A 288,358-nucleotide genomic window follows, 5' to 3' on the forward strand; every position below is an offset into this window, starting at 1 on the left:
AGAACAAAAGAAAGCCTCAGTCTTTTCAAAAGCTATCAAACAATGCAAACAGCTTCGTGGCCTGCAACCAAGCCTGCCCCTCATTCTTGGAAGCATTTTCTTGTTTGCTGTGTCTAAATATCGGGTTCAGCCAACAGATTTCTATGTCTCAGGTGTCACCATAAAGAAATCTCTTTATGTATGCAGGCCCAGGTTGTTTACCTGGCTCTGGTTTCTCTGTATCTGCATTTCTCTGAATAATTTCATAAGGCAGCAAAAGGGTAAGAGGACATCACAACTCAGTTTCTAGTTTGTTTGTTTGTTTGTTTGTTTGTTTGTTTGTTTGTTTGTTTTTTAATCCACATACTAGCCTGGATATGTTTTCTGGACGTCCCTTCTTATCACAAAATCAACTAGATTGGAAAAGACCTTTGAGATTATCCAGTCCAAATGCCCAAACACCACCCTGTCAACTATACCAGGGCACTAAGTGCCACATCCAGTCTTTCCCTAAACACTTCCAAACACAGTGACTCAGCCACCTCCCTGGGCAGCCCATTTCAAAGCCCAGTCACTGTTTCTGTGAAGAAAAAGCCTTGATACTCCTTCTACTGTGCCTTTATGGTTCATGCAGTGATTTTATGTGGTGTTTCTCTTGATAATTGGAATAGATTTTCAGGAGCAGATTAAAGATAAGTAAAATTGTCAGAGGCAATATACAGTAATTGCTTTGTTCTTCAGAGAGCTTAAGAGAAGTGGCAGACACTCAAATGAGAATTTTCTTATCCAGCGTTTTCTATGAAAGTGAGAGATGATAAATAGATGTGTTCCTTTTGAAAACCACTCCAAAATGCTTCAGTACACAGTATTATTACAAACTACCATTACAAGTAATTTGCTAGTGATGCATGAGTGAGTTAAAAGTGGCTTTGGACATGAATTATTCCCCTTGGTAACATCTGCTATTCAAATAAATATTAGGCAGCATTTGGGCTTAAAAATGTGGAGGAAGGAAAAAAGGAAATGTGAAAAAATATAGAAATTTAACTGTATAATAAAACTATAGTAAGAGTGTGGCAGGAGAGAGGGTACTAAAGAGAGGAAAAGTTATAGAGGAGATAGTCTTTATTTTTGTTCATTTGTTGAAGTTTGTGTCTCTCAAGGGCCATGACAGAAATGTGCAACTTCCTTGAATCTCAGCATTATCCCTCTAGTACAAAAGAAGCAAAGGTTTCTTGTGAAAATGAAAGTGCATTTGTGTAAATAAAAGCCATGTGGATGTGGTTTAAATTGCAAATGACCCCAGTAATGCAGTGCATGATGGCCTTCTGAAATCTGCAATCTGGAGGCTGTGAAGAGGGCACAGTGCTCACAACATCAGCCAGGAGAGGAGCAGAGGTTGCAAACTTGTGTTAGGAGGAGTAAACTCTTGTTCTAAGCTATGGTATGTGTGCAAGTTGTCTTCTGCAATGTGAAAGAGAGGCTGTAAAATGCTACCTGAATTTAACACTGTGTTCATGTCAGGCTGAAAAGGAATTGTCGGTGATGACTTTATAACTTTAATTAACTCGGTCTTCACTTACGAACCCCCCCAAAAGTTTGAAGTTACACTACAAATGTGATGATGCCTTGGGAAGGCTGACCTGGAACACAGACTACACAGGGCTAAGAGAATAAAATAGGTATTTATTAAAAGGCCTTAAAGGATAGAGTATAAGAACCTGGCCAGGGCTACACCCAAGGTGGACCCTAAAATGGTCACAAAATGGACAAACAATCACAAGATCTTACACTGTTATAAGTTTTGGTCTATTTGCATATTGAGGTTAATTGTCCAATTACAGCTTCAGATTATGAATTCCCATCCTTATTTTCTCTCTTCAGTCCACCATTGTTTGCTTTTGGGCCTGAAACTTGTAACAGTTGTCCTTGGTCTCAAGCTGGAAAAGGATTTTTGTCTACCTGCTCTGTGAAGAGAGCTTACTGACACTTAATATGAGGCTCAGAACTACACCCCTAGGCAGCACAGAATCTGAAAATATGAAACCTAAAACTTAAGGCATCAGTGATATCACCTGTTTTTACACTGCATGTACTCATGTAAGTTTCTGCATATGCTTTTGATCTATGTATATCAGAACCATATAACTTCTGAAACAGGGTTCTCTAATATTACGAATTATGTGGTGTTAAAAAAATTCCGAATATCTAGATATATTTAACCCTGTTAAATATCCTTATTTTTTTTCAGGGTTTCTTATCATTCTGTAGGTCTCTAACATTTCTTCCTGTTATCCATATATTGACAGAGACACTTATAACATTTTTGTCCTTCTAGGCACATTTGTATTTTGACTATTTTTTGCCTTTTTTAATTTTACCTGCAGATTCTGTGTAGCAGGGATTGGGTGTTACTAACATTCAAAATTACATTCAGGAAATGTGCAAATTGCCTGGAGAGCAGTAAAAAGATGCTGCATCCATTTCTTACTGTAATTGAGTAAGATAACGAGGCCACAGTTTTCACCTTGAGTGTCACCAGGAACTCAGGGATGGGGACTGGTACAATTTTCATATGGAACATGTAATTCTTGAGCATTTGAATGGCTTGTGCAAGCTGTCAGGGGACTGAAATGATGGTGTTGGTGGACAGCCTGTTGCTAAACAAATGCAGGATGTGCACTGATCCCAGGGTGAGTTGAGTGTAAGCTGGCATGTGAAGTGCTTAACAATGTTTGGGAGATGGATGGGCTGTTTGGAGGGGATCTGTCCTGTGAATCCAGGGAGCTGATGCCTACTTCTGCATTCCTTGCCAGACTGCTGGGTATCTCTCACTGGCAAGTTGCTTTCCCTGTCTGTGCTGTTGCTGCTTTGGCAGTTTATGTGTCTTCTTTATTAAAAAGGAAGATTTTGGTGGTCTGGATTGTCACAGACTGTGCATTGTCACAGAGCATGCACTATGTATTTCTGCCTTGCTGTCACAAGGCACTGCTGTGAGCTGTCAAAAATCCCAGAGAATTTTCAGCTGTCAAAACCTTTTTGTAATTTCCCTGGCAGAATATTTTGCTGTGGCTATTCTGTCCATTCCTCTTTTGGGATTTTAGCCTGCTTCTTGCCATTCTCCACAATTACCATCTCCACAGCCATTATTTTTTAACACACACATACAGATATACACACACACACACACCCTCCTCCCAGTTTTTTGCTTATTGCTTCTCATGTGGTTTTCTGTGTTCCTCTTCTCTTTGCAGGAGAAGTGCCTCCCTTCCCTGAGCCTTATTGCTGGTGCTTCTTACCTACTGCTGTGACTTTGCTTAAAGGATTATCACAATTCCTTAAAAGTCTTTTGGGTGGGAAGCAAATTAAGGTGGCAGCCAAAGAATGCTCAGGTCCTTTACACCCTGGACACTGGAGTACTCAGATCTGAATGGCAAGACTTGCTCTGTGGGCAAAGGAACCTTTGAGTCTGAGTTAACTTGACAGAAGCTGATCCAGTTGTTAATGGGCTTCCTTAAGGAAGCTTAATTTGGGGGCTCTTTGTTTCCTTCTTGTGAAATGGAGTGTGGAATGAAATGAAGCTACTGGGAAGAGAGGTAGGAAGAATAAGAAAATAGGAAGAAATTTCAGCTCCAGATGGGCTGCCTGTTTTGATTTTTTTAAAAATTTTGTCTTATTTTTTTCTTCAAGGTTGGTTTGACTTTTCAGACATAGAATTTAGTCTAATTCTGAATTATTTGTAATTTAAATGTATTTTAGTTATCATCAGCTACAGAAGTACATAGAAGCCAAAAAAAACCACCAAAAAACAAAAACAAACAAACAAACAAACAAACAAAACCCCCAAAAACACAAAAAACCCCCCCCCAACAACACAACAACAAAAACCACAAAACAAAACAAAAAACCCCATGCCTTTAGTTCACTGATAATGTAAATCCTGGGTTGGGGACTATCTCACTTTCAACAAGAACAAATTAGTTTTGAAATTGTTGCTGAACTGGAAGTTTGAGAATTGTTGATTTTTAAGTAGATGTGCAGTGTTCTACTTTCAGTCTTTCTAGACTTGGTTTTAAAATGGTTTTTCCATGCAGGAAAGAAATGTTTGAAACTGCAAGAGCAGAGCTGTATGTTTGGTATAGCACTGGAGTCTTAGAAGTCCTGTTTCTCTTGCTGGAAACTGTAACATGGAGCATACCTCAGACAATTTTAGTTTTCAGTTATAATGACATTTATTAGCTATTCAAGTTTTCTCCATGTGATGCTTAGTGCTTCCTTAGAGAGTTCAGTGACAGAAGTGAGAGAGGTGAAGTTTTTTATTGTTGTTGTATGGGTTTGGCCAGGGTGGGATCTGATTCTTTCGTTAGCTGATCAAATACTGTGCTGTGACAGTTCAGGCTTCTCAGGGAACTGCACCTGATGACAAAAGTATTGTATGAACAAACAGAAAACTATCTGCAGGTTGGAAATTTGTGTTCCCGTCCCTACAGCACATCACTTCAGAAGTGAAAGGCAAGGAATTATCACAGGAAAGGAAATTGTTAATAACACATAAAGTTTTAGAAATTTATCTAAAAAGAGTTTTAGAGAATTGTGTGAAAAAGCTTTTTCTGGCAGCATGCTGATTGTATATGTAGAGGAGAGAGAGGTTGATTACATATTATAAAGCCATAATTGGCAGCCACCTGAGTGAAGTTTTCTCTTTGGATCTAAGGGCTATAAAATTGTCCCTCCCTAGACAATGGGTTATTATAACTTTTCAGCTGTCCTCAAAGAGTTGTCTCTTAGAGACTGAGCTGCTTCTGACTCCTGTAATAGATGAGAAATGCATGCTCCTGCTTGGACCAGAAGGTAATAGGAAAATGGTATCTGTGGTTTGCAGGCTGGCTCTGCTTGCAGAGAGAGCACGCCTGTCCTTGACCTTCACACACCCAGCTAGCTGAAAGCACTGGCAGAAAGAAAATGGTCTCTTCACAATAGATCAGGCAAGGAGGGTAAGGGCTTTTCAGTATTGTATAGTAGCTACTAATGGAAAAATAACAGCTCAAAATAATTCTCTGAAATGTTCGCGTAGAATGAGCATAACAACGAAGGATCCTGATTTATTGAGGCAGCGTCAATGAAGAACACCTTAGCAAGATACCTGAGATGTGGTGGTCCAAAGATGGGATTTCTGTTCAATGACAAATATCAGCAGCTGGTGTTTTAGCTATATCTGAAGACAACAGGACAGTTTTAAAAAAGCTTTTCAAAATCTTTTCTTATGTAGTTATTTTAAGCTGAATTATTTGCTAGAGTGTATATGACATAATTTCTGAAACTTCAAAGCTGAATTCTCAAAGTCCTTGAGATTAGAAATTAGGGTTTAGGGTTCCTTAGTATACATGATCTAAATTTCCAGTGCATCCACAGTTTGGTACTGCACAGGCGAAAACCTCTGGTGTTGTGTATAGCAGGGGCCACCCTGGAAAAGCAGACTTGGAAAGCCCAAAGACTATCAGGCTAATTGTCTGGGACCTGTCTTGATTTTGTTAAACATCAGTAGCAACTTAGATATTTTTAGAAAGCATTTCACGCTCAGTGATTCCAAATTTTCCACTCAAATTTGTTTCACCTGAAAATTCCCGGTGTCGCAAGTGTGTTTGTCAGACCTTCATCCTTTATGAGTACATAAAATACATTGCTGTATCTGTATTAAATTACTAGTCTACAGCTTTTGACCCACTAGTTTGACTGGACATCTAATTTTGGTGGTTTTGGGAGTTGCATATGATGGATGTTGAGTCACATCAATGCCAGTGCTAGTTCAGCCTTGCACCCTAAAGAGTAACAAGTAGAAAGCGGAATGAAGATATCAATTTTTCCCATTATCTGAAGCAGAGACTATGTCAGTTATAGTATGGAAACCATAAAGCCTGCTGATGGGTGAGGATGTTCCATCTTTGATTAGCTGGAGAATATGCAATCAAATTTTTTTTTTTCTTGTGGGCAACAACCAGTATGAAAGGGGAATATGCCCTGAAGATGCAAAAATGGAATAACCAAACATGTAGAGAAAAAACAGAAAACCCAAAGAAATGCTTTTATGAAAACATAACCTAACAAACTGGAATAAAACAAGGACCTAAGATTAAGAAAATAATGTCTAGTGGGAAAAAGTCTTTGAGCAGTCTCAGTCTGATGTAGTCTAAACAATCAGACAACTTGAGGCAGGTCCTGGGATTCTTTTATTGCCTTCCTGTGGGTCATCAGTGGAAAACAAGGGCATCAGAATTTTTGTCTGATTTTTTGTTATTGATGCTCACAAGAGAAGACTTCAGCACTAAAACCCTAAGTCCTGAGATCCCTCATTTATTTCAGACAGCTCTTGTATCCATTCCAGCTGCAGGATAATGCCACAGATTGCTGGTGAACCTCACATTTATAGGCTTTTGCAATCCCCTTCCTGTGTGTTGGTGATTCTTTCTCCTCCCTTGCAGTTAGCCTGTCTTTGGTTGTTGTTTTACAGGTTTTTCTTGTTAAATGTTTTCCAGCTGGCAGTGAATCATTATGTGCTACTTTATCTGCTTTCCACTGCTCTGAGGGTTTCTTTATTTATTAATAAGAACAATAGCAAGCTGAAACTCATGTCCTTTTCATAGTCATTATTTGCAAAGCACATTGTTCCAGGCCACCTTGCACCTCTGTCATAAATAAAGCCTGTAACAGCCACTTAACATACATAAAATGAATATTAAAACCAGCGTTCATTTGGCACTGATTTAAAAATAATAGATTTACACTCTGTGTGGATCAGCAGTTTTAAGATTTGGCTGAATCTGAGTTCCTTTTATCTTGCAATTAAGCCATTTATTTTATACAAATGTTGCTCACATGACAGAGTTTACACAAGATAAAACAAGCTCAGCATCTCTCCCTGTGGAGAGGAGAAAGGTTATTTCTAAGTCACCACGTTCTAGTTTAAACCAAAACATAGTGGGAAAGCAGAAAGTGAGAATGGATTCACATCAATATTAAGAATTGAGAGTTCACTCAGGAAAGCTCAGGCTGTATGAAAGTCATACCCTGGCTGAAGAAATACAATAAAGCTGTAGTTAAGGAAAAAAAAAAAAAAGATTAATTTCTGCCACTGGCATTTATAACTGAAAAAAACCCCTTAAATGCCCTTCCACACTGCAGAACTGAGCTTAGAGCTGGCAAGGGACCCTAGAAATATTAGGAACTTGTCATAAACTCTCTAGGCTAGACTTGGATGTGTCTGGAAAGTTCAGTGCTGTTATTTGTGAGAGAGAAAGAGCACTGGGAACTGTTTCACTGTTGGAAACTTTCACTTCTCAAATATAGTTTGGAGAACAAATGCCGCTAACAGTGGTAGGCAAAAAACATGTTGGAGAGACGACAGCTTGCAGATTTAATCACCAAATGGTCACTGAAAAAAACACAAGAGGAAGGTCCTGTACCTAGGTCTATTTTGGACTTCTAACCAGGGCATTGCAGAAGGTAACCTTGGACCAACTGACCACATGTAGAGAGTTTAAATTAAATGGAAAATAAAAGTATGAAATGACATGCATATGACACTCTGAAGTTAGTTGAACCTAATTGCTGAAGGATATGAATGCTGAGGAGGCTTTGCTTTTCTTCAAGGATACAACAAAATATCTAAACTCCCTCTTCCTAGAAAAAGAACAATGTTTTTAGAGGCAGATTCCAGTTTTAACATCTTCATCCACACAAGAATTTATGTCTACATCAGCCTATTCAGCATCACCTGAAAAATTGGTTAAACTTTGAATTATCCAACTCTGTTAACAATATGGAATTTATTCAAATTTTAAACTTGAAGTTTGGCTGCAAATAACTGTGAAGTACCTAATTGTTGTTGTGGGGAGAGCACGTTCCAATTCCCAAAGCTGCCACCTTTTTCCTTACCTTGTTGAGTGTCTCAGTGGATATTAAGTCATACAAAGGCTGTACTGAGAGGCAACACTAAACATATTTTTTCCTTTTTTTTCCCCAGTTTGTTTAATTTTTTTACAGTGCTTCCCAAGTTATAGTTTATTTCAGGTGTCAGATAGGGCCTAGGGTTGGAAGACTGCTTGCACAATGATTGGGGGAAAAGGTGTCGAAGAAGTGAAAGCACAGGATGTAAAATGACTCTCAAGGACTTTACTGCCTGTGGTTGCAAGGTTGACTGTGGCAGCAGTGCAGCTTGCACAGCTGTGCATGCAGAGCCAGCAGATGTGCTGCATATTCCTGGAATACACTGTCTGCCTTCTTGCCCCTGAAAATACTTGACCAAGGCAAACTTTATCCTCATGGGTAGGTATTTTTCAGATGTGATTTTTATGTCTGTTGGCAGGTTAAGGAAAAGGTCTGCTGTGCTGCTCTTGCTAACCTGGTGTTGCAGGTGTGATATAAACCTTACACAAGGCCTTCAGAGACTTCCTTTTATTCTACCTTGCACACACAAAGAGGCTAATTAATTATCAAACTGGCTGGCATAATTCAAGCACCTGCTCTCAGAAACTTAATAAGCTCAGTTACAGAAACTGCTGTGCTATACAGCCCTCACCACTGACAACCCTCCCATATGTCTTGTTTGTAGGAACTCTATTTTTACAGAGCATAGTCCTGGGAATCCTTCAGCATTTATGCTTGGAAATGTTCTGGTGTGCTAGGGCTCTGTTTCCCAGTGCAGCTCACACTGCTCCTCCTCTGCTGGGCAGTGGGGCAGGCAGGGAGTGCCTCCAGGCTGGGCAAAGGGACCCATGCTCAGGCAGCCAGCTGTTCTGCTCCTGCCTCCCTGCAAGCCATTGTGGGACCTTGGATAAATTTTTCATGTTTCTTTTTCTCTTTATGCAACTCTTTTTTGTTAGGTTGAAAGCTCTCTGAACTTTGTATTATCTCCATATACTGTGGTGAATACAACAGACCCCTGAACTCTTTTAGGTGCTCCAGTTTCTACTGCAATGTGAATAATTGCTAAACTAAGCTCCATACGATGCCATTTATTTTCAAATACAGTTTTCTTATTGAAGCAAAGGGCGACCAATGCTTCAAAAGGCCGTGCTTTACTATGGCTCTGGTAAGGATATTGTCAAATGTCCCTGAGGGTTTTTATGATTCTCCCATTTCATTTTTTCTAGTAAGTAGCTATATAGACACTAGCTTTTCATAACAGCTGGTTGCTCAAAAACTCTGTTCTTACCAACATTTGAAAGAACACTACATTTTCGTATTGGTATGCATCAGGAATAGGAAGCTTATCACCTTGGATGCCCTGTACTTGCTACTGCTGAGAATTTGGTCCTGAAGAAGAGTATTAAGGATTGCATTGGGTCTGACTGAGGCAGAGTTCATTTTTCCTCTCCCAAATACCATCCTTTTCTCAAAACCCTTATGTTTCTTGGTTTCAGCCCCAAAAAATCTAGTGGGGTGACCTTCTATGCCAAGCACCCTCCAAAGCTTGTCTCTCCCTTCTGCATCTGGATAGGGGAGATAAAATATAATTAAGAGCTCATGGATTGAGATAAGGTGTGAGATCATTTAGCAAATACTGCCACGGGCAAAAGAGACTCAATTTTGGGATATTATATGAATTTCTTACTATGAAAATCAGAGCAGAATAATGAGAAGTAAAAACAGATCTTAAAACATCTTCCTGACTCCCCTCCCTCCTTCCCATCACTGCCTCCTCCGCTTTAGCAGTGCAGGGAGGCAGGGAAGCAGAGTTATGGTCATTTCCCTGCACATTGTTCCTGCTGCTGCTCAGGGAGAGAAGTCTTTCCCCTGGTCCAGCTTGTGTTCTCCATGGGAGACAGTTCTCCATGAGCTTCTCCAAAGACCATCTCACAAGCAACTCCATGAACTGCTATAATGTGGGTCATTTGTCCACAGGGTGCAGTTCCTCAGGCACAGCTGGGTGCAACCTGGGTGCCCCACAGGGTCACAAGTCCTACCAGGAACCCTGCTGCAGCGTGGGCTCCTCTGCCCTTGTGTCTGCAGGTCCTGCCAGGAGCCTGCTCCAGTGTGTGTCTCCCCCATAGCTGCAGGTGGATTCCTGCATCCCTGTTGACCTCCATGGGCTGCAGGGGTACAGCTGTTTCACCATGGTCTTCACCACAGGCTTCAGGGGAACATCAGCTGCAGTGTCTGGAGCACCTCCACTGACCTTGGTGTCTGCAGAGTTGTTCCTCTCACATATCCTTACCCTGCTTATCTTTGGCCACAATTGCATCTATGCCAGAATGTTTTTATTCCTTCTTTTTAAATAATTTGTCCCAGAGGTATTCCCACAATTTGTGGTTGGCTCAGCCTTGGCCATTGGCAGGTCCACCCTGGAGCCAGCTGGCACTGCTCTGTTGGACATGAAGGAAGCTTCCAGCTTCTCACAGAAGCACCCCTGTAGTCCTTGTCACCAAAACCTGACCATGCAAACCCAATATAAGTCTAATGTTTCACAAAAGACCAAGCAGCAATTTTCTTCTCTTAAAAAAGCTTTCCATGTTCTTGACGAGGTGGGGAATGAGGAATTTTTGCTTTGTCTGTGACTGTGGTACAAGTGCCAGTAACTATTTTTACACTCTATATACATTCGTCAGAGATTCTGTGGCACAATCTGTAACACAAACTGGTAATTCTGTATGGGGAAAAAAAAGGAAGGTGATTGCATGTTTTTGAACACATTTAAGCTGCTTGACAATCATGAGTCAGTAACATTTAAAAATGATGTTATGAGCCAGTGTAGCATTCAGAGAATGTGTGTGTCTGTGGTGTTGCTCCTGTCCATCCTGTGTCATGTCCTTGCCTCCCACAATTTCATTGCAAGCAAAGGCACAGAAGAGACTTTAGCTATTTACTTTTGGAAAATAATTTCAGACTACTGTGGGTGAGATGAAAAATATTTTCTTTTATGTGGTTATAATTTTCTTTTCCTATAAAGAAGTATAATGCAAGAAACCCATTCATTTATTTGCATGCTACAGGCTTTAAAATTCTTCTTAGAAGTTATTTGCATGGTTACTGAAATAATTTTGGCATTTTTCTAGTAAGAATATAAGCTGTATTTCTTTGGATCTTCCATGTGGGGGTGGGGAAATGAAATCCAGCAGCACTAGATATATGTGTTAAGTTAAAAAATCATGTAAGGAAACTCGGGAAGTAAATGATTGACAATGCTGGCCTTTAAAAAGGTATAATTAGTCTGTAGCATTACCGCCTATTGAGGCTTGTGCTGCCAATTTGTCTCAGGATGCTGCTGTTTTTGTCCTGTGTCTGACTGCAGTCAAAAAGGAGCTGGCGCGTGGGATTTGATTGTTTGCACATAGGAAGGTTAACACTGCGTGAGTTTTTTTAAATCTCCTTCTTCTTGAAGGAAGCTTTGATTTTTTTGAACAGGAAGTAAAACCTTTAAAGCGTCTCATGAAGGCAAAACCTCTCCAAATATGTGGATTTTTAGTCGCCGGTACACTAGTTGTATTGTGTTAGGGTGAGCAGAAGAGCATAGTCTGTTTAATGACACAAAGAAGTCAGAGGTAGACTATACTAAAAATAAAGAATCAGAACAGTTACTATGTAGGCCAGGGCAGGGTGAATACATACATATAACATTATTCACTATATATGAAATGTGAATTTTAAGTGCAGATAAAGTGCACTTAGACATTTGGGAATTTGCATTGACTGTCCTAAAAATCCTGAGGATATGCGGATGTTAAATGTGAGGGCATATGAGCTTTTAATTTTTTTTTAAATCTTCTTTATATTTGCAAGAGTTACAAAGAAAATGTTCTTCTACAGGCAAAATTACAAGTCTATGCAGCTGTTCCTACAGCTGTCATTTATGACAGTGTTAACTCTTGCACCACTTTACATTTTGAGAAAAATCAGTGAAATGGATCAAAGGCATTTTAAAAAGAGAATGAATTCAAATAGTTGTCTGAAGTAGTAGCTCTTTTAGGGACCCTATCAGAGAACTTTGAGTATATGAAGTTGATAACACAGCATCTAGGACAATAAAATTTGAAAACTGAGGAAATATTTCTTAGAAGCCGGTTGGTGGAAGCATTTATTGTACATCATATTAAAGCTATTGATATTTTAGTCTATGATTAAATACATACTAGCCATTTACAATTGTAATGCATAATTTTGTAAAATGTAAAATGCAGTGTCACTTAATATAAAGATCTTCACTATTGTTTTTTCTGCCTTTCCATTTCTTGGTCATGTATAAGACCTTTGGATTTGCCACAGTAAAAGTATCAGTGGGTTCCAAGGATCTGTGAAGAGAGAATAAATTCACGTGTTAATCTCTTTGAAATAAATCCATAAACTTAAAACACACCATCAAGGCACAAATGTAAAGATCCATACTAAATCTTAAAAATTAAAATAATTTGAAAGAGGAAGGTACTGCTTCTCCTTTGGCACAACTTTTATGGTTCTGAGTTCTGACGGACATAAGTGTTTCAACTCTTAAACATCATTAACTTGGTTCTTTGAGAGATTTCCAAAGATTGGGAAATTCCAGTATCAAGGTACATAGATAAAGTTTTCTTTTCATCATCTAGTTTCTCTAAATGAAAGGATCAGATCTGTGGCATTTCTTTGTGGTTTTGAAGCCAGAAATTGCTGTTTCTTGTCCTTGTTGTTGCCACTGACAATGTATGGTGGGAGAAACAAAGAGACTCTGGGAAGAGAATTTTATAAAATACACAGGAGATCAGTGGTCGGTCTGGGAATGATGATGTGATTTCTATGCTCATCTTGGAAGGGCTAAAACCAATTTTGCGTATAGCATTATCTAACAAACTTGAAGCTGTGAATTATTTTTTACTAGTAGCTAACTATTTTGACAATTTGCGGATAATGAATGAGATGAGCTTAGATTTCTTGTGATAACCTACTTGATTTTCCGAGTGAAGCAAATACTCAGTAACATGTAGGCTGCTGGAATTGATGACAGCTGGGCAAATTCCCTTTGCTGAGATAGGGGAATGATCCAGAAAATCAAGCACCAGCCCTTTTCCTTTTCTTATTTCCTACTCCACTGCTACCTAAATTACCAGCTACAGCCCCTTTCTTTTAATGCTGAGGTAAATTGTGTGAAGTGTTTTTCTAGAACATGGAAATGTGACTGTACACTTTTTGCTGTGGTAGTTCCAGCAGCAGAAAATATCAGAAGTGCATCCCACTGAGAGGCATGTGAGGACTGTGTGCTTTTAAGTTAAGGAAAGAAGATGCAGAAAATGTGGAGCAAATGTTGGGACGAGTTTGTTCCATCCCAAGACTTCATGTGTGAAACACAGGATTTTTTACAAGCTACCAGGTAGGTTGTTGACACAGTGTGTTACAAAATTGCCTCACAAAGGGAAATATATTGAAATTTCATGTGCAGTTAGCAGATGGACTAATTACAGTAAGTTATTTGTGGTAGATAACCAGCCAATGGTCAAAGCAAGGTAATAAAAAGAGCTGGTAATGATTTATGAAATAATTATAAGTATTTGCAAAACCTGTGATAAGATATCTTTCTTAAATTCAATCTAGTAGGTACCATGGGCACAAGAGAAATACATATCTTTAATGATGTATCTGAAGCAAAAGACAAATTTCCTACCTTTGGTATTTTTGTTTGGCTGCTTTCCAGTGCATCTTTTTAATATTTTCCATTCTTTTTCCCATCCTCAGTGAAAGCAACTGCAGCATTGTGAGAATATAACAGTGCAGGAGATTTTGGTTAGAGTCCAGTGGTTTACTGCCCGAGTCTTGAAAGAGACAAAACATGGTGCATGGCTGAGTTCAGTAACCATTAAGTTTCTTACTGGCTGACTTGGGATGATTCTTAATAGAAAAATTACCAGGAAGTCAAAGTCATGGTTGAGTTTGATGCAGTTAGGGAGAGGATACAAAACTGAATAAATGAGAAAAAAAGATGGATAAATAAATAGGGGAAAAAATACATTTACTGTACAGAAGAAGAAACTGACAGTGATGGTAAATGCAAGAAAGGAAGAAAATGTAACAAATTTAGGAAGTAAACTAATGCAGAATTAGATGAGAAAAAGAATCCTTAACAAAAAACAATTTTATTTTTTATTTTTTCTTTTTATTTAGTGTAAAAAAGAATAAATTCAATTGTCTGAACTGGGTGGCTGGATATTAGGTTGTGGGATGCTTGTATTGATTTTCATACTGAGAATCTTTTGAAGATAACATGTAAATATTACAGTGGTTGTTGCTTTAATCTCAGAAATCCTCAATGACCACTCTCTGTTATTATGTCCATGGTAATCCGTCTTGGATACTGTTCCATTCCAAAAGTATGTGCCTTCACATTTGTCCCTGTGAATTATCATTTCACCTTCAAAACTGAAATTTTTCTCACTGGTTGCAGATACTTTCCAGCAGAAGCTGCTTGGGGGATGCTTTTCCTGGGACTTTCATACTATGATGGTGTCAGGGAGTTTAAAACAGTACAACCCTTCAAGACCTTCCCTTTTCCTTACTTGATTTTAGCCAGGTGTGCTGATCCCGGCTGGGATTTTTAATTTGCTTCGCAAAACTCCTCATATCAGCTCCTCACAGCAGCTGGTATGGGGCTATGGAGAGAATTTCTGCTGAAACAGGGTGATGAAAGAATTTTTGTTACTGTTGAGCAGGGCTTACACAGAGCCAAGGCCATTTCTATTCCTCCCCCACCCACCAGCGAGGGGGCCAGGGGTGCTTAGGAAGTTGGAGGGGACACAGCCAGGACAGCTGACCCCAACTTACTCAAGGGACATTCCATACCATATGGTGCCATCCTGAGCATGTTAAAGCTGGAAGAAGGAGAAGGCAGGGAGGGACATTTGGAGTGGTGGCGTTTGCCTTCCCGAGTCAGAGTTCCGCATGACTGAGTCCTGCTCTCCTGGAGGTGCCTGAACACCTGCTGCCCACGGGGAGCACTGAATTCATCCCTTGCTTTGCTTTGCTTGCACACACGGCTTTTGCTTTCCCTGTTAAACTGTCTTTGTCTCAACCCATGGGTTCTCTGGCTTTTACTTTTCCAATTTTGTTGCTTATTCTGAGAGGGAGGGAATGAGTGAGTGGCTGCATGGGGCTGGGTGCTGGCTGGGGTTAAACCACAACACCTGGAATGAGCTCTTGCCTTGTCTGAAGTTCCTTGAGCTTTTCCCTGGAAGGCAGTATACTCAGCTGTGTGATGTCCATCTTACAGAATCTCTGCAATTTGGGTGTGTTCCTTGAAACTATGGCCAATACAAATGGAATAGTGTTTACCAGCTTTGTTTGGGATGTGTTTGACAATTGCAGAAACAAGGAACCACTTAGGACAGATATCCTGGTGCTATTTCTTCGTAATTACTACACGTGAATTTTTTTTATTTGAGAATTAAATGTACAACAGCAAAGCTAAGGCTGTGTATGCAAAGAGGTTTCTTGTGTTTCCATTGACTTTTTTAAATTTTCATACAACATTGACACAAGAACTCCAGGACAAAACATCTGGTTTTAATCTCATGACACCAGTGTTTATACTGGGAAAAACAAAAGACAAAATCTTAATGTATATACGTAATGGTTTATTTATCATAGAATGAGAAAGCAAATGCTTCTCTCAATTTATATGTGTAATGGAAATCGTTAAATGATATTTGGAAGCAGGCATGGTGTGTTGATGCATTTTCAGTCAATAACTGGAATACAGTAGGCTGAGGAATCAGGATTTGCGGACAGCTGTGCAGCATGTGCCCCTGCATCCCAGGGAAGTGACACCTGTGCCCTGTGGTGAGGACAGGAAAGGACTGGCTCTAGGGTGCTGAGGTGAGGTGGGGCTCCTGCCCTGGCAGTGGGGAGCAGGCAGCCTCCCCCAGCCTCCTGCCCAGTGCTGAAGAGGGGTGTGCAACAGCAGATGGCTAAGGGTGAGCCAGGATTGTTGGCAGAAATACCACAGACCTGTACATGCCACTGTATTTGCTCCTATTATTACTTTAATATTTTTTAAAATTTCTGAGATATTCTTTATTCAATCAGCACTTCTCTATTTAACCTTAAACTAAGTAAACACTGGAATAGAGGGAAAGTAAGAAAACCTGTATGTAAATGCTCACATTGAGGTGCAGACACACTGGCAAAATTCAGACAGCCCAAAATGGGAGATTGTTTGTACCAGTAGGAAAATGGCTGTGAAAGGGTGTAAGTTCTGTAAAGGACAGAGTATCAACTGAGGTTTTTTGTTCCCACATACAGCCAAATGTTCAAATGTATTCCATCTTTGAAATTTTCATTAAAAAAAACATGAAAACCTCTTAAGGAAGTTAAATCTAAATATATGCTCTGTGAAAATTTTAATTTGATAACTATAATTTTGCATTAATTATTAAATGTAACTTAGTTAACTCACCCATTTTAGGACATTTATATTGGCTTGTAAGCATATATATATTAATAATACTTGCTAAAGGATCTGTAAACAGGATACATGCTGCACAAACTTATATATAAACACCAAAATTCCAATGCATATATGTATCTTTGGTTGCACTGTAGCAATATATTTATGGTACATTAAATACCAGAAAAAAAGTTGGGGGGCATTAAGTCAGATTCTGGATTAAAAAATTCACCAAACCTATAGTGTCTCTTTTTAAAAAAATTCTGACTAAAAAAATCAAAGCTAGTTTTTAGAGATGGAACAAAACCATCAATTAATATGTAATTATTTTACTCTTGTTTCCTTGATTTGGACTTTCCAAAATTCTAATTTTCCCCTTTAATATTCCTCAGTTTGCTCATTGGTGTTCATCCCTCTTAATTTTCTTAACCAGATATAAAGCCCCTAAACAGGAATGTATTTCAAAATGTTGACTTGGTCTTACAAATGAGAGTGACACAAGACCAAGAGTAAGACACAAACCAAAAGTATTGAATGTTATTAGTATAACAACTCACTTTTTAAGTAGTGATACCTTATTATAGGATACAACATTCCAGCTCTTTTATTTTTTAATTAAAATAATACCTTAATTTATTTGTATTCCACCAGAATGAGTACATTCATTGCAAATTGCATGCACATAAAAGGGAAGCCATTTGTAAACTACATGAGGTCTTTACAATAAATAGTATTTGATCTAATACATGATGGTAGTGCATTTCTTGTTAAAACTGCAAGCTTTTACCAAAATGAAACCAAACTCTTATTCTCTTTATAAATATTTTAAATAATTTTTAGGTACATGTTTCATACCAAGTATATAAAAATAGTATTTTTAGGTAAGAGGTTTCATTTACATGACAAATAACGTGCAACAACTAAGCACTCTCTAGCAGCTCTATTTGGTTGATTGTCTAGATGACATGCAGCGAATATTGTCCCTTTGCCTTCACAGAACTGACAAAAAGACCAGCAGGACCCACGATCACCTGAAGCAAACAGTGCCATAGATATTGTTTGGGAACAACAGTCAGACACTCAGGGAAAACCTTTGCTTCGATGAACAAAAGCCACCACGACTGTTCTTTGTGCTAGACTTCCAGCTGCTCTGACCCTCAGGGTCTTTGGACTATCACAAAAGTCTGCCAAACAGACAAGTTAGATCTGTACTCAAAATGTTTTTTTCAACATGCTTCTAGAATCTAGAAATTTATTGGTTTTCCTATAGTATGAACCAACATTACCTTTTCTTACTTTCTGTAAGTCTGAATTTTCATGTTTGTAAGTCTCCATGATGGCCAGAACAGAGATAAAATAAAGCAGTCATGCAGTACTCTCTAAATTTAAAACTGGCAGCTGTGGAACATGCTTTGAGTACCACTGCACTGTTTCTCATACGTCTATGGCTTGGCAATCTTTATCTTTAACATCCCTTGTGCTTGTCACAATGTCTGTTGGGAAATCTGGAGTCTGTGCAGAAGTTACTCCCGCTGTTCCTTCCAGGTCCCACGACCCCGGCAGGTTCTCAAGGCTGAGTGAGCTGATTGCTCCTTGGCTGAAGCTCCCTTCCTCTGACCTGCTGGGCAGTACTAGGTGTAGTGACGTCTCTGATGAAGAGCATACTGAAGGAGAAAGTGTTGCTGAAATGGACTGAAGAGGAGTCAGGGTAGTGTCTGAAGGGGGAGAGGTGCATCTTAAAAATTGCAGATTGTCTTTCTGAATTACCTGATACTGGGAAGGGGAATTTTGAAGGCCTGTTGTATAATATAGTTCACCATCCATGGAATTTTGTAGGTTGGGTTCAGTCCTTTGGGGACTGCTGCCTACAGAAGACAAATCTGTATTCCAAATGTCACACAATGTGTTTCCACGACAAACTTGTGCTTTGGTGCAAGTGAAGTTCCCAGCTTGCATGTGAGAGCAAGGTTGATGTGTAGTCCAGGACACTCGAGACTGCAGACTATCCAGTGTGGGGCTTCGAGATATGCTGTGCACAGCACAGAATCCTGGAGGTTTCTGGGACGTGAGCAGGTTTTCCAGAAGGTGCACCACATTTCTCATATCCTTACGTAATTGTGAGACTTCTTGACTTAAAGTAGTCATCTGATATGAAAGGGCAAAATATCAAGGTATTTATTCATGCACCATGGCTAAAATATACACATACAGCCCTTTTTTCTTTCTAGCAATAGCAACTTTGATCTTTGGCACGGTGTCTCTACACTAAAGAAATACACTCTGTTACTATATGTGTGGGAAATTGTCCTTCCAGCTACTTTAATCTGCCTGATTTCAAATAATTCTCTGTGTATAGAAAATGGTCATAGGGTCAGAACTGAGATGATTTCCAGATGCACTATGACATCAATATTTCCTTGATCAATCGTTGAATATTTTAAATCATAAACTTTCTAATCAAACAATTTAATACTGTTGAATTACATAAAAATGAGTTCTTGTGAAGTCTTGTTTAGAAATATGTGTGAAGCATACTACTGTCTTCATAGTAAAAGAAAAGAAATCCTTACCCTAAGTTGTTGGATGCAAATAGTAGTTACATGAAAATCTTGTGAACTACTACTAACTAAAAACAAAAAAATAAAAGGGAGGAAAACCTGGAAACTCGAAAACCCACTTGCTACTTTTAATTATTTAAAAATATAAAAGATTGTGAGACAGTTTGTTTTCATCACGTTTGTGTATGTTTGAAAGGTACTATGTATAACAGATCATCCATTGCATAGATTTCTCTGGTGCATGTGCAAAAAGAAGAATCAGATTTTTTATTAGATACCTTTTCTCTTAAATGCTGAAACTACTGATAGCACCCATTTGATTTCATTAAGTACATGAAGTCTTCCCTCAACACTGCCATTTTGTGTGGGATCAGATTGGCAAGTTCTGAATTTGTGTTTTAAAGTTGATTGGCATTTGGATATTAATGGGGACATTTATGAGGCCTTGATGAGGATGTTCTGGGTAACAAAAAGTCTAGCTCAAACATACTAGTAACCCACTCATCATTTCAAAGGGTAGAATTTAAATTCATCTCCAATCTATTTTAGGTCAAAGCACTGTCATTATCATTATAAATAGAGTTTCTCATGCTGATGCTGCTCTGCTGAAAAAAAGACATGACTGCATGTTCATCTTGAAGCCACATGTCAAAAAAAAAAAGGTAATTCATGGAGCCTTTCTTTGACCTCATGTAAAGACACCATCGATTAGATGACCTACACAGACTAATTTTCATTGTTCTGGCAGGATAATTCTGAAGAACTCTGCTGGAAATACATTTCAGGCTGAGTTCGATTGTGTTACTACTGGCACTCCAATACAGCTCCTATAGATTGATTTATTTTTCTCTGAGCTTAGAGGTCAAACCCAAGATATTGTTTAATAGTTTTGCAATGGTCCCACTGCCTCTGGAGAGAAAATCCTTTAAGGGTAGGAGACCATTGAGTGGCAGGTCACAGGATCTCTGTGTCTCTGCACCTCTCTTACTTTTTGCCTTGTTGTCTAATTCAGTCATGGAGACAGAAAATGCCATGAGATCCCCTTCTACTGGCAGAGATTAAGCTTTGAATGCCTGGTAGCTTCAGTTAATGTGAGAAATTTAAATATGTTGCCAAAGTGTTTTGTGAACAGGCTCCCTGTGGGGTCAGAGCAGCCGGTGAAGGTTCTTGGTATTGTCAGACTGTAAGAAAATGCAGTGATTTCTGGACAAATCAACTTCACAAGAACTCCTATGTTTTGTTGAACCCTAGGAGATGGTATTGCATAATCTCCAAAAGCTTTTTTGGGAAGAATGGGAGAAGACAGACAATGAAACTCATGGCTGTCTCGATTCAGGGGTCATCAGTTCTTTTTAAGATCATCACTGGCCCCTACAGCTAGTGGATACAGCAACGATTTTCTGTGTATAATTTCCCAACTTGCATCTTTTTTTCTGGGCTTTCTGCAGGTGTGCAAACAGAAATATTGACACTACCTTATGAGTATGTACCTTACCTGAACTATGAATCCTGTGTGAAAATATCCACAATTTTAGAATGTCTTGTTTGTTTTGATCCATGTTTTTGTTTTCCATTTCTCATCACTTATGAGCTTTTTTAGACGTTTAATCATCATTTAGCATGTTTCTTTTGCCAATCCATTAAGAAAATACAGCAAAAATTAATCCCAGCATCAGCACTTGTTACAGCCCTGGCTTCTGTTCATTACAATTTGCTCTAGTGCCCAGATACTCTATTTTTGGTGTATCAGCTAGCTTGTAGAGTGTTATCTTCTCATAAATTTGCTCTTGCACCAACACACAGGAATTTACCTGATAAACCCCTATAAAGTAAGCTTTAATGGTTTCCAGTAGTATGATAGTTAGAGTAATTATGCTAAACTTAATTAATTACTTCCACTTAGTAAGATCTGTTTGGACCTATTTTGGATGTGACATACACAAAAAAATATGTAGCTTTCAGGATTTTACAAGACTGCAAGGTTAAAACTCCAGTGTCTATCACTATTATCACCTGTCTCTATATTCTTACAGCTCTATACATGCATAGCATACTATTAGTGTTCCTACCAATCTTACACTGTCTATGCTATTATTTTTATACCCTGTAGAGATCCCTGAGCAGATGCAAATAAAAAGGTGTAACAGAGGGGGGGGAAATCTTATCAGTATTTTTAACAATTTCACAATGTTTGAGAAAGTGCAAAAGACTGGGATTAAAAACCAAAGGAATTTTAAGTCTATGAAAGAGAAATTGAAAGCAGTACAGTTTCCTCCTGAGGAAAAAGGGCTGATTCCTGGCATCCTGGTAAGGCTGCACTCTTTTCAGGAGCTCGCTGATTATTGCTAGGCAGAACAGCTACTGCTACAAATGGTCTGTGCTGTGCTAGGGAGAGAGCTTTAAAATTATCACTGAGATCACAAATATACTTGAAAGGCTGCCTTAGCATTTCCTATGACTTGAAAAAGATATTGCAATGTTCCTGGATGTAGAAACTGGGTTTTATATAGATTTAGCTTCAAGTAGCAAGAGGTACTTCTCAAACTGGTTGAAAGCAATGCGCTGGTGTCTTTTTAGTTGACTAAGTTGTCAGGAAAGAATATATTCAAAATAGAGGTTAATATAAAATTTTTAGTAGATGTATTTTGTATTCTCAAATACTTTGACTGTTTCAGAAGAAAGAGTATTTTCCTTTACTACCAGTATTAAACTGCTGAGCAGTTAGGTATTTTGTTCCATGTAGTTAGGTAGGAATGGTGTGATGTAAGATGATGATGATGATTATTGCTTTGTTTAAATGGCTAAACATATTTCTTTGTTCTTTCATTATGTATTCCAATATATAAATTTTTTTAAAGACAATTTTTCAACTGGAATTCCTAGCTCTCATCTCTGTTCGTGGATAAATCTGGAGTAAGCCTTTTTTCTGATTAGAAGCTGATTCTGATTTGTACATGTTTTTCTCTCTTACTGTTTTACTTTGCTTAATCCCTCTTCAAATTCAAGTTTCAGACACAGAAATCATCCTGCTATGATTTTTTCTTAACACGCAAAGAAGTGAAGATGAATATTGGCTTCTTGCTAAATGGAAGCTGCACTTTGGCAAAGTGGAGGAGCTGCCTGGCTTGCACTGCATATGGCAGCTTCTATATTCCCTTGCCTGCTCTTTTGTATCTTCTTCTCTTCCGGTTTTTCATTAAGTCAGGGAGATTTTCAGCTGGAATGAGTTGCCTTTGAAGGCTAAAATCGACTAACTGCTGGTATTCTGCTTCTTACTGACTGTGTTGTTGAATGAATGAAGTGAGAATTGAGCAGAGACAGACTCTTCACTGATCATCTCTCAGCAACTCTGTGGCCATTGGTATTATGGTGACAGACGTTTCTGATTTAATGGCTTTAGAAACAAAGCTAGTTGCAGAAGGGGAAAAAAAAAATCCAGTGAAGCTAATCTGAGTTCAGATTAAATCTATAGGATTTGTGCAATGATATGGTGATTCAGTTTCAGTGAAATAAATCCAGGAATCTGGAAAGTTGTGCAGTTGGCTTTACCGTATAGGAGTAGGAAATTTGGTCATTTGTCTGCTGACTCTGTAGCCAGCTTTTTGGTAGTTCCAGTGACCAGTTTTTCTGGGTAAATTAGGACACCAAGATTATTGATATTAAACACATAAGGATAAATGAGAGAAGTATAAAGGACTAGATTAATTAAATATATCCAAGTTACCAGGGGTCCCATGAAATTCAGCTTAGAGAAGGGGTTCTCAAAGTGCTGTTTTAATAATAATTTGTGGCTCTTCATTGAGAGTGAGTCTTCACTGAGAGGGAGGAAGAGAGGAGGTGGAGGGGTAGGACAGGAAAGTTAACTAGAAGTATAGAGCACATGTCTTTCAAGGAAAGGCTAAGAGAATTGGGAATTTTCAGCCTGGAAAAAAGAAGGCTTTGAAATAACCTAACTGAAGCCTTCCAGTACCTGAAGGGAGGCTACAAGAATGATGGAGAGGGATCATTTACAAAAGCATATAGTGACAGGGCAAGGGGGGGAACTGCTTCAAACTGAAAGACAGTAGTAGGTTTAGTTTAAATATTAGGAAGAAATTCTTTACAGTGAGTGTGGTGAGAAGAGATTGTACAGGGAAGCTGTGCATGCCCAATCCCTCAAGGTGTTCAAGGCCAGGCTGGATGGGGTTCTGAGCAACCTGGTCTAGTGGCAGGTGTCCCTGCCCATGGCAGGGGGCTTGGATCTTTAAGGACCCTTCCAAGGCAAGCCATTTCATGATTCTGTGATTGTTGGATGTGGGCTCTGCCTTCAGGTTGGCAAAGAATCAGGATGGCGTCAACATAACTGTGGCAATAAGAAAATCAGGTTTGGAAGTTACTGCTTCAAGGAATTCAAAAACTACTAGTGACAAACTGACTGACTAGCTATTGATTGGGAGAAAATTGAGGATTGTGGAAATCCCAGGTGGCTGGGAGAGAAGAAGCTGGCAATATGTACTGCTGAAAGCAAGCCTGAGGTAGTATATATGATATAGAGCAAAAATAATAAACAGAAAATTTCTATAAGCTTGCAAAGGAATAGTTAAAAAAGAACAGGCAACATTATATTTCTTAAGAATAAACCGTGGCAGAACTACAATTCTCTTCTTTTATTGAAAAGCTGTTTTAAAATATGAGAAGAAACTCTAGATGTAATATACATCTTGTCAGAAGACTTCTAAGATGTTACTGCCTGACATTCTTCTAGAACTACAAGGAAATGTGAAGAGGACATAATCACCATAAGCTGGATTCTTATATGATCTATGAACAATAGTTTGCTGTCATCCATAAACATTTTAAGATATTATTTTCATCACCTTATCCTGATCTGTTTTTATTTAATATTTATTTTTAATGTCTAAATGGAATTCATGTTCATTTTTAAATATCAGTGATATGAAATTCAAGAAAGATAAATGTTAAACATTATATCTGAAAAGAAAATGTCAGAGGCATGAATATAATATTCTGCCTATGGAGAGTATTATAGAAAAATGTCTATAGAGTTCTGTTGAATGACACTTTGTGGGCATTAATCATACTCCCAGGATATACAAAGAGTGTATTTTCTTTAATTGAACTCTAGTAGGGGTTCTCTTCACAAGGAATTACTAAGGCTGCTTGAGGTTGTGTACTTTGTCAGTGACTTCAGAGATGTAACCAAAGACAATTCAAAAGAAAATGATACCAATGGAGAGTTTTTAGCAAATGTAATGGGCAAAGAAAGTCAGAAGCAATATGTTTTGCTGAGATCTACTGAAATAGCATGTTTCCAGAATAAATTGACTTTAGAAGGAGAACACAAATTAATTTTTGTTTAGGATCTTCTAGGAAAAAAGAAAAAGCAGTGAACTTATGAACTTGAATACCAAGAGGCATTGAGTTTAGATGTTGGGAAAATAGATCTTATGAGTACAGGATCATTTTGAAATGCCTGTTAGAGATTAACTGGACAATTGTCATCATCTGTCATGGTAATTATATTTTTTATTCAAGTTTGAAGTCAGTTGATTTGTATGTTGCATGGCTGCCTCTTGGTTAATTCCTTTGTCTCAGGTGTCTTTCCACCAAGGAAAAGTGCAAGGGGCACTTCACAACATATGGGACTTAAGCCATGTATGTGCAGTATGTTCTGCTTAAAAATATATAATCTAAGCTATAGAGCATCGACTATTTTTGTTACCTTCATCAGCCAATACCTATTAAACTAATATTAAAAGAAGAAGAAAGTTAGCTGGAAAGGCTTCTCTACAGTTACCAAAGTATGAGAATAGAGAGACAAAACGAGGTAGAAGTTCTTTGGAAACATGAATGTCAGTGCTAACAGAGAAGATGTATTTTTAAAAACCTCATTAGGCAAAGTGCATTTACTCTGCATGTATTGTTTAGAAAGCTTTTATTTTTTCATACAAATGATACTTGGTTTTATGTCTTGGCTTTAATGTGGAATTTACATGGCTAAAGTCCAAAATGGATAGATTTGTTTTAATAGTTTTCATCATCTATAAATGTAATTTAGTTCACTTTTTGTCATGTTTTCCTTGATTGAAAAATGTTTTGCAAACCAAATCACTGGGACAACCTTGCTGCAAAGTTATTTCTCTCGTGTGACAATATAGTTATGAAATTGTTAAGAAGAACATATATTTACTCTTGGTCAAATGAGTTCATTATATGAACTCTCAAGTCACAAATTGAACTTTAACAGTATATTCCTTACGTAAAACTGAAAGCGTGATTAGCTTCACCAGATTTTGTTTGGTAGCCTTGATTATCATTTGCATATATTTTTAATATTAAAAATGCTTGTTTGGTGTACTGAGAGGAGAATGGGATTGATTTTTGGCAGCTGAATTTGAAATACATTTTAAATTAATACATGTACAAAATTTATCATTTGGAAAATAAACATATTTGTTTAGGATTGTTCCTTTTGTTAAATGAAAGTTAAATATCCCTGTGAATATATTTTCCCTGTTCTGCATAAGTGCCAGATGCTTAGAGTATTTTAAGTACTTGCATTTAAAAAACCTAAAATAAAAATAGCTGAATTTCCACTAAGCGCTCCAATGTGGAGCTAAACAGAAGGCAATTATCTAGCCCAAAACCTGACCCTATTCATATTTTCTCATGTTTGTTTGTTTTTCAGTTGAATGGGAGAAATGAGAGTACTGTGCTCATTATACTGTTTTAGTACTGTAATTGTGGGATCTACTAATGTGATGGTAAAGCATGGAATTAGCCCCCAGATTTCTGGAGCTGAGGGAGGCTGCACTGAAGCTGGGTTGCATATGAGGAAACCAGGGGACATGACAAAACAATCTGAGTTTATCTTCATGCATTGCATGAGATGGCCTTTTGATCTGAGCTCCAAATCACCCATGTACGTACCCATGGTTTTGAATGGAGAATGTGTACATGTAATTAGGGGGGAAAATATTGAGATATTGAGTATTTTTCTTATTTTAACTGGTCTGTTTTAAATAATTCAGGTTTGGGTTTTTCAAACTGAATCAATGTAAAAGTATTTCTCTGCTCTTTTCATGCTGTGGCATTCAAATGATAGGGTGTTAAAAGCCTAATAGGATACAGGCAATTGACAGTGATAGGCAGGTGCTTTAATCTAGATGTCTTGGCCATCTGTATACCTCAGAAAATCTGCTTAGTGGTTTCATATTTTTATTTTGTGGGCTCTTTAGTAGTTATCTGTGATTGCATCAGGTAAGTGGTGCTTCTGAAGATATGTTCAATGTTCAGATACACTCATTTGATCAGCCTTTGCAGACAAATGCATTGCAAAGGCCAGGTCAGCTGTGCAGACACAGACTCCTAAGTTAGAATACTCTTCCTGAGTTCTTGCACTGCCTAGTTTGGAGCAGGACTTTGAATCAAGCTTTCCCCAGCTCAGCAAATAGACAACGTTGATATTTATGCAGTAGTTTCAAGATTAGGTTACTGGATATCTAACTGTGTTTTTACCAGAACAAGAACCTGAACCTTAGCTCTCACCTGCCATATCCTGAAGTTACTGAACTACAATGAGTGCCATGCCTGCTTTCTTCAGTGATTATTTACTCTAAGTGGAAGGGACAAACATAGTGGGAGAAAAAGTAGTCCTATTCTACTCTACCTTGCAATAATGACATGAAACAAAATTCCTGTATCAGCTTGAGTCTCACACAGGCTCAATGAGCAGTGAAGTTAGGTGAGGAAGTGGAAAGGTGGTTAGCTGGCTGAGAAGCCAAACCATGCAGCTGTACAACAGCAGTTAGGGGTGTTTTCAGTTTGTCTCACATCAGCTGTGCTGTTTCTGGAGACTACTCGCCTTAGAGGAAGTCATGCGTCCATTACTACTAAAGCTAACAAATCTGAGAAGTGAAACCAAGGCACTGACTTCTGTTTCTCTCTTAGGTAAATGAAATGGCATTTGGATTATGTAGTGAATGCCATACACCTAAAATACTGCCAACAGCTGAGCTGTATTTCTAAACCAGAAATATAATCTAATTTTGTAGATTTTTCTCTGGGGTAACTTTTTGCTTTGCTATAAAGAGACTGTATTGAAAGTCTGAATAGAAAGACAAATGTCTTTTTTTCCTCTCATGAACAACTGAAATGTTTCTAAGCTAACTAGTGAACTGTTGTAATACAATTGCCTTTCATGAAAGCAGTTATTTTTGCATTTGTTGATTGATTTCTGATCTCCACTGGAAAATGTATTAATGACAGTGTTTACTGCTGCTGGCTACTTGTGACCTGTTTTCTCATATTTTCTTTACCAGGAGGAGACTGCATGTCTTTAATAGAGAACTTTGTTTCTTACTCTGCTGGTATTTTAACTACTGCTAGTAGTCTGCTGCAGCATCAGTGATATGTTCCCATTACTGGTCATCATCAAATGATGGAATGATAAAAGCACTGGGTCTACAAATATTTTATACTTAGTACAACAATTGAAAACTCCAAGTAGCAGCTCCTGTGGATCAGCAAGGCTACCCAGAGGCTCATTTGGGTAAGCACCAACTCTGAACTATCCCTTCAGAAACTCCAGCTGGGCCATGTTTGAGTACATGTAGAAGATGCCATTAAGCAGCCTTTCAGTCATGCAGTTTTTCCAATGTAAATTTTGATCCATGGGAGAACTTGGAGGATACCCATCCATCTCTGGGATTTGAGCCCAGAATATTACCTATGAAATCTAACTCTAGTCCGACTGCCTGTGTTATGTTAATGTGAACAAACAGATGGCATAACATTTTGTTCAGGTAGTATTACTAGGGCAAAATTAAAATTGTACACGGAGAGAAATGATCCTGAATATATGGAGGTTTTTTCTTTCGTTGATTTACATGTTACCCTGCTCCAAGATTTATTTATTTATCGTTTTTCAACAGAAAAGCATGAGAAGCCCAGAACTGTCCCAACTGAAATGTTTATTTAATCCACAAGGTGCCTGCCTTGGAGCATCTGTCACCTTGATATATTTTCCAATAGCCTCTTGCAGATAGCCACATAATAGAGCCTCCCATTTTAAAAATTACTGTCCTCAAAAGGGATGAATCAATACGACTTGTGTGTTTCAAAAGCATTACATAGGAAATATAATTATCTGTCATGATGGTGGTGTCAATGAATATCTTGAAGTTTTTCTTGTATTCTTTGACCAAGTCCTATAAAAACCCATAGTTTTTCATGACCCATAGTCAATAGGTCATGAGACTTTTGTCTGAAATCTACAGTTTGACATACAAATGAAATGATGCAGTCATAGTAACTAACCATGTATGCAGTCTTAGCTTAGGATATTTAAGTTATCTAACCAAGATAAGCTGACTCAGGATGACAGAGGTTTACAAGCCCAAAACTTTGAAAGTGGGAAATAATAAGTAGATTAAATATATACAATAAAGAAGGAAAAATAAAAATAAAACTTGATATTTCTGGTAACCAAAGAGTTCAGGGAAGAAGTGAAACTGTGTGGTGAGACTTATTTAAATGTTTCCTCATGTGGAAGTATTAGGAATTGTCTCAAATATTTTTACACTGAAAGACAGAGTAGGCTGAGAACAGATTTCAGTCTTGCAGTACAACTGTGAGGTTAGTCTGATGCTTTAATCTTGTTAACTAAAGTACTGCCAGGGCTGCGTAAATGAAACAGTTTAGCCACAGAACATCTCCTTAGTGTTGGATTGATAGCTGATTACAAGTTTGAAGTCATTAAAAGGGAGGAATAGGAAGCACCACTGAATATTGTTGACTCTGCATTCCTCAGGTCATATTGCTTGAGCAGGAAGGGATGAAGTTCTCTTTCATCCAAAGCAGAGCACAGGTAAAGCGATTTGAATAATTTATGTAAATTTGAACATGGACTTGCATTTCTTTCAAGGAAATTCTCTAAAAGCACAACACGCATCAAGACAAGAAAATTTGGGAGATGGAACTTGGGGAAACAAATAGGAGGAATGAGACAAATAGAGGCTTACCCAGAATAGACAAAATCCTAAATACTCACTTTGGTTTTAGCCCTAGCATGTGACACAAAATTTTATGTAGTTTTCATGTAGAAAATTAATCTGAGAATGAGTTAAATGCCCCAAGCTGCCCTAAGTGTAGGAACCTCATCCAGTTTTGTAAACCCATTTGTAACACATTTATCATATTCTTGAGTATTCCGAGTTTTCTCCAGCATTCCTGGAATCATTGCTAATATCCTTCAACCCCCACAAAGTCTTGTTACCTCATTATTAAGCCTGCTGATCTGCTGTTTGGTCTCTTCTGCTTTGATAACAAGCACAGCAGCACCAATTTCAGCCTCTGAAAATAATTCAAATACATATAAATGAGTATAATCACTTGCAAACAATAATGCTACTCTTGCACTTAACTAATGCTTTAAATTTAAACCTGTTTTGCAGTTGGCTAGAATGAAAACTAAACCATGTGTTTAATGTTCGTTGTATAGTGTTTGAGAGAAGTGCAATTAATAAAGTCCATACTTCTCTCTTCACTCTGGACCTGAAAGGAATGAAAATAACAACCCTGATGCCATCCATATGACAGCTCGACACTTTTTAAATAGCCATAAATATGACTAAACTTTAATTATTATTTTCCTGCTTGTCTTTAAGAGAAGCAATATATGTCCTAGTTGTCCCCATGATAAAAGTACTTAGCTATGTGGGGACTGTTTACTTCTAAAAGATGGGATGTTGGAAAGGGTCTCTATGTCTCTTTTTTTAATCTTCTCCCCCCCATTTTGAGAAGTTCCATTGCTTTGTGGTGTTACTTCATCAACATTTTCAGGCTGTAGGCCATTTAAGGCTTCCTAAAACTCCTTGTTATTCAAGGTTTTCACTCTTTTAAAAATCTACATACTTCCATACCCCTCCACTTCTCTAAATATCTTTAAAAATGTTAAGAGACAAGTATACATATGGCTCTTAGTGAATTGGGTGTTTGTGGTTTTTTTTTTTGGTTTGGGTTTTTCTTGGTTTGTTGTTGTTTTGTTTTTTCTTATTTATGGCTAGTACTTTTTTCAGTTTGGTGTTAGAACTTTTTTATGTTCAATTTTGTCTTTGTGTTTAGTACCTTCCATGACCAAAAGTTCGGGAGCATGAGGAAGATTCTAGAATTCTTCTGGTAAAGCACAAAGCATGAAAGAATAGTTCCCTCCAAAAATAGTTTTATCATGACTGTCTATTAGCAGGAAAACAACAAATGACCTTTGGGGCCTTGTATTTTTTTTTACAATTGTGGCACTGAAATGGTGCTGAGAGTACAAATATATATTTAATCTATTTATGCCACTAGTGAGGATCAAAGAAACAAAGGGGGGGAAAAAAGCACTTATGAAAACTGTTTTCTCTACAAAGTGATTTTCCCAGGCAATGCTCACCTCCAGTTGTAGGAGATAACCTGGATTCCTGCCTGAGCTGATCAGAGCTAAAGTCAAAGGTTTGGCTTTCTTCGTTATGGTTTCCATCCTCAATCCCATCGACAATTCTGTTGAGAAAAATCAGAGTAATGGAGCAGTTTCATAAACATCATGTTCATAATTATGTTGTAAAAATTACTCCTAAAGGGTGCATTTTTAAACAAGGGTGAATTTTTCACAACATTAAGTTTAGAGAAAAGCAGAACCTATTATATTGGCATAACTTCTTGTGAGTCACTCAAAATTAAAATTACTGATAATGGAAGGAATGTAAGGCCAAGTATAATTAACTGAAGTTCCAAAATTTTCATGACTTTTGCGGCATATTCTGGGTCCAATCCAAAGCTACGTGGACTATAGTTTGCTTTTCATATCTGCAGTAATCTGTTGCTATTATTTCTTCTGCACAACCTAAAGAGGCTTCACTATGCTCTAAAGTGAAGTTGAAATCTCCTTGCACATAATCAGGCTCTTATATTAGGTTTACTCAGGCAGAGCCTAAGCCTGAACATAATATATTTATGAACACATCTCTGTAAACTTCAGTCAAAAGTGTCATTTCCATGAAAATAGTTACTCTAAATTTCTTTAAAATGAGCTAGGTCTAGCAGAGCAATCTTGTTTGCAAATTTCATACAGGAAAATGTGCAGACCAGTCTGCAGTGTCCCAGTTACATTAATAACAGAATTGGATCTGACTACTAGAAAAGGTATTTTTGCCAGTTATTTCTACCCATGCATAGCAGTTATGTCTAATTTGCAGTGTCAAGAAAGCCAAACAGGAAAAAAAAAGAAGCAGTATTTTATACAATAATCAAGTTCTGCATGCAGAGAATAGAAAACCAGTATTGGAAGAATCAATACACAGTATTAAAAATATATAATCATGAATATTTTCTGTTCTCAGTTAAAATGTGCTATAAAGAGAACTATTTTGAAGTCAATTAAAGAGAATCATACAGCAGCCAGTTGACTGATATGAAGCATCAATTTCTTGTTTTGTCCAGGAACAAGCATCTGTCTTACAGTAGACAGATGAGTTAAATACTAAACTGGAAGGGCTAAGATAGAAAGTTCTCAGCCTCTCAGTCATTTGGGATAAATTTCTGATGACTGAAATTAGACTTTTCGTCTAATAAAGATATTTTCAGGAAAACTTCTTGACTGCAAATGCCTGGAGAAAGAAAGAACAGACAACACAGAGATACCTGTGATGTATTTGACTTGAAAGATCCATGTAACTCAGACCTCTGTCATTTGGCCTCACTGCTTCAAAAGGCAAATTTTAAACACCAATATCACTTTTGTAAAGGTTTCTAATTATATAAAATGCTAACATTTTAACTGCCTTTTATAGCACACTGGAGAAAGCTTACTCAGATGTGACTTGGAATTTATAGATGCTACATTCTTTAAAGATTCAGACTAAAAGGAAATTATATTAGCAAAAATACCTAGTTGTGGAGTGCCAGCTTCTATGTGAGAAATAGATGATGTGCAATATGCTTGTTCATATACAAGGAACTGGATGGGGAAGTACATAACCTAGTAAATTGAAAACATGAGGGGACAAAGGCAATTGGTATGCCTCCCCCCTCTCTGAATCAGCTGTTGTACAGCCCTGAATTTTCTCCTGAAGACAGAAAACTCCACTCCTAGAAGCTAAAAAAGTCAGAAAAGATTGTGACCTCCTCTATCCATTTGCTTAGGGCTAGAGTGCTCTCCTCTGTGTGGGTCTGAGGAGATTCAGTTAAATAATTTCCTCCTCCTAGAGCTGCCTTTATTATCACTTACATTTTCCTCCTTTTGCTGCTCTTCCACTTCATAGGCAGTACCCAAAATGCAATTGGGAAGATTGGGGCTCTATTCTGGAAACTACAATTCTAGCTTCTGTTCCTTGCACCAAGAGCTCTTTAAAAATTTGACCCAGTCTCTGGGCTTTCCTGCTTTCACTGTGGGGCACAAAGAAAGAACCTGAAGTACCTGTAAAGAATTCTAGTTAATTTCCTCTAGGAAATATCCACAGCAGAAGTTTCTTAAGAAACTGGTTATACACCTCAGTACAGCACTGACTGGGTATTTCAACCAGAAATGTCTTTCCCATGCCTTCCCTTGCCAACATCAAATATAAATGAGGATTTTAATTAAGACCTTATTTTCTTCTTAATGCTTACAATGAAACACTTAAGGCTATTTTTTAAAGTGGTATTAACTTGTCAGTTTAAATATTCTAATAATATAAGTCCATTCTAGAAGATAAAATGAAAATGTTTTGTCTGGAAAAAAAAAAAGAAGGCTGAAAAACACACATCTTGGGCCAATTTCCCAGCCTATTGGCAGGATTAGTCTGCACTTATAAAATTATGAATGGAAACAGGAAATAATATGTTTAAACACACTTTTTTTTTTCATATTTCCTTTTGCAGCCTTGGGTGCCAATGTCTGTCTGCATAAGTTCAGAGCAATAATGAGCAAGACTACATTTCTGCAGAAAATATAAAAAGTAGTTTTTCCTGAATTACCACTTATTATATGAATGATAATGACTTTTATTCATAGCTGACTGAACCAAATTCATATGAGATCTAGGAAACAAAAGAGAAAGTACCACATAATGACGTGGTTTAGTTGACAGAATGGTGTTTCGTCAAAGGTTAGACTCAATCTTGGAGGTATTTTCTGACCTAAATGTTTCTGTGATTTCAACGACTTTATGACAAAACTAAAATTGTTTTGTATCTTGCTACTATTTGAAATGTGTATGTACTGATAAAATACATCATGAGGGGGAAAATGTTCTATATAATCTTCCATGTCTTTTTTGTGATTGCACCTCTAGGGACTGGTACTTTGACAAACAAATATTGCTCAAGCTGTGGCTATTTTAGGTTTGCAATGGCAAGTTCCTGAAACTTCCACTCTGCCTCTACTGAATAAAGCAAGTGCTTGGACATGAAAACCAGTTCAATTTATAGAAGACAAAACTCGATCTGGAAGATGAACTACTGCATCTCCTTGTATGTACGTATATATGTATGTGTGTGATTTCTCTAAAGAACTGGTCCTAAAACTAGGATTGCACTGCAGCAATTTAGAAAAAAGTTATATAAATAACTTGTAAGTAGTGTACAAATAAAAATTTGAACTATTTTAAATTGCACACTAGTAATACCTCAATAAGCTGTTATACCATGCTTCTTTATGTCAAAATACACAGCAAAACAGTTTTGCTAAACTCAATATTTAATATCTCTGTAAATTCCATTATTAGATTTCCTGTGTCTAATGAAAAAAACTGTCTAAATATTTTCCAAAATTGCTAGGCAGTGGTTTTCCATTATAATTTTCTACTCCAGTATTTTTTTGTATTTTCATGGCTATGCTATAATTTAATCTACTTGCTTTCCAAATTTTTGTGTCTCTGATGGACTCAGAACATTTCATAGTGCTATTGTGGGAATGAATATTATAGAAAAAATGATACCATAAGGCAAGACTATTTAAATAGCCATTTTTGCAATTGCTAATTTTTTTACTGCCCTTTTTATGGGTAAAAATAAATTAGTTTGCAGTAAAGTTCTAAAGTCATAACATTCTGCGCAGTGTGCAATGGTTCCTACAATAATGTGGGATGAACAGAAGTATAAACTATTCAGAATAGCTCTCATAGTGTCAAAATCATGATATTTTTAATAGGACTTACATGATAGGGAGGAAAATGACCATTCATGACTATTACCTTGGGCTCAGATCTGGTGGGCCATTGGTGGTCAGTGCTGACAGGTACAATTTCAGGTTTTTCTCCTTCCTTCTGGAGTAGTAATGGAGTTCTGTTTCATGTTTGGCTCTTGAGGGGTTTGAACTGCAAGCTCGGATGGGGGAATGAAAGGGCACGGTTCCTGAGGCCAACTGCTTCAAATTTCTCCCTAGGTGGCTTTTACTGCTTGCAGTCTTCTTCTGCTGAGAGCTGTTTGTGCTTTGTGTATCAATTGTTGAAAGGGTGCTGCTTTCTTCTTCTCCCTCCTCTTCCTCATCTTCATCTTCCACAATTGAAGGGAGTCTCTTCTTTATATTTCCATTTCCCTTGAGCTCTGTCTAAAATAACAAATAATACGTACTAGCGTAAAATTCAGAGCCTGATGTTGCAGAAACACATTTTTTTTCTGGAACAAATCCAGACCTAACACAGCTTTCATTTCTCATTAGAGAGAGCTCTTTTGGAACTCATCCATAGCCTCAGCTATGGCTGTATGTGCAGACACAAGAAAAATACAAACAAATTAAAAAAGGTCACTCGTGACACGGTCAGCAAATTCACTGCAATATGTTTTGTTACCAAGAAAGAGCACACCACTAGTGCTTACAAGCCATTTGCCATATGTACACTTGAGAAGATTAATTTTGTTTAGCTGAGGCATTGTTTCTTGAATGTTATGCTGCCAGATTTTTGGTGGTCCACAGAAAAGATCTGAGGCTGGTAATTCAAAAAATATCACTTTTTATACGGAACATTTTATAATGTATAGATGGCATTTACACCAATGCAGCTCAAACCCAATGGTCTCTGTGTCCTTAATTTTTATAACTGAAGTCATTGCTGGGATGGTAGACAGACTTTTCAGTTCCCTCAAAGTCCCATTAATGCACCAATAATGTGACAGTTCTGGCTTCAGAACTGAGTCAGAGGAAAGCAGACCTACATCTGGTTTGGAAAAAAATGCAATTTAAGTGCTTGATGTTGGAACCATGGAAATTTAGAGGCAACATGGACCCGGCTTCTGTAGTTTATGTACTAATCAAAGCACAATGTAGGAGACCAATGTTATTTTTTTGTGATAACAAAGTATGCTGATCACGAGGGCAGACACGTGCCAACATAGACAGGATCAGACCTTAACTCAGAAACAGTTGTATTATTCCCATGGCACAACTTACTGTATTGGTAGTAGGTGAATTGCCTATGACACATTCAGGTTCCAGGTCCAATTAAACCAAATGCAACCTCATAGTTTCAAAAGGAGTTGTTGTTTTTAATTTATTATTTTTTTTACAGGCTATTCTTCTTAATCAAGCTTGATTAAGGCACTGTTAGCTTTATATAGGAAACCTCAGATGACCCTGCATAGTCAGATTTCCCACATTCAGGTCAAGTCAGATTGGCTGGGTGGACATACAGATTTGAGGAATTTATCCAAATATTCTAAGCCCCTATTAGCATCTGTCTAAATCTTTTGCAGCATAGGTTTAATTTTGCTGTGTGTTACAGCACACTGTCATTGAATGTACGCTTTTCTCTTGGTATATGTTGACAGATTTAGTGAACTGGGAACTTTTCATTTGAGGTATATACATAAAGAGGTAAGAATTCTAAGTTGTAACAGCAGGCATGTCTTTATAAAATAGAAAAACCTTGTTGTCAGCTCTAGCAGTCATTCAAAGACTGTCATGATGATCAAATTGTACAGGACCTGGCACTGATACTGCCTCTGCTCTATAGGGAATGAGTGTTACCCATATTCAAAACTTTAGCTTGGGTTGCCATGTATTTAAAATGTAGTTGCTATAAGAGGTTATTCAAATTTAGTACCTGAGAAAAAAGATCATAAGCTGTTACTCATAAAATGGGCCATGGCAGAACTATTTGCCAGATGCTATTTAAATTCTCGTTCTGAAAAAATTGAACTCTGTTTTTAAGAAGAAAAAGAAGGAGTTTTCAAGCTTTGTTCTGGTTATAATTATGTGACCGTTCAAAGTGAAGCTTTGCATAGTTAAAATGTGATCAACATACCTGGGATAGTGTAGGCTTGTTGGATAATTTTGATATTACCTGAAAAAAACAAACCAAAAAGGTAGGAAATATGTACATCTGCACAGTTTGGCTTCCAACAGGATACAAACATCTAAACCAAAACATTTATGTCAATACAAGAAAAGACACTCATGATAAAATGGCTGTATTAAATTAAATGGTGACATAACACTGAACTAAGGATAATCCTTGCAAACAGGTGCTGTGAGAGAAAAAAAAAAGTTGTTTCATCCTAAATATAGTGTGAGTTAAGGAAAAAGTAATATTTTACTTTAATAAAAAAGTAAATACTCCAAACCTGTGAATAAATGTAGATTGTGAAAGTGTGCCTGATAGGTTTCAGTGCTGGTTTCATGGAAATGCAGAAAAAAGTGCTCTACTTTGGCCCTGCTTAGTTTTAGCTCCTGTGCCAGTCCAATCTGTGAAGATGAACTAAATATTTCCAGCATCTTTGAGGGACTTTCAAAAGCAGTGGTGGGACTGAAGCAAGTAGGAGCAAGGTAGTCCTGAGGGAGAGGTGTCTAACCTATTCAAGGTCCTTTTCTTTTCTTGAATTACACAGAAAATAAAACAAAAGAAAAAGAAGAAGAAAATATTATGCAACTTTCAAGTGTAACTACTTCTAGTAAAATCCGCTGGAACTGCTGAGTAATATCTGTTGTGAAGATTCTGCTGTTTATTTGAATGTCTACATCTTGACCATGGGCAAGTCTCTGACAGCCTATACACTGTATTTATATGAATAGTTTAGTCTGCCAGGAAAATTTTGAGAAATTATTTTCAGCTTTCCTAAACCCACATATCAAGGCAAAAAGTGCTTAATTGCCATCAGACAACTGATTTTTCCCTAGACACAGGTACAAGTTAGGCATTTCTGAAAGTCATTTGAATTTCGCAGTTTGTTTAACAAAAATCTTCAGAACTCCTAGATATTCAAATTTTAGACACAGATTGAAAATAGTAATTGTGTGTAGTTTTTAAAATTTTTAATTTTTTTTGTTCCTAGTCTTTCAGGTTAACCTAAAAATTGTTTTGTAGTGAAGGTACTAGTAGTGGTAGAATATAGAAATACAGAATATTTGAGTTTGCATAAGCAGAATTCCTACTGCATAACAGCCAAGCCAGTAGCAGGTGTATCATTAAATGTAGCAATAACCCTCTAATAGCTGCCAAACAGAGCAATAATTAGGCTATTTAAACAAAAGAACTGCTGTGTTCTTAGTGACTTAGATAAAGTACTAGGTGATATTAGCAGAAGATGAGAGATGTCAGATGTTCTCAGGAGGCCAGAAGAGAAGGGTGAGTACGAACACGGAGCACGTGATGTGAGAAGCTGCTTATCAGACTTTTCCTGTTTCCCTAAACTAGCTCCTTTAACCCACTGGAGGCAATTTCAGTCAGAAAATACTGATTGTTTAAAATAAACTATGGACCTATAAACTATCCTTTCCATAGCACAAAATCCACAGTAAAGAATGTTATAGTTACTCCTGTATAAACACACTGCAAGCATAATTCTTGTAACTTTGCATAGCCTGTCCTGCACACACAACAGGGGCCAGGGCTTTATTACTTAGTAGTTGAAAGCTGGCAAAAGAAACTAATCTGTGCCCAGAGAGAATTCTCTAGGATTTTGCTCCTAAACTTGCTCCAGCACCTCCTCTCTTTCTCTTCCCCCTAGTGTCAAAGAGAAAAGATGAACAAGAACCTGGACAAAGCCAGTCAAAGTGCAGTAAATTAAAACTCCTCATTATACACACAGATTTATCTTTGTAGAAATGTAGTATCAGAGTAAATAATTAGGACATGTTGCCCTAGTTTCTAGGACACCAAACCCTTTTATTTAGGGCAACACACTAATGCAGTCTTCTATAAAATAGTCTATTTTTATCTCCTCATATGCCTGCCTTTTAAAAGAAGTATAGCTCTTAAAGGGTAAGAATTGCTGAAAGAAAAAACAGAGATATTTAACTTTCTATGCATTGAGGAAAAAACCAGAAAGATTGATGTTAGCATGAGTTATGTGAAATACTGTCAAAGAGTCTAATTAAAGTTTTGATTTCAATCCTGGTGTCTTTTTATGTCTTATAAAACCAGCTATTAAATTTAATTTTACAGGAAAAAACAATAATTGATCATGTACCAAAAGCAGACTTACATAAAATTCTTCCATGTATAGAATCACAAATCTGTAATCTTCCATTTTTTAATATGTTAATGCACAGATTTAAAAAATTCATTATTCCTTAACAGTGTTTATTAGGAGCAAAAAAAGACCATTTCTCCATCTGCAAACATTAGTGGTTTGCAGTTGAAAGCCAGTGATCTGAAATTTTTTTTCACTGTCAAGAGGCAGCAGTCATTTTTAAAGAATCTCTACCAGGAACTGTGGCCAGCCCAGGTAATTAGCTGTAAAACAATTCAAGATGAATTCCAATGATAAAACCCTGAAAAGAAAAATGTAGAGACACAGCTAAATTGGAGGCCAATACATTATATGTCCAGTCAGTAAGTTTGCTTGCTGGGGGTCAATAGAATGTTACCAGTGTTTGCTGATATGATTCTTGTTGCCTTCACAAAAAAGCAGAAATAAAAGATAGAAACATAATTTCACTTATTTTCTTGTAATCGTTGATAGTAAAATGCATGAATAACTCCTTATGTTGAGGAGTCAAAAGAATAAAATACATTTTCAGGAAAGGATTTGAAATCAAACTGGACTATTAATGTTCTAAGTCAGCATTTGGAAATGGGAAAAGCCCATTTAGAGCACTGGCAGTGTGGGAAAAAACACCAAGAATGCATGCCAGATGTCCTATTCTTTGCAAATTTACTGTATGGTAATGGAAAGATACAAGTACATAACAAGGGATTATTGTACTGCTGCAAAGCTTAATGCCTCACATGTGCTCAGGCCTCAGTTTTCTGTAATCAGAATTTTTAAATGAAATTTCACAAGTCCTCTAAATCACAGAAGACTCAATCGCTCACAAAAAGCTTGTTAGATACAATTGTTTCATGCTGAGCAATTTGCCATCCACATCCCCTTTGTGTTTTTTCTTGTTTTGTTTTTCTTTTTAAGACTTTCTATTGTTCTTTGGCTTGTTCCTATCTTTTCTCAGGGTTATTCTTATCTCTTGTCCTTGCTTAATGGACAGATAAAGAAAGTATTTTGTGGAAGCAGATGTTTTCAGCATTCTCTGATCCTTCTTACAATATGAGTACATTGAGTTAACAGCAAAAGTTGAACAGCAGATCTGTCACTGGTATTTTGTCCTAAGGAGACAGTAATCGTGAATTGCCATGAGTTCTGCAATCAATCTCCTGTTAAACTGCTGCCCTGAATATTTTGTTTCTTTGTAATTAATTTGTGAAGTTGGTACAAATGTTCTGTAACTGGCTGCTTGTGGTTAGCTTTGGATAGTTTTAGTTTTTTGGGGTTTTTTTGGGGTTTTTTTGCAAATGAATACTTTCTTGGATGCAAAATTCTCACATGAGCTCTTATATTTGGTGTTGGAGGTTTACTTTTCATATATTTCTTTAAAAGCTGAATGTTAACCTATGCATAAAATTTTTTAGAAAAATACTTCAATTTCTTCATTGGCAATAAAGGATGCATTGCATTTCTTGTTAAAAAGATATTACAGAAACAAAAAAACTAACATCTCTGTCACTTGTGCCACATTCAGAAAAAATATATGGGAAACATGGATGGTATAATAATAATTTTTACTTCTATATATTTGCATACCTCTACCCCACCCTAAAGCAAGAGAAGAAACCAGGGTCTCAACTCTCTGAAAATGCATCTTTCATAGTAAATCTGTACCAGTAAGAATTAAAAAAAATGAAAAATTGAAGAACAGTGTATCAATAAGTAAGAAAAGAAGACAAAAGGAAGAATTGTTAAAATAGACAATAGACCTGGCACTGCCTGTACTGTCTGGCAGGTTGTATTTTTGGAAAAGCTTTCAGATTACTGCAGAAAAAAGAGACAGTGGAAAAAGCTTTTTAATACTCCTACAGTTTGATTACAGTCAAGTAAAGACGTAATAGTAACTACAATAAAGGCTAACTGTCACAGTGGACACGGGAAGAACCACACGAGGACACGCTGGTGAGCGAAGCAGGAAAAAAGGGCGAGTTTATTTACAAAACCCAGTTTTATACATTTCCCATGGTGCCCGTGGATTGGAGGATGGAATTCCACCTCTCAATCCACGTTGGTCGAGCTAACTGTCAATCACATTTCTCCTCCTACCTAGAAATATGTAAACAATAAAAGACAGTTAGCAAAACATGGCCAGTGTTTATAGTAGAAAATGTGATAAGGTGAAACTTCTGACTCCAATATGAAGAACATAACAGAAGGCTTAAAAAAGTCTTCAAAACCAGGGTGACAGCTAACACCTTTCAAAGCAATAAAACATACATGCTTAACTTCAAGCAGCTCTAAGGTTTCGAGCAGGCTCATAAATATTTGCATGATTTGCCCTGGGTTGATATTCAACTAGACTCAGTTTGAGGCTTTAGATACAGTGAAGGAGTTGAGTTTGCATTGTTAGCTTTATCTTTCAGTGAAACTTCATACTAGTATTTATGTAAATATATATATCTAACTTCAGAGAGGATCTTGAAAAGAACACAGGAGGACCATGAAGTGGATATGGAAGAATATTCTTCAGTTAATTTTATTACTGCCACCTGCCCATCTCTACACATTCCCAACGTTGGCCAGGTGTTTTGTTAGCACTCACAGGACAAACGAGTGGGATGAGTGCTAGTAAGTGCCTCCCTGAGGACAGCAGTACATCCACGGAGAATTTTTAAGAAAATTGCTTGAATTGTTTGAAGCAGCATGACATGAAACCAAACACGGTCATAGAAATCCAATATCGATTTTGGACACTGGTAAAATGAACACTGACCAGGGTGTGATTAGCAGTGGAATCTGTCTCTGAACACTTACTATCTAGTACTATACAGTACATATGTATAAAATGTGTGTATATTATATGTATATGTAATATATATATTATTATTACAATCATGGTATTATTTACCACATCACTGAAAATTTTCACTGGTGTGGTAAATAATACCATGATTGTAATCACATAATGTAATATATCAAATTGGGTATCAAATCTAATTTCAGCATAACTGTATTTGGCAGTTATGTAGGCAGGTTTTGTAGCTCTGGTTTTACTGGGTGTAAGTATAGATGAGTAAAAAGAAAAATATGTAGATATATTATTTTTTATATCAATAAAAACTTTGTACATGAATAATTTTTGGTTTTACATGTTTTCATATCTTTGAGCAGAGTGGTGGATGCGGATGACCTTCAGAGGTCCTTTCAAACCTCTGCCATTCCACTTCTCTAAGGTGTTTAGAGAAAAGTTGCACTAAAACATTACCAGCTCAACAAAACTGAGAACACACACTTGTATCAATGTAAAATGCCAGTTTGATACACAGCTTGCACAGATTATAGACTACACTACAGTTAGTTTCACCCATTTCAGCATGTATCCTGAGGTTATAATGACTCTGCAAGTCGTGTAGGAACTTCACTACATAAGCCACTCTGACATGAACACTATATATCAAGGGAGTCTATGCCCTCAGAACTAAAGTTTTTGTCGAAGACATTGTGGTACTATTGTTTCCTTCATTAATTATTACCCAGAATAATAAAAGGACAAGGTATTGTAGAAGCACTTCTAAATTTTAGGTGCATCAGGACTATATCTATACAAAATAAAAGGAATAATGAAAAAAAAAATCAATCCACTCTCCAAATTGATATAATTTTAGTTTAGCTATATTAGGATTAATTCTATTTTCCATTTTTTACAGTGTAGAGGCAAAGATAATATTAATATCGTAAAAGTAACATTATCATGTTCCCTAAGGCACATTGAGACATATCGGAATAAAGTTATCCTCTAGTATGCCTGTCTAATTAAAATAGAAATATGGTTAGATTCTAAGGCAATACTCTGAAAGCCGGGAGCTTTTTCTGTCTAAAATTCTGTTTGACACAGTGTTTTATACCCTCCTCATACAACAGTCTAAAAACATCAATAAGCTGCTTTACTAGCCTGGATTTTTTCAATGTGTTACCCTCGGGTTAAGCTTTATAATCTGATGCAGAATGTAATAATCCCAGGAAGTGAAATGAATGGGAATGGAGACTGTTCAAAAAGATTCAAAAGCTAAAATTAGAAGTAAAATTTTGTCACTTATTTAAACATGTTAATTCTAGTTACAATGGAATTTTTTTTGTATTTGTCAAGAAAGTGCTGGGGTCTACTTGTGAAAATGTTTTAATAAGTAATGTAAAGCTTTTAATAAATAATGTAAAGCTCATAATCCATTCACAAAAGTGTTGGAATTTGGGGATGGGTAACACAAATAGTCCCAGAATAATATAACGGTTCATTTTCTCCCCTCCTCTTTGTCCTTTTCCATATCTTTCGTGATTCACCCTTACAGTGAATTGTTCACTTATTTTAGGTATAAAATGTGAAGGATTTATAAAAATGCAAAAAAGAATTAAAAAATACTAATGGAAAAGATTACATAATTGCTCAAATAAGTTGAGGTGGGATGAATCTTCTAACTGGAAAATGACCACAAATCAGAAGAATAAATTACTAGAGACAAAACCAGACAGTGTAGGTGTCTGTGTTATTATTTCCAAAAATATTAGAATAGCTGAAGGCTACAGAAATGAAACAGGAGATTAATAGTGAAAAAAGACTTTTTGGGTAAAGGCACTAGGAAAAAAGAAAAAAAAAGGCCAACCAGTCTATCTTTTTTGAATTACATGTTTCCTTGTTGCATTATTTCTCAGCAGCACACCATATTGAAGAAGATATTAGAAACAAGACAGTGAGGCGATTATCTTGAGGAATACTGGGGGGAAGAGATGGCTCAGAGGCAGCACACATCAAGCTCACCAGTAACTGCTAGTAAACAAGATTTATGAGCTACCAGACTACAAAAACCAGCATCAGACCTGGCCTACACTATAGCTCCAGGTCAGCCTTGCTCCCATAGCAAGTGAAGCAGTTAATTGTCAGGCTGAGGGTCTGCAGGGAGGACTGACAGCAACCCTGCACAGGGAGGAGGCTGTTGCAGCAGATTTCCTTGTTTGAAACTAGCATCCAACTTAACAGACAAAGATCCACCAAATCATGCTTACTGTCATGGGTACTGGTAGGAGACCTGTGAAGTATCTGTTGGACAGAGCTCATTCCCCAAATGCATCTCATCCATTTATTCTCAAAAATGAAGAGTAAAACAGGTGAATTAACTGCTCTGATTTTGTTTTTGCCAGAGCTCACACCCATGTACAGCTGCATGACTTGTTCCATGGGAATAAAGTTGATCTTTGTAAATGACATTGTGGGAGTGCTGTCTTGTTCAGCACTACAGTAACATTTTTGTGTGAAGAGGCAGAGAGATGGAAGAACGAAAAAAATATTCCACATCATCCCAGAAGTATAAATGAAAACTGTGAGTGGCTTGCAAAATGTGAGAGCCCTGAGTTATATTTGACAGCAACCCTAATTGGAGTGTAGTTCTCACACAGAGGCAGGTAAGAGACCTACTCCAACGAATATACCGTGAATCAAAGTTAATTATGTTACCAGTTTTAAAATGAGTTAAATTTTTGACAGTATGAAGAACACCTTCATTCCTACTCTATAACCACTGAGAACTCGGGAGCTTTATGGACTCCATTTCATATGAAGAGATATAAAGGTAAAATTAATATATGGTGTCTTTTGGGCAGAAGCAGTGGCTGTTCAGCCATCGGTCACTTAGGGCTTCTACCAGAACAACTAGAGCAAAGGGAATAATGTGCACATGGAGTAAAGAGAAAGATCACAAGCTATTGTTTCACAGGTTAAAAAATATTTTAATTGTGGGGTTTTTTTAATAATCATAAAGTACTAGTCTTCCATTCCTTTAGGTGTTTTATTCAGTTCTATATTCTACCTGTTGTGTAATTGTATAAAAACACAAAAACTGCCATTGATTTGTCTCTTAATTCCCAAATTCTTGTTTTTTGGTTTGGTTGGTTTGGTCTTATGGGGGCGTTTCTTATGTGGGTTTTTTTCCTTTGTTTTTCTTTTTTAAATCTGCAAGCTTTATACTTATTGACAATAAGCCCCAGTGAGTTACACCTGCAATAATAATACATGATCCTCCCCCAGACAAGCTACTGACAAAGACGGGTGCTCAATATGCTACAAGAATACTTAAAAATTACAAGTTTTCCTCAAAGTTATCCATCTCTACTGTTAAAGTAGGACTGATGGACTTTTTTTAAGGTAAACCACTTCATTTTACACAGCTGCTGGGTGCTGTGACAAAACCATCTCCTCTAGTAAAAAGTTGGTTGGAGTTATTTGGGAAATATTCTATGAAAATTATTTATTATTAACAATATTTTGCAACTTGTGATTGTCCTACAGTGTGCAGGATGAACTAGGCTGGAGTAGAGGAATAGTGACTAAGTATGGCAGTGCAGTAACAGCTGATTTGGAAATTCATTTTTTTTAATCCATGACTTTTATTTTAGACACATAGGTAATACCCATAAAATAAGAATTTTTTTTTCTTTGGAAGTTAAACTCATCAATAAGTAATCATGTGGCTGAAGTTTCTATCAGGTTTTCTTATCTTATAAAACTTGCCAAGTTAAAAGCAACTTTATTAAAAAACCCTATGCTTATTTTTTTTCCTTAATATTTATAGAGTAGCAAATAGGATAAGTTATTTTCTTCTTTAAAGGGAAATACTATTTACTATGCAGACAATCAATGTACTAAAAATCAGAATTTTCATACTATTTTCAGTGCTGATTCACAATAGATAATCAAATACATAATAGAAAGTGTTATTGTTATGTTGGAAAGCAACATTCATAAATTCAGATGACCTATAGTAGAACTCTAGATCTAGGGAAAGCATGACTAAAGAGGTAAGAATGAATGCATGTCAAATATGTAATCTACTAGCTGAAGACAAAACAGTGGCAAGGCAGGATTTAATCTGAATTTTTTGCTTACATTCAAAATTTTTTTGCTATTCATTTTCTGACTACAAGGGCAATGCCAACAGTAAGAACAAAGAAAGATAAAAGTCTTCAAATAAGCAATTAAAATGGCATGGAGTTACTTATATGCTTTTAAAATACTTAAGTCTTAGCTGGAACCAACCCAAAAGCTCAGTATATTTTAGATTAGAACTTGTAGACATTTTTCTTCCCAAGCTGTACCCGCTATTGTATGCTCCAGAGCTTAGAGCTACTTTCACCTTTATGAACAATTGATTTGGTCTGTTGTCAGATTTTCCAATAGAAAATGAGGAGCATTCCTTGATATTTCTTAGATATTGCTAATGACAACCCGAGCTTTATTATATTAAAAATTCCTCACAACTCAGTCATTAAAATTTAATAAATTCTAAACACCAGCCTCTCCAAAGGACAAGAATTAATCCCTATTTTGTCAGACAATGCCTTTCAGAGGGAAGATGGGGGGAGATCCTTTGGTTTTATTGATTCTTGGTTGCTAGATTGAGTTTTAAAATCTATTTGTCTATCTATTTATTTATTTTATTAGCAAGAAGCCTGGCTAAGGTGCATTAGGACTCCATGTTCCCCACTGGAGAAAGAATGTACCACATTTTCATGAAACCTTGTAATTATGCTTCATTTACACTGCGATGCACTGACTGAATCAATCCTTCCTTGTGTCTCACAAACTGAGTGATTTCATTTTAGAGAACAGCCTCTTCTTTGGGGAGAAGGAAAAGAAAGCTTTTGTAGGAACCAGAACACTACCTTTAAGTCCACAAAAGGAAGATTCTTTTTAGTTTCAAGTCCTATCTACAAACAAAGATTTTTGACTCTTCAGGAATATAACCTCTGCTTTTTGAAAATGACTCACATTGGTAGAGCTTTAGTGAGACAAAGATTGTGCCTGCATGTGCCTTGTCTTCCTTTGGGACTTAATTATAGCTTGACAGCATAGGTGTCAAGGAGTTTTCTTGTTCTTTTTATCAGTGGGACCCTAACCAGCCTGTGGTTTGATTTTTGGATGGTTTTTGTGGTCTAGTTCTTTTGTTTGTTTGTTTTGGGTTTGTGGGGTTTTTTTTTGGGGGGGGGGGGTGTTTCTTTTGTGTTTTTTTTCTTTGTTTTTCTTTTTTAAATCTAAATAATGTTGTCTCCACTGTAAATTCCTCTGTGGCGACATAAGAAATAATCAGAAACAATAAAATCTCACAAATTCTACAAAGATATTGTCCAAACATTTACTTATTCTAAGTTCTTCATAGGATAATTCAGAGTTAGGAACAGCTGCTACTGCATTTACTCTCTAAATGCATCAAATAACACATTTTCCAGGGCAGGTGGATAACAAAATTATCTCCAATTTCTTTCATATTAATGTATGTGTAGGTGTATCCACATATGTTTTAAGAACCTTCTTCTGAGTGCTTAGTTTTATCACATCAGATGTGGGACACTCTCACTGCCTAATACATATGCAATCTGTAATTCATAGTGAAAAATTATACAGATAGGATGAGGCACATGTCAAAATCTGTGTCACTCAGCAAACTATTTCCTTACTATGACAACAGTCACAGACCTAGAAATATTGGTTAAAATGGCTGAATTGTTTTAATGTCACAACCCCAGCTACCAGAAAATTAGTATTTTCTAACAGTCCTCAAATATTTGAATACATTTTAAAACGCAGTTATTGGTTTATTGATCAAAAGGAAACAAAGAAAGAAAGGGGCAGGATATGCAAAATCAACATCAGTCTCTTCTCTTAGTTCATATCTTGCTGTGATGAAAATGTATAAAAAGATGGCAAAGTAGCACTGCCAGTGTGGCTGAGCACATATTAATGCTTTTAATAATAAATCACTTAGCAATTCCTGGCTTAAGAGTTATCATGAGGAATCATTCAAACTCTGTCTCTCTGATTTTGCGCCTGTTTCTCTTCCTTTTACTCGTTAGAGCCTGAAATAGTTGTCTGCTCCTATACTTAAAATCTGGGCTTTTCTCCTAAGATTGCTAAACAACACTTTCAATCAGTCTATAACCAGACAGCTACAGTTTCCACTTGTTACTGAGAAACCTGGTCACATCTTCTCCTTTTACTGAAAAGAGAAGCAACTATGGAAGCCCTTGAGGCTTTTCCACAGTTACACCTTACTTGGAATTTAGTGCAGATGAAACACATCATTATATATCCTCTTAGACTTGCAAAAGAACCAAGAAAACAAATTAAAAATGTTTCCTTTTTGTGTGTAGGGAAGAAACGTAATCTAGTGCCAAGTATCCGATTTTGACACTTCAGGAGAAGGACACTACTGAAGACTTCTGACCTCTTTTTTTGTCTACATGCTTCTAATTCAATTCAAGTCTCTGATTCAATTTTAATCAGCATGACCAAGGTGGAAAGGGGATAATGAACCATGAGGACTAAATTCTTATTCATTCTCAGCTTTTTAATGCTGGCTTAAAGTTTTAATAAATCTTCAGCCTACTGTAGGTTTTGTGGACTTTGACTGAAAATGCAATAACATTTTAGTTCAAGACTGAAAGGCAATTCACAAGTCAAAGTAGGGAAAATCATGTTATTTCACCCTGCAGTTCACCTGACCCTAAATGCTGCTGGTGATTCATTTTAAGAAGTATTGAATTCACGTTCAGCTACAGATTTACAGTCATTTAAAACATCCAAGAAAAAGAGAGTGAGAAACAGATTTAATCAAAGGAATAGATCTATTGTTTAACTATGGAAAATTCTCTAAATCCAAAAATTCCATAAAGCTGCAGAAGTAACAAATACTCTTGAAAGTAAAACCTCCCTATATTAGGGAGAGGGAATACAGATACAGTGGCCTAGCTGACAAACTCTCTCCCATAACACCATTCCCAAGGGCTGTATTTAAAAAAAAAAAAAAAAAAAAAAAAAGAAGCAAGAAGTCATATTAACATACCCACAATCTGTCTGTACATCTGAAAACTTTCTTCTTACTTTTCTCTGAGAGTAACCATCAGATAACTCCAATTATTTCTGTTTGCAAGCATTTTCCAGCTGAAGGAAGTAAGGACAGGGTATTTTCCTGCTGAAGCAAAGCAAGTGGTTGACCATGCACACTAGCTCCTGACATAGATATCTGTCCTCGCTTGTCAAACCCTGTTTTTGTGGTGGCACAGTTTTTGGCTGCCTTATTTACAGTGTTTATCCTTATTGATAAGTAAAATCGTTGGAAAAGAAATGAGATGTTCTACTGCAAGAGAAATAGTAGTGGAGGGCATAGTTAAGTAGAGGATTTGGGCAAAAGTAACACTCATAATCTGTCTTGGATTCTGTTTATCCCCTGTGATACCGGATGCTACTCCTTGTCAGGATATATTTTCCTTTAATTTTAAGGTAACAGATTATACCATGAAAATACAGCATATATTTAAAAATGCTCTAAATATTTTCTACTTTAAAGCAGAAAAGTTACTTGGATGTGTCCCACATTACTTTAAATCCCATCCTCCTCAAAGAGCCTGAGAAATACTCACCTTCAAGGCTGCTGTAGGCTTGCTCTCAGCAGAGAGTCTGTACATCACCCAGCTGAGTTTAATTGGGAAGAGTTATCCCTGAATTTATCAAAGCTGAATGCAGCTGAGAGGGTAATCCTCAGATTTGTCACCATACAGAAAAGCATGAAGGCACACATTGTGGGAATCCATCAAATTCCATGACAAAACCGTGGTGGGGAATGCAATCATCTTCAAAACCTATCTTTACATGGAGTTTTACTCCTTGTCAGATCTCACATTCCTCCCCAAGGGAAATGTGTTATACAAACGAATCACCAGGTTCTCAGAGCAGCTGTGTACTCTCAGCTGCTGTTTTCAGCAGCAGGAAGTTTGGAGACATTTCAAGAGACAAACAAATGAGATATCCTGGTTATTTTCCTCTTCAGAAATACACACTTATATATGGACTCCTCTCTGCTGCAGTGGTTTAATAGAGTGTTGCTGTGGAAACACTGGCACCAAAGTACTCCTAATAGGAAGCTATGTAGAAAAATTGGCCCATGTATCAAACTCATTGGGGTTTTTGCACTGAAAAGTACTTTGCTGTACCCTTCCTTGGCATTATATTTGTCCTCTGTCATGAAAGCATCCTAGTGAAAATTCATGTTTTTCCAATGTTACTTCTCTCTGTGTTAGGAGAAGGACAAAACAAAGACAAACATCTGAACTGTCGAACACCAGATTGGAAGTGTGGCTATGACTGTCTTTGAGCATTCACCTGATAAAGTCAGAAAAAGAGAGATGTCATAAAAGCTTTTCACTATTAAAATCTAAATATACATATTTTCTATATAATATCAGTGAAAGTACTGACAGTCTGTACTGAAGCCTTTCAGGAGTGCTTTATCTGGAATTTCTTCTTGTTTTGTTTTTTTGGGGGATTTTTGTTTGTTTTGCCTTTTTTTTCCAAGATAAAGTACTCATTTAAGTGGAAAAACACATTTTAATTGCAATGTATGAGAAACAACTGTTTTTCATTTTCAGTGTGTGTGATGACATTCTTAACTAAAAGTGATAACCAATGATGTATGAAATGAATGTTCATTAGGCTGGCACAGGAGCTTCTAGAAAAGGTATGGCTAAAAAATCCTTTATTTGGACACATAGTTTATACAACTATGAATTATTTTTAGACATAAACAAAAAAATATATTAAAAATATCTCATGGGTGATGTTTGTTATGGAAAATGAGAAGCAGAGAAGTTGTTCAATGTTTATGAACTGACCAACTGATAAAAAATTCATGTAGGTAATATCTGAATTATCAAACAAATGGAATCAGCAGTTCCTTTAAAAAAATTGCATATTATTTCTTTACTGTGAAAAATTTATAAGAAATTACTAACGTATGAGAAACACCTGAAAAATTACAATAACTGCAGAGACCTTTAAAGATACTTACATCACTTTCATGGCCTTCTCTTAGATTGTAAGTAAGGTCATGCTGGATGTCTTCAACAAATTTGTGAGCGTACTCTGGGTAAAGGTCGAGCACTTCAAAGAGACCTTTGAGTATAATACATTGGAGGTCACAGTATGTTAGAGCTTTAACATCTGCATTTGTTTTAATAACTTGATCCCTAATTGATAGGTTTGCTCCAATTAAATCTCCTTTACCTAAAAGAGAATACAAAAATCGTTATCTTCCAAGCCTAAATTCTTCTTTTTTGAATCATAAAGCTGTTTAATATAATTGCTTCCCCTGAACCTGAAATCCCATTGTTACAAATGCCTTGTTAATTAATAATATGCTAAAGAATCAGTCTATTTTTTTTTCTTTTTTTTTTTTTTGCAGGTGCAAACTTATACACAATTAATTGGAGGCACAAAACCTAATTTCCAGACAGGTAACTGTCTGATTTAAAGGAGTAATAGAGTAAATATGTATAAAATTAAGATTTACACTAGTAACCAATAGCAGGTGCAATTATTTTTCATAAAGCTGTTGTCAGGCATTTTTGTGCATGTTTTAAAACATGCAGGTGTTAAGGTAACATTTTAATATTTCTGTCAAGCAGAAAAAATGGCTTAAGAAGGCATTCTTATGCTGGTTTTTTTTATTATTATTATTATTTAGGGACAAGACTGCCTTAGAACACCCCTTGTATTAAAAACTTCAATTGACCATATATTGAGGAGTACAAACATTTTACAATTAAAAGCTTCCATAAACACCTGAGGTATAAATTCCAAAGTGGTGTCATTGAACCATTGTACCGGGCACAGGATGTAACATATAAAATTCTCATTATAAATCAGGAAATCAAAGTCAAGAAATGGTGGAACAGCTTGCCCAAAGAGGCTGTGGAATTGTGAGCAATCTTGGAGATGTTCAAAACTTGTCAGGACATAGCCCTGAGGAATCTGAGACAAATTTGCCCTGTTTTGAGCAAGTTTAAGATGGGTAACTTCTGAAGGTCTGAAAGTCCCTTTAATCTTACATTATTCTGTGATTAATAAATAATAAGTTAAAACTGTCACATTGGAAAACCCACCCAGCATGTGATTCCAACTGTATATTACACAGGAAATGGTCAGCCTTTAGGGTAAGTTAAACAAATCAGTTAATCATCCCTGAATGTTCACAAATGGAACAGTTTTACACTTCAAAATATAATTTTTAGCACCTTAAAATATTTTTTCTTATTTACGTAGGGCTTGAACAACTTTCTCAAGAGTACTTATAAACTCAGGGTAGGGATAAATTTTCTCTTATGCTAGGAATATACATATATCAACGCTTATTTGGGGTATCTTAAAAATCTCAGTCTAAATGCGAATGGGTAACAATAAAATCTGTCATTGCTCATCACAACATGTATTGCTACATTATAAAATATAGTGTAAAACTAAGCAGCAATACACTTTTATATTTTACTGTAAATATCAACAATTCCTCAGATTTCTTCCATTATATTAACTAAAGGGCTGGCAGTTTTAATTTATTGCTGGCTGTTAATGTGGACAAGGGAAATAATATTTCAAATATACCCAAATTGATCCTTAAACTTCTTAATTAGAAACTTTTTTAGATATATGAAAAGCATTAGTGTCAATACTGCATAAACATTTGGGAAAAGATATCAGATTTTTATTTGATTGTAGTTACAACTTTAAAGTAACTTCAGGCTTAAAAATACTACAATTGATCTGGTAGTGCTTATGTACATTTCTTTTTCAAGTTAAAATCCCTCAGCAAAAGCTGTAGGTAGTAACCTGAAGTTTCATGTAGAATTAATGAAGTGGATAAATATTCTACCTTGAATGTCAACATTTGTTACATAACAGAATCATTTAAGCTATTCTTAGTAGCTCTTTTCTTTTTTCTTTAATTGGATAACAAGCTTATATACACATGTTTCTCACAGACACATCTGTTTTTCAAAAAATCGGGGACATGCAAAGTTATAAATGTTCTCATTATGGATATTTCTAAAATAACTTATTGCTAATATTTTTAATAAATCAAAGATATATGCTCAAACAGTACATAACTCATGTTAAAACATATTTTCCCATAAAATATATCCTAACCATTATTATTACAGATAAAGTAATAGTCTCTAGAGGAAGCAAAGATATATTTAATGAGAGCATTTCTCTGAGCTGTTGCTGCACTCTGCTTGTTAGTGAGAATGGTTCAGTAAACAAAAACGAATCCACTAGAATTAGAATCAGGACAGAATTATAAAATATTCTGGGAACAGCAAGTAACTCAGCATTGTCAGGGATTTACATGACATCAGTAACACAATTCCTCATAGGGATATACATGTTTGATGCATTCACCTTCTGTTGGTGTTAATTAGGTTTAAATGATGAAGCCCCCATTCACTGTAACAAAACATTATTTCATTGTGTTATGTTTATGTTTTTCTCTTTATGATTTCATTAACTTCTTTCAGAAACACAGTAATCTCTTTCTTATTGTTTTGTCACCATGACACAATGATGCTTTAATTAACATTTTCAGGAGTGCCTGAAGATGGAATCAATAGTGAAATCGTAGTTCCAATGGAAGTACCTCTTGAACTTTTGCTGGCTTTTAGCTTATGTTTTATTATAAGTCATATTGTATATCTTTGATCTATGTGATCCAATGAAATCAAGAGATTCTTTAATTTCCTAGAAACGAACAAGTGATGGAGTGATGTGGACTGTCAATCCAATAGAATTAAAGAGTTCTGAAAAAAATAGGACCTGTACCACATTTATACTCTAAAAAAGACCAATAAAATTCATTCAATAAAAAAAAAGGAAATTCAATTAAAGACCAGAAGCTTCCATTATCAACAGTCTAGTGTAATCCCACAAAACAGGAAGGAAAGCAAAAAAGGAAATGTTCTTTTTAACTCTGTTTTATAAGAATATTAAAAGTTATTAGAAAGAAGAATACATGTAAGTCTAAAGAGCTATTAAATCATAAGAAAATAATTCTCTACTTTTAGAGTAAAATTTTATATTTTGCCAAGAAACTTCATCAACATTAACTGAGACAGGTCTAATCATCCTTTAGCTGAAGATAATTTCTTTAGTAGGCCTTAGATTGAGGCAAATCACAGACATTTATAGGTGGAGATGCTTAAATCTCAATGAGTAAAAACAGTCGTCCTGCAAACAAAAGCTAAACATTTATTAGAACAGAATTTCTGGCCTTTCTCAGTTCCAATATACTCAGATGACTGCAGACAGCATCAGTTAGCATGAAGTAGCTTGGGGGAGCAGAGCCAACAATGCTTGCTCTTCACCACATGGCTTTTCTGCAAGGGGTGCTCCTAGGCAAGTGCCAAAGAATGAAAGTAGGCTCATATTGCTTGCTTTCATTTGGGAGCATTAGTGGGAGCATTGCTCAGCCACTAATTTTCATGAAAGATTTAGGAACTGATGACCGATGTTCTTTGAGCTGTCAATACCATCACCAAATATAGCAGAAAGCAGCAATTTGTGTCAAAAGCTTGCAAGTACCTCTTTATGTAAAAAGAAGAGAGAATAAATATAAAAAAAATCAGAAGTGAAATATTGCACAGCTAACAATCTGGCAATTGAAAGTTTCTTAGGTCAAAATATAAGGAAGTTTAAAAAAAAAAAAAAAAAAAGGAGTATACACAGAATAGGTATTGCAGATTTAAATTAAACAAATTCTTTCTCACCAGACAACTGGGACACACTAAGCCACCAGTTAGTAGTGAAGGTTCTCCTACAGTGGGGGAGAATCTGGGCCTGTGATTGTGAACGTACCAAGGATTGCCAGCACAGTGCTGTCCTTCAGGACTTCCATCGAACCTGAGCACACAAAGTAGATCGCTTGCAGGGCATCTCCCTGCCGGAGGAGGTACTCCCCAGGAGCACAGAAGGAGGTTTTGATGTGCAGAGACAGAGACCTGAGGCAGCCACGGCTGGCACACTCGAAAAGGGAGAGCTGCAAAATCTCCTTGTTCAAGTGCATGGTGATGTCTGAACGCAGCTCGTCTGGGAAGTCTTTTAAAAGCTGTCCAAAAGAAGGAAAAAATTGATGATGAAAAAGAGAAACATTGTAAAATTATTTGTTTCCACTTTTGCAGAAGTGGCCTGATTTAGTGGTGATGCACACGTGAAACTGTTGCAAATACTTCTCTTTGATTTTTATTATCCCCTTGATGAGACATGTTATTTTAAGAAATTTAAACATCAATAAATTCCAGGAAAAACATGAATAAATATATATCTTTTTACTACCAAAAATAACCCCCCCACAAAGCCTCACCAAAAAAAACCAAGCCCAAAACCAACAACAACAACAAAAACCAGGAAAAAGGGTCAACAACACTCTATGAATTCCCTCTAATACACAAATTAAGTTAAGGTACACAATCCAAGTTCTTCTCTGTGATAGAACACAGTAGGCTGCTCAAGTATACCATTGTATACAGTGACATATGCAATGAAAACAGAGAATTCTATAACATTCATCAACATGCAATATTACTTCTTCTATAGTTAAATCAAGAGGAATGTGAAAGAGGAATAACTAAAAAAAAAAAAAAAGCCTTGAATGTATTTTTGTTCTTGTTATTTTTAATAATGTAACAGGACACTGAAGGAGGGCTGGGAAAGGAATTGAAACAAGGTGCATGTTCAATGGAAGAACCTAGGAAACTAAAAGACCATGAAGTCTCACTTTTTCCTTTCAAGCTGCAAGCCCACAAATATAGTTTGGTTTGTAGTTTGAGGGGATGTGGCATCTGAACAAAGCAATCAGCCAGTGCTTGACCGGGTGGGCTCAGACAAGGCATTTTATCTGTAGGAGGGAAATAATGAAAGACTGATGGTCTCTCCAGGGGCTGTGGTTGTAGTACAGCAGTCACTCACTTTCAGTGTGACTAAAGGTACAGAAGGTACAAAAGCTGAAGGTGAGCATTAATCACATCTAGGAAAGCTTTGACATCTAAGTAATTTTTGTACCTTTGTAAATCTTACTAAGCTCCTTCTGTTGCTAAGGCGCTGTTGAAAATCCCATTCTTTGTGCTGTGCACAACACAAAAAGAATTTATCAGGAAAAGAATGTTCCAAACCCCAAATCTTTCTGGTTATTTCCACATTATCTTTAGAGACCACTGAGTTTTATAACACAGAGAACAAGAAACCTGAAGGGAGTGCTCCATTCAAATAACACTCCAGCAGAGAGAAGTCATTATTTCTCCTGCAGTATAGTAACACATAACCTGGATAAGTAATTTAAAACAAGCAAGCACAGACACCACCAGAAATCTCTTTTGATTTCTCTCTCAAGTTACACTCTGCAATATTTAAATATGTAGTGATATAAATGACATAAAAATTCAGGCTAAATCACCTGTTTACAGTATTGCAATAAATAAGATGAAGAAGGAAGGAAAGGGCATCATAGTCCCTCCTTTAAAAAGGACCTAAAATCCCCATGTAGATATTTTCTTTAGTGAAAGACAGAACTACTCATTAGAGCATTTCTGCTGGCATTCTCTAAAAGGTTTCTGATTAATGCCTCTTCAGCATTTGAGAATCACAGAGGACTGAATTTTACTTTATTTAATGTTTTAAACCTGCTTTTTCAACTGTGTACACTGTTCCTTGAATAACCCAGGTTTATTTTTAGGCATGGTTTTCTTTGGTATGTAACTTCACACAAAACACAGCATCACAAAAGAAAAAATTCCCCCCCCCTTGACTCATAGTCATAGTTCGTAGTGAAAACAATCAAACACAATTCCCCATCACAATGTAAAGAAGAAACATTCCATTACAATAAAGAATAAAAATAAAAGTAAATTTTTAATTTAAGTAATTTACTATATTTAAATCTAAGTTAAGTTATGTTTTAATATTCTATTAATAGTAAAAGTAATTTCTGTATAGTTTATTCTAAGTTTAATGAGTATTTGGTTACCTCATTGGAATCAATTCCATTATTGACAGACCACGTGGTTTGGAAATATTCAAGCATCCTTTGCTTTAGCTGCTGTGGCAGGTGATGGACCCGTATAAAGTCCTTCAAATCCTTGGTTCTTGTGTGATAAAGGGACCATCTGGAGTACATCCTCTGAATTATGGCAGTCACATTGCCAAACACCAAGGCGTGCATCAGAGCTAGGGAGTATAGAAGTTACATGCAATGTGGAGTCATTTGTTGATCAATAAAACTCAACACAGAAAATGAACAGCATCTTCACAGAGCAAAAATTTCCTCATCGAGAGATATAAGAAAGCTTTTCAATATAAGTCTCCTCCAGTAATGGTATATTAATCCTGTGGTATTAATATGATTATTAATTTCTGGTGTTTGAGACACTACGAGTCACTGTCATGGGATAAGGTAGAACAACTTATTCTATCTACTCAGGGTATCTAACTAATTAAAAGAATTAAGTCAAATTGAGTCCATAGTCTAAGAGAAAAGGAAAACAGAACATAGAATCATAGAATCATTGAATGGTTTGGATTGGAAGGAACCTTAAAGATGATCTAGTTACAATCACCCTTAGGCAGGGATATCTTTCACTAGACCAGGTTGCTCAAAGCTTCATCCAACCTGACCTTGAACACTGCCAGGGATGGGGCACCCACAACTTCCCTGAGAAACATCTTCCTGTGCCTCACCACCCTCACAGTAAAGAATTTCTCCCAATATCTAATCTAAACCTACTGTCTTTCAGTTTGAACCATTCCCATTTGTCCTGTCATCATAGGCCTTTGTAAAAAGTACAGGAAGGAATACATGTAGGCAGGTATGCTCAGAAAATAATGAGATACTAATAACCAGTACAAAAACTAGACTCAAATGGTCAGTTGGACACTACACAGAATGTAATAGATTTCAGAGAACTCACATAAATAAAACCAAGTACTAATGGAGACCATCAGCAGAATGAGGTTGTAAATAACATTTAAAAATGCATTACATTCTGGGGGAGATATTTTAAAAAGTCAGAAAAAACCCCCATTTTAAAGCAGAAATTCAGGTTAAAGAAAGATTTGAAGAGACAATCTGATTTCTTATTTTGCTTGGCAAGGTCAAATATGGTTAAAATCATTCTGACATCCTGGAGTTTGTCTGCAATTAGTTACTGGCTTGGGAATAAAAAGACCAGAAGCAAAACCAAAGAAATATTTACAGATATAGGCCATCTGGGTTTGTCTGTGCAGAAAGGTATTTGCTTATTTGAATTGGAAAAATCACTGCTAAATTGTCTGTCATATGGTATTGATCTGATGTATAGAATATACACATAGACAAATTGTTTATTTTAAAAAAATTACTAAAATCTTTATTATTTCTCCATAGGGATATCTGTCTTTATAGTGCTTGAAAGAAAGCAGATGGATTTCTCAGAGTGAAAGGAATTGGTTTATAAACAAGACAAGTTGTTGACCTTGTATATCACTTTACAGAAGTCCGGTGTGAGTGGGAAGAGACAAGGGGGAACAGGAGGAGGAAAGAATGCACTTTTAAATGGTAGAAGGAGATAGAAAATTCTGTAGTTTGGAGAGTTAGAAAACTTTTACAGGCTGAGAAAAATGCAAAGGAGCTAGTAACAATATCTATGTCTTTATTGTGAAGGTAGTGCAGAGAAACAGATAAAGAACTGCAGTGTAGAAATAGCAGAAAGAAAAGGACTATGGATGTAGTAAGAATAGTAAGCCTAACTGGAAATTTATTTCTAAAAATAATCAGTTATTTCAACTAGGTATTGTTCATGCTGGTGCAGAGGATTGCTAAGTCATTCCTATCAGAAACAAGAGCAACAGAAAGTGAGGGACTGGTGCAATACTAGATGCAGGATATTATATTAGAAATTTGACAGCTAGGTCTGAAACAATTCAGCCAGACACAGATAAATAGGTTAAAGAAATAGCGTAACCTCTTTAAGGATGCAATAATCAGTTTAAATGGGGGCAGGGGTAAAGCATTAGGTGGTGTATGAATGCAAATGTAAGACTCCCATGTGATGTAAATCCCTCACCAGACTCCAAGGTTAGGAGCTGGGCAATGTAGAGATCTCAGTGATGTTATTACAGGCAGAAATATCATCTAGAATTTTATTATTATGGTAGAGTATGTCATTGCCCATATACATTGGAAGGCAACTGCTTCTCATAATGACAAGCTATTCTTGGCTGTGACAGGCATTAGAATTCTTTATCAAATAATCATACACTTACCCTACTTTCTGTAGGAAATCTATTACACCTCTATCATACTCAAGTAGGACAAGTTCAAAAACTTCTAGGAACTGCATTTCATAAAGTGGCCTTTATTTTAATGGATATTTTAAATCACATTTTAGTTGCTTGGGGAACAGAGGATCACCTCTGATCCCAGATAGGACTGGAGCTACTAGAGTGGGCCTCCAATCTTTTAAATACAAAAATACACAGTAATTGATGAAAGAACATGGATAATACAAGACAGAACATGGTATGATCACCTGCTGATGGGCAGATCTGGTTAATATTTTACAGATGCTGGGTATCCTAGGAATTCTGGTTACATTTTAATAAGTAAATTTTGTTTCCAACTTTAAGAAGACATACAGTATTGAACAAGATATTTTTTCTTCAGAACATGACTTGTTAAAAAAATAAAAATTAATGCTAAGAGACCAGTAAATATTAAAAATGTATTCTATATGCTATTTATTTGTTAAGTTTACATCTGTTTTTTCTGTCTTAAACTTTTTCAAGGTTTAACTAATTTTACTTAATTTTTTCACTTTGTAGTGTCATACATTAAAGAGATACAGAAAAACGACTGATAAACTAACTCACCCTATCCATTACACATGAAATTTCATTAACTAATGGCTAGGTCAAAAGTCTGAAAAAATTTAAACTAATTTTTCTCAGAAGATCACTTTCCATTAGGGAATTTTAAAATTAAATAATACAGCCAAAAAGTTACACTAAAACAGATGTTAAGAAATGAAGAGGTATAATGTCCCTAAGTATATGGAGTAACACTTTATTCCTAGCAGAGTTTTCTACAGCATGCTCACCAATCTTTACAGTATCATTCTAACTCCTTTGAGTTTCCTCATTAGTGTCTAAAATATAATTCCTCAAGAAAATACCTGCAAATCAGCCTGCTCTTTTTTACCTGGATGTGTCTTGCTCACTGAACTCTTGCAGATATAAATCCATTCTCTCCTGCTTGCCTATAAGCAACTTCCCCTTTCAGTTGTCAGTTCCCTCTTACTCCATTCAGGTGACTAGTTCTTCACAATTTATTCAATGTACAAGCACATTACAAGAAATAAAAGTCATTTTTTTATAGCTGGACTAAATAAATGCATAGGATACTTCTATACCTACTCTATTATATTTATGAAAGCTCTGACATATTAAAGTGAATTAAATATTCATCACTGCCTTACACAGATCTCTTGACTCCTTGATATAAATGAAAACTCCTTCCTTTATTCCAACAGATTTTATGTGCTGAAAGCCCCAAAGAACAGAGACCACAGTGTATTTTAAAACTCTAATTTTATGCAACCACTGAAAGAATTTAATAAACTGCTTGTGGTTTTGTGAAATTGTCAAAAACAAAATTATATCATTCTTGGATGATTCATTATATTATTGCCTTTCATTTTCAGGATTGAGGAAAATGAAAATAATTCATTGAAAAATTATTTTACTTAATGCTGCAAATACATAATTTACAGGTAATTTATCATGTTCCCTGGCTTTCAAGTGTCAAATTTCCAATTTATTGTTGCCCAGCAGAATTTATCCAGCAAAGCTGACACCCAGGGCTTTACTGACTAGCCCTGGGGAAAGACCTACTAGAATTTCCAGAACAACTAAGCCAGCAGAAAGAAAAAGGGAGGACAGAGTACTCTAGCAGTGACTTGTTTTTATCCTTCATGGCCAATGTGACGTCTTTGAGCTGTATTATGTATACATCATGAAGTGGCACAGCTGATTTTTTGTGGGAGGAACATGAACGTAAAGACAGAGCTTCCAGTATTTTCTCTAAAGGTCTTGGCTTACAAATCTCTGCTTTTTGCACTCAGGTGCCTCAGCAGAAGAAAGGGGACGACAAATGAGCACTTGGCTTACTCTGACAAAAAAATTGCATTCTGATTCAAATTTGAATCAAATTTTTATCAGTGATAATTATCTAATTTAAAAAAGTGCTTTTTTTTTTTTTTTTTTTTTTTTTTTTTTTTTTTTTTTTTTTTTTTTTTTGTAGTAAAGCTCCCCAAAAGTCTCATGGCTCTGTTCTGTTCTGTCTCTCTTTCTCTCTGGTCTGGTCCTTCAGACAAGGACACACACCAGCTCACAGACACTGTGTCCTGTGGGCTGCCCCTCTCCCTCATCCTCATCACCATTCCCAGGGCTGCTGAGGGGATGAAACTGCAGCTGATGTGCACATCATACCTGTCTGGAAAAGCGCCTGCCACAAGTGACTGAAATCCACAACACATGGCTGGGCCACTTCCACTGTTAATAATGGGAACTTGCATTTCAGTGAGCGACTCTGTCTTTTGTCACCATTAGTGAACAAAAGGTTAGAAATAAATGTGCCTAAGAGAGTTTATCTAGGGTAAGCCAAACAAAACTGCTTTCTTCTTTTGCCATTTTAAAATAAATTCATTAAGCTTTCCCCTGTGTTTGTTTGGGGTTTCTTTTAAGAAACTTAGTAATATTTCAGTTTTTATTTGACTTTTCCCGCTCCTTGAAAATGTTTTAAATGACACTTGATTGTACCTACCCCCAATCAGCATTGTGCAGATGGAGAAGATCTTTTCAGCATCGGTGTTGGCTGAAACATTTCCAAAGCCAACACTGGTGAGGCTGCTGAGAGTGAAATACAGGGCAGCTATATAGGCACTTCTGATTGATGGACCTCCCAGTGTGTTATTCTCATAATAAGGAGATTCAATTCGTTTTCCCAGCTCATGAAGCCAACCTGCAAAACAAGGCATAAAAAGAGTTACTTTTAAGTAATACTGACACCACGATGAAAACTATGCATTATACTAAAAAACCAGTTCTAGAAACGCCCAAAAATCTACTTAAAAGACATCATATTCTTCACACAATTCCAAGAATAAAAAGAGCGTTAAACTATGGGAATTTATGCAACTCATTAAGTATCGTGTCTCTGGGATATTTATTTTTATGTACGATTTTTTATTATAAGAATTGCATTTCTGCATTGAAATCAAGTGGTTTTGAATTGCATATTACAGGTCTAATTAGATAATTTATAAAATCCATTAAGTCACTAAAAAGAAAAAAAGCTTCACCTAGTAGCACTGCAGCAACAATGCAACATCATTTGATTCTTTCAATTAATTAATGCTTGGAAAGCTTTTTGACATTGTAAGACTAAATCATTATAATAGTAATTACATATTCAGAGCTTTTCACATGTTTCTTTTTACAGTAGAAAAGATTCAAAGCACTAAACATAACTTACAAACTAGAATTAATTTTCGAAACATGCTTCAGTAAGTATTTTCTAAATTGTTCATTTAATCTTTCCTTTCATTTTGATAAACGAGTCTATGTGTGCCAGAGGAAGCAGAATTAGCTACTGCCTCAGATATTTGAAAAAAACAACAAAACAACCCCAAAGCAACAATGTAGGGAAAAAAAAATGCAGCTGGAAAACACAACCTGAATGAATTACATAAACACAATGCTTCACAAAAATCAAGATTGGGGGAAAAAAAGGATAAAAATCTATTTGTGTTCCCAGTTTTGCCTGTTAAACAGCTTGCTTGAGCGACTGGGAATCTTTGTGGGGTATACAGGGAGAACTGCCAAAAGATAATAATCCTGACAGACAGAATTTTATTTTCAGGAAAATTGTTTAGGAGGTCTCCCTTTTGTAAGCTGGGACCTGACAGACTGAATCCCCACCTGAAGATTATTCCTTCTCCAGTCAGCATTTTGATGAACCCAAATATGAGCTGGGGGAAATCTCATTGCACAGAATGTCTGCAAAAAGTAGGTGGTAGATTTAAAGTATCTGCTCCAGGACATCCAATTAAGTTAAGAAAAAACTCTGTAGGAATTTAGCACCTAGAGTAGACCTGCTAAGCCATGGTTGTCCCCATGCTCAGGTCTGTGCTTTCTGGCATGCTGTCCTGCAGAGAAAGCTCAGCCAGAAGGGCTGGGTAATGGCAGAGCAAGGTCTGGCCATGGCCCTGCTGATCCACTCTGTGCAGGACAGGGAATTTCATCAAAAGCATAAATGAAAGCAATCTGCATTGTCATATGATGGCAGTACTGAATAGGATGTTTCACCTTGCCAACTGACAAGAAAGCATATGAAAATGTCCTTGATTTTGCCTGGATAATAATCAAATGGAGCTATTTTATATTTGTGACTCCTAATTATTTAAAATAAAAGTAGACCAAAATGGTGAAAAAAAAAAAAAAAAAAAAAAAAAAAAAAAAAAAAAAAAAAAAAAGAAGAAGAAGCCTAGCTGAGTCAATATCAGTCCTTGGTGCACTACAGTTTTTCTGAGATTACACTAAATTTCGCCAACAATAGCATGGTCCTTTTTATGGCTGATTTAATTCCTATATTTCTATAGTTGGGGAGGTAATCACAAACATTAAAGAACACAGAATAAAAACCCAAGAAAATCTCTCTGGCAGAGAGGAGACAAAGATAAAAAAGATCTATCTAAACCTAATGTAAAGTAATACAATCATAAAGTTCAAGATCAGCTCAAGATTGTTTCAGCTGCAAAACTGAAACAATTTATTTTAAGGAACTGTAACTGATACGCCTTTTAGGAGAAAATCTCCTGCCTTGGAGTGTTCTAAAAGCCACTGAGTCTCAGCCTGTGTATTTCCATTTTCCTCACTTTTCATGCATTTCCAGTGCTATCCAGGAAAGGTGGTTGATTGCATTCTTTAACTGAGAGATATATGTGAATTGGTTTCTCCTTTGCAACTTGCTTTATGTCTAAGGTTTTCAACCAACCCCACTGAAACATCATTGCTCCTAAAGGATTCATACAGCTAGTAAAAGTAAGGTGCAAAAATAGGGGTCTACACTGCATCAATCACTAGAAGTCTACAATATTTCTACAAAAATTACCAAAATACCAATGTAATCATTTTACAATTCCTAGCAAACACTTCAGGCCAAGATACTGGTATTTGAGATGAGTTTAGTATTCAGTGTCTAGTTCTGTGGTATAACTGAAGGTCAGACAAATCATCCCCTCAGGATACATAGTTTATCACTGATCTTAAACAGTAGCAGTGAACAACGATTAGCAATCCTTAATGATTGCTAAAATATTGCCCACAATGTAAAGAACAGCTGTGAAGTAAATTTATTGAAAGATTTAGACTCAGAAGAGAAAATGTTTGTCTGAAAGGGAAAACCCCAAAAATAAATTCCTCTGACTTGTAGATAAGACCATGTTTACAGCTTCTCATTTCTATTTTGGCTGGCAGAGATTATCCTAATCAGGAATTTAAAAAAAATATATATAAAGTGGTGTTTCAGTCAGAGTTTATAAAATGCTGCAATATCTTCCAGATCAACTGTACTTCTCATATTTGTTGATAGCACTGCATTTTTTTTTTCTCAGTTTCAGGGTGGAGGCAAGCTATAGTTAGCTGTAAATACTTTCATCAGCCAATGGAAATAGTCATGAGGCAGCAGCACTGACTGATGCCTTTTCCTTTTCAGTTCCTGTAGGTAACAATTCTCAGCAGATTCTCTGGCAAGCCTGAGTAATTAATTTCTGCCCTCAGGGAAGAAGGGAAAAATAAATATACCTTGAAGTCAGAAGGAGCTTCCTAGAATTTAGCATTATGAATCTTGTCTGGTTCAGAATTAACATTGTCTTGGTACAGCTCTCCGACTTTGAAAACATTTGAAAATGCCAATTAGCATAATTAAGAGGAAGGCCTTTCAAAGGGAAAAAGAGCACTTAAGTAATCTAGTCCCATTGGAAAAGTCAATAGGAATTGGATATCTAGCTCCATTAGGCTACTTTGAAAATTGCTGTAAGAATCTGTATTGAGTTTCATTTACTTATATCTGGGAAATTCTCAAGTATCAGCAGAAGTCTTAAAACCATTTAAACTTCCATAGATGACATACTTTTTAACTGGATGTAAACCACATTACTTCATTTACTAGACATCCAGAAAATCAGTCCTTCCCCTGGCTCAGTGCTTTCTCTGCATCGAGTATATACAATATTCCCTATAAATTGTAGCTTCATTCTATACTACTATTAGATTTTCCTATTATGCCAAACACTTAACATACCAAAATATTGTTTACTACTTCAAAAACATACAAATTAGATGCATTTTCAAATGCATTAATTAATTATAGCATTTATGTTAAAAATAAAACAAACATTTTGTTTTCCAGTTAAAAAAAGGACCAAAATTCTCAGTTTATTCTGCACTACAGTGTCAGGAAGAGTAAAGAGGTGTGGATAAAGAGTGCCTCTTAGAGCATACCTGAATGTCTGAAAGCCATAGCAGTGATGATGCTAAAAGAGAAAAGGATGACAAAGGCTGACCTTCTCTCAGCTATGAATCCACATCAAATTTAGGGACTTCAAGTATTCCTGGGGGAAATGTGAAAGTACTAAACCCTATCTGCTCTCACATAATCACTTTTTTTAATGTTTAAATGGTATTTAAGCCTCATTCAGGGCTAGACCGTACTTGGCCCTTTCATGCTAGTGAGGAGTGAGAGTAAGCAGAACTATGCTGATAGTAAAGAAACAGAATATGCAGTGAGAAATGGTGGAGTCAACTAAAGGACACTGAGGATTGTCTTTAGTGAGGATTACCACTGGAGAGTATGTCTGAGGCTGAGTTTTGTTTTTCTGGCTCCACTGGAAAGAAATAATAATAGAAAAATGTCCTGACCTGGAGAACACGCAACCTTCTGCTATAAATAGATTATAAGTTTCAGCACAGAAGTCGCTAGCTTATGACTGCTAATGTGTGTTGCAGTGAACAGTTTAGGGTCATTAAGGAGAAGATGAAAACTATACAAGAGAAATGAGATCCTTCATCACAGGAATGAACTTTTAGATTAAAATCACAGTGTAGCCTGAGAGCTGTGTTGGTTCGCACTTCAGTAGTCCCTGATCACTGCTGATAGCTCCTAATTTCAGACCTAGAGCCAGGCAGCCAGGAGCTGTAGGTTTGCACAGCAAAGCACATCACCCTTCCATCACATAGCATCACTCTCTGATCTGCAAATAAACATCTCATATTTCCATTTTAGATGGGGGAAAATTGTTCCAAGTTTCTATCGATCTCAATGAACCAAGATTTTCAGTTGTATCCATCTCTGTGTTTCCTTGTATTAACCTCCACAAAATAAACCTTAAGGCAAAACCGTTGCAAAGAGAGAGTAAGTAGGAAAATTACTTTCTTTTCAGGTAAAAGCACTTGTGATTAGTTTCTGTGATTTTAGATATCCAAATCACTTCCCTCAACTGTCTGTGTGGCTTGTTCTGAATATATCATAGTTAAAGTTCATTTGAGGAGGGGAGGCCAGAGCCAGTATTATATTTGAGATCATTATAGCAGCATAATGAATACATTTTACTATATCAAACCATAATTTCCATTCATTAGACAATTAAAACATTTGCTTCTAAGATTGCTTCCAAAGAATTTTTCAGTTACTTTGTAGATGTTGCTGACTGATACAATACATTTAGAATTGAAAGGTGTATGAGAAGATGAAATCATTTTGCTTCTTGTGTGTGTGACTGCATTATTGAATAATCATTGCCTCTGTTCTTATGGTGTTTACTCAGGTTCTTTACAAGAGCTTCAAAGCCTTTTTTATCCCTGTCTAGCCAAAAAGGTTTCGTCTTGTGCAACTTTTCCCTGCTAAAACATTTGTTCTTTTCCCCCAGACTACTAACAAACCAAACAGAACCATTCCCCCTATTTCACCCTGTGGAATATTGCTGTTCCTCTTTCATTGTCACAAAACCTGATCATTTGTTTACAGGTTTGATATATGTTAGAGCTTTGCCTGTCATGTTGTGGGAGGTTCCCAGGTACCAGAGCAGATGGTTTTAGGGTTAAACAACCCCAAAGGTGAGAAGGGCAATCATAACTTTAACCACTGCTTCTGGAGGACAGTAAATGTGCCAGATCTTATTGGACTAGGTCAATAAGTAGAACAGGAATCAAATTAGGGGAAAAAAAATAGGTACTAACCTCCCCCCACCCCCCAAAAAAAACACCCCAAAAAACCCCCCAAAAACACAAGACACAGTGCTGAACATCTGACACAGTTGCAGGTTCTAAGTGTGAAAACACAGCTGCAGCACATGAGCTCAAATGGCAGAATTGCACACTAGTAAAATACAGGAATTTATGCTCTTTTCAAAATGAAGATAATAAAATAGCGTTATCTGAGTAAGAGGAAACCAGAGGTGTATCTATATGATATGTACAAGGTACAGAGGAACAGCTCTGGCCAAGAAGCTTATATTTGAAGAAAATTAGCTGGTATTCAAGATAAGTAAAAGTTAATTAAGAATGTATGAAATTTAAACTAGAATGATTTTGATATTAATATAACAGACATAACTGTAATGGCTGCAGGACAATCACAAATAATTAGCATTAATCTAGTTCCCTTGATCTTTTTTTCTGCTAATACACTTTCTTGCAAAGAGTGGACATTTAAAATAAGAAAGAAATATGATAAAAACAGTAACATATTTCTCAAGCACTGAGACATCTTAAAAATGTTAAAGTATCAAAATAATTTATTCAAAATACATCTTCTTTTTAGCTTTGTAAAATATAGTCTTTCCCAGAGTATATTCTTTATTATGATTAATTTAATTTTTTTTTCTTTAAACAAGAAAGTCATAATTTGGATATGAATGAGACTGGTGGTGTCACAGGAGTAAAGGAACACCTACTGTACTATTCAAATTTTGTGGAGGGAAATTTTTGCCATGACATGGAAAACAAACAGGTTTAACTTTGGCTATATGAAACATGGTTTTTTCTCAAGTGCCTGTGAATGAAGCCCTGTGGTAGAGGACTCAGGGCTGCCCTGTGTGACCCCGGGAGCAGAGCCCAGACGCCAGCTGTGCTGACTGGGAACTGCCATGCATGCAGCAAGGATGGGGATTAGTGCTTTGGATCTATGCAAGGCAGGGGTGCCTGTCTCCACAGAGCATAGCATTGCCTTTCTCTTACCTTTAAAACCCACTATCTGTATACCTTTAAATCTAATTTATGTCCATTTTAGTATTTCACCCATTTTTCTATGTTATGTCATGATCCCTGATAACTTTCTGGTGCATTGGTTGCATTGACTAACCCAGTCAATGAAAATTAACATTAACCTATGTTAAATTTATACAAGCAGATTAAACTTAACCTCTGGTTGAGTAGATTTTCAAGTGCCAAAATGTGAGACGTGGATATTACCTTGATGGAAACTACACAAGATTTTCTACAGACATATATAAAAGTTTATATACATTTACTTGATGAGTGTGCACATTACAGACAATAAGAAAAAAAAGCAAACACCTCAAAACCCCTTTGTCATATATAAGATATAACTCTTTGGGTTAGAGCATTTTTAGATACAAGCTTAACCTCTGTCAGGTCTACCAAAAGTTAATTTCATTTGAAAAGTGAATTCTTTTATAAGGCTAACCAATACTCTGTAAATAAATTGGCTGCTGTATTTCTAATTGAATGTACACTTAGAAGGTAGCATAAAAGAAATTGCACCTTGCAAAGCTTTAACTCACCTAACTTGACAAAGTCATAACAAGATATTGACCCATTGTTCTCACTGAAAATGAAGATTTCGTGGTGAAATACTCAATGAACTAAGTAGCTTAAGCAGGAAGAGCACCTCAATCACAGAATTAAACAAGAAAAAAAATCTAATATCTAATTGCAATGTTCCTTATAACAAGAAAAACACAGCTGAGCTCACAGAACTGCTGAAAACCTGAAAATTTGGCCTTAATTATCTGAAAAAACCCCTCTAAATTGCGAGTATCACTACTTAGAATAAAAAAGTAGCATTTTTCTTTTCTCATGGTAAAATTGATGCCACCTTCAAGATATGGAGAAAACTTCCTTGTAGGAAGTAATATCTTTTCATCACCAAGGCGTGGTCTGTTAAATACTTTACATTTTCATTTTGGGAAGCCATAAGTGCAAGGAGATATAGTTTTTATGGGAAGCTTGCAATCCACCCTAGTGAAGGCACCATAAGAATTATAATACAATTTCCAAAGCTTCTGGTTGATCACTCCTGGGCACCTTCATGGCTAAAAAATAGTAGAGCAAAAGGCCTGATATTAAATATTTGCAATTACAGCATTTTATTAGAAGACAGTGTTAGAAAGCTATATTTTAAAATATTTAGTTAGCAACAAGTTAGAACAGTCTGGAGTTGGGCATATCTTCCACCTAATGCAAAATGCTGCATAAACACTCTAAAAAACACAGTGTACACGAATTACCAGCTTCACACATTTCAATCCCTGCACATTTCTAGCCAGGATCTAACTATAGTTGATGCATTAAATCTTAAAATTTCTAGATTATGTCCTATCTTCTTTTGTCTGTAAAACAAAGTTTTGCACTTTTACTTTCTCCCCTACTGTGAGAAATCCGTGAGGAACAGCCCAGGTAAAGTTTCACAGTCAGAGCCCTAGATGCTTCTTAAAGGTGGTAGATAACTCTGTCTACTGGAAAGACAGTATTTTGTGGAAAAATATTGTCTTTCCAGAGAAGTTACTTCATGCCTACAAGTAGAGTTTATTCTGATGAAAGAAGAAAGAATAGAGTGGTATGGGGGGGACATATCTGTTTGGGCAGAGCTTCAAGACAGCCTCCAAAAAACCAGCTAATGCTCTGCAGGAGCACAGAGGTTATCCCTTCCATAAGGCTCTGGGTGAGTTGTCCCTCTCACCCCTGTGCTGCATTTCTGCTTTGCTGCCTCATAAGGCTGCAGATTGCATTTTTGAGACATGCAACTGGCATTCTGTGGATGGCTAAACAAACGAGACAGATCTGTTCCTCATATTTATGAGGAAGCCTCCAATATCCCTCTGTACCAGTCTCACAGGGTAATGTAATAAAGAGCCCCCTTACAGTAGAGATACATTAATTCCAAGGTAGACACCTGTCTATATTACATATAAGAGCTATGTATAAGGATTTTAACAGCTGACTCAGCAGACCTGCAAGGAACTCATTCCTCTTGATATTTTGAATAGTTCTCTAAACATTCAGACTTACTGTTGCAAAGAAGCTCCAGCATACACGGTCAGTGCACCTGCATTCCTGCAGAACTAGGTCATAAGTTCTTTCAGCCTCATTTATCAAAGAGTCAGTAAACTTGGAAAAGGAATGTTCTTGAAAATCTACTCTGTGATAAGCTAGTGCCTCTCTTCTCAACAGTAATTTGTCAGATAACCATCTGACATATGTATATGTGGGAGATTTAAATCCCTCTTGCTTTTGCAAGTCAGCAGTTTACTCTCCCTTCACCACACCATTAAATCACAGAATCAGCTAGATTGGAAAAGACCTTGGAGATCATCAGGTCCAAAGAAAGGACAAGATGGGGGAAATTTTCAATATCAACTTTTTGTGACAGTAGCAGACAATACTTGCAAAATACTTAATACAGCTAACTATTTTTGGTAAAATTTTCAGTTTTACTGGGAATAGTTTACAAACAGCTCTAATGGCATTAAAATATTTTGAGTGAAGAAAAACACCTTTCCATTTTTTTTTAATTATCTTGTTTGTTCTCCCCAGTATATTTTCCTAGGGTTCTTACACTTAAAAAATTAGTAGCATGAGTAAATTAACTACTTTTTTGTAATATAGTATAATGTTAATTTAATTTTTAGATTACAGGTAAAACATACAAATCTAAATGTATAGGTAATTTGAGAAGTAAAATTGTGAGGCTATAATCAGAAGTATATAAATCATGTGCATATCATCTTCTTTAAGGAAATGTTCACAATGTCACTACAGAGTTTCAGTATTTAACATTAGTACTCCTTAGGCAAACTGGCTGTTACTGTCCTTTTCCAGGTTATTAAATGCTTTGCAGCCAAGTTTGGAATTAGACACATTTGTGCTGGTGGTCCATTCAGTGCAAAGAGCAGATCCATCCATGCCCTCTTTGCTTGCCTGTGCCCCATCAGTCTGTACCCATCTGTCAGAGCTTTTCTTATCTTATATTTAGACTGTAATATCCTCTTGGGCAAGAGTAGCCTTTTTATCCTGTGTTAATTCAGCAATGGAGGCAAGGCTCTTGACCCCTAAGTAGCATCCCAGGTGTTCCTGCAATAAAATTTATGGTAGTGAGTGGGTTTTTTTACCGTGTCAGCTAAAGAGTTAGAAACCTGTTTTGCAGCTTTATGTGTTTGGAGTCCAAGTCATGCCAAAAAGATTTTGAGCTACTGCAGGCAGGCTATTCCTCTCTTTTTAAAGAAATAAACACTCCCTTCCATGAGCAATACTTTAAAATGAAACCTTTATTATCAAAATAGGCCAAAGTCTCCCCCAAAGCAATGCCTTCCAGAATGTAAGTTTTAAGGTTGTTAGCAAAACTTTGTGACTAAATGTGTGCAGCATGGCACAGATGGTAAATTAATCTCACCTCTATCCTCCTGTTCTCACCTGCTCGAGTTTCACTATCAGAGAAATAGAGAATAAAGTCTTTCAGTTCTTATGACAGTTTCTCAATCCTAAGAGTTAGTATAGTAAAGTTCTGACCCAGAATCTGCAAATAAATTATCATGGAGGCAGTGACAATGGTAATCAATATCTTAAAATTTTTTAAAAAGTATTTTATATTTGCAAGGGCAAGATATCAAGTGGACTATATTTTTAGAAAAGCAGTGCAATATGCTACACATATTTTATATTTTCATTCTGTCTAACTGCCAGCAGTCTGCAAGAGTAGAGCTATTTCCTCCCAGACTCTGCTTTTTAAATCTGAGTCATGCAAGTGGTCCCTGACAGGTGTCCCTTCCCCTCTCCTGCCATCTTCCTCACTCCAGAAATTGAGGCAGCTTTCAGCACCTACTACCTGCTCAAACGCAGTATCCCAACTTGGCAAAACAGGGGCTGAAGCCTCAGCACAGAAACTGTTTCCTTTTGTAGGTCTAACTGCAAATGAAAGGTTAAATGCAGAATTGCAGTAAAACCATGCTGATTTCCACCTGACTGGCCTGTATTATCACACAGGAGATGATAATGACACGATGGAGTTCAGTTTGTGTCAGCGGAGACTGCTACAGCCTACATGACATCCATTTCTCCTTGTCTTCTATATGGACAACACCCATGCTGGTTAGATAAGAGCTGGGTGTGTTAACCCTCTCTACAGTCTTCTCCTTGCTTGCTCCATCGATTTTATAGCATTGTCTGAATATTCTCCTCTGTGCTCTTAAGGAGCCACTGTGTTGTACAGGGAGCTGTATGATAAATGGTATTAGCACTTTATTTGCTCTTGCTTTGTCTTAGTTCTTATTCCTTGATTCTACAACATTAACAACATTTTTCAATTTTTTTTTATTATGTGTCACTTGACTCAAGGAAATTTAGATCCAAACATATTTGGCTTTTGTTAAGGGGAGATCAATGACAGGGGATATTTTACTCTAGATTATATCTAAAGATAAAAAAAAACCCCAAGAATATGCAGTGTAATAAAGGTTTGATGTAAAGAGAAAAAAGTAAGGAGGAAAGCTGATATCTTAATGGAAAAGCACACTACTAAGTTTTAAAGTTGATGCAGTTCTGATATAATACATTTATGTCTGCAGACATGACAGGTCTTTCTGAGGAATGTGACATAAGGGAATCCTAAGCATTAGCATTTTCATATCCAGCTCTCTTAAACCTGACAATCAAAAACAATTTAAAATAATTAGGTATAATTACTTTTACAGAATGTGGCTTGTGTAAAACTTTATATGCTGCAGAATTCATTGACATATTCTCACAGATTCATACTGGCTTCTTTGGCCGAAGGTAGTTAGTAGGTAACTCTAAGCACTGTCACCTGAAAGTACAAAAGGAACAGAAATATTTTCCAGGGCATAGGAAAATGGAAGAGAGACGGGAAAGAAAAGACTTGAATAATTTCTTCATTTCTGTACAGAAACAGTTTTCTATTCTGGCTGCAGAAAACCCTTCTTTTATCAAGCACCTGCTCTGATAAAGGGCAGAGAAAAAAGGATAAATAAATAGAAAATAGGAATATATATGCAAAGGACATTTCTAGATTAAAAATTTAAGGCATACTTATCCTACAAAAGAATAGAAAAGCTATTTAAGTCATTATGGGATGTCTTTGGAAGGCATTCTAGCATCCTAGGAGCTCTACCTATGTGATGGGGCTGAGAGGCAGTCCAATCACCTATTGAAGCAGCTGCTGGAAAGATTTCAAAATACATAGCAAAGGCTTCCTGGGTTTAAACTGGATTGAGAAGTTATAGTCTTTTAAAGCCATGAGCTTTAAAACAGAAGTAGAAATTTCTAAGAAGTCCTAACAGAACTTCCTGTTACACCAATATGTAAAAGACACTAATGTTTTAGCAAACTGTACAAAGCTCTCAGAGGAGGGTAGTGTAACCCTAGAACAGGGTACCCAATCAAGGTTTTCAGGACTTGGATGGAGCAAGTTGTATTTGACCTGATTTACTGCATGGGATAGTCCTGCTTCAACTATCTGGTTTAAATAAACCCCAGAGTCTCTCTGCAGCCAAGAGTTTACAGTTCTAAGTACAGCAGTCAAGGGTTAAAGACTCTGATGTAACTTCAAATTGAACAGAGCTTCTGTGCACAATATTTTCAACTTGCAATGAATTATACTCTGCTGTTCCCATTACAGAAGTTGTGTAGAAATATTCTGGCATTGTTTTACCTCTTGGGATTATGCCCTCTTCTGGGATGTTTACTAGGTAGATTTTCCCCCTGTGTGTGGCACAGAAAATTTCTATCATGGTTGCAAAAATTGGTCCAGATACAGCTTTTCCACTGAGGTAAAAACTGCTTTGTAGAATTAATAAATGATACCTAGGTAATCTGTGGTTCAATGCAACAGGACATTTTGTCACATCTCAGGGGCTTTGTCCGCATGCCAGATTTTTACCTTTGACTTTAAAACTGTCCAAAATTTTTTTACTAGTCACAAAATCTTGGAAATGCATTAATAATGAGGTAAAAAAATTCACACTCCATTTAATAAACTACTTTCATGCCTTTTTTTTTTTTTTTCTGGGCTTCAAATCCAATAAGGTATCTCAGTCCTGTGGTATTTGGGTGATTGCTTAAAATGGTTCAATCAGAAGGCAAAGTACGATGTGTAAAGGAAAATACAGTTTAATCAAGGAACTGAGCCTGTAGGAAAGAACAGCAGGGAAGACTTACTAAGGCCCAGAGCAGCTAAAGTACAAATTGATGTTAATCTAAATGCAGAAGGAATGTTTCAGCTCAGCTCAGTAAATGATATTTTAGTTTCACATGCCTGGACATCAAAAACACTGGTTTGGGTTTACAAATAGAAAATTGAATAATTTCCACAAACTTAATTTCTATGAATATTTTAAAATATAAATTTATATTTCAAATTCTGACAAGGTCTAGTATACACTGCTCTGAAATGAGGGATTTTAATACAGAAAACCTGTTGTAGAAAGTACATTGATATATGGTTTGTATTTATTTATGTAATATGTATTGAACATACAGAACAGGCAAAACAGCAGGGCCAGGGTTTCAGATGAGCCTTTCCAAGACCTTAATTTGTAAGTATAGGTCTTTACCATGTGCAGAAAGGTTTCCACACATACTTCCCACATATGGTCTGGTGATAACAGTTTTGCACATAAAACTCCCTTTCAGCAGTTAAATTTCTCTGTGTCCATTCTAACAGACTGACAGACACAGAAAATACTATGTGCCTCTGCTTTTATTGTACTAAAAATAATGAATAACTATGTTTATTTGCAAACAGGATTTCTTCAAAAGCCAGATGAACTTCCTCTCATTTCTACCTCATTCAAAAGTCTAACCTAATTAAAAAAGGTTTTCTTTCATTACCTTTCACACCACGAGCTTCTCCAAGTTTGGCCTCATATATAGTATTTTACGTCTGAATTATTTTCATCATTCAGATAAAATATCCAGCAGACTCTAAATAAAGATTTTTTGATTGTTTTGAAGTACATAGTACATTATGTCTAATTTTAATGATTTTATGTATATTTGTTTTAACAAGGCTAGGTATTGTGAACCTCAAACAATTCATGGAAAATTTACACATTATGTGTACAATAAAATCATTACTTTCACAGAAGAGTAAAACTTTTAAGGACAAAAAAAAGGCAGTAAAGTTATTTAAAAGCATTTCAGTGTTAGATATTCCCCTGGGTTTAAAAGTTTCTGTTTGAACTCTTTTAGAGTGTTTCATCACTATGTTAGGCTTCAGAATTTTGGTATATCCTTGTCTTTTTCAAAGTATATGCAATGTGATAAGTCCTGTTTGCAGTAATTCATAAGATGAGTACTTTGAAAAGTTTCATAGCTTCAAAGTGATCATCTTGTTTTGCTCTCTAGTTTATTCCTATTTATTATTTCTGTATGACACTCCAGGGGCTAATTATTTTATATAGTGCTGCAAGAAACCAGCCAAACTAGTTGGCTGAGTCTCTCAGTTACTGATACCCCAAAATACTTCACAAGAGTGGTAACGATTAACCATTTCCTTCAAGTATTAATTAGAAGTGATTTTTCAGCCCTACTCCCCACAAAAAAAACCAACAAAAAACTAGACAGGTGAGTATACAGATATTTCTATTCCACACAACAATGGACCTTCAATACAGATACCCCAGGTCAACAGAGCATTAAAATTTATTTGACTGGAATGAAGATACCAGCACTCATATGCATTACATAAGTATATTTTGAAAATTATTTTTCTTAAAGATGCCTCTTCAAAACCAGAAAGGACCATAGTTCCAGGGGAACAGGTTCTGTTATTACTAATGACAAAACCTGAAGAAAACTGATAATTGAGAACATAATGAAGCAGACTGAAAGAGAAATTAAAATCAAACATTCAGGTAGAGAGATGACAGACTGAAGTGAACAACTGATCACTGCTAGGGAATGATGTGTTATGCAGTGTAGTCAGCATGGTGTTCCTTCTTGTTCTGCACAAGGATTCATAAATCTACACATGTCAGTTCTAACCTGATGGATGCGTGTTTAGAGCAGTGAAACCAGACCAATATTTTACGGTAGAACACGATTCTCCTGGCTGACATCCTTGGAAATTTACCAGTGCTCTTTCTGGCAGGGAGAAGGATTCACTTAGTTCTTACAGTGCCACAAAACAAACTGAACTGCTGTTCCCACTAAAGCAGAGCAGGGCGTGCTGGGCACCTGTGCCCAACCTTGCCATCTGCCAGACTGCACGAGAGCAGGTGCCAGCTGCAGCCCTTCCCAAGACTCCAGTTGTAGTTCATTAGTACTAGCTCTTCAGAAGCCGAACATTTGTTGAAATTACTGGAAGCTCTTTTGATGTGGGTCCAGGCTTAAACTCCAGAAGGTAGGTCTGGAATACAGAAGTATGTACACGTACCTGCACATACCAAGTATTTCCATCATCTGGGTCCAAAACTTTATCATTCCTTAGCTCTATTGTTTTACTGTGTGCCTTCTGTTAGCTGATTTTCCTGACAGCCCCCACCTGGAGATTTGTAATCACACAAAATCTCAGTTTTCTTTTTTTTTTTTTTTTTTTTTTTTGAAACTAAGTTCCTGATTGTTGATGTTGCTAAGAATATGTTACAAACATGAGCCTCAGAGGGTTCAAATGTAGACTGATAGACACACATTTTAAAAATAACTTTTTTTTTCATATTTTTAAAATGTATTTTGAGTGCTTAGATTAAGTAAAAAGTGCTCATGTCACATTCAAACACAAGTTTTTAATCCTTTAGCAGAACAAAATTTTGTACAGGGATAAAGCTAGAGTGATCTAAGATCATTAATAGTGAAGATAATTCATATATAAAAAAAAGGAAAATAAACACCAAGCCTCTATCTAGTAGTTTCATACCCAGTCTTCTGTCACATCTATCCATTTAAGTAATTTTGCTTATCAAAAATACATTCATGTTTACCTGCTTCTACAGTACATTCTGAGAGCTAGTATAATATGAAAACACTAGGAGTCAAAAGTTAATTATTGTTTCGACAAATGATGTATTGTATTGATCAAGAATGAAAGTAATGGCGCTGATTTTTCTGATACAATTTCTACTGTTATTTACCCAAAGTTATGCTGGGTCTAAGAGCACCAGAAACTTGTTAGCTCACTAATATACAATATTTGTGGAAGAACTAGCAGATGCACACATAGATAAAAATAGTCTTGTGAAAACCAAAACAAAAACCACGTGCCTCTGGTCTCTTAGCATAAACTAGGAAAAAGCTTCCTGGCACTAAAACTTACCAGGCTGCTGAAACTCAAGAGAATTACAGGCAAATGTCTCCCTTAATGGATATTCAAGCTTGATGCTGACTTACAAAATTCTGACGAGAGTGAAGCTACCTGGAGACCACAAAAGACCTGGGCAGAATTTAGGAACCCGAGCTCAAGATTTTAACCTAAAGTTTGCATGTAAGACGTAGGACACCTGCATTTCGGAAAACCCATTTCAGCCAACTTCTGCATGGGGCCAAAATCTTTACATGATTAAGACACTTGGAGATTCACTCCTATCTGCACCAGTTGGGGATCTTCCAGTCAGCTTGTCCCTGCATCTAAATTTACTGAAGAACTCGGTGGGGAAGGTAGTTTTGTGAATTCAGGGTGTTTGCTTCAGTCCAGCATGCGACAAAAAATACCTGACTGAAAAGCCCTGAAGGCACAGTCTATTTTCAACATTTGGCACCACTACTGGCACCACTCAGGTGCTGAGCACCTTTCTCTGCACCTAACTCTGCCACTGGCAGCTAATTGTGGGTATTCACTGGGAGTCAGCATCCAAGTCCTTTTAAAGGCTCTGACTTCAAGAGCATGACAAACAAAGTGTGTGTGGGAAGTTTTATATTGCAGAGTATGTGGTTCAGTCACAACTGAGTTTTTGTTTTCAAAGGAGCTGTACATCAAAAAACTAGTAGCAAATTAGTAAAAATCTGAGATGAAACTTGAGGTATTCAACTGAAATAAAGATTTAAATAGCTGAAGAGCAGTGCCCTTTACAGGTCTGATTTTAAAGCTTATTCCAAAGAAAACATTTATTAACTATAAAAACAAGGGTTATTTTTTTACTGTATTTTGCATTGATAACAACCTCTCCATAGCCAGAATGTTATGTTACTGTAGCACTAACAAAAAGTTGCAGCTAAATTTCTGGTGGACAGGAAAGAAATTTTGTTTGAGACAGTGGCACAAATTATACCTGACAGTTTTGATTATCTAAGGAAGCCAGCATCCTGACTCTTGGCCCTCTCCTAATCTCCTTGCTGCAATCAAGACAGCTGGGTTTCAACAGCTCACATGGTTCTCACAGAATGAATGCCTTCAGCAAGAGGAAGTATTTTCAATATTATCTGTTTCCTGTAAACACAGGTAGAAAAATATTTTTCTCATATTTATTAAGATCTTTAAGGGGATTAGATCAGTATATATTAATACACAACAGCAATCAGCAAATAAAGAGCCCATGCCTAAACCTAATGGCAGTTAAGCTATAGAAATGTGAGCTAATGGAACTGGAGTGTTAGGATCAGCCAGGAACCTAAACACAGTCTATAACCTCTACTCCATGCCAGAAAATTGAAACAGAAAATTATTTTTACAGGTTGGTGAAGATCATGCTATGTCTCAGGGAGACATCTGTTTCACCAAAGAAAACAAATGAAGGGACAAGGTGAAATGGAACAGAGAGGGACCTGAAAATGCTAGATGGGAAAAGCAGGACAAGAACTGTACCACTGTCTCCAGTGGGTGGGAATGGTGTGTCCAGGAGTCGTGGTTTTATCAGACATTAGAGTCAAAATGCTGTACATGGAACAGCTCTTTCCTCAGATGGGAGAACTTGCTGACGTAAAGGTTTCCAGCATCTAAAAGCAGTGCCCATGCTGTGTATCTTCCAAATCATGTCATCAGTTATACTAGCAATACTAGACCTAGGCACGAGATCCAGTTTTTACCATTATCTCCCAATGCCCTCACATCATGACAGTTCATCAGTAATAGATCCAGACACTTCAGCTTTCTCACTGTGCAGCCACATGGCTAAATTAGTGAATGTAACCATGTTTTTAAATTATTTGCAATGGGAATGTTGCCTGAATAAGGACAAAAAGTGAAATAAAGGCTCACAATTAGGTTCAGTAAGAACAAAGCAAATGCCATTTTCAGTTCTGGGTATTTTCATAGGAACAACGTTATCACTCCCATTGCCCCAATTCAAATGCAAATTAACCACCACATTTGTTCAAATTAGCTAGAGAAATAGATACACAGAAGCAAATGCTGCTAGATCTGGGCTACGGTGCATATCTGATGGCACAGCAAGGTTCAAAGTATTATGTTAACAGTACTGCAGCTTTAAAATGTTTGCTTTAAGTGTTAGCAAATCTCAGTCTTGAAATCTGTGCTACAGGCTTTCTGAGGAAACACTAAATGGAGTAAGCAAAAGCGAATGCCTTTTTTCTCCCTCTGCGTCTCCCCCACAAAACAGCAGCAAACATAAAAAGCAAATTAATATTCTTTTCATTCCAGACATAATTTTCCTTTCTCAGAACAAACCCATTCCTATATTTCAGCTATTCCAAACATTGCAGCTTTCATACTCATGGTGCCATACTGTTTTCAAGTGGACATCATCTGAGTCATTCCACTGAAGAATAAAAAGTAGAATTTTCAAGGAAGAGACACATTTCCTTTAATTAAAAAGATTATAGGAATTATAATTTTTGCATGGTATTTTTTAATGTTTTCCATTAGAAAGCCTCTTAATGGCTGAAATAAACTTTGTGTATGATGCACTGATGGAAACTTGAGTCTCCAGTTCAGGTATTATTATATCAAAATTAGTAAGGATCGTATTCTACTGCTTTGCCTGCAGTATGAAATCTCTTCTACTTGCTCTTCAAAACAGCACAATTTTTTCAGCTGAGGTCTTCCTTTAGGAGAGCAGAATATCCTCAGTGTCTTACAGTAATGCTACCTTAATTATACTCCAAGCAAGATTTCTCCTGTGTGCATTATTTGCTTATGATTTATTATGATCTCCAGACCTCATTTTACTTTGCTTAATCACTCATATTCTAAATTACACCTACCTCAAAATATCCCCAATGTGGATGCTATGAGGTGCAGTGAACTTGTTATTTGAAGTTTTCTTAAATGACAAAGAAAGGCTGGCTACATATAATCACCAGAATAGCAGAAGATACACAGAGGACCAAGACTTAATTTCATTGTGTTTCATCAGCAAGTAGTTTGCATGTGGAGAGCAATATAAAAAACCAGAAATTTGTACTGATTTAAAAAATTACATAATCTAAATTTTTGTGCTCATATAAGTGACACACAAGCTTAACCAGAAATTTTGTCAGTGCTGGATTGGTCCTTGGAAAACAACAGCTTCATGACAGATATCTGAAATTTTCTGAGCTCTATTCTTTAAACCAATATCTAATACTTTAACATTTTAAAACCATTTCACTTAAAATAACCCCAAACAAACAAAAAATCCAAACAAATCCCCAAAGCTATAAATTATTTAACGTAGCTCTAGAACTAATATCTGCAAGAGCATTACAGGAGTCATTGCAGTATAATTTTTATTACAAATTTATAGCATCTAAATATTTTAGAGACCATCCACGAAAGTGGTGGAACAGCTTTCCAGGCAAAAATGCAAACTCACACCTTTAGGAAAGAAAAAGCCTAAAAAAATGCCTGTGTATAAGGCCAATAGAAAAGCCCTTTTTCCATGTAGAAGGTGAAAGTCTGAGACCACACACCACTAAGTGCCTTGACCCATCCAGCGTGGAAATGCACTGCTTACAGCTGTCCTGGGAATGTCCCTGATTGTCACAGGTTGAGGTAAGTTAGTGGTAAGGGGTTGTCAAGGAACAGTTCTGGCCTGAGAAGCCCACTGTAAGATGCTCAGTGTGTGATAACCCAGATACAACCCTCTTCACTGAGACACAAATGGGACTTCCAGGAAATGTCTCCATTCCAGTTAAACTGGGATTGTTTCTAATGAGGTTGTTGGGACATCTGATTATTACTCCTGTTGTCTAAGAAAGGATGAAACTGGTGGGTGAAGGTCAATGTTTTCATAGCAATAAATGCCAGGAGCCCCAGGGTATATGAGGAGAGTTTTCTGAACATGGCCTTGCCTCAGGGAAAGGGAGCATGGGGAGCATGGCCAGCAGCCCTACCTGGGGAGCAAGGATGCAGCCCATCATCACCATTTGGACTGCAGTGAATGCTTTGAAAGCAGCTATTGTTTGTGGCCTACATAAGCTGACAAAGTGCCTTCAGAGCTACTTGCCACCAGAGAGACATTATTATCATTATTATTATTATCTGGATTTGTTTCTCTGTCAGTGGTATTTGACCAATTTTTGCACAGTGGGCTTTCTTTGTATACTCTCTCCTAGAGCTGCAGTTCCTTCTGTCAGAAGTTTGCTCTCTATAAGGACTTCAGCAGCAGGTCACAGACCTGGTTTACAAATGAAAAGACAAATCAACAATCAACTTAGAAGAATAAGAAGACTCCACAAATCTTTAAGTAACCTACTGAAAAACTAGAAACACATATTTCTTGGACTTTCTTCTTTCTTTTTCTTTTCCTGACCCACCCTCCTCACTTCCCTGAGGTCAAGCACCTTTATATGATTGTCATTTTTCCCTTGGATTTATCATAATTAGGTGATATTTAGACAGATAATAATGGGGGTAAGAGAAAACAAAGAAATTAAAGGAGAGAAGTGTAGGGCTATCTGCAGTTTGAATGCATATCACTGAGCCTTTGGTCACAGGTGTTTTCATTATTTTCCTGACCCCAAATATTTTTTCTCTCAGGAAACTGTCTCACCTTTAGATGAACTATGTTTATGGAGGATGTTTCATTACAAAAAATGAAAAGCTTAAAATCTGAAGAGTTAACGTAGAACACTCAGATCAGAATGAAGGCTGGGGTAGAAACTAAAAATTGGACCAAAACTGAGCATTCCATTGATAAACACCTCATTTTCTCTGCAAAAATCAAATCTTGAAGATCCTCTAAACAATAATTCCAAAGGGAGTTTTTAAATGGAAAACATTTCATGGCCTATCGGTTTCAATGTATACCAAGAAATAATCAGCACACTTGAGGGAATGTTTTTGTTGATGAATTTTCCTAATTTGTAAAACTAGGATGAGTTGTCTAATCTATTCTTCTATGCAGTCTGTCTGGCTGTTAGACATACAGATCCTGAAATTCCAAACTTGGAATCACTCTTAAAAATCTAAAATTATTTCCTATTTTTTCCAACTGATTTTTATTTTAATCTTCTTCTTCAGATCTGAAATTCAGAGAGTGCCAGTCTCTTCCTTTTCTCTACAAACAGCACTGAATAATGGTATAAGGTTGAATACAACCTGAAATATTGAGGTACTTATACACGCCCTTTTCTATATTTACGTTCATTTATGGATATATACACCTGTGTCTATGTGCATGAGGGAAGGAAGGACTTACCTATGTCCCAAGTGAGGGGGTTGTTCTGCTCCATCTCCCTTTTCCCTATGACATACCAGATGCAGGCCATCCAGTGAGCAAGCAAGGCAAACATGGACATGAGCAGCGTGAGGACGATTGTGCTGTGCTGGGAGTAGCGATCCAGCTTCTGAAGGAGGCGCAAGAGGCGCAGAAGCCGCACCGTTTTCAGAAGGTGGACAAGGGAGACCTGGACAACAGGGAGAGAAAAACCACCTGTCAGCACCTGAACAGCTTGTCTGCAGCTTACTTCTATCACACAGTTCTCCTGTTTCAAGAAAGGAAATTCTCAAGCTCTCTGAAATGTTGCCCATTCTTCATTCAGCTGCATAGCTGACTAGACTAAATCTTAAGACAGCAGAGAAAAACAAAAGATGCTTTTTTAAAAAAAAAGTGTGAAATTTTGATGTGTAAATACATAATTACTATTTCTGATATAAACCAAACAAACTTGAAATACTAGAACTTTCATGCTGTCTTTTTTTCATGCAGTCTTCTTTCAGATTTAGCTTAAAAATTTGTGTTTGTGAAAAATGGATTCTTCCCCACTCTAGAAGAGAAACACAGTTGTCAAACTGACCAAAGATCATTTGATTGCAATATGAAACCACAAAATAAATATCTCCAAACACACAATGATTTTCTTCAGCTTCAGCTAACAGCAGACCTACTTTAACTGTGTATGAGGTGAAACCAGCCTACAATTTAGCATGGAAGAGGCAATAACAAATAGCAGATATTTTGCAGAACAGTAAAGCAGAGAAGTTAGAGAAGGCTCAGATTTGTTCTTGATATTTAACCCTGTGTTCAGGAACCTAGGCATATTTTTCTGCTCTGCAGTAAGTAGTAGTCCAAAAAAAGCTCCCATTAAAACTTCTAATATTGCCTCTCTAATTTCCAAACTAAAATATTATTACCTTTCAGGTTTATGTGGCAAAAGCAGCACCTAATCTCTCAGCACCCTAATTATACATCATTTTATGAAGTATGAGGCTCTGGCCTTAGAGGAGTCCCAGCATAAAGGCAGCAATCTCTGGATGACCCCAGCCTTTCCAGAGCATCCTGCATCCTACATCCATACCATTGTGCACAGCCATAGTTTTGCAGGGAATGTACTTGGCTTGTGTTTGAGCTGTTGGGCAGAGTTAGAAAACAATATAGAGATGAGGATCCAAATAGTTTTAATGTATTTGTCTAAGATTAAATAGCCGTAATTTTCATTAACAGTAAGGGTTTTCTTTTCTTCCTCCATTAATGAGACAGTAGGATTAAGGTCTGGTTGATACAGGATACCCACATCAGCTGGAAAAGTAGCATCAGACTTGATGTGTCTTGCTACAGCACTCCCAGAGCACAGCAAAAGCAAGTCTAAAAACACAGCCAAATCAATATCCTTTTGCTTTTGCTAATCCAGAATATCCTGAAGTTCAACCTTTCTGTTACCAAAGCAAGTAATCTGAAATCTAAATTTTATAAGTGTGCATTCACCACCAGCTAGATCTGAGGTGACTGATACATTCTGTAAAATTGGGTGTTTTGACTTGTTCAAAGACTTAACAATTCATTGATTATATTCCACACTCAGGAATTTAGTATGTGGGAAACCTGTAAAGAAGAAAATAAGAAATCTACGAGCATTATTTTTTTTTATCACTACTGTTTTGGTAGTGCATAAGTAATTCTCCCACGAGCCTCTTCAAAGGGCAGTATTTGCAGCCCATTATTTAATGTATTTTTTTTTCTCAAGAACCTTTAGAATTTTTCTCATGTACATAGTAAGGAAAAAAGAAAATCAACAAAATTATGATATTTTTTCAAAATACATTGTTAAAATAAGATCTGACATTTGAGCACACAAACATTTACAAGGTCGTTTCTTGCATTTCATTTCCTCATCTTATGTCATTCTCCATCTACAGAGAATTAGTTATGTCTGTGGCCTTAAGCCCAAGACTATCTGCAAATCTGGGGCAGAAGGCTGCAAAACATTTGAAGTAATAAAAAGTAGTAAAACCATGTTTATATTACTACAATCATACAACTTTAATTTATCGTTACTCTTTAACTGCTGTGAAACTGTACCAACTGCCTCTATTTAAGCAGTAATTCATTTCCCCAAATCTCCTTCTCTTCTCTCTCATCAGCTTGTTTGAACTAAATATGGTTCTGTTGCACTTATAACCTAAATGGGGCCCTATTAATGACTGACTCTTCAAGGTGTAGCAGTAACATACAAAAACTTGTATAATGATTTTGTATATAATGATTGTACATGTGCTATGGCCTACACATTGGAGCCTTCATCTTCCCATGGGAGCCTATGCTCTGAAACATCAAAACTAAATGACGATAACTTTGGTGATTTTTTTCAGATTCCTACAAATAAGAAACTGCAAAAGGACTGTTACAATTATATGTGTATCCTGCCAGTTATCAGTTTTGCCTAAATTCTGACCGTTTTTGTGAAGTTACAGATGTAAAGATAGTGAATCCTATATCGTAATATTCTTTTTAATGTGGAAGCAGGTTTCATTTTAAGGACTGCCCCATTTCAAAATAATTTCTTCATAAAACTGAACGCAGATGTAATTAATCATGTATCATTTCACTGAATTTTCTCATTAGTCATGCCAAATTCTCTTCTGGTATTGTGCCTGATATGTCATTGGAAGATCTAAAATGCCCTCAGGCAGCTTCTTTTCCTATGTCACAAATTTAGGAAGACAAAATAAGGAGTCAGCACTCATACTTGTGCCTGCATAGATTTTTCTTTGCCCACAGATACAAAATCATCAAAAATTTCCATTTTGTTAATCATTTTAGACTAGCTGGGTTAACCTTTTTTTGTCAAAAGGACAGGGACAGAATTTTATTGGAGACTAGCACAAACTTAATCAACATAGTCCTGAGAAGTACTGACAAAAAATAAACTTGCTACAAACCAGTGATGAAATTCTCTGCCTGGAAGAATCATCTCCTACATAAAAAGTGAATTAGTGAAGAAATGAGATACATTTTAAGAAATGACTCGTGGGAGAGATTTTTAATCATTTTGCATCCACCTGGTTAGTTGTTTTTCCTCAAAAAATGGTCCTCTTGTTCTACAACCATCGATAGCTACTCAAAAGGAGCAATTCAATCATTAGAAGTAGTGATTAATGGCCTGGCTTATATGACAACATTTGAAACCATATTTCCCCTAATTAAGGGATCCTTTATGTCAGATGAACACAAGGATGGAAGGAGCTGGGGGTCTTGGCATACACTGAGGATAGGCAGGAATGTGCCTGTGGTCTCAGATCTCCAAAGACTCACTGATTTTAACAATATGGCAGAATCCAGGTAAGGCGTAAAGGCAGTAGAGCCAACTGATAGAGTTTAACTTCTGTTTCTTTCGAAATATATACAAAGATAACAAAAGACTCCACAGCATTTATGTGCATTGTGCATTCTCCACCAATCTCCAACTAGGGTATGACATATATGTGCCATACATACACAGGTATGTATGGCACTATACCTATAGCTTGCAGAATTTAGAGCATCCCTAAAGGGTTGGCCTTTGTGCCGGGGCCTGAGCAGCAAAGGAGTGAGATCTCCCTGATGCCCCTTCTCACCGTTCTGTTGAGGCAACATCTGAAAGTCGATGAAGTGAAAATCTGAGAACAGACATGAGGAAATGGCTTATTAAATCATGAAGTCTGAAAACAGTGCCATGTGATTAACACTCCCCCCCCTTCTTGAAGGAGTTGATAAGTCATTGTTATCTTGAGGTTTATATTAACAGTTGCCAAGTCTTGTCACGACAGGAGATATGACAGAGTAAGGCACTGTGTGTTCCCATCAAGGAATCATACAGAGGTCTTGTTAAGGGAAAAAGTTCAAAAGTACAACAGGAGATGTGTATTAATCGTATTATGGCAGCATTTTTAATATTGTGACATTTTAACCATAAAAAAATCGTTGGATAGTACTTTCTTTTCCAGAATTAAGTACAGAAAGCTTATCAGTCCTTCCAGCGGAGGCAAAAATGTTGTTTCCAGGTTTTTTAATTTTCTCTTTGACATTTTTAATATTCTCTTTGAAATAAACATGGTTAATTTAATGAAAATTATTAATAGAAATTGAACCAACAGCATTATGCTGGCTGTTTGGTTTGAGTGTAAAGGATAAAATGAGATAGTAATGCATTTAAATAGATTACCCACATTTATAAAGAAACAGTGAACAATGGGAAACTATTAGCTATCAGGTTTTAAAAAGCATCTACTCCAGGATTAGATTGATGGTTCTTTATGAAATAAATGACATGAGAAGGAAGTTCATTGAAGGAAATGGAATTAAATGATAAAATCAAACATGATACCTTACATGAGACCCTTCCTGATTAGTATTTTTCTATTCTTTGGTTGGTTTTTATTTTTTCTGATATGTGTTTATCCTGTCTTATCCTGTTTATCTCTGTACTTGTTTGTAACTCACTTTTAATGAAATTGAGATTGAGTGCACCTGTTTATTAAAGATCAAAATTCTGGGAATTGGAAAGCAGACAACTGAAAACCTTAGTCTTTTATGGAGAAATCCACAAAATTAAGAAATCTCTGCCAACATTTTTCTCAAAAATGAAACCGTCTGATTCAGAAGGTCAGGAAGTGCTTGTATTTTTTGGGAGGGGATTTTTTCCTTGTTTGTTTATTGCAATTTTACTTACTAGATCCTTACTGTACAAAATCCAACAGGGCTAGCAGAATAAAGACCTTTGTCTTAGCATAAGTAAGCCAATGGAAATGTAACTCATTGTGATTTTGACATCACCTTATTTTAGAACGAACATTTTCAAAGCAGATTAAGCTTTTTGTCATTACATACCTAAAAAAAATTAGTAGTCATGCTGTAATTTTTTTCACTAAAATTCCCTGAAGTAAAGAGAAAGAGGATTCCTGGCTAAATAAACATGCTGACCATAACAATGATTTGCTTTGCCACAGTAAAAATTTATGAGTCTTGAAAAATTAAGGACTGACTTTATGCACCATAAGAAAGCAAAAGCCATAGCAAACTGTATTTGAGTACAGTAATTAGACATAAAACTAACTAACAATGCAACCGTTTACAAAACAAAGATAATTGAATTAAAAAATTGGTACTCCCAGGGGTGAAAATACATCACAAAGTTGTAAAAGACACCTTTGTATTTCAGTTAATTCAGTTTTAGTCTCCAGATCTGGGAAAAAAACCCTCATGTCAACAAACCCCCTTTGAAAAAAGAGAACAATTAGGAAGGCAGGTTAGTACTTACCACAGTGACGTTGAAAGCATAAAGAAGATCAAAAGGAAGTGCAGCAATTAAGTCAATGATAAACCACGTAGTCACATAGTGGATACAAATAGATCTTGCTTCAAATATCACTTGGCCAGACTTGCTGACATATGTTGTTCGGAAATTTAAAATAATATCTGCTTGACAAAGAATGAACAGAATCAGAGACAGCGATTTCTTAATTCCTGGGCACAACACCAGGAATCCAGCATAATGCTGATTATTTTTCTTCTGCATCATAAATAGCAGATGAATAATTTAATACAAAAACAAAAAAATCATATTGGTAAGAGCTGCATATACATGGAGTTAAACCAATGAACACATTGTTCTTTTCGAGGAGTAAACAGAATGTCTAAAACATTTATCACTCACAGATTTAAAAGGGGGTTTAAATTAAAAAACCATATCCACACACACTGATCTTTAAACTACAAATATTGATATTTTTCTAAATGAAAAAAGGGTATTATTTTTGTCCATAACATTTATTTACATTTATTTTGAAATAAAAAATCATTAATTATTATATTAAAAAGATGTGGTTTAAGCTCTTTTACTGATAACTACTTACAATACAGATGAAAAATGTCATCCTCAAGGATAGTAATTTTTTTATCAACTGAAAAATGCTGAACACACTTGAACAAAATGCTTTTTTGGGCTACGGTGGAGATCACAAAAGTGACATGAATTGTCTTGGTGACTTGTGTATTTTGTATGTTCCCATCTAACATCCCAGGATGTGTGTCTTTCAGTATGAGATATACTTTTGACGTGTCTTGCCAAAATGCATTAGCACCGAAAAAAACCTCAGGTCTTGACAACACAGTCTCAATTATTTTCGTGTCCAACAAGACAAAGACTATAATCTGTCCTCAAGCTATGCACCCTGTTTCTACTAACATTAGTGAGAACTACTTGTGTAACTTTTACAGTGTCAGAAAAGAGTGTAGCCAACCATTAAGGCTGGTGTTTTACAGCAACATAGCTCTAGGGGGAAAAAAGAGATTGATTTGCATTTCTCCCTAGAAGTTCTTTAGGTAGGCTACACTAAGACTATAAAGTATGACCTTTTCTTCAAGCCTGCTAACCATAATATGGAAGGGACAGGAAAAAATCTTCTCCCCCTACACTGGGGGCAAAGAGGAGAAGAGAGAGGTTCAGCACACAGAGAAAATCATGTTGGGTCATTCCTTTGGGGTATCAGAAAAATTCCTTTGTGATAAATTTTGATCAAATCCCAAGTTCTAATGTTCTGAGTCTGAAAAATAATAATTTTCCAGGTTTCACTAGCAGATAATTTTTGCGCTGTCTCCTGCAGCTTGAAGCTGGACAGCCTGCTATGCTTATTTGTCATACTGGTTAACCCGTAGTTGACTAGTAATAAACCTATGGTATTTCTAACAGTCTGACTTTGACTACTCCTTCCTTTCGACCCAGTAGAGTCAAGTCTCCTAAATTAATTAAATCTCTGGGGAAATTCTCAGTTTTTTGGCACAGTGTTGATCTTGTAAATTATTTAGGATTTAGTGCAAAACTGTAACACAAAATGACCTGGGTGTATAGACAGACTGAGGTCTTGCAGGTTGTAATTGGTTCACGGTTTAGGAACTAATGTTTTCATTCAACCAGGTCCTCAGGATGAATAGAACATATAAATAAATGAAATCAGATATAATTTTAGATTACCTCATGAAGTAGTCTCAGCTGTTCCTGATTCTTAAAGCTACAAAAATGTTATGAAATTTTCAGTAGTACAATTAAGATGGGAATACAGCATAATTTCACATGGTTCATAATGAGCAAGGAGGTGAGCTTAACTCCACAGGTGCTTTGTAGAGACATTTGGTTACAAGCTACATTTCCAGATCACTATGGCAGCACCAGTCACATACAGACAACTTCATGAAGACTTGTTGCATAGAGATAAGGAAAACAGGTATTTGCATCACTACTGTTTTGAAACTTCTCATTTTCATTTGTTTTACAAACTCCAAAGTCTAGTTATCCAAGTCAGAAAAATGTATTTACTTATTTATCACCCATTGGCCTCTGTGAAACAACTAGAGCTTAACAGAAAAGGAGATAAATCCTTGTTTTAAATGTAAGTACATCCAATACACCAAAGGCTTATCAATGTGCGTATGCAATTCACTGTTCAAGATTGAAGAGATTAGAGGTTTTTCTGCACTGCACCCTTTTCTGTCTTTGTATCAAAGCAGGCTAGGGCAACAGCCCCAACTAAAAGCTATATAAAAAAAAAAAAAAAGGAAATAGGAAATGCTAAGTTTTTCTTTCTGCATCCGGCTTATTAGATAAAGTCCAGAGGGGGAGAAGTAAGTATGATCCATCTTGCATTTCTTGACAACTTTCTGAGCTATACTTGGGTGTAAATATTTTCTTCATCTGGGCAATCTTATTTACAACTTAACTGCTGTGCTAAAGTACTGACTGAGAAATCTGCAAGGACAAAAACAAAAAAAGAACTCCTGAGGCAAAAAACTTCCAAGAGCACAACAAAATCTTTAGTTTAGAAATGACCATTTCTTCTGAGAAATTATATTATTTCTAGGAATTATACGTTCCACAGTTCTTTTGGGATTTCTATTAAAAAAGTGGAAGACTTACTTTTTCCTTTTTTAATTTTATAAATGTTTTCTTATCACCAGTAATATCTTCTGAAAATACTAATGCATTTTTTAATATTTTAGAAATTGTTTGTTAATCTTACTGTGCAGTAGCTTCTACGAACTGATGACAATTGAAAGAACAATCTGAAATTTAACACAAGCATCAATAATGTAAAACTTCAGAGATTCCAGATAACTCGAGAGCTTCAAAACTAATGGTTTTCTCTAGTGCTGAGTTTGTTCTAAATGCTCTGAGATGAGGTGAGTTTTAATAATTTCCTACAACATGAAGGGCAACAATTGTAAATTTACACCTGTAAACCAGGCAAGAGGGACGTTTAATCTCTGAGCTGATTCTTAAATCATATATGAAGTGACTCCAATGTATTTGGATAATTAGTCAGTTAAAATTTTTCTATAAGAGATACATTTGAATATACTATCTTTCAGTATGCTCTAACAAAAACTTCAGCCTGTGCAAAATTCATATTTAAAGCTGTGTTTGATACATTTGTTTCAGGCTGAGACAAAGACTGCAATGTCTCTTCTGCTTTAGCATCTCTCATAACACAAAAAATAAAGATTAATAAAAAGGTTATTAGTAAAGAAACATCTGAATTTACTTTATTGTAATTTTTTTTAATGTGAGATAGAAAAGCATCACTTTAACTGGTCTTGTGAGCCACACATGTCATGTGCTCAGGAAAGCATAATAGAGCATTTAAATAATGTCTCTGACATGAGAAATGTCATTACAAAGTTACCTAAAACTAAAGCAGTAGGAACAGCAGAAAATATAAAACTGCTTAACTCATTACACCTGTCTTGAAGCACAGCACACACATATCTAAAACACAATATTTTTCTTGATGTAGGGAGGGGGAAAAAGTGAAACATTTTCATTCTTGTCTTCATTAGGAAAAATTTGGGTTCTTATTTTTTCAAGTAATTTAATTTCAGTTCAAATTAGACAGAAAAAATGTCAGGATTCAAGCAAATTAAAGCTCATTATGAAGTCTAGACAATCCTATTGACTTTAAGAAAGGTCCTTAAATAATGTTTATCTACATGGCTTTTTCCACAAGACTTATACTGTGTTTAACACAGATAGACGTCGTGTTAACAAACATCAACGTGTCTTAAGCCAGTCATTATCTCCTTCTTCCCCACTCATTTCTGTGCACACTGCTGTGTGTGAACCTTCAGCAGAAAGTGTCCGTCTTCTAAGCAGGGATTTTTTTTTTCTGTCCAACACAAAGATTAACTTGACCTGAAAGCACCCAACAGGGTGAACCCAAGATCTCCAATTTCAAGAGGCTTGGAACGAGGAATCCCTTCACCCTTGCACACTGTGTAGGAAAATGGCCTTTTGCTCCACACACCTCTGATCACAGTTCCCTGCTGATGCAATTACTTTCTGCTTTTGAATCCTGTTCCTCTGAGTCCCCCTTCTCTCTACCCTGCAGACTAATCACCTTTCCCTACCAACCCAACACAACACAGACCAGAAGCCCCTTTGGACACTAAGTCCTTAAGATGCATGCAGAGATAATAAACAGTGAATCTGTGAAACAAACACTGTGATTTCTCTCATGGTTAGATCCCATGGCTAATTAGCTCCATCTGCATGGATTCTCTCAGTCTGTTATTTCCACTACTGGTAAGGCATGGGCACACATCCCTTTAAAAAAATCTTATAAGAAATGTGATATCTCTAAAACTCATGCAAAGATACACTAAAAGATTACAGAAATAGCAGTTTTATTAAAACCCCATTTTTTTCAGCCATGAAATTAATTTAAAATTATTATCTATATATAGTTGTAGTTTCTAATTTATTTATATATTTTGCTCCCATTAAGCTCTCACACTGTATTTACAGCAGTAAACAGCAAAACACCGGGACTATTATTACATGAAAGTCTTCCAGGTTTGTAATTATTATGGCTACATAGGTCTGTGATATTTTCATTCCAAACTGCTCTAGCCAATAACATAACTGGAAAGCTCTAAACAATTATGTTCCTTATTTGAGTGTTCTAATGCCTTTTACTCTCTTATTGGTGACTATTTTCTTTTTCACAAGCTTCCAGTGTGAAATCCACGCCCTAGAAATGCTTGAGTCTTAAGAAAAGGCAACTCATTTCATAGCTGGGCATAAAAGAGCTGGGAAATCTAAGCAAGGTCATAAGCTCTTGAAACTGGTGATCTCTCTTGGATTACAGCTCTGTATGACATCATCCTTGACCGAGTTGCCTCTTTCTAGATTTCTATTATGCAGCACATTCACACTCTGACACATTCACGCAGTGAATGGCATAAAAACACCAATTCAAGCTGGTGTTCAACAAAGGGAAGAAATGTTATGTTGGAAAAATGGAAGCTCTACTTAGTGCATAATGCAGATTGAATGATATCCTAAATGATATAAAAGGAACAAAAGCCACAAACTGTTAGTCATCAAGTTAACCTATTAATCGTTAAGATGTTTTCCAATATAATACCCCTTGTAAAATTTTAAAAGCACAATATATGTTTTGTATAATCTCAATTTCTAATCCCTGTTAAAAAAATAGATGTCTGGAGGCCAGCTGAGCCACTTTATCGATAAACAGGATTATTTTACCTGTGATTTAGCTAATTTCACTGTGACAACATTTTTTTCTCACTTAAGGCTTGATTGTTTAAAAAATAAATCCTGCTAGAATTAAATAAAGGATCAAAAAATAGCAGAATAACAATTCAGGATTAGGCAGGTGATTCAATAACTGCCCATATCATAGCCTTAAATTTCAGAAAATGCAATGTAATGTACCTCTGTTTAACTGTCTTTCACTGTGAACCAAATGAAATTGAAAAACGTTGTGCCTTTAGGGCAAGTGGCATACATATAAGCAATGATGTTTTATTAGACTGCAGTCACTCAAAACTGTGCTTGGGAACTAGATGATTTAGCTATGTTAATCCCATTGATTCTCAGAGAAGACAGTTTTCTACATTAGCTCCCTCTTCTAGATGGTATGACTGACTCATACATTGGTTGACCTTAGCTAGTAATACTTTCCCCAAAGTCCAGGCCCTTTCATCTATCCGATTGTTTTAGCAAATTTTATTTAGTCATACAAGGATAATGATATTAAAATCTGTCCAGAGAGCTTTTAGGAAAGTTTTAGTGGAAATATTAGTGCCATATTGTTTGAAGAATAATTTATCTGTCCCTATATAAACTCTTATTTTTTCTATTCTACTGCTGAGATAAACATAGATGTTCCTAGTAAATTGCCTGGGAACAATTTATTCAAATGGAACTGTGATTTTTCAATTCAGCATCTTCCTTCCAAACATCTGTAACCACAATTAGCTTGATGATTTTCTTTCAGATGCTGACATGATCAGGTGAGGGAGATGGAATTGGGTTCATGTAGGAAAAAAATAATGCTCATCTTATATCATTGTGTAAAAACTTGAGCCATTATGAAATCAAGTAAAGCTTACAAGAAAAAAAAAAGAACAACAGAAGTTAAGTACCAGTAAACTAAGTACTAAAATGTAGGAATTTTATGTAATAAATATATAAACTATAATTAAATACATACTATATAAATAATATAATCAAAACTATACCTTAATAAAAGGCTATTGCAGCTGCTGGAGGAATAGTATTTTTTTCTTCTTTTTTAGAAAGTTATATCAAATGACGAACAGATATTAAGTAACAAGTGATATAACTATAGAAAAATTGTAATGAAAACCTAGACCTGTTTGAAAATAGAAAGAAATCAAGGTGTCCATGATGAAGGAAAATTACAGTTTTAGGGAAGAAACACTAATAGGAAACTTTAGTTCCTTTACAGTAAATAGTGTCACATCATTTAGAGAGAAGCTAACAGTAATCTCATAGAAAATCCAGATGTATTCAATATATACTTCTTGTCTAATTTTAGAATGAAGCATCAAAGCAAGGTTGTGTCATATCAAATATTAAATTGCAATCCAGTGTGCCTGAAATAAGAGTCAGGAGGTAGCAACATTTTAAAAACCAAACACTTAACGAGATGCCACTTCTGCAGGTTGATGAAAAAAACCCTCTAAAATACAAATATGTAGTTTACAAGCCATAAGTAAATAGAGTTGTGGAATCTTGAAGGTCTTTGAAGAAGAGTTTATATCCTTCAGGAAAACATGATTTTTCCGAATATAGTTTCTTTAATACACTTGTTAAATATGTCATCTTCCATTTAAGACTCAACTAGATGGTAACAATTTCTAGTTCTTGTCAGAATCTTTGAGAGCTGAAAGATCATACAAAACTACATATAACTGAAGTTTCAGGTGTATTGTTTTGATTTAGGTAATAATGAGAAGGAAGAAGCTGGACCAAATTATATACTGCTAGAAGTTAAAGAAATTAAGTATCCCAAGATATGATGTCTAGATCTTAATGAACTTGATATATAACATGGAATATCAAGACCCGTCATTGTACTACCAGGATGGTGTTTTGTTAAGTAGGAAAATCTGTTCTGTTCCACTGCTTAAACAACAACAACAAAAACAAACAAAAAGAATCTCATTGAGGAGCATTATCATTAAAGAAAATAATGGAAAACTATTAGAATTAGCCCTTAAGCAACTGTACATTTAAAAATGTAAAATATGGCTATCAAGTATACCTCTCCCTCCTATTTCCTTTCAGAAAATAGGACCCGAATATCACTTTCTTCTGGTCACTAGTACTTCAGAATACTGTGCAAACAACCCCATTTAATTTGTGTGGGCAGTCACAGAGTCTGGAAAGCACATTATAAAGCCACATTACACCTCTAGTGAAAGAAGCTCTTTTTTAGAAGTCCTGTGGTTTGAGCTGGATGATTAGAATTCAGATAAACAACAGGAACATAGCAAAAGGCAACAAACTATTACAACCTTTACCACAATTCACATGATGACAAGTAACATGATGGACTTCTGAATAAGATTTCTGCTAGCATGGAGTAACTTTAATTCAGAGTCTTTTTGCTGTTAAAGTCACGATTGACTATACTGAGCTGTTTTACCAGTCAAACTTCTTCAGTGGGAAGGGTTTATTTACCATTTGACACTAAGTTGTTTAGCACTGCACAGGACATGAGGAGTGGCACAGTCCCTGTCCTAAGGCAACACTATGATGTATGTTCTCAGTCTTGATGCATTCAAGTTGGTCAAATAAACAACATCTTCAGTGATTTTAATAGAAGAAAATCCATTTTTGGGTGTGATGGATCATAGCAGAACTGACTCCCAAAATCCATCTGTAACTGACAGTGATTTACTCTTCCTTACTATTTGTTCTTACAGAGGAAAATAATGTAATATTGATGTTACATCCAAGTGGAAATACTGTTTTACTTGGGTAAATTATCCATTAATATATAGATATATAAAAAGAAATCTGACGGCACCTTTTGAATGGATGTTTTCATAGCAAAAGTCACTCCCTCCAGAAGGGCATGGCCAGCGATAATGCACTACCATGGAATGTTCTAACCAACACCATATTTTGGCTGCTGTAGACATGAATGGCCAGAACCCCAATGTCAAGACAGGGGTTTTGTTTCTTTTACCTGCTTCCTTGATTTTTTTTTACCCTTTGGAGTTTGCCCTTTTTAGTTGCTTTCTTTGACTATGAGGGTCTTAAACTCTGATTAGCTAATCTCAGTCCCATAGTAGTTGACACATCAGAAAAGTATCACCTATCGTGACCTTTATAATAACATACTAAACTGGAAAGACATTTTTTCTTATAAACTAAGTTGTATCTTTTGAAAATAGACTCAATCCCCAAACATATTGAATAGTTAAAATGTGTTTTATTGACTTTTCTACAAGGGAAGATACAGACTTTGGAGTCTTGAGAGAAAAGCAAAGAACTTGAAATATTTCTGAAAAATGAACTGTTAGCTCTGCTTTGAAAAGAAGCTAGTATGAGTGACTAGAGAAGTGAGAAAGTTTCTACATGGGCAATTTTCTTAATAGAATTTGCAGAAATATGGCAGAAAGAAGTAATTCCAAAGAGTGGAGAAACATTAGTCATATGAAGTAACTTTTCACTGAATTCAACCTGTGTGAAGCAGGCAGAGTTGTTGGGTATTTCATGAGCAGATTTTACTTCACACAAGTGTTGCAGAAAACAAAGCAATGATCAAATCAGTAAAATATTCAGTGGTTAGTGACATAACTGCTTCATTCACCTCCAATTTTTGACCAGTTCCAAGGGAAAACCTGAAATATTTTTCTCAGAACTTACCCCATGAAATTTGACAGCAATTCACATAGACAATAGCCATAAATCATACACACACACACACACAAAACCCAACAACCAAACCAAACCAAAAAAAGACCTCATGATAATTCACAAAAATTGTGGTAAAATATTAAGTATCAAATAATTTCCTTGGAAATTTCCCAGATTGTTAATTAAAAGACTTTAATCTTATTGAAAAATACAGCACTGTATTACCATTGTGTTATAGCATAGTACATGAAAAATACAACTTTTGTCTGATTTTAGCTCTAATGAAGAGGAGTTAGTGGAGGCAATACAAGTTAATTTTTCATTAAAAAATGAAAAATTTGGTAATGGTATGGTATGGTGCCTCCATTACCATAACACTTATCTGCATCTACCTGGGGATACAGAAATACTTCTATGAAATAATCACTTGTGGCTTACTCTTTTCCCCTTCAGCTCGAGGTTGATACTTTTGTGCTTGGAAACAGCATCTTGTGTGCAGACAAGCATCTCTTCTCCTTACATGTATGCAAGGAAGCTTATTGGGAAAAAAAAATGAGTATTATAGTGGTCTAGACCACCTGAATCTGACATTTTGAGGCAGAATCTTCAGGAAACTTACTTTTCAACATAAATATTTTGCACTGTTTTTTCACATTACTAGGTAATCCATAGACCATGAACAATTTTTTATTACCTTCTCTTTCAAATATTAGGTGTATCAAGAATGTTACTCTATCTGTTTACATTCTCTGTTCATATGCATTCACAGATGAGACCATTTGTTGCTTAGAAATAAATTCCCAGAGATAATTTCAAACCACTCCCTTGGTCCTTCCCCGAATTTTAGAATATTACATCCTGAAACCACACTTTCAAAAATTCAAAACGCTGCCATTTCCTTTCAAAATGCAGAAATTTTCTTAGATGTGAGGTCCCCTAGACACAGAAATAATTTTAAATGACCTTCTGTGCACTTGCAAAGATAGGAAATGATAATCATTATAATAATGAATAAGAAGATGAAAGAAAAAAGAAAATGAGCCTTTCATTTTAATGAAATCTAATAAAATTTATAGCATTTAATACTTCCTCATCCTATTCCAACCAATTTCGTTCAACATATATTATTTTCAGTACAATAATATGTATCCTTGAGTTACTGTGTAAGTCATGAATGATTACATTAATTTCTACAAGTTTCATACCACTGTTTTAAGTCCTACATATTAAACATGTGAGACTCAAGGACATCATATGATTTAAAGTTTTTGAAAGATTTTGAGTAATTTACTTTTGTGATCTATATTAATGGCCAAACAAGTCCCCTTAGTCATCAGTGTCATGTCTCATAAATCAGAGCTCTAGCAATTTTAAACATAATGATTTAGAAACACAAATTACGGATAAAACACTTTATTAAATAATATTTAATGGGGGAGAGAGAAATATACATACAAAGAGAGGAAATCTTAGTGTAAATCAAGATCAATTTTCTCTCTTGAAAGTGTAAGGCATAGATCAAGTCATAGATGCCAGTGTGTGCGTGGAGAGTGGAGGAAAGGATGTTTTTCCCCCACGGGTGGCAAAGTAGTTATACTGCAGGAAATCATTTTAAATAACTCTCCAGTCTGTTTATAAAAAGTATAACTTCATAGCCATAGTTAGTATCAGGTGTTTGTTTTCCACTAAAAACTAGATGATCCACAAATCGGAAACTGAGCTCTTCTCTCTATAGTTTCTCCTGGCTGCCTTGATACAAAACACTCAGACCCCTTTGATCTTATTCAGCAAACAATGCATTTCCACCACCCAGGAAGCCTGTGCATATTTTTGCTGAACCATTGCATTGATCTCAATTCCTGTTGAAGGCCTCCTATTCCAGTACTCCTGTAAGTAGACAATAAAGTACTGATAATTTTTCAGATATTGTTTGCTTTAATCAAGATGTTCTATAAATTTAAAAAAAACCCAAAACAGATAAAGAAAGGCAGTACTGAAAACTGGTATGCAACTGTTGCAGAAATAAAAACACTGCACTGGATAGTTATGGAAGAGTAAAAGTTGAGCAGTTGGAAGGTTATTACTAATTAAATTGAATGAACTTGGTGAGAGATTCTCCTGCCTTTTTTTTCTCCAGAAGACAGAAAACTTTAAAAATATTATTGAAAAGTAACCAAGATCCATTATGCTTCTTAGAAGTATTTATATTCAGGCTCCCAGACATACCTATCCAGAAATGAAGGACCCAGCTACTGTCTATGCAAATACAGGGGCATAAACTTTGAAGCAAACAGTGCAATAAAGCAGGTAATAGCCCTCACTAGGTAGAACACTTCTTAGGATGTTTTTAATGAGTTTTTTAAAATACATTAAGGCTAACAAGCTCTTTTCTGCACCTCTTTATGGATTTTGAATACATAAGACCATCAAAAAAAATTAAAACTAAACCATTAAACTAAACAATTCTATTCTATCTTTCATTAGAGGAAGCAAAAGATTTATTTACAGGAGGAGGTTAGAGAAGGTTTCACACATAACAAAGGGAAACAGATCATGAAAGTATACTCAAATACAACATCACACAAGTTATCACAGGAAACATCAAGTGAAAAATTTAGTTTCATACAAGAAGACCTAATTATGTTCTACCTTCATCCCCTTTCCTGAAAATGTCACAAAATGGGCTGTTATTATTGTTTATCTCCTCTCTGTGTTGTAGAGAACTTTAAAGGCTAAAGTAGTTAAACCTCCAGCTAGATGTTTTTCTCATAAATAATTTAATTTATATCAATGCTCTCACTTGTAAACACCTCAAGTCAGAAGAACGCTTCCATATGTATTTTTATCATGCTTAAGCATAGGTTGACACACGTCAGAGAATCACAGAATAACTGAGTTGGAAAGGACCTACAAGGATCATCAGGCCTGGCCATCCACAGAACCATCCCCAAGAGTCACACCCAAGTCGTGCCCAAGAATACAGTCAGGCTTGGATAACGCAGCTAAAAACAAAGACCTTGTCAAGTCCAAATGAGTGTTTATGCAAGCTGTGCTCATGAAAGGAATATTACTCCATGTTCTCAGAAATATGAATAAAATCAAAGTAGATAGGCTCTATTTCTCCAATCCATGGCTTTTGTCATACCTCAATCCGTGACTACAGAGCTGTAATAGAACTGAAAATTGTATATCAAACAGATCTCCCCACTGCATTTCTGAGGCAGCAGCATCAGAAGAAGGATTTTTCTCAACATTTCTCACTGACTTTTCTCAGAGCACATAGATTGTCCATGAAAGATGTGCTTGTCAGAGCCACAGTTCAACAAATGCCCGGAAACTTATGCTTAAATTTAAGTATGCTGTCAATCTTACTACTTTCAATATAGCTATATATGTTCTGAGACGTATTAATTCAACATTTTAACAGACAAGGGACACTGGAGAGATGATCATAAACATACTATTTTCTTTAAATTCACTGCAGGGATTTAAATGTAATATGACAATGTCCTGAAAATACTCCATAAAACTTTCCTCAGACTTGGAGAATTAAATCAGATATTAACCCTAGGAAGAAAATTTCTGGGGGAAAATTGAGCCATTATTCAAACTCTGGGGGAGAAATATTTGTGTTCTACAGTACAGTGTTTGTGGTTACCAGTAACATGATTAGTCAAAGTCTCTTCTAGTGCTCCATGCACATTTCTTTGAATGCATTTAGTTACAGCCATAGTTTGATTTCCTGGACTACAGACTGAAAAATCTAACTGGAAAATATGAAGTAAAATTTACAGAAAGTCTTCTTTGCTTTATTTTTCTTACTCAGCTATTCTGTTGATCATAGAGATGTGTTTGATTTTGACTTACTGATATAAAGCCTCCATATTTCCAGCAAAATATATAACCAGAAAAGTAACACTGAGCAGTTCACCATCTGTCTTGTTTCAAATGAATAACTACAGCACATAAATCAGTTGGAGACTGACTACACTCTCTTGTGCTTATATTCAAATAAACAGTTATAACATAAACCAGTTATTTACACCATTATCAAACTATTGTAACCTTGAGTCTACTCTTTTTATAAAGTCACCCAGGTACCTCAAGCGAGATTATTTGATTTCATTTTCTTAATGTAACATTAATTTATGACTGACTAGAGTCATAATCTCACTCTTTTTACACAAGACACAGGATGATCCTTGATGATCTGCATTGCAGAACGCAAGTTTCTTAGTGCAGTGCTAGAGAACTTTGAATGTGAATTGTTTGCATTAATGTGAAAGAGTCCACCAAGGTCTAATAGTGAGCATAAAATGGAAATTTAGACCTTAAGTCTAATGACAAAACAATGACCAAGGGAAGAAACAAATATTTATACATCATAACATCTGATTCTTCTGTCATCCATATCACCTACCAGTCTTACTGTCTACAATAAAGCTGACAGAGAAATGGAATAAACTTTTCAAAATTTTTATAAGAAAATCTTCTGAGTTGTTGCTTAGAGTTTATGGTGTTTCAATTTTCTTTAGTTCTCTTAAAGAAGATTATAATGTTGCTTTTAATGTTTGAGCTAAGCTATATTTTTACACAAAAATTTACACCAAAAAATAGGGAAGATTATAGTGGAAAAGAAGTTTCAAACCTGAAAATTACTTTATTTTTTTTTTGTTCTCTTTCTCTCTCTGAACACATCCAAACCCTTTTCACATTCAAGAAAGACATACTCAACTTGGCTTATTTCTTAAAAATAATGGCTTATTCACTTGCAAGTAGACACAGATTTGAGTTCTGGTTTAGCAGTGTGACAGCACTGAGTGGTATTATAACAGTAAAATCTTGGGGAACAATCTGTTTGACTCTATTCAAAGGGATAGAATCCCTCAAAGGGATTATTTTCAATATTCAGAAATAAATTAAAAAAAATACTACAAAACAAATAGAAATTTCTTTGATACAAAGCCATTTTTAGATATGACCTTGTTTCCTTTTTGATTCTTAAGAGATGTAAGAATTAAACGGATCACAGAAATAAAAAGTTTAGAGAATGGGTCAGATGACAAACTCAAATCTCTCAAATTCTATCTCAGTTGTCAATATAGCATATTGACATTGTACTGTGTTATTTCAGAGTAAATTTTAATCTTACATCAATACTTTAAAAAATCTATTCAGCTTGTGGTTCATAACTCTTCTAAGTGTGAAACAAACAAACAACAACAACAACAAAAAAAACCCAAAACCAAAACAAAAACAAAACCAAAAAAAAACCCCACCAAAAACAAACAAACAAACAAACCCTCAAAAAACCCCTACACAAAAAAAACCCCACAAAAAACCACAACGCCTCCCCCATAGATCGTGAACAAAACTGTAGCAATTCCAGGGCACGTTCCTATATGGGTAAAGTTTTAGACATTGCCAGGGTGAAATAATGGGTTTCAATCCTCCTTGAAAACAGAAGTGCCTTTTCACTAACAGCAAACCCACCTAAATCAATTTAAAGGAAAAAAAAAGATTTTTTTTTTTTTTTTAATGATCTAAAGTTCAGATAAAATATCAAGCCATACAGCTAAAACTGATTTTCTTTAAAGTCATGAAATGGATGATTATTTCCTTTTCTAAACTATTATTCATTCTGTGAAAATCCTAAATTTCAGAAAAGAGATCCCAAACAACCCCCAAACATATCTTACCGATGATAAAGAGAATTTCCACTGCAATGTCACTGACAGTTGTGCTTCGAGTTGTAGACAGCTCATCATGGCCAATAAAGGAAACATTGTAAGGTACAGTCACAGCAACATAAAACGTTGCCAGTAAAATAAGCCAGTCCCAGCCAGCTTTAAAAGTGCTAAAATGCAGCAATATGAATTTGGATTTTTTTGCATCTGAAACTTTGTATTCTGGAAATGCTGGTTTATCTACGAAAACATTCTGAAAAAGAGAGAAAAAAAATAATGAGACAAAACAATGATTTGATTACACAGAAGAGTTTCTTGCAATGCAGCCGCTAAGTGATTAATGTTCTTTGTAGAAAAAATCATAATCACACATGAAATACTCATATGCAGGCAAGAACAAATGCTACTTTTTTCCTAACCTAGATCTCACACTTATTTATACAGGTGGTCCTGCTCACGGAATAACTTTTGTGAATGTTGAGGCAGGAAGAAGACTAATAAGTTTCAGATTAAATGGAGTAAGAGGGGACTGCATCTGGCAAGCTATTTCTTCTTCTATTGAACTAATTCTCACTGCAAAGCAATGTTTTTCTACTGAGAAGATAGGTGAGAGCTTTGAATGCATTAAGACATTGTACTGTAAATAAGGACATATAGAAAGAAGTAGCTGGTATTGAAGAAAAACATCTTATTCAAGAGCTGTGGGGAGGTTCTTTCAGACGATGTCTAGTCTGGTCCTGTGGACTGAACAGCACCTCTCCTGGTTTAGTTTCATGTGCAGGAATCCAGTTCATGTGAATGAAAGCACAATTAGTAGGAATAACTTTGTGATTTTCTTTAAATTTGCACTCCTGAACGAAATCAAACTATTAATCTACCATAATATGGCTCCAGAACTGACTAACTTTGTCACTAGACTAAGCTTTTTCTTAAGTCTGTGTCTTACCACTGTTTTATGCAGCCAAGATATCAGGGTTAGGCTGTAGAAATTCTTAGCTTTCAGAACTTTAACAGAAACCACCTACCCTCCTAAAAAGCAGCATGTGGGACATGACCTGTCTTGCATTATTTACTGACAAAATTCTTGCTCACTGTTGCTTTGCTCCTGGTTAATGCTGCTCCAGTAACAAAGAGCCTCCCAAAACAATATTGTGCATTCAACAAGCTCGGATTAATTCTGATCTTGAACTTATTCACTATGAAATTAAAAAGACAAAACCTGCATTAGACTTAACTACATTTGCCTTGTCTGTCACAGCCTTTCTCTTTGTTTCCTTTGAAATAGTGATGTCATTGCCTTCTCTATTCTTGGTTCTTATTAATGGATTTAAGCAGCTGAAATCTCACTGTTCTTAGAGTCAGCCCATTTTTTAACCATGGAAAAGAAAGCATTTTTCATATTGTTTCCAATCCATAGCTCTAAAAATGCATGTACTAAAGCTAGCAAATTAGTCTCAGAAGAAATGTTTTAACATGGTATAATAACATCTGCATTACCAATTTAACAGTACAAGTCATCAAAATCTATTTAAGAGTCATGTTCCTAAAAAATATTATCACATGACTATACAATGAAAATATCCCTGGAAGACATGGCAATATTTTGCAGGGTTTTTAAAGTTATTATTATGCTTCTTTAACATGAAACATTTGTAACTTTAAAAAAATTAATCATTTTTCAACAGTTAAACTTTTTTCAACATTTAATATTTAAATTCAGTGGAAGTGGCTGTGTGCCCTATGGCATATATACCAGTTGTGTATTTTCATGTCCTTAATCTTTACCAAGTTTTTTTGACTTTTAATTTGTACTCACAAAGCAGGACAGTTATTTTTTCTCATTAACATTTCCTTAGAAGTAATTCTGTTCTTTTATTGTTGGTTTGTCTATGGTGTGATTTAGTGTTAGCAATATTTGCAGCATGTTTTGTGAACTTACTCATTAGTTATAGTTACTGGGCTAATACAGAAATAATTTGAAGACAGAAACATTACAACTTCAATTTGGAGATTAAAAGATAAATATCACAGCATAAAGTTGGAGAAATTCACGTGAAAACTTGCCTAAATGAACTGTGACCTTTTGGAGCTCAACAGTATTAAGAGTTTCAGCAAGAGTCTCTTTTTTTTTTTTTTTTTTTTTTGCAAATAGTAATAATTGAGGTAAAATAATTGAAATGAGAAAGTAAATTGGAACCTAAATTCTGAGAACCTGTAAAATCTAAGTTCTGAGAAATTTTATAATGTGGCTTTCATGGCATTAAGTGTTTGTTTCCAGTATGATTAAATGCGCTATCTTGCTATACAGTAACAAACACCACAGAAAGCAGAAATATACTTCAGTGAGAAGCATTCTAATCCTTGTTACTGTAAATTTATGACCAGAATATTTCTCAACTACTCACTGACCTTTTACAGCATTTTCAATTATTTTTTTTTTAAGATAGTGCAAAAATACTGCAAAAAAGTTTTGGTTTTTTTGTGGGGTTTTTTTTGGTGGGGCAGGGGATGGAGGGGAAGAAAAAAACTTCACCTACATTATTAATTTTTAATTTGTTCTTCTCTCTTCTTTGTAGATGCCCAGAGATATGATAAAGGACAGCTCTACTCCGTCTGCGTGCTGACTCAAAATGTGATCCTGCTCTTCCTCTTCCTTTCCATTTTTCTGCAGACCAGAAGTGAGAGTCCATTAAAGATCAAGAAATAACATTTTAACCTTTGGGATCTCAACAACTGACTTTTCAGACATTGGTAGGAATGCAAATATTATGCACACCTTTTATTTCGCTTAATCTTTCACAGCAAAGAAACAAAACCTCCCTCTTCTGAAGGGCAAATGAAAACCACTGTAAAATTTTAATTGTCAAATGTCCTCACACAACTCAGAAGCAAGTAATAGCAACTTATGATTTCATAGATAAGAAAAATGTACTCTACTGTTTCAGAAAGTAGACATTACTGACCAGAAGGAAGGATGTCTTGGAGTAACCACTGAAAATAACTTTGAGGTGATCCTACTCTCTCTCCCACTTCACAGAAAGAAAAAAAAATCCCTTGTGGTGTACTTTTTAAAAACAGAGGGTCTGATTTGTACTAGGCTTCCATGATGTCAGAATATGCTAATTTGTAAGCTTGCTCATTAGTAATAACCAATTCTTACATTCATGCATTTAGATTTCTTTTCCCACCACATGGTCAGTGGCAAAATCACTTGACATATTCCTTGGTGACAGGAAACCCATTAAGAGTAAAGACTGAACATTATTTTGGAAAGGTTTGTGGTTTTTACCTCCATTCAGATGTCTGTAATTGTCAATCATGGGAACAAATTTTGTTCTTGCTTGTAGAGCAGTAAATTCAAAGTAATTCCAGTCACTCTGATGGAATTACAGTGAATTGATGCCAGAGTAAATGAAAGCAGACTTTTTGTGATGTGTCAGGATTAAGAAAAAAGAAATTATGGGACTAAAGGAAGAAGCCGTCTGTCAAGGAGGTTTAATTAAAGTCAATTGAATGCATACAAATTAAGGGAAAAAAAATTAACAAAACACAAAACTAATTAGCAGAGCCAGAATTTAGAATCAAGTGAAATAGCTGCATCTTGAAACCTGCCTAGAAAAGTGAGAAAGATTTGTATTATAGGAGACTGATGTATTTTTGGCTTAACAGCACGAACTATACATAACAAAATATGTAGGAGGAAAAATTTTCTGAACTTTCAGTAAAGAAGTTTTCATGTAATTCATGCAAGAGCACTCTCAAGTTGAGGACTTTTTCAACTTGTCAATAAAGAGAAGGGGGAAAAAAGAAAATTAAAAATAAAAAAGGAAAACCTCTGTACTGCAAAGCCAAATAGCTACTCAAAAGTTGAGGGAGGCAGATGGAGAAGCCTCATACTTTCCCATCTCCAACACATATTGGTGTTAGCTACAATGAAGAAAAATAGAACAAAAAGCATTATTTCAGAAAAGATCCAACTAAATTAATGTTGTTTTTTAAAAAAAACAATCATCTCTCAAGCATCAAACCAGTTAAAACTCAAACTAAATTTTAAGTCTTCCTAAATTCTGGGTAAGAACAAAGTGCTTATCATTTTCTCTAAGGAAAAATGAATTTAAGTCAATTGAATTGGGTCCCCACTGTATAACTGTTCAGGTATAGTACCCTGGTTTTGTCATATGTCTTTGAAATTCTCTTTAAAACTATTTACAGGCCTCTCTTTTTTCCTTTCTCAACCTAAACTGCCGTGTTGTATGAGGCCACTCAGTTTACTCTACTGCGTCCAAAAGCAGTCAATAAAATTGGCTTCAGATCTGCCATGAGGCAGGCTGGGAAAACTTTTCCTGAGCTTCTGGCCAGCAATGTTTTTGAGATGCTTTAGCTCAAGGGTTCATCCTCACACTGTACCATGTCTAGCACCTGTCCTTGTCCTTAGCCTATAGAGCCCCAGGTAGCCCATCCTGGCAGACAAAACAGCCTTGATGATGTGATATGTTGTGAGACCCACATTGAGCTGTGCTCAGAAGGCAGGCCTGGTACCTCCAGGGGGACCTTCCCTGAGTACTTTAAACACCCCCAGCAATATGAGGCCCTTCCAGCGTGGAAGTGGATTTCTCTACCTCTGGTCAGCCTTGGGAGTCTTTTCACCTCAGTTAAATCACCCATGTTACTTCATATACATGCTTTAAATGTATCCTTTCAGTAGCTATTTGCAGAATAACATGTGGCTGTCAAGCTATGGATACACGATTGCCTGATACAATGGTGTACTACTGCCTTCAGGTTTTTTCTAACTCCTGACCTCAGGTGTGCCCTTCTCTCATATGCTGAGCACTGAGCTAAAGCTGTCCACAATTCCATCTCTTTCCTAAATGCCATAAGACTATGGAAACAATCAATGTACACATATTCAGTTATTTCTTTTTTTCCCCATTACTTACTGACACAGAGTTTCACTTTCTATCCACTCGTTAAATGAAGACAGGTTCCTTGTAAGGTTTTAAATTTTACGTGTCAGCAGCCTGATAATTTTTGACTTTACACAGATTCCATCTCTCCTACCTAGGTTCAGCATTTCAGGCACTAAGGATGTTGTACTCACTAACCTGCTCAGGCTGTGGGACTTGATATGACACTTAAAATCACACCAATTGCATATTTTCACAACAAGTGAAAACTTCCATCACATGTTGATTACACTATTTACAAAGGATTAATGCTACCTCTGTGTTAATATTGGGAGTCACTCAACTCCTAGAGACAGAAAAGCATCAATAAGGAAAGCATTACATTAATTGTGAAGTGACAATTTTCTTACTAACCAGAAGTGGCAAAAAAGTTTTTATGGTTGTTATTAGAAGCTGAACAAAATGAGTTGATTGTGAAGACAAGATACCATCAGAGCACATGTCAATAGTGTATAACATAAACAAGTGAATGACATTTGTGAATTCTCCTGCTTTCTGGTCTCCCAATGCCTTCAGGAAAGGAAGCAATCCTGAGCCTTAGCAAACTGCATTGTTCACCAGGTGTGTCTCTACGTTTATGTGATTATTTTCTGTAACCATCTCTCTTTTCTTGTCATACACAGTTCACAGCTCACTATTCTGGAAGAGCTCATTTTTTATAAACTCCCATCTGTTGGTTCTTCAAAAATCTAGGTACCTGACAGACTTGATTTTTAAATTTTTTTCCATGGCCAGTCTTAGAAAAAAACCAATCCAAGAACAAAATCAAGTATAAGCAGAAATTCACTTTAACACAACTGGCTTATTTTTGCTCTGTGATTAAAATCAAAAATATTTCTCATCGCCCCAAATACAGTGAGAAATCTTGTTCTAGAAAAATCCCAGATTTCAGGGTCCATTTCCTGATGTTTCTACACACCTCTTCCTGTGTAATGGTAATCCCCTCCCCAAGACAGTTCTTGAAAAGGATGCTTGCAATTTAGTCTTATCTCCATTTTGTCAGAAAAGTGATAATACATTTTTTAACTGCTTGCTGCTGTACTTCTGATTGTTTTTCTTTCAAATGAAGATAGGTATAGTACCACAACCATCAGACAGAATGACAAAAGATTTTCTAAGAAAAGAAAATAATGCTGCAGCTCTTTGCTAGGCTTAATATTAGTCTCCTAACAGATTAAGACTTACAATCTAGTGAGGGAAGATTGCAATAAAAGAAAGCACAATCAGACATAAAAGTCTTTGTAACTCTTTTCCGTTGTGTTTTTAAAAGAACATGAGGCTTCAATCATCCACTTAAGGTTAATAGAAAGTGGAGGCATAACTCTTTTCTTGTCCTTTTGGAAAAAAAAATCTACTTAGGTATAAATCAGAAATGTAAACCCTGACAACTTCTGACAAATTTTTATAGGCATGTGCTGCCCTAGCAATGCAGAAGAACTGGAGAATCAGCTTTAGTGACTCAACTGACACCAAAGGTACATCTGCTCTCCTTCAAACCAGTTCATCTAATCCTAGAACAATTTAGGTTGGAAAGACCCTTCAGATTATCAATTTGCAATCACTAATTGTGAACTCCACCACTAAACCTTGTTCCCGAGTGGCACTCGGACACATCTTTCAAATACTTTCAGAGGTGGTGACTCAATCACTTCCCTGGGCAGCCTGTTCCAAGCTTGATAACACTTCTGGTGAAGAACTATTTCCTAAAATCAGAATAGTCAGAACAAAGCCTTAGATAGAGTCCAGAATACTTCACAGCTTATAATTACTTCATTCTCCTGGTAAAGTCTGACACATTATTAGAATCATAGAATCATGGAATCATTCGAGTTGGGAGAGACCTTCCTGCTATGGGCAGGGACACCTTCTACTAGACCTGGTTGCTCAAAGCCCCATCAAACCTAGCCTTGGACACTTCCAGGGATGGAACATTCACCACTTCTTTGTTCCAGTTCTCAGCTGTTCCAGTGCCTCCCCACTCTCTTAGTGAAGACTGAGCAACCCTGATATAACCCAGAAACACTATGCTCACTCTGTAGCAAACAACCTGTGTGGAGAGAGATCATGAAATGCATTTTTTTCCAAATACTAAAATGGACTAACCTGCTCTGGCCAGGAAGTTTGCATTTTATTTACAAAAAATGTCTCAGCTTTGGTAGTTTTTCCTCATTCTTCATAGCATTAATTTGTATTCCTTCAAAAGAACTGCTTTGATTTTTCTCATTCATGTATTAATTAAAACCACTACCTACAGTTCCCTCTGGTGTGATACATATCTGACATACTCTTGTATGGAAATATCTTCCAGTCTGATCATGGTTCATTACCACTGAAAATTTTCAATACAAATATGCATGGACACAAACCAAAAAATTAAGATCTACTATTTCATTCACATGGCACAGGAGAATCTAAGAGATTTGCCTGTGTTTACCTAAAACATGTAGAATGAGTAAAAGCTACCTGCACCTCTCAAATTTAACCTAGAACACAATATACTGGCAGTATGTGAATGAAATAGAGAGGGATGATGTAAAGCCTGGGAATTTAGTTATGGGAACACATGCACAACTGAGTAACTTTATACAGAGATGGTAGTTCTACCAACAACCAACGTTACAGAGTTATCCTAAAGGCTGTGAGGCTGCAGACCTGCATCTCTAAGCAGTATTTCTGCAGTACAGGAGCCAAGGAAAGACAGGTTCACCACCAGGGACAGGACCATGAGTCTTCATTGCTTTTTCATATTTTCAGGATTTTAGCTCCACGCTCAAGATTTTGTTCCAGTCCCAACTACTTGATTGCCACCACTGTCCTGTTTGCTTGGCATGTGGGGTTGTTAGGCTTAGGGTAAGATTGATTCAGGCACATGGACTATCCTCTTCAAAGAGTGTAAATATGACCATCTCAAGTCATGGTGCTCAATAATCCTGACTGAGCAAAAGTAGGAAAGGTGATATAGCTATAGATCTTTTTAAACACTTTGCAAGAGAGAGTCCTGAAGAAAAACAGTGAGTTCCAGGTTTACATGGACTCTATAGTGGGTGTTTTCTGTGAAAATTCTAAATTTTAGGTTTATTTGACATCCTGTACACTTTTATAAACACATTCGATAAAATAATGAGATTACTTCATCTTAGCTATTTTGAAACCTAAGCCAAGGGTGAGTATGAGGAATAAAATGATAAAATTTTATTCTACTAGCATTTTACTCAAAGGACTAGATAAATTGGCAGAGTAGATAGGAACTTTTCATTGATTTCATTGTTTACAACATTAAAGTCAACCATGAGATGAAACAGCAAGTAATGCCAACTCCTATCTAAAAAACTTATCATAGAAATAACATTATTTTGAACGTGTAAACTAGATTTCCTTTTGAACAATAACAAAACCAACAACAGGGTAGAACAGCACAAATGGATTCCATTGCTAAAAGTTATTTGGATATGGACAGACCTGAAGAAATCCATGATGCTGCTCCATGCACACAGTGGAAGGCACATTGTGAAAATGCAGAATAAACAGGTTAACACTGGTTTTAAATTCTGGTTGGACCCTTCCCTGCTCAAAACAGAGTGGTATACTATGGTACGTGTGTGATCTCTCCTGCTGCTCTATTCTGAAATCAGGCAGGGAAATAAACATCCCCCATTACCTTTCCTGTGTTTATCTTTATGCTCTCACAACCACACAGCCCAGTCACACAGAGAGATGTTTTTACGTGGAATACCTGACAGGTATTGTTCCTTTTTGAACCTAGGTTCAGTGAATGATTTGTTAAAGAATTTGTCTGTCATTTATTCATCTTACAGGTCTACTTATAAAAGGGTAAGAAGTGCAATAAAGTTTTTTGTCCTTTTAATACATGTCTTGAGAAACCTTATCACTTGTTAGGTGATAAGGTAAGGAATACCACAACAGAAAGTGTGATCTTTGAATAGATCCCCATAAATAACCCATGTGCAATAAAATAAATACAACAATGTCTACAGGAAACATGATGATTTAAAATCATATCTCGTGTCATTGACACAAACACATTTCATAGGTAGTCCTTGAGATAAACAAACCACCAAGGAAATTCTGGAGACAGCTGGGGTAAAGCAACTCTGAATGAACACAAAAAAACACCAAACATCTAAAACCAGATTGTATGAAAAGTTGATATAATTTTTTTCTAGGTTTTTAAAAATCTAGCAAATTTTCAGTTGTTATTCAGGGGACAGTACATCAGCAGTTGCCAATTAAGAGAAAACTGATAAAAGTTTTCATTGGCATTAATGACGAAATAGAAGTACCACCATGGGCAAGAGGATGCAGGAGTTCTGTTGGTTGCATGACACATTCTTTCTGTCAATAACAACCAACAATTCACAAAACTATTTGTTGTATGGTGGATTCAGGCTAGCCTCTAGCTGCTTTTTAAATTCTGTTAACTGCTTAATTGATTCAATAAGAAGATGTGCCTAACACATAGACCAGTTAGACATGGTAAACGTTATTACAGAACATTTTTAAAGGGGCAAATTTTACACAGAATCAATGGTATGTTTATCATAATTTTTAGTATTATGCCTTCAGAGAAAATTCAGCTTTGAACAGAAAGAGAAAAGAACCAATTTTATACGTTAATACTAATGTTTGTATGAACTAGAAAGACCTTTAAACAGCTTATGAGATAAAAATCCTTAACTGCATTTAGGTCTGCTGATTCTTCCATTATGAAGAAAAAAAAAAAGGTGTGAGGAAGCAGACACACAAAGCCAAAAGAAGGGTTGTGTTGTAGTTTAAATTTTGGGGATCTCCCGAGGGACCCCCCCCGGGAGACCCCCAGGTCCTAGGGTCGTGGGTGTTCCCGTGCTGGCAGGCAAAGAGACTTCAGATGGCTGCTGAGATGAGGGTTTATTCAGAGTCTCACTCCAGGCAGGGAGCATGGTCCTGCGGAGAGGGGGAAGGGAAGGGGAGAGGGGGAGAAGGGGAGAGTATGGGGGGAGGGAGCAGTCCTCGAAGACCACGAGGGCAAAGGAGGAAGAGCCCTCTTGGATTGCACCCTTAACACAGAGGTTCAAAGTAGGTGCAGTAAAATTCTCCAGCCAATGAGGTTACAGATACAGGATACTGCAGGGAGGGTACAGACTTGGGATAAACCATACATTTTCCAGGGGTGAACCAGAGTATACCATTTCCATAAAATGCAATCCACAATTCACCCTTTTTTTCTTTAAAACGTGAGAAGAGAAATATGACATATGACAATTAACAATTTAAAAATGAAATAGTAATTACACAGTTTTGCAGCATAAAACCAAATACAATTGCAGTAAGGATTATGTTATACTGTGAACAGTCTATCTGACTTTGTAATTGCAGTACACGGGTTATGTGGGTTTATATTGCAAGATTTGAAACAAATTAACAAATTTGTTTGAGCCTTTCCAGCGTGACTGGCCTAATAGTGTCTAGCTTTTTCCAACTGGCTTTTCAGACCACCACAGCCCCCAGTTTTAGGTTGAAGCGCTGACCTCTGCTCCCACTCTAGGGACAGGAAAACACGTGGAGTTCCCCGGGCTCCACACATGGCCTCAGATTCTCTAGGTGGCCTGCTGCAGTTCCCCCATTGGGGCTGGGCAGGGGCAGTGAGGAGTTTAAATCAACTCAAGCTGCCACTGATCTGCCACGGGATCCCGTAAGGCCTGAACAGCAAGTCACCAACACTCACGGATCTGAACCAAATCACTCCTTTCACTTTCCAACTGGTTCAACCAAAAACCCCCCAGTTTTAGGTCATCAAAAGAAAAACAAAAAAACCTACAAAAACCGTCAAATACTTTCTCAGACACCATATCAGGTTATCAGTCACCCTCAGAACTAACTGAGGACAGCATAAATCCAAAAGCGTTACTGATTCAATAGTCTACCACTGAATTGCGCCTTACAAGAAGACAATTCAAAAACTGCTTCCCTTGGATCTACACATGTGACCTGAAAAGGCCTCTGCTTTCTAAAACAGAAAACAGGGGAATCTACAATATTCACACACACAAAAGCTAGAAAGGCATAATTGTAAAACTACTTCATGGGGAAAGTAGAATTAACAATTCTACAAGGCTATAAAACTGGTATTACAAATTCACTTTAGCTTTGGGGTTTGGTTTCTTAGCGTTTACCTTGTGGGACTTGGAAAGCGGAAGGTGGGACTGAGAGCACGTGGCCATGGTGGCCATGCGGTCACAGCACACATGGCACTAGCCATGCCGTGCCGGGTTTAGCAGGAAGGGGTTAACTCTCGGGGGTTTGTTAAGGGAAATAGGGTTAGGGAGAAGGAGCAGCAAGGGGAGGAGGGAGTAAGGGTAAGGAAGGAGGTTACACAATTTACAAAACCGAGTTATGGGGAATGCGGGGTTTGGTTCTTTTCGCTGCTGTCCAGGGGCGTTGGCTGCTCGGGCTCGATCGACGGTGTGCGGGGCCCTTTTCGCCGCTGCTGCCGAGCGGGGGGAGGGGCGCCTGTTCTCTGCGCGGCTTCTCCCGGTGCTGGGGCCCGCGCGCGCTGCGGCGGGGCCGGGGCCACGTGTCTGCTCGCGCCGGGACTGCCCCGCGCTAGGTCCTAGGGTCGTGGGTGTTCCCGTGCTGGCAGGCAAAGAGACTTCAGCCGGCTGCTGAGATGAGGGTTTATTCAGAGTCTCACTCCAGGCAGGGAGCATGGTCCTGCGGGAGAGGGGGAAGAGAAGGGGAGAGGGGGAGAAGGGGAGAGTATGGGGGGAGGGAGCAGTCTCCAAAGACACCAGGGCAAAAGAGGAAGAGCCCTCTTGGATTGCACCCTTAACACAGAGGTTCAAAGTGGGTGCGGTAACATTCTCCAGCCAATGAGGTTACAGATACAGGATACTGCAGGGAGGGTACAGACTTGGGATAAACCATACATTTTCCAGGGGTGAGCTAGAGCAAACCATTTCCATAAAATGCAATCCACAGGGTTGTTTCTCCTCTTCCATTTTGGTGGTGGATGGGAGTATATGCTTAAATAAATAAATGCATTCTCCTTTTTAGATGCCTGTATCTGGGTCTGTCTCATAAAACTCAGAATTGGGAAAAAAAGATCCAAAAGACATACCTCTCTTCAACTGTTTCTAATAGGCTGAGTTTCAGAGAAGAACTCTGAAAGTGAATTACTTCAAACTGTTTTCTCATTTATTAATACTACTACTAAAAGTTACAGAACTCTTACAATGAAGTAAAATATTCCAATAGCAATTTTGTAATTATGTAAAAATATTTTATTTGCCAGCTTTCTTCTGTTACTACTCTAGAATTGTCTCACAAATGGGAAAATTATAATTTTATTATGTATATATACATTTTATATAATCAAATTTGAGATATGTCTATTGATTCAACTGAAGTGAGTGGTCATATGTTGTTCTGTAAGAATAAAATGTAGCCTTAAATTCACAGCTGGGTCATCACTCAGTTCCAGCTGTTTTTAACGTGACTTTTTTTTTTCCTGGAATAGTTTGCATTTCCCACAGCAAATTCCCACAAGGCTCATGAGACAGTGATATACTTATATATCATTATGAACAAAAACATAACTCTAATAATAAGGAGAATATTTGAAATATTTTTCAAGAAACCCTAGAATTTAAATAATGCCAACTATCTAAGTCACCAAGAAACTTTTCATTCTCTTCAGCAAGTGTTAATATCTCTTCGTATGAAAGTGTGTAGTATTTAAGGTCATAATATCTCAGAGTCTGAGGGGTTTTTTTTCCTTTAATTTCATAAATTTAATCATGTATTTTGTATATTGATATTTTTTCCTACTTTTTTATATTCAGAAAAAGATGATCATAATTTCAAAATAATTAATTGTAAAAATAATTTTTAAAAAAGCTTGCACAGATGAAGTTGTTAAAATACACCTTGCTCACTCAGGTGAAAATAGTAATATATGTACCTGAATAATTGCTGTCTTGCAAGGAAAGCATGTCTTTTGAGAATGAAGACTTGTTTTCTTAATAGATTTATGTACAATACAGAACCAGGTAAGTCACCCATAAAAGTGTTTTGTGGTCAGTGTAACTTGCCCTGAGTTAAAACAGCAGGGGAAGGAGAATAGATTTTTTAGAAAATAGATTTTAAACTTAAGAAATATATAAGTTCAAAATCCTATGATGTCTGTGTATATGTTCCATGTGATCATTGAAAGAACCAGCAAGTTCTGGTTATCTCTCAAGGCATGAAATTCTCAGACTCTGGGAGTGACTGGTCCCAAACTCAATTGGTTATACAATTTTAAGTATACAATTTAGGACAGATAGTTGTAAACCCATCTCTTCTACAGCTATGCAAAACTCATTTGTAGTAGATCTTACTTGCTGTGTCTTTACAGGACCTCAGAATTGCTCTGAGGATCTACAGCATGAGCTACATGCCCTGTAACTGCAATTATAGTTAAATTCTGCAATGGCCCAAGGCCTCCTAAATATGTTTCTGAACACAAAGTACACATGAAATATGCATTCTAGTCCTCATGGACTCTTCATAAAATGTCAGATACCAGGCTGTGTCTAGGCCAGGAAAATCTTTAAAGATATTTGTCCCTTTTCAGATTTTTTTCCATAGAAATAAAAAAGGTTGTAAATTATATAGAAAGGTTGTAAATAGTCTGACTCTTTAAAAAATCACCTACACACACACAACACTCTGAGAAGTTCTTCAGCAACATAGGTACTGAACATATTCCCTATTTCTTCCATGCTTTCTCTTGTCTGTCTTATATGGCTGAGTTTCCAAACTTTAAAAGGAGTGGCTAAAGATACTTTCCAACAATCTGCCAACAAATCGAAAAACAAAACAAAGCAGAAACCCAAACAAACAGCTACTGTCTTCTCCTCCCATCTTGATAACTTTGTTTTATAAGGAAAATCTGGAAGCAATGGTATAAATTTATCTAGGAACTGGTGAGTATGAACTTTTTGGTTGCTAATATATGCATTTTCTCAACCTTCCAGGATAAACCAGAATAGTCTGCTGCTCTGCATTTGCTCAAGAATCAGACTTTGCTTTTCTTTTTTCTCATTTTCATTCTACATTTATCACAAAGGACACTTTTCCCTCAGCTCCAGGACATGCCCTGTGCTTCTCTGAGAGCTGCTAGAATGGAACTGGCACACACACATGACATTGGTGCAAGGTTAAAGCAAGAGCTACAAAGATTGATATGTCTCTAAAGATTCAAGGCTCAAATACAACTTATTTGCTCAGATAAGAAGGTGAAAAGGTGACAGAGAGAGCATCTACGTGCTTACAAATGCAAAAGGGAACAGGGAGAGAAAGACAGCTTCTTTTTTGTCCCCTAAGTATTTAAATCATTGTCCACAGGCCAGGAGGAAAGGAGTTTCTCTTTGATGACGGCAGAAGAGCTTCAGACCCTTCTTACTTTGATGGTGATGAGCAAAGTCATCCTAGGGAGGAAGTAACTGAATCATTGTGACATAAAGACTTCCTCAATATGTTCTTCCTTTGGGCAGTGGGAATACTGGGGTAAAACTCTGCCTCAATCCCACTTCCTCCATAGATAGAGCTGCATGGTGCCTATACATCCTGAAACTATTTCAACTGCTTTGGTTGTTTTAAGTCTAGGTAGCTGTATGGTTATTTTCCCCATCCCAATATACTGCCTCCTGACAGGTATAAGAAGCTTTAAAATGAAAACTTGTCTCCTGAATATTCACTGTAGTAGCTTGAACAAACATGAAGTAGCTGAGACAGTAATTAAGAAAAAAAAATCAAAGTGCATATTGCAGAATTTCTTACAAGAGACCAGTGCTGCTCCAAATAGACATTTTCAACATAAAAAACCTGAAATGTATAATATTTGGCACATGGTATTTCACTTCTGGCACACTGAAAAGAACAACTCATCCCTCCAACAAATGATGCATAATCAAAATAAATCTGTCTCCTCAGAAATTCATATGGACCTAAGGATTACTAAGAAGCCAGAAAAAGCCAGACAGTTACACCATAACATGCATCTTAGTTTAATCTGTGTTGGCAGAAGGTGTAGTCCAACTTTTAATTCACATTATTTTGACAGTGAAGGCATCTTTGCAAACAGGCGGACCAACCTAAAACATGAAATTCTGTTTAAGAAAAACCTTTTTTTTTTTTTTTTTTTTTTTTTTTTTTTTTTTTTTTTTTGTGCTTTGTGAGGACTTGAACTCTGGAACAAGCTGCCCAGATAAGTTGTGGAGTCTCCATCCCTCATGCTATTGAGTACTTATCTGCATGTGTTCCTGGGCAATTCATTCAGTCTGACCCTGCTTTGAGAAGGGGACATTGGACCAGATAATTTTCCCACCTCAAATATTGTGTGATTCTGTGGTTACTATATGTTGCACACATTTTTATGATAATTCTGGAATAAAGTTGAGAAAATCTGTCCTAAAATAATTGCTTTTAAATTAAGAGTTCAAAATTTTCACAATAAAATCAACCAAAACAAAAGCAAATAGATTACCAATAAAGACTAAAGGAAGGTTTGTGGAATGAGTCAAATTAATCAGGGGATTTTTAGCAGTGACTATAGGAAATATACATCTACGTAACCTAAATTATTCCACATTAGCATGCAGATTAGACATCTAAAAGTAGTCACAGAATAATTTGTTTTCTTATTTTCCTACTGTCGCGGTGCCGCTACTAAGCCCCTTGGCTTCACCCCGAGCCAGCCCAGGCACCGGAGCAAGCGGAATCCGAGCCGCCCCTCAGCGGAACGAAGGGGTCAGCCCTGTGGGTTCTTGACCCTGGGAGAGACCTGAACGGCAGTAGGATAACTGAAGCGACGCGCTAAGAGCGAGAAAGGAGGATCCAGCCAGCCAGAGAAACCACAACTTTAATCCAACATAGCACTGTCCAGACCGAAGTGGAACCAGGCTGAACTGGAACTGGATACCGAACAAAGAAATGCACCAGCTTATATGCTTTCGGGGTAGGGGAGGAGAAATGGGAGTCCCTCTTTGCGGCAACCAATGGAACCTTGACACTTGGGAGATAAGGGGAAGGGTTGCAAGCCTTGAACCAGTTAGGGGATAGGGGAGGGATAACACAGTGGCGGGAAAAGGGGAAAAGGTAACATGTGACCAAGGGGAACTTATGAATTTCAATTAAGGGGGGGTGTACAGAACATACAGCATTGTACAGAACATACAATATAGGACCCACCAGCCTTTCATCTTTTCCACATATCTAAATCCTTCCCACTTGGTAAACCACCCATATATCTTTCAACTTCTCTCTGCCTCAAAACCCTCTTTCCTATATCCTTCTTTCAGCACCCTCTCCTTCTTCCTTAAGTCTCTCTCTTTAAATCCTCTCCCTCGTCTGTCCTTCTTTTCCTTGTCACAGTCCTTCACTGCACCTGCTTGTCTCTGCTTACACTGTCCCAACTTTCTTTGTGGAGTCCAACTGAGGTTCAACATACTGAAATGGGGAAAGTTCAACCATCCACACCACCACATCTCCCCCTTTTCTTTTATTTTTGACCCTGTGAGTTCTATCTCAGATATCCGAATTGAGGGGGGTCCACCAGGTGTTCAGAACGTGGGTATGATTCTGCAAACCACTGCTGTTGAGTAGGCCATTGTTCTCGAGGAAAGCTGCGCACTTCTTCCACGATGATTTCAAGCTGTTCAGCCTGCTCGTCCTCATCAACGAAGCTTTCCTCCTCCTCCTTGAACACTTCTGGGCCTACTTCAACGGCTACTCGGTGGACTTCAGCTTTGAGTGGTGATGTGGAGGAAGAAATCAAATTCTGCAACATCTTTTTCATTAGTCCAAGGCTGGCAATAGCAACAAAAAGCACAAAAACAATTAACAGAACAGTTCTAAGAATCGATCCCGTCCAACCCGAGATCCCCCATCCCTTGAATAAATTACTGAGCCAGTCCCCGTATTCTTGTTTGATGTCTCCTATCATGTTTTCCATTTGTTTGAGTGCCTCGCGAGTCCCCTTGGCCCTAGATGTCAAATTAAAGCAGCAGAGCCCCTCAAACTCCTCACACGAGTGACCGTGGAGGAGCAGGAGGTAATCGATGGCTGCACGATTCTGGAGGGTTGCCTGCCTCGTAATTTCCTCATCTTTCAGGAGGTTTGATAGGGCCCTAGAAGTCAAACGGGATTGCTTAGCTACCCAACATTCCAAATGGCCTAATTCTCCGAGGGTCTTAGCAATGGCGACCCACGGCGCAAATACTGTGATTGCGATGCCTTTAGATCTGCTCCAATGGATAATTTCCTCATCGCAATCGTCTGCCAATTTTTTGAGAGAGTAGTCTTCTCTCTTCTTTCTAGAGTGTGCCAATATATGTGCACCATTTGTAGAATTTTGTGTACCCCAATCCAAAATTTGTGATTTGTTGGGTGAAAACAATCCGAGGGTCCCAAAGGTGCACGGGCCTCCGGAGAGGTGAGAGGGGATACCTGCCCATGCGTGGTCTCCGCAAATCAAGAATGTTCCCCTAGGAAGCTGGCGGGGATGGGCAAAGACTTGGGCTGATTTTTGGGGAGGGATTGGAGGATAACTAAAGGACACAGCGTTACACCAATGAGTATTAAAATGGGCTTTGGAGGAGACAAAATGACGGTGGTGACGCTGGACATGGTCGTTGCGGATATGAAAACAAGATTCGGCTCTGGCGGAACCTAGGAGCTCCAGCTCCTGAGGCTCGTTTTCTAACTTTGGAAGACTTTTAATATAATTGTACCACGCGACGATGTAATGGGCATGCTTTAGGTTATGCTCCATTTTAGCAGCTTCTTGTCTAAGTTTTTGAGCATAACCTAGAAGCATCTTGGGCATCTCACGATCTTTAAATGGGATCCCCACGAGGCAGGATGCCATGGGATTCGCGGCACTCGCTTGGTTGAGACATATGTGGTCTTGGCCCAGTGATTTGGCCAAGACAGCCCAGACGTTCTGTTGTGGCTGGGGGACGAGCCACGCCTGGGCGATGGTCAGGAGACTGGCGAAGAGGACGGCTGAACTGATGGCAGTCTTGGCGCTCATGGTTGGACGGATCTAAACAGAAACTCAGAAAAACAAATCGTTACAAAGTGGGAAATCACAGAAAAAGGGGTCCTCCCAACCTTCTGACTGCTCCTCCTCTTCCTCTGAGTCACTGGACTCACGCCTTCTGCGGCGGAGAGCCGCGGAGGCGACTTGAGGCTTTTCGTTTTTCCGGACTTTTGTTTTTCTTTCGATATAAGGCTTTACCCATCTGGAGGGTATCCACTTCGGCCCGGCATCAGTGGAGACGCAGGCGTACCCGCGCCCCCACGTCAAAAGCGTCAGTGGACCCTCCACTTTCCCTGTTTCGGGAAACCTTACGGTCACCGGCGGATGCTGCTCACTCAGGTCCCAGTCGCGGTTGCTATTGAAATGCCGCACAACGGGCGGATCTGGTTTTTCATAAGAACAATTTAGGAAATTTAACACATAAAGTGCCCTTGCCAATCTGATTGATGGAGTTTCAACCTTCAGGACTGGTCTTTGCTGTTGAAGGACCCGTTTGACGTTCTGATGGGTCCTTTCAACAATGGCCTGACCCGTGGGGGAGTGAGGGATGCCCGTTTTATGCTCAACTCCCCATTGCTGCAGGAAATCTGCAAGCTCCCTGGAAGTATACGCAGGGCCATTATCTGTTTTAATTTCCTTGGGGATGCCCATGAAAGAGAAGGCCTGAATGAGGTGTTGGATGACGTGGGAGGCCTTCTCCCCTGCGTGTGCGGAGGCATAGACTACACCTGAGAAGGTATCAACGGACACATGCACGTACCGGAGCCTCCCGAACGCCGCCACATGGGTGACGTCGGTCTGCCAGATTTCACAACTTCCCAGCCCTCTGGGATTGACTCCGGCGTGCATGGTCGGCACGGAGTGGGATTGACACGATGGGCACGAAGCCACAATCGCCCTGGCCTGTTGCCGGGTGATACGAAATCGGCGGACCAGGGCTGGTGCATTCTGATGGAACAAAGCATGGCTGAGCTGTGCCTGTTGAAATATGTCAGGCAGTGGGGTCTTTGTCACAGGAGCAGCGAGAGCATCTGCTCTCCTGTTGCCCTCTGCAACAAACCCTGGCAAATCTGTGTGCGACCTTGTGTGCATCACGTAGAAGGGGTGCTCTCGGTGGGACACAAGCTTTATAAGCTTCGAGAGCTGCGCATAAAGCGCGTCGTTGGAAACCTGCTGTAATACTGCCTGATCAGCTCTGGACACTACCCCTGTAACATAGGCAGAGTCGGTAACTATGTTTAGTGGTCCGGGAAATCTCTCTAATGCCCTGACGACTGCGGCCAACTCAGCGACTTGAGGCGAACCCTCAACGATTTCAACATCACTGTCCCACTGCTGAGTTTCGGGATCCTCCCAGGTCATCACTGACCTGTGAGAAGCCCCGGACGCGTCTGTAAAAACGGTCAAGGCCTGGAGTGGTTTTACACTTCGGACACTCCTCAATGCCAATTCAAAATTTCCATCCAGATTGAACAATTTGTGGGCCGGCCGATGAATTGAAATTTGGCCCGTAAAAGAGTCCAGAGCGAATTGTAGAGCTTCATTATTTTGAAGCAGAGTTTCCAACATGGGTTTGGTGATCTGGCCCGAGGATAATTTGATGGGGAGATGGATGCACTCAAAGTCACAACCGGCCAACTCGCAAAGGCGCGTACGTGCCTTGCGGATCAGCTCAGCCATGATTTCTTGTGGCCTCGTAAGTCTCTTGGGCCGGTGGTGGCTAAGAAAGACCCACTCTATGATCAGCAGTGGATCTCTCCCCCCATGGCCCTTGGTGTCATGCTGTGTGGTGTTCGAATCCCACTGAAAAATGACCCCAAAAAGATGCGGGAGCTTACCCAGCACCACGAACCGAAAGGGTAAGCCGGGGTCACATCTGTGCGCCTGGCGTGATGACAACGCCTGTTGTACCTTCTCCAGTGCTTTCCTTGCCTCCGCGGTGAGCGCCCTGGGAGAGCTAAGCTCATCTCCCCCCTTCAATAAATCGAAGAGGGGTGCTAGATCCTCCGTGGAGAGACCCAGCCAGGGCCTCACCCAATTCAACTCTCCGCAGAGTCGATGGACATCCGCAAGGGTCCGGACTGATGTCCGGATAGCCAATTTTTGGGGAACAATGGTCCGCCGTCCGATTTCCAGCCCCAGGTATTTCCAGGGTGGCATCCGCTGAATCTTCTCTGCTTGCAGCTCAAACCCTGCAGCAACTAACAAATCTGTTACGCGTGTGAGGACTCTATCCAGTTCGCTTGTTGTTGGGGCGCAAATGAGGATATCATCCATGTAATGGTGGATGATAACCTCCTCCGCGGCTGCGCGCACAGGACGCAGCAAGGAAGAGACGTACAGCTGGCACATCACCGGGGAGTTCTTCATACCTTGGGGAAGAGCCCTCCAGTGATACCTCTTCCTTGGGGCCGCTCGGTTGATGGTAGGCACCGAGAAGGCAAAACGCGGTGCGTCATCCGGATGTAGGGGAATTTGGAAGAAGCAATCCTTCAGATCAATAACTGCCAGATTCCAATTTCGAGGCAGCATGGCAGGGGATGGCATTCCTGGTTGGAGGGATCCCATGTCCTCTATAACGTTATTAATTTGTCGAAGGTCGTGAAGGAGGCGCCAGCGCCTTCCGTCACTCTTTCGAATGACGAAGACGGGCGAGTTCCAGGGGGAATTCGTTTCCACGATATTACCCTTCTGTAACTGCTCCTCCACGAGCTCCTCGAGCGCCTTTAATTTCTCCTTGGATAGCGGCCACTGGTCAACCCACACTGGATTATCCGTTTTCCAATTCAGTTTGAGGATTGGGCGCTCCTCAGTGACCGCTAGGCAAAAAACCTGAGGGGGGTCTGGGATACTAATTGTGACCCCCCATTGGGACATGAGCTCCCTACCAAGCAGGGGCCGTTCATATTTGCAAACGAAAGGGCGCGTATATGCCAATTGCCCTTTCGGCCCCGTGAATTTCACCATGCGCGCTGATCTCTTAGCCGATTGAAAACCCCCTACTCCGGAGATATTCGCCGGCGCGTCCTCCAAGGCCCAATGTGACGGCCACTCCCGGGTGGGAATGACCGTGACATCCGCTCCTGTGTCAAAAAGAAGACCTTTATTAACGGACTCATCCCCAATGGACATCGTACATTGTATTATAGGTTTTTCTTCTGTGATCCGATGCACTGCGTTGACTGAAAGTGGCCTTTCCTCAGGGTAAACCTGATACTGATCTGGCCTGGTGTGTGGAATTGCCTGGGCCACTATTTGTCCCTTTGGGTGGAAAGCTGGGGGATGAGTGGAACGCAGCCAGACATTGAGGAACCTGGGGTCACCCTTATAGGTCCCCGGGTATACCTCAATGTCTTGCGGAGTGTATTTACAGTCCCCAACAACAATGAACTTACCTTTCCTTTGAAACGGCCAGTCCAGAAGGTCTTCGCAATCCACGCGAACTGGGTACCAGCTGGTATCTCTGAGGTGCGCACTGTGAGTGAGCCTCAACCTGTAAGGTTTACAAAATGGTGTTAACGTCAAGTCTGGGAAAGTTCCCTCCTGGGAAGGGTGAAGGAAATGCCAGTCCGAGATAGTTGTCTTGGTCCAGTGACCCCCAAAGGCGTTGACTGCCTTCTCTTCTGCACTGCCCACCCTGTTGGGGTCATCATGCCGGGTGGGCCCGCACTCCCCCCCTAGTTTTTTGAATTGTGTTGGGAGTCCTCCTGCTGCGGCCGAGGCTTTGCCAGCAAGTTATGCGGGCATTGGCTCACAAAATGCCCTTTTTCATGGCAGAGGTAGCACTCGACCCGTGCTCTGGCTGGGTTCGACGCTGCCGGCTTGCGGGCCTGTGGGCGACGAAGAGTCGCATCTTCCGCAGCATGCACCTGCCGAGTTCCCTGCTTGCTTGTGGTGGTCATATGTTGAAGCAGGAAAGGGACCTTTTGCTGGCAAACTTGCAGCATCACCTGTAGAGTCCGTGGGGGTTCTGGAGGGAGACTTAAAATCGCTTGTTTGCACACATTATTAGCATTAGCAAAAACAATCTCCTCCAAAATTCTCTTACGGGCAAGCCCGTCCGTTACTTGTATTTCCAAAGCCCTAGTCATCTTGTCCACGAAATCTACAAATGATTCTGTGTCCCCTTGCCTAATCTGGGTGAACGGCGGCAGGGGTGCACGAGGCTGCATCGTGAAAAAGGCTTTGCAGGCCAGGTCTCGCACCCTAGGCAAAACTGCTGGTGGAATGAGCAGTGCCTGAACTTGAGGGGACTCGAAGGAACCTTCTCCTCCCAGCAATTCAACAGTAAGGGGATTACCTCCCTCATCAATTGCTGGGAGTGGCAGGTGCGGCAGCTCTTCCCGCAGGGCTTGCCTAAATGCAGCAAGCCATAATTCAAATTCAGCCGGTGTCATCAGGCAAGAAAATAATTGCTTTAAATCTGCAGGAAGGGTTGTCGCAGCTGCTAGGTCTGCCTGAAGGAGGCCGCGGAAGTACGGGCTCTCTCTCCCAAATTCTTTGTGCGCCTTACATAAATCTCGAATTATAGTTTGTGAAAATGGCTGCCAATTCGGTTTAGGGTCGCCACCCCCGCGAGCCCTTCGGTAGGTGACAGGCGCAGCTGAGAGATGCACTTCCTGGTTTCCATCGCTGTTGTCTTCCGGTTCCCTACCGTGGGAACCGGAAGAGGCAGCGTGGGAATTACCATTCCAAGATGGCCTCCTTCCGGGGTGGGGAGAAGTGCCTGGCTCCGCCCCTAGGGCGGGCCAGGGGGCAGGAGTGGGAGGAGTGTCAGCGTGGGAAAAGGGAGGGACCGAAGGCGGGGTTTGGGCGGCCACAAAGGGAGGAGACATCGGGTATGTGGGAGGAGCCATGGGTGGAGCAAGGGAGGGAACAGAGGGGGCGGGTGTGGGAGGGACCAAGGGGTAAAATGGGTTGGGCAGATAAAAGGGGTTGGGCGGGTATGAAGGGGTTGGGTCAAGGAAGGGATTGAATTTCGGGGGAGGGGGACGCGGGGGAGGGGTAGGAGAACGGCGCGAACGGGCGCCATCTTGTGTGTCGCAGGCGCCATCTTGTGGCTCCTGTGACGCAGCAAGATTAAATCTAACTTTTGGTCGACAACTTGGGGAAACAGGGGAAGGGCTGCGTCCCCGGGCCGCTTGTCCAGGGCGACCCGAGGATTCCTCAGCAGTCCGGACAAGACTGCTGAGGCTGGGGGACCGGGAGTTCTGGCGAGAGCCTGGGCTGGCAGACCTAGGGTCTGCGGCTCTCCTCAGAATTCCCTTCCGAGGAACACGGGGATTGGGAGAAGGGGAACGGGAAACTGGGGCGGGCGGTCGCGTTGGCTTTTCATGCAGGGGAGAGCTGTTAGCGATCGTTTTAAATTTGACAATCAAAAACATAAAATCTTGGGGACATTTATCCGAATTGGCCGCCTTTTTTTCGATCGCCTCCCAGTAACGGGGGTTCCTTACAAGCTCCTCAGACGTGTTACTGAACTGCACGGAAAGCCACCGCACCAGCCGTTTTAACGAACCGCGGGAGAACTGAACCTTGTTCTCCTCCAAAACTCTAACAAGAACATAATAAACTCCTTTCTGGGTGGTCGAAAGCGAGGCACCCATCTCGCCGGTGTTGAAAAACCACCCTCACCCAAGACCGGACCAACTAAATCTCAAACAGAAAACCGTAACTGCCGCAACTTAAAAACCGGGCAACCCTGCACTCGCTAAAGCCACCGATCCTCCCGGCGCGCGGCACGCGCAACGTCCCCAAAAACCCGACTCTCTCCCAGCTCCGAGCCTCCCTCGAGAGCTGGCAGGAGCACTCGAACGAAACAAACCCGAACGAAAAGAACTAAAAACCGCCTGGGCACGACCAAACCGGGAGCGAAAACGAAAGCGTTAACCCCCCGGTCCTGCGCAGACTTCTCCTCGGAGCCCTCCCCCGTGGCTTGGAGAGGGGGTCCTGATCGCGTGCCCCCGACGGAGGGTACTTACCTGCGGTCTTGGGGAACCCTCAGCGCACAGAAGACTTCGCCGGGAGTGCTGCCGACGAAGCTGCCTCCTGGATCTGCGAGGAGCGCTCCTCCGAAGAGGCTGCTCGACTCGCAGCGGTGGGACCGCCCTGGATCTGAAACTCTTCGGTGCTCGCGCCTGGTGCAAGCACCGCCAATCCTCACGGGGACCACAAAGAGGGAAGACAAGAGCCTTCACGGAAACTCAAGGCTTCTCCTCAGTGTCCCATCTGGGGTGCCAGCCACCTGTCGCGGTGCCGCTACTAAGCCCCTTGGCTTCACCCCGAGCCAGCCCAGGCACCGGAGCAAGCGGAATCCGAGCCGCCCCTCAGCGGAACGAAGGGGTCAGCCCTGTGGGTTCTTGACCCTGGGAGAGACCTGAACGGCAGTAGGATAACTGAAGCGACGCGCTAAGAGCGAGAAAGGAGGATCCAGCCAGCCAGAGAAACCACAACTTTAATCCAACATAGCACTGTCCAGACCGAAGTGGAACCAGGCTGAACTGGAACTGGATACCGAACAAAGAAATGCACCAGCTTATATGCTTTCGGGGTAGGGGAGGAGAAATGGGAGTCCCTCTTTGCGGCAACCAATGGAACCTTGACACTTGGGAGATAAGGGGAAGGGTTGCAAGCCTTGAACCAGTTAGGGGATAGGGGAGGGATAACACAGTGGCGGGAAAAGGGGAAAAGGTAACATGTGACCAAGGGGAACTTATGAATTTCAATTAAGGGGGGGTGTACAGAACATACAGCATTGTACAGAACATACAATATAGGACCCACCAGCCTTTCATCTTTTCCACATATCTAAATCCTTCCCACTTGGTAAACCACCCATATATCTTTCAACTTCTCTCTGCCTCAAAACCCTCTTTCCTATATCCTTCTTTCAGCACCCTCTCCTTCTTCCTTAAGTCTCTCTCTTTAAATCCTCTCCCTCGTCTGTCCTTCTTTTCCTTGTCACAGTCCTTCACTGCACCTGCTTGTCTCTGCTTACACTGTCCCAACTTTCTTTGTGGAGTCCAACTGAGGTTCAACATACTGAAATGGGGAAAGTTCAACCATCCACACCACCACATCCTACCAGGGTTCCTAAATTCCCACTAAATTCCAGCATTAGTTGTATGTCATATGCAGAAATGAAAAAGCCATGCCACACTGTAGTTCAGATTTAGAGAATATAATTTTCAGTTTAATCACTTTTCCTCCAAAAGGACAATGGAACTTTGAACTAGTTTGCCAAGAAGTAGCTCATTGTAAGTTAGGATGTCTAAATAAAACTTCCATAAAACTATTTAAGAAACAGTTTATTAAAAAAATAAACCTTTCCCTGCATATTAAAAAGACCAAAATTTTGCTTAAAGTGCACAATTTTAGGAAGAAAAGGTGGTGAGCTGCTTCTCACAACAAGTGATTACAGATATTTAAGCAGATATATAAGCAGATGGAAAGCAGATTGTATTTCTACAGTAAACTTACAGGTAGGGCAAACATGTATTGTTGAAAGTAAATTAGCAATACTGAAAAACTGAATCCTTTAGGGATATTGTCATTTTGACTCAAAAACCAAATCCAAACCAAACCAAAGAAGTGTGAAAGTTGCTGACTGCCATAGCATTTCTTATAGACTGTCAAACTTCTCAGGCATGGGTTTTTCCATTTTTCTTATATGAAACAATGAAGCAGAAAACAGTCTGCTTCTCCCATTGGTTAATAGTGCTCTTTTCACTGGAAACTTTTATACAGAAGAAAAGCAGAAAAAACTCTGTTAAATTTGTATTTAGAATGACACATTCAAAAGAAAAGGTCACAGACGACATCTGACATTTGTGCTGAGTAAAGGAAAATAAGGTAAAAAGTGGACTTTTGCAAGGCACATTGGCACAAAGGACCAACTGAAGTTGTGCGAACAGATGAGATAAGATAGAGAAGAAAATGTCTGCAGAAAATCAGACAGCATTGGCTCCTGAGATTTGCAAATGTAAATATACAATGCACAAGAAGAAAGGGGCCATAAAATCAGAAGATAAAGTTCAGGAAGGTGTCATTGTAAAAGTACAAGGAGAACAAGATTTTACAGAAGAAATAAGTGATATCAAAAGTAGGAAAGACCGAGGAAGAGTCTGGAGAAGACTTTTGGAGTCACAACCAAAAGTGTGTGACAGTGTGCTACCATAAAGTACTAGTGGAATGTCAAAGGGTCAGACTTAGGAGAAAAGGAACATGAAAGAATTTTGTTAGATAAATTTTCTAAGGAGGTTGGAAATTAAAGTGTGATGGGATATAACTATTAATGACTCATACAAATTATAAAAGTCAGTTCTGGGCAGAAAACAGAAGAGAGACTGAAACAAAAACATTGATAAGGGAGCCTTTCAGGGGCAGAATAGTTTCACACTGAGAATGTCTGTATCTAGGTTCTCCTTTCATACACAGTCTTACCTCAAGAGATATGTTAAAAGGGAATAGAAAGCTGTATAATGGCAATTACCTTGTAGCAATAGCTCAGCTTCAACTACAAGTTTAAAAACTATTTGATTTTTAAAAGGGTAAATTCAGTAATCCTTGAAAAATTAAATCAATCTCTGAACATTAAAAAAGCTTTTTCACACATCCAAACAAAAAACCAACTCAAGTTTTTGTTAATTCAAGGTGCATTGTACATTCCTGATAGCAGTTGTGGGCTAAGTAAAGCAGCACCAATTGCTTCTAGAAGTTAAACATTCTGAAATTCCAGATATTGAATGAGTTGCAGAGATTGTACTGGGAATTCTTTTTTGAAAATAATGAGATGATATTCACCACTGGAGGATTAGTAAATCACTCTGCATAGGAAGAATTTTAATGTTCTTAAAAAAGAGCTGATATACCCCTAGATTTATTTTTATATAGTCAAGTGGATATACACAAAAATAAAATGATGAGTTTTAAAAAAAATATTTTGAAGAAATGGTTAAATCTTGTTCGTTTTCTCACTCTATTCTATAAAATGCTATAATTGTCAAAGCCCCATACCAAGTGCCACTTTCTGCTTCCTTGATGTTAATAACATTAAATGATTGTCATGGTTTTAAAATAAGTGTGAGGGGATGGAACAACCAAGTTTCAGGATGGTGCTCTAAAGAATACATCATGGAAGAAAGCCAAGTGTGAAGTGTGTGAAATGTGAAAGCCAAGTGAATATTGATTCATTGCTTGTAGCAATTGAATGGGCATTTGCTGGTGTAGTGCAGCCCTGCACAAGTGCATTCCTGTGTCAGCACACAGAAGAGTTAAAATCTGCTTAGATTTACAATTTGACATGAAACCACGTCAAAAGAGAGTCTTAATCCGTCCTAGAATAACCATGCAGCTACAAAATGTTTATCAGATAAACAATAGCTGACATTTTGCAAGTGATCAGCAATGTACCTATTTCAAGTCATCACTGGCATACTGAACATGATTTCTCACTGAGTCTGTCCTGAAAACTTGCATCCCTTGTACATAAATCATTAGCCTTTAGAGCACAGAGGTTCTGACAATCTCTCTTCTACATGGTTCCACGTATCAGGTTTCAATAAATAACTTTCCTAAAACTTTTATGAGAGTAAGGTTTTCTGAGGCTTAAGGAGAAACAAGGTAAAAATATTTTTCATGCTTTTATTTTTTAATTCAAGAGGTAGCAATTGGTTGAAATTGAGTGTAAGGAAAAGCAGCAAAATGTACTTGTGTACTACTTGAAAACCATTTTTCAGTCTTCTGGCTTAGAAATTTTCAAATATATTCAGTGCAAAAAGTGAAGGATGCAAAATTCCTCACTGCCCCAAAACCTAATATTCAGGGCTTGAAGATTAAGTAAAAGATGAAATTATCTGTGCAAATGTACACAAGAGGCAAACATTGTAAGCATAAGTGTTGACTTATAAATATTAATCAGCACAAGAGAGCACAACATTTTACAGTTTAAAGTACTAAAATTTCATAAAAGAATACCAAATTACACACCTCTGTAACTGAAATATAACTTTTTCGTTGAAAAAAAAGAACATTTAAAAGCAGAAAAAGTTGAATATTAATTGTTCCCCTACTTTAGAAATCCACAAAGAGTAAATATGTTCTAAGGGCCATAACTATGTAGTTTTTGAGATATGCAGAGATCAACGGCTACCACGGGGTGAACAATTTAAATGGATCCCAGAGTAGTACCAGGTTGGCAAATTCAAAACCAATGATTTTTTAAAGAATTCTGAGAGCTACTCTTGGTGTCTACAGATAAAGTCTTTCTAAATAGTTCCTTTGAGATTGAAAAATTACAAAACGGAAGTATTCTCTATACCTTTAAAAAATGCAAATCTGGAATAAATTCACTGCCTTTGATGCACAAGCAGATGATCACTGCATAGCCTTCATCCCTCTACACTAATTTTGCTTTGTGTTAGCAAAATTTAGCAAACCTTGATTACACTACACAGTAAAAATTATTTTATGGCAGTTGTGAGCCATTGCCACAGGACAATTTTCCAAATTCATGGAAAAGAATCTTTGCAGTGTTTCCTTTACAAAGCAAATAAAAGTGAGAATGTATTTCTTATACTATTGGATAATTCTGATGGCATAATAAGTCTTGTAACTTAAAGTGTAATGAAAATGAGATGACACAAGAAAATGTATGCTTATCAACAGGCAAAATAATTTTTAAAGTTGTTTTAAATTTTGCTCATTGGAAAACATGAAAAAATACGTTAGTTTTCTCTCAGCAAGCTGAAATCAGATGCATAGATGGAACTTTTGAAAAGGTCTAGCTTTTCCAAAATACCAAAATATACCTATGTAAATACTGAAAGTAAATAAATCATGGTACATAAAAACAATTTTAAGTTTTAGGACAAAATACTCTGTCTCCTAAGTTACAGAACCTGCAGCAATATGTAGATAGTGAACCCAAACAGATTATCTATCATTTCATGTCATATATTAATTTCTTTGGAAAACGAAGAGGTATTGAATAGTGTACATGCAAGACTAAGCTCATGCAGGTGCAATCCTTAAAAACATATAACTGTTCGTGCTTATCAATGTTTTTGCAATTCACACAAACCTTCCTTTTTGTCTTCTGCAGCAATCTTCACTTTTGTGTCTGTTATATCTTTGAAAGAGGCCAGGAAGAGTACTACATCTCCTTTTTCATTCTTTATAGGAACAATATCCAGTAAGCACCAGAATGAAGACCCTGCAAGGAAAGAACGAATTTAATTCAAACAGCTGTCTTTTAGCAGAGAGAGGGGGGAAAAACGTGAACTGCTTATTTAGGAGGTCAGTAGTCAGGGAATCACAGATGTTCAGCTCATGTAAATCACTTTGCCTCATTGGCTGAAGCTCTTTAATACTGCTTTCTCCAGATGAACAACATTAATTTAAATGCAAAATTTATCTACAGGGATCATTAATAGAGTTTAATGAAGCTGCTTACTCCTCTGAAACCATGCTTTCCTTTGAACTCTCAACTGATGTTGCTTATTTCCTGGAATGGCTTTCACTTTGTTAACTTGGCATTTGAAGTACTCATGTCTGCTATAGAATCATTCTACCTTAATCATCTGACTTGATACTCATTAAAACCTCTTGACAGAAGACCTGATAGTCAGAGCATCATTCTACTAATTTAGAGATATTTACACTAATCAGATATCAGACTTAGAGTAGAAATATGCACAGACAGATATATAATATCAGACATAATCTCTAAAATTACTATCAGCTGTCTTTAATTTCTTTGATGTTCACCTTTTTAAGACTGAAGTTGGACAAAACTGAGTTTGACAATATTTTTAATTCTGGTCAATCTTTCTCTGTCCACACCTGCTACATAATGATGTAGTTTATACTAAATTCTTACTGTTTACATTACATGTTCTGTTTGCAAGATATGTTCAATTCCAGTGACATAATTCATAACTTCCCTATCAACACCACTTGGAAGAAGAAAATATTTAATGCTTAGATGCAAACATCCTAGATCCCACTTCCATCCATTCTGGGGTAACTCAGGCCAGAAGCAGACTTTTTTCTCTTTCAGGTTTTAGGTATCCATGCTAACTACTTCCATCTGCCATCAGCCTACTAATTTTATTTATAAGAGCTAGAAGTACCACTAGAGAGTTTAAAATTTATTTTTTGTACATCTTTACACTACCACAATCTACTGCTTCACAACATACTATTTTTAGCATTCATTTACAAACAAAAGCCTACTTAAATTCATAAAAAGAAACAGGACTAGCTCCCTGGACCACTGCTGCCCCAGCTGACTACTGCCAAATGATCAGCTGAGCTTTGGAGGGCTCCTTAGGAACAGCAAGCAGATTAGCCACTTCCTGCTGTGCTGTCTTCTGAAGTTTCCAGTTTTGAAAAAGAACTGGGCACAGAAAGGTCACAGTTAAGTTTTCTAATTTGGATTTTCAAGTGGAAGTTCCCTGGCTGCCTTTTGAACACTGTAGATGAGCATGATAGGTGAAAGAGCAGCTTTTCTTTTGAAGGACCAAGACAGTTAAAGGTACAAAAATTTGCTTCAAAGGAAATTCATCTGGCCCTCTCTGTCCCAGTCAAACTCTTCAGGAGTCACACAGGCAGCTTTGAGACTAACATTACTAGTTCAGCAATCTGGCAGCTCTTCCACTTAAGCTATTTGAAGAAGGGACAGGGAGAAATTGGAACAGGAGGAAAGAAAATTGGAGGACAGAAAAACCTTGTGGAAAGAAGCAGATTGGTTTTGTATTGGGTTTAAGTATTCTTATTCTGATGTTTGAAGACAAAGCAAGAAAAGATGTTCTTTTAAAAGAATGTAAAACCTATGTCAGAATCAGAAGCAAGACATTTCTATTGTTCTTTCTCACACTTTGATTTTTTTTTTTTTTTTTTTTTTTTTTTTTTTTTTTTTTTTTTTTTACAGATTTAACTGTATTAAAAATTCTGGGAAAAACTGCTCTGTAGCATTACTGTCAGAAATGTTTTAGAGAGCCATCACCTTCCCAGTCTGAAGTGGTCCATTCAAAGAGAAGAATCATTAAGAACCTGTACTGTTTAAAAGTAGAAATAATAGTCTTTACAAAATACCATCATAACTTCTAAACTGGTCAAACTCCTACTGGCAAAATTATCTTCTGCTCGGCTGCATTCTAGCAGTAGTTTCAGTGGGCAAGAAGTGGTCTGAACTCCTAAACACCATCAAGAAGGCCAATGGCCTTTTAAGAAGATGTTTCTATCTCTTCCAGATGTGGAAGCATATCTTACTCTTTTCGATTATGTGTCTTTTCTACACACACACACATACACATACATTAGCCATTAAGGCCTGAAAGAAAGTTGCAGACATCAGCCATTTCAAACAAACCTGACTCAGTTACAGTAATATTGTCTGAAATGATAGATTTGTAGGTTTAAAGGAGTTATTACAACTTGGTTAATCATTAGAGACGAATTGATTTAATATTTAATGGTTTTATGCATTGGCTCTTTTGTATAATCAAAGTAAGTGCATTTGAGTTCTTTACAGGTAGACGTTTGTCACTGCACACTGGTTACTGAAATTGTTCTGCATCCTGTCATAATTTCGTTTCTCTCAAACATATTTTCTTTCATTTTCTTTTCTCATTCTCGTTCTCCTTCTCTGTAAATATATCTGAAAATATTTTGACAAAGCAAAGTAAACATGCATGAAATATGGTGTGTGCCACTAAAGAAAACACATATCCAATACATGCACAAGCTACGCCTCTCCTGAAGAGTTACAGAATAATGTCCTGGGTTGTCAGTCCCATCTGCATTTATACACTGAATCTTTAGAAGTCCTAAATCTGAGCTGGTTTGTTTGGTGGGGTTTTCTGTCTTTTTTATTTTCTTTGTTTTTTCTGCTTTTTCTCTGAGAGGAGCAAATAAATATGAAGTTGTTTTAGGAGCAGGTGAGATGATCTGTTTTAGGTCAGGACTAGGTCAGTATAAGGTTGCATTCTGTCAAGAACAGAAGACCTCTCTCTTTCACTGTTGAGGACCATCCTTGGAAAAATAAACTGCAATGCAATCTGCTACATAGCTTTTACTGAAAGCCAGTATCACATCATTCTATAAAAACCAAATGCAGAACTTTCTCTTCATCAAAAAAGTAGTGCCCTATTTTGTTACAGTTCTTTTGAATGCAGTCATCTGTGAGACAGAAATTCCTTCCTTGCTTCAGATGGTGCATACAAAGGTTTTCTGTATTGTCAAGAGTCGTCTACCAAAGAAATTTCTTTTGGAGGTTTATTTATATACAGACTCTTCTTATTGCTTCAAGCCACCTCTCTTGGAGAAAGAGTCTAATCTTTCTCTTGCATTATGAAGTGAAGGGTCAAAATATATTTTAATATCCTCAAGGCTTATATAAGCATATCACAGGGAAGTAGAAAAGAAACCAAATGAAGCATAATCTTATCACAAGGCAATTTGGCTATAGTCCACCTTTTATATATACAAAAAAAAGAGAGTGCTTTATGGTCACTCTCTCAACCACCCTTTCTACCTTTCCTCGTTTTGACAGCTAGAAATCTGTCCTCAGACTGAAATCAAAACAAGGGTCAACAGACCATGGCATTTAAAAGGGAAATTTTATACAAAACCCTGCCATTAGAATGCCAGTATCCTTCAAAACCAAACCCTCTTTTCACTAGAAAACAAGGCCAGCATAAACTGTGGGACAGACTGAGATCATTAGCTGTGCTGATGAGCTGTGTGTTCTCACTGTATGCTAATGCATAATCTGTAGTCGTGCCCATCCCAGACAGAGCCCAATGAAACATTAAGAATGGAAATATCTTTGGTGGATATTTGGGTATTGCAGAAGTTTCATAATTGAGATATGGTGTGGGATGATGGCCTGCAAAGTTTATGTAATTCTTTAACAAAATAAACTCTGCAGCCATCTTGTTAAAATTTTACGTAATATTTTTTAGTCATACATATATCTAAGAAATACTTGGAATGAATGCTACTCATGCCAAGCTATGGCTTCCTTTTGCTCTTGACAGTCTGGGGATAGTTTTGTCCAGGAAGAAAAGCTTAAGGCTTCTTTTTACATTTCAACTTGTGTGGTCATATCAACTTCAAGACCTTCAATTCCTCAGGACTTTTTTTGCCACAATGCTTTCCAGAAGGACAATGATCCTGTTTATACTGTCCCTTCCATCATTCAGGGGCCAGAAATAACAAACACACAAATTTCTGTGATCTATCTACACTTGTCTGCGGTGCAAGGAAGAAGGATTAAGCTCTTTTTTGAAGTTTTGAATCTGCACAATCTCAAATTAAGCAAATGCAATAGTTCATAGACTAAGAGCCCAAGCATCTGAAGAAAAAAAGAAAATTTAAATGGTTTGCATACTAAATATAAGTCCTGTGGCACAAAGCAGTAGCTCTTCAAGGAATAATTACATAAATGCATAATAGGGCAGAATTAGGCTTCACAAGACATTGTAAATTTGGAATATTTGTAAATTTGTTTAAGTAGGTGACTTAGTAAACTAAATGCTTTTGTAGGGAGATGCAAATCAAGCCTTAAAGAAAGCTACTAAAACACATTACCCCATTTCCAGGGATTTATGTAGAAGACAAAGATAAAAATATTTTCGTGTATCTAGCTGTAATAACTTGTCAACAAGACTGATGCTAAACCCTCAGCGTTACAAGAGTGTCTCATAGGCAGTTGCTAATTATTAATAAAATAAACCTGCTGCTGGATGCATCATAACACCAGAGATATTTGAGCCTGATCATTTCCACTTTTCCATCATAGAAAGTGTGCACTTCAGGACTGACAGACCAGGATGCCAAAGACTTTGTCTGAGGAAACCAAACTCTCTTTCCTCAGCTTACCCAAAAATTCCCAGCCTCACTGTTAACACATAATTTTGAAAGTTATGTGGTTTTGACAAGATGTCAACATTTTGTTGATGAGACCAAAATGCAAAGAAAACAATGCTTTAAAAATTGCAACTGGACTGAACAGAGAAGGACAGGAGCTGCAAGAATATTATAGCTATAAATTCAATTACTTTCTCTTTTGTAAATATCATAACTTTGACAATGATCAATTAATACAGCTGATGCAAAGTTCTGGTGCTTTAAGCAAATTATCACCTCGCTCTTCTCCATCATTTCTGCAAAAATCGAATTTATAAGTTAACAAAATCTATAATTTTTTTCTTGAATTCTACTATTGCCAGCTTATCTGCTACATCTAGTAACATTCTTTGGTCAGAAAAAATTGCTAAACTAAGAACTCATATGGGCTATGATGAAACTGACTTATATGGGAACAGGTGGTTGTGTTGACATTTTCATACAAGTAGTAAAGACTCAAGAACTTGTTTCCCCTACTTCTGTGTGACCACCAGATCATGCTTGTAACCTGGAAGTAAGTCTCCTTACAAGTTTTAACAATCAATGTAAATTTGTTCCAAAATGGATTTGTAATCCATGAATGTATCCAAAATGGATCCATTCCAAAATTTATTTCCATTTCAAAGCAGAACACAGTTGTGTCCCAAGCATTTGGTAGATGAAAGGTGATAGTAAGACACTTTAATAACAAAGCAAAAATTGTATTTCAGTATGAATAAGTAGAGAATTTTTAATCCTGTGGAGCTGATTTAAAACTTGTTAAAAAATAGCTCTCCAATCCTATGCATATCCTACGGAATACCATGTGCAATTATTCAAATCTATTACATCTCATCAGAGATACACAAATCCATCCCTCCATGTCCTCCTAGCCTTTCTTTTCTGTGCCCAGCTTCAACCTCTGCTCTGCTCCTTCTGCTGCCAGGTAACCCATATATCACACGTCTCACATGGCCCGGCATGTCTAACGTTCTCTGCCAGCTCTGCCATGATGGAGAGATGAACAGAGGGAAAGGATGCCCTAAGAGAAGACCCTTTTCAGCACAGCAATCTCCTATCCCTGCCTCTCCTGAAAACTGCCAATGATAAGCAGAGAGAAGCTTAATTGACAACCCTGAAGTTTCTGTTTGTCACTTTTTGGACACAGACTGTCGGTGCTATGGCAGCTCCTAGTCTGAGTGCATGTCTTTTCCAGCCTTAGTGGAACAGTGTCTGTATGCAACATCTAGTACAGTCTGCAATGAGTGTTTTATGCAAACTAATTTATGAGCTCCAGCACATCTACATTTCAGCTTTGTTTACTCAGCTTTCTGGTCTCTCCTTGTATAGCCCCACTATCTTCCATCCTTAATGACACCTTTTCAAAATCCTCTAGTTACCCTGGGTTTTTCTTGAACAAAAGCAGAGAACTAAGCAATGCCTTTTAATGCCATGTGAGATACATTAGGTGTACCACTTTCTTTTTGTCTGCCCTAATTTCCTTTTCCTATCTCCATGCAGATTAGAAAAAAAAATGACATTTAGGGAGATAAGTACTTCCCCGATGTAATACATTTACTGGTTGCAGTTATGACAATTAGCAAAACACACAGGATTATCTAAAAACTCATTTAAGTCAGTGAGATGCATTCTGTTTAAATGCAAAAAGCTTCAGGGTAGACTTATAAACATTAGCAGTCTGCAACTAACTTTCCCTCCCCCTCCAAGGATAATCACTTTGTCACAGTTATATTAGTACAGGGCATTCAGCATTTCTCAACCAGCTCTTGGGAAAGTACTAATTGAGAAAATCTATTCATATAAACAAATATACAGTATCTATCACTAAAATGAAAACTAATCCAACCAAACAAAAGCAACAGAAAACAAAACAAAATACAGTTTTTTCAATATCTTTATACAGACTGCTTCAGAAATAGGCAGGTTTGATCCTCCCTGATCAGTTTAGTCTTTACTTCATTGCTTTCAGTCAAGCAATTTCCAAATAAGCCAAATTTGCTTTCCATTGATTACTGTATTTTTGAAATTGATTGTTAAAGCTGTGTTTATAGCCTATGGTCATTCCTTTTGGACTTTCAGATTCAAGATGCAGATATAATCACAACAGTAAATGTGATTTCTCAGCCTACTGGGGGATGTACTTCTGAAAAGAAGGCAAGAATTTTTTTTTTAAACCAGGATGATCTCTCATATACATTATATATGTCTGGACATATATTTGCATATATATTTGTATATATACATATATATGAATAAATACATATTTATTATTTTGAAATTATATATTATATTTTCACATCTGAAAGAGTTAAAGCACACATTTCACTTAAACATAGCCACATTTTCGAATTACATTATTTTGCTTCTAAGCTCATTATTTTATTATGTGAAAAGAGAGACTTCAATGATGTGAAATTTACTGTAAGCAAAAAACCCAGGAATCTCCAAACAGACCACTACACCTATAAAGAAAATTTCACATTTTTAGTTTCAAAAATTAAGTGATAATTATATAAATTAAAGTATCTGCAAAATATTTTTGTGACCCTCACTCTGGAGTCTCTGGCAGTGGCAGCCCCTAGAAACAGAAGGCCTGGAGTCTGCAGAATGGGAGATCTCCCAGCACTGGAAGAGATGCTGGCTGCAACCTCCTACTTGTGTAAAGTTTTCTAAAGACATGACAAAGAGGAAAAGGGCATTCTGCTGGTTACTCGTCCACTTACATGGAAAGGCTACATTTTAGAAACTGATCACTTTATTTTACACTGCTTTTCCCACAGGGATAGGTCAGATAATATTTTGCTCTATAACCCTTCTCTTATCTGTTAATATTATTCAGAAGTTTTCAGCCATGATTCAAGAACTTGAGTAGTTCATATGCAGTCCATGGACACCTCTCTGGAAGGAGGAGGCTGAGATGGGACCTGAGATGGAGGTGAGTCATGGATCTGAACTGATAATTCCTTCCTGTCAGGTTGGAGGTGTTTTGTACAGAAAGGTTTTGAAACACACTGAGCAATTATGTAACATGGCAGAGGATTAATCTTCCAATTCATCACTTCAGTCCATGTGAGCACGTGCTTAAACAGTCTCTGAGCCTGTCCAATGAAACAAATGATAGTAACCCCAGTTGGAAAGCAGCAGGTTTTAACCTTCTAGTTATTTAACTGCTCTATAAAATCAAACTGCTTTTGCAGTTCCCTACCCAAATCAGTGAGAGGGTTCAATAGACAGGGCTTACTTAAGCCTCCTACCACCTTCCAAGAAACTACACAGCTAAAGCAAGAATGCGTCACAACATCACCACAAATAATCTGCATCATAATCCAGAATGTGGATTTCGGGATCAGGGAGGAAATAAGGAAATGTCAGCAGAAGAGAGGCATATGGTCATCTGGAGAAATGATACTTTGAACTTTCGTTATCCAAAGAATAGCCTAATTCGTGACGAAGCACAGGCACCCAAGTCAGCTTTTAGCCAAAACTTGATTTAAATATCATAAAAATAAAAGGCAGCAGACTCAGTGTGGCCATAAAATTGTGAGAAAAATCTGAAGAGAAGGGTGATTAGTCAGATGTTTTATGAACATCCTTCTGCAAAATAAATACCAATATCTCTTACTAAAAATGTATGTATTAAAAGTAGCACAGTGAAATGTCTTTTAAAAACTAAAAAAAGCATCCAGGAGCATTCATACCAGGTGCAGCTGAAAGCCCAGGGTGCCTGTGTGGAAACACTGATTGCATCTGTTAGCAGTGAAGGGCATCAAGTTGTAGCAATGTAACAAGTAACAGGAAAATTTCACACAGATTTATTTACGCATCAATGTGGTTTTAGAAGAGCAAGACTTTTCTCAGTGAATTATGTTTTTAATACATCATGTTGCTACTGAAAGAAGCTATTAGCCAATATCACCGTGAATGCCATCAGAATGAAGTATCAGCACTGTCAGTAAGCTGAAGTCTTGTTGATGTCTCATTAAATTCTAGGAAAAGATCTCAGATGGTTTAGATCACATTGCACATTGCACAGGAGATTTTTTTGCCTTTTTTTTCCCCCTTCCCTTCTAACTGAAATTCATCCCCTTGTTTTGTCCTCTTTCAGTCTTTTGTTGACCACTTCACCCAAGTCTCTGCAGAGTTTAAGGCACGGCACTACAGAGGAGCATAAGCCTGCTCTGTCTTCCTCTTCTGCTGCAGGGACTGTCTCTAACACACCAAAACATTTCAGAGGTACACATCACCTTTCATCAGAAGCCATAGGTCAAGCAAATGAAGGGTTTGGAGAGAAAGGAGACAAAAATACCCTCTTCTGTGAAATAGAGGAAAATAAGGACCTATCCTCTGTCTATATTCTATACTGCTTTTTAAAGTGGAAGACTTCCCAAAAATCAGTAAAATTTCTTAATGATTAATGAGTTATATGAAAGGGGGAAATTAAAAAAACAAAACAGGAAAAAAAAAAGAAAAAATAAAGAAAAGAGAAAAAGAAACAAGAAAAAAAAATTATTTTATAAAGTTGCAATTTAATTTTTATGGGTCAGGTAATAGCAATTAGATGTTACCTTCAGATTAATCTTTCAGTGTTGCTTGCTTTTTTATTTCCCCCCTCCTGTATTTTGTACTATAATTTAGCAAACGTGAGCAAGCCTACCACAAAAGCTTTTTGGCTTTCTTATTTTTAGATGAGGTTTTTAAGGCAGAGAAGCAGTGAAGCAGCAGTGAGGCCACATTGCTACAAACTGCACTGTCAAGCAACTTGTCAAGGGCTTTCTCTATATTAGTAAGTAGAAAATTGCCACTAGAAAATAGTAGAAAGTAGTCACAATGAAATCGGGGTCTCTGTACAGAAATTTTTTTTACAGTCAGAACATTCTAATATATGTGCCTTTTCCTACTGCTGGGCTTAACTTCCAAAAGGCATGGTGGATTTCAGAACATTGTTAAAGAAGACAGCCAGAAAATGTTAACCTGGTACCATACAACTCTCATGTTTCAAAATGCTATAGAATATTTTTGGACAGCCATTAAAAGTATTTGTTAAAACTTCTTGTTGGAAAGAAAAGATACAATTTCTGCAATAAGCAAAATATTCTCTGTAGAGAAAATCCAATTTTCTTTCATTTTAAAAGAAATTAATTTCTCCTCAATTTCTTCATAATTAATTAATTCTTCTGCAATTGTAAGAAACATTGAACTCTGTCTAAAAAAAGCTTTTCTGTTTTCTTAACCCAAGGAATGCATTAAATAGAAATGATTTTGAGTAGCCTTTTCTATTGTCTAGCAACTTTATCCAGCCACAAACATGGCAGAGGCAATGGATGATGTCTCGTGGCCTGAGCCTTATTTCATTTACCTGTGGCTGTCATTCCTGTTCACGTGAGAACACTGTTACACCCAGACTTCAAACAACCTTTTCCCTGATGAATCCAGGAGCTCAGTGAGAGGATCTGGCTTTCACCCTTTCTCTACTCATATTCTGCTCATGTGAAACAACACCTTAATCCCAACCTCCCAGATATGGATGCAGCCTTATCAAAATACATATTCTCATGCAGTGATGAGAAGAGAGAAAATACCTTCCTTGATTTAATCTTACTGACTGGTAATAAATTAAGAAATAAATGCAGCAATTAAATACATCATAACTTCCTGACCTTACAATTTACTTACCAAGCCTTTAGGGAGAAAAAACTACAAGGCACAAGCCTAAGACATAACCCAGAAAATATTTAAATCAGTGTACACATAGAAGCTGACAAAGTGTCCTTTGACTCCTGCTTAACTGTCTCAGACAAAGCAAACTCTGCTTCCACCCAAGTCCTAAGACACCTTGTAAAGGTGGTCCCAGCAACACCCACTTGCTCCAGTCCTCTTACAGTGGGGATTTTTAGCTATGCACAAAGGCTTGTGCAAACAGCCCTTCTTTCTGGCGTGCACAGAAATGATGGTCACCACAGTGAAGTCTCTCAGATGTCCATAAGTCACTGTCCATGTCACATAAATCAGCAGTGGCCACTGCTGATTACGTTGTCTTCACACAACTTGTACATACACAGAAAGAAGCCAATTTCCTTTCAATGAAGAAAGGCTGTGGAGCTACTGCATGTTTTAGAAGGTTGTGTGTAAGCACAAACCTCTTTTCAAACACTACAAACCTAATTTTGAGACAAAGGAAATAAATCTGATGGGATTGTAGGGGACCCAAGGTGTGACCTTCTCAGCAGCAGAAGATGGGGAGCTTAGACTGGACTAAGTCACTGATTACAGGGCTTATTGTAGCATTACCTTAGGCTGTAACAGAAAAGGAACAAAATCCACAGAGCTGCTTCATTGTACTTGTGTTTGAGGGAATGTGAAGACCTCATTTAACTACCTGTACTTGATGTTGACAAATTTCAGAAAAAGTCTGATAGGGAGAAAAATAAGGTTTTATTCAAATATAGTTCCTCAGCATAGTGTCCAACTGCTTTTAGATTGTTCTACACAAGAGATCCAGGAGTGAGTGTTTTTCTCACAACTCACTTGAATTTCGAAAGGTTAATTTGCATTTCCATTATCATAATTGACAACTTAATTTGTTGCAGATGTTTTAAAGAAAATGTAGAAATAGTAACAGAAAAAAAGAAGTTAAAAAAATCTTCTCCTAAGAAATATAATTTTAAAACTTTCTGAAGAAGGCAACAATCATAAAATTCCTTGTCTTTTAATAGTCTCCTTTTCTGATTTCTTCAAGAAACTAATATAGTTTTGTCAAAGAAAAAGCAAGAAACTGACTGAGGACCTAAAATAAATACTGAAACTATGATGAAAAGTATATTTTGAGTTCAATTTTCAAAAGATATCTTTCTTTGAAGCTGCTGTATCTGCTGCCATGATTCTAATACTTCTCTGTTTCTAAGATGGCAGAAAATGTTCAGGATGAGGAGTTAGAACCAGTTTATCTTATTCTAAGAATTCATTAAAATTCCCAAATGAGAACACACATAGAAAAAAGCTGTTATCCACTTCTAGTGGTCTCAGAAGGACTGGTCAGAGTACAACTGCTTAAGATCATTCTTGAAATCCAAACCCAAATGATAAAGGCAATGAAATACTGCAATTCATTCAGCACAGACAGATAATCCACTTTGCTTAGCTTCCTACCCAGCTCCTTGCCCACCACTCTTGCTGCACTATCAGCTCATAGCAGTCTGGAATTTCCAGGAAATTACATATGGATTGCTGGTGTTGCTTTTGTTATAGCAATCAGTCCTTTAACTAACAACTACTGAGCAGAGGTGCTATGTGAATTCTTTAATGATGGTTAAACAACTGCAAAAGGTCCATCCATATTCAGGCTTAATAAATTCAGATCAAAGATACTTGTTTAGAATGAACAGTCTAATTAATTGATTAAAATCTGATTCAGCTTTGAAATAAGTTTAAATCAAATTTAAAATACTGAAAAATGTGACAATTAGGAAATAGATGCATGTTCAGTTTTGTAACCTTGAATGTCTGCCCCAAAAACAGGACACATATGATCTGCATTTTAGACCAAATCCAGAAGAACAAACCAAGAGTAAGTTACTGTATTCATACATCCATGTGCCTCATAGTAATTTTTTATCATTATGTTGTATCATGATATATTAAGACTTCAAGAAGTGCTCTGAGGCACATCAGTCTATTCTGTGAGCTCAGAATTGCCCCTGAGGCTTGGAAGTGCTCATTTGGTGTTGTAGTTAGGCCAACAAAGCAAGGCTGTGTTAAATAGCAGCCTAAAGCCAGATGGGGGTTCCCCTCTGACACTCTAAAGCCCTAACAGGACATTGAAATGTGGCCCTGTGATAATAGACATTGCTAGATCCTTGTCTCCCATTGGTTTGTGGTATGACACCAGACCAAATAACAATGGATATTTTCCATATTGTATGTACTGGAATCTATTCATATAATCATTTCAGGAATATAATTCCCAAAGTTCTTATGTCTTAAAATATTTTCAAAACCTTTTTCTGGACAAAGACAAAGTTGAGTAAGCCTAACACTTCCAGAAGTTCAATTTTTCCTCTGAAAAAAAACCCCAAACTCAACCCAAATTCAAAAACATGTAGCTAAAATGGCTGATTTGCCAAATTTGGAGCCTGCGCCTTGCAGCTGTGTTGAAAAACCAAGACTATTTTTTATGATAAATTTTGATTTTATACAAGAAATTTTCATCATGTTATTTTAATACCAGTGTTTCCCAGTGGTACAAAAATACATGGAAATGAAAAATATAATGGGCAGTCAGGGAAATTTATTCCTATTTAGAAAATGTATTGGGGAAGCTTCCAGTCAAATTATACAGAGGGATGCATGTAGGATAGATAGTGGGAATTCTTTTAGCCTCAACAATTTCTCTTTATCTATTTATCTGTGATTCAGCTACTTCTCTGCTAATTGACCTGCAATCTCTTTCTGCCTGTATTAATCATATTTAATGCAGATTTGAAGCACCCTTTTATAATGTACAGGAATCACAGTTTATTATTCAGGACAAAGATAATGTAATGCATGTCTTTGCTTTACTTGTGTAATTTGAAATATATTCCTTCCATGCCCAGTTATCACTATAGAATATTTCCAGGTTAAGACAATTTTTCCCATATATTCAGACATATTTTATAATTTGGAACTACTTTATTTGAATAACCTTTCTGAAACAATGTCAAGAAACTCTGTGAGTCTCTTCTATCTGCTAAAACATAAAACCAAACACCTTCACACACTCCCAAGCCTCCCTAAAAAGTCAAGGAAGCATTTAGCAGGATCTTCCAGATTAACTTCAAACTTTCATACTATGAAAGCAATCATGAACACAAGCCAACTAAGGGGCATTCTTCTTTTTTTTTAGTTAGTGAAAATGATTCTGCCTTCTCCTAACACTCCAAATCACTTTGTTGTCATTATGCAGTTATCACTTTTAGAAAATAACTTTTTAAAACATATAATAATAGTAATATTCTTTGAAAGGAAAATGTTTCATTAATAAAGAAAGAAGAAGAGAAGCCCTATGAGAAAAATGTGGTCTAGATGTCAGCCTGTAAACTCTAGCCATATAATAAAAGAGAAAGTGATACTCAGCATCCATGGATCCATTGAGTCCGTGGATCACTCAGCTCCTGTTACCCTGGTTGAAATCCTGTCACTATCTCAAACTTAGTGCCACCTGTCTGAAGATCACATGAATGTGGAAATAGCAATATATGGAATAAATACACTGAAGAAGCCTGATATAAATGAAAGAAACTGGGAATTGTGCATCATGGACTGCTGTCTTCTGTGCCTATGAAATTATCCTTATAAATGCCTTGCCATAGCAATACAATACAATGAAGTGTGTGTATGTATTAAGGGGAAATACTTTGCTGGTGCAACTTGAAATTTCCTGTTGTCTATGGAGTTGTTTAATGCCTGGGAATTTTCTTTATGTGACAATATGTACTTGAATTTAAATTTTTCACTTTCTGAAAATCATTAATATTGTGTTTATGTATAGTAGCTGTCGAGAAGAAATGACTTGGCTCATTCAGACATCTGAGAACTTTACTGATGGCACTGAAAAATTTACATAGCTTATCTTGTGGTGAATATGAATATTTTTATTGCAGCTTCAGCAATAAGAGGTAAAAACTTCAGTATAAGAAAAAGAAGAAAAAACAGTGTCATACTGGGTACAAATAAATGTCTGACAATGCAGTTTAGTACCCTGAATTTTTTCTATGCAGCCTTGTAACATATTTTATAAAATCAATAACACCAATATAAACATGGTCTCAATGTGCACCCTACGTCATTATTCAAATCTATTCTTATAGGCCTGATGATAGACACACTAAATTATTACTTCGAAATGAACATTATATATTATATGCATTTATGCTGTTTCATTCTTTGTGACTAAGAGAACAGGAAAGAAAGACTTACCATTCTTCTTATAGAACATGATTTCTCCTTTAAATTCTATCTTTTCCTCCAACGATTTCTCAATTTGAAGAATCATCTGCTCATTTGTTTCAGCACCAAGTAAAAATTTACAGCTGCAGCTCTTCTGCATGACTTCAGTCCGTGCAAATCCAGCAAGCTCACAGAAGCCATCAGAGCAGTAAACAATGGGGAATCCCTTAGCCACCTGAGCATTTGCAAGGATGAAGTTACTATCTGCAGAAGAACAAAAAAGCAAAATGTGAATTGAAGTCTAAATTCTACACCCCTTGAGGTAGTATTTTCTTTAGTATCATAAGAAGGCACAACTCGACAGACATTTTAAAGCAAAGTCCCAATGCCTGCAAACAAGGATCTAACTTCTGGTTTCAGACTATTATTCTGAAATTAAGTCACAGATCTAGTCCACAGATCATATACAATAGTTCTTCATGGCTTTGTACATTTTGTCTCATTGTCTCCTCAAGGAATACTTTATGATAGTTACCTCTGAGATGGATGTCAACACATTAAAACAACCACATGACCAAAGACTGGTGATAAATATCAAAATCTTGGAGAAATTTCAAATGTTACGTTTTCCTGCCACACAGACAACTCTGCAATCTGAATAGACACAACAACATCATAAAAAACCCAAAATCTCCATGGTCTCAATAAGATACTGCTGACCTATATCATCAAACTAATTTATTCTACATAATTTTGCAAGGGAATCCTTAAAAGTAGTTGAATGCCACTCTGGGCTACGTGGAATTAGGGACATTCTAAGCTACAGGGAATTGTTTGTCCTTTATGGGGGTGGGGTTGATTTTCTGGGGAATCTTTGGTGCTGTTGGTTTGTTTGGTTTTGTTTCATTTGTTTTTGTTTGGTTTTTGTTTCTGAAGAAAAAAGATTTCATCCAAAATCAGTCACCTGTCTTTTGGAGCCCCACCATATTTCTCCCATATGAAACAGGCACATCAAAGATTCACCATTCTGTTATACTTAATGTTCTTTATAAGTTTTCGTGTGTTTAGGCTGTAGCTATCATGTATGATACATACAGGAGCAGCATATTGACATGGACATCAATCAACCAAATGTGGTGTCCTAATTTGATTTCAAATCTTGGGCAAATAACAGTTGAACCTAGTGGCAGCCTAATAGCTCATTCCCATCCCTCTCTGAAATGTTTTAGGATGCTCTGTACCTCAGAACTTCATCTTCAGCCTATGTCAACAATCAACAATTCTGGCCCTTTACAGTCCTTTTCAGTTATCGGGGAGACCCCTTCCAGATAACATATGAACTTCTAAAAAAAAAAAAAAAAAAAAAAAAAAAAAAAAAAGGTAGAATCTGTCTACATCTCATACTGAGGGAGGAAAGACTATTTTTCACCTATTGCTTGTTAAGGAATGTTTACCTTACAGCTTGCTAGCAGGAGCTTAGGAGCAGTCTAGTCCCAAGATAGATACCTCTCATTTTTCAGACTTATGTGCAAGCGAATTCATGTGTATGTATTAAGGGGAAATACTATTAACTAACCCATAATCCCTTGATAAATATTCATAAATTTAAAGAAGAAATGAATTATTTTAATGGAAAACTCAGGTTGCTATGCCTAATCCCCATTCAGGTATATATTATTTATGATTGGGAAGGGAGAGACAGAATTCATACACTAAAATAGAGGAAAAATAAATCTATATTTCAGTCTGAACTGTCACAAGAGTTCTACAACTGTGAAATCCCAACTTCAGCTATGTTACTTTTTAATTACCCAAGGGATAAAATACTATGTCTTATACTGCTTTCAGTATTTTAAAGACAATGGAGGTTTATTAAATGATCATTTTTCTCTCAAGAATTTCCTTCAGTTACCCACATTTTGTACAAATTTAATTAAATTCTTTCAATAAATGATTTTTTTTGTTAAAACAGTCTTTTTCCATTTACCAAATATTGTGTTTTTACAATGCATTCTGGTTCAGTGCAGTGCTTGACTTAACTTGTCATTTTTATTTGCCTAACTGGGGAATAAATACCATTACCCTTCATGCACTAACATACCACTCCCCCATGTCAACACAAAACTAAATCCCCACATTGCCAAAAGAATTAAAATCATATGCTTGCAGTGCATAATGAAAGTGTGAGAGTGCAAGACCAGCAGATCATTCATACCAAATATATTTGTAGCTAGCAAATTAATTTACTTCTCTCTTTCTTGTTGTTTAAGATACAATTATGTGATACAAAGACTGCTGTCATGATTTTATGAAAAATGTAAGGTGGCCAAACTCTATTGTCATTCACACCAAAACAAACCCAGAATAACTGTGGTTACTTTAACATTCACAGAATAAAACGGTTTACTTATAAATGTCAATCCATTACAAGCTAGAATAACAGCCAATCTTTCTTTTAATATCAGCAGGTGTCTGATAAGGCTTGTAAGCCTAATTTTACTGAACTTTTTGAGTACCACAGCAAGGCATCAGGGAAATACAATTAGAAGCATGTTTGCTGTTCTACTTGAGCTTAAATTTCAAATAAAATAAGAGATGCACTTATAATCCCACACTAAGGGAAATATCTAAATAATTTGTTGAAAAATTTCTCATCATACTAAAAAAGACCAAGAAATATTATGCCAGAAATTACACGTATCAGCTTCTTCAGTAACATTTATCAAGTGATTAATATTTACCTATCACATAAACCAACCAAACAAAAAAAGCCCAACAAATCCATATATTAAAATTTTCTGGTTAAAAGTTTGTTTAGACCTGTAATATATTTTTATAGTTTCAGATCTTTAGTATCACTTACTATTATATGCTATATCACTTGTATATCACATACAAGTTTTATGTACCATAAAATATTTCAGAAAAGAGGTATTGAGGGTGAAATTTCTATCATTCAGTCCTTGTTGTGACACAAATAAAAAAATCCAGCATTTCATTTCATGATCTTCAATGATAACTAGCTGGATTTTAAAATCTAGAGTAAAATAAATGACATTTTCTTTAGAATAATTTATTAGAAACTTATGGACTGTAAGACAACACATTTGCTTATTTTTGAACTTGCAGTAGGAAAGTTGCAATGAAAGATACAACTGTTAATCTGTATGTTTTGATCTTTGTTTGTGTGTAGATTGCAACACTTCCATAATAATATAGAAGTTGTTGAATTCTGTATTATGCTTTCAGCACATTGGCTGGGGTATTAAGTTCTTTTATGGATCAGGCTGGTTGACCAGGAAACAATATTAGATCACTGGTGGATGTTTCTTTTTAATTTTATTTTTAGATAAGAAAATACATCCCAGCAAAATACTAGATCTATTGAGAAAGATGTAACCCTGAGCCTTTGGAACAACAAAGTAGAAATATTGAAAATCCGTGTAAGAAAGAACCAATTTGGACTACTGAGGAATAAATCTGGTGCAGGTGGCTCAGTCTGCCAACTGCACACTGAGATGCAGAGTGAGCTGCGGGTGGGAGCCCGAGACAAGAGACCATGAGCTGCCAACCCTTTGTTTAGCAAAGGGCAAAGATGGGTGGGTAGACTCTGGCGGGCACAGCAGGAGCAGAGGACTCTGGAGAAAGAGAGAGAGATGTGTGAGGAGACATTGTGAGGGTATAAAATCCCTGGAAGCACCAGCTGGGGCTGTTTCTGTGTTGCTGCACCATGAATAAATGGCTTTATGGACAGAGTCATCTGAGGCCCTGTTCTGGGAAAGCTGGGCTGGGTCAGGGAGGGAACCCTGGTCTGACTGTGAGTGTGGGGTGTGCAGGGAGCCAAGGGGGCACCTGTGGGGTCACTGGGGCCACCAACAGGGAAGGGCTTCGGTCCCAGCAGAGAAAGTCTCTGAACTGGGAGTGTGACTGCCACAGAGTCAGAGACTGGGCAGACTGGATTTTTTTAACCATTTGACCCTAGGTTTCAGCTCAGAAATTAAGCACTGTAAGTCTCTGCAAAATAAATTTTAAAAAAGTTCAAATTGGATATTTATTTGCTTTGGATAAAAATACTTGGTTGTTTGTCCAAGCCTGAAAGATGATTTAAAAGTGCTTCTAAGATGGGAAAAGAAGCCTAAACACAAAATATCCAACTTTCATGAGGTTCCCCTTTAGCAGCAAGTCAGCAGAGATGGATGAATATGAGAGAGATCCCTGGCTTGCCAGTGCAGTTTAAAAGCAGATTTCTCTCAATTGTGATTCTTTTACTTTAAGCTCATTTTCCATGAAGATCAAGTTACTTTTTCAGATGAAAGTTTGAAGGAAGACTATTAGGAGGTTGCATGCCTGCCTGCATTTCAGAGGTAGAACATACTGGAGAGGATAGGACATTGATCAATGGAAGACTCATGTGGTTTTCAGAAATCTCTGCCAGAACCCAGCACAAAGCTAGAGACAATCAAACAGGACAAACCAGAACCATGACAACTATACCTTCAATCACAGGCTTAGACAAGTTGCCCTGTTTCAATGACATGATAGTCAGAAAATCAGAACTGGAGCAACAGAAATTTAGATCTCATGCCATCTGATACAGAGAATCTTATTCAGCAAACATCCCACAATAGAATTTGAGAATTGAGATAATTAAAGGAAAAGGCTTTATGCAATACTCTTCCTCCTAATTAATGCCCACAGTTTATCTGACTGTTTGTAATAACACTGTGTTACATTTATATTCTGCACTCTCCTCATAAATTCTACTGTCATATCTAGCAAAAAATGACAAAAGTATTTTCGCTGTAATACTGAGGCTATGTCTGCTGTAAATCTCATCATTGTGCTTCCCCAGGTCTTTTTGATCAAAGTCCAGAAGTTTTCATGAAGAGAACACCTGACTTCTTTTGCAACCGAGCAAAGCCAACAGCCATTATAATTTTAAATGTTAAATCATTTAAGAATTAAAGATAAAGAAAAAATCCTACAAAAGAAAAAACCTTTAGCAATCAAAGAAGCTCCATTAAATAATCCAGTGACTCACACAGTTACTCTATGGATTGTAGAACAGTTCACAACTCTTCTGGAGGAAAGGATGTATTACACTTAGATTCAATTCCACAGTTTGTACACAGGCAACTTAACAAGGGAAATCTCATTCCAGGTTCATGCAAATTACCGTGACGGAGAACACGACCACATTAACAGTTAAGATTACTGATTAATTGAATGATTAAAGTAGTGTGTGAAACCATTTAGCTTTATGTCAGCACATTTAGATGCAAGCAAATTTAATTAGAGCTCAAAATCATTTGCCAGCTATTGTCCTTCCAATCTGATCAAGACCAAGATGATTTTTATAATGCATACACTGGCAGGCATTAAAATTCCTCTTGAAAAATCTCTGTACAGTTGACTGGGTCACTAATGTGAGGTGAAGATTTATCTAGATCTAAGCAAGTCAGAAAAAAAGCTGATTATACTGATAACTCCTCCCACTCTTCTCTAAAACTGAATTCATATTGCAATGAATTTATAGTAATACAGTGAAAGATAAAACTATTGCATTATAAAGTACAAGTACGGACTGATGAACAAAAGATCTATCGCTGTAACTCATTCTAACCTTTATAATTGATTTAATTGGCCTACTCATTTCATTATGAGGATTCATAAAATTGGGTAGCAGCTACAAATTCAGAGTTATGAATCAGTATTTGAAGTACCCAGCCTATGGACTCAGCTGAAGGGGTGAGCTTCCATAGTTCCTACTTGACCTGAACTGACAGGAATCATTTACAGTAAGAAAAGTTTTGAATTCAGCAGCTAAGAAATAAACTTTTCACTTTTTATTTACAATAATATTTAGTCTGACTGTAAAAGTGTTTTACTGTATACAATATTTATAGCCACAAAGAGAGTTAATCTGCAATGCAGTTAAGCATGCAAATATCTAAGCAAAATTTGGTCTTCTGGTTGCTAAATCATTTCCCAGTCTTATTGATAAACACAAGATCATAAGCTACTTAAGAGCCTTGGTGTTTAACGATCTCGAACTCAGCTTTCATTGCCATTAGTGCATCAGGTCAATACTGGAATAATTACTGCAGCTTTGTGCATGACCAGTAAGATTACCTGTTCCTATAACACAGCAGACCAAAAAGCCAGACTGTATCAGAGAGAAACAAAGTGAAAAACAAAAGCAATGGTGAACCTCATGGTGAAACGGGCTTCTGGCATCTTAGTGAGGAAAAAAATTATTTGTTGCTCCATTAGAAATCTTTGTGCATGTTCCTATTGCTTTTCCAATATCAGTATCATTTAAATCCATCTAAACTCTAAAATATAAGACTGATAAGGACTTCATTGAAACGGTAGCACTGCTGTGACTGCTCATTTATCATTACAGAGCACCTTTCAAATAAGCAGTGCAATTGTAAAGGGTGAACTATAGTAAAGGAGAAAAACTTTTAGCAGAGATTACTTTAAAATTCTTCAAAATTAAACTCCACTAGCAGAAGCAAATAGCTACATCTTTTCCTCGGAAGGAAATATCAATTGGTTTAAAATACATCTTTGCTTTTGCTTTTATATTTACTTGGAATTACAAATTTACATATGTCAGTTGAACCAAGGTTGCAACAAAATATTTCCTTTCCCACCCTTAAATGTGTTGATATTGACAAAACTGTATTTTTCAGAAAAAACTATTACATTCCATTTGATGAACTTTATTTGTTTTATTGATTGTGCAGTGACTGCTGTGCACACTGCAGATGTAACTAAAAAACCTATGTTGCAGCTGTGAAATATTTACATGCCAGTTTTATAGGCATTGAAGTATTGCAAGTAAAACAGCACATGGCACTGGGAAAGAAAAATCAGAAAAAGGAAGACATTAACAATCAAAAGACTGTAACTCATGATCACTAGAATGTTGTGACAATGTGCAGTGTCATCCAGAAGTTACTTGCTGGGTGCTTGTTTTTCCGACAGAACTGAACCCTATATCTCTCATGAGAGAGTTCAGCTGCTCTTCAGTGTATTCTGAGTGCCCACTGCACAGCAGAGTGCACAGGTTCATGTTTCCAAGGGAAGTATGTTTTTCTATTACTCCAATAAAATACATGGAAATTTTAAGTTCATCCACCAGGCAGAAGAACCACTTGTGTAATCCAGCTATATTTGATTTGCTCTTTGCGTTTTTCTCCCAACTGTTCCATTAATTTAAAATTCACCTGGAATTTAGAAATGGAATTGCTGTAAATCAAACTAACACATAGCATTCTCATAAGCTCAAATCATAGAGCCCAATGATTTAAGAGCGTGGGACCATGACTTGCTTTCAAGTGTTCAACCGACAAAAAGGTTTGCAGACAACACTCTTCCTGAATAAAAATATTTTCAAAGGCAAGGGCTACATCATCAACAAATCTATATTAATGTGATCCTGTCCATACCTTCCTTTATCACTCATCTGAAGTAGAAATGAAATAAGGAGTTGAAAGCTGTTTTGTTTACAGCTGTATTAAGCACTATGTCACCTACTCACAATTGGTGTTCAGTTTACAGGCATACTACATTTTCACCATTTCACCATACTAAACTCACAATATTTTGTTGTACAAAATATGTACTATATACAAGCCTGATGAACTAATTTATAATGCTATTGCAGTGGACAACTCTTTGAACATTTGCACTCAGTATATGCACTGCTAGTGTTAGTGCAATACATGAACAGCCATATGTTACAAATTCTGCTAAGAGAGCTAGTGGAAGAATACAGGGAAAAAGATTTTACAGACATTATTCTTGCACAACTGAGAGGAGGAACATAAGCTAGACATGTTTCCAAGCCAGTGTGAAACGACTTTGAAAGACCAGGTTCCTGGCTCTTTGAAATCTAATGCTCCTTTCCTCTTATGAGATTGTGTTAATTATGGAGTGGTAGCTCAGGGGCTTGGAAAATATCTTGATACTATCTATACTGGAAACAAGAAACTGAATTTCTTTAGAATGGGATGATGTGGAGTTCTAGGACTATTTACCTCTCATTGGGAAAGTTTCATCTTATCACTTGAAATGGAGTGGATATGATCTGGAAGACTCAAAGTGTCTGGAACTTTTTGTAGTAAAGGACCACGTATGTGAAAACACAGTGAAATTGCCAGGGTTTTGAAACGATTATAGTTCATGGGAATTTGTTTCCCCTTTAAAGTGACCATGTTAAAAAAAAAACTGGGGATTCTATATTTCCTATATAAAAGAATGTTGTCAGTAAGTACATAAAGCAAATATTTCCAACACAGAAATATAAAAATATATTAGTGCAAAGAGAGTGGAAAATCTTTATGATTCTTCCACTTGCTTTTATCACACAAGGCCAGAAGGTATTTACTGTCCACATGCTGAGCAAGGAGAACTTTCAGCTACCATTCCCAAGAATGAAGGAGGAGAAATTCCACTTGCAGTTCTGGAATTGACTGTGGAAGAAACAGACCAAGTTATGCCCTGTGGAGAGACCAAGTGAGGCATGAATCATAAACATACTAATTCTCCTCTGGTGACAGTGGGTCATTTCATAGCAAGGCTCCTCATCTGAACAAAGTCATGTATCCTCAGAAAAAAACCAGACCCACATCTGGGTTTTAAACTGAAGGAAAAAGGAACAATGTTCATCCATCCTCAGCACCATCTGCCTAATGCAGCACTTGGGCTCCACAGAGGGTGATGCAGCATCCTCAGTTTTGCATATGATTTTCAGTTTCCCAGGCCAGATACCCAAATGACTATGTCAAAACAACTGTCTGTTCAGATACCACATGTAGCTATTACATTCTCTGAAAAAGATTTTTTTTACCATTTTATACAAATGCTATGCTACCCTGAAGTTGTTACTCAAAGAGGCTCAAAGCTGATTTTCATGTATGCTAGCCCATATACATAATTTCTGGAGTTTTCACTGTCACTTTTGCAATTCCCTATGACTCCCATGACAATTTCATGACAGCTAGTGGTGAGTTTTACTGTATTGATTTTTCCCCTATAATTATTTTAGTTCAGTATTAAGGTGTCAGAACTTTAAGAGTAACTGTCTTGAATGGTTTGCAGTTTATATGCTCATCTCTCAATCCCTGAAATTAAAGGATAATCTTGAGTTAATTTTAATGGGGAGAAAAAGCAGACTCCCTTGTGCCTATTTCAGTGAAATGAGTTCCCTGTAAACAGCAAGAATTTCTGCATGTCGTTTTCTCAGAGAAGCAACACTAATCTAAAATATTGCAGTGGAAAAGAAAGTCTTTTCCAAGAACATTCTTCTGAAAAATTGACACAAATAATATTAAAAATGGTTCATAAAATAATGTACAGAGTCGAGGAAATGCCATTTCCAGAGGGGAGAGTTGTATACTGCGCTATTCGCCATAAGAAAGAATGACACAGTATATCCTAAATTCACCCTTTCTGAATAAAAATACCCTAAGAATGTCAGCATAAATATCACTGACATTGTCTTGAGCAAGATCTGGAAAAAACCAATATTTTGAAGGTGTAAAAGGATGAGGTTGGATGAGAGGGAGGTTACAGGTGAGAATGTAATTATTATATTCAAAGGAAAATGAATCACCTTGTAGTGGATTTCTCAATCAAGAATGATCTCATTAAAAATCCAGAGGAAAAATGCCAAAAATATATTGAAGGATGAGTTTTGTTGTAGAATAAACAAATAGAATAACTGTAATGGAAAAGCAGATGTGTGAAGTAGACATTGCCAAGGCCGCCTCTACAGGTTAATAGATCTTAAAAGTCCAAGAACATTTTAAAGTCTTATACAAAGTTGTTTATCACATGAAAGCATATATCTGAAGGTGTGAGGGTCCTAAATGAGCGGTCTTACAATCGGTTACGAGTATAAAGTCTTTAGAAAATAAAATACCAGAAAAGTAATAGTCTGTGCACAGAATTTAACACAGTATCACGACCTCCAGGTAAATCAAACCTCAACTCCAGACCCCAAGCAGGGCTCCCAGCCACAGGGTCACAATGACTGGAAGGGGGTCCCTGGATCATGAATCCCAAACAGGGTTCCTGCAGGGTCGCAGTGGCAGGAAGGGGTCCCGGGGTCCTGAATCCCAAGCAGAGTCCCTGGCAGCCCCGAACAGAGTTCCCGGGCAAGCGCCGCAAGGGGAAAAGAAACCCTGGGGGGCCTGATCTCAAGCAACAAAGACTACAGTAGATGGTACCTTTAAAATCCCGTTTTGGCTCCCTGGCAGGGCTCCTTCCTCAGGCTGCAGAAGGTGGAAGTTGGATTGATAGATTGGATTGATCAATCGATAGATCAGATTGATCGATCGATCCCTCCACTTCCAACCCCAAGGCTTTTTATCCATATGTTACAAATGCATATTCATACCTTTATCTGCACACTACCCAATCTAGGTACAATCCTTTAAATTTGTAAAACTACGAAAAACTATGCAAAGCAGTATCAAAAACCTCAAAAAGTATCAAAAACAGACATAGCATATCTGTTAGTGCAAAAACTCTATCTTGCTAGCGTAAAAATTCTATCTTATTGAGCTTAAAAACTCTATATTAGCATACGTGAGAAACTTTATCTTATTCGCGCAAAATTCATACCAAAAATTATAAGCAGTACTCTATTTTTGTTATGTCTAAACTGTATTACTAAGCCTGAAGCTCTGTACTTTTACACTAACAACTAGGCACTTAGGGTATGTAAAGCTTAAATCTCTACTTGATGTGTGTGTGGCTTTGTATATTTTAATTTTTCTAAAGGTTTTAATTCAATTCCCGCACTTCTCACTCTTTGCAGAGGATCCATGGAAACATGGGCTCCAACAGACATGAGCTATTATTTCTTACATTAAAGTTTCTATAGATCTTCTGAAGGACTGGCATAGCTTACAGCAGGAGTAGCTGAGCTTGGACCTCCTGATTTATGCAAGATACACAAATAATTACAGAAGAAGCTGCCAGAAAGGCTTGAAGTGAACACTGCCATAAGATTGTCTTCTAAAGAAAAATCCAGATTTTGGTCAAAGAAATAAATATTATCTGAACATACAAAACATCTGGGACTTCTTTGTAGTAAAGGAGCACATATATAAAGCCAAAGTGAAATTCCCAGGGTTTTGATTACCTTAAAAGAAGAAAAAATTATTTTGGACTAAGTATTGTCTCAATGAAAGAAATCAGATAAAGGAGGAGATTGCTATAAAGAAGTCACTGAACTGAACCCCTAAGGACTTAAACAGTGCAGATAAGAGAAGAAATACACCAAAATAATGATAGGACTGAAGATATCCCAAATCTAGACCTTTTTGTGTCTGCTTGCTTTGTTCTATTTCTAGTTCTTTTTACAGGAAATAGAGAGACTAAGTATCACAGAACCACCTTTGGCATTTCTAAAGCAAAACTTTTATTCCACCATGGAACAAAACCAATACCCCTTCCCACCTATTTTCCCCAAAGTGCTACCTAAACATAAAAACCCCCCAAACTTTACTTCAAAAAGAGACTCTCAAGAGAACAATAGGCCAGTGCTCAAAAATTAATGCAAGTCCCAAACCTCCAAAATCCCAGGAAAATGTTATCTATTAATTGTACTGCAGTGAATCAGTACCATTAGGGAACCAGGTAGTTTCTGAGAATTTTATCAGTCAAAACATACAGATTCCACTAGGATTTTTTAACTAAATTCTTCTAACTGGTCCAAAACATTTTGAAGTACTAAAAAAACCCCAACCAACCAACCAAAAAAAAATAACACCCAAAAAAAACCAAAACAAAAAAAAACCAACAAAAAAAACCAGTTGCTGGCACTATAGTTGCTAGAAAAAGGTAAAACAACTGTTTTGTTTCATAGGAAAAAGGTATAAGAATGTTGCAGTCTAATTCCAGTGTTGCTATGGGAGGTAGTTCGAAGTGTTGCTTAGTTTTTCTGGAGCTCAGTCTGAAGAAAGTGATGAAAATATATTGACAAATGGCAGCAGGTGCCTATATCTGGTTGAAAAGTTTTCATGCTAGAAAGAACCATCTTTTTTCATCCTGAGAGTTTAGACAAAATTTGTAGAAAGCCAGATATTTATATCTTTATCTCATCAAATAAAAGTGGCACTGAGCAAACAGAGAAAAATACTAAAAATACAGAATTAAGGTTCCATAAATTATATTTACTGAAAACACCAAAAGTAGAAGAAAGCTATAAATTACAACATGATTATACTGCCACATTTCCTATGCAATCTGATGCTATAAATGTGGAAGTTTATTGCTGCTCTAAATACTGTTTTGAAAGTTAAAAAAAAATAATTTGGAGACTAAAGATCAGTTGGAGAATTTAACCAACAGCATCATATACACCAGCAAAAACTCTGCCTATAAAACAGGTGACCAAACCACTAAAGCAGTGTAAAACCTTTCCTTCAGCCTACTCAACCTCAGTATTGGGGTCAGGAGGTTCAGCTCCACTGGAATGGTAGGCAGTGCTGTCTTCAAGGGGTTAGTCGGAATAAGCACTTATATTTATCATATGTGGAGGGTGTGGTGATCAAAATCCTTCAAGTCTAGCATCATCTTAAAGCACAGGAAGTGGGTAACATCCATATCCAGCCAGGACAGAAATCAGAGCACCTCTGTACTGCATTTATATAGCCAGGCTCTAAATGTTGAGTAAATGAACCTGTGTCCATGTCTTTCCTTCTTGAAAATAAAAATCAAAGAACATATTTAGGTGAGACACTGTAGAACTAATTTCTTAATTGGAAATTACTCTGAGGAAAGATAAAAAAGATACATTTTTTATTGCTGATTTTGGTGGTTTTCTTTTTATACTAATAGAATAAGGTGCACGAAGTAGGAGTCTGAACTTGTGGATTGTATTGTGAGGTAGAAAAATTTTTCCATTTCAGACCACTTCATATGCATAACTATAAGTAAATAGGGTAATTATACAGACTGTGCAAAACACCATAAATTAACTTTCTTAAGTTAATAATAGCAATAATGAAAACTCTGGGCAAAGCTTCACAACTCTTGGTCAAAAATCCACAACTCTTGGTCAAAAATAACAAACAAAAGGTATGAAGCATGACCTTTAAAGTCAAATAACCTCACACAAGCATAGAAAACATGATACAGGGAATTTGCATCAGAAACAATAACAAACAATTTGTGGTGTCTTAGGTAGTTGTAGCCTTGGCAATACTATGGCTTTGTAACCTCTGCCTGCATTATTGAGGCAGTTTTCAGTCTCTCTAGCATTATATTTTCCTTTATTCTCCATATACTCAAGTTCTTATATCACACTTCTCCCAGCTTTGCCCCTTCAAGGCTGGATAGTGATGGCCTCTCACAGTAAGCATCTAACATGGGTTTAAGAATGACCCCTCCATTCCCACTGCCTCCTTATCTCACTTCAGAAGACACCTGTTTGTTAGACAGAACCAAAACACCATGCACATGCAAGTAATTAAAACAGTTAGACAGAACCAAAACACCATGCACATGCAAGTAATTAAAACTGATCTACGCATCAATAAATATGAACCTGTAAAAGGTGTATACACAAACTTAAAAAGTGATAAATACACATCCTTACTGGCTAATTCATCAATTGGCACTAGTGTCATCATTTAAAAATAACAACCAGTGGTGAAGAGAGGGAGGGTTAAATGAGGTTCTGATAAAAGTGAATAACAAGAGAGAAAAACCAGGTGAAAAATCATCTACCTCACTGCCAACCACTGCACTAGAGAACTGCCCAGAACTTTTCAATGAATGCTGTCACTGCTTTCCAAGGTGGAAAGGGTTTTCCTTTTCCCCATCCTTTGTCAGTGTTACTAACTACTTGCACTTTGTTAGATGTTTGTTTCTAGGGTGCTTTATGAGCATATACACAGCAAAATTTAAAAAGTCCTCTTAGCTGCTTTGCTCATGAACCAAAGTTTAAATTAAGAGACACTAAAGAAGGCAACAGAGAGGGAAAAAAATAGAAATAGGGGAAAAATTGATTAAAAAGTGGGGGTGAATTCAGGAAAGTTGTTCTTGACATAACTGGCTTGCTGCTTCCAGAGGGTACAGTGGGATATAGATGTCTGCACAGATCTGACTGTTAACCTCTTGGTTTCACTTCCTCACTCCATTAAAGATATTCCAAAGAGAAAAGTTCATAAACAGTGAGTTTTAGATATTATTAAGATATTTTTATTATCAAAGCATCATAAAAGATAAATTTTTACAATAATATTTTGAAGTTTATTCTTCACTATATAAAAATGTGTGATTGATTAGAATACTCCAAAATTAATTGGAATGCTGTCATAGAATTACATTTTAGGCTTCTCCCAGAGCAGTGTTTTCCTGTGTTTCTAGCCCACCAAATGATTGACTATATTTCAAAGGGTTCTTCAGAAGCAGGAAGTGCATTAAGTATTTCACTAGAAGTATTACTAACAAGCTTTTAATTAACATTTAAATTTGCTTTTAAAAATACTTTGTCCATATAATCTCTACATTGTAAGAGCATGACTTCAAAAAATTATTCAAATACATGCATGCATTTTAAACTAAGACTAAAATTAAATAAAAATTTAATCAAAGTTTCAAGGAAATTAATTTTTATTATGAAAATGGCTCTCTAAAAAAAAAGAAACCAAAAGTAATAAGGAAAAGCTCTCTTTTTACCACTTCATGCACAATGGTAATGAAAATATAAAACAGCACACAGGGAAAAAAATCAATTAAGAAAAGAAATAAAGAAAACCATTTCCCAAAGCTTTTGTTCTTCTCAGGATATAGCCTCAATAATGCATTAACCAACATTTTTGCAGCATGCAAGAAAAGTAAATATGCTTGGAGCTCTGGAAAGTAATACAGTAGTGATATTTCAGTAAAGGATTTTCAGTTTGGCTTTTTATCCCCACATTTTAATGAATGCGTAAAATGGTAATGTATGAATGGCATTTAGAAGACCAAATCCCATGCCAGACAGTAAATTTCATTCTTCAGAGACACTCTCAGCAGTTTCTTTCACTTGTACAGGTCACCCAGGCCCTCTGCTTTAACCAATGGTCAAACTTGTTTCTCATCTATTTACCCACATGTTCTGGCCTCCACTGCCACTGCAATTCCCAGGACTAGCACTATTTCTTTGGGTAGTCTGAATCCCTAGGAAAGGGGCTTTTTGATTATTATGGTATCTGTCTCTGACTGGATTTAGGAGACGGGAAATAATGAGAGTGGGACAGGAATAGCATTTGCCTCAAACTTGAATTAAGCAAGAATCTGAGAATCCCACGATCTTGGTCTTCAATCCGCAGTACTAAAAGGTTATAACACAAAGGTTAGTCACATGGACCTTTGCCTTTGCAGCATTTAGCAACTAAGCTTCTTCCTGAACAGCTTTCTCTTCTATTTTGGCTTTCCTAGAGAAGAATGAATAGCCTCATTCAGAGTTTAAGTCCCCTGATCTTATCCCAGCCCTTAAGACATAAAACTAAACCAGGTTATTCTATCAGCTATATGCCCACAGTACAATAGTGAGTAACCTAACAATCTTTTGTACATATTTCAGCTTCCACAAGAAGTGAAGGAAACTATAAAACTTACATTTAACGTCTTCCTTTGTAAAGAGAGGCAATGCTAAGGATTTTTTTTTCAAGTATATTCCTGTATCATGTTACTGCATTTTCAATTAAATACAGTGACATTCACATTTTTCAACATATTTTTATGCGATTATTTTAATATTTAATTTCTGATTATTAGTTTCTCCATTTCTTACTGACATGCCAGACATTTTCAGGTACTGCTCTCCGTTATGCTGAAGAAGTGGGAGCTGATGGTAATTAACCCAGTCCTATTCAGCTGTTGAAACTAATGAGTAAGTTTTCACTTTCTGTAACTCAAACTAAACTAGAAGAGACAAATGGCCCATTTATTTTATTTCACTTCCAAACCCAATATGAGTTGTTTCTAAAAAAAACCTTAGAGAAAAATTAAAATCTATATCCAGCCAAACACTTATGTTGCTACGTGGACAAGTAAGCAAGATTTGTATTGATCATGACAACCTATTTTTATAACTGAGGTGTTTCATTTCTGAAAGGATTTTTGCTCTGCAAAGTCACAAGTAAACAGAGACCACGCTCATAACAAGATTAATATGCAATCTATAAAACTTTTCAGGAAGATGATAATTCACAAGAAGCTTGTTTCTCAGCAGTGAGACAGATGTGTCCCATTGATGCTCCACTGTGTTCAGCACCCCATCTCAGAACACAGAATTACTGATGGTTGACAGACACCATTCGGGATGCTTTTACCCAAACAATGTCCAGGCCAGCTTTGTTTTGAAATTAGAATGAGGTGCATGCAAGCTTTCTGCTTTGCACTTGTGTTTCCTGGAATTGATTTCAAATTTCAGTAATATTTGTAAGGAAAAAAAATCCTAAGGAGGCTTTTCACAATAGAGTTATAATAAGTGGGTTATAGACATTCCTTAATTATTAGCTGTGAAACAAAAAATTGTGTTTCTTTAATGGGATATATAAATATAGAATCATAGAATTGTTTAGATTGGAAAAGACTCTAGGATCAACTGGTGGTATATGTATATGCAGCTCCTAGCCACTGATTTTGTAACTGCAGTCCACTATGAACAGAGCATCTTCATATCTCCTTTCCTTATGCCATGGTACTTAAATCTTCTCTCTCTATTGCAGTTTTCCTTACATGCTGCCCTCGTGATTCCCCCAGTTCCTCCCTTTCTTCTTGAGGTCCCTCTCTCAAGGTGTGTAAACCTAATCAAAGTTCTTGGGTGCTGAGAGCCAAACAAATGTTTGAAATACTTTCTGTGGCTTCTGATTGTTTCTTCTGCAGGGCAGTTGCATAAACTTAATATTTTTTAATTCACCTAGCAAGTTCTCAAGTTTCTTTTCGGGGGAAAGAGAACTGACAGAGAATAATACAGCACACGTCTTGTTTTCTTGGAATCAAGGCAAAGAGAAGAGTTTGCATTATTAAATTAATTTTATTAGTCAGATTTTTAAGATGATGCAACAGTATTGCATAATGAAAATTATGAAAGTGAAAATCTCTAAACAACATAATTTTCTTGATATAGATTTAGATCAATCCTGATTCAGTAAAATCACTGATAAAGAGTATGTTTACTTTTGTTTGGAATTGTTAAAATACACTGGTTTTGTTCATCCAAAGGTGTTAGCTTTAAGTCATCATGTTTTGCACAATATAATGGTCCAGTGTATATACTTTTGTAATTTTACTGAGCAGAAGAGCCCAAATCAGATGTGACTCTCCTATTTCAGTCACTGGACTTTTTAGCCAGTGACTTTTTAGCAAAAAAAACCCCAAAAAACGCACTGTTTTGTTGTTGTTGTTGGTGGAGTTTTTGGTTTTTGGGGTGGTTTTTGTTTGTTTTGGTTTTATTTTTTTAATTAAGACATTTCAAACCTAATTCTTCCTTTAGGTTGTTAATTTGTTCAAAATTAAATACTATTGATCATAGTTCAAAGACGCCATATCCATAACTAAAAAACAGTAGTTAAAATAGAAATTCTCAAGCTTGCTATTGACTGGATATGTAAATTGTAGTTACAATCCTTCATAAGATTCCTACAGGAGCTGTGTGGCACTGAAGTCCCCTTTATTTCCCATTATTATTATTTCTCCCTCATTTTTATATTTTCTTTACTTTGATTCCAAATGTATGCAAAAGCTGTCTCGTATCATCTTGTTTTTCTGTCACAAGAATAATCTTTTTTAATGTATATTGTGACAGAAAAACAATATACATTTAAAAAGATTATTCTTGTGTGATATTAACAACTTAAGATTAAATCCTATACTTTTGCTTCCCACAGGTATTCTCCATTTAACAGAATCTGAATATAATTCTCCATTTAATAGATTCTGAAAATACTCAGCTGAATACATCCTGATAAAAGCTTGTTCAAGTGTCAGCTCTTTGGTTTTCCATGATGTCTCTTTGGAGCCATGAGTGTGCAGACCAAAATCATGTTATCCAAACGAGAATAAAGAAAATTTGCTGACCACACGAAGCTGTGCAGTTGGCATACCTGAAGAGTGGGATGCCATCCAGAGAAGCTGGACTGGCTCAAGCAGTGAGCCCTTGGGAATCACGTGAGGTTTGACAGGACCAAGAGGAAGGCACTGCAGTGGGGTCAGGATGGTGCTTGGTACCAACACAGGCTGGGGCATAAACAGATTGAGAGCAGCTCTGCACAGAGGGTCTTGGGGTGCTGCTGGATGAGAGGACATGACCCAGCAAGGTGCACTTGCAGCCCAGAAAGCAAATGGTATCCTGGGCCAGCAGGGCTAGGCAGGTGATTCCCCCCCTCTGCTCTGGTGAAACCCCACCTGGAGCACTGCATCCAGCCCTGGGGACCCAGCATGGGAAGGACATCAAGCTGTTGAGAAATGCTACCAAGATGATTAGAGGGATGGAACACTTCTCCTAAAAGTAAAGGCTAAAATAACTGGGATTGTTCAACCTGGAAAAAGAAGAATCCAAGGAGACCTAATTGTGGCCTTCTAGTACCTGTAGGGAGCCCACAGAAAGATGGAGATGGACATTTTAAAAGGGCATGTGGTGACAGGATGAGTGGGACTGGCTCCAAACTGAAAGAATGTCGGTTCCTATTAGATATTAGAAAGAAATGAGATACTGGAACTGGTTGCCAAGATAAGCTGTAGATGCCTCATTTCTGGATGTGCTTCAAGACCAGATTGGATGGGACTCTGAGAACCTTGTCTAATGGAAGGTGAGCCTGCCCATGGTAAGGGGGTTAAAACTAAATGAACTTTAAGGTCCCAAGCCATTCTATGATCCTATGATTCCATGGTTTTGTGTACTACTCAAATGTACTTTACTACTTACTGTAAAGACAAGAAGTGAGCTGGGAGGGAAGAACCAAACAAAAACCCTTTCCTGATATGCACCATCATTTCCTCTCCTTGATTCCCTAAAGAAACAGTTCATAATGAGAAGGAATTAAAGTCATTTTAATCAATATATGGGGTTTTTTCCACTTCCAAATTTAGAGATATATCTCTTTATCTTTAGAGATATTTAAAATCTCATTCTCCATGCTCTCAGTTACTCTGGTACATCTCCAGGGCAACTCCTTTAACAGTAATAAATTCATCTAATTCTAGAAGAGTTGGAAATCTGGAAACTTGGATTAAGTTTTAGTATTTTTAAAAAACATTTCATTTGAATCCAGCACTTTTACCCTGGCAGCTGGCAGATCAGATTGTGATTTCAATAATATTCATTTGCATTTTGTACAAAATATTTTCTCTGCATATTGAAGGAGAGACAATGATTTTAGGATCAAAATCTAGCAATTAACCAATTTTATTGAATTGTAATATTGTTATAAAAGAGAACCAGTGAAACAGCAACTAAGGCAATAATAATTTTAGGCTGATGTTTTAGTGTCAGTAAATAGAATTTGTTTCTAAACTTCCACAATCTGTCTTTTATAAACTGTTCTATTCCACTTTACAACAGATGTTACACTATCTATTCTCCTGATATTTTTAGTTTGTTGTTGCTTTATTCTTAAAATTCTTTTTTCCTGCAAAACAAGGGTGCCAAACAGCATTCAGCTGTCAATCTGAAAATATGTGACAAGCTTGAAACATGTATTGATAGGTTTTTCATTTTTATCTGTTTAAGAGAGAAATTACTATAGTATCAAAAAGACTAATTTACTAATAAGCTAATACACTTAGAATATTTACAAACTATAAAAGAAAAGCATTGCCAATGACATCTCTCTAAAAGTGCATTAATAGACCATTCAAAAGATTTTTTGTAGAAAAGACATTCCAAAGAGATTAAAAGAATTCTGCAAATTTAATTTAGAATATGATTTTTCCAGTCATTAATGCACAGAGCATTATGTAAAGTTTAGAATGTAGGTTTTGTTTCTTCTGAGATGTCCCCTGGAATTTCACATTTAGTATCTACTCCCTTGATTCAATTCCTTAAAATTTCCCTTTTTTTTTTTTTTTTTTTTTCTCTATGAGAAATGTAACAAAATCAGTGTTTTCCTTGACACCAGATCAGAAGTTAATTCAAGATTCATTCATGTCAAAGCTCCTATCTGCAAATCATTAACAGCAGAAACAAGAAGAGACTTCAGAGAGCAAAACCATATCTTCTTTACTACTTTTAAAAGAAAAGAGAACTTTTGATGTATTTTGTTATGTGACCTGCCTCTTCTTGAAACTGTTGTCTGAGCTGATCCTGCTCCAGCATACAGAACCTGCTGGAGGAAACTGTTTAATACTTATTCCACAAGTCTGATTATTAAAGACTATTCTGCAATTTTAGCATCTGATCTTTCACCAGAAGTTAAGTAAAACAAAACTGAATAAACATGAAATTCAAAACTAATCAAAACACATAAACAATTACAGTAGATTTGTGCATGAGAATCAGTGTCCAGACTGAATTATATAAAAATGGGTTTCAGTCTTCCCCAAAAAACCCCACTGGATTCAATATTTCATATGAATGATTTCATTGGGGACAAGGATAGTTCTGGGATTTTGTCACATGGGATAGACTGATACTTCTTTTCCTCTATGTTTATTTTACTTCCTTGCTTTCTAGTACCTTCCATTTCTGCTCTCTAATTTTTCTCATTTATGTTTTTCTGGCTAATTTCTCTAGCTCAGTACAAGCCATTTTTAGCCCCATATTCCATTTGGAAAATTACTGAAAAAGATGCAAAGGTGTTGCCTGCAACTGAGATGAAAGATTGGAGTTAGTTTTTGTGTATTGAGCTTGGAAATTAACTGTTTGTGACCTATTCATGCAGCCAGTTATAAAGGGCAATATAACAATTTCAGAGAGCAAAGTGCAGGTAACCTTCCTGATAGCCAGCTGTATAATCCACTAATATAGTTGTCGTGGTTAGGGGGGAGGTGAATTCTTCCAGGGGGATGTGGGCAGTCCAATCAGTGATCAGCTTTTCTGCTGGCACCTGGGTTGGTCACTCAGAGGTTTGGACACGCCTCTGAGGACACAAAGAGTTAAAAGCAGGAGTCTGGGGGGGGGGTCGGTCTCTTTTGGGTTCCTGTTTCAGCAGTGGAAACATCTCCTCTCCCCTGCTCAGCTCTGGGCTGAGTGGGGGAGGGGGAAGCCACGTGGCCAGGCTCAAGACAACCACGCGGTGAAACTAAAGTAAGCTGGGGCCCGGGGGGAGAAGAGAATGGACAGGACTGGAACTGAGCTGCCCCGTCCAGGATGGAGGGGTGGAAAACTGTGGAAGTGCCTTCTGTGTGTTCTCACCCCCCTCCTTCCCCCCAAACTCCGGGAGAAGGTGCCCAGCCACGTGGGGTTTGCGGATCCTGGGAGTGCCTCCGCCTGCAGCACCCTGCTGAGAAGAAACTGTTAACCCTTGCTTGGCAGAAAGAAACTTTTCTTAGACATTGATTCTCATGACTGGTGGTTTTCGGAGAGAGGGAAGCGGCCTGGGACCGAGATGATAAAGCATGATGGGAAGGAACTCGATGGAAGAATGAGAGGAGTAGCCTTGGAGCTGGACTTTTCTTGCATAATGTCAGCCATGGACTGAACTTGAGTCTCTTTTAAACATAAACTGCATTTTTGGGTGGATACAGCTGCCCCTTGCTTTTGCTACAGTGACTGGCACTTGAAGTGAGTAGCCAGCAGAGAAGAGAGGGGGAGGGTGAGGTGGTGCCCTCTGCCCTCAGGGCAGACCTGCTCCTGGAACCCCGGCCCCTGGGTGAAAAGGGGGAGAGCTCGGCATGCAGCATCCTTAAAAAGCCCTGTATGTAGTTGTGGCCTATGAGACAGCGGTGAGAGCGCTGGACATAGGAAAAAGAGAGTGTCACCTTAGCAGACTTCTCCGGGCGGTGCTATGGGTGACATGGAAACACATAAGGGGTGGACCCGTGTTTTCTGAGGAACAGTCTGTGGTGCGAGAGAGACTCCTCTCTCCCTTGCTGAATTGAAGATTAGTTTGCTTTTGAGTGGTGATTGTTTGATCTAAAACCCAGGGGTTGGTCTGTGAAGAGTGATAGGTGGGGAGGTAAAGACTGGGAGAAGAAATGTTCTAAGAAGTTTTTATTTCTGTCTCTGTGTGTGTTTAAGAGTATTTCTGTCCCTGTTCTTATGTAATTAATAAAGTTTTGGTGGGTTTTTTTTTGTTTTCAAGATTTAAGCCTGCTCTGCTCTGTTCCTGATCACATCCCACAGGAGTTGTTAGAGAAAAAAACATATATTCATGGGTGCACTAACATCTGGCCAGTGCTAACCCATGACAATAGTGGATTATACAGATCTGTGATATAGACACAGGACCTGTGGGAACTGTGCTTGACAATACTAACCTCCTCCTCTGACCTGCAAAAAGATTGTCATCTTGAAGAGATTCATGAAGACTGGGAAAAGCTGATTTAAGTTTATAACTTGCTTTAAGCTGAGACATTTGCTCAACCTCAAGATTAAAAACACAATATGTAGAATAAATATGTAGAAGCTGGCTTAAAATAAAAATGTTTGTTTCTTCCAGCGCATGGACAGAAATAGGTATTAATTAATCAGTCATTATGTCACTTGCAACAACTACTCACCAATTATTTAACAATATTTTCCAAGTCAGCTAAGAAAAGGTTAGAATCATAGAACTACTTGGGTTGGAAAAGGCCTCTAAAATCGAGTTTGACCATTAACCCACTACTGCCAAGTCCACCACAAAACCAAGTCCCTGAGTGCCACACCTACATGTCTGTCAAATACCTCCAGGGACAGTAACTCCACCACTTCACTGTGCAGCCCATTCAAATGCTTGTCAAGCCTTTTGGTGAAGACATTTTCCCTGATATCTGATCTAAGCCTCTCTTTCTGGTTGTTCTGTCACTTGTTACCTGGGAGACGAGGCTGATCCCCACCTGGCTACAACCTCCTTTCAGGCACTTGTAAAAAGTGATAAGGCCCCCCAGAGCCTCCTTTTCTCCAGGCTAAATAACCTCAGCTCCCTCACTCCAGACCCTTCACCAGGGCTTCAGACCCTTCCCTAGCTTTATTGCCCTTCCTTGGACTCATTTTAGACGTATGTAGTAATGCAACAATAATCTGAACTAAACCAAGTGATATAAGCAGAAATATCGATAAACTGAGTATACATGGCAACATATTTCTAAATGAGCAGATTTCCCATTATGGATAAAGAGCTGTATCAGACAAACAGGACTTCCCTACTCTAAAACCAACATTTATTTGTTCTGGATTTCATTCTATGAGTGAATGAAATTAGAATTTTTCCATCAACTAAGCATACATTCATTACATATTCTACCTTGCCAGTTCCATCTAAAAGCAATGTTTATGAAGGGGCTGCATTTATTAAGTGTGCTTTAAAAGTGGTCTCTAGACACAGTGATTCAAGTTTATTACAATGTAGGAGGATAAACTTGAGTGGCAACATGAGGCATAGTAAAAGAGTCACAGCAGTGTTTGTCAGTTATAACTTCAGCAAGTCTGCACAAGATTTAAGCTTTAAACTTGCAGCACCGTGGAACTGAGTACCCTGAGAACAGAGAACCAATTTCATCAGAAATGCTGTAGACTGAAAATACAGAGTTTGTTCCACATGAGGTGCCTTGTCTTCCTAGTAAAAAAGAAGATTTGCATGCATCTTTGTTGCCTTTCTTCTTTTTTTACCAGCAATCAGAAATTAAGAGAACTGGACACTTATCCAGCATGCAGGATTTGATCCCAAATAGGTTGACTCTGTAAATACCTGGATTATTGAATCATGTATTCAATTTCTGTCTCTCAGTCCTTTCTAATCCACATGAAAGATAACATTCACTGAGTCAGAGAGTGGCTGAGCTGACCACAGTCACCAATATCCCAGGATATTACACATTTTGGGTTTGAGTCACCCCTTACTTTCCTTTCCCCAGAAATTTTGTCTAGATGTAAATAGAATACATGAGAAAAAGCTGCCCTGTTTTTAAGAAGAGAGACACCACCATAGTTTCAAATATACTATTAACTGGAACAAAGGAAAATCCTAGCCATCTTTCTTTTAAATTATGTCCTTCTGTGACTTGACTGCCACTGTAGACTTCTATTTCTCCTTCACAGGTGTGACACTTAAATGCAAGGGCAGGAAGCACCATAAAATCTATTGCAAGATCTAAGACAGAAACAGAAAATATTTAAAAGTTTATTAGTCTTGATATGAATTGTTTGCAATTCTCATATTATGAAATAAGTATTATAAACAGAGACTTTGGGATTCCATGCCCTTGCCACCCACATTACAGTATGTTCTGACATATTTGTGTAGCAGAATCTTTGATGCTATTTTTTCCCCAGAGATACCTAGACAACAGATACTAAGCCATATACATGAAAGAAAAGGTAGATTGTATATATTCACTATACTTTAAAAAATTCCATTTCTTAAACCTTGATGAAGTCTCACCTGACTAAATATACTTCAAATCTGAACTAGACATCTGGCTTCCCTCTATGAATAGAGGGATGATGGTGGTCACTGTTCATCTGTTTTAATGTAGATGTCACAGGGAGGTCAAATGAATCATACCCTGAAGTTGTCTATTTTTATCCACTAATTATAAAGAGAGACAATGGCTTTGGTTTAAGGTGGATATTAGATAAGAGGAGCAGCACATGTAATATAGTCTAAAAAGCCATGGAAAAGCAGAGGTCAGCTGCCATTTATCATTCCACTGTACTACTCTTTTAGATGATAAACCATGGTCTGTGAAAATTTGGATAACAAATTTTAAAAGGGTGAAATGTTTTCAAAACTGTTGACTCTGAAAACCAATTTAAATTCAATCCTTTGAAAGGTTAAGCTCCATTTTGTGCCTGCTTTTGTTTACAGAAGACACCTGCATAAACTTTTCAGGATTCCTCTGCTCCACTGTAATTGCAAAATTGGTTCAAACACCCTCTGAATTGAGGTCACCTGTGACTTTGTCCTGGAACAAGCCTTCAATGCAGTCTATACAGAAACACCAGCTAATATGCATGGTCAAGCTTGCCAGTTCATAGTAATTTCCTGATATGTTCGGGAAGGAAAATGCCTGTCTGGCCTGGATACCTGATTCCTCTTGTCCAGGAGAATCCACAATGGCATAGCACACAGCTTGACATTGCCAAGGAAGCACACAAATAATCTACAACTTGGGTTTTTTTCTTAAGCAAGAACCAACAGCCTAACCTTACCCAGTACAGTCCCACACTGCAGTTATTCTACATGCAGTTATTCTCATGAGTCATCTTGTATGATTCATGTTGTTTATAAATAGGGGCAGAAATTCTCAATGTGCTCTTGTGTAAAACCATTTGCAGAACAGGTCCTACATAAAATGTTTTCTTACAGGAAGTATGAGACCTGACAAGGTAATGGACTCAATTTTAGCTATATATGGCCTTGTTTGCTGTGTACTGTGATTTGTCTTGACTAAGTTGTCTGAAAAGAGGTTAATTTAAAAAATTGACTTTAAAGAACCTAGGGCTTTGGTGTATAAATTGAGGGACTTTCCCTATATGCAAAAAAACCCATACATATAAGGAAGAGCACAAGAAGTTATGTTGATAGACCAGCTAGACAAAAAGAAGACAGGAGAACAAAGAAAATATACCTTAAATTTGTTTAGCATCACATCTTCCACTGGTAACACAAGATCAGGTCTGTGCCTTGGCTTCCCACTGACACCTACAGCATGCAACAAACTCCAGGTGGTGCTCACTGTCAATATCTTGGCTTTACCAACAGTCTAGAGAGTATATTGGCTGTTAAGAACACACTTAAAAGACATTTCCTTTTCTGTCCTCAAATACTTTTAACATATAAGGCTATTTGTGAGATACATCAGCATCCTGAATGGAGATCTGCCTTCTCTACCAGAAACTCTCTACACCTACCAGCCAAAGAGGAGGAAGAGCTTGGATGAATCATGCTCTGCACACAGTTAGCTCAGGACATTATATACCATCCTCTGAAACCTCTCACTTTTCACTAATGACTGAACACTCTTTCAGGAATTTTAGTGAAAAAAAAATTATGTCTTAAAATCCTAATGAATAGTAAAACTTGAACTCTGACTAAAATACAGGCAGGTTTTCTCGATGGTGTTTTTGTTTGTTTGTTTTGGGCTTGGTTTTGTTGGATCTTTTTAAATTAAGAACAAAAAATTATATCTAGAATGAAAAAACAGTGAATTAATTATTCATACACATTTTTTTAGAAATAACACTTTACATCCATGAAATCAATATTAGAAAATTTCAGTGCAGTTCTAATAGCTTATGATATTATTTTGAAAGTTTGCAATAAAAAAAATCTAAAATCTTACTTATTAAAAGTTACTCTTCTTTTAATGTCATCATGAGTCTAGATATATAGGGAGGAAATTAATTCCACGCTTGCTGACAATCCTTTTTTCAATGTAAGAGTACAATAGCAGTAATGATTTCAGTGAAAGACTATAAAGAATCCTCTAAAATGAAATAAAATGCCAGTGTAAGTTTATTACTGTTCAAAAATGAAAAGGAAATTAAAGTATATAAAATCCATGTAAAGCTTATTATTAGGATTTACAGGCATACCTGCATATATGTTCCATTCCTTTTTTCCTGGTTATATATCACAAAGCATAAGTTTACCATCAACTTAAGGAATATACATACACAAAGGGAACAGAAAGTTTCTACCTCAGCCCTCTGACTGGGGGCTGCACCCTTTCACAGGTTTGTTATAGACTGTGCTGCTTAACAATGACATTTTTTAGATCAACTGGATTAGAAAGACTTCAACGTTAAAAGAAAATCACTGAGAAAGCATTTTCTGGTTTATGACTGAGCAGAAGTGCAAACGGCTTTCAAAAATTAATTTCTCAGCTAAAACATTTACAGAGGATCATCACCTGTTTGTGTTTGAATGGGATTCTCTTCCTGTTTACTTAATATGCAGTCTACAACAAGATGCCAGATTTTGGCAGCTGCTGGCTGGGCTAGTTTTCATCTCTTGACTCTCGAGCAAATATTAACAGGGTCAGCAACAACAGGGTACAGGTTTCAGCCCCAGACAGAAAAGGTGTTTGAAGGGAGCATAAAGTGGAAGATTGCAGCTATGTGATGTTAATTTTCAGCAGGCGTTGAAAAGTTCATATAAACATCCTTTAAACTGCTTCAGTTTACATCAAGACCACAACAGCACTTTCAGAACAAGAAGGTTGCATATGGCTTTTAAATTGTGGTTGCTCCATCTTCAGAATTAAACGACTCCCAACGAAACAGACAAAAAATGTGATAATTTATCTTCCTTAATTATCTGCAAAAGGTTCTGTAACTGAATATGTCTGATATCTTCAGCTCTGTTTCTGGTTTATGATGACTTTGGATATGTTCTTATATCACTGTAGCAATTCCACATGATTTCTGCTGACATGAAAGGCCAATGCATTACTTTTAGAAAAAAGGCAGATCTGTACAACTCATTGTTGTCTCTTTTTCCCCACAGGCACATCAAAAATAGACACATTCTAGGAAATAGTCTGAGGTGCTCAATAGAAAGTTTCTACCTTCTACAACAAGAAAAAGACCCAGTCCAAGAATCTATAGTGTCTTACCTGCTTCTGATGAACCTGATCAAGAGTAACCCAACAGAAGCTGAAGTGGACCACAGCAGCAACAGAGGAAAAGAGAGCAGGTCTGTGATAGCTCTGCATATGCAGACTCAAATAATTTCCTTAGCACATATTGTTTCAAAATAAGGAAGACCTGCTCTAAATAACACACTGAAAATTAATTGTAGCAATGTAAATGATCTTGGAAAGTCAGCAGCATCCTGTAAAATTCTCCAGTCTATGGCAATGGGGATATGCATATGGAGGACATGCATTTCACATAAGAAATTAAACACACTAGAAAAATACAAGGAAGTTTAAGGTGATTTTTTTAATAACACTTGAATTTTTTTTCCAGTTCTTTGCCTGGTAAGTAAATTCAAAGGGTATTTGAGATGATGCTCTGTTGAATGTGTCTAGTGGGAATTGGGCCATAATCTTCAGTGGGACAATACTATATGCTATCCATTTGAATTAAGAGATTTACAGCTAGATTGATTATGAGAGAAGTCTGCATGTAGCTTTCCTTAAACAATTTCCTTGGTCCTGAACTCAGGTAGTAGCCACAAGACCTAAGCAAAGTTCAGCAAAGTAGCAGCACCTATGTGGCACCACAGAGCAACCCCTAAAATCATGAGGACTTGATCTTGAAAAGAAAAACATCAAAAAGTATAATGAAAGAGTAACTTAGAAAAAAACACTAATGCATTCAAATGGACATGCTCAGACATTTTATACCTTACCTTTATGTTTCAAGAAAATTCAGCTATTTAAATAAGTGAAAGATTTTATTCAACATGATATTTTCCTGCAAGACACCACATGATAATGAGGAAAAGAGTAAGTATACGTAAAGTGACAAATCAAAAATAAAATAATCCTATTTCCTTCAACTCAGTGGAGTCATGATATAATTAATGTAAAAGCAGATGTAGATAAGATTCTGTAAGCAAGTACCTGCAGACCTGCATTCCATTTTCTTGGCAGAAAATGGTCTGGAAACCAGAGCAGCAGCATTCAAATCTTATGCTGAAAACTGAACACGGAACTTGTCAGGTGCTAAGAGCTCAGAAGCATCCTGCAGAATTTTCCACTCTATGGTATATGAGCTATGAAGGAGGGGTGGTAGTGTGCTCATTTCACATAAATACAATGCAGAATTCTTAACAGCAAATGTTATAACACTGAATGAAATACTGAATGCATAGTAACATTGAAGAGGATTTCTATTTATTTTTAAAGGTCATTTATAGTGTTCCAGAATTATTTTTAGAGACAGTTTTGATTAATGCAGCCAAACTGGCAAACCAAAAGATGAGCATCCACTGTTCTGTTCTGATAGTTATGACCAAATATTTTTGTGATGACAAATACAAGTGATTTAATATATTTATAATATTGTTTCTTGTCCCTTCCAATTGCTTAAACTACAAGCTTCACAGAGGTATGCCAGTCCCCTTTAAACATGCTTGGATTGTATTTACTGCAATGGATCTTTCCCATTTTATTGTGCTGCACTTCTGAAATATATGGTTGGTATTTCTGTCCTGGAGACCCATTTGAAGATATAGCAGTGTCATAGCTTCCTGAGTCTCCTATTTCAGAATACCAATGTAATTCTATTTCTCTCAAGAGCTGGGAAAAACTCTAACAATAATTATGCTTTTGGAAATACCTCTCTAGTCACAAATTATCTCCTAGTAAGTGTAGTAACTTACAAGCACATAAAATAAATACTTCATTGAAATGTAATGTAATTTCATATTTGTGAATTGTCTTGCCTGCATAGCTGCCATTTATGTTAAAATACCTCAATTCTATGTAATGTTCTTCACCTATGACAAATCCTTACTTGCTAATAAGGACACATGAGCATGAAAATTCATTGTACTTATGATACTTAGAAATAATTAAACAGTTTGTAAAGGAGTTTGATTTAGGGATGGAAGATGAAAATTCCAAACTCTAATTCAAAGTATCCTAATGAAATATAATTTTTTGAAGAAGAAGAAGAATTAGACAAATCTTAACTTATTTAGAAACGGAAAGTAATTGAGCAAATATATAAATCACAGTTTATACCAGGAGTAACAGTTAGTATTGTAACTTAGTGACTCCAACTCAATACTTTTTCAAAGCTACTCTTTGGCTCATTGTAAGACACATTTATGCCTCATATGTATATCTCATATATCTCACAGAGAGAAGGGATTTTGTCATCTACTTAAAACAAACATTTTGCTTCTAATATTTGTAGTCATTAAATCTGACATTGTCTTTCATACTTATATTTTCATTTTCACCCTCTTGACAAAAGGACAGGCCCATTCCCATACTGGACTTGCATAAGAACTCCTTATTCCTCTTTCTTAAAGGGAGTGATTCTCTGTAACCCTGTGGCTCCTAAATTGGTATTATCAAAAGTGACACAGAGGCTCATCTTCTTACATACATGTACAGTCACAAGTCAATACTTAGCAGTTATACCACAGTACCTAACACTATTCTTTGTTACATGATCATTGTCATCAAAATCTAAAGTGGAAAGAAGAAGAAAAAATTCCCTTAGCTGTGTAGTTTATTAGTGTTTTTATTTCATTTGCAAGTTATTTTACTTAAAACAATTACAAAAGATACCTTAAACTTTGTCTATTTAATCTTGCACACTCTATAAACAGGCTGCTAATAACATAGGAAGAAATGTGGGTGTTTGACAGACACCACTATATTAAACTGTATATTTTTCTTAGTGAATTTTTGTTATGAGAGAGGTGTTGGTTCAGAAGAATTCTCATTTTATACCTTCAAGGAAAGAACCTCAAAGACATGACTTGATATTTCTGTTGCAAATCTTTTGCCTAAGTCCAGACCAAATTCTATTGCATATAGTCAAAAAATCTATTCATATAAGTGAAGCACAGTGAAAGGTTTGCCTGGAATGAATGAGTTAATGAAAGATCTAATTAGGCAGCAATTTCCTGCAGATTTCTTCCCTCTTGAGTTGGAACATTTTTCTAACTGGAACAGGACTGGAACATTCAGTTAGCATGATCCAATCTTGTTCTCTATGTTTATTAAACACATACATCAGGATTGTGCTCACACATTTATCTCCCATATATATATTTCCTCAAATACACAGAGGGATAATCACAAAATGCTTATAACAAGTTGCATATTCGAAGAGCTGGGCTTGGTGGAGCATTGCCCTTGGTTCACAGCCTAACCATGTCTGTGGTAAGCAATGTTTGCTACAGGCTGAATCACCAGTCACAGGAGTTTTCAGAAGCAGTGTAATCTTGGACAGTCAAGCCATTCACTTTTTTTTTCCAGAAAATCAGCATCTCTTTTCCAAATAGGTCTGCTATCCTAACAGAAAGACATCAGGGAAAGGATTGACACTTAAAATTTGATGTAGATTTGTTACTGTAGGGCTTTGTGTCTTTCTACTCGAACCTCTCCAAGAACATTGGCATTCACTTAATCACAGCTACCCATAGAAGTTGAGAGTTTTAATACTTTTATATAAAATACATCTTTTCCTGATCAACATCTAAAATTGATCAGTCTGTCTACACAAACTGTCTTAAAAAATGTCATTGGACCAAAGCCCCACTTATACATATTTCATTGGGCAGTACTTTACTACACATGTCATTAAATTACATGTAGTGAGAGACAGGAACTGTTGTTTTCTAAACATTTCTCCTCCTTACAATGGGAGAAACTTCCATCATCTGTAATCCATATAATATTTTCTTTCTGCTACCTGATGTAATCCGTCAAAGTCACTCATGACTTTTGTCAAAAGAAAGCATACTCTCAAAGTCAAATCCAAGACGTTTTTCTATAATGTGAAAATATTTCAAGGGATTTTTCCTCCTTTTCAATGTACTAAATCTTTCAAGACACTAGTTAAGAAGAAAGGTTATAATTATGGATTTCTCAAAGGGTTCACTAGAGTTCAAAGATATTTTTAAAAATGGATATATGAAGAAGGAACAGTAAGGACAGCATGTCACAAATACACCTTTCAAAGACTGGTAGCAAAACTTAATGTCTGCAAGACTCTTCATTCTTTATACAGTTATTCTTTTGTCTCTTGTTTGCATAACATTTTGTTATGTAAAATTAACTAGTCAATGCCAAAAAAAAAAAAAGGGAAAAAAGACCTGGCATAAGACATCTTGTAATGAAGTGATAATTAATGCTTGCAGAACTGGAAAGGCGATGCTGGAGTCTACAGAACTTCTGAAATGACCTGTATAAACAAAACCCAGCTCAGCCTTGCGTGTTGCTCCGTTAGGAACACGAGATCTCCAGTGACAGACACCATCACAAATACATATTATCTGAGACTATGATGCAAGTTTCATCAAAAGTAATGTTTAGCATGTGTATTCACTGCCTCTCATATCTCATCTGCTAGGAAAAGCTATCCCCAAGAGCAAACATTAATCAGTTTTACTTCTTTCTCTCCACCTGGTTCTAATAGCATCTTAGGAGAAGATGTAGTACCTCAAATCTATCTGTGCAGTGTTCCTTGCACCAGCACAACATATTTTTCATATTAAACTAAGTAACGTTTTTGTGCCTCAGAAACAGTTCTGCAAGAATTGGCTGATGATGTTGTTGGTTGAAGGAAGAGTTGTACATATATATATGTGTGTGTGTGTGTGTACATATATATATATGTACACATATATATATGTACACACACACACACACATATATATATAATCTTGGGTGCTTTAGGAAGACGACAAATATGTGAATTTTCTGCTAAATAAAATCTACCAAAATCCTTTATATATAATTCAGTTATCTATTAAAACTTCCTAAAATTCAGCTAAAATGTAAACCCTGTACTTTTTTAAAAAAAATCTCAAATTAACACTTTAGAAAGTCTTTAAATCCAGTGCCTTATCTCAAAATATCAAGCCACCACACTGGCATCACCTTAGGCACCTCATGATGCTGTTTTGTGCTTTTACCGAGGCAGTTTCCAGTGGCTGTCTCCTCTCCTTGCCAGAAGGTGTATGGACATTTCAGCTGCTGCTCATTTCCTCTACTTGTGCCAGAAGGACATAGTCGGACATTTGAAGAGAAGCGGAGACTGATGCCACTGCCAACAAGAAATTAAATGGAATCTGAACAGGCTAAATCCTGCTGATAAGAGCAGACAGATTTCCCATTTTCTTCAATGGAACTGTGACTATCTGTGCTTTGTCTAGTACTTGCATTCATTATACTTGTAACCATAGCTGCATATGCAGTAAACCTATGTAAATATGTGCAGGGATGTTTACTTAGGGACACAAAATCTTGTTTGTATGAACATCTTACATGCCAGTTTGCAGATTTAAGCATTTCACTCAGTACTCACAGAGAAATTTAAAAATAAATTTTATTCTAATACTGTGTAAACAAGTTCCACTGAAAAATAATTAAGTTGTACCAAAATAAAACTGACATGAAAGATTCACCAAAAGCCAGTAATTCCTAATGCATTTTTCCATTGTTCCTCCTTCATCTTTTGCATCTACATCATTGCTGACAGTCTGCTGTTCAACATAATAGATATGTCAGTCCTTATTCCTACCTTTTTTAAGTCAGTAATTTTAGGACAGGTATAGAATAATCTGTGCCTTAAATTTAGATTGTGTACTTCTCTGAAGAAAATCTGTTTGGGATGAAGTGGAGAAGGAGCCAAAGGAGGTAATAAAGGCAACAGAAAAAATGTAGTTAATCTCTGCATCAGAATGTCTACATTATGAAAAATAATTCTTTTCCCTTTTTAAATATCATTTTTGACAACTGAAAATGACATAATTAGCTTTTTATTTCCCCAATAGAATAATTTTCAGCAATACTATTTTAATGCTGAGCATGTCTACAAAAACAAGCAATAAAAGTGCTAAAGTTTTTAAATACCATGTGGAATCTAAATAGGAAGAGTTCATATGACTATTCTACAGCCAGATCCTTCTCTGCGATGATACATCCAAACACTTGAAGGGAAAATGAGTAATTCCCTTGTTTATCCTTTTAAAATGTATGTGTAACCAATATGTCTTTCATTTCACATTTTCTGCTATCTTTAAAGTAAACCCTTACAAATTTAGCTCAGTATGCTAGAACTACTTTCCTCAGAAACAGTTTTTTAACTACAGTCTTCAGTTATTAGTGATCATAATGACAGGACACAGATTCATAACCTTTCTGCTCCAAACTGAGAAAGACAGTATGAAATATTTTATGTACTGTCCTGTGACTTACAAGCATGATATGGAAAAGTAATATCAAGTTCATAGATTAATATTTACCCATACATCACTCCTGGGACCAGAACACTTCAGTTTTAGGCAACACATTATAGTCAGAAAATTAATACTGTAATCCATCTATTTTATGATCACTTTACATAGATCTTGCCAGATAATCAGGATGATTATTTTAATTTACACTGAATATGAAAAAAGAATGTGCAACAAATCTGGCAACAACTACATTTAAAGTGTTCTGTGTTGTAATTAGAGCAGGGTGAAAGCAAAAACAAATTTACTTTACTTATTTCCTCAAACTTAAAAATCAATGAGTCATATTCTGCATTTTTCTTTCTACATCAAATAAGTACACCAAAAAGATCAGAGAACTTAATAAGTGCTCCTTCCAATATATAAAACCTGGTTTCCATCCCCTCTTGTCTTTGGGATTTAGGGAAGAAAGCAAAGGATAGGAAAGAAAGATGAGTCAACCCCTTTCTTTTTTTCCCCTCAGCTGCAGTTGTGATGTATGGTAGAGAATGGAGTCCTCAAGGCTTCAGTTGCTTCTTACTATTTTTCTCTAACTAGCTGCCTGCCTCTGCTGAAGAGGAGCAGCACCAGAGAAAGAGCAGCTTTTCTTTCTCCAGGATTCTACTGGGAATAATGCAAGAGACCACAATGGTTAGAAACCAAGCCCCACATAGATAATTTACTGCCATTCCCCATCCTCATAATTTCTGTCTTAGGGTATATCTGTCCTGAAAATGGCTCCACTGAACTTAAAGGAGTTCTTAGTGGCATAAGGAAATAAACAGAGTCATTATAAGATGATCAGTATTGAGTTTCTGCCTTTCTTTGAATCTGTCTTCACCTGGTGAAACCACGATCTCTTGTCTCAGTTGCCATATATTTCTCCTGAATAGTCCTCACCACTTCTCTATAAAGAAGGCAGAAATTAGATTAATCTATGTTGGCTGATTTTGCACAAAAACATATCAAGAACACTAATAATATCCATTACACTGGCTGCACTGTGAAGATACTAATCACCCCCGAGAGAATACAAACATTGTAAATCAACATGGCTGTTTGTGAAATAATCATTAGACCATGGCTGAAGGGAGTGATTGCAGACTCTGGCCCTGTTGTTATTATTAGTGAAACTAGAATTAATTTAAAACCATTCTCCAGCAAAGTTATCCTGCTGAGATTGTACGAAATGCAGAATTAGACCTAGAGAGAAGGTTTTGTACTTTTCTATAGAAATGCCATGCATGCCTCAAGCTGGAGTTGAACCTGCAACCAGCAGTGTGCTGAGATAACCCCTTTCACCACATATTGATAGAGAAAGTTCTGTGAAGAGGCTTTAAAGAGCTAGCTTGAGTGCTGAGGTAAATGACTACTGCACAGGCCAGTGTATGACTCAAAAATCACAGCTGTATGGAAAGGGAATGAGAGAAAAAAACCAAACTAAAATCATTTGAAGCAAACTTTGTTCCAAAAAGAGAAAATGGCATATATTCAGACAAAAAAGAAAATCACAGTAAAACATAGACAGACTAGAAAAGAATATAATATTAATCCTTATCAGCACTTGGAACCTACTTAAAGATATAAATTTATGACCACTCTTAATAATTATATTTTTAAAGTCTGTTTTCACAGACTTTTCACCTCCTTCTAAAGTTTATATACCAAATCAGAATATTTGTGACATCTAATAAATATGGGTTTTAAAGTAGATTTATAAAATTATCACTTAATCCAAGTTATATATTCATAAGTACACATGTTCATTTTCTAAACAAATCTTTGTATCTACATCTAAATGAAACAAATAATCCTACTTCATGGAATAAAACTAATCATAATATTGTTTCTTGTTTGAGGAGTTGTTTGTCATTTAGGACTCTTTAGTTTTGTATCTCTTTAACAAATCCGAAGCAGAAAACGACCATTGTGTTATTGATTTATCTCCACTTTGACAGAGTTTCTTGAACTTTATGTAATTACTTGCATTTATTATGATCTGTCTCCCATCTATGTAGCTCTCATAGAAATGCTAAACCAACATGCTGGGCTGCTGTGTTGACGGCAGGTTGCCTGCAATTTCCACCTGTTACCCTGTATTAAAATAGATAAGAGAGTATTAAATACAGCAGCAACACTACTTAGTGTAATTGCTGTGGGGACGTTATTCCATCATTACCGAGACACGCCGCAGGGCAGAAGGCAACCCTAGGATGCAGCATATGCCAGGAAACTGGTTCTGACGTGTTCTGAAACTGAGCCTAACAAAAACTAAACTACAAACAAGAACTTAAGTTAAGTAACAAGTGCCCCCTGAACCAGGTTTTCATAAATTTGAGCTAACACCACTTCCTGGCTGAATTTTCTGTTTGGTTTCATCCCAGAGACTGTGACTAAACAGGGAAAAATTGTTCAAAATATTGTGAAAACATTTAAGATAGCTACAGTTCTTGATGATTTTTGACAAAAACCCCAAAATTCTTTTTTTTTGTTTAGTTTTTAAACTAATTTTAATGGAATAAAAAATAATAAAAAAATTTCTATTATTTACACAGGCTCATTTCTAGTGTTTTATATAAATTCCTTTATACAAAATGAACTTATGAAATGTACATAAATACTTTTACATACATACACAATAAATATCTTATCATCAAACTGTGATCTATCAAAATCAATACAAATCCTGACTAACTGAGAAAGCCAAGGTTATTGAGTTAAATAATATGGAAAAGAAGAAAAAAGAAAATCAGGTAACTACATTAGAAGGACCATCTATTTGTGGGGTCAAAAATGATGATTTAATCGCCACAAAAGTAATATCTATTATTTTCTTGATGAAATAAAGGAAAGCATTACCTATATTATGAAGGTCCACATTTCAAAAAACAAATGTAAAAAAGCTAAGTAAACATAATCTAGTAAACCAAAAGCTTGAGTCATCATCAGAAGAAAAAAAACCCATCACTTAAAGTAATGTCTTTCCTTTTCCACTCAAGCAGAAATTAAAGAAAAAAAAAATAAAAAGAAAAGAAAAAATAAAGACATTAGATTTGGACATACACTTCCTCTCGAGTTTTTGCTTCAGTCCTTTCTTAAATCAGGGTTTTGGTAAGCAATTTAAGCAAAAGAATGTGATTTATCATCCAAAGGATGTTCTCTTTCCCTTGGGATCTGATACATATAGAAAAACCTGTTCTTAATCTCGCTACAGACAGAAGACTGGAAGATACTTGGTGTGATGATAAGGCATAAAGAACAAAAAGAAAAACAACTTTGTGAGAGAAGTCAGTGTGATAACAAGGCCACTTATCAAAGGAACCAAATGGCTGAGCAGAATTTAAAACCAGCCAGTGGGACACAGAACACAGGCTAAGGATTTGTCCTCTGACATAATAATCAGAGCCTCACTTTTTTTTTTTTTTTTTTTTTTTTTTTCCCCCCTAAAAATGCAGGATTCCACTGTGCTTTTCAGTGCAATCAATCCCAGATGAGTGTTCCCTCCCTCCCTACCATTTTGCAGGCATAGCCCTGTCTGGTAGAGAAATACTGTTACATTCAAGAGACACATGTACATCTGGACATTTTTTTTGCAGCAGCTTTTGGAAACACTTAGAAGGGTAATTTCACTTTTTGCTGGTTCTTGTTACTCCTTTTAGCATTTAAAAACTACTAATAAAAAGAAAATTTTGTTGTGTTTTTTCTACACTATAATTAATTTAAATTGATAATCTGACTGTACAGGAAAGTAGAAGGTGCCTAGTGTTACTTCACTTTTCAAAAGCACATCTGACCTACCACTCAAATCTCGTATGGAAGAGGAAGAGGAATGATCCTGTGGTGATAAACAGTTGGAGCAATTGGAGCCCTGCATGCCTTTAAGATATGTCACAATCACAGTTTTCCTCAGTATTTTACCAGAAGTTAGGCAAGACACCATTTGCTGGTAACTGCAATTGATTATATAAAAGTGTAATACATGCCTACTTAATGACATGCATACTGCAAGATATTTAAACATTTCTTATTCTCTACTAAAATCAGTTACCTCCATGTTATTTAACAGAGTTGAAAGACTCTAAGACATAATCATATGTGATATTATCTGATACATCAGTGTGTAGCTATTATAATTTGAAAATAAATTTTACAAAATTTTGTTGCATATATTTATCAATGTTTCAAAAGGCTGCCTTAGAAGTTATGCTTGCTCATTCTTTTCACAGACATATATTATTTATGAAATGTCTGTATAATGATAGATTATTTATACACTGATATTTATGGCACATCCTGATCTGAAAGTCTGTATGAAACTGTTCAAGAAACAGCACAAACTGCATCACATAACATGAAAACCTCTTATTAAAAATGGATGGCAAACAAGTCTTATAATATTGTTTTTAAAGAAAAGGATTTTTTTCTCCTATCGTCTTGCAAATAAAAATCTGCTTTAAGATTCACCATTCATCATTTACTATATATATATTTTTGGCTGCACATAGGTTTTTTAAATATTTCAGTCTGACCGGTAAGCTATTGCTGAGTTATAGTGTCTTGTAGATTCTTTTCCTTCCTCTGAGGGTTTAAAGGTTAAGATTTAAATAAAAGTGAACTTTTGCAATTTATCCCCACAAAATATTTACTTTACAATTCAGAAGACATTTTTCTTGCTAAGATTACATATGACCTTGTTTTTATATGTTTCAAAGACTATTTTTGGTGAAATTTTAAAGAATATATTAAGATAAAGTGCCACCACTCCTGTGATTTATACACAGTTTAAGAATGGATCTGCAAAAACTCATATAACTCACAAAAAAGGAGATGAAACTCATCCCTGGCCTACAACATGGGGAGTCAGCAGGGTCAAGTACACTTCTTTATCAGCCAGTAAACAATTAAGTCTTCCTAAAAAGCGTAGTGGATGTGATAACTGAACAACAGCTGGAGTGACAGCCAGCTGTGCAGCTGGCAGGGATGAGGGCCACAGAGGAGGGCATTTGTGGTCATGCTCTTCACTGCCCATGTGCACCCAGACTCTGTGGGGAAGCAAAAGAGGCATTATAAAAATGGAAAAATACAATGAATAGTATGAAATAGATGTAAAAGAAAACCAAACCAAACCAAGACCTCCAGGAAGGGAAGAAAATGAAAATTCCATGAACAGGCATTCTAATGCTACTATCATGATGGTAGCATTTCTCTACAATGAATCTCTGAAAGAGTAACATATATACATTTTTGGCTTAAGACCAAACAGTGTTTAGCAAATAGAAGCTTTGGTCTTCCAGCTATTCATTTCCTTGATCTCTGCCACCTATGCGTCGCTCTTTCTACTAGAAAGTGGGTGTGGAGCATTCACACACAGAAAAGAAGAAAATTTGGTATCATTTTTTTTTAAAAAACAGTCAAAGCAGTAACCAAAAGATAAAATAATTAACAGTGTTAATAGATTCAGGAAATGAATAATTTCTTAGTAATTAAGGAATGATAGCCAATATTTGCAGATCATCTCACGTCTTCAAGATGTTTTAAAAGCATTAAATATTCTCCAGAGCTCCCTCACAAGTTATGTGTACATGATGTCTCATTTCAAGGATGGAAGAAAATTGATTTAGGGAATTTTGTTATTTACTCAGCCTTGTAACTGCCTCAAGAGCCAGAATGAAAGTATTACTTAAAGCATCCAAAATGCTACCTTTCTACTCAACCCTAGAACTATCAGGTATCTTAATTTGATTTACCCTCATACACATTCAGTCTTCCTACCTGGAAAGAATTCAATTTTTTTGTGCAATACACACCATGGACTTACTTCTGAAGGAGCAAGATAGAAAACATGACCATGGGACATCCAGAAATAGTGGACAAAGCCTTTCCTGAGGGACAGACCACCAATACAACAAGTGGATTGTCACCTTCAGAAAACTGCAGAAATGCAATCTACTGTGCATATTACTGTGGTCTCACTGGATCTGGCATTGTTACAGGACACCATGCACAGTGTCAGTGATGCTTCCAGCCATTCCAGACCAGGTCTCCATGCCTGCTCCACCTGTCTCACAGACTGCATGGAACTAGCAGGTCACCTTGGGTGGTGCAATGCATCCAGCAAATGTGAAACACTCCACAAATACCATACAGGGGTCATACATACAGGTTTTATCTAAATTAAAGGACGTATAGGAGACCTATTAGAATCATAGAATGATTAAGGTTCAAAAGGACCTTAAAGTTCCAACCCCACCGTTACAAACTATTCAGACCACACCTCATTTTTAATGCAAACAAGCAGCAATGATGTATGTTAGTTTGAATTAAATTAATAATAATGTTACAAAGCACAAACATCAAATACTTTGTACGAACCTGCTGCCTGTGTGTTTTCCATTATGCAATAAAACACCTTGCACTGCTGCAAGCAGTACCAAGAGAGATGAGGATAACACTCCCATGGAAAATATTCTACCTGTGAAAGGTCTGATCCATGGAGTGACATTTTCAGCCCTCTTTCCTTTTTGAAGTCTGGGCTTGCAAGTTCCTGAAGAACTTCACTCCCCTGAGTGAAGGGCAGCACACAGTGGCAAGCAGCCAGCATTTCCAGCCTGAGAGGCTTACTCTGAAAAGGCTTATGGTTTGGTGGGTGCACAGAGCTCCTCCTGTTTACTGGGAGCGAGGGATTTTCCCTGATTATTACTACGTGAAGCATTGTTACAGGACTGCTCTGTTCCACAGTAATCTCCCAAAGACCTACAGTATTATGAACTAACATGAGGTAAGTGGCAAACAACAACCCAGTCACTCACTATGATTCCTTGTAACCTGGAGTGGGCAGCTTCTCACGTTCATCTCTTTCTGCACCTACTCTATTTACCTCTGCACTGAAAGCCAAGGGTAATACAGGGGTTTTAATTTGAAATTTAGCTCCACTGAAAACAGAATCAAATTCAGACCTAGAGTAGAATCAGAGCAACCCTGTGAAATACCATTCCCAGTTTTAATTTGGCACACAGCTTTCAGTACATTGCTCTGCAGATGTAACCTACTATTGACAAGAAATACAACCAGTAGACTTAAGTTCAAATATCAACACTAATTAGGTTTGTCAGAAAGAAATTTTATCTCTGAACCGATTTAAATTCAATCACTGCAGCAATTAGAACTTGTTCTATATATATATACAAATCTATTTTAAATTCATTTATTTAAAATAATCAATATTCTTCAAGGATTGAACTGCATAGCTGTGACTTGTATGGCCATTTAAACACAGGAACAAAAGACCACTAGTGGTCCCTTTTGTCTTGTCAAATTTCAGGCTTTTATTCTTTACTTCTCTAATCAGTGGAGAGAAGGACACTTTTCAGATGGTGAAAACACCATCTGGACCTGCCTGTCCCTTTCCTATGTCTGGCAATCCATTTAGAAAGTGTGTTCCTAATAAAGACACTGAAACATTTGGTCCTCCAGAAGTTTCAAATTTTAGTTTAAAATTGACTTAATTCCTTAGACTTATCTGAAAATTATGTTTCCAAGAATGAAGTCACTTATAAAAAATAATGCACTAGAAGCTATATATAACATACTGACTCATCAGACATGGATGATTATACATAAAATAATTTTGTATCTGTATTTTGAGATCTGTTAGGGGTTGCTCGTTTCTTATTACCCATTTCTACATGTGGAAATATGAATGCAGGCCAAGGCAACCAAACTCTCCTATTTTTCATAGTTAAGGATAAAACTCTGGCATTTTACAATCATTGATTCTGAAGGAATATTTAAAATTAATATTTCTGTTCTGCTGGTTTTTGTGTTATAAATGTATAACTTCATAACTCTTCCTAACAGTGGATAAGACTATTTTGAAATACTTAATGACATAAAATGTTATAAATCAATGGTTCAGTTTATATGGAAGCTACTTTGATATCATTTTTACATTGCACAGAACAACAGAGAACATACTAAGTACATGATGTTCAGACACTGCACACCAGATAATATCGCTATTTTAGGAAGAAATTGTTTTCATGGGGAAAACCACAAAAGACTGCATGAAAGATTAAGAGTATCTTGCAATGTGTGATTCATTGGTCATTACATTAGGGATTATATTAGTATTTTAAAAACCCAAACAAAGAGTAACCAGACTTTGATTCTAATAACAAAACCAGCTAAGTTGACATTCAAGTAATTTTTTAGGCAAAACCAAAACTGTATTCAGTAATATTAGAGATATTAAATAATGAAATATATTCTCAAATAATGGTTTAATTATCAGAAAATACATTATGTGCATACTAGAACTACTACTGACATCACACATCTAAAATAATATTCTTCATACCCAGATGGGTTAAATTTATGGCTATAAATTTGGGTCTTTTCTCAAGTGTCAGAACTATCTCCAGCTGCCTCATTTTGTGTGCTAATACACGATTTAGCTGAAACAGTGTAAAAATAAATGTTGCTAGAAAACTCATTTAAGTGCCATTTATTTCTAAATTGTTTCAAGCAAATAAATTATGCCACTTAGACAGTAATTTCTATTGATGAAATTAGCTCAAATCTGGTTGCATGGAAAAAAAAATGCAAGACAAAAAAACTAGGTGGCTCTGCTTTTTGACCACTCTTTCACTTGCTGCATCAGTTTTCTCAAGAGGTGTGATTCTCAGGGTGTTACACAAGATCCTTCCATAAAAGCAGAAAAAGGCAACTCTCAAATATAATTGGTTTCACTATTTCCAGATGTGAGAGATTTGAGAGGAGCTATTATGAGATTCTTATAAGTTTTATGCAGTTATGAAAGGGAGCTATACGATCTATTTTAGACCTCTAATTAGAGTGCATCCAAGAAGCACTAAAGATTAGGAATGCAAGATTCCCTCTGCAGACAAAAGAAAGCAAAGCACTTTCCTGTACTCCATTCTGCAAATAACTTGAACTAGTTAAGGAAAGAAAAATAGTGCCACATTCACCATCCCTTTCAGAGGTATTCAGTGCTGAAAAAACCTCCTAAAATAGAAAGAAGGACAAATAGCATTTGTGACTATCTTCTGAGCATTTCAACTGATTTATTTTCTCCCTCACAGCAATAGGCTCAGATTTAATGTACCTCATTTATTTTAGGTTACTGAAGCAAAAAAAGCCTTAAATTGGAAAGCTTCAATACAGAATCAGATAGGTGTCTATTTCAGAGTGTTATAAAGGGTGATATTTGAACTGCTATGGATTGCCCATGCTTGCTGAATCTCTCAGAAAAGTTTTAATGTACTGTTGCTTTTTGTAATAAAGCAAACAGGACTTAAGTGACTCTGTTTCCCATACACCTCAGATTCCTCTCCCCCATCTCTTCTCTTCTCAACACTAAATCCCCTGCTTATTTTCAGCAATATTTATCAGGGAAAAGGAGATACAATAGGCTTTATAAAACAGCCAGGAGAGAAATTACATGTGCCCCATTTGCACAAAATTTCAGTGTCAGCTTGACTGTATTGGATTACAGAATATTCATACAGCAGCTCAGCTGTAAGGGTAAACAAGGATTCTTTGGCACACAGAATCATTTTTTACGCCTTTCATATACTTGCAAGAGCTGAAGAGATTTTTTTTTATCCGATACTTTAGAAAACATTAAATGTTATAATTTCATCACTTTGTGAAAATAGGAAACAAAAATTATTAGTTAAAAAAACAAAGAGAAAAGGACTTTCCAAAGAAATTTGCTAGATGTCCATTTGAATTGGTACCGTGTTCACTGCATATTAAAAGTGACCAGTCCAGGGCTAAGGTCTAAAGGTTTTCATTTCTCATCACTGATTTTATATTTAATTATAGAGAAGAACATGGGCTTGTGCTGTTGTTCTCACAAAACAGTATGGAACCTATGTATTATTTATGGAAATAAAAAACTCCCAGTACTTTTACTGTTAGTCTGGTGAATGAGGAAGCAACTGAATGTCCCCACACTTCAAAGACAGCTCTCTCATTCTTGGCAAAAGAAATTTTCCAACTGATCTGAGCTGGGTCAGGAACTGTCTCAGGAGAAAGTCGGATTGGGTTGCTGGTATCCAGTTGGAATGGAAGGAATTGGAAAAGATACTACACTGAAGAAACAAATAACTGCATTTGGTTGAAGTGCCAGGAGGTTCTTAATGCTTTAGAAAGCAGGAAAACACACCATGACACCTTAGAGTATTCATAGTAGTTCTATTTTTACTTTCAGTAAATGGAAAGCAAATTCAGCTGTCCCTCAGAAAATGTGGTTAATACCAGTAAAAGCCATTCTGGTTTTGATGCTTCCCAATATTGCAATCCTGAAGTTCTGACATAAAAATGTATCAATGTGATAAAACACATAAATTTATTATTGACACCTTTTCCCACATGTAAGTTTGTTTGGGTTCCTCTTTTATTTTTCGGCTTTTTTTTTCTCTTTTTAAACATTTATGCAATTTGCTTTATGATTTTGTTCTGAAAACTATGTGAAAGCTGTGTCATTAGAACAACTTTTTGGAAAGTAGAGTACACTTGTAGAGGAACACTTTTTCTTCCTGGACATTTAAAACCACATTTATATGAAAAGCTTTTGTCTTGCTGACTGAGCATTAACATTCTGAAAGACAGGCATTGCAAGTAAAGATAGAATTGCTCTTTATAGACATGCTGTTTCATCATAGTGTAGGTTGTTACAAATGCCATGTCATGAAAAATCCTCTTCATTTCTTCCAAGTCTGTGATTGAGAACATTACAAGATTAGAAAAAGTGAGATATTTTCTGTTTCTAATACAAGATGTGTTTCTGTGGCCTAGACTGTCTAGTGCCATGCTTTTTTCCTTCCTATTTGTCATCAGTATAGTTTCAGACAAATTTAACATTTCCAGCTAGTCTGGTCTTGTCAGGATATCATTTTATAAGAGTAATTTTGGAAGCACAGGGTAAGGATGGAAATATGCTTCTCATGTGCAACAATCCATTCATATAAAGTAATTATGCTGGAAAGATTAAGGATGTGAAACGTGTCCCCTTCACAACAAGAATGGGATAGACAAGGTGCAAGGGTGGAGTTTAGTGGTGGAAGTCTTGTACCTGTAACTCTCATAGTCATTTGCACTTCTGAAAATATACAATCTTCACTTTTCTTACTCCTCTATTTCTCTTCCCTATTTCTCTTCTGTAGTTATTATGTTCTTTAGCACTATATTTTAACAATAGAACTACCTAGATGCTACAAGAGATCTTGAAATTATTTTGTTCATCATGACATCACTTGAGTAACAAAATATAAGAGGCTACTGAAAATTGCTTCTAAAGCTTAAAACTTGACAAAATTTCAGGATTGATCCAAAATTTCAGATAATTAAAAACTGAGGATAATTTTTTTGCTTCAGAAATATGTTTTGGTTTGTTTTCTGTAATAATATCATAAGCTTGATTTTAAGTGCAAATATAAAATCCTGTAGGAACTATTGAGGATTTAACAAGTGTACAAACTTGCCCCTTAGTGTGGAACAGCAGTGCTATCAGAAAGAAATTAAATTTCTGTGGAAAATTTGATTTATTTCTGGGAACTTTTTTACTTTCTTGCTAATACAGAGAACAGCTCTTGACTCTTGCCTCATAATCCCAGCACACAGGCCTGTGACAGTCAGACAGTGCCATAATTTAGACCCTTTCCTGTCAGGTGTCCACACTGTTTATGTAGATGCCAACTCTGATACTTGATTTGTTATTCAAGGACTTATCTGCAAAAGAGTTTCCCAGATCAAGAGAAGTATTTGTGATCCCTGCAGCAGAAGAGCAAGCCCTGCAGCTGGACTGAGCCTGGCTGGAAGATATATCCAAATATTCATCACCAGCTCCAGAGATATTCCGTGTCATGTGGCCTAAGACAGCATTGTCTTATGTGCCAAAGAAAACACTGGTCTGTCAAAAAGGAACAATTCAGGGTTTTTTGCACAGCCAAACTATTGGAACACTCCCTGCATTATTTTGTTGCCACAAACTTTGCTTGCTAAGCCTGAAAAACCTATCAGGAAACACCTGCTTTCAGGAGCAAACTGTTCTGTTATTACATTTAATTTATTGTGCCATTCACAGACTCTCTCTGGAAGCCATGAATTAGCCATGATAAATGAACATCAAGTTCAAATATTCAAGTGCTGTGCAAATTGCTACAATTCTCTAAGCATTAAAACAGATTAAATAAAATCACTGTTCTCAGCTCAAGAATATGTCAAAATTTAATAGCTAGAAAACCAGCTACTATCAAACTAAGAAACACTTTTGCAAGCATTCTTTCTCATTAACTTCACTTTAGAAAAATAATTCATTGAATAAATAATTATGTATATCTTAATTAAATATAAACAATCAATTTCATAGACTTGTGAGCATCAAAAAGTTTAGAATGCCTTCATGCTATAAATGTAAAAAAATTCTTCCTCTTTCTTCATTCTTGCTTCTCTTAGAAAGTCATACCAGCATAAAACAGAATATGTAAAGGAGTCATAAGATGTCTCATAACCTTTAATAGAGCACCTAGAAGCATTATTTTCAATGACAGTTCATATAAACTGACATATCAACCGTATCAGGCTGGGGAAAAACCTAATAATATTCTTCCAATTAATTCTAACCTCTTAGCTTTACTTGTAATTATTTCACTCAGCTCCTAAAACTCAGCTTATTAAGATCCATCCATCATGGTGTGGGTCACACAGTGTTTCTACTATTGGGCTTTCTGGTCTTTGTCTTCCTTTCAGTAAGAGAACCTCGCCTGTACTGAATGCAAAAAGGGGAAACTTGTTTTAAAATGAAGAATAAAGCTAAACTGCAAAATAATTACTATAATTTGAGATTATTTCATTTATTTATTTATTTAGAATTTAGTCTGCTGCTTCCCAGGAAGAGACACTCCTCATGCTCATCATTTGTGAGATTGAGTTGAAATGTTTACCTGTACTTCACATCTTACTTACTGTTGCACAGAGTGTCTGTTTTTATTTCCACCTTTTTCTTTGAGTGAACATACCTATTTATATGATGTTATTGCTCCAGTAATTTGATATATTCCAGGTGGGATTGATACAATATCAGGTTGTGATTATTTATGTTTAAAAAAGCATATCCACAAAAAACCCAGCAGAAATTAGCAACATTACAATTATTCACCACAAAAGACACAAACAGAAGGCCTGCAGCTCCCCTGACAGTTCAAGCAACCATTCCCAGGAGACACACATCAGCAGAAAAATTAATAAATGAACTATTAAATCATATCTGAAACATGATTTCTGCTGTAATTAAAGCAGGTAATCACCTCCATATATGTTTCTCTATTTATAAACATATTTGAAATATAAAGTGTTGAAATGTCCAGATAGGTAATTGCTTTTCTGAAAATACTGTTGGTGGCAAAAGGAAGCACATCTTTGATATATAATTGTCTTATTTAATCAGGACAAAAGCAGGGAAAAACTGCAATTCAGATAGCTTCAACTAGATGCAGGCAGCAAAGTCTCTGCATTTCCCCAAGAGTTACTGCTCCCACTATCTAATTTGATGATTAACACTGAGTTGTAATTGGAACCAAAATCCCAAATCCCCATCTGGATCCTGCTGACAGTAGTATGAACACAGTTCAACACCTGCCTGTTTTATTTATATAAGAACTATCACTGATGTGTTTAAATGTCTGCAGTAATTCCCACCTGTCCATCCTGACTGTTGTTGATCCCTGCCTCTGCTGCAGGGATCGATCAGCAGCGTGGGGAAGTATTTGGTTCCTTCCGAAGCAATACCTGCTGCTCACTCAGCAATCCCATCAGTCAATCCATCTCTGCTTATTCACAGCTGCTCCCTCCTTTTTTTCTTTCTTGGCCAAAGATCACTTGTACACTTTACAACCCAAGACTATCCCTTACGTCTAAAAATCAATCACCACTCTGGTTCATTCTGTAAGTAAATTAAAAAAAAAATAATCAATTTTGTGTTTAAGGTTGCTTATAATCTGGGGTTTTAAAAGGTTCTTAATACATCTTAAAGGATAAAAGACTGCTTTTTCAAAATTCAGACATCACTTGCGGCTACTCTCTGCAGGTACAAAAATAAGTTAATTAATAATTAACTGTAATTGCTAATGAATTTGAAGAAAAAAAGCCCACTCATTCAGAGGGGGAAATGTCATGTTTTTACAGGGAATTGAAAATAGTTGGATGAAAACCTCCACCCCACCAGAAGAAAATCTGGAGGTATGCTTTAACTACCACAAGTTTTGGCACACCTGTAAGAGTGTACAGGCTGAATCCTGTCTGTGGTCTCACACTGCACTGAAGTGAGCTCACACGACTGATGTTGGTGGCCAAGCCTTCCACCCCTTTCCTTAGGGAAAGTGCTCAGTGTAGTACAATGGAAGAACATCACCTGCCTAATTCCAGGCAGGAAGTTGGCAACAGGTCCATGGACCATGCCTTGCTCTAACCACTCTTGGTACATGCTCTGCAAGGCAGCGTCAGCAGAGTCACTCCTAATAAGTGTCACTCTTAATAGTCACTCTAAACATCTCATGTACATCAACTAAAAAAAAAAAAAAAAAACCAAACCAAACAGCTTTGGGTAAATATTCCTGTAAAAATACAAAGAGGTAGTAAAGACAGTCAGGATTTCTAATGCATCCTGGTTTCTGTTTCCAATGCAGGAACAACTCTTGAGCTCGACTAGAGAAGATAACTTAGTCATAGTTCTGCTTCAAAGAGGGTTGTTAAAACCATGTTTTAGAAATCCCAAACACTAATTTACAGTAAGACCTTGAAAGGCCCTCAAAATATAGTGCACAATCACACTATTCTCCCACCTTTTTCCTCCCATGCTGTCACCCAACTTTTACAGCCCTGAAGCAGACACAACTTATAGCTATATATATTCCTCTGTAAATTAGTGATCCTGTTAGTTTTCCTTAATCTTGGCAAATGTGTAGCTCAAGACCTTTCATTAATATTTATTAACTATTCTTTTCTACATTGAACACTTAATTATTTAAATCCCTAACATATAATTCTATAACTACAGGTTTTATGAGGTGCATTTTTCTTCCCACTGTTCTGGAAGTGAAATAAAGAAAATGTTAAGTCCAAATTCCAAACCTAAGATCTTTCAATGCAATAAAGAAACAACCCAGTTTAAAAAATACAGTGAATATCTTATCATCTCACAAAAATAATCCAGATATATATTAAAGAAAAATATGTGGATTAAAATATTGTGTATTTGGATTTCAATCATTAAAAAAAACACACAAAAAAAAAAGAAGAAACAGCTTATCACTGATATACTGTGATTATAATTGACTTTTGAAGTCTTTTTAGTCTCCAAAAAGTCCTTTTGATCTTCCACAAAGAAGGCTAGGGTTTTTTTGAAAAAAACATTTTCCTCTAAAACAATAATAAATAAACAGTTTCCCCATTGTTTTTCCTATCACTATAAATTCCTAAATTAAATTGTGAGAAATTCCTAAATTAAATTATGAGAAATTCTTAAGTAAAATGTGAAGAAAGGCAGAACTTATGCAAAAACACACTCATCACTGGTCCAGGAGTTATCTGATATTTAGGGGGAAAAGAAAATCAAGCTATTTATCCGAAGACAATTTTCTCATTCTAAACATCGAATAAATGATGAAAGGACCAGCTCAGAGTTCCCTTTCGTACTTTAGGAATAAGATGCCTAGTCACATATCATAACTAGCTATTGAGTGAGATGGAAGGCAAAAAGAAAAGGCCACTGAAAAAAGCTGTAACAATGAATTTCAGGTCTATTCTGCTCAGATGAATCCTTCTGTATTTCTATTGGTTTAAAAAAGAGAAAAAAACCAAAATATCCTAGACTCCTAGTCATCAGAAGTAAGGCCTGAGGAGAAAGTGAATTGAGTGCTGGCACTCTGGAAGCTGTTTTCTCTTCAAAAGATCAACAGGGAAGACAACATATTTCTTCATAACACAATTGTCTTCAGCTGTCCTTGAAATGAAATGATTGACAGCCAGCATTAAGCTTTAGGATGCTCAGACATTATTTAATGTCAAGTTCAATGCTGAATGCACTAGTATTTTAAGAACAACACCTGTTCCAAAGTCTTTGAATACTACTATCAGTCCCAGAAAACAGAAGGAGCCAGCAGCTCTTGGCAAGATAAAGTCCAAAAGAAGAATTTTTTTTTTTACTGTTAAGGAAGTCTCTCTGCTCTCTGAGATTCGAGAATGTTTTGCTTGTTTCTTTATCTTGCTCAGCCTCCCCTTCCCCCCCCCTCCCTCCTTCCCTTGCCATCCTTTCTTTTTTCCTTATTTCTTATTTATTTATTTTTAGAATGAGTGGGCATGAAACAACATTACTCTGTGAGCAGGTTGTTCTTTACCTGCTTTTTAGGTTTAGTCACTTTAACACAAGGTAAGGTGAGCCTGCTTGTGATAATGCAAAACTGCTGTAGCAACTGCCTTTATTAACCTTTTCCAGGCTACAGCATGTGTAATCTTGTCTTTCCTTCAAAAATTCACTCCTCAAAATAGTGCTGGGAGCAGTGAATGCTCTGTAAATCCATATCTTGCCTGATTTCTTTTAAAATATTTGTGTACATCTATTTAGTTACACTTCTACATGTACTTGAGGCAGAGTTTTTGTTCTATTTCTATTCTTTATTGCCCTGAAAAATACTTTGAGCAGCTTTCCTTTACATCCAAAAAGACTGGGAGTGTGTGTGAAATTGCTACCTGCACAAATAAAATAAAAAATGATAAAATAGAAGTCGAATGTACAAATGTGATGATAACAATAAGAGAAATATGTTTGCAGGATAAATCTATTTACTCATTGAAATGTGTAAACATATAAGAAAGTGGTATATATTTGGGGAAGGGAAAAAGGGGACATTTACAGAAAGTCTCTAGTGGCAATCCAGATAATCATCTAAGGTTTAGAAACACTGAAAAATTTCTTCCACTCACACAAAGTATACGTTCATTCATATATATGTAACTTCAAACATACAGATTTGTTTTGATCACTGCACTGTGTATCAGGTTTCTACACAAAAACAAAGCAGAAGACAATATTCTTTTGTACTCAGGAAAAAAAAACCCTCGTTTAATGACTATTTTAACTCTTAAATCTCAAATACTTGCTTTGAATTCAAATACAGGGTTTATTTGTGAAGTAATGATGTGTGTTATTAGTCCAACTTTATAATACTAATCTGAGATTATTGTGATTATTGAATTATATAGACTCTGAATGGAAGACCTGCAGAATTATCATCCTGTCTTATTTCTGTCTAGTAAAAAAATAAGAGAACATAACCCCAGAATGTGAATATATCAGTATTTTCTCTAGCAATAACATGGACACTGAATAAAACATACAGTAATGACCATTTGTTGTGATTTTAAAGTGGTTGCACATTAAAAATAACACCTCAACATATTTTTGTTTGTTTCAATCAGATCTTTTGGATCAGAACTCAAAAATTAAGAAACATGTTTTAAGATGCCTTGAAACCCTTCCAATTCCATCTTTCAGGTCCAATTTCAGCTCAAATCAAAATCAGAAGTTACTATAACTACTGAAAGTAAAGATAACCAGATAAACTGACCTTAAATTATGAAGTTCTACACCCTGAAACTTGTGCCAAAAGAAGAGGAAAAGATTCTCTAGGTAGCTGCCTAGTCTAGCCACTTGGTTACTTCCAGAAAAGAGCAAAAATACAATACAGGCTTCAAAATCCAATCCTTCGTTTACATAAAAAAAATCATATTTACCCTTTTCAGTAATGGAGCTACAGCAAGGTGCAGTGCTGGTCACATCTTTCAGAGAAAAGTAGAGATGGGCAAGGTCTGATTTTTTGGGGCTCTGAGCTCAGAACAGGCAATATTCTTTCCAGTGTTGACTGTATATTTTTCAGTGACAAATTATTAATTCACAACACTACATTATTTACTTGTTCAAGATATGAGTAAAAGTACTAAACAATTCTGCATTAACATAGGAGCAACAATAGAAGCATCTTTGGGAATTTTCCTCTGGCTAACTCACTTTATCTCTACAACAAAGAACTAGACCAACTTCCCTGCCCTTATTCCTTCAGACGGACAGTTTGGCAGACCATCAGATTTTCCACTGTCACTGCTTTGAAGTCTCTTTGATCAGTGCTTATCATAGCTTGAGTCACCATTCCTTGGTCACAGGATTTTAAAGAATTGCAGAACCAACTCAGTTGGAAAAGACCTCTGAGATCATCGAGTCCAACCTATGACTGAACACCACCATGTTTACACCAAGTGCCATGTCCAGTCTTTCCTTACACATCTCCAGGGATAGTGTAGAATTTCTTTCTAATGCCCAACCTAAACCTCCCCTAGGATGGCTTGAGACTCTGTCCTCTCATCCTGTCACTGGCTGCCTGGAAGAAGAGACCAATCCCCACCTGGCTACAGCCTCCTTTTAAGCAGTGCTGGAGAGTGATAATGTTTCCCCTGAGCCTCCTTTTCTCCAGGCTAAACAACCCCAGCTCCCTCAGCTGCTCCTCATAGGACATTCTCTGCAGACCCTTCACCAGCTTAATTGTTCTGCTCTGTACCCACTCCAGCACCTCCATGTCCTTCCTGAATTGGGGGGCCCAGAACTGGACACTGTACTCCAGCTGCAGCCTCACCAGTGCTGTGTATGGGGCTATGATGGGGGCTATCCTACTGCCCCACGATTCCAGATCCAGGCCAGGATGCCAGTGGCCTTCTTGGCCACCTGGGCACACACTGGCTCTTGTTCAGCCAGCTGTCACCCAGCAGCCCAAAGTACTTTTGTGCTGGGCAACTTTCCAGCCACTCTGCTCCCAGACTGAAATTGGAGCATATTTTGTCTTTGTAAGGTGGATCATTCTGGTCCTGGAGTCAGATCCAAAGCTTCCTTCCCCTGGAAGCTCAGTTATTGCTTCCCTACATCTGACACTGCTGCAATTCCTTGAGCCTGCTTGAGGGAGAACCCCTAGGCAGCCAAGAAGCACTTTTCTGCTTTCAAAGTTTCTATGATACTATTAAGCAGCACATTGACTGCTGTAGAGAGAATAGGATTCACCCTGAATGAGACAGAATTTGACAACAAAGTTGCAGAAAGTGTTAGTTCATTTGGCTCAACTTAGCAGACATCACCAGTTTGTTTGTGAGACAGAAAAGCAAGTGATGGGGGTAGCTGGGAAAGAATGGGGGAGGAATCTGACCCTGCAATCTGGAAAGATCACTGTATACAAAGGCTTTCAGCTCTGTACCAGCTGACAATGATGCAAAAGAGACAACCTGACACTACCCACAGTGCCAGCAGAAGTATGCTGACATCACATTTGGTATGCTTAAATCTGAATGTTCTCATCAGGTACCTTTCAATCACACCTTAAGGGTAACTAAAACAATCAGAAAACTGATTCCATTTTATCAGGAAGAAAAAAATCTCCAAACACTTATGAAAATTGCTGCTTAACTGCAAAAATCCTTTTGTTAGTACTTGAGCACGATTTTAATTGGAAAATATATTTGAATGTAGAAGTTGTTCAGCAAATAGAGAATTAACAAATTATCACCACTGACACTGAGCAAGAAGTTTACTCAGCTTGATCTTCAGGTTAGATGGATAGTGTAAATTTGTCAATGAGAATGTGAAGTACACACTTAATTTGGAATCTGATCACATATGACAGGAGATAATTATATAACTTCAGCTGTCATTTCATAGTATAACCATACATAAAATTGTTGTTCTTAAATGTAAATTAATAAGGCTGTTGTCTGAATCTTTGCTGTTAACTTTGCTCCCTGAGAAAGTCTCACAAATTTTCAGAAATAATCACCTTGGTGTGTATTTAATTTATTTAAATAAATAAACAGTGCATGCAGGATATTTATGTATGTGTGTATGAAAACAATTGAACATAATTTCCTACCGTGCAACTATTTCTGAATGCTTTGCCTAATCTAAATAGGGTTAAGAAGCAAAAATATGCAAATTTTCCATTCAAAAACTTGAAGTGAAATAACTTACTTCAGACATTAATTTTCATAATATTTGGTCATGGGGTTAATTACAGATTTATATTTGAAATATTTTCACATTTGAAAAGGCTATTTTGTCTCAAAAATCTAAAAAGCAAAACAAAAATAAACCAACCAAAACCCCTAAACTGCAAACCACTCATTTGAAAATGCTTAGGCTTGTTTTCCATATAGGCAATAAACACAATGTTAACAGAGGGGGTAAAAAGTCTTTGCATGACTTGGGGCTTACATTTTGGATGGGGGGAGGAAACATTGTGAGAAACCATCAACTTCAGATATCAGGAACACAAAAGATATTTTTGAGTTGGAAGAAGGTGTCAGTATAACAGCACATAGGCAGAGCCAAGAGCTCTGCCATGGGAGTCCAGAGAAGCAAATCTTTAATGCTGCTCTTCCACATCTGCAACACAGGCAGTGGGAAATTTACAGGATACCTCTGCAATCTCCTGCACAGCTAATAGTAACCCCAAAATTAATCTAACTGCTTTCTTTAGATTATATTATTGGTTTTATATGTAAGAAATACTTGTGCATAACATACTGCAAAAATAAAATCTCTACTGGGAGAATTCTGAGCAGCTGAAGAACCTGCCAAGAACTTGTTTTATACATTTTTTGAGATATGCAGTATTTCATAGCATAGTTTATAACTGCTAATTAGACCTAAATCACTGCAATAGTATAGTTTAAAAAGTTCTGTAAATTAAATTTTGAAAATTCCGTGCAAAGCAAAGCATATTTCCTAATATTATCTGGAATCCCTTCTTGCACTTTTGCCCGGAATTAGAATTATCCCTCTTCTGGATTAAAGATGCATTGGTGGATTAGTCTATCACTGATGACAACATAATATATCCTTCCCAGAGGCTTAAACTGAAAAGAGGTCTGTTAACTACAGACTATGTTAAAACAAGAGGAAAAAAATTTAAAACAAACAAACAAAACAAAACAACCCACAAAACAAAACAAAAAAACAAACAAATAAAATTGGACATGAGACAGTATTTTAATATTTAAATATCATCATGTGAGAAGTCAAAGTCTGTGAAACATAACCTCAGGATCAGTGCCATGTATCTATCCTACTCTCAGCACAGACTGTATCCCTGTAAAACTAGTAAAACATGGGAGTGATTCTTGCTAGGATTAGCCATGGGTACTACTTTTATTTTTTGCCACCTGGGCAAGCTCAGGAATACCAGCCACACAGGAAATTTAAATGAAAAAAACTTGGTTTTAATTTTTCTACTTGATGGTCAGATATGTATATCTGACACATTTTGAAAAATTACGCTTTTTTATTTGAATTTTTTTTCCTGTTAAAGAAGTATTAATTTTATATTTAAATTTTGCATTTCCAAAGCAACAAAGCAGATGAGGTGTTTCTCAACTGAAATACTTTCTATTTCTGAAACTTTGTTTCAGATGACATGAAGTTGATTCATCACTTTACTCTAGCACTCTAAAGGAGATGTTATATTATTCTGTATATTAAGAGACATGCCAGCAGTTTTCCATAGAATAGTATCATCCTGCAAAGCTTTTCTAGATGTAAGACCACGTAGTTAATAAAACATCTTTCTGTGTGAAAGTCTTGGAATATTTCTCATGTGAATAATAATGACAACTTCTAAAATACACCTGTTTAATATTAAAGCCAAATTCTGGAAAACTAACTAACAAGAAATATTTCACTGACTATAATAAATAGATAATGAGCTGTACTTTCTGGTGAACTTGAACACATAATTACATTCTTTTTCAATTATATCCCAGGAAAAAGTAGATGAGTTGTTAGCATTAAATTTCAGTGTAAGAGACTGGGGTCTGTTTTTTGTTTAAGAAAAGGTCAGTCTTTCACTTCATGAAGGTCAGTAAAATCATTAGCTTAAAAAGGTAGCTCAATTTGGGTATAGAATCCAGCTAAGAAATAAGCTTTCTACCACACTTGCCTGTTGGTGTCACTGAGAAGATGGGGATTAGACATTTTTCTGGTGTTTTATTTAATAAGAGACCTGGATGTCATTACTTATGTTGCTTGCTAAACTGAATCTTTGAAGAACAGTGTAGAATATATGAAATGTTTGTGTGTACAGGTCACAGGCTGTGAGCACCGTCCTTTCAAAGGAAACCATTGTGAAGGGGGAGGGTCCTGAGCACAAAGGGAAGAACTGCTTTTCTGGCAAATGGCAGTATCAGCAACAAAACTCTAAGAGCCGCACGCTTCAATATGCAGTAAATAGTACTCACACACTTTGTAGAAATAAAAGGTTGGAGAATGGGGGGAAAGGACTTTGAGTTCTGTAGTCAAAGGAGTTTAAAGGTACATCTAAGTAATCTTATGAGAGATTGCTTTATAGTGAACTATCAGTTACACACAACACTGGATCATAATTATCTGGCTATCCTCAGAGTAGCAGAGCAGTTATAATTCTGTGCTTCTCTGCAATTGATCTCTGTGCCTGCATTATTTTCCCGACCTTTTACAACTTACTGATTCGGTAATCACAGTTCAGTTGTCTTAATCACACAGTAATTGAACCATGGAGGAAATGCCAATACTCAATCAGAAGACATCAATCCAATTCAAATTGCAATGTTTTCACTCAAGAAACAGTTAACAGCAACTCAAACCTGAGTTTAATTATTCTCTGCTATTGATGTCTAGATTTCTTAAAAGGGAATTAAAGGGAGAGCAGTCCGTTTTGGCCCAAATCAGCTATCTCCCCGCTCCTTTTATTTGCTTTAGTATGCCCGAGCCCCATTAAAGAAGAAAGTCGAGGCACAGGCGGTGCTCCCTCACGCCCGCCGCGCCGGGGCAGGCAGCGCTGCCGGGGACGGAGGAGAGGAGCGGAGCCCGGGCCGGGACCTGTCCGTGGTGCTGCAGCCGGGCCGGGACCTGTCCGTGGGGCTGCAGCCGGACCGGGACCTGTCCGTGGGGCTGCAGCCGGGCCGGGACCTGTCCGTGGTGCTGCAGCCGGGCCGGGACCTGTCCGTGGGGCTGCAGCCGGGCCGGGACCTGTCCGTGGGGCTGCAGCCGGGCCGGGACCTGTCCGTGGGGCTACAACCGGGCCGCCCCTGCCGGCGCCACGGCCGTGCTCTCCGCCTGCCTGCTTCGCCAACGCCCTGCAGCAGCCGCTGTCACTGCTTACAGAAATTCAGCTTTGAGGGAGATCTCCTACCCCACTCAAGGCTAGGGTGCTTAAGAAAAAGAATTCCCTAAGCCTTCTACCAAAGCCCTGCCCAGGCTCTGAGCGTGCCTTTCCCTGGCGGTCTCTCGGCTGCCCGGGGCAAGCCCCAGTCCAGCGCACAACTTTCCCGCAGGGAGCCGGGCTTCAGCCCCCTCGGAGCCTCCCCGCGGGGGATCGAAGACGGAGGGGACCTCCTCGCCTGCGAAGCTGGGGAGAAGCCAGGCAGGAGAACCGGAGAGGCTGGGAGCTCCCTCGCCTCCTCCTCCTCCCTCACTGCCGGTTTCTGGTAGCAGGGAAACCCACGGGGGGAGGAGGGGAGGGAAGGGGAAGCTCCCCCCGTACGCGCAATGGCCCCCGTGTATCCCCTTCTCCGGGAGCCCGGAGCCCCGGCCCGGACTCACGTGTGCCGTCAAACCGGGTGGCGATGGTGTCGAGGAAGGTGTTCTGGGGTGCCAGTAATCCCTTCATAACCGGCATTTTTCCAGCGCGGTGCGAGGTTCCCCATCAAAGTTTGTCTACGAGGGTGGTTCGAGAAGAAAGTGCTGAGGGCGCCCGGGGGAAGGCGGGGAGGGAGGAGGCGGAGGGACGGGGAGGAGAAGGAGGCTGGGGATGCCGCCGCGCCGCCTCCGGCGCCGGGAGCCCCCGCTCGTCAGCCCCGGCCCGCAGAGCGCTCCCGCCCGGAGCCCGCACAGGTGCGAGCCGCGCCCGGCCGGCAGAGCCCGCTCCCCCTCCCCGAGACCCCCCGAAGGCAGGGGAGGGGGCGCCTGTGGAGAGCCGCCGTGAGGGAGACGGGCTGGGCGAGAGCAGGGAGCTGGGGAAGAGCCACCTTTATCCACCTGTAGCGGAGCCGGGTGGGGCGGGGCAGCGCAGGGAGCGGCGGCCCCGGCGGCTGCGGAGCCTCCTCCGCCCTCGGCCGGCTCAGACACATTCCGGCTCTAGCACCTGGGAAGGGTCCCGGGCATCTCAGCTCACAGCGTCCCTGTTTTATGAGCAACAATATCGCAGGGCTCTTACTTTGCTGAAAGGATACATACACCCTTGATGGATAGCAAAGGCCTCTGGAGGTGCTCATTGGAGAGTGACACTGGGCTATGGATAATGCTCCACTAGTTGTGTGGCCTCAGGCATCATTTGTATGTTGAGGCTATTTCATTTGTTTAAGGAACAGACATTTTTCCGTGATTGCTGATGCATCCTATTACATTCTTTCCACATTTTTCCCTAAAAAATTCCTGATTTTTTTTTCTGTCAGCCAAAGAGAGAATTAATACATACACCAGCCGAGAAGGTCTAATATGTAAATTCAAATAAATAAATATGTACCAATGTACATATATGTACATATATATGTAAAGAAGTGGCATTCCACATTCAGATGAGTAACCTGTTCAGACTGGTACCATGGCTCTTTAAATCCTCCCAGGTGACTCTCCATAGTACAGTCATATGTAGCAGCAGTGGCAAAACTTCTCCATGTTCTTTGAGGACTAAGAGATCCTAGAGAAAAGAAGTGGGAGTACACTCCCTAATCTACAAAGTCACTGTGCAGAGGAAGCCTGTTGGGTTCTTGCTATTTTACAGCGCTGCTATTTGTATTTTTTCACTATTCCTGTTTGTTTAGGATTCTCTCTTTCTCCAGATGGTTAGAACACTTTGATTCCCACTTTTTAGCATAAGCACCACTGAGAGAGGTTGCAAAAGAGAAAAAAGGGTCTTTCTTTACAACAGATAATGAAATACAAAAAACCCCCAGAACCTCAGAAAATGCTGATACACCGGGTTTCTATCACAATATCAAGCCTACCCATGGTAACTTCACCTTGGCTCTGAAGAATGCAGTAGTATTTTGCTGAGATAATGAATCTGTCCAGTTGCCCTTGTGCTAGAAGCCTTTTAGAAGCTAGTTGATATAGAGCTGACAGATCAGTTTTCAGAAGTAGTACATGAACTGAAACACTGCCTGTACAGTACTTTGGAAGTCTCCAAGATATCAAAGTACTATCAGCTTCTTGCTACCCGATAATCTTCAAATTCCTGTCAGAGTTGTCCTTAAAGTGTATATAAGCACTAGCCTTGTCCTTAAAATATACAATTTTTAATACTGAATATCAGCAATTTTTAATTTTTGTTAATATTGTCATATGCTCCAATTCAATATAAGCAGAGTCACAAAATTAATTTCTATTGATAGTTTTCCATTTATCCGCTCTTTCTAGCTGGGTTTGATAGTGCATGTACTCACTTGTGAAATAAAGAAAATTCTGTTTCAATATCTGGAAACCCCTCAAAACCATGAACAGGTTTTCACTTCTGACAAAGTGCTCAGCAACAGACGTTGTTAAGGTAAATCCAAACCTTTGAAACCTCACAAAAGACTTGCCTATGTTGTAGCCTGTCCTCTACAATTGTGTTTCCGTTTGCATTTTTTTCCATGGCCTGCCCAAACACCATTTAAGTAGAGATACAGTGAAGGAAAAAGGAATTAATTCTTAGTCCTACTACAGGCAGTCAGAAGAAGTAAACCCTTATATGTATTTAAACATATTAATGTATTTCTCAATTATGGTCATCACAAAAGGGAAAAGAGACAATATTCTAGGGGAGTAAAGCTGTTATCTGGTAAGACTGCAAGCCCATAAATGGCCACACCAAGTCTGAGATGTAATCATAGTGTTTTGAGGGCTGTATGACAAAACAGCTTCAGTAAGTTTACAGATTTATTAGTAGCTCATGGAAATTTCTTAATCACAAGACTAAAAATGTTTTAATAAAACCCTAGGACTTGGACAAAGATTTCAAACGGTTTGGCAAACACACACCTCAGAAAAGATGGATAAGTGACACAAGAGTTACATGGCATATTCCAGTTCATAGGGGTGAACACAAATTAGTTATTGAAATTCACCACTAGCCAGAGGGATGCAATAGCAATGGCAGTGAAACCTCTACCAACAAGGAAATTCTGCTGATGCACAAGAGGCAGGGATACCAAATTCTTTATAAGGAGAACGTGCTGAAAGCCTCTTCATCTCTGAGGACTTCAGGAAAGATGAAGGAAGTTTACAAGTGCTTTACAAGTATTCACAATCATGGAATGAGTTATAAATTGGTTATGGAAATGGCTCTGTACTATGAACATTTGGTAACAATTAAGCTCCTAAAAATTATGTTTGTGTTCTATATATCACAAAGCAACCACCCAAATACCTCTGAAGTAGAACTAATAAAACATTATAAAAAATAATCTACGTAAAAAAACTCAAACTACAAAATATGAGAAGATGAAGTGCAGTATCCTATTTTACACTTGTATTTAGCATACGCTAGAGACTTTTACTGAGAAGAGCAATCCTCCTTAATAGAAACTTCAGAGACTACAGGTACTTAACAGGTACTTCAGAGACTTAACTGCAAAACACAGAAGCTTAAAGTTGCTCAAAGCAAACAAATTCAACAAGTTGTAATTTTTGTGAGCAAAGAAATAATAAAGAAAAGCAGACAAGAGCTGAGCATAAGTAAAAGGGAAGGAGCATCTAAAAGTTTACAGTCACATCCTGGAAATTAAAATTATTCTTTAAATGAAAAACTCTAGGACTCTGAGTAGTCAAAGACTTTTTTTTTTTAATGTTTAAGGAAAGTAAAAAATACAAACCCAGGTGATTTTTATCTTGTTTCAAGAAACCAGCTTTCAATTTTGTTGTATTAATTCCTAATATCTGGGATATCTGGACATAGTGCCTAATGTAATACTTATTTTTGCTGGCAAGGAAAGGTAAGCAAGAGTTGGAATCTAACTTTGATTTTTGTGTATAAATTTATATCCCATTTAAGTAAATAGTTCACTCCCCATATTCCTGTTTTTTCCACTGTGGAGCATTTTGCTGAATTCAAAAGCATAAATATATGTAAAAATACAGAGATAAGAGTTACAGATAAACAGTTCCAAGCTGAGAAATTAAGGACTAATAGCACTGCTGCTACTCTTTAGGATGTCATTGGCATCCAGAGATTGCAAATGAAGTTTACTCTGAGGTTTACAGTTTAGATATGAAGGACTGTCTAAGAAAATAAGGTTTGCCACTTCAAATTACTCAACAGTATATAAATAAAATCTCAGCCATACATTTCCTCATACTTATCCACAGCTACTTGGGCACTCAAAATAGCACATTACTTTGTGAGGCATGGCATAATCTATATTATTGCTTGTTACCCAGAAATGTGGGCATGGGCACAGTTTTGCACAGAATATATGCAAGGGGCAGCATGTTATAGCATTTTTGGTCATAACTTTTCTATATTTATGATTTAACCAACAGATTTTTTTCCCAAATTTTGTTCTTAATATTCCACAATATCATATTGTGGAATATCACAATATGAATTACCTCATAATGCAAGAAGTTAGGAGTTGCTTCCCTGGCATAACCATTTGACCTCAACTTACCTGCTACAATTATGTAAATGAAAGCAGCCAGTGAAAATCAAATTAACAAGGACTGCTTGCAGCTTACTTTTGTGCTTGAAATTGCCACCCACTTATTTGTTTGTTAACCTTGGCATCCAGTGAAAAAAAAGGAACTATGAAAAAGCCTGAAAATACTAGGAATTGGCAAAGAATGGCAACCTGCTGTTCATCTGCCATGAACAGGCTAATTTAGTCTGAAGTAATGTGTGTTAAGAATATTATCCTGATAAATGATTGTTGTGCTTCAAGAAATGCTGGCCCCTGCCTTTAGTTGTGCATAAACCAAGAACAGAAGTTTTAAAGAACAGAGCTGCATAATTAAAACTCTGACAAACAGGGAAAGTTTGGGGTGCAGTTTAAATGCGAAGCCAGTGCCTCTGGCTCAGGAGGAGACTAAGTTCCTATAAACTTGAAGAAGTTGCAAGCAAACAGAAGAATCTATACATGATGGTACTTCGAATGAAGTTGAAGAGTCAAAGCTCACTTTTTCTCTGCTCCTGGCAGCTCCATTTTGGCAAAACCTTCATTTCTTTTTAGTACTGGTGTTAAAGGACGCAAACCTAATGTTCAGAGACATGCCATTCACTAATGATCTGAAAAAGCTCTGTGGCAGATGCACAAGGTTTAATTACACTGATATCACCATTGTATTAAACTGCAATTTATGCCTTTGTTTCCTTTTGAAATATATAAGTAATCAGGGATAAAGTTTAATTTCATTATACATATTGTTCTACTAAGAAGATTAATGATTTATACAATATTGATTTGTGGTTTTTTATGGTTAGAAAGCTCTTCATACATTCACAGACCCAGGTTTCAGGTGTCCATCGGATTTACAAAGAGAGAGGATGCTGTCTCTTGTTTTCTACAAAGCAGAAAATGAATTAAGAAATACAGGTAGCTCTGTTGTATATCCAAAAAAATGGTTCAATGGTGAATAGACTATCAGATCTCAAAATTAATAATATCATAAAATTTCTGTTTTCCACTTTCCTATCTAAAAGAGTAGAATGATAATTTTCACCTCCAAGGATTGTGTGGATATGGTTAATGTTCACATAACAATAAAATTTCACAAAAACCCCTGATAAACCCAGAAACAAATTAGCAGTTGTTATTTAAGAGTTTGGATAGCATTCAAAAAGTTATTGAACCACAAACAACAAAGAATTAAGAAGACACTCGGTTGCTCTAACATTAATTGAGCACCATCATGTGGGGAAAAAATAATCATTGTTTATTGGAAAAAAGTATTGCATAAAGCAGAAATGTACCTCTATGCACAGAATTAGCATCAAAAGCTGAAAAAACAATATCTATTTTGAATGGAGTTTGGCTTTCATCAGAAAACAAAACCAAAATCCCCAGCAAACTAAAGTCAAAACCATCAAAAATAGTACTACGAATGTTAAAATAAAAAGTAAAACAAAATAACTACCCTATAATTTTGGTGATGAACCTTATAGCTAACTAAATAGGAACAGAATTTTCTTCTTAAAATTGCTGCAGTAAAATAAAGATAAAAAGAAAGCTAAATTCAGAAGAGATTGAGGCTTTGTAATGGCTTACTTTGTATTTCCTGGGTATGAAAGACATCACAAGCCTTTTTATCCTCTCTGTGGCATTAGAGGCAATGCTGATGTTAAAGGATGTTGTAGATTATTCTACATCTCAAAACGTGGCCAATTCACTTCACCTGTTAATGAGGATTGCTACTTTTGTTCCAAATCCTTTCTTTTGAAAAGGAATGAATTCACTTAGTGAATATCAAAATAGCTGTTGAGAATATTCTTTATAGTAATATCAGACCTCACTTTTTAATGACCTGAAGTTTAAAATAATTTCATTATAAAATATAATCCATTACCATTTATCTGCTTGAGTCCAAAGAGTACAATACCAGAATTATTTTTAAGGCAAGACTGTGCTCAGAGAAAAAAAAGGAGAACTCAGTCCAAAAGTTTAAGAGGTGATACCGATTGTATAAGAGACATAGAAAGATGCTTTGAATACAGAATAATCACAAGCACAACTCTAGGTATGGGATTTTCTCTTAAGCCTTAAACATCATCTTCCTACATGCAGATGTAAAAACTGATTCCTCCCACAGATCCCTCCAACTTAATTAAAAATTGTGCTAGCATGCTTCCACACAGATATCCCCTGAACACTGGGAAATAGCTATCTAAATTTCATGATCACACTCTAAATACCATTATTAAAAAGCAACTCCAAAGACAGAACAAATTCCTTCATAAGTATGCCTATTTTAAAATCCTTAAACCAGATCAGTCTGAAATAATTTCTTCAGTTCCTTACCCGATACTTTCAAGCACAATTTATATTGTGCTTAAGCTTCTTCAACATCACCAAAATAACTCGCATGACTCAGCCATATTTTCCCTGACTTGCACCAGTGCAATAAAGAGTAGGATGAGACACGCCAGCTGGTTTTACTTAATTGATATTTCTGACTTGCAGAGCACCACAGATAATGCTGAAAGAATAAAGCAGTACAGCTATGCTGGTCCCTAGCAGTGCTGTGGTGCTGATGTGAATTAAGAATTTAGTGACCATCCATGAAGTGACAAGAGAGCAGGAAGCGACTGCAACATTGTTTGTTGTAAATCACTGCAAGTCACGAAAGACTACTAAGACACAGAAAATTCAAAAGGAAACAGAATAGTACTTTACTTAGATGTCATCTTCAGCTTTTTCAGTGCAATTGCCTTGACAGAGGATTCATTAATAAAAAGCCTGGGTGGCATTACTGGGTCTTATTCTTTCTTTTCTCTTAGATTTTACTGCATTTTAAAAAGTGAAAATTTCATATTAAAATATAAGATTGATGTCTAAAACATATTAAAAGCATCGGAAAATTCCAAGCCCGTAATGTACAAGTATTTCTAATCACTTCATATCATAAAGACAGAAATTAGTGCTATGATGTGTGTACTTTTAATAGACCTTTACGTTAATATATAAATTAGACTTGATGTCTAATTTATCTACCAAAAACATCCTCCTAGAGAGACATAAGTGAAAATTCTCTGATATTTAGGGGTTTTGATGGTAAATATGAATACCACTCCATTATATGGCTTGTTTGAGTGTTAACAGTAACAACACATTTTCTCTGTGGTGCAATTGGCAAGTTTTGCAGAAGTCAACAGCAATAACTTGAAGTCAGATATTAAACTTTGCTTTAGAAAACTCCCAACAGGGAAAACTGAAGTTCTCCCCATTACATACATATAATCAGCATATTTTGTAGTACCTTTCATAATATTTAAACAATAACTGATGATGTGAACTTAATTTTTTTAGCATTATTTTACACAGAAATTATTCAGGATTAATACTTATGGCAGGTCAGATACACCTTCTACTTCAATACACATAGTAAGTGGCCTTAATTAACATATACTTTAAAGGTATCTTGAGCTCCTTAATCTTTGCCATAGAAGATTGTAAATACAATGATCATAGAGATAAGTGTATTTGATGTATCATTAAAATATCATAAGCAGTAGCTTAAGAAAATTCCCAAATTGTTAGAGAAAAACGTGTTTAATTCTAAAATGTATTACTATAGTTCCAAAATACCTGTCTATAAAGTGTAAATGCACTTTAAAAACCCCAAGATGATTTATTACTAGAAGTATAGACTCATCGAGATCAAAAGCTTTGCCAAGAGTTAGTTGAAGCAATAATAAATTTGTCAGACCACTGCATGTAATAATACCTTTTCCTGATTGGAGAAGGAGTGAAGAGGACATGGGGGAAAAAAAAGAAGTACTGATTTTAAAAAAATATTTAAAGTGGGTTAGACTTTCTTCAAAAATCCTTGCATCAATTAGACAAGGTAAAATTGGTAAAGATATGCAATACATACAGCCTTTCAGAAATATAAGAAAGGTGACATTTTTCACAGATTTTAAATAAAACTTTTGTTAACTACATTTCAGGTCACATATTTTTTCTATTATACCAGTGAAAACTGAAATTTCTTCTTGCTTAAGTCAATTGCATGATTGTTAAAAATAAATTAAAAACTCTAAAACACAAGAAACCCTTCACAACCTTTTGTTTTACAGAACAAGTTCTTGAGAAGACAACAGTTAAACTGCGAGTAATTAAGGAACAAGAGTCTAACTTGATCTATCAAGTCTGTAACAGATCAGCCTTAATACTGATTGATTTGCTTTTTAATCTTCTTCAACTCATCAACTTCTTTTCCATCTTAATGAGAGTTTCATTAGTTGGTCTTCTCATGAGGCCATTTAAACAGAAGAACCCGTAGATACTTCAGTAGTCAGAAGTAATGTTTCTCTGTCTAGAAGATACTCCAAATCTTCATAAATAAATTAAACAAACTACCCTGTTTGCACCCTTATCATAAAAAACATATATTTCACTCCCTTATTTTGGAGAGATTTTCATAAATATGTCTTCCCTGAATGTGTACTTTGAGCCAGATATTTACAAAAAGGAATACTGCAAAGGGATAGAGATGGAGAAAGAAGACTGGAGGAAAGAAGTTTTTGAGAAAAATAATCTCAATGCCTAATACAAAGAATTGGCAAAGAAATCCTACAGAAGTAGACAGATAAGGAAACATCTAACAGATGAAAGTGACCATGCTTGGCACAAGACTGAGCTTTAGCTGAAATCTGTTGTGCAACACACGTGACGACAGGCAACACAGGGTTTAAGTAGGAGGAGATGAAATCAATGGACAGAAGAGTGGGCAGCACACCAGGTCTAATAATGAACATCAAGATTCTAGCAATGCTTAATCATGCAGAGGCCAGGAAAAAAAGAAAAAGAAAAAAGAAAAACGCAGCAATTTTGTCTGTAACTGAAACAATTGTGAGAAAGTGGAAATCGGGATTAAGGGGAATTTTATGCTGCAATCACATCCTTCTAGTTTTTGTGAGTTCTTCTTCCAGGAAACCCCTAACAGGGCAGAAACAGGTTATTTTTGGACTTTGTCTGAAGAAATGAATCTTGAACTCCAGTCAGATCCAAAATACACTGCAAAATCATCTGCATGACACTTTGAACTTGAAGGATTCTTGTTTTTACTTAGATTTTGATCTGTCCCAATTCTTTTCAATATTTCAAAGAATTTGAGATTTCAAGTGTGTCAATCCTCTATTAGCTTAATTTCTATATAAAATCTTCCATATACTTTTATATGTTTCATCTATAAGCAGTGCTCTGATGCCACAATAGATCCCAACAGGTAAAGCCTCAGGTATGCAGAGCTCTCTGCATAGGAAAATTAGTATGGCATAATAGGTAGGTGTAAGGATTAGATTGAGGATTATATTACAGGATTACGGCAAATACACATGCAATGGATTTTGTAGGCAATGGTCAGCCTTGCAGTAGATGCAGCCTCAGAGTCCTATTTATAGTATAATCTACTCCCTAGTCAGGTTGAATTAATATCCTTATCCTTTTTGCATAGACTGGTTGGTATATTCTTGGTACAATTTTCAACACTAATCTTTTATCTAGGATGGCATTTGCTGTTACAGTGCAGTTTAAAACTCAGTACAGAATTTGTGTCAGCACTTTTTGTCCCATGAAGAGCTGAAGCTAAAACATTAAAATAGATAATGTAGCCATTATCCTGAAAAAAGCTCACAGCTTCTTCCAAGCTCATAATAATTGAATAATATAAAATCCATGGGCACTTTATAAGTATTGTTTTGAGATTTCTTGGCCATGGAAAATATTTCTCTGGTGTTCTGAAGCACATTTATTTTCCAAGAAAAATCACCTTATTCTGTGTTTGGACTAAAATCCTCTTCAGATTAAGGTTTAAAGTAAATTAATTTGTTTCATACTAAGGAAAAGAAACTTGCAATCACTGTCATGTATTTGATCTAGTGTCAAACAACAGAGGTGGGAATTATTCTATCTAGAAATTTAGTGGGATCAAATGCAGACTGAGCTGAAGAATTCGGTTTGGAATTCAAGATTTGGACAGAATTCTTTTTCCCACCTTTTAGTACCATTTTAAGTGATTAAGTCCTTCTACCAGGTTATCTGCAGGAAACAACAATCAAAAGCCTCACAAAAATAAGCATCACAACTTTATTCAAGTGAACTAAGAAATACATGAAATTATGAACCAACCTGTATGTGTATCTCCACTAGTTGATCATCTGTCAGAAGATGAATATGGAAAATTAAGGGCTGGGTATTTCAAACAGCTATCATCTATTTTTTTTTTTTTGAAGCTATATATACAGAAGTTAAAGTGGATGCAGTTTATGGTGTTATCTCATCGGTATTAGGTTACAATTTTCCTAAATAAATATAATAATGCTAAAATATACTTTTCAAATAAACTTCTAGGCTCCTGCAAGCCAAACAGCTGTTTTTTCTCATTAGGAATTTAGGTCAGATATTTACCAGACAGGTTAAGAAACAGATATTATCTATGCTCTATAAATGGTTGAAAAGATAAATTTACAGCTGGAACATTCTAGAGTTTACTGCTCTGGGCAGAGAGTAATCACTCATGGTATTTTTAGTTCATTATATTATTCTAGCAGTTGAGATAAGCACTTTGCTGTTTTCTCCCTAATTATCAAAATGTATACTTTTTTGGTTATATTTTATGATAAATTGTGTGCAGAACGAACACTTGAACAAGAACTGAAACCTGATCATAACTATTGCAGAAACCAGGGTTTAGGAGGTTTGTTTAAGTAACAAGATGAAAGGAATTATTATAACAAATAATAAGTGAACAGTCCACGAAAATGTCTGCTGCAATATCCAAGAATTGTAGTGATATAACATAAGGTAAACAAGAAAACCAAGCATTTGGCAACCAACAGGCCATAACAGGTTATTAGATAAGTAAAGGGAAAGTCCTATTGTCTTATTCTATCACTTTCATTTAGCATTTTTCTTTTAGCATTTTACAGAACTGAGAAAAACAGAATGCAAAGTCTAAGTTGTCACCTAATAACTGCCAACCTGCCTTTGGAATTAATTCTGTCCTCTTTGACAAGACACGCAAAGTTTATGAATTTGTACTGTGGTTCTCAGATTTATTGTAATAACTTCTGACTAATCCTGTTGTTCTTCACAAGCATTTAATTTCAAAACTCTGAATATGTCTTCCAAATTTGGAACATTTGCATATTTGAGTACACTTCCAGACTCTGGAATGAATATTCTACATTTGTCATAGCTGCTAAATATTGATGTTCGTCTCTTAAAAGTTCATCTCATTCAATTTCACATAGTAACAAACTTATTCTAATACCTCTGGTATTTGGGCCTCTTATCCTACCTAAAATAGCACAAAATGTAAGATTGCATTTGGATTTTCATATACTTTAAACCAAAACACGGACAACCATTGCATTTCCCATTAAGTATTAGCACAATTTCTTACTCTGAAGAAGACATGAAATAATTTTTGCAATTTACTTTTTGTTTATCTTTGGAATATTTGTATCTGTATTAACGCCTTTTGTGACTAATATATTAGAGAATTAAAAGAATTACAGTAGAGAATCTTCTCATACTGCAGTTGAGTTAGCAATATCATACTGACTAAAATAAAGGGCAAGGATCAGCTTCAGCCTGTTCAAATTTCAATTACAGTCAGGTAAAACATTGATTTCAAGGTACTAACAACAAAAAATCAAATTTTTAAAGGTTTTTAGGTGCTTAAAGAGAAAGGTGGGAAACAGAGGATTTACAAAAATTTTTATTTGCTTTGTGTAATTTCACCTCCTGAGGATCGCTTGGTTTTTTTCTGTAAGTCCCAATGGAAGCATGAGAAGTTGTTCTTTCTCCTCCACTGTGCATGAAGCAAATTATTTATATCCATCAGAACTCCCATTCTCCCTGTCCTCAGTCTTAATATCTCCCTGAAATCATCCCCTCACCTTTGTTAATCCAGCCAATCTGATAAATATGAATGGGGCAGGCTGCTCCAAGGACCACCACCATCCCAGGCAATGCTGGAGGGGTCAGCAGACAGCAGAGCTGAGTGACTGGGGCAGGAACCTCTTCAGCCCTCCAGCAGCAGCTGCTGAAGGAGGATGCAGTCAGACCCTAAACACTTTGCAAGTCTGGCCTTTGCATCATACCTAATCTGGGCCTTTATCCTCCAGTGTAGTTACATCACTAAAAGAACAGCCTTACCTCAAGTAACATGGAGCAATTTTAATGGGAGTAAAAGAAGCACGTGAAATATTCTTGAAAGAATTAACTTGAAAAATATGCTTTGAAATATTAATTTGGATCAACTGCTTCCTCAGGTGAAAATACAAGCTAATAACCTGCTGGTTGATAACCAGTTCCATTTTCATGTGGTTTTGGGTTATAGAAGTGTGGTAGAAGAGGTTGGAAATTATTTTCACAGCTAGATGTGCCTGTATTTCCATAGTTCAATTGAACAATATGCTACTCTGAATATTATAACTAGCAGAAAGGTGTTCAAATTAATATTTTTACTGACTACAGGTTAATTACAAGAAAGGAGCTTGTATGAGCATATTTGAACCCACTTCAGTTTGGTAATATACATGATTGTTGCAAATATTTTGAATGCAATTTGTGCTTAGGTAAGTACATGCTTTTTTTCTAAACTTAGTTTTCTGAAAAAGAACTTTTAATCAATGCTATAGTACTGTAATCACAAGCTTAATATTCCCCAGAGCTAATTCAGCAAAAGACTCAAAACATATACTAATATAAGACTGGTAATATGCTTAACATTAAGCTCTATTAAGTGAAATACCTTTAGCACTTGCTGCAGTGTATTTTGTAAGATAAGCATACCCAAGTATTAAACTCTCAACATGCATTTTTCCAGGGCTGTAGTCAATGTTTGCCTCCAGTCAGAGCATGACCTGATTACTTATATGTTTTAAAGCTCCTGAGTAGACAAAAAGCCTGGGTCTCTGCTGGTGGAATTGTACTGATGGCACTGGAGATACAATACAGCTTCCAGTCCTTGGCTTTAAACATTTTACAACATACACATTTTGTGAGTTCCCACTGCTTTTATTGCTGTCACTGCAGGTGTCAAGGACCCAGATCAGACAAACATTTACAAAAACCTAAAAAAAGAAATAATAGTACCCAGACTTGATTAATTAATTCACTTGGCTGTATTGTGGCTTTAAAAACTAAGTTTTAGATGCACACAGAATTCTTTTAGCAAGGAAGGATCTTTTTTAGCAGTTTTGTTTAGATATTATTAAGCCAACAATCCATTCTGTTTACTTAAAAACCTAAAGAAAGTGTTTCAACAGTTGTTATGTAATAGTTGAAATTGGCAAAAGATAAACACAATATTTCCAGGTATGATCTAAACATGAATTTGACACAAAAATTGGGGGTTTTTTCTCCCTTATATGCTTTGCACATGTGTTATCTCACAGAAACTCATTCTATATTTTCTTCATTATTATTCTCACTTTTTATACAGCCTACACATACTGAAATTCTCATGTCCCATTTCTATTAGATTATGGATGGTAAATTGTGAGGACTAAATCTAAACAAGAAGATATTATTTTATTTGAGGAGTACTTCTCCCATTCACCAAACACTCTTGGTAACATTAGCAAGGCTTCATCTGCAGAACAGAACAGCATGTAACTCAGTGTTATTGTTTATTATTGAATGTGCAAGTGATATACTTCACAAAGACATCAGTAATGAAGCAGACTGTAGAGACAGCAATACCCAAGGTGCATTGGCCCAAGATCTATCATATTACTGTAACATTTTCCTTTCAGAAATATAAATACTGAGATGAAAGTGTGTTCCATAAAAATTCTTTCAATAAACCTGTCTCTCCACAGCCCACATTCAGGTGGTTACATAAGTACATGAATGATGTTAAGCAAATGAGCTATTATAATGAAGTTAAATACACAATTCATATCAAACTAACGTTTAAACACCTTTTATGTCTTTGTACATTTTCATGGAACATTTAACAAGGCTTAAATCTTTTACCACTTATTAAAACAGAGCTGCTCTCTTATGCAAAATCTAAGTGATCAGCTTAAAGAAAAAAGATTAGACAATAAATGAAATATTATGTTGAGCACCCCTATGATTTTGAATATTACAAAAGCTGCTTATTTGCATCACAAGGGCCAGATACACAAAAACATTTTAGCACTGAGTATTCTTCCTTTTCAGCATGATACAATTATCATATTAGAAAGAGAATCAGCAGCTGTTAGGTAAATCTGTCCTGGCTCAAATCCACACAACTAATACATACTAAAATAAAAGAGATGCCTCACCCTGTTCAGGACACTGAGTCTCAAATTCTGCCCACTCCTGGTAGTTCCCATTCAAACCTGAGTGAGCACTGGTATTTCAATAAATACTCCCAGGGATACCTCAGCAGTCTATACTTAAATTCTGCTCAAAGTGTATTTCTATACACAAGAACCTCAGAGGGGGATTGGGAGGAAGAACAAGGAAGTTAGGAACCTTTTTGGAGGCTGCTAAAGCAGCTCTGACAACCTTTGTTGAGTTTGAAAAGAGAATAGCTAATCCAAGTCACAGGGATTCTGGTGAGGCATATTAAGACCTCACAAAACCAGCTTCAGTAACTGATTGATTTCCCTGTCATCCACTTCTCAAGACTCCTACCATCCCCAATTTCCTCCTGCATTATCACTTAGAGCCATCACTAACTCTTTTCCTCTCAAAACTTTGTTTTAGATTTTTTCCATTAAGCACATCTGAATTATATTTTTTCACTAGCTTCTACCTAAGCACATAATCCGACACTTCGTGATATTGAGTGAGATGACTTAAGGATAGTATATCAATACTAGCAATTAATTTCCTTCCTTTTATTGCTTTGAACAGCCATTCAATCTAATTTTCAGGATTAATTATTTTCACTTCCCACTGGTACTGCAGACAGAACACAATGAGCATCCGAGAAAGCTGAAACCAATCCAGCTTCTCAGAAAAGCCTTTAATAATTTGATTTTGCTCATCTCTCCTGATTTAAAAAGGTCTGCTTCTAGTCTTGCAAAACAAATTCCAAATTCAATTTCAACTAGGACTTTCACTGCATGGTGCTAGCAAGTTTCCAGTATACAGTACTCTCATCAGAACTCATACGTTCTTGTTTACTTTAGGCCAAAGAAGTCTTTCCTTGGTAATATTGCACACGAGTACAAATAGAAAAGAAAGTCTAAGAACTTTCTAGACTGAGTGACAACACATGCTGGGAAGTCTACAGTTCACTCTAATCTTAAAGTAGGATGCCACCTACTGCTAAGTAGTCTGAATTAAAAATAAGAGAAACCAATTTCCTAGTGACACAAAGTTACCTGGAAGCAATCATGACTAATGTTTCATGATTCTGTTGCACAAGTCCAGTTCTCAGAAAAGAGCTTCACAATCAGCTTATCATGTAAGAATTGGTGCTCTGCTGCTGGAGTAGCAGAATTCTTTGCAGTTAATTGAAAGGGCACATGCACTCAAAAGATAAGGTTATACTTATGGAAAGTAGCATTACGTTGTGATATAAATTTAGTTTCTGCCTGCCAAATTTGTTCTCCAGTTCACTAAAGTTAGCAGAGGAGGTCTTTGGATCAAAAGCTCCGGATTCATTGCTCAATGGGCAACTCGGTGATGCTTGCTTTTATATCTGAGAATTTGTTACAGTTTGGGGGGGAAAAAGGAAAAGGATGTAAGAAATAAAAGTAATCTATCTACTCAGCCTAGGCCTTTAAGCTTCAAACTTGGCTAGCAATGTATCTAGAAGTGTACATAAATGTTTCCAATGTTCCTACCTGCAGAATATTCTGTAAATCTTTGCCTTCTCTCACATAATCTAAGAAAAAAAATCCATTACTACTACAAACAGCAAACAAACAAACAGAAAAGCATCCTAAAACAAACAAAACCAGCTTAAGAATTTCCTTTCTTTGTGCTCCTAACTTCCCTGGAAGAGTTCCAGCCTCCTTACTTTTGGCAGTAGAAGTTGTTCAGTAGCTGCTCAATGAATCAAATCAGAAAATTCTTCTAGATTCAGAGTAACCTTCAAGGATCAAATTTCTTTTCCAGTCTTTTTATTTCCTCATATTCAGGTTTTATTGTAGCCCTGCCAAAATCTGTATCAGCACAATGTGTGGGACAATGTTCCCTAGCACAGGGATTTCTAAAGCCACCTCTGCTGCCAGAGGTAGAACACAGTGCAGTTTCTTAAAGTTGTTTTCTGCTCACAAATTGAAATAAAACAGACAATTCTATCACATTTTAATTACATGTGACCTCTCCAACTCAGGGACGAGCCACAGTAATTGGACAAATGCTTTATATTTTTTACACAAGAGAGAAGTATTGAAAAGAGAACACAAAGAGCATATACACCTTCCACTTCCATTTGTGGTTCTGCATACAACTCCTCAGTGCAGCATTTCCAGAGATGATGATATATAAAGGAAAAATATACTGATTTAGAGGATGGAGAGTGAAATGAAGGATTTTCCTAGGGTGTTCAGACCATTTTGAATTTCCTGCACACATTAAGGTCAGCAAGAAAGTATTTTGCCACTACCCTCAACTAGTTTTAAACCAGGATTGTGCTACCTCTGTAACAGAATCAGACAACTTTTTTTTAATTTGAATTTAAAAATTCAGCCAAAAAAATAATAGATCTTAAAAGAATTGGTTTAATCCATCTAAAAGTTCTATCATTCACTCCACAAACTAACTTAATATGAGATAAAATAAGAGGAAGTTTTATTAACATACCATATATTAACATAACCAGCTTGTTTTATGTGATTAATCAAGACCTTAAAAAATAATTCCAAGCCTCTTTTGAGGGGAAAAGGCACCAAATTACAGCCTGGCTGTAATACCAAGTACATCCTAGCCATGGTTCAGAACAGCTTGGTTCAGAAAATCCAAACAATGTCTTATCTCCTACATTATGTATAATCAGTTTATTAGGCATATGTCCTAATCTTCCACATTAATCACCAGGCAATCACACAAGTTTCAAGAGCATGCAGACAATTGTGTGAGGATCAAGCTGTACTGCAATGTATAAGCATAACACCACCTTTAAATGCAACAACAAACACAGAGTCTTTCACTTAGAAATTACTAGCTCTCTAAGGAACCAAGACATCACCATTAGTCTAGCATCTAATCATCTACCACGCCAAACCCCCAGTCCCCCAGGTTATTTAGAGAACTTTTTGTTTCAGGTGTATAATTGCAATAATTAAACTTCATACTTCTGGATCTGTACAGAATTACTTTAGCCTACAGTGGTTTTCTTCAGAGATAAAGAGGGAACACTTGCATAATTGCATCTTACTCAGATCCAGCCTGCTCATTTTTGTGTGGGATGAGGCTGGCCATACGTTTCCTCAAAATCTACACAAAAATGTGATTTCTGATAATATTTATTGAGAAAACACCATTATAAGCACTTTCATAAAGGGACTAGAAGTGACCTACAAGAAAACACTGCGTGAAACTGTTCAGTGAAACAGCTTTACCACTCTGATCTCTGACCCCAAGAGTTTGCCCAAAAGGCACAATTCTGTGAGAGTTCAAAAATCTAGCACAGGCCTCCTGTGTTTCACCCACTTTTACGGGTGATCTACATGTATTGATCTTGCACAGCCTGGTTTTTGTAGTGGGGAGGTTACACGGTGGCTCCTGTGAGAGCCTAGAAGTTTCCTCCACGTACAGCAGAGGCAATTGCTGGTGGGTCCAAAGATGGACAGGCTGCTGGACAAGGCTGGACCAATTAGAAACAGTGGCAATGCCTCTGTGATAAAAGATTTGAAAAGAAATCAAAATAAAAGTTGTGGTGCACTTTCAGTTGTGACTAGAGAAGAGCAGAGTGAGAACAACAACTCTGCAGATACCAAGGTCAGTGGAAAAGGAGAGGCAGGGCGTGAAGGTATTTTTAAGAGCTTGTTTCTCTTCTCGTTATCTTGCTCTGATTTTGTCAGTAATAAATTCATTTCATCTTTCTAAGTTGAGCCTGTTTTGCCCATGATGGTATTTGATGAGTGAGCACTCCTGTTTTTTATCTCAGCTCATGAACCCTGGGTTAAATTTTCTCTGCTCTGTCCAGCTGCAGAGGGGAGTGAGTGACTGGCTTTCCTGGGTACCTGGCATTTGGCCAGTGTCAAACCATGACGTTATGCTAGCCCAAGGAGTGAACTTTTTGAGATTACAAGTGGAAGAATTCTGAATACTGACTGTCAGATTGAAGACTGAGAGAAGAAACCTAGTAAGAAGCCTAATCTCACAATCCTAATTAGTAAAATTACCATCAATTATGACAATGAATTGATACATTTACTTCCAATGGACATTACAAAACCATTTCCAGCAAAGCCTCTGGAATCTGATTTTCTGTGGGAAAAACCCAAAGCTTTGATACTTTGCCTCATTACCTCAAAAATCCATTTTGTCCCTTAAAACCTATTTTGTTTCAGATGTGAAAATTTTAGATTTATCTAGTGTTAGATATCCTTGCTTGTCAAAATTAGGTAGTTTGAACTACTACTACTACTACTAAAGTACTCCATAACAAAGTTTTCTAAGACTTAAAATAAGATTTTTAACATTGTTGCTCTTCAGAGACAGAATATTTCACTAGTATTAATACTTTGAAACATTCATTCCTAACCTCTTTTGAAGGAGAACTCAGAGGATTATTTTTAGATGACTATTTAATAATTCCTTCACTGTTTTATTTTCTTTCACATCCATCCACCTTACCTTTTACTTAGCATAGACTTTCACATATCCTACAAATAAAAAGAATGAGCCCAAACCAGAAATTCATATTTGGACTTAACCTCTAGAAGCAGCATTCCAGCACTATAAGAAATGCTTTGACCCACTTCAGGCATAAGGGTAACTCTCTTCAAAGGTACAGCAGTGTTGATTTTTAAATCAAAGGAACAGGTGTTCTATTGGCTTCGTTGTATCTTCCTTCATGCAAGCCTTATTTATTAATCCAGAACTGACAAGTTTTATTTAACACTGTAAGCACAAAACCACTCAGTAATAGAAACAGGCTGTCCAGCAGAGAACCAGCAAGCTTAACACATATTCAAGTAACCTATTCGGAAAATCTAGGGTTACAAGTTGCACCTCACAACTCCTAAATTCCTATTGCACACCCCTCAAATATTGTCTCAGATAATTTGTTGTAATGCTTCTTGTTTAAGCAGGGTTAACGGGTCCAGGAAGAACCAACCAGACGCGGATTCTTGTTGTAACACTTCCGCGGGTGTTCTTTCGGCGCTTTCCCCCCTCTCGGCTCCTTCACGGGTGGCACCGGGACGGCTCCGCCCCGGCGCCCCGGCCGGGATCGCTCCGGGCTGTGCCTGGCGTGGCTCGGCCGCCCCCTGGCGTTCCCCTGCCCGCACTGCGGCCGGGCCCGCGCTCCGCGCTCCGCACGGCGGGACTGCCGCCGCGGCTCCTCTGCCACAGCACAAGGGAGGCGGGGGAAAAGTCAGCGTGACCTGACCTTTAACCATCGCTCCCACTAAATTCATCTAGCGCCAGAAGCTTAGGCTGTCTTCCTCCTCCTCTGCGCTACGTGAAGGACGAGGGAGTCACACAAAAAGTCACTGACAAAAATCAGTCACACCTGACTTTGGGGTGGGAGTGGGACTTTGGGGTGGGGTGGGAAGGGTGACAAGACAATGATAACAAAACCCAATCCTGTTCTTTGCTGTTACATCTCCGACCAGTTACTAATGACAGAGGCCAAATTATACAAATGTATTAATTGATGGAGTCTGATAGCTCAAACAGGTCTGTTGTGCTTTTATCTGTGCACAGCAACGACAGTCCTAGTGTGTAAGTGAAGCAGGATTGAGCAGGGCTTACTTCTGAGCTTTTCAGGATATCATGTAAAATTGGTGTTGGATGTTTCTGAAAGCTGAGAATAAGAAAAACAGACATAATCAGACTTTTTTTTTTTTTTTTTTTTTTTTTTTTTTTTTTTTTTTTGTAGTGGTTTAGAAACTTAGAGAAAAATAAAGCAGCTTAAACTGGGAATGATAACATCTCAGAAGATAACTGTGTGTCCATCTGTGTGAGTATCAGAAACTGAAGCCTTGAACTCTCAGGAGCAAGCCTAAATTTAGGATTAGCAGTGATTGGAGAACAGTCCCAGAATACCTAAACTTTCATCCTCAAAACAACAATTAATAGACTTGCCTCTGCCAGCCTCCCACAGGCAGTATGGGAGCTATCTGCCATCATTTCTCTGTCATTTCCTACTGCCCAATGAAGCCAAATACACTATATTAACCTTTATTTACTTTATTTAATTCCACTTCTGTTTTTTTCTTTACCTAAACTATCCCCCTACAAGTTTTTCTCTACTGCAACCCACTTTTTTTTCCTGTCTCACAATATTTCTTGTACTATGCAAGCACACTGGCACATATTTTCTACTCTACATATGGTGTTGGTCTTGAATGTTCTAATTCCAGTTTCTCCAGCATTTCCAAATTTTAATTCTGCATTTACTCATTATTGCAAAATACTTTCCAAATTGACAACAAAACTATTTGCTTGAAAACTGACCCTTTTAGTCATTATGATAAAGGCAGGTCCAACAGTGAAGTCCAGAAAACTGCAACTGGTGTGTTTATGCAGCAGCTGGAAATAACAGATTTTATTTATCACTTAGTACCTGACAACTTCAGAATGAAGTAAAAATATCACAGGAAAGAAGCAGGATCCCATTTATGTTATCTATAATCTCCTTTTTGTTCTCTTTTATGCTTGTCTTTATTACTTGTGCTTGGTTCCATATTAGACTATGTTTTCCTTGGAACCAAGAGTGTAATTCAGCTAGGTACTTATAAAATATTTGGACATTCAGATTAGAATATTTTTGTGTGCATAAAAAAACAGCAGACGATAATGAAAACAAAAGGTAACAAGTTACTGTCTTGTGGTGAACCCAGATTTGTGGCCCATGTTTTCAGTTTAGATTAATGAGTGCCATAAAGGATTATATAAGCTTTATAATTAATGGGGTTTTTTTTGGCAGACTGATAGATTTAATTTTTTTTTATGTCCTGAGTCCTGATATTTCACTCACCATGGACTTTTGTCTCCTGTAAAATTAGTTGTTAATCTTTCTCTAATGTGTATAGATTCTATTCTTGGAAAAAGATACCTCAGGATGTGTACACACAAATCCTAACAACTAAGGAAAGGTATTGCAAACAGTGCTTACATTTTTGGGGCACAAAGTAGCTCTTGCAAACTCCACCCTACTAGTGGAGTGGTTAGTATGGCTACTTCAGGACTGATTTTAAGCATGAGTCCAACCTTGTGCTTGAGTTCACACTTATCTGATACAAGTTGTGTGGTCATAAGCCCAGACTGTGGTGAGGAACAAATCCTGTTTCCATGGCACCCTTTAGCACAGGTCCAGGCAGGCATTTGTCTGTTGTGAGGAGCAGTGCACAGGAAGAGTCATACTTTTACACTCCACAGCTTCCATACCGTCTCTAAAAGTGTCCATGCATGGTTGAGGCAGGGGAAACAGGCCCACAAACAACACAGTGTTGAGGTAGTAGTGACAAACTTTCTCTGTCTTCTCAACAGAAGCATGTGCCAACAGGTCTTTGCAAAATGTCACTCTACAATACAGATGCCACCAAGAGCTGGCCACTTGTGGGTGCAGGTCCCAGAGCAAGCCATACTTCTGTCATTCTTGTGCCCATGCTTTGGCAAATGGCCCTAAAGTTTTACCAAAATGGAGTTGCTCAACATGTGTCTGAAAATGGGGGCAACTACCAAAGACAGGTTTCTGAAATGTGTACAATATAAAATCACAAGGTAGTGAAGTATTAAAAATACATTTAAATTCAAGAAAATTTTATTAAATATATACAGAAGAAGTGCTTGCCTTGATGGCAGTGGTGATTTAGGCCCAATAGGGATTAGTGGGGGTAGAAGCAAGGAGAAAAACTACACTTGTGCCGGAGCACAGTGAAAACTGTAAAATGAGGTTTTGGAGGTCTAAAGAACAAACAGAAAACTCTGCTGCTGCTTACTTCTGTTAAAGGCTTTTCAGCCTTCAACCTTTGCTTTGCTGCTAAAGACACGCAGCACAGCTTTGGCACGCCTAAAATACAGTACATATGTGTGGGAAAAGTCTATATGCGTTTTTCATTCTAGGGAGATAAAAAAAAATAGCAGTAGTGGCACGTGGCCTGACAGAAATCATATTGTTCATGACTGGAAGGTGTTCAGAAACAGGTGCAGTGTGGAAATAAATATCTTGTTTCCTCATTTCATAGCTAAGGTAAAAAAGTAAACTGCACTGTTATTTTGAAAATACTAGATTTTTTAAACTCCAGCAGCCATGCAAAGTGGTGGGATTCTTTTCCTCCATCCTGATTCTGTCAAACTTAGAGTTTGATTCAAATGAGAGAAATCCAAAACAAAACTTGGTACCTGGAGTCTCTTTGAATAATACACTGTAAAGCAACAGGGAGAAGTTAATCTCTATAGCTGCTCCAGAAAAACACTGATCTTCCTAAATGCTATCCTTCTGTACCTCAGTGGTAGAGCAGTTTTCTCTGTGGTTGTTTTCATCCCTATCCACCCCTTAGCCAACAGCTTATATGTGGCTAAATATTTAGTTCCTACTTTGATCATACCTACATAGATATTATTTAAAAGAAATATTAGTGTGTTATTAAACTGCAATGTTTGTTCCCAGGATAAGAATAACAAATCTTCATCCTGTAGTAAGAGTCTCTGCAAGAGTTGTGAAGGATTTAGAGTTAAGTCATGCTAGTGCACTGTATCACCTTCTTCTCCCCAACAGCTACCTGAAGGAATTTGGAAGAACTTTCTTGAAAACAAGGAATTTTTGTCCCAAAGCAGGAGCAAAAGCACCAGAGGAATCAATATAAATTGCACCAACAACAATTAGTTTTCAATCCAAATACAACAGCTCCTGCAAAATGTTTCAGTCTAGCTTCTAGTAGCATACACACACAAAGACATCCTTGTGCTGCATTATAACAACCAAATCAAGCATTTGTCACTTGATAAATAGCCTGATAAACTGACAAAAGTTGTCCTCATCTTTATTTGCCTTCATTAAAATATTTAAAGCTTCTGTCTGCCTGCCTCCATAAATCTCCCTGTACACTCCCAGACAGATCTGCAGCTGATGGAAGTCAATCCAGCTGCACCAAGGCAAATGGAGCCACACTAACAAACTCCACTGGGAAGCCATCCCCACTATTACAGAGTGGCCACAAGCAGGAAACATGTGCAAGCACATTTTCAGGTCTATCTTGGACTCAAAAGACGCCAGTTCCCAAAAGTCAATCAGATAATCAAAGTGGTTTTGCTTAGCCTGAAATGAAGTTTTCAGAAAAACAGACTTCTGCTACTTCATACCTTCTCAAATCTGAGTTTTAATTCATTCTTAACATCATTCTAAAGGCTGACATAGCCAAAAGACGTAGAGTGAAGAAGCACAAAATATTATAAATACAAAGAAAAGACCATTAACAAGCATAATTTCTGAGCAAAATTCCATCTAGGAGCACACTGAGCTTTTAAGTAGTATTTAGTATTACTTAACACATTTTTAAACATCTTGACAAGAACTGTAAATGCCTTCTGAATGTTTTCCATAGAGAAGAGACTTGCTTCTGCATGATAGTCAATTTAAGTGTCTGTCTGTAGGGTTTTTTTCTTTCATTAAGTGGCAATTCAGCTCTTCATTTTTTCCGATTTTCTTTACTCACTTTCAGGCAATTACTGCTGGGGGCTCTGATGTTAATGAGTTATACACAGCATATTTAGAAATGAAATACGCTTTTAGAGTATGAAGTTAAGTTAATGGAAGCATCAACCTGAATAGATGCAAAAGCCAGACATCTTTGATATCAGTGCTTGATTGATTTTATAAGTCAGGTGTTCACATGAATAAGTAACCCTTACTTAGCTCAAGGAGCATTTTGACAAGAAATTTGCACTGATGAGCTATAAAGACAGCCTTTTTATGAGGCTCTACTTTGCATTGTCCCTCATATTTTTGATCTTATTTGCTTTCTCTATTTAGTAATCTAAATCCTTATCAACATTGCAGATCTTTATATTACCATAAAAGCTGTCATACAGCTACTTATAAAAATCTCTCTGAATTAAGAAATGTGAAACTACTGATGTGAAAAGCATGGCCTTACTTCTGCAAATATACCTTTTGGATGAAGGGTTCTTTATTGTAGCTTCTTAATTTTTGCAGTGGAATACAGCTCATAAGGGTTGACCAAGCTTTTTTCCCATGGGGTTCAAAACAGTTGACATTTAAAGTCATCTAACTTTCAAATATTCTTCCATCAATTGTTTATTCGTGTTGACTAAAAACTTTAGAAAATTTCAATAATAAAATCCAAGAGGTATTTTATGTACCATAATACTTAAGAGCACAGAAACTTAATCTATTTTACTAACCACAGGAACACATAAAGACAAAGTTAACCAGATTTTGCAACTTATTCCCTCGTTCTTGAGCCTTATTTTCTTTTACTTAAATCCCTACTCTGAAACGTGATTTGTTATATTAGACTAATGATACAGAGGTGACCTACTAGGAATTGTTACTTTGCTCCTAGTGAATATCCATGTAGCATATGAAAGACACCTAGATCTGCTTCAAATGTGCATCCACAGAGACCAAATGTGAACAGGGAAACCCCCAAAATTACATTTAGTTGTTAAATCCTTTCTTCTATTGCAAGCAGGAGGAATTCTAATCCTCATGAAAATACCTAGCAAGTTCTCCTTTCCTGCAGCACCCCTCCACCTCCTCACCCAAAGACCTTTAGAAGAAGCAATATTATCTAAAAAACTCACATGATCATGCATGAGATGATTGCTCCAGAATTATTAGCCAAAACTAACAAATTTGTGCAAAGAAAAAATAAACCAACAAGATACATTCATTTGTTAATCACAAAGTTCTATAAATAATGGAAGAACTTACCATGGAAGCTGTACACATTCTACTCCTTAGTAGCTTTAATCTAACAAAACCACAACAAACAATACAGAAAAGCAGAGATCACAATAGTTACCTAGATCATTAGCCACCCTGGAACAAGGGCCCATTAATTCAATTTATATCCTTTCACACTAACACTTTAACATGTTGAAGGATTCTCTGTGTTTCCAGGTGATGAATAGCACTGTTTCATTAGGGTTATGCTAGACCAGAATCACCTGAGGAAGTGATGAGGTCTGTGCTCATTTCCAGGTGGCTTACATTAATAGAATCCTTTTGGCTTGAAAATCTGTTAATCTATCACAGTGTGCATTGCAAAGACAATCTTCTATGCAGCCATGAGGTGTCACTCTGTGTAATCAAACACTAAAAATGAAAATTAAATCTCTGCTTCTTAGGTTTCAGCTTATAATTGCTCTTTAAACAAAAAATAAATAAATAAATAAGGAATTTGAGCCTAGTTCTTGTGAAAGACAAATGACAGTTTTTATATAATACTATGAATACTTGAATTCTGTCTGACTTCTGGTCAGACAGAATGATGAGTTATACAGCCAAGACTAGCTCACTGTCAGTCAGCAACAGGAGGCTAAATTTCTAGATTATGGCTTTGCCTTTGAGCTTATTTATTCTAATTTACCTTATGTGCTATTGTAAATCAGGTTTCAGAGCACTACAAAGGAGAATAGAAACACCACAGCCACAATATGAAGTCCAAAACTAGAATATGCTTTTCATATTCATATCTGTCCAAAACACCCTGGAAGTATGTCTTTTTAACATTATCCCTAGACTAGGTATCACCAACCTACACTGCTCCATTGTTAAGCTAAATGTGATTATTTTTCTCCCCCACAACCAATATTAACATTGATTTATGTACTCTGGACAATTTAATCTTAATTTGGTTATCTGTACACTATGAAGTAATCCCGCACTTCACAGACCCAAATCTGTTACCACACAACTACAGCTGTAAAACGTGTATAGATCCTGGGTAATGCAAAGTAAAAACAAACACTTGATCTAATTCAATGACAGAGGATCCAAGAATTTGCAGATAAAAACTAGGATTACTGCAGCTGTGTCATAAAGACAAGAAAATGGCTTCAAGTGCTCATGCCATTTCAACTCCATCTCATGAAACAAAGAAAGGTTTGTCTGCAAGATGCAAATTAAAAAAATACTTCAAATATTACTTTGGTAATAATCTTATCTAGTTATTGAGGTATAATGCTCAGTTCCAAGGTGTTTCATTTTCTGGTTTTGCATCAACCAGTAAATCCTACTCGAAAGTTTCAGACAAGCAGCATTCAGATACCATTGGCTCTGTTATGGGAACTGTTGCACCCAGCATTCCAGCTCTTGTGTGTTTTCAACAGTTTTGGACCAAAAAGCACAGTTAGTGGCAGACCCTGTCAACTCTTCACCTGTCAACAGCCCCATTGCATCTCTGTCCTTCTGCAACTCCAGATGTTTAACAATCTGGAAGACTTTCTTTAGCAGAAAAAAGGGATAAAGGGCAAATTTTCAGAGTACAGGCACAGGGAAATCTGAATTCAAATATATCCTCTGGTGAGGAAAGTCTGTGCAGTGTCTGCTATGTAACCTCAACATGGGGGAACAAAAGGGCAGCTGAGCATTACAAAGAGGGATTGTTCCCCATCTGCACTGCCTAGCAGCAGCAGCACCTGATGTAGTCTCTAGAGCAGCAACATTGCCACAATTCACCACTGCAGACCAGGGTGAGATGCTGGCACATCTGAGTCTAGTGGAGTTCTGACTTCAGCAAGACCAGAATTCACCCAGGTTCTTGTTGCCTTGAGAGACAGGGAAGTGTGCTCACAGATATGAAGTAGAGACATTTATACTACCACAAGCTGTAGTAAGTATTTTTATTTTGAAGGCAGACTCTTATGGAGACCTATTGGATGCTCATGCATTATTAATTTTCTTCAGCTATAAAAATATAAAATGGAGCCTACAATAACATGTTGTTTATTGCTTATGCCGGTATGAGGCTCAGAAACTCGGATCTCCTGCCAGACACTTACAAGCAGAACTGTTCCACTTCATGCTGATGACACTGCACCATCAAACAGCACTAATCAAATTGCCCAGGGCCTTCCAAACAAACTGTTAAACAGCATTATCAAAAAATAGTCCAATAATACTGCCCATCTTAGTCTTATATTGAAACTGTGGCTTGGAAAGCCTCCAAATACATTACAAAAATATAATAGGTTCTGCAGATTTGCTTCTGAAATTCCAGCCATTTTACATCACTGTCCTTAAATGAATGGCAGCTGATAGCTATCACAATATTTAGAGGTTTATAAAGAAAAATGTTCCACTTTAAAGGTAGCAATGTGTTTGCATCAAATTTTAACATGCTTAATGACAAAGATTCCTGTTTATCTGGAGAAGTTGCTAATACCGGTCTGCTGGTTTCTCTAAACATTTCACAGTAATTAAAAACATTTTTTCATTCCAAAGAACAAATGCATTCTGGTTTTCTCAGTTCTATACAACAGAAAAACTTGAGTTTGTACTATCAGAAGGTCACCTTCCATTAATTTCTGGGCTTGTTTGATTTTCTTTCAAACAAGCACTTCAGTCAACACCACCAAATTAGTAGAGTAAAGCTGCCCTTATGTACCTGTTTTTTCCAGTGATGAGAAAATGGAGGGATCTTCTTTTAGCTAGATGAGCATCTTCCTCTGGGTAGTTGTCAGTCTGGTCCATGTCTTCTGTTTTTTCTTACAGCTTTAGCAGTGTTTTCAAGATGAAGGAGGAGGAACTGGTAGGACTATGTCATCAGAAGCAGGCAGCTTTCAGACCATGGAAAGGCTCTGGAAGCATCATGAGTTGTATGTTCTCCTAGAAACTGGGAGATGTTCAATGTTGTCCACATTGTCTTCTCAAGGATCACTGATCCCCTTGGAAAACAGCAGAAGGTTAAGAGCCTTTCTGTAAGACAGATTTCCCTCTTGGAGTGAGCGGCAAGCTTTTGTGCGCTTGGTATTCTTCTTTCCCACAATCTGTGTATCCAGTTGCTAGTGGATCCTCTGAGGTATACAATTGGCCAAGTCTGTATTGGCAAATTGTGCCATAAATCAGGAACAGATCTGTGAAGCAAAACTGTAGCTGCTGAACATCTGACACGAACACTCTTGGTGATTCTTCCAATATGCATTGGGGAGTGCAGCTTCCACTTCAGTTTCACCTCTGAGTTTGGACCATCTCGAAATGCAAACACCACAGTAATGGGGATTACTGGAGGATTCACAACAAAAGCATGCTCCTGATCTCAAGAAAAATAGTTATTTGCCTTCTGAGTCACGGGAACCTAGGCTAAGTTCTAACTTGGAAACTCTTCTAACATATCTCTAGTACCTCAGATATTTTTAATGAAGCACATGGAGTAATTATCCTTGTTATGATTGCAGATAGATTTTTAAAAATTATTTATGCCTTTAGAGAGCCTTTTATTTGAAAATAAGAACAATAAGCTGAAAAAGTAAGAGGTTAAATAGAAAACTTGGCACTTCCTTCATTAGCAATGTATCAGCAGTTCAACAGAATTATTAGGAAATGGAGAAGAAAAAATTTTTAATTGCAGTATATTTTAAAATACATCTAATGTAGAATTAATTCCCCAGGTCATATCTAGATTTGTTTTGAGTATTCTAAAAATGTCACATGTTTTCAGGCCAAAATGATCGGACTCCCACAGAATGCAATGTGGATTCACTAATTTTAAGTCTCCAACAAGGAGATTCTCTTTCTATCATTTGAGGTGAAATACAAAACCAAATAATACAGTGTGCTTTCCTATAGTGACAAATAATTTCCCCTTTCAAGGAGATGTGGCCAAAAGATATTGAAAATAAAACAGTTTCCTCTTCTCATTCTATAGACACAGACATAGGTAAAGGCTAATTAAGAATGTCCTACATTACAATCCCATGAAGCTCCTCTGTCTCCCACATACATACACTGTCTTATTGACTAGATGCTAAGACCTGCCACTGCACTTACCCGTTTCTCTGGACAACCTCAATCCAGCAATATACACAGAATTACAACACTGTTACAAAGGTAAGTATTTACGGTGAAATTTTGTTTTCATTCTGGATATAGTTTTTTCTCATTCCTCAATCTTGCTTACCAAGAAATTCCATTTGTTTTCTTTAGCAATGGTAGGATGTGATTTAGCTGATATTAAAAAAGCCGTATAATCAGAAAAAAAATGCACCAAGAAAATCTAAGAAACTCACAAATTTGCTTGCTATTTGTACATGCATAAATACTTATATACAGATACATATGCATATCAGGATATAGTTGTAAACAACTGAGAAGCAGAAGAAAAGTTGAATTTGCAGTTTATACAAAGCATATGATTAATCATCCATCTTAATAGCATAAATAAAAGTATGTAACATGCATTATTTCAGAACAGTCAAACAAGAAATAATCCAAACAAGCCCCCTGTATTCATAGGGACAATACTTTTATGATAATATCACTGGAATAGGTTGTAATTAATGCAAAAATAAAGCAGACAATCTATTAACATAATCTGAATAAAATCCTTCCACTGTTAAATGCAGACACTAAGTGCTAGTATAATACTTTATCAATTAACAAAGTATTTATCCACTGGGAAATGAGGATAAAAGACCATATACTTTGTCAGACTGCAGAAAAATGTGTTAGCTCTTCATAAGAAATGCATAAAACTCAAACAAAAGAATGGTTATTTCTTTAAACCAATTACATTTAATCTCAGAAGAAAGAATGAATAAATCTGCTCCTTCATGTTACTGTGATACACCAGCAAAATTACGTAGATCAGAGTCCTTATAAATTTCAAGGCTAGTCTCCAGCAATTCTCTTGAAGAGTAAAAAGTATAGTATATACTTTTTTTACATAGTAAAAAGTATTAGTATACACATGGAATTTTAAGTTACAGGATTTTGTTAGGAGAAGGAATAGCTTTATAAATGCAATACTTTAAATGGAACTAGTTTTTAGGCAAATGAAAGATATGGTGCTTTCCAAATGAACAGTCTTTGTCACACAGCATAGTCATTCTGGCCAGACACCTTTACACAGTGTATCCTCACACTTGTCATGTGCTCTGGAATTTTTACTTTTCCTTCACTCAAATTTTGCAACTCTTTTGTTTTTGGATAATCATACTTCAACTAATTATAAACAAATTGTTACCCATTTCCTGGCAAAAACAAGCAAATCACCAAGAACAGTACAAAAAACCCCAGGCCTTCCAAATTAAAAATAATTTACAGATCGAAACAAACACAAAGGAACATCCTACTCAGATGAGAAAATATTGTACATTAGGCAAGGGAAATTATAATAGTAAGGATAGAAGAGTATTGCCCAATGGAAGATAATGTTCATTGAAACCTGGTAAGTATCTGGAATAAAATAGCCTAAAATTACCAGCAGATGACTACAAAATTTCTAACATGACTATTTATCAAATGCAACTGATTTTCAAAAAATTAAATGTTTTGACTCCCATAAGCATAACTCAACCATTATATTTTCTGCTATGGATTCTGAACCTGATCATTAAGATGCTTCCTAGTGACTTTAAATATCAATTTCAGTCCTTTAATTAACTGAAGAACTTTGGAGACTTGCAGAATACAGAATTCTCCAAAAAGCTGAGTCTCTTCCTATACACCTTTGTCTGAGGTTCTTGCATTATTCCAAGAACAAGGAATGGAGACCTCCAAAATCTATTCCTGTGCAGATACCAACTGCAATTATTTCAATCTTCCTGAAGCCTTTTATTCACACTACGTTATCTTGCATTTATACATATCACCTTCTATTAGTAAGAAATGCAAGTCAGTTACCACCAGTTATCCTTTGATATTTTTTAAGGGGGTTGTAAAACTAATAAAAAAAAATCTGTTCTATTGTAAAAACTTGCAAATGCTTATTTGAAGAGTATATTAATCTTTTCTGGTAGTTCTAGTTATGAACCTTTGACCTTCCAGACTTTTTTGTGGACTTGAGTCTCAGACTGCATCTCCCTTATTGAAATGAAACATCATGGGATTGTATTGTAAAATGCAAAGTCTGCTTACAGCATAAACACTTCAGAGCATAAGTTCATCATCAGTTTATGAGATATGAAGTGTTAAAAATGTCTTTATGTGGAGGCCATTCCATCCTGAGTGTGTACTGTGAGAAAATCTTTTCCATCCTTTCAAGGCAGTCCTTTCTACCTGGTGGAGTGCTATGAATACCACTTACTGTGACAAGGCACAAAGCATTCATAACCAATAAGAGAGAAGTAATTTATTTACTATTCATGGGTATGCATTGATTTCAGATTATTATCATTTCCCCTTTATTGAATAGCAATCTAGAAACAAAAGGATGAAAATAAAACACATTCAGATAGGAAAGATAAAACTTTTATTGCAATGAGTAAATGTTTCTTTTTACATCAACATTCCAGTAAACTAATCAAAGCTTACCTTTACAAGGGCTCATTGCAAAACTAACATATAAAGAAGTGAATAAATTGAGTTTCTAAAACTGAATAAATTTCTATGAAATTCAAGATTGTCTGAAATTTCCTCTCCCTTGTGTTCATAAAGAATACATATATTCAAAATGTCTGATCTAGTAGATAATTTGATTATTTTTCTGTTAGTTGTTCATCTCTTACTATTACTATTGCTCCATTTCACACAATAAGAAATAAAAACTTTCACAAAGTTGCAGTGTTTTGCTCAGAACCAGAATTAAAAGTCAGAAGTTCCTAACTGATCGCTGCACTTCACATACAAATCATTCTGTAGCAGCATCAATAAATTTAAAAATATGTTCTTGGAGGCTCAGATCCTTATGGAATGACTTCTTTACTTGAAGCCTTAATACAGAATGAAAGGTTCTTCCTATCAATGCTTGTTTTGTGTGGCACAAAACAAACCCTAACCCTAGAGTGGCATGTGCTACTGTCCTTCTCCTAAAGTCTTTGCATTTTCAATATCCTTCTGATACACTCTTGTTACATATTTAATGTTGTTACAGGTGCAAAATTGTAATTTCAATCTTGAATGCTGTTGCACATGTGCCTCAAAAACACTGAAGGCCAAAACTATGCTGCTAACACAGATTGTGGGTCAACAACATTTTCCTTTGCTTGCTAATGCTTTATTGTCTCTTAGTATACATTGAAATAATAATGGTAATTTATGCAGATATTTTGTATGCATAGCAAATAATGAGAAACACCTGCAGAAATTTCCCTCCTTCTCTGAGTTCAGCAACTAATTATATTTTTAAATAATGGCTACCATTGAACACAATTATCCAAATCACTTTAAGTAATGGAATCTTTTAAAGGTGTTTTTGAAAATTTTCACACAGTTTTTAAACAGTCTTTTTATACAGCAGATAGGAGACAAAGAACATGGTAAGCAGCTTAGTAACCCAAAAATGTTTTGGCAGCTATAAATCACACCGTACCTTTTCTTCTGCAGCTAATACTTTTCTGATTTAAAGAAAGGCTTTCCCCAATACTTTCCCATCCTGATTAACATTCATGGGTGCTATAGCGAAAAAACTACAGGGAAAAGTAAAATACTGAGCCACCCCAGTTAAAGTGACTGACTCAGCAAATCTCGCCTTTTCAAAGCTGAGATTTGAAAGCCTAAGCAGAGATGGAAAATGGCAATCTTATGAATAAGGAATGAGAGTCTAATTTAAGGAAAAGGGTAGACCCACGGTCTCTGAAGTATGCAGTAACATCCACTCATTTGAGAGATACTCATATCTTCGTACCTTGAGCATTCCTTCCAAACCCCTAAATAAATAGGACAGAGGTGCTCTTTTCCTGCTATATTCTCCTCTGCAAGTAAATAAGTGAAAAAGTGTCAAAGAAAATCACATGGCAATCGGTTCATCACATGGATTTGATTCTTTATATCTGCTTGCAAAGGAGAGAAATGGTTCCATTTTATTTCAGCAGATCTTTCTCCTGTTTCCACTTCCAAGCTTTCCTGAATGATAAAAAAAACCATAAAACTGTTTTGAGTACATATGAAAGTAAAACATATAAATACCCCAAAGCAATAAATGAAAGCAAAAGATTACCTGAAATCCCTATAGCATTTTCTGCCTTATACTCAGATGTTTGACTAAAGCTTCCTGTGTTTCCCTGCACCTGGATAAGTATGTAACTGTAATTGTCGTATTATTCACACCAGACCCATCCCCAGGTATCTCAGCAGTGAGTTAAAACCAATTTTTGCAACCCCAGAGATGACAGATCAATATTAACTCTCAGGATGCTCAGCTATGGAAAAATAAACACACAGGTGAAGGCTGAGGTGGTCCAAACAGGATTAGGAGACCCCTGTGCAGTCAAAGCTGCAGATTCACTGTTTCTACTGGGTAGAGGAGATTACTGTGGAAAAGTCCACCCTACAGGCCCTAATCTAATCCACTGTGGAAACACAAGGGCAGTTCCATTTTCTAGGGTATTACTGCTCTTTTTGGGGATCTGTGACCTGGGTCTGCTTTGCTTCGAGGCTTGGTAGCCAGTCCCTGACTGTACAGGTCACACTTGGCTGCTGTAGCCTTTTGACTCCAGAATTGATGGATTTACGTTTTGTGTTGCAAATTCAGCTTACCCTTCAACAACATTGCATAGCACATGAAAAATCTCACCTGAGAAAACACACAGATTCCTGGCATCTAACATACAAAAGTTGAGGAAAACACAGCAGCACCCTAAATTTGAAATACATCAGACAAGTGCTGAATTTTAGAGTTCATTGGGGTCACTCCAGCTTGGTCACTTGGACAAGATCATGCCAAAACAAGGCATGGCTGCATCAGATTTGCAGTTCATCTTTTTCATCTTCTGTTGCTAGTGGAAACAGACATCTTCTGTTGCTCCTTGAAGTGGACAGGGATGACAAAATTACCATTACAGCCTCAAAGAAGCCTATTTATCTCTAGTATTACAGGTGCATAGCACAGTGAAATGGGGCAATTAGAGTTAAAAAGGAGCGAAATTAGGATTCAGTTATATGTATGATACTTCTGTGTGAGATGAGCTGTTATTCTAACTCATTTTCCTGAAGCCAGGCATCCACGTCATATAAATGTGGGAACTGATACTTAGAGCTCACCTTCTGAAAAGAAACCAAGAATTAACTTCTAATTTTGATTTAATCAGAACAAGGATAAAGCAGTTTGGAAAAGCATTAACAAACCTTCTTACCTGATTTATAGACAAACAGTAGAAATTATTCCTCAAGCCCTTGTATCAGTATCTTCTGCCTACACACAACCCTGCGATGTGAATTTCAGAATCATCCCTTTTTTCACTATTATTTTCTTATTTTGTACATGCAATATATTTATACAAATATTACATAGATTCAGTAATGACATTATATTGCAAATGTCAAAAGCGTTTGAGTGACTGATTTTAAAATTATGTCCATTGCTTCAATTTTGAAATTCACATTAAATAAGTTTTTTCCCTGCAAATTTCTTACACTTTAGAAAATAAACAAAATTATTTTTACATATGTCACAATAGAATCCCCCCTCACAAACAGTTCATTTTGACAGCTGTGTTGGATTTTTAAAAAATCTTTACAAAACATTTTAAGGTGCTAAAATAAATCAGTAGATAAATAATTTCTGTTTGCATCCTAATTCTAAAAATTTTGTTATGTCTTTTGCAATTCTGAAATTAAGAGTAATTTCTGTTAACTGTTGCAAGAATGTCTTGTATCGAGATAAATTTGGAATGTAAGGAGTAGCATATCCTGGTTGTCTTGATGTGGATCAAATACTGAAAATTATATCCAGGAAAAATGTCAGTTGTCATCTGTCCTCAGCCTTTTGTATGCATTTGCTAAACTGGTTGATCGAACGATGCTTTCTGAAAGGGAGATAACACAGGGATTTTGAAACACACCTCTGCAAGAGTGCAGTTCCAAGCTGGTCCTTATTTCCAAAATAAAGCAGGAGAATGTTACCATTCAAAGCCCAAATAGATCTTCAGAGCATTAAAAGGCATTTCATTAAGACATACAAATACAGAAAATAAACGGATAAATTCTATTCTGCTTTCTGTGTGATGTCCTGTGTGGTGCTTAACTGGAAAAGGAAAAAGCAATGTAATGTTACAGAAGCAGGCAGCACAAGAATTGAAAAACACCAATTTAAGGAAAAATAGATAAATTTTTCCTGAAATATTGCACTGGGCATTCAAGGGAGAAAGAAGATGCTGTGGGAATAGAATTCTCACATCAAGGCAGATTACAGGGATTACTTTACATTTCCAAATTCAAAAAGGAGACCCAGGCTTTATTATCTTGCAGGATCAAACCCAATCTCAAGATATCAAAGACTGATCTTAAGTATAATTATAAAATACATGTTCCATTATAATCTCATTTGACCAAGTTATTTACACTAACTTGGAGCTAAATGCTAAATGCGAAATTTTTCTGTTATGGTGAGGACTAAATAAAAAATACATAATATTATTATAAACTTCCAGCTAAGTATTCTTCCAGTTAAAATACCTTACAAGAAAAAAAAAAAAAAAAAAAAAAAAAAAAGAAAAAAAAAAAAAAAAGAAAAAAAGAGTGCATTCCTTTGTAAAAAAGACCTTGCATTCCCACCTGCATTTGCCATAGACTAGGGTAATGATGAGTGTTGTAGGGACCATTTCTCCTCCCTTCTGTAAGAAAATATCTTGTGTTTGGGGCATGGAAGAAGCAAAAAATACATATATTTTTAAATGCTGCCACTCTCTAGCCACATTTTGCAAGCTGTGGTAGCTTCCAACGTCCATGAGAGGGAACTATTGTTTAACAGTTGAAGATTCAGAGCCCCACTTCAGTTCATTCAGCACAATTTCCCTCTGCTTATCTGGACTCTGCCAAACGGGATGTTCAGAACGTAAAAGGACAATCCCGATCCTCATTAGAATGCTATTTTTGAAAGCGAAACTGTTTTAACTTTTAACAAGAAGGGTACTAAAGATGGTGCTACTAATGGGATTTGGTGTGCTATGCAGATGGAGCCAAGTGACAGGCACCTGATACCAGAAACCAGAGACATAATAGCAATAGACATCACAACAAGAACATATTTGCTACCTTCAGTGTTTTCTAGATAAAAAGAAAACTTTTCTTAGGGGTATATTAACTTTAAAAAGTGTCATTGTTAAACAAAAAGAATAACTCAGTATTCATCAGATTCCTGCTTGACAAGTAAAAATAATGATCCATGACTGGTACAATGTAAACGTATGCTATGTGGTATTCATTTTTATAATCTCCCAGGCCATTTCAACTGTCAAAATCCAATCTACTGCACCAGAACATACACACAGTGGACTCCTGGAGATTACACAGTCTCCTCCAATTCTGCTTAGCCCCTACAGTGGCAGAACTACAAAATTAGAAAATACAGGCTTCTTTAAGGTTTGGTGGTTTTGTGTTGGTTTTTTTAAAATTGAAGCAAAGGAGAAGACAAATATATTCATTCATCTTGACAGTCTCCGGATTTATTAGAGCATTGACATCCATTCTCTTTGTACAATTTGGCAAATGATCAATAGAATTATTCTTTGTGCAGGCAGTCTCAGATTGACTGCGGCAGCAGGTACAAAAGGCATCATACCAGATTAGGCTTTGGGATGAATTGGCAGCGTAAAGGGACTTCAGTTTTATAGACTAGAAAAGCAGTAAGTCAGTTGATAATGTGGCTGAAATTTATGGAAGCAAAGCTTTTTTGTGAAATTCTTACTGCTAATTTTATTTTTTGTTAAATAAATATTACAGACATGTAAAATATATATTTATTTTCTAATAAAGATTTGAGAACAGCTAAGTCAAAAAAGAGCATACACTGTTATTGAGTCTGCCTTTTCCTACCTTCCTAAGTTTGTATAAGTGAGTAGTCCAACTGAATTTAATGAGGGTAACTTACATTATTTTGTCTCTAAAGTTAAGGAAAGCTTTGCAGGTTTAAATAAGATTTTTTTTGTGCATTTTGATTATGTAGCTATTTTTACAGTGTATAAAATAAACAGAATACCTCCAGAATTATTTAAATGTATGTTGATTTTAAGTGTTACACATTTCCTGGTCTTAATTTTGCCCTTTGTTTGAAATTAATAGTCATCAAAATTGTAGTGGCTGTCTTTAAACAAGAAAACATTCCCCATTTGATTAACAGAGAAACCTCCTCATCAAGATTTTTTTTAATATTTTACTTTTTATTCCTTCATTAAAAAATGCAAGGAAATAATAAGTCTTATAAGTAAAAAACCTATCACAATTAAGCCCATTCTTAAATTAATTAAATAGCAATGTCCTCCAAACATTTTGTTCAAAAATGTAAAATCCCTCAACTTAAAATGCTCTGAATTAACATTTATTTTTTCTATTAAAAAGACTCAGCTTCTCTCTGTGCTTCAAAACTGACATATTGTGCAATAAACAGCAATCAGCTTAAAGATGCTATATTAAACAAACCAAGTTTTGTTTTGCTAAACTAAGCAAAATTAGTTGAATGCCCTAAGTAATAGTTGCTGGTATTTTTTTGTAAATTATTTCTCCACTTGTTTTTGTGTCTATGCATAAATTAAAAATCTGCTGAAATTTATTATTCATCTGAGATGTAATTAATATGCAAAAATATGCAAATTAAGATGCAATTAGGCTTCAATTCTCTAGTGGAATTTTCCATTATAATTTAATACAAAGTAATAGAGTAATTGGTGTCACGTGTAATTACGGTTACTCACGTGTACTTGCAGACGTGAAAATGGTGTGGTATATGTTAGTTATCCTATGCAAATGTACCGTACTGGCTCTTAACACTTGGGAACTAGGTAAACAAAGATTGTCTTAAAAAAGAAGTGAGCAATAGTGACCCTTTTTACTTGTCAGGTACTGTCATTTTCGAGAATATGAATAATTGTAATTAATTTTTGCTGTGTTTATTCTTTAGCATTTATAAATAGGTGGCATGATGCAATACTAGGTTTTCTGGTTTTAATGTCTTCTCCAGGAAATCACGTTTGGCAAAACAAAAAATGGTCATCAAAAAGACAAGGACCTGGAGGATCAGCAATATGCATAACACCAACTTGTCAAGTTTTAAACACAAAATATATTTTCTGTCTTAATGTGACATTAAATCAGTTTCAATTGTTTTATAATTCGCTACTCCTTACTATACAGCTTTGCACTACAGCCTAAAATGTAAAATCAGATTCATACTCTTTGGCTGGAGGGAGAATCCCCAAACAGTCATGGATATGTATGTACTGGCGTGAGCAAATCACACAGAATTCAAGTTTTCTGAAGTGCTGACATCTGCAGGATCAGCCTCTGAGTTTATATGAACTTTCAATATAAGTGGCTACCTGTGGTACTGCAAAATAATTCACAAGATTTTTTAAGTCTCTTTCCTGTTGTGAAGTACAGTTCTTGCTTTGCACTTTACAGAATTTTGTATATAACAATAAGTTGCTCAAATCACCAGATAGTCAAGATTTTGTAATTTGGCTGATAAGTACATATCTAGTTGGATCAAAGGGACAGGATTGCCATGTCCTTGAATTCACAAAAGTAATAAAGAAAAAAGAATGGGAAAAAGCCCCCAAGCAAAACCAGAAAAATGCTTTCCAAATTTTATTGTAACAACAGATGAAAATTGAACAAATATAATTTTCTTCTTAGCTCTGACTCCAAACTCATCATTCCTGCACAGCAGCATACACCTCTCATTTTTAACACCCTGACATCAACACACGTAAACCAGTAGTATGTGTGAAAAAGAACAATTCCATTCCAGGCTGGTTATTTTTGGGGGTCTTTTGGTTGGTTTTTTTTAGAGTTCTGAGGTTTATTGTACAGCCATGCTTTAGCTTTAATGCTATCACATTCTCAAATCCTTTTCTTTTTCCCCATGCAGGCTGGAACTTGTTACAAGTTTAATGTGGATGGATCAATGTCTAGGTAGGTGGGGTGAAGAGAGGGAAATTGGAATGATTTAATGTAATGAGTATAGAGCTTCAGTGTGCCAAACTGGTCTTCTTCTCTTTCTCTTCATTTGCTTCTACTGCCGTTGGCTAATTATTTAAAGGAAAAGCCATCTATGTGAGAAAATAAAATCTACCATTAGTCTCTGGAGCTGCGCCCTTCCCTAGCCCCACCCATTCATCCATATGTAGCTTTTCCATTCACTCCCATAATACCACCAATTACTATGCAGTCAGGACCATTCATATTCATATTCACATCTCACTGTGGACATTTAAGCTACACTCTGAGCAACACTCATACCTTAAACTACACCTATTATACAGCTGTTGTACAATTACTGTAAATGAAGTATACAATATGGGGCTCAGCTTGTATAATAATTTGTAATCAGTGATAGGGGAAGAGGGTTTTGTGTACTTCTGCCCTGCATACTTTTTGGTCTCCTTCTTTCCATCATTCTTCTCTCCCTTTCTCCCCTTGGGCTTGGTTCAATAAAGGCTTATTCTGAGAGACACAATAAAGAGATTCTCATCTAGGGTAAAATAACTTAGCCCTCCTGCAACTACACCAGTTTATGCCAGCTGAGACAGTCAGCCTGTTTCAGCACATAGCACTGATCTCTTTTGTATCATTCTTTGCTGAAATGAACTTAACTTTGATTTATATCAGGGACCAGAACAAAATACATAACCTATGTGTGATAAGATGATCAGAAGAAAGGTTAAAGAGAAAGCACTGCAGGAAGCACTACTAACTAAATTAATGGCCTTTGATCTGGTTATTTTTAAATGTTTATAGCATATTAGCAGTTCCAATAGGCAAAAGATAAGAGATTTTACGCATCTAATGGTGAATCTCAGGTTGATAACAAAGGAAAGGATATTCAGTAAAATGTGATTTATGTGGGCCAGCTGTCTCATTGGTGGGCTAAACTTTCCACAATCTTTCCATCTTTGTGATTTTGCCACTTGAAGTTAGGATGGATTTATTACTAATAGCATCAAAGCCAGGTTGCAATGTCTTGAAACAAAAATATCTTTCCCACTGCTTCCCAGTGTATGGTCAACATGAATTGTATTTTGCAAAAAACATAAAACAAGAATTATTATGGATGACTTAACATAAATTTTTCAGCTTGCATCCTGTTTATAAACATGTTTATAAAAATACTGTTATATAAACAAAATTTAACAGTTATAGAGTCTTCACTTGCCTAGAAATGTTCTTCAATAACATGGAAGTTTATTTCAGTATCAGTAGATATTTTAAAATCATAAAAACAATTAAAGACTTTCTAATACTTTTCTCTTACATAGAATATAGCCCTCAGACTCATTCATGTATGGCTTTTTTGCAAATACATATGTGTGCTTCTTTTTCTTCATTATATTGTCATGTCCTCCTTCTATGTTTTTTCTGACCTAAAAATTCCTTGTGATTTGTTCTTGTGATTGTTTTCACAAGACTATAGAGGACTAGTCACATATATTCTCTTCCATAACTGTTTGCAAGTCTATAGCCTTACAGTAGGTAGCCAGTCTTAGTAGAGTTTTAGAAGTTTTGCCATCTAACATATTGTGTTCTCAAATAGAAGTGCAATGTTAACAAAATTTAATAGCATTTTAATAGACATTACTGTTCCAATTACAGCAGGCATTCTTCCATTCTCCCTTAAAGCAGAAGGTCACCATCAATATTACTGATGCCACCCCATGGGGTAACAGTCAACTGAGGTCTTGTTGTGGGTTTTCAGATGAATAATTGCTGGTTTTTATGCTTCTCTACTAAGTGGATTTCCTTTCCTCCTTATATGCCATGTTACAAGGAAGTTACATGTCACTGCTCTTCCATCAACATTTTGTTTATAGATAGCATTGTCTCCTGTCCTTTCTCTCTCAAGACTCCTGCTGTCCTCTGTCATAGGTGGAAACAAGTATTTTCCATCCAAGACTATTCAAAAGATCAGTCTTTTCATTTGTTCATGTCTCTCAAGATATTTGTTGTAGTTCCTTGGGAAGTAGTTTCTACCACAAAATTAAGGACAAACAGATTTTTGTTTGTCACTGCTGTGGTACTTCTTCACCAATTCAGTTTCATTTAGTGACTGTCATTCCTACATTCGTACAGCAATATCAAGGCTTTACACAGTTCTTACAAATTTGCATGTTTCTGCAGCAAGGTAGATTGGTTCAAACAGTTGTCAGCAAGACAGAAAACAGTGTATTTTATGGGAAACAAGTACACATGTCATTCAAGTGGTTAATGGTTCAGAGTTGTTGCATTTGCCGGGTATATCAAAAGATACAGCATGAAAAGAGAACAAACCTCATTCTCAGCCTTGAAGAAGGCAGATGTTCCAAACACTATTCATACCCAAGACATCTGCTACAGTTCAGTTGTCTCAGAACATGAGAATTAGAACTTCATGTTCAGATAGACACCTGACTTCTTCCTTTATGCCTGCAGTAATGTCTTCTAGTCCAGGTTTGAGATACAGCTTTGCTGAAGACTTGATCATTTTGTACTTTAAGGGTTTCAGAAAAATAAAATCACTATTGGTTAAGATAAGTCCTTCTGCAAGTAACAACTGAAACATTAATATGTAATTTGTATTAGGAGCTTCTGATAACCTTCCAAAGGCCTGCAGTAAATCATTAAGATAAATGTTCTTAACTGGAGAGTCATTTTGGACCCCAAGTTCTCATCAAGTGATTATCCACTCCAAAATTATCTTTCATCTCTCTGTGTAGGTGCAGAGAAGGGATTTGGTTTAGCTGTTTGATCATGGAAAGAAATGTGGACTGCATCAGAGCACGCAGAAAAGTTGTAGTCTGATGAGGCGTGCTCTTCATAAGAGCATAATTTTAAAAAGCCTAGCTCTTCCCTCTCATCCTTCTGGTCCCTGGTTTAATGTACCCACTCCCCTTATACTCTTCAGCTGTACACCCAGTAGCAAGAAAGTGTGATGAACTGACAAGGTTTAAAAATAACCCCTTAAAACCAATTTGTTTTAACCTGACTGTGTTAGTCATACTGCTGCTAAAAAGAATTTCTCAATTTGCATTCCTGTTTCCCCAGGCTCTTCCCCTTTCTACATGTCGTCTAAAGTAACATAGGTAGTAGACTTAATTCACTGTCATTTCCATGGAATCCAGGTGATGATCCAGATAACAATTGCCTCTTTCATCCTTCCTCAACAGCACTATGTCTTGCTGCTCCTCTCTTTATCTCTCTGACAAATTTAAGGTGCCAAAATGGGTTATTTGCAATATTCCATTTTTACTTTAATGATCTCTTACTTTCTGTCTAGGAAGCACTGTCTGTCTTCTTAGTCATTCTTTGCTGTAAATTCCCTCCCTTCATCTTTCCCAGCTTTGGCAGTATTCTACAACAGCAGACTTGTAATCTCTGCTTCCAATGACAGTAATGGCCTCAGTGACTTGCTTTGTATTACCTTAGTTTTTGTCATCGGTTTCCCTGGTTTGGCCTCCCATGAAATGTCCACAGTTCAGAACTAGAATTAGGGAAGACTCTAGTCTGTAAGAGACAAAAATTTCCTGGAAGTTCCCGTGCATTTTTACTAAGGGAAGGGCTGAGAGGGAGAGTGACAAAGAAGGAAGAAACCTCAATTACCAACAGAGCCAGTGACCCACATTTGCAATGCTGAAATAGGATGAGAGGCTGAACTTCAATCAATATTTAGTTACTGATATAGAGTAGAAAGAGGTTCAACAAGAAACACAACAAATATCTGCTGGTTGAGTGCAGCTGCCCTGTAGACAGGAGCCCAAGCTGTGTCTGGCTTCAGTCCGTAGGAGATTTAGTATTGATTGACTGGGTTACTTTCTGCTTGGGTTCGTAATTCTCCATGGCAGAGCAGCACTGTAGAGCAATACCTCTTCTTAGAAGAGAAGTTCATCCTTGCCAAAACTGAAGCTTGCATTTCAAGTGCAGAAGGGAGATTTAGAATTTTAAAAGTGAACAAAATTAAAAGAAAAACCAAAAACTCTCCAAAGCTCTCTCAATTAGTTGGGAAATCTCTAGTTCCCTCTGTATAAGACCTTTCTTTCCTTCTCCACCCATAACTAAATAGTGTGTAACTTCTATCTGAAGCCATTTTACTTTTTTATTCTGCTGAAAATCTGTATTTTACTACATGCTCAAGACTATTTCCTCCTCCCCAACTGCTGATCATCACTACTATTCTAACAAAGATGCCATATAACAATTAATTGCTTTGCTTTGTATTATAGCTCATCAACTTGTTGGGAGCTAGGAAAAATGAAATAATGGGGGTCACTTCTGGAAAATGAGTTTATTTTCATGCCAGCTGCAGAAAATGAGCAAGGCTGGCTTCATGCCAGTTAAAGGGATGCTGTAAAAGGTTTCTTTCTGTTTGCCTGAAGAACAAATGCCGATGTAAAGAGTTACACATGCTAATACACACATGTATGTTACATATATGCAATCTAAAAAAATCGTTATTGCACAAAATAAGCTAAATTTCACATTGTACTATATTTTGCCCTCACCTTTCCTCCTTTATTATTTTAACTTACAACAAAAACTTCTTTTCTTGTGCATTTATCCTTTTGAACATGGTTTACTAATTTAACATAAATACCAGCCAACAGGGATTTTGCAGCTACATGACCTGGAAACTAAATATTATTGAACTACCTTAGAGTCTGCTTAGAGTTTTTAGCCTTTTAAAAGCAAGTATGATAACCTGCTTCATCTATTTGTGAAACATTAAATCATTAAAAGTTTTATACAAATGAAAGAAGCACATAGATATTTTCAAGCACTCAGCACCTGTGTACTGATATTTTGACTAATGTGTCTTAAATCCCCAAGAAAGCTGAGCTCTATAGACTTAGCAGATTACTTAATGGCAACATTTGTTAAAGTACTGCCATAAGTCAGTTTGGAAGTAACTGATGACTAGACTCATCATTGAGCAGAGAGAGGATACAGCTTCTTTCTAACAACAACACACTGCTGAAAACAATTTCTTCACTGAAACACAAATCTCTGTGTAGCACTTAATTTGAACACCCCATGTGGCAGTGGCCTTAACTTCCACATTTCTGTCATGTATGAAATATCTATTTCTTGTTATAAATTCCTGAAATTTGAATCGAGAAAAAAAATTATGAAAAGAGAAGGAAAACCTTTTTAATATTGGAATGTGTGAGCCTTAATAGGAAAGAAAAAAAAAAGGAGAGTGTAACTGATAAATAAATGAAACAAGGTGTAAAGAAGTATTAATGTTTTCATTATTTCATACCATTTCTACTCTGCTGCAACTGATTTCCATAGTAATATAGTTAGCTCAAAATCTGTCTTTGCATATAAGGTCTCCATAGAAAAAGCAAATGTGAAAATGGCAATATTTTCAACACTTCTTTTCTTTAATAAAACTAACATTTTCAAATCTGCTTTTATTAAAACACAATAAATACCATCAATTTTTGACATGAAATCTCATTACACGCTGTAAATATTTATCACTTTGCAGAAAGAAGATTATACATTAGTTCTATTCATTCAATTCAAATCTGAGTAAGAATGAATTCATGTTTTTTTCTTCATCTATTTAAAAAGTCCCAGTTGCTGTAAGAAAATGAAAGAAATTCTCTTTGTTGCTGCTAACACATAGGCAGAGAGAAATATCTCAGAGGTAAGTGCTCTAACACACTGTTCCTTGACCCTGCAATTACTCCCTGCCAATGCCATTTATGATTCTCACAAACTCCCATTGATTTCAAAGCAGTCAGTCCATGAAGACCTCTTTGTAAAATGAAGACACTAACCTTTCTGTTTCTGGAATTTAGCTTCAAACATGAAGGTTACAAGGAAAAAAAAAAGGAAAATCTGATTATTTTATTCTCTTTTTACCTTTGTAACTGAATCACTGTTATATTAACCAGTAGAGCTTAGAACATGGATATGCCTCTGTTCACAAAGCTCAAAACTGAAATAGCAGTGGTGTAACAGCAGGACAAGGTGAATAGATGAAATAAATTATGGAAGCCTATGTTATACCTGTCTGTACTAAGCAACACGAGGAGTCTTTATTATTCTTTTCATTAAATCTAACCCCAAGTATTTTAAATCAATGTTTTAGCTTCAAATGTCTAACTTGCATAAGTGGCATATTTTCTGAGAAAATCATTCTTGCAGAACTGTTGCTCTTAGAGTTTATGCTTTTACCTAGATAACAATATAAACCATATCCTGTTGCAGTCTTTGAAGAATTCTGCAAGTATCATAATTTAGTTGCATATGTTCCATAAGTCTCACTCAAATCCTTTGAAGAATGTTTTTGCTAACCTACATACATTTAAGAACAAAAAAGTGGGCTTCCTATCCTTTTGCGGAGCACAGCCTTTGCAGAATAAAACAATTTCATCACATGTAAAGAGAATTTGACACATTGCTCAAGAAATTCTACAATGGGCATTCAACCTCCCTGATCATAAACAAGAAAAAAAAAATTGAGGTGCTTTTAACCACAATTAACTCTAATGACAGGCTCAAATACAAATTTTCCTGCACAAGCTGGGAGACGTAGCTGAAGAGCATTCCCACAGAAAGGCATCTGGGAGTGCTGGTCAGCAGTGATGCCTGCCAGCCCAGCAGGCAAACCCCATCCTGGGTGCATCAGACACAGCATCAGCAGCCAGTCAGAGGTGACCTCCCACAGCATTCAGCGTTGGTGTGGCCTCACCACGGACACTGCCTGCAGTCCTGGGACCACCACTTAAATAGGAAGTGGAGGTCCTTGAATGTGTCCAGAGGAGGGCAACAAAGCTGGCGATAAGCCCTGAGGAATGTCCTGTAAGGAGTGGCTGAGAACCCTGTGCTTGTCTAGTTTGGAGACATTAAGGCTCTTGATACTTTCCTGAGAGGTGCTGGTCTATTTTCTCTCATGTCCAGTGATGGGGTGCATGGGAATGGTTCAAAGATGCAACATGAGAGATTCAGACTAAATATTAGGAAATATTTCCTTACAGAGGGAATGGCCAGTCTCTGGAACAGGCTTACTAGAGAGGTAGTTGACAGCTGCAGTACTTAAGAAATACTTGGAGAATGGCCTTAAATACATGCATTAACTTGGTCAGCCATGAATTGGTCAGGCTGTTGGACTAGGTGGCCATTGTAGGTTCCTTCCAAATAAAATATTCTATTCTGTTCTGATAATAAGATATCTATAATTTTAAGGCAAATGTGAAAAAATAATTCCTAATGTGTGATTGAACCTAAAACACTACTAAGTAGAATTTGTTTATTTGTAGTCATGTGAGAATCAAAATTATGAATTAGTTCAGTCAGGATACCAAAATAATTTAGCCCATGATTTCATGATTCAAAGACTCACAGCACTGTTAGGTTTGGAAGAGACCTCTGGAGATCATCTAGTCAAACTCTTCCGCCAAGGCAGGGTCACCTAGAGCAGGTGACACAGGAATGCATCCAGGTGGGTTTTGAATGTCTCCAGAAGTGAAGAGTCCATGATCTCCCTGGGCAGCCTGTTCCAAAGCTTTGCTGCCCTCAATGTAAAGAAATTCCTCATGCTGAGGTGGAATTTCTTGTGACTTGTTTCATGGCCTTGTTGCTCCCTGTGCTGTCTCTGGGCTCCATTGGAAAGAGTCTGACAGCATCCTCTTGGCATCTGCCTTTGAGATATCTATATGCATTAATGACATCCCCTCTTGGTCTTCTCTTCTCTTGATTAACAGGCTCAGGTCCCACAGTCTCTCCTAAGAGAGATGCTCCAGATCTCTGATCACTTTTATGGCACTGCACCCAATCCTTTCCTTGGCTTTCTTGTATTGAGGAGCCCAGAACTGTACTCAGAGCCCGACGTGGCCTCACTGGGGCTAAGTAGAGGAGGAGGACCACCTCTCTAGACCTGCTGGCTACACTCTTCCCAATGAAGCCCAGGATACCATTGGTCCTTATGGTTGCAAGAGAACTACTGGCACATGGTCAGCTTGTCATTCACCAAGACTCCCAGGTCCTTCTCCACAGAGCTGCTCTCTAGTGGGCCAAGTACCAACCTGTGCTGGTACGTGGGATTATTCCTCCCCAGGGGCAGGCCCTTGAATTTGCCCTTGAACTTCATGAGGTTCCTCTTCATCCAACCCTACCAGGGTCCTGGTGAATAGCTGCACAGCCTTCAGGTGTATCAGCCACTCCCCCCAGTTTTGTATCATCAGCAAACTTGATGAGGATGCATCCTATCTCTTTGTCCAGGTCATTGATAAATAAGTTAAATAAGACTGGACCCAGTATTTATTCCTGGGGAATGCCACTGACTACAGGCCTCCAGCTGGGTTCTACTCCACTGATCATGATCCTCTGTGTTCAGCTAGTGCTTGAACCACCTCACTGTCCATTCATCTAATCCACATCTCCCAAACTAACCTATGAAGGATATCATAGAAGAAATTGTCAAAAGCTTTGGTGAAGTAAAAGTAGACAACCCCCCCGGCTCTCGCCTTATCAATCCATCCTGCCATGACATCATGGAAGGCTATCAGATTTGTCAAGTGTGATCTACCCTTGGTGAATCCATGCTGACTATCCTGATGACCTTTTTCTTCTACATGCTTAGTGATGATCTCCAGGATGGTCTGCTCCATCTCTTTTCCAGGGATGGAAAGGAAGTGACGCTAACTGGCCAGAAGTTTCCCTGGTCTTCCTTCTTGCCCTTTTTGAAGGCAGGAGTAACACTGTCCTTCCTTCATTCATTGTCCGCTTCTTCCGTTTTCCCTCATTTTTCAAGAATGATAGAGAGTGGCTTGTCAGCACGATTTCCCAGCTACCTCAGCACTGATGAGTGCATCCCCTAGGGGTCCATGGGTTTATGATATTAAGTCTGTTTACCTGATCTCTAACCCAACTCAGCTATGGGGAAGTCTTCCTTTCTTCAGCCTTCTGTTACCTCTGAGGTCTGACTCAACCTCAGCAGTAAAGACTGAGGCAATAAAGGCATTCAGTAATTCTCCTTTCTGTGTGTTCCATTATCAGAACACCCATCTGATTCAGCAGTGGCCCTGTATTTTCCTTAATTTTCCTTTTGCTACTGACGTACTTATAGATACCCTTCTTGTTGTCCTTGATATCCCTTGCCAGATTCAATTCCAAGTGGGCCTTTGGCCTTCCTCATCACAGAAGATGACAGGAGTCCAAAGAAATGAAGCACTCTTTTTATAAAAATAGAAAAGAGTAAAGGATTTTTTATTCATGATCTTCAGTCATCTGTCTGGCTATTTGGTCTATTTGTCAAGATCTGTATCTCATTTATTTAAGGTCTTCTTTTTCTGTTGCCAAATGTTGCTGTTTGGAAGACATACAAATAACAAACTAGTCCTGTCTTTTAAGAAGAAGCTAAAGTGAGCAAATGAAGAGCAAAAGATAACTTAAAACTTAATGCTGTGAGGATTGTGATACTCCCAAACTCTACTTTGGGGCTAATAAAAAATGAAAAAAATAATCATAGTTTTACCTCTATTTTCCTTTGTCTTAGCAATCTTAGTGTCAATTATACAAAGCATGCCAATACATTCCTAGACCCAAGAAAGCTGAAGACAATTTTTTTTCCAAATCAGGAGGAAAATTTTAGTTTTTACATGTTTTTACATGAGCAGTCCTGATTCAGGGTTTTTCTTCACTGAAGTCTCCTTAAAGAATTTTTCTCTCTTGGTTCTAGTTTGCATAAATGTGCAATTTTCCGATTTCTATGACTTCTGTTGTCATCAATAAAATATTTAATATTATGGATGAAATGCAGACTTTTACAATTCACCTCTCAAACAATAAGAAGACTGAAGGAATCTTTGAAAGATTCTGAATATATGCAAATTCAAAATTTACTTTTCTCTTCTGATGGGTGTTGCAAAGTTAAAAGGTAATTCAACTGAATAATTAAACTCTAGTTATTGGTTTGTTTCTTTTTAAAATCCACTACTCAGTGTTTTACTACATTTAAAAATTATACTCAGCTTATGCAGATAATCAAATTTCCCATTCCTATGAGTGTTTCTTTGAGATGGTGATTTTTTCATGGAATGATGACTTGTTTATTTCCAAGTAAGCCTTAACAGTGCAAAAATAAATAAAAACTAATTTAAAATAGTAATTATAATTCAAAAAACCTACCCAGAAATGATAATGTTAGAACCTTACAACATAAGTTTAAGTTTTAAAAAAATCAATGAATATTTATTTGTGGACTGATGAGTTTGGATTCCGTCTGAACTCTGTCCATCCTTATTTCTTTTAGTCTTGGAGAAAATTCACCTTAATTATTATTATACCTAAACAACCATGTTAACAAGTACTTCTAATTGCCATATGGAATCTAAACTCTGTGAGAGATATTTATATGAAACAGAAACTCTAGGAAAGGATATTCTCTTCTTTATTAATCTGATGCCAACATTTTGCTAATTAAACCACCACATGTCTCATGTCACTTCCTACGTAGGTCACTGGAAGAGGAGACACATTTGGGCAACCTTAAGGATGAATCCCAGGGGAGCATCCCACAAAAGCATGGTATTTAAGCTTGCAAGTTTATTAAACAAATCACAGAATATATTGCAGTCTAAATCACAGACGTGGCATGACACAATTAGAAGATTTATTGATTCTTTGGGCTAGAGATCTCACAGCTTGCACTAGGGGCTCTACACCCACCATATCCAACAGATTTGCTTTATCACAAGTAATATTTCTAAACTAGTGCAAGGAAGTTTATAAAGTTGAAAATGCCTGACTTCAACTTTGCTTGTTTTCAACTTTGCTTCTATTTTAGCCCAACTATAAACTGAACACATTTTGTATTATGCCCATGTCTCACCACCCCAAATTATTGGCACCCAGCCTTCAATAGCAGAATCACTGTATGAAGCAAAGGAAAAAAATTAATAAGCAATATTTTCTACAGTCTGGCTACCATCTGCATGTATTAGAAGTTTCTACCTCTTTATATAGTCCTTATTGAGTAATGGTCATCAGAATAGTGGTCAGAACATCTACTCAAATAGAAGATGCTATAAACAATTGGCTATGTCATCTACGTTGTATTTCCAATGAAAGATAGCTGATTATGGCTGAATTATATGTTTCCCAAAACTCAATTCAGTTGTGAAATGGCTCTTTCCAATTATGCCTTGGAGTTCACTACTTTACAGCAAAGCACAGGGACATTTCTTTTGAAAGTCTACTTTTTTGTTTTCCTTTGTGGCATGTAAAAGCACCAATATTTCTATCAACAGCAACTCTGTTCAGCATTCTATGAAGGTCAATGAAAGGTCACAAGAATGATTAAGGGACTGGAACACCTCACATATAAGGAAGGTTGAGAGAACTGGAACGGTTAAGCCTCGTAAAGAGAAGGGTCATGGGACATCTTACAAATATACGTAAATACCTGAAGAGGACATGCACACAGGACAAATCTACACTTTTCAGTGTCAGCACAAGAAGCTCCATAAATGTGATGGTGACTGAACTCTGCAACAAGTTTTGCAGATAGGTTGTGGAGTCTCCTTCCTAAAAGCATTTAAAAAGGTTTAAAAAACCCCTTTAGACATCTTCCTGGGTAACTGGCTCTGTATGACTCACCTTGAGCAGGGTGTTGGACAATGACCTCCAGAGGTACCTGCCAATTTCAACCATTCTGTGATTCCATGACTGCATGCTAAAATCTGTCTGTAGTGGAACAAATTATATACCTTAGGCTCTTTGGATTGAGAAATCCCTGTCAGTTCTTCACAAGCAAACAATTAACATTATCATCAACTTTTTAGCTGAACAATTAAGGTAAAAGAATCTCACTAAATCTGCATATTGGTGCAGGCCTAGCCACCATGATCCCATCAATACCAGTGGTTCATGAATCACTGTTTAATTCCAAGATTAGTCTCTGCCATGGCAATAATTTAACAGAAAGGAATCAATTTTATCCTCCTTTCTTCTCTCGTAAAGAATGAAAGAATCATCAAAGAATCATAGCATCAGAGAATCATAGAATCATAGAATCATAGAATCAAAGAATCAAAGAATCATAGAATCAAAGAATCGTAGAATGGCTTGGGTTGGAGGGGACCTTAAAGATCACCCAGTTCCAACCCAGTGCCATAGTCAGGACATCTTCCACTTGACTAGATTGCTCCAAGACCCATTCAATACGGCCTTTTCATAATCATTTAGGTACTCAACATTGATAAATTAGGTGAACCAAGGTCACTTAAATGATAAAAATGTATGTCTTTAAACTGGTGCCTGTCAAATATCTTTGTGATGTCAACTGATATATAACTAGAGTGCTTGCAATGAGGTTTTATTCTCTTTCCATAGAATAGTGTATTGTGAAAAAAGCTCAACGGCAAAGACAAATCAGAAGTGCCAAGGACAACAAGAAAAGAGCTAAGTCAGAAAACAGCCTTACTTTTACATTCTACTGGTGTTTAAAATTGAGGCACCCTAGAATCTGTGGTAGCTCTAGGCAATTTGGAATGCCTGACTGCCTCATTCATTCACATCAGCTTTTGACCTCAGTATCTACAGGATACTAATAAAAGGAATAGCATCTTAATTTTAGGCATAAGAGACTCTTCTGATTTCATTAGGTATGAAGGGACACTGCTCTAGATAGAACAAGTACTTGTAAGTGTGCTTAACTTTAAGCATGCAAGTAATTCCGTTACTTTCGTTTGCTTTCAAAATTAAGTACAGGCTTGAGTGTTTTACTAAAAGAGATTTCAACATAGAATATCTGATGGCTGCCTGACGATAATAATGGAATTTCTGAGATGGGGGAGAAAAATAGAAGGTTTATCAGTTTTATCATACATTAACTTGGTATTTATTTTGCTTAAACTGTTTTCTGAAATATTTAAGGCATAGTTCTCCAGTGTTGTTTTATTTTTTTTCTTTTTAGAAATATCACATATCTGCAGTGGATCATATTCTGTCATTACATCAGAAAAAAATCTGTATGTGTGTTTAGAAGGAGAGCCTTAACAGATTATTGTTTTTGATATTAGTGGGCTTTTTTTTATTGCGTTTCCTTCTTTGTCAGTCCCAATCTTCTGAAAATGTGAAGTGGCCATCTCAAAATTCATTCAAGCCTTTCCCTTTTAAAGAGTTCAATCTATGCAACAAATATCTTGCTTTCTCCTGGGAAGCTTTTCCTTTTAATATGTCAAATTATATGTGAAGGGCTAATTTCCATCTGGAGAGGAACTTTCTTCTTCACAACCTTGGGAGGGAAATATTTTCTTCCTGAGTAACTTTTTTTTTTTTTTTTTTTTTTTTTTTTTTTTAATCTGGGCCGTCTCCAGAGCTGTAGTGAAATGTCTGATCCAGAGTACAAAAGCATTTCAATTCAGCTTAGGTTTCACTTAAAGCAAATCTGCTTTAAGTGTTTTTTTCTTGTTCTCTAAATATTGGACAATTCCCTCAGGGTGTTTCTGAGGTTTCACTACATGGTTTTATGTGGGAAAATTATCAGCCTTCTTTTTTATGATATATAGAATATAAATGGTTAAACTGCTTTTGCCACAAAATATTAGTTAAGGCATATGCAAGAAGCCAGACCTTCTTTATCCTCAAATACTTAAGACAACATGATATACCAGCCCAAGACAGAGAAAAGATTCATCAGGAGCAGAAGCTAGAATTTAGTGTAATTTTCTAATTTTAGTTCAATGCTATAACCTGAATTTGTCAAAATAATGAAATATACGTCCTTTTAGCCTCTATGTCTATCTGATTAGACTGCATTATAAAGGTATCTTAACAACTGATTTCATTTTCTGAATTGACAGCTAAGATACATTGCCTTCTAGAAGTCATCTACTCAATATTTTAAAATCAACACACCTTTCACTCCATTTATAGTACAGCCTACTCAGTCTCATCTTCCTTCTCTCATATCTCTGTATATTGCTGGGAAAATAGCCCCCAGCTTGGCTCCCTGCTCAGCAATAAAACAAAGACAAATGAATTCACGACAAACTATCTTTCTAGATTTGCAATGAAGTGAATTCACTATATTCAGGAACAAACATAACACATGACATCACTCATAACTTAACTACTGGTGATAATGTTAATTCTAGAGTGCTTTGAAGGTGCATCTAAAAATACAATTTGAAACTTATAGTTTTTGACAACTAAACTAGCACAAATTTCAAGCTGACTGAGAGGGGACAAAATCACGAATTTCTATTCAGTTGGTTGTTTTCACTCCCATGTTTTAGTTTGAATGTTTCAGTTTGAATTTTTTATTTTTGGTTCACATGTAAACTTCCTATTCATGTTCTACAGTGCATGTTTTTCAATTTTTAGCTACTACCCTTGGTATTTCTAATAAATAAGTGACAGAAGAAGTTATAAGATTACTTCTTTCAGCCACTTTCGGTATTGGATTTACATTCTTATGCCAAAATATTATAACAATAAATACCTATTTTATTACATATAGGTAGGATGTAGCCAGAAATTTTGAGGCATATTTTATGACAGTCATGTCTCATGACATTATTTTTTTATTAAAATATTTACCAAATATCGTATATGAGAAAATAAACAACCAAAGAATTTTCTGTAACATAGTTTCCATCTTCTAGCTTCTAAAACTAGCTAATCAAACAATGACCTTATTTTTTAATAGAGGGGGCAATTGAAAATCATCGAACAGCCCTACCCCTTAATGATTTTTTCTCAGACACAATTATAATAATTAGCATTATAAAGTGCTAATTATCTTTGGACACGAAGGACTTGTACACCAGAGACAGAGGTCCACATTAAGTAAAGAGGATTTTTCTTTCTTCTGTCACCATTTTTTTTTCCTTTTGTAAAGAGATAGAGGACACAGCCCATCAGACTTCCTTTCTGAATGTTCACATTTTATTTTTGCTGGATGATCGATCCCAGTACAGAAACAGTTACTTTCTTAAAAGCCGTGTGGATTGATCCTGCACTCCACATGTCCAGTCTGTATATCTGAGATGATATTCTCATTTTATTGGACTTCATATTGTCCAGTAGTATTGCAAAGACCTTGGATTATTGTAAAGGATAGCTTCAGTCCTAGTCAGTCCTGAAGGGATTGGATTAATTTTGTCAGCAGACAGTATCGTTTTCTCATAAATTCTTTCTTATTGACACAGCAGCAGGAAGGTTTCAGTCCCCTCAAGAAATACCAGAATGATGTTTTTAAGGACTGTAATGTACACTGCATATGTTTAAAAATCAGGAATGAGAACATCATAAGCATGACATAAAGAATAAAAGATTGGGAGTTATTTTTCTTGACTTCTTATACTGAACCTTACATCTGTCTCTGGCTAAATAATCCTTCTCCTATCCCTCACATAGGTTATCATTCCTTGAAGCATGAATCATTTATCTTGCCAAAATTTTTACTCTCATTGGCTCCTACAGGCTATAAATATTGCTCTATATGGATTTTCTCCTGTATGTTGACAGAGCTTTTGCACCTAGCACTGCTTTTCATTCAGGTGTTATGCTCAGTCCTTCATCTATCTTCCATACACTTCTTTCCAGTGTCTTAAAAACAGATTTTCATCCCCCTCATTCTCCCTCAGAAGATAAGTCTCATAAGTATCACACTAAAAGGTGTTATCCACATATATATATTTCCTACAGCCATCCTGGTGTTTTGCTCAGTCATCACAGATGTGTATAAAAGGTTATTCTTCTTCTGTGTGTATCTGAGCTGTCTTCACTGATGATCTTTTATATTAAATAAGTACAGAATATCTTCTCCTTTAACAAATGCAGATTATGAGTTCAAAGAAATTTGCAACTGCTCATAGCATGTGTGGGATGAATAGATTGTTCTGGGTATTCAAGTTAACAAATAATAGAATGATTGCAAGAATTTGCTCTTGAGAAATATGTTCTGTTTCTTCTAGAAAACACCTACTATCCACCTCTCCTAATATTATCGGGGCTAACAGCAAGGAGTCAACCTTTTCTCTAGCTAGGATAGTGTGAAAACATCTCTAAATGCCAGCTGAAACCTTTTCCAACAGTATTCCTCAGGCTATTTTCACCAAATTCCTTTAGAAAAGACTAGTTATTTTTCAGATTGCTATGTTTTTTCCCTTGGTCTGAACCAATAAATCCAAATTTCCTTTGAATGTTGAAAGCCCTATATGAGCTCAGAAAAAGATGTCTTTCCCTCAGGGGCTCAGGCTTTTCTTTCATCTCATTTTTTTAAACACAAGTCACTGGTCAACAGTGATCACTTTTGAAGATAGAACTGATGATGAGTATAATTACCTGTGAAATTAATATAAAAATATTCTCATATTCTCCCACAACAGGACTGGCACAATAGTTTTGCATGCTGTCATGCAGCTCTTCTGGTTGTATTGCCTTTGAAGTTTATCTTCCAGTCAGCTGCACCGGTCATCTAAACTCACAGATACTGTTATAGCTTTTGATTGAATGACTATGTAAGTATTTTTGGTAAGTGTATCTATAAATATATATCTTTATATATATATATATATATCTTTCCCTGACTCTTCTGTGTGAGAAACAGCTTTGGGGAAAATAAATGGAACAGTAAATGGAATATAGCCAAATAGAATTTGTTAAAAAGGTCTATAAAATCTCTGCTTAAAATGGATTACAGTATGCTCAGATTCTGTTTAGCATATGCATCCATTTTTAAGCTTCTTGCTCTGGATGTCTACTTGGATAGGAAAGGAACTTCATTTCAGTTATTAAAACTTGGTTTACTGATTGTGTGTTGGATCATGACAATATCATTCATTAGAACAAAAAAGGGATCTTCTAATAGTAAGACTCCCTTTCTTCATATTTGTGTCAATATTTTTAATGCCTTTTTTTTCTTATTTGGAAGGGTTTTCCTTTTAATAAAAATATAAAAATACAAACCTAGGGATAAGAGGGAATTAAAGTAATATGATATGAATAGAATGCATCACACTAAGCATCTCAAACTGTATACACTCACAGGAGTAATGAAAATCAAACATAACGTCATCATCTACTTCCCATATGAACAATCAAGGGAGTCAAAATCTAGCTAAACCAGCAAGAGTAAATAGTTTAGTGATGAAAAATTGATATAAAAAGTTCACTGAAAATATAAATATCCTCTGGGCTGTCAAAAGCAATTGGTTCAGCTCAATCTGGTAAATCTACTTTTAATGATAATGGCAACAACTTTTCCTTTTTATTACACTTTACATAAATTTATGAGCTTTATCACTTCAAACCAAAAAGAATATATTTGTCTCTGTATCAGGTTTTAAAGTTATCATATGTTTTGGAAACCTACCTAGAAATACAAGGATGTAATCGCACTTATAAGCCATTTCTGCTAGGATGGAAATAGAATTCTTGTATCATACAACTGTTACTAATTAAAAGGAAGGGGATAAAAAAGACATTAGTAATTTAACTGGTTTTCAGTTTTCTTAAATAACTAAAAAACCCCGTTTATCACAATTAATCGTCGTGGAAAGAAATGTAGTTTAGAACTGAGATTTTTTCTTAATAATGTCTTTTATAGTAGACTATATATTTACAAATGATCTCTGAAAAATTGAATGGAACCATGTCTGTTCAATCTATAAAGATTTTCAAGGCCTCTCCAGTAGATGAAGAAAGACTATTTGTGGTTATTAATTCCAAATATCTAATAAATTTTCCCCAATAAAACTGATGTCAATGATATGTATACAAAAAGTGGGGACCTATAAATGAGTAGCCATTTATAATACTACTAAGAACATTGCTAAAGAGATTTGGTTTCGGTAAAACACAAAATAAAATGTTGGTAAATGTTACACGCCAACAACAAGTCAATACTACTTAATAACCAAGTGTACTACTTAATTCAAGTCAGGTCACATAATTTTTGTTATTATTTATCTTTTAACAGTGACATATTGTAAGGACTTGAATTAAAAGCTGATCTCTCCATGAATTCATTAATTACCACTGTATCATATCCAGCTCTGCTTTCACTTTTGTCTTGTGTTTGACCAGTCAGGCTTTACAGATTGATGTTAAAAAAGTACTGTTTTGTTCTTCGTGGCGTTTCTATTCCCAAAGTAAGATTACTCTGGTTTACTTATCGTCTGAAAGAATGAGGGTATGCTTTCCTATTAAATTTCTGTCACTGCTTCTAGAAATTACAGGTGCATCAGACATGCATTATATTTCATACAGTCTTAGTTTGTGAGAAACAGCTTCATGTTTTTTGTTTCTGTCTTGTTTCCAGCCATTAATTCAAATCCAAGTGTGTTTAATCAGAAACATACCTTTTCTTACTGTGCAAAATCTGTGATCTCCATTAATTTCTCAGTTTCATAATTAAGCAGCCAATAGTTTTCCATTACTTGTTCTCTCTTTGTCCAGAAATCTACTTTGAAATAAGAAAACCCTTCTTTCAGCTACATATTTTCATCATCTCTCTGAGTAGGTTTTTGACATTCCTTTGTATCCAGAAAATTTACAATTAATTCCCACTCTTGAGATAGGAACATCTTTTCCTTCCTTACCAGTTGTAAAAATCCTTGCTCTGTTTCTAGATCCCTGAAATTATTATTGCCTGAAGTATATTGTATTTCTTGCTTTTTATTTATATGACATGAAATTTTTCAATTTCAAAACGACTTTTATAAAAATCTCTACTCAGAGAACACCAGGAAGCTGCAGTTCTGACACAAACTGTAAGGACAGATATATATGCAGAGAGGACAAAAATTATGGCCATGGTCACAATGAACATAGTGAAGCTGGTAAATTTATGTTCCAGGTAGATATATCAGCCAGAATCCTCATTCAGGATGGAATGGGAAGAACATTTCTCCCTGTGTTCACTCTCTGAAGCTTATCTAAAGCTTGTGCCTGAGTGCAGGCTTGCATCAACACAGTTTGACTCACAGCCAGTGTGTTTAGTTTCATGTTCAGATTCAGCTGCTTCAGTCAACAGCAGTTCAGGAAAACGTGTATTTATGACATAATAAGATGCTTGCTGTTGTAAGGAACTTAAGAGCTTGATGTCTTGAATTATTTACTCATAACTCTGTATAAGGCAAAAAAATTAAAATATCATGTGTAAAGACTTTCTAAAACCCCAGTCAGGGTGCAATGACTGCCTCCGAGAAACACTCAAGTAAGAACCTTGGCATTAGAACAGATTAAAGTGTCTTTCCATATGTATTACCTTTAGGCAATAATTCAGCTTCCACATCCTGTAATGTTGAGATTGCAGTGTTTTTTTTTTAAAGTTTGTCTACAAGCAAATTTTAAATATTATACACTGGATTAATTAGAAATTAAGAAAAAAGAGAAATAAAGTCTCAAAGCAACTACAGTCTTCTCAAGTAGTAGTCTGATAATACATAAACACACATATGTTGTCTGTGCAGAGTCCTCATATTTAGAAAATAAAAAATACTTGACATAAAATTTGCCAATTTCAGTATTGTATACAAAACTAAGCATAAATTCAGAATTTGTAGGACTTTTACTGCTGCAAATCAATACTATGCCCTTACCTATTTTCTTTAACTTCTTTACAGAGGGATTTCAAAAACTGGTCTAAAAATATCAAGGACAAGCCATTTTGGTAGTTCCTTTTTCAGTATTTGTGGAAGAGTGGAGGAGTTGGTGACTGGAAATTAATGTTTCTAGTTTTTCTGGAACTGGTATTATTTGACCTCAGCTGTTTTTCTCATGGACTGAAAATAAATTTTCTTATTATAGATCTCATATTTACAAAGACAGACTCAATAGTTATTTCAACACAGTGTGGCAAGATGCCTCAAACGCCTATAGAACTTAAGCATTATATTTGCAATTAGGGATTTAGGAAGCAAAACCCAAGTAGGAAGTGCCACATACAATTATTTTACATAGCACAGATACCATTATGCAATATGGCTAGCCTAGCATTGCTCATGGGTGTTTTGTGAAAGAAGGTTGTTTTCTAAATATAGATAAAAATGTGCTGCACTTAGCCAATAACTCATGACAGAGAGGTAACATATGCTATCATAATGCAGTGGGAGCTGCATGACACAAAGAAAATATGAGCAATACCACCTTCTAGAGTTAAAGCCCCTTATTGCCATTATAAAACATCTTTATTGGAAGAGAAAATGCAATATTTTGGTAGAAAGAGGAGATGAAGTACCAGGACAAGTGAAATTTTTCATGGAGAACACTCAAATTTACAGCTCTATATGTCTCCTGCTGTGCTCAGGGTACAACAGAAGACAGATGTCTAAGGGTCTCCTGCTTGATATACAAGGCAATGATAGAGTGTCATTTCTGACCTCTAAACAAGAATAAATTTTAAAAAAAATCACTTCAGTGTACAACAAACACCGGAATTCCTGTTCCCTTCTCATCTCTCCCTTTCTCTGAAAGAATTTTTTTATGAGCTTTCGTCAAAAGAAAAAATTTACTGTTTGTCATATTTCATTTCAAATCTTGTAAACTGCTAAAATAGACTCTAGGGCCCAAACTCCCACTGATTTTAAAAGAGGGGTGACCAGGCCCAAGCTGGGCCTATTTTTTTGTTTGTTTAGCAGGAAACTGAAAATTCCTGCCTGGAAATGTTCTTTTGAAATAATATGTGCATTCATTTTTAAACTTCTTGGTTATTATCAGACTCAAGGCAACTGTACTCTTGCACCCAACTCCACTAAAGGCCATGATAAAAATTACTGTTATAATGTGAACCTGAGTACACCATGAGAATTCATTGGTATTCAAGATCAGACTCAGAGAAAAAACCTGAAATATGCTGGATTTTTACTTCTAATCAGCACACTCGAAAGAATAATAGCTGAAATATTTTCAAGTTCGTCAATGGGTAGAGTTTACTTCTGTCATTCCTACCTTTATTTCCTATATATGTCTCTGCACAATTTTCAAATGAAAGTTCTGTTGAACAATTTTTTATTCTTTGCCTTTTAGACTCTGAGACAAGTTCAAAAGACAGGACACACAGATTGCCTGAGAGTGAGTATGGTGAGACGGGTTTAAAAAAAATAATTTTTGCTCTTAGAAAGATGTTTTTTACATTCTTTAGGCCTTTTCATAATCTATCGCCTAGTGAGCCCACTCAGTCTATGCAAGTCCAAGGCAAATCTAATGTCAACATTTACACAGGCACCAAAGAGCACTTCTGAAAACAGAGGGGTTTATAAAAGATTAAGAAAACTAATAAAATGCTTATCATTTTAACAGCTAACTCTATAAAAGAAATTATTTTTAAAAATGAGATTTAAAAACCACTTTGAGCTGTGATCTAGAGTTATTTTCACAGAAACTCTAGCACTGAACTTCTCATGTCTGTACTTTAAATTGTTAAGAGAGGTAGTTCTAAAAAACCCTTTTTGGCAGCAATTATCATCCCTCAATTTTGTTTAAAAACAATTAAGGCTTGCCACTACATCATCAGCAACTGGTACATTCTCAACTTCCATAAAAAATAGTGGACTACAAAACATTAATTTCTGAAAAATCGTAGAGTCACTATACATCCAGCTTTCTGAACTGAAAGAACCAGGAAAACCAAAAGCTTGTTGAAAAAAACCCCTATATTAACTAGTGCAGAAACACCTGCAGCTTGACACATGTAATTTAAAGCAGCTTATGTGAGGATTTATGTAGGTCATTGCATAGTTATGTAGGTGTGTGTGGGAGATACCGGTCTTGATGCAAACGATAAGCACATCTCAGTTTTATGCACAAGTTGGTCAGCCAATCTGTAGAACAGCAAAAAAGGACTACAGAAACAGAGTTGAAAGTGCCTGAGAAAACGTGCAAAACCCCAGGTGCTACATATTTAGGTTACCGTGCCATCTACTCAGATTTCTATGATCTCTCAAAGTGTGGGTAAGCTGTAGGTGTGCGTAGGCTGCAGTCTTCATAAATCATGGGTAAGGCTCCAAGCCTCTTCACAAACTTGGTGTGAACCAGGATTCAACACTCTGAGGTGTATAATCTCAGAAAGTAGGTACTTTCTAAGCTTCTACAAAACTCCTTACCACATATGAATGGTAGGAGAAATGCGTGTTCTACCGCAGATATGAGATAGTGCCCGTAGCGTGCATTCAACAGAGACATCGTATATAGAATGCAACGTGGGACGAGTGGTAGGGCAGAGACGTGTTAACTCTGACATTCCAGATAAGGTGGTGTGCTATCTTCCCCTTTACCACTAAACAAACTCAAGTCACATTTTGTATTATCCTTTCTACCTGCAATGTGAAGCTAATGCTTGGTTAAGGCTCCTTTTCTGAAACATCTCAGACTACAGGTTAACATAGGCATCTTCTTCTCACAGACATGCTCTATCTTGCATTAATCAGAGTTTTTATGCTTGCACCCTTTCACCAGCTGATCTTGCAGTAGATTTCCTTTTGCTCAGCTGTGGTATTCTTACATTCAGGACTTCCATTTGCCCTCCAATTGTGCTCTTAAGTTCCCAGATAGTTCAGATGGAATTACAGATGCTTGTCAGAAGGCAAATAGCTGAAAGATTAACTCTCAGATAAACTGGGGAATGTACATTTTGTTTCTTTAATAAATATTGTTAGTACTGTTACATACTATGAACCAAATACTGAAGACAATATTCACTTTTTAGTTCTTACTCCCAGAAGATGATAGAGAAAAAGAGTTGACAGTTTTACTGTAAATGAGAATAAATAGCTTTTTACTAAATACTAATTTCAGGACATGGTATTGTTTTATGAAGGTATGCATAAAAAATTATTTTATTTGTATTTTTATGTGTGATTTATAAAAGGACATATTTAATACACAGGATTCAATTTTGCTTCATTTAAAACATCTCTATGTAACCTGTATGAAAGTGTTGACTATACTAAATCCAAAAGTCCATACATCCTATTCCCTATTTAGAAACACTCTGTATGCCAGTCAACAGATTCAAAACAAATATAGTATCTTATAACAAGCTACAGATGAGGAGACTTCTTTTATTTTCTGATGGGAAAGAGAAATGCTAGGAAAAAAGTACATTCATGGTCCGTAAAAAAATAATATTTCTTTTCTCCTCAATCCTTAAAACTATAAAATAGTAAACCTGAAGGCCTTTTGTTTTTAACAAGTGGGAAGGAAAAAAACCTTAATAAATAGAGTGGTTAAATAATTTTCTCATAGGACTCATCATAATGGCATAACACTTATCAACTCAAAATGTCAGATGGCATCTTTAAATGGCAATTGGTTCATGAACACAGAAGTCAGCAAAGAACTGACAGATCAGTTCTTAAAAGTTGCTAGCCTGACCTTATTAATGGCCAAAAACTGCAGTGGTTTTATTGTCAGCATTCCAAGGTAGTGATACCTAGTACATAAGTGCTCTGCAGAAATAAGATTGCAGTGGCTCAGACTAATGAGAAAAAGTACTGAGCAAGAGAAAGAGCACAACGATACTTCATGCATTAAGCATTCCAGTAAGTAAACTTAGGAATCATGATGGGATTTATTGCTCTTCTAAGTTCAGCCTGGATAACTAAGGTTATCCAGGCTGAACCAGGTTACTGCATCACAAAACAGGAGGCTATCCATGAAGAAAGCACTGTCAAGAATGATATTAAAATGGGCATCAGTACAGAGATGGTCAAACTTTTACTGGATAAACCAGACTATGTCTCTCTGCAGTATGTTGCCAAGGATCCTATGACTGCACCACTTTCAGTGTTGACTCTTACAGTCTGTGCACAATTTCAGTTCCGAAGTTGGTTTGTTCATGTGGATACAGCAAGAATTTGGCACCACACACAGTAGGCACATAATAGACCAACAAATATTTTGCAGATTTTCTGCTGGAGATAGGAACTGCAAAAGCCAAGTCAGCTATTCCGAACTTTAGCTGTTTTTTAAAACATGTCTTTAAACATCCCTTTCAGAAAATTTTCTTAATATTTACAATAGTTCACATTAATTTGTATTTGCAATTTCCAAGTTAGAAGTCGTGAGGAAAGTAGACTAGTTCTCCAAGACATTACTTTTTCCCAAGATGTCTGAATATTAATTTATTCTGGTTGATACCGGTAGCTAAATTGGAACAGATATGAACAGACTGTATTGCTAAAAGGGAAGTAGTTACAAGATATTCTACTGTCATCCTATCAAGTATATGTTGTTCATATATTTATTAATAATAAACCAAATTAGAAACATCCCAAACAGAAACATACAAAAGTAATATTTGTCAGTACTCTAAATTATCATATCAGAGAAAGAATTATTCTAGTTTTTAAGTTTTTTCCATGTGTTAGTGTTTACAAAACCAGATTTAAAATAAAATAAAGAAATGTTTGAAAGCTTCCCACTAGTTCCTAGTTTGGTGACTCAGCATAAGACAGATTTTAAAGTCTTCCATGCATGTTACAAGAATAGTTCTAATCACCATTGTTTCTCCTTCTAATATCCCAAAAGATCGTGTACAATTGAGATGATATTGGTGTGCCCCAAACCTCCTCTCCTTTAGCTAAATATCAAATAGCCTAAAAAAAGTTAGGTCTCACCAAATCAGCCTTGCCACCCTCATACAGTTTTTGTCATTTTTGGCTTCTCAGAAATTTGGTAAACCTTAAACAAGGATTAGTATTAGAAAAAGGAAAAAATATTCCAGTTTTTGAACAAAAACTTTGTGAAGAAGGTAATATCTCCCCCATCTTACAAATGATAAGGCACTTCTAGGTCCTAAAAGAAATATTTGCACTGGTATTGTGGAAAGAATAAACAATGTGGGTGTCTGATAGAGAACTGGAAGGGAAATATTTGCCAGGCCCACACAGATCATGGAGTCTGTCCTCCAAACGTAATGTTTTCTCATGCAGATATATTTTCAGCCACCAGAGATCCTGTGCCATGTTCCATTCTCACGCACATGTTACTTGTTCTGTATGAAGCCAATGAGAGAGGTATTCTTGGATGTGAACATGGCCTTTTGTTCTCAAATAAGTCTTGCAGTTCATATATAAAGGATTTAATAAACTATGTCTTTGTTAACAAATTCAGGAAAATACCTGTCATTTTCTTTTACTGCCTAAGCAAGTAAAAATTTAAATATATATTGAGGGAAAGGATTGTCTTAAACCAAAGGTGCAAGCTGTTTTGCTTAAAAGTTTATAGTGTCTCAAGGCTTTGTTTTCTGCACAGTGATAAGACAAAGAAAAAAGAGACTTTAAGCACTATTTTGAAAATTCTCATGAGCCTATTTACTTTTCTATCACTGTAAGGAAAAAAAAAGGGTAAATTGTGACATTTGATAAACCTAATATTCTTTGGGTTTTGTTCTTGACATATCTTGTTAGAATATAAGAAGGTTTTGAATAGCAGACACATACTATTCAATAAATATTATATTGATGAAAATTAAGGGTTAATGCAAGGATCATAGAGCTCATCTGCTTTTAAATCAAAATCTACTGACACTTCTACTGAAATAGATAAGATGATCCTTCTTAACTAGGGCTAATTCAGTAGGAAAAAAGTATAATGAAACAGTTAAATGCCAAATGAAAGGGTCAGCTCTTTGCAAGATTAAGCACAAACTGATTTTTATTTTAATTCTGGGCCACCACAATGGAAATGTACAGCAATTATTTAGAATAAGGTGATGTTTAAAACTGTGGGCCAAATTCCCTTCACATGTATTCCGCTGACTTAATAAGACTGCATCAAGAATAAATTTGGCCCAAAGGTTTTTTGATATCATCTGAACAACCAAGTAACAATAATACAGTGCCACTTAGTGGCAAGGAAAAATTTTTCAGTATGTGAAATATGAAGAGAGACATTCAGGCATACAATACCTAGTGCTATTTGTATTTGAAATTTTGATACCATCTTATCTGATAGCTTCCAGTTACATTAGGCTCATTATTGCCACAATATTATATGCATCTTTTCATATAAAAATACAAAAAATGTCTGCAAAGAGGGAGTGAAAGCGAGCCCTTGTAATTAATGTAGCATTAAGAACACTCCCTTCACATTATATCTTCAAATTATAGCCATTTTCTAAAAAGGTTAGAATGCCTGTAAAAAGCATAAATATCTTGAAGCTATTTGTATTTCTCATGCTTCAGTAATGTATGTGTCATCTTCTTGAAAAATTATCCCTCAAAAAGGTCTAGAGCATTTCTTTTGTTTAAATACCTATAGAATTACAGTTTTAGGGAGTGACAACTATTCTTAATATCATTTTAAGTGGCAGTATGTAACTCATTATTGAATTCAATACTATTCTATTTCTAAGAAAGAATGAGATAAAGAGAAGAAGATATTTCAACGGAAATAAAAAATAAGTCCAAAAGGATCCACAATAGATCATGGGGTCCATCAACCTGTTGCAAAGAGAGTGATACTTATTTTTCTACAGATAGAACCAATGCAAAGTAATGAACATTTTGATAATTTCATAGAATCATAGAATGGTTTGGATTGGAAGGGACCTTAAAGATCACCTAGTTCCAACCCTCCTGCCATGGACACAGGGGCATCTTCCACTAGATCAAGTTGCTAAAAGCCACATCCCGCCTGGCCTCCCTGTGATGCAGCATTCACAACTTGTCTGGACAAACTGTTCCATTGCTTCATCATCCTCACAGTAAATGAATTCTTCCTAATATCTAACCCTACCCTCTTTATGTTACCATTCTCCCTATCACTTCATGATGTTGTGAGAAGTCCCTCTCCAGTTCTTTTGTAGGACCCCTTAGATACAGCTCTAGTGTCTCTCTGGACCCTTTTCGTCTCTGTATCTGGGATAGCCCTGACTCATGTGCAGGACCTTGCACTTGGCTTTGTTGAAATTCCCTCTGGATGGCTCCCCTTCCCTCCAGTGAATCAATGGCACCACACATCTTGGTGTTGATCTCTTCAACTTATTTAAAGCTAAATGTGGAATGCATTGACACCAACAATGAAAATACACCCCCCATGTGTATAGTGGGCAAAAAATTGTTCTGTCTTCAGAATACAACAGAAAGATGGGTATGAATTTTTGGGACTCATATTTAGTTGCTTATAACCACTTTTAAATACACTAAGGCTCATTATCTCCAATTGGGTTGAATAACCCTTTGGCAATCTTTTGATTCCATTCATGCTTCAATCCTTGCTTTTATACTTCCAACAAAACTTGCTGGAAGTGGACTTTAGCAATAATTCTGCAACTACATTGCTGATGAGGATTGTACTTTGAATGAGCTCTCCATTTCTATATACATCTTTGAACCTTTAAAGTGAAAAGTGACCATTGTCAATCAGATGTGTGTGACATATAGATGCTATCTATCTAAAACAAGCTTTGTAGAACTAAGTAAAATTTAGTATTATAGAACTAAGAAACTTTAGTATTTATATAATGCCCATTACAGAACACATAATACTGAATCAATTGACCTGCAGTAACACCAATCAAGCAATAATTAATCTAAATTTAAGCAATACACTATAGTATCATAATACCATAATGTTAGAATAACTAAAGGGTAACTCACTAGAAAAATATTACATGAGTCAGGAGGCACTTACAGTAATATTTTACTTCAAACAAGAACAGACATTTGAAGCAGGTGTTCTGACTTTTCCCCATTTACCAAAACTCATGGAACTATAAAATAATTAATATTTTAAAGGGTTTTTTTGGGATCCAACACCCTACTTGGGACAGGGTCATTTAGATCAGATTGGTAATGGGTTTTTTTCCAGTCAAGTTTTTAAAATCTCAAAAAATGGAAATCCCAAATCTTTTTGAAAAACTGGACCCAGTGACTGGCCATTTTCAGTCAGAAAAGGTTTTAAATTTTGAGTTGTAATTTCCACTTTTCCAAGTCCTGTGTGTTATCTTTTGTCCCAAAATTTTGTGAGACTGGTTCTGAATTCTCTACAACCTCCCAGCAGCTTGTCAGAAAGCAATAAGATTCCTCCTGAGCCTTCTCTTTTCAACCCTGAACAAACCTGGGGGTTTTCGTACTTTCCTCATTCATCATATACTACAGCTATCTCAATCTCATTCACCAGCAAACCAACACCTTTCTTATGCTGAAGGAAACAGACATAATATTTCAGAAGTGCTGAACAGAGAAGGATAATTTGTCTTGACCTATTAGCCACACACTTGCTAATCGAGTTCTCCCCTTCTCCCACTGACCCACTTCCTCCTGTCCAGCTCCCATCCCCTCTGTGGTGGGCAGAAAAATCTGGAAAAAGTAAATCTTGTGGGTTAAGATAAATAGAGTTTAATAATTGAAACAAAATATCAATAAAAATGATAGTAATAGCATCAGTAATAATAGTAATAATGAAAAGGAGAGAGAAGAAGAAGTAAACCCAAGACAGATAACTGATGTCCACTACAATTACTCACCCCCTGCTGATGGATGCCTAGACTGTGTCTGAGTAGTGATCTGTGCCTTTTGGCCAACATCTCCCAATTTATATACTAGGCATTAGTATATCATTTATATTCTTTACATTCTATGGCACTGAATATCCCTTGGCCAGTTTGAGTTAGCTCTTCTGTCATCTTGTTTGCCTCCACACTGGGAAAACATGGGAAAATGGAAGGTCCTTGACTTAGACTGAGCACTAGTTAGCAACAACTAATCAATGTATTATCAACATTATTCTTATTGTAAATCTATAACACAGCACTGTACTAGGTACTCTGTCCCAGTCAAAAACAGGACAGTATATTTGTCTTTTTCCAGTCTGTATTTTTTTTTGAGCTGTGAAATAGCCTGAGATCCTATGATACAGATTGTTTCTGGAGGAAACCAGAAGCTGGGCTTGAGGAGTCTGCCTAATTTACTCCAGCTGCTGAGGTGTCTTCAGTTCCCAGGACAACAACAGAGTTATCTCACATTAAAATCTCCAAATGCACACAATGTTGTTTCTCTAGGCCCCAGCATCAGCTTGTTACTTTTGACCTGTTAATTGCTGATAATTACCTGCCAGACACAAATTTGATTTATCTTTTGTTTAAAAAATCTTTGTTGGAATATCCTGAATGAAACAAATTAAATCAATTTTGTAATTAAAGAAATAAGCATAACATATGAAATGAGCAATTTATCCCACACATTTAAAATATTATGTGTATGTGAGTGCATTTATCAATAAAGTTTCAGTAGTGTGAGTTAGAAACATGTAGCCTCAGGAAGATGGTTCATTCTGAGTACTGTCATTCATCGGAGGATGATGAATTATATTCTTTGCATCATACAGGGGCATTCTAATTTTACCATAATGGTAGTATTTTTTTCATTTAAAATTTTGTTGACAATAACAGTAAGTCTTCCTACTTTAATTGCTTTTTTGATGTAATTTATTTATTGAAAAGGAATTTCTTGATGTTTATTTCTTTTCCAATTTATTTTAATTAGTAAATAAGTGAAAAAACAAGCAAAATTTCCAAATATTGAGGCAGCAATGAATGGTTTTGTTATGTTGTGTGCTTTGATCTGTGGGGGGCAAGAATTTTTCTGCATTCAGTAATAATTTTGTATTTTCAATAGATAGTCTGAGCTATGAAAACTTTAATATTTAGCATCAATTACTGTCTAATTAAAATGGTCCTAAAATTGTCTTTCTCTGTTCAAATTCCATATCTGAATTCAAAGTGAATGACCCATTTGTTCATAGGGCTGAAGTATTACTGTTAATCATAAAGGATTGAGTAAATTTCCCTCATCTACAACAGTCTTGGAGAACTCAGTTTTATTTAGTGCTGTGCTTATCTCACAAAAAAGATTAATTTCATAGATTTTTAATTTACCCCTAAAAAACCAATCATGACAATTTACTATGCTATCTATAAGAGCCAGCAAAGTGGTGCTACTTGCTTTTTTATTTGTCAGGATGTAAAACATGGAATCCTGGCAATTATTAGGATAAAAAATTGTTTTAGAATTCTTTTCACTTAAAAAATTCTCGGATATTTAGATGTTCTTAAATGTATTCTATAAAAATTAGACTTGAACAATTTTCCAGGTCTTTTTATCTTGCTTTGCGTTAGGCAGACTGACTGATTTAAATTGATTTGAAATTATTTATCTCTATGCAATACATCCAAATCACCCTAAGATGAGTATTTTTCAATTGAAGAACATGTTTTCTATGATCTACATGTAACAACACTCTGAAAACAAAATAAATATGCTTTAAAAAAAGGTATTAATCTGAGCAAACTTTTGTACCTCTGTGCAGTTTGAAATATCTTTTATCACTTAATCCCAGTTTATCCCACTGTTTCTGTTTCTTTCAAATTTATAAGATCTAAGAAAAATACATGAGAACTACATGAAAACAGTCCAGAATGGTTTGAGAAGTGCATATACAAACATTTTCTTGGGTTCACGTAACTCAGAGCTTCAAACTCCACCTCCCCACTAAACTGAACCATTTCCAACCCGCTATCAATTTCAGCTTCACAGACCATACAAAGCTAGGCATGGAAGTTTTGTCCTCCTCAGCACACTGGAAAATTCAGAAAACTGTTTCAAAACGATGTTTGTTATTTAATTCTTTAATTGAAATCTTTGAATGACAGTTTCTAGCCAGAAAAGATTATTAGACTTAAAAACAACTCAGAAATCTTTCATAACATGAGCTGTGGATAAAATAACCTGTTTTACAGTTGTACACTCAAAATACAGACTAAAATCAGAAAGAGAGTATGTACTCTCTAAAAAAGTATTTACAAGAGCCATCTTGGGGGAAAAAGAAATGATGAAAAGGCATACAAGTGATAGTAGGATGAGAGAAAAGACTCAGAACTGATTTAAATCAGCTGCAAGTGAAGCCATTGATCACGGTGTAAAAAGCAGAGCCAACAATAAGTGTTTTAAAAGTCCTACCCTAGTGCCTAAATGTATCATTATTCTATCATTCTTGAGACAGTGAACATCTGATACTGATAATCAGACCCACACCTCAGTCAGAAGACCAGGCTCACACATACTCTTTAATTTGAAGGGTCTCTTTGTCTAGAGAAAGTGTCTGGTAAATTAGATAGAAAAAAATATAAGACTTTTAGCTCTCCTTTTAATAAACAGAACATGTAATTTCAGCAGCTTAATTATAGAGAAGTTGAACAGATGTCATGGTACCAGGACAGGTCATCTGAAATATCTTTAAATATTAGCCAAAGCAAAGCAGAGAGAAGATCAAGGCTTAGCTTCCAAGTTACAATTATAAACACAAAATGAGTTCTTCTTAATTTGGGAGATACCAGGTCTGCATACAGCATTAGCCATTTTCCAGTACATTTCCATTAGTAATGTCTTTGCTGATTAGTTTTTTTCTAAATTAGCATGTTTATCCATTAGCATATCAATATTGCTGCCAACCATCCTCTTAATTTTTAGTTTTCTTGTTGCAACAAAAAAATTGCCAATAAAAGCAAGCTTTACTTGAAGCCTTAATTAAGTCTAGTACAATTCTTTTTTCTTTCTTTTTTAAAGCTGGTTTAATAATACTGTGTAATATTTACTCAGATTACAGATTTGCTTTGCTCAATAACACCACTTGCTTGGTTAATCAAAAACTTAGTATTTCAGTTCGGCTGCAACACAAACTATAGTCTTCTGCATAGTTTGGAGACATTTTAATGAAAGTCTGCCTTAAAAATCAGAAAATCAACATCAAAGCCAAAATAATTTTACATAATTTTTGAAGCTCCTCTTCAGAGAAGGTAGAGACTCTTACACTTAAACCTCTGATCTCTTTTATACAGTCATACCCTATTGCTCCCACATCAACATGCTGAGATATTTCTGATCAATGTCTTGCATGTAAGAGAAAGGCCAACCCCGAGTCTTTCAAAAATTTCTTTTTGTTCATATTCCTCTCTTTTCTTATCATCCATATTTTTTCATTGTTTTGATATGTTCAATTACATTAATTTGAAGTCAAGAATAGCTAAGACTTTGTTTAACAGAAGTATACAAAGAACTGGCTTGAATGTACAGCAACGCCAGCTTCTACTGTCAACACTGTTATTCAGGACAGATACTCTTGTCTGACATAATTAAATCTTGACAGTAATTATTTCTGCTGATTCCTGGTAGACTGCTGTTAAAGATATGCTTATCCACTTTCAAACACAGTATCTTATTAAACTAAATACATGCCAGTAATTGCAAAGCTGCAGTTTTTAAACCTGGGGTTTTCTAAAAGTCTTTTTAAAATAAGACGATAGAGCTTTCCCTAAAAGGATCCCCTGTGTTTCAAAACCAAGAGATCTCAGAGAGTACCTGATATTCCAGTGCCTGATATGAGAGAGAGACAGAGAGACAGAGAGAAAGGGAAAGAGGGTATGTTTGCATGTACACAGAGCAGGTTATTGAGAAATTTTTTGTTTATAACTCAGCAGGTCAATTTGTATCAAAACTATATGTTAATTCTCATTGTTCATTGTCACCTTCTTCAAATAAGAAGTTCTCCTCAGCCACTATGTTAATATATTTTATATAAAACAGGTATTTCCTATTTATTTCACTGTTTGACAGGGGAATATGAGGAGATTTTGGATAATGGTCATGCTGAACCATTAATATTACTTTTTTCGACATAAGGCTATCAAAACATGACAAAGGGTAGGTAGGGAATGAAGTTTAAAACAAAGTTGGATAAGAAAAGTAAGATCGGATCTGCCCCAAATGTCTGAATATTATTATTAAATATTACCTTTAAACTTCTCCAGTATTCATATCTAAGAACATAAAATATTTTCACAATACAAGTACATTTAGCATAAGCAAATGTTTAAACAAAAGAACGAGGAATTTTAATGAGGCACCCTCAGGAAAATGTTTAAACTTTGCCCTTAAGTTTACTTTGTTCACTAATAGGCTTCTATTTCTAGTACTGAGTAGGAAGGATAGGTTCAATGTGTTAATAAGAAAAAAGTAATACTATTTAATTAATTCTGGCTGAACACACATGGTTTAATATACTTGGCAATATCATTCTATCACATGATATGATAATTTAATGGAACTTTTTTATTTAAATTGCTGGCAAGTTTATGAAATTATAAAGCAAATAGGCCATGCACTTGGGTGTAATTGACTGTATAAATGTGTTTTATACTATACTGTTGGCAAATTAGCCAATCCCTGTCACAGAATCAATTATTATCTAGCTGTATTCTGCAAACTCAATAGCAGAAATACAGCATTTGTAGGAAAAACCCCCCACTATAATTGTTAATCTTACATTGTGCATCTTAAAGTTAGGCAATAAACATTCATACGCTGTATAATCATCCTACAATAACGCTGCTACCAAATGAGTGCACATTTAAAAATTCCTTGTTGAAGAAATTCCTTAACTGAAGGTGTTGTTTTTGTTTTTATTTGTCTTTTCCCCTTCAGATCAGTGAAGTGAATAATACATATGTCAGTGACTCAAAAAATGTAAGGCTTGACTGCACGACTGAAATTTCCAAAGCCACTTAAAGGGACTTGGACGCTTAGTTTCTCTTGGAACTGTGTCTCTGTAACCCCCACCTAATGACAGTTTGGAGTGCTTTACCAAAAATTACAGGATGTAGTTGTCATGTTTTAATTCATGCTGTTGTTAGACATCAGTGGGGGATCTCTAGTAAACTGGACATTTAAAATATTTTCTTCTGGTTTCACTACTAATAGGAAGTTGCTTGACTCTTTTATATGTCTTCCTCCAAGCAGGCCATATTTAAATTATAAGCAATGTTTAACATAAAAACTTTGTGATGGTGCAAACATAGACACAAAATATACCTGCACAGTTACAAACCTCAAAAACTGCTGTTCTTGTAGAATGTATAAAATCGCAGTGGTTCTGAGCAAGTGAGAGTCAAGATGTCTAGACTACCATCTCACCAGCATTCCTCCCTGTTTCTACATCTCTGTTGTGCGAGGGCTGGGATAAGCAGTTTGATGGATTTATGGACTGAGCAGCCATTGAGCAGCTACAAGAGGTTTCACAAGGCAGGTGTAATAGTGCTTCTGTTCACTGGGAAGAAACAGTGCAAACTTGTAGGCAGATGGAGTAGTTCTACTTATGAATGTTACCCTGCACCCGTATGCGGGGCTTTATACCATGATCTGCACAGCAGCTACAAAGTGAAGGATGTTCACTGCCATCCAGGTGCATAGAATTACATCTTAGGTGTGCATCCTGCAACTAGCTCGTGTACCAAAACAGTTCAGGTGTTACAGCAGGGCAGCACAGGCCCAGCAGAAGACTGACAGGTCTTTGGAAGTTGAATTTCACATTGCTATGACTTCAAGACTACAGAGTCACAGGCTATGGGATATAAAGCTTTCTCAGGGAAGCCTGTGCATACCTGTGAACAGCTGCATGGTAGATATCCCCAGCACCCTTAATGACATGCAGAAAGCAAGTTGTTTAGAGCTTTGAAAGGCTCTGCAATTCTTTTATGTATCTTTACAGCACTTATGTGGGAAAATACCATCATCCAGCTGAGAGTCATCAGAAATATTCTGTTGTTCTAGGGCTCCAAACTCAGCACTCCCAGTCTCAACTCCATTATTTACCTAGACATTATTCTTTCCGTGGAACCAAATTACTGATACCAGTTTGAAAACAAATCTGCCAAAAGGGAAGGTATCAGCCATGTGCTTCTGTCTTAGAATCAGCCCCACTGAGGACATTCATGAATATACTCTACATATTTCTTATGAAAATGAACCATGATCCAGCTACTAGTCCTCTTATAATAGTACTGCTTCCTTTAGTTGTTAAGTTCCTTTACTGTCAGTTCCTGCACTCCTCATATTCAGGGTTTACATCAGGAACTTTCCTGACTTCAGGGTCCTTGACTGTGATGTTCCCATTCAAACTGGTTTCTAAGTTTCAAGCTCTGATCTGAACTCAGATCTTAAGTTAGGACACAGTGGTTTTTTCTGGATCCTACTGTACTATAAAGGTTAAAGTCACTAGTCTGAAGTGAACTTCTGTCCTGAGCTTCTCAAGCAACACCTGTGAAATGTGTACGATTTGTTTTACTGAAAAACAGATCTCTAGCACAAAAGGATGAGAGAAAAGAGGAAGAGAAGAAAGGTGAAAAAAAGCAAGTTTCTGTCATTATCAAACTGTCAAATTTCTTCTCAGTCTTGTTCCACTTCCTTAATCTGTTTCATTCCCTCTGATTCCTCCTGGTACAATTTTGCCATCTTTATTTTATCCAGCTTTAGTGATCTCACTTGCTGGTGAAGTAATTTTGAACTCTTGTGCCTGAAAATATAACTTTAATTGCATGTAAAGGCAGAAATATATCAAGTTTGGGGACCAGAAGTTATTAGTCATATTAAATGTACAGTTGAAATTTTAGAAAGAGTTGTGCCAGTCGTGATTGCTAAAATATAAATCTTTGGCTGTGTGATTCATTCTATACTAGGAATCTTAGAGATAATGGCAGCATCCTGAACTATAATTTTTGAATTACAACATGGCTGGGACATCTTACAGAATAACTTGAAAGAGGGTTCTAAAGATACACTGAGTGCATTGTCAGGAAATAAAACCAAGTGAGATTACAGCACAAAATGTCTGTAAATGGAACATCTAGGATTTTATAGGATATATATATGATATATTTCAGGATTTTTTCTGACACACAAAAATTAGGTTTGTTTTAACAAATAAATGAATTTAAAAATAGTATTATGCAAAGTTGCACCACATGCTGAACCAGTTTTAAAGAACAAATATCCCTTCCCCCCACAAACCCCAAACCTAAACAATTCACATAATTGTCACTGTTTCCTTGGATAGAAAACAGTGAGGAGATTAACCTAAGGACTCAATGGCAGTTACTGAGCTTGGACAAGAAATGTTGCAAAGAAATAAAATGGGAATAATAAGATAACAGAGAAGGTTGACAACCTCTTTAAAACATGTTGTGGGAATTACATAACCGTGCTGCCAAGTGCTAGACAGCTCTGGGGCTCTGTCCTCTGGGAGAGAAACTGCTATCAGGTGTATCCATCAGAGCAGTCTTTCTTACTTGAAACAGGGAGTTGAACTCTATACCTGTGAGTGCCTTTTACATCAGGATATTCTATGATTCTATGATTTCTAAAAAACAGTTATAAAATCCCATTTCTCTGACTGCAGCAGGGAAAAAAATAAAACCACAACACAATAGTGCATATCCACTTATATGTGTTCCTCCCCTTTAGCATCTCTGTTCAAGTAGCTCTGTGCTCAACCCCAAGGTCATTCAGATAATTCAGTGATGGAAAGACGCAGAGACATACAGACACTTTCTGTAATACTTTATTTGATAGACATTACAGTGTGAGTAGAAAGCTGAGATGCTCTCATTGATTCATTACTTCTATTATTAATTAAGTACATTAACCCAATCCTAAGCAAGTCCTAAGCAAGGACTCTGGTCACGATAATTTACGTAGAATGGTCCTGTTTGTCTGTAGAAAAACATTATTTTCTTGGAAAGGACAAATTATAATAATCCAGAAGGAAGATTACAGCATTTTTTCAAGCAAAGAATTGGTATTTTACACTTCATAAAATACTTTTATAACTCTTGGTTTCATGTATACTCTGGCACTCTCCTTCAATGACATGGTGATCCATTTACCGGATGAGAGAAAGGCTGTGGGTGTTGTCTACCTCGACTTTAGTAAAGCTTTTGCTTTACTAAGCAAAAGCTTTCCCTCAGCATTCTCCTAGAGAAACTGGCTGCTCCTGGCTTGGACAGATCTATTCTTCACTGTATAGAGAACTGCCTGGGTGGCCAGCCCCAGAGAGTTGTGGTGAATGGAGTTGCATCCAGCTGACAGCTGATCACAAGTGGTGTCCCCCAGAGCTTAGTTCATATCTTTATCAATGATCTAGATGAGGAGATGGAGTGCACCCTCAGTAAGTTTGCAAATGACACCAAGTTGGGCAGGAATGTTGATCTGGTGGAGGGTAGGAAGCCTCTACAGAGGGATCTGGACAGGCTGGATTGGTGGGCTGATGCCAGTTGTGGAAGGTTCAACAAGTCCAAGTGCCAGGTCCTGCACTTCATCAAAAACAACCCGAGGCAGTGCCACAGAGCAGACAGAGTGTCTGGAAAACCACCTGGCACAAAAGGACTGCTGGTTGGTGTGGTGGTGCATGTTTTTAAATTTGAGGTTTTATGTAAAGTTCGGTTGATTGTACAGTTCGGTTCTATGTACCCCTGCCCCCCTAATTAATATTCCTTTGTTCTCTCCTTCTCCCTCACAAGGAGATATTTTTAGACCTTACAGTTTATTGTCAGTCATCCTTCCCGCCTTTGGTTTTCCCCTCCCAGTTCTCTGTGATTAGTCCGAAGTGCCTTTCCCCTCCCCTGTCTGCCCTAGAGACTGCATCCCATTGGCTAGAGGCAACCAACCCCACCCCTTTCTCCTCCCCTTTTGTTCCCCTTAAAACTCTGTGCACGACCAGTCTCTGGGTCCAGTTTTGGGCTCAGAGCTAGGCGAATAAACCTTCTCTGCTGCACCAGATCTGGATCCTCCTTTATTCCTTTGCTTTGCTGCTCGAACATCTGCTCCTAAGCCCCTTCAGGGACACAGAGCCCACAGGGATCAGCTCTGCTCGCCCTGCCTGCAGACTGACCCTAGGCTGCGCCTTGTCCCAGTGTCTGGGCTAGCTTGGGGCGAGAGCCAGTGGCTCGAGGAGGCACTGCGGCAAGCTGGCAGTGGCTGAACATGAGCCAGTGTGTGTCCAGGGGGCCAAGAAGGCATTGGCATCCTGGCCTGTGTCAAAAACAGTATGGAAAGACAGGAAAGACGTTGAGATGCTGGAGCATGTCCAGGGAGTGGCAACAGAGCTGGTAAAGGGTCTGGAGCATAAGTCCCATGTGGAGCAGCTGAGGAAGCTGGGTTTGAGCAGACGGAAGAAAAGGAGGCTCGGGGAGACAGTATCGCTCTCTACAATGGGTGGAAAGGAGGGTGCAGTGGAGGCTGGTCTGTTTTTCCAAGTAAGAAGAAAAAAAGACCTCAACTTACATCAGGGGAAGATCATATTTGATATTAGGAAAAATGTCTTCACTGAAAGGGTTATAAAGCATGTGAACAGGCTTTCGAGGGAAGTTATCATCCCTAGAGGCACTTAAAAGATATGCAAATTAGCACTTTGGGATCTGACTCAGCAGTGTCAGTTTTATGGTTAGACTTGGTGATCGTAAAGATCTTTTCCAACCTAATTCTTCATGATTCTGTAACTTTCAGCAAGAAGATGGTGAAAAATCTAACAAATAAGGGAATGTAGGTAATTTTCAGTTGCGTTTTAATACAGTGCATATTTGAAAGATTTCTACCAGGAATGAAAAGAGTGTTTCTCTTACATACTGAGATATAAAAAGTTATCTTTCTTGAAAGATGGAAAACAAAAAGAACATAACACAATGTGGACATGCTATACATGTGAAGGTTCAAGTTCAAATAGTTCAAGTTGTGTTTATGTTTCAATGATAAAGCAACCATCTAGGATATTCTACTTTATTTTATCTACTTTTTTTTTTTGAAGGAGTGGGAGAGTTATAAATAAAATGTTGTTGTTCAAGGAGGTGTATAAATAAACTGGTATAATTAGGTGTCATAATTAAGGTGCCCATTGCTATTCCAGACACATTTACATAATTGTCAGTGCTAAAATGAAAATAATTGTTTGTCAGAATTGCTTCTGTTAAGACTGATAGTTCCTTAGTTTGTATAGTTTTTTGTAAGTATTTGTTTAGAAAATAGTCTAAATTCTGAGCATAAAATGACTACATACAAGCCAAAATCTTCATAAGTGAACAAGTGTACAAAATTTACCACCTTGGAATTTAGACAAAATGTCTTGCCTGGTATCTTATTACACATCCTCTGCATAAAGGCCAAACTGTGCTTTCTGTCCTGTCTGAGATTTGTGCAAGCTGTGCAAGTAACTTCTTTGCAAAATGAAAAGAGGAAAAAAAATCTTGCTTTGTGAGAAATTATGAGCAAAGAAAAAACCTTTCAGATGGGTTCTTTGGTGGAATTTTTTTCACAGTTTGCTTTTATGTGCTTTATTGCTTGTTGGAGTGCACTTACACAAGTATCAGGAGGCAGAGGACTGAGCCTTGTTCCGGTTCATGTAAAGCAGCTTTTAGATTACTGCCTTAGAAAAACAACTCAGATTTAAGCCTGACCTGTCTATGACAGTTTTGTTTTATTGAATAACAAGTTAACCAGATATGTTAAGTGGAAATGTTTTTATCTAAAGAAGAAATATCTTAGGAAAATTATATTTCTGAGAGCTAAACATTTTTGTATTAGTATAAAGCTGTACTTGAGCACAGCTGCAGTAATTTCAGATATTGTCAAGTGTGTAGAAACAGCAGATTTTATAAACCCTCTAAGATTCTTTAGAAACAATGAAAAAATATTCATACACTTGCTATGACTTTTTTGTCCTTAATGATTTTCCTTCTTCCCTACTCTTAACCTTTGAAATTTCTCTTTTTCTCAAATTAGAAGTTAAAACTCTCTGGGACAGTTTTGATCTGTTAAGCAGGGGTCCTAAGCCACAAACAAAGAAAAATTAAATAATATCCCAATAGAGGATACAGTTTTATCAGGGGAGATGGGATGGGTAAGGTATAGAGTGTTCTTTTCCCTTCAATATTAATATCATCTTCACCTCATTTGGTACAAGACCATCAATATCAGAGTTAGATTCACACTCTGTGCATAATTAAAGATTAATTTCTGTAGACATTATTTATATATGTGTGTGTATATTCACATGTGTTTATTATTCTTTTATATATATATATATATTTAAAGAGATGGAGGTATATTTCTTTTTTTTAACTGTTTGCTCCTAAAAAACTATTTTGCCTCATTCTGTAATGCAAGAATGAATTTAAAATGGGAAGTATCAAAAGAGAAATTCTGCATGTCCCTATTTCTTGCATAATTATGAGCAAGAAGGTCTTACTAAAGAAATATGCATCCTTTCTTTTGTTTTGTGAGAATATCAGTACATTTTCATCACTGAGAGCAGTGAATAAACAATCAAACCTTTTTGATTAAATTTGGCAAACTTCTCACATAACAGTAATGTAAATGCAAACTACCTATCTCACTGGGAAAAAAATCTAAATATATACATTCAAGTAAATGCACCAAATGATGATCAAACTCTTTTGTGATTTCATTTTTCAATTAAACAGTACAGTTTCAAAATTTGCTTGTAATATTTATCTTCTTTCCCCTATTTTTTAGCTCATCGACTTGTAATAATATCAGCAGTCATATGAAACGCCATTAAAGCTAATCTTGATTGACTAAGAACAGGGCTGACATCAAGGTCTTGGCTATCCTGCTTCCACCTACAGCCCCTCCAGCTTGAATAACATTAAGCTTTCTGTGCACTAGAAGATTATCATGATTTTAAACACCCATGCTAAACCAAACTGAAATTCTCTCAATTAGTAGAGATCTTAAAAAAAAAAAAAAAAAAAAAAAAAAAAAAAGAGATGGCATAGAGAAAAATAAGTTCCTGATACTCATAGAACCATGCTTCCTAGGCCTTTCAGGCTGTTTTTATGCAAAAAGTCCTACCAGCCCTTCCAAATTACTTCTGCTATATATTTAGGCATAGTTGGACCTTCTGTTTTTACTGTGGAAATACACCATGTCTTCAGATTTACAGACACAGCACTAAAAAAACCCTATCAGCAAAAAGCATCCTCCAATATCCTTCTGATGAGCTTTCTACCCTGAAAACCAGAGATTTTCCTTCTACATCTTTTATGCTCAAAGTAGGTTTTCATCAGCAATTGGAAACAATTTTTTCCCACAGTGAAAGGGGAAAATGGGAAAGAATGTTTGTGAGACAAATAGAGTTTAACCTGTGTGGTAGGTCTTAAAGGTAAGGAACACTCAAGTGGATTTAATTCAGTCTTGGACAAGAGGAAACCTAGAAAGAATACTGTCACTTTGTCGCAGTAAACAATTTTAAAATGAGAAAGAAATAATCTCTAGGGAATAAACACAACAAAAATACAGCTGAAAACTAGAGGATTATATTTCCCTGCTCATCCAAATGCTGTCTGAAAGCAGGTGGGGGTCACCTAGTACAATGTCCCATTCAGAGCAGAATTGTTGCCAACACATGGTCAGGTCAGCCACGTCTTTACCTCCCTGCTTTAAAAACCTCAAGGCTGATGATCACGTGGTCTTTGGGAAAACATTACATATCCATAGCACTCACTGAGACATTTCCTTAATGTTCAGACAGACCTTTCCAAACTGCAACATATGACTCTTTCTCCTTGCCGTATTATTTGTTAGTACCAAGAACAGCTCCAAGATTATAATTTTATTCAAGAAGCTATAGGCTACATCTGGATCTCTGTTTTGCATCCACTCCACCAGAATACGTAAAACCAAATCCATCTGCCTTTCCCAACAGGTCATATATGTAAGAACCCAAGCCATATTAAGAAGCTTCTTCTGACTCCTCTGCAATTTCTCACCATCCTTCCTGAACCAGAAGGAACAGAACCTTTAGATGTAGGCGGTTTAACTGTTTGTTTGAAACATAAATCCATTTGGGGTACCTTAGCAATGTGAAAGGCACTTCCAGTGAGTAATAAAAAATAAGACAACCTTGCTGACTTATCCCTTCATTTCTCCATGTCTTTCAACCTTATCTGTTTTGAGTATCTGTTCTATAGATAAGAGTCTACTTTAAACAGTCACTGGGACAGAAAGAGGACAATATTTCCAGAGGTAATCATGCAAGGAGTTAGTATCAACAGAGGCCTTTGGTGCAGAGCAGCAGAAGATATGATGGGGTCTTACTCCATTACTCCTATGGCTACCAACATGGCCAAGAAAATAGAAGATCTTCCACTAAAGAGTGAGTAAAAAATCACACTGATAACACCACCACTTGTAATAGCCATCATCAGAGAAGAAAAAATAAGGGATATTTAATATCTGACATAATTTTAAAATTACCAGTGGCAGTGAACTTGATAAATGCATTTGATTATCAGCTTGCCTGACAATTGGGTTGATGAGTGGCCTCTTTGGCCATCATGACGAGCTCTGACTGACTGTAGCCAGTGATGAACCTGCCCTCATGTTCTTGTGGCAGCTCAGCTCTTGGCTAAAGCCTTTCCATGCCGTGGACCACAGCCAGCCTTTGCAGCATCTTCACTCACAAGAAAGCCTCTGAATTTTTGCATAGGATTAACAGCAGCTCTGAAAAGCCTTCCAGATGAAACAGCAGTACTAGCAAGGATCTGCACTTTCTTCCCCAGGAGAAGATTGCAAGAGTTTTGCTGTGGAAAGTGTAAAGCAATGTTAGCATGAGGACGGTAATATCATTTTTGCTCTAAAGATTCCCTTACTTCTGTTGCGATATATGAAATCACTCTTTCTTAAACTAGACAAAAAAGGAAAAATGAAAGACAGTACAGACCTCAACAAAAATGTACTTTTGACTTCCTTGTCCTTGTTTACCTGGGAAAATACAATGCTTTCAATTCCTTCTGAATATGTAACTGTAAAACTGTAAGTTCCCTGGGGCAGAAACACTCTTTCATGATGTTTTTGTATAGTACCTTGCAAAATGGGACCACATTCCCATGTGATCTGCAGGGGGTTTTGTAACAAAATAAATAAATAAGTAATGCTTCCAGGAAACAGATCAAACATGGACTACTCTGCGTCACCTACTGCACAAAACATTAAAACTTCTAAAAATATCAACAGCGTAAACTTGCATGATGCCTAACATGGAAGCAAGCAGTACATTTTGCAACACAAGAAGAGTATTGTAAATTTGTACTCTAAAGCAGTGAAAATGGTGTGTGTTGCTTGGGTGTAATAACAAGTAAGGCATGGCTTTTAAGTAGTCCATTATTAAATAGGTGAATATTAAAGAAAAAGTAATACCTATGCATACGTAATTATCACACGTATCAATTGATATCTAAGTCTTTTATATGAATTTCCATAAAAATTAAATTTGAATGAGTAAGTTATCTGTTTGTAGGCACTTAGGAATGTTTTCTAAATTATATCAATACTTCTTTCATTATGTTTAAGAAAGAGGTTACTCCAAAAAAAGTAGTCCACAATAACAAGTAGTCCATCTTGGTCAATTATTCCTGTGTGAGTAATGAATCCTCCCTATTTGCAGACTCAGCCAACAGATATGCTTGACTGAGTCAGGAGAATTGATAACCTCTTTGTAAAAAATCTATTACACACCAGATCAGCATGTCCATAATCTCAGGGTTCTGAATCAACCCCTTTTCCTCCTCTAAAATGACCTCATTAGTGTAGGAATCAGGCATTTTATGAGATTGGTAAACAGAATTTACAGCAATATTTGTTTGGCTGTTTTTTCTGCAAATTACTGTCTAATATGTAACTTCAGGAAACTGCAGGAGAACTCTCACCCCAAGAAAAACCAGCATGATGATTTTTAAATTGTCATCAGTCTCTTTTATGGAAGCACTAAACATCAGCCATTCAAACCTAGACTGTCTAGAACAGAAAGTCATCAGCACAACCCATGTAATAAGCAACATGTTGTCAGAAGCACTCAATAGTATCATAAATTACGAGCAACTCATCGACTGGCACCCAAAATCCCTGCCCAAGTGAAGCTTTTACTACAGTTCTTTCTTTTGCCAAACCCAACTCTTTTATGTTGAGATGAGGTTGCCACCAAATCAACTGTTTAGAGTTAGGAGAAAGGGTAACTGATTTTCAAAAATAAGCAAGCCAAGGTACCAAAAAAGAGTGGCAAAAGAAATATAATTAATAGAGTCTGCTATTAGCAATATCCTTTAACTAGGAAAGCATAAAGTCCTATGCTATTCTGAAAGGGCAACCTCTGATGACAGGAACTTATTGGCATTTTCAGCTGCGTAGGCTTTATCACATCTACTCTACTTAGTAAGTGTGACGGACACTTCATGTCAGGGACTTTGATGTCATTCAGGCTGATGGGGTTTAGAGATGATATATCTTTCTTGCTCTGGTTAGGAGCAAAATGTACAAAGAAATTGTGTGGTCATAGTGTTCAAAGTTAAATGCAGACCAGAGGAAAAAAAGTTAATGTGCCTGACTGCAGTATTTGCTCTTAGCATGCAGTTGCAAGCTTTGAAAGTCCCGTTTAAGTATCTCTTTTTTAAGATAAATACCTATTAAGTAATGTATATGCACAAGCTGAAGTGTTAAATGGTTTGTTGAAACCTATTAGAGTACACAAGATGATAAACATAAATTATAGCTAATATACTGCACCAGTGATTTTTAAACATAAAAATTACTGACACTGTAAAAACACACTTGAGTCATCGTAGCAGCATAATAGCACTAATCCATGTTTATCCAACCGTGCACTTTTCAAAAACAACACAAACCTCTAATAAATGCTTTGGCTTCACCTTGACAACTTATATGGGTTATTGCCTCGTTCATGCCTGGATAACCATGTGTTATGACTTAAATGTTCTTTAATATCAATTTATGCCTTGAAGAAAAAGGATTGAATAACATAGTGTACATATGGTTCAATTTATTACAGCAAAACAATCATTTTAGTTTGAAGATATTTTCTCATGGTGCATATCATAGAAATCTTATTCAATAGAGCTCTCAATAAACCAGATTTTTTATGTCACAATAAATGAAACTAAGGCAGCTAATTGTTGCTAAGATTCTAAATAGATGAATCTATTTGGCTTTCTTGTCAATCAAGAAATAAATTCCTTAACACTTGTATTTCTGGATTCTAATGTCTCTAATTGGATTTTACACTATCTGATTAACGACGTAGTTTATAGAGTACTGTAAAAAAATGTGATACTTAAAAAGTGGAAGAGGAAATTGTGGGCTGTCAGCATTTATGGAAAAGGCCAAGACAACATTGAGTAATTTAGCATTTTTGCAAAATGGCAAGGAAAAGCGTAAAACCTGGGCAATGATGCCTCATTTGTGATACTCCTGTTGTATGTCTGCGATACAAAAGAAGACCCTGGAGTGCCATTCTGAAGAATGTTAAAATATGTAATGTCTGTACTGAAAATGGATTGCAGTTTCAGGAAATTACAAAATAAAAAAGAAATCCAAATTTCAATTTAGAACCAGAAGCAAAGTATAAGCTTAAAATTCAGCCACAGACTCATGATGAGTAGAACTTGCAGAAAGTAAAAACACAAGATAGAAAAGAATGCCACAAAATAGCCCTGCTACTTCTGCAGTACTAATATTTATTGACAGTCTTATTTTCATGAACTCTCCACATTTTCCAAAAATTTTTCTGGCAATCCTTCAGACAGAAAGATCTTCTCATATGTGAAGAC

The 288,358-nt window shown here is 36.8% G+C and overlaps 2 protein-coding genes across 2 annotated transcripts; both read right to left on the minus strand.

The window, feature by feature from the left end:
• Nucleotides 1-17,357: 17,357 nt before the first annotated feature.
• KCNH8 (potassium voltage-gated channel subfamily H member 8) lies at nt 17,358-203,746 on the minus strand. Its single transcript, XM_063409196.1, has 16 exons — nt 203,671-203,746; nt 146,002-146,235; nt 131,216-131,347; nt 104,625-104,752; nt 102,100-102,340; nt 87,470-87,627; nt 82,153-82,360; nt 61,092-61,289; nt 56,262-56,461; nt 54,098-54,347; nt 50,262-50,476; nt 36,198-36,236; nt 34,149-34,504; nt 30,371-30,477; nt 29,213-29,289; nt 17,358-18,523 (listed from the first exon to the last, which is right to left on the minus strand). The coding sequence occupies exons 1-16, from the start codon at nt 203,744-203,746 to the stop codon at nt 17,813-17,815; spliced, it is 3,330 nt and encodes a 1,109-aa protein (XP_063265266.1). The 3' UTR covers nt 17,358-17,812.
• On the minus strand, nt 118,518-124,779 carry LOC134556836 (uncharacterized). The gene is made up of 2 exons (XM_063409211.1): nt 123,531-124,779; nt 118,518-120,138 (listed from the first exon to the last, which is right to left on the minus strand). Exon 2 carries the CDS (start codon nt 120,124-120,126, stop codon nt 118,615-118,617), a length of 1,512 nt encoding a protein of 503 aa, XP_063265281.1. The 5' UTR covers nt 120,127-120,138; nt 123,531-124,779; the 3' UTR covers nt 118,518-118,614.
• Nucleotides 203,747-288,358: the final 84,612 nt, after the last annotated feature.

This window comes from Prinia subflava, chromosome 1, assembly GCF_021018805.1.
Source record: "Prinia subflava isolate CZ2003 ecotype Zambia chromosome 1, Cam_Psub_1.2, whole genome shotgun sequence".
NCBI lineage: Eukaryota > Metazoa > Chordata > Aves > Passeriformes > Cisticolidae > Prinia > Prinia subflava.

What these genes read in the sequence shown, in the direction of transcription:
- KCNH8 (XM_063409196.1), bottom strand. Translation starts at nt 203,746, where the DNA reads ATGCCGGTTATGAAGGGATTACTGGCACCCCAGAACACCTTCCTCGAC. An exon ending in ACAAATTAAAAATTAATAAT is followed by an intron (nt 102,341 to 104,624) that starts GTAGGTGAAGTT and finishes TCTCTTTTTCAG; the next exon opens with AATGTTTTCGTAGATAAACC. An exon ending in ACAAGCCTACACTATCCCAG is followed by an intron (nt 34,505 to 36,197) that starts GTATGTTGATCA and finishes TTGTTATTTTAG; the next exon opens with ACAGAGCTCAAGGGAAATGG.
- LOC134556836 (XM_063409211.1), bottom strand. Translation starts at nt 120,126, where the DNA reads ATGAGCGCCAAGACTGCCATCAGTTCAGCCGTCCTCTTCGCCAGTCTC.